This window comes from Lissotriton helveticus, chromosome 11 (assembly GCF_964261635.1).
Source record: "Lissotriton helveticus chromosome 11, aLisHel1.1, whole genome shotgun sequence".
In the NCBI taxonomy this organism is placed as follows: Eukaryota; Metazoa; Chordata; class Amphibia; order Caudata; family Salamandridae; genus Lissotriton; species Lissotriton helveticus.
Genome location: NC_136072.1, coordinates 388,023,787 through 388,312,144, shown reverse-complemented (window position 1 = coordinate 388,312,144; position 288,358 = coordinate 388,023,787).

Here is a 288,358-nt window from a genome sequence, read left to right as displayed (position 1 = left end):
ATCCTGCGGTGTCCTGCGGCGTGCTCCGGCGCTCCCCGCTCTGCCCAGGTCAGTGTGGAAGTTGTCCCCGCTCCCCCGGGGCTCTCGCTGACCTTAGAGCACCTCCGGGGGCGGGACAGGGCGTGCGCGACTTTCTGGTGCGGGGCCTGAGGGCCTGTGGGAAATGTAGTCCAGTCGCCGGGAAACTGGCAGGACCAACAGCGGAGCCAAGGAGAGGCTCGGGAGTCCTTCGGTGTCCTGCGGCGTGCTCCGGCGCTCCCCGCTCTGCCCAGGTCAGTGTGGAAGTTGTCTGAGTCATTGATGACATTATTATGTCCAACCTTACGTCAAACTAGGTACCTTCAAGGTTTAAATATGCCCACACTTGCCCAGGCAAACACACGGTGGTTTGGAGCAGTTCGCCGACCCTCCAGCAGACTCACTGAGAGAGACGCTGTCTTTTCTCTTGCCGAGAAAACCATCTCCAGTGTTTGCCAACTACCCTTGCGGGTTGTTGGGAAATCGAGTCCTGAGAGAGAGATACCAGACCTCCTTCATTCTATAACCAAGGTACGGAGCTGATTAGACCCTTAGAGAATTCTTGGATAGATTCTTGGCAAAGAATACTGAAACTAAGGTACACCTCACTTACTTCTTCCCTTGTACTAGACCTAGGTTAGGTACACCGGGGTAGGCGTATTTTAGAAGCACTAGTTGAGTACTTTTAGTCTTTATTTATTAATGTATGTATTCTATGTATTTAATGGCTTAGAAACCATACCATGCTTTTACAGTATTATTTTATAATACTCTTCGTACTGTACGCATTGTACTTTGCAACCAGTATTACGATTGTAGCAGTTCATTTTTCCTGCTTGAGACAGAAGACTGTTCAATAAATACTTTTTATTGAAAACGCCCATCTCTCTATTTCTCTGCACCTCTGGTGAAACGAAGCATGCACGATTGACTAAGTGAAATAACTATCTATTGTTTCCGCGACTCTAGAGATACATTTCTTATTCTTGGGAAACAAAGTTGTCATGTTTATGCGGTTGTCAGAAACTAATTCCTTCTTGTTTATTCAAGAAAGTTTCTAGTGACCTCTGAGCTAGCTGGCACTCACAATTAAGTCTAATATATTCGATAGAGACCTAGTCGACCTCAGTCCTACGTCACATCTATGGGATATATTATTCCAATGCGCAGAGCCTATTGGGAATATAGGAACTACACTACAGGGGGTTGGGCCCTGAACTGCACCCAGACTGGGCGGCTCTTTTATATTTACCAACAACGAAGTGTCAGGGTGTGCGTTCAAATTAAAGACATTTGTAAAGAAGCTACCTCAACTATTAGAGTGGTTTTGTGTTTTTATGACACTTTCATGAATTTTTCATGTTTTATCATTCACATTATATTTTTAAATCATGTCAGCAACAAGAAAAACAATAAATTTGAACCAGGACACTTAACATAAATAGCTATGACACAATTGACATTTGAATCTAAAAATGCAAAATATATGAAACAATGAAAGACAACATTTTGAAACATACAATTAACATAAGATGACCAGTTCTTTAGTTATACAAAGAAATGTGGGGGTATAGAAATTTTACACTTTCAAAGGCTGTAGCCTGCCAACAACAGCTGGTCATATTTAACAATAGCAACAGGCACTTTGCCTTGTTTGCACACTGTGTAATTCTGTGATTGAAGGAAGGATTTAGGCTAGCTGAGTATGGTCAACGCGTTTCAGAACCCCTTATTTCTTTAGGGTTCTTCCTCAGGACCTGGACTAGGTCAGAGACTGTAATATACATAAAATCACAAAAAAGGAATTAATTTAGTTTGTGTCCCAAGTTGTAAAATGCCCTACTTGTCATTATAAAACTACCAGATGAGTTGTTACCATGGAGAATTGTGGGGTAAATACGGTCCCCAGGTAGCGCAAATTCTATCCTTATTTTTATATATGAATTTCTAAAAAAGGAAAAGAGCAAATGTTGGACTTCTCATTGTTGTGTGGTTCACAACTGTTAGTACAGGGACATTCAATTGTGACAGTGCATGGCTAAAAATGTTATCGAAACCGGACTGCGCCAAAGTGGCTGCTTAAATCAAAAAATGGCAAAGTTGCGTTGCTGCGCTGTTATCCTGGATATGATCACTGCGCCAAAGATAACACTTATGTTGTGAAAGTCACTGCAAATGAATGTTTAAATTTGACTCTGTCGGAGCAAAATGCGAGAACGGTTGTGCCTTGTATATATGTATATAAAAAAATTGGGTGAGAGAGAGCAGATGTTCAAACCTAGACTAATGCCTGACAGCACATGCAGGCCCGAAATTCACTTTTTTGTGACATGTTATGTCCACACTGGAAGTGGAAGTGTGCCTCTGTGTTCAACCTGGGTGATAGAACGCTGCATGGTATATGGCCAGGGATTGCCGGAGGACCCCTCCCCCGTTCCGTTAACAAACATAATTAAAAGGACATGAGAGAGATTTCTTTTCTTTGGAGGCAGAGGTCGTACAACCCCGGCCGTATTTATTAAAACATAAAATAAATCAAAAATTGAAATAAACAATATTTACACAATTACGCAGAAAACGTTCCATAACATTTGATTACAATTGATATATACAGATATCAGATGGCTAACCTTAACATAATTCTAGTACAAGGTATTTCCTATCTGAATCTAATGTATCAATCACATTATACAATATTTATTTTCTGCGTATCCTATTTGGGCCTACGGCAAGGTCACTAACTGTTGTCCGATCCTTAACACTTAAACCACGCCCTCCTGTCAGAGTGCGCATGCGCAGAGGGCCCGTTTACCATGTGGGTACTTCCCCCCCGGTTACTCCCGTACGCCCTATTAACCACACCCTTCTGTCGAAGTGCGCATGCGCAGAGGGCCCGTTTACCGTGAGGGTACTTCTGCCCCCGGTTACCCCCGTACGCTCTATTAACTCCATTAAAGTGGGCCTTTGCATCTCTGCGCCATTTACTGGCGTCATTGTGCACGTGCGGGGTGGCCAACCAGCCTAGAGAAAGTGTGACTCCCCCCTCCCCCGCACCCATGTAGCCAACAGGCTGTTACTGCCCCTGGAGTTCTAGGAGAGATCACTTGTCCCTCCCCTTGGGCGACCCCATTCAAGAATGGCACCGCCCCCTAAGGACCTTAAATTTACTGCTCACCAATCATGACCTTACCTCCACAGGCCAGCGTAGTTGACCGACTACCTGCCCCCCCCTACCCTCCTACACTGAAAGGTCATGCTCTATCCTTAAATTTACTAAAATAGCCATTCTACTTTGTAGTCCAACTATCACGCCCTACCAACTCACTGCAAGGTCATGCCCTGTTCCTATACGCCACTAACTAAGCAAGAAGATTCTCTGTGACGGTTTCATCCCCCGGTGTGGACAAATGGATGCCGTCTTTTAAGAAGCAAGACTCCCCCCAGATGCACCCTTGGGCTATAGTCTGTAAGTATCAAGCCCTAGCTAGCCTCACCATTTTTGTTACTAGGTATTTGTTTCTAGTGGCCCAATGACCGCACAGACTCACTTCCCCCTATTGGAAGCTCTGTAATGTCTGCGCCCGGGTGTACCCCGGGCAAAGACATGTCGACCCACCCTTCTAACCAGGTGTCCAGGTGTACCTGGTCCTTTTACACCCCCTCCCAAGTGCGGGATAGATATGCTAGGGCTGTCTGATTCAGCAAAATTAGACCTGCTGCCATGGGGTCACCAGATGGGCCCAATTGATGGCATCACGCTGTGCCCGATAAGACACGGCACCCCAGATGCTGACACTCATTGTTGGTGCAATTGGAAGGCTACCCAGGGAACCACAGGCCCCAAGATCTCCCACGGGCATATCATGAAGTCCGTGAACCACTTACACCTGACCACTACGCTCTGGGAAATGCTCTGTGTATGCCTACCTCCGTACTATGGAATATCCCCACCACGCAGTGTCTGCTACGATGGCAACTGGGAGCTCGGGCGCCGTAAAGGCAGAGTACTGCTTCCCGACAAGGGGTGCTAAGGTGTTGCATATGCCTATTACTGGGTTTGGCCAAGCTGGCAAGGCACCCCTGTAAAGCAGCGTACTGCTACATTACTACGGCTGGCTCAACCAATTGGTCATGTTCCTATATACCACCATACCGCCATGGGGCCACTGACTGGGCTCAATTGATGGTATCACGCTGTGCCCGATAAGGCACGTCACCCCAGATACTGACACTCATTGTTGGTGTAATTGGAAGGTTACCCAGGGAACCATAGGCCCCAAGATCTCCCATAAGCAAATCATGAAGTCCGTGAACCATCTTTATCGGACCACTATGCTCCACTACGGAATGTCCTAATCATTGCAGTGTCCACTACGGTGGCACCCGCGAGCACAGGCGCCGTAAATGTAGAATACTGTTTCCCGACAAGGGGTGTTAAGGTGCCTGTGAAGCAACATACTGCCACATTACTGCGGCTAGCACAACCTATGGTTAACACACCTATAAACAATCAACCCAGTGTTGGCACCTCTTGAGCCCTTGAGCGATCGCCCATCACACTTGATGCAGTCGCTTGCCACTCACGTTCTGGATCTACCGGTCCCCTTGGCTGTCCACCTCTTGCAGTTGTTGCGGTGTGGAGCACTTCCCAGGTATCCGTCATGGATCCGGCCAAACATAAATGAAAACAAACACAAATGATTAGTGTTTTTGGCTTTCAGACGAAAGATACAGTACACATGCCAGCCCTACTTCATGAGACTGACCCCCTCTTTTCACTCACCCCCCCCAACCTAGGGTGCATAATGACTGTTCCTGACACAACCCCGACTTCTAATATGCCGACAACAGGCTGTATCGACACTGCGTGATACTACCACTGTACCTTGTGCCCAAAAATGTACTTGCCTGCGATGTACTGCATTTGACACCCCACATGTTGATAATGTCCTCACGTGACCTCACCTTGTATTACGTTGCTGTAACATGCTAAGCCTTAGCTAAGATTAGCACCAGATGCATTCCCTTCAGACTTTCGACTGTGAGCGTTTAGCATAGTATCAGCTGTGTCACATGAGGAGCATTTAAATTAGGCTTACAGTGAGGGTGCCTGGCATAGCACCATTTGCATACATGGGACCTCCGCTGACTTCTGCAAGAGATGAAGTTATTTCTTCCAGCTACACCTGTGTCAAATGCCACTATTATGACCCAATAAATAAATGAAGCCTTTGAAGGCGAAGGGCAAGAGCCATCCCCCATCTTGGACCCTTATGAGAAGTATTGCCCACCAAGTGAGGTGTCCATGGCCAACTGACTGTGTCTGACAAGAGGGGAATGCAATCAATTTCTTTTGTCACAGAACTGGCTCAGCATACCGTGTACCCAGCCCCTTCCAGTGTACTCCCCGTGTGCGCACACCCCTTATTAAAAAATAGACCTGGAATATACAGTGAATGTAATAGCACCTTCATGATTACTTAAGGAGCGTTACGGAGGGTAAAGTGCAGTGAAATAGCGCATTCATGGTTACTAAAGGTATGCTGAAGCCATTTCTTGCCAAGCCGATGCTATTGGTATTCCCGAATTCTGTCTAAACGTAAATGCGTCCAGACACACACAGTATTTCCTAACGCTTGCGCCAATGCTCATACAGACAAAACATGGGGGTATGTATGCATCCAGTGCCTAGTGTATGCCCAGACTACAAAAAGGGTACTGTGTGTTCCCCCCTGTACCCAGTGTCTCACCTACAGAATGTGTAAAATTGGCATTGTGCCTGTTGCACCCATGGACTATGTATGCACCTGTCTCCTCAGTCCACCCTAGAGACTTTACAAATTTTAGTATGTGCACCATGTCCTGATTTAACCTGTCCTAATAAAATCACCGTACAATGTAAGTCCTTGCAAGTACTGTTTGCCCACATTCCGCTGTAACCTGCCACTGCATATATTGTGGACTTAGTGCAGACACACGCCAACTGTAACATAGCCGTGATCGCCTTGAGTGTTTAGTATACATGCCAACATATGTTTAATGTACGCACAAAACAGAACAGGCTTATATTTAATAGCATACCATGTACCTGCTCCCCTGAAGGTGTACTCCAAGTGTGCGAGTGCCCCACTAATCGAAGAATGGAAGTATACAGTGGAATATAATATCACGTTCCTGGTTACTTAGGGAAGGTACAGGGTACAGAGTGGAGTGCAATAGCGCGCTCATGGTTATTTAAGGAATGCTGAAGCCATGGCTCGAAATGTACATTGCTTGCCAGACTGGGCTATTGGCATTGCCAAATCCTATTTAAAGTAAATGCATATAAACCAACACGATATTTCCTAATGCTTGGTCCCAATCAAGGCAGAATTCACACATGATGAGTTACCTCATGCGTGCAGCACATGGGGGCCTTCTTGTCCCTGGTGTAACACATACAGAGTATGTAATTTGGTATCGTGCCTGGCGCACATACCGACTATGTATGTTCTTGTATCCTCAGTGCACCTTGCAGACTTTACAAATGGTAGTAGTACCCCATTCTATGTCGTTCCTCACCTTCAGGTTTGCGCACATTCAAACTGTTAACATCCAACTGTATTATCTAATGGACCTGGTGCACAAACACGCCCAATGTAAGCATAGCAGTGATTGCCTTGACTGTTTATCGCAGATGCAATCTACTTAGTGCACCCACATTCGTACCAGAGACATGACGTATCTGGGTCATACACCTTTATCCTTGCTTGCACCATACATGGACACTTGTCAACTTTACCCCTGATTATCCGGTGCTTTGTGCACACAGACACTAAACAGTGTGGTATGCCTAACCTGTACTTAAAACATGCAAGTCACTATCAACCTTACACATGTTTATCATGTGCTTGCTGTCCTGACACACAGACGTACTATGTACGATGGGTTTATGTGTATCCTGTGTCAAACATGTTCACACCCTATTTAATATCATTTTTAACCCTTTCGCTGATAGGCCTTTTCACCTCCTGTGCTAAGCCTTTTTTTGGCGATTTGGGGTAGTGCGCGCTTAGGCCCCTGTAACTTTTTGACCAGATAAGGTATTCACGCCAAATTTGCGTCCTTTTCTTCCAACATCATTTGGATTCTAAAGATGCCCAGGGTTTGTGGATTCCCTTGGAGGGGTCCAGAAATTAACCAAAATACAGTGAAATTTTAGTTTTTTTCAGAAAAATGCGAAAAACGGGCTGCAAATGAAAGCCTCTGGGTTTTTCCCTGCAAATATTATCAAAAAGGGTTTGTGGGGCTGAAATCTCCATTTTCTCAGCTTTTAGGGAATGACAGTCTTTTGACAACATTTTTCATACAGTTTTGGTATTTTTCTGGGACATAGCCTATTTTTGCTATTTTTAGAGCTTTCCACCTCCGTCCAGTTAATGGTAGAAATGAGTTTGAAAGCAATAATGGATCCTGGAAAGCTATACATTTACGAAAAGTAGACAAAATTCTAAATTCAGAAAGGGGTCATTTGTCTAAATCCATGAAGGTTTCTTTATAGAAACTAACAGTTAAATATTGGAATAACTGAAAATTTGTTGAAAAAAAACAGCCTTTGTCTCAACATTTTCACCTATAACTTTTTGTAATTTTGACAGCTCTTGGAAAGCAATATTCCGTTACATCCGTTAGACCGTCCTGGTTGTGGGGATATATAGGACTTGTAGTTTCAACCAAGAACCCGACGAATCCAGATCCAAAAACTGAGCAGCAACTTGCAATGGTATTTTTTTATTTACTGGGTATAGAGCACTTTTTCTTGGAAAATGTATACATGGAAACATCTGTATGAAAGACACCTATGTATTTCTGAATTGGGTACAAATTATAGAGGTTAGAAACAGTATATAATTGCACATTTTCAAAATTGGGAATACTCATACTAGCATGTGAATTATTGGTCATTTTTGAAAAAGATTTTTTTTTTACACAATGTCTTTCATTGGGAAGGGAGAAATGCATGAAAACTCAATTGGCAATAACAGTTGATTTACAAATCTGAATTACACTAAGTCTCCCTATAAATACGGTACCTCACTTGTGTGGGTCGGCCTTGTGCCTGCGACAGGAAACGGCGCAAAATGCAACGTGGTCACACCTCAATTTTGCAGTTACAAATTGACCCTTTTTATGGCAAAGTGCCTAGCTGTAGTTTTTGCACCCTAGCTCTGCCGGCACCTAGGGAAACCTAGCAAACCTATACATTTTTGAAAACTAGACCCCCAGGGGAATTCAGGATGGGGTGACTCGACTGCCTACCACCAGGTTATGTTACCCAGAATCCCTTGCAAATCTAAGAAATTGACAAAAAATTGCATTTTACTCATATTTCTGTGGTGGAAAGTTCTGGAATCTGCGTGGATCAACAAATTTCCACCCACCCAGCGTTCCCCCGGGTCTCCCAAAAATAATGGGACCTCACTTGCCTGGGTCTGCCTAGTGCCTGTGACAGGAAACAGCGCAAAACGCAACGTGGTCGCACCTCAATTTCCCAGTGAAATCGTGCCCTTTTTGGACAAAGAGACTACCTTTCGTTTTTGAACCCTAGCTCTGCCGGCACCTAGGGAAACCTAGCAAACCTATACATTTTTGAAAACTAGACACCCCGGGGAATTTAGGATCGGGGGACTCGACTGCCTACCACCAGGTTCTGTTAGCCAGAATCCCTTGCAAATCTAAGAAATTGACAAAAAAACGCATTTTCCTCACATTTCTGTGGTGGAAAGTTCTGGAATCTGTGTGGATCAACAAATTTCCACCCACCCAGCGTTCCCCCGGGTCTCCCGAAAAAAATGGTACCTCACTTGCCTGGGTCTGCCTAGTGCCTGCGACAGGAAACAGCGCAAAACGCAACGTGGTCGCACCTCAATTATGCAGTGAAATCGTGCCCTTTTTGGGCAAAGAGACTACCTTTTGTTTTTGAATCCTAGCTCTGCCGGCACCTAGAAAAAGCTAGCAAACCTATACATTTTTGGAAACTAGACACGCAGGGGAATTCAGTATGGGGTGACTTGACTGCCTACCACCAGGTTCTGTTACCCAGAATCCCTTGCAAATCTAAGAAATAGACAAAAAAACACATGTTCCTCACATTTCTGTGGTGGAAAGTTCTGGAATCTGCGTGGATCAACAAATTTCCACCCACCCAGCGTTCCCCCGGGTCTCCCAAAAAAAACTGGTACCTCACTTTCCTGGGTCTGCCTAGTGCCAGCGACAGGAAACAGCACAAAACGCAACGTGGTCGCACCTCAATTTCCCAGTTAAATCGTGCCCTTTTTGGGCAAAGAGACTACCTTTTGTTTTTGAACCCTAGCTCTGCCGGCACCCAGGGAAACCTAGCAAAACTATACATTTTTGAAAGCTAGACACCAAGGGGAATTCAGGAAGGGGTGACTCGACTGCCTACCACCAGGTTCTGTTACCCAGAATCCCTTGCAAAGCTAGGAAATTGACAAAAAAACGCATTTTCCTCACATTTCTGTGGTGGAAAGTTCTGGAATCTGCATGGATCAACAAATTTCTACACACCCATCGTTCCCCTGGGTCACCCGAAATAAATGATACCTCACTTGCCTGGGTGTGCCTAGTGCCTGCGACAGGAAACAGTGCAAAACGCAACGTGGTCGCACCTCAATTTCCCAGTTAAATCGTGCCCTTTTTGGGCAAAGAGACTACCTTTTGTTTTTTAACCCTAGCTCTGCCGGCACCCAGGGAAACCTAGCAAAACTATACATTTTTTAAAGCTAGACACCAAGGGGAATTCAGGAAGGGGTGACTCGACTGCCTACCACCAGGTTCTGTTACCCAGAATCCCTTGCAAAGCTAGGAAATTGACAAAAAAACGCATTTTCCTCACATTTCTGTGGTGGAAAGTTCTGGAATCTGCGTGGATCAACAAATTTCTACACACCCAGCGTTCCCCTGGGTCTCCCGAAATAAATGATACCTCACTTTCCTGGGTCTGCCTAGTGCCAGCGACAGGAAACAGCACAAAACGCAACGTGGTCGCACCTCAATTTCCCAGTTAAATCGTGCCCTTTTTGGGCAAAGAGACTACCTTTTGTTTTTGAACCCTAGCTCTGCCGGCACCCAGGGAAACCTAGCAAAACTATACATTTTTGAAAGCTAGACACCAAGGGGAATTCAGGAAGGGGTGACTCGACTGCCTACCACCAGGTTCTGTTACCCAGAATCCCTTGCAAAGCTAGGAAATTGACAAAAAAACGCATTTTCCTCACATTTCTGTGGTGGAAAGTTCTGGAATCTGCATGGATCAACAAATTTCTACACACCCATCGTTCCCCTGGGTCACCCGAAATAAATGATACCTCACTTGCCTGGGTGTGCCTAGTGCCTGCGACAGGAAACAGTGCAAAACGCAACGTGGTCGCACCTCAATTTCCCAGTTAAATCGTGCCCTTTTTGGGCAAAGAGACTACCTTTTGTTTTTTAACCCTAGCTCTGCCGGCACCCAGGGAAACCTAGCAAAACTATACATTTTTTAAAGCTAGACACCAAGGGGAATTCAGGAAGGGGTGACTCGACTGCCTACCACCAGGTTCTGTTACCCAGAATCCCTTGCAAAGCTAGGAAATTGACAAAAAAACGCATTTTCCTCACATTTCTGTGGTGGAAAGTTCTGGAATCTGCGTGGATCAACAAATTTCTACACACCCAGCGTTCCCCTGGGTCTCCCGAAATAAATGATACCTCACTTGCCTGGGTGTGCCTAGTGCCTGCGACAGGAAACAGTGCAAAACGCAACGTGGTCGCACCTCAATTTCGCAGTGAAATCGTGCCCTTTTTTGACAAAGAGACTACCTTTTGTTTTTGAACCCTAGCTCTGCTGGCACCTAGAGAAACCTAGCAAACCTATACATTTTTGAACACTAGACACCCAGGGGATTTCAGGATGGGGTGACTCGACTGCCTACCACCAGGTTCTGTTACCCAGAATCCCTTGCAAAGCTAAGAAATTGACAAGAAAAACACATTTTCCTCACATTTCTGTGGTGGAAAGTTCTGGAATCTGCGTGGATCAACAAATTTCCACCCACCCAGCGTTCCCCCGGGTCTCCCAAAAAAAATGGTAGCTCACTTGCCTGGGTCTGCCTAGTGCCTGCGACAGGAAACAGCGCAAAACGCAACGTGGTCGCACCTCAATTTCCCAGTGAAATCGTGCCCTTTTTGGACAAAGAGACTACCTTTTGTTTTTGAACCCTAGCTCTGCCGGCACCTAGGGAAACATAGCAAACCTATACAATTTTGAAAACTAGACACCCAGTCAAACTCAGGATGGGGTGACTCGACTGCCTACCACCAGGTTCTGTTACCCAGAATCCCTTGCAAAGCTAAGAAATTGACCAAAAAAAACACATTTTCCTCATATTTCTGTGGTGGACAGTTCTGGAATCTGCGTGGATCAACAAATTTCCACCCACCCAGCGTTCCCCCGGGTCTCCCAAAAAAAATGCTACCTCACTTGCCTGGGTCTGCCTAGTGCCTGCGACAGGAAACAGCGCAAAACGCAACGTGGTCGCACCTCAATTTTGCAGTGAAATCGTGCCCTTTTTGGGCAAAGAGACTACCTTTTGTTTTTGAATACTAGCTCTGCCGGCACCTAGGGAAACCTAGCAAACCTATACATTTTTGAAAACTAGACACCCAGGGGAATTCAGGATGGGGTGACTCCACTGCCTACCACCAGGTTCTGTTACCCAGAATCCCTTGCAAAGCTAGGAAATTGACAAAAAAATGCATTTTCCTCACATTTCTGTGGTGGAAAGTTCTGGAATCTTCGTGGATCAACAAATTTCCACCCACCCAGCGTTCCCCCGGGTCTCCCGAAAATAATGGGACCTCACTTGCCTGGGTCTGCCTAGTGCCTGTGACAGGAAACAGCGCAAAACGCAACGTGGTCGCACCTCAATTTCCCAGTGAAATCGTGCCCTTTTTGGACAAAGAGACTACCTTTCGTTTATTAACCCTAGCTCTGCCGGCACCTAGTGAAACCTAGCAAACCTATACATTTTTTAAAACTAGACACCCAGGGGAATTTAGGATCGGGTGACTCGACTGCCTACCACCAGGTTCTGTTAGCCAGAATCCCTTGCAAATCTACGAAATTGACAAAAAAACACATTTTCCTCACATTTCTGTGGTGGAAAGTTCTGGAATCTGCGTGGATCAACAAATTTCCACCCACCCAGCGTTCGACCGGGTCTCCCGAAAAAAATGGTACCTCACTTGCCTGGGTGTGCCTAGTGCCTGCGACAGGAAACAGCGCAAAACGGAACGTGGTCGCACCTCAATTTTGCAGTGAAATCGTGCCCTTTTTGGGCAAAGAGACTACCTTTTGTTTTTAACCCTAGCTCTGCCGGCACCTAGAAAAACCTAGCAAACCTATACATTTTTGGAAACTAGACACGCAGGGGAATTCAGTATGGGGTGACTCGACTGCCTACCACCAGGTTCTGTTACCCAGAATCCCTTGCAAAGCTAATAAATTGACAAAAAAACGCATTTTCCTCACATTTCTGTGGTGGAAAGTTCTGGAATCTGCGTGGATCAACAAATTTCTACACACCCAGCGTTCCCCTGGGTCTCCCGAAAAAAATGATACCTCACTTGCCTGGGTGTGCCTAGTGCCTGCGACAGGAAACAGTGCAAAACGCAACGTGGTCGCACCTCAATTTCGCAGTGAAATCGTGCCCTTTTTGGGCAAATAGACTACCTTTTGTTTTTGAACCCTAGCTCTGCTGCCACCTAGGGAAACCTAGCAAACCTACACATTTTTGAAAACTAGACACCCAGGGGAATTCAGGATGGGGTGACTCGACTGCCTACCACCAGGTTCTGTTACCCAGAGTCTCTTGCACAGCTAAGAAATCGACAAAAAAATGCATTTTCCTCACATTTCTGTGGTGGAAAGTTCTGGAATCTGCGTGGATCAACAAATTTCCACCCACCCAGCGTTCCCCCGGGTCTCCCAAAAAAAATGCTACCTCACTTGCCTGGGTCTGCCTAGTGCCTGCGACAGGAAACAGCGCAAAACGCAACGTGGTCGCATCTCAATTTCCCAGTGAAATCGTGCCCTTTTTGGACAAAGAGACTACCTTTTGTTTTTGAACCCTAGCTCTGCCGGCACCTAGGGAAACATAGCAAACCTATACAATTTTGAAAACTAGACACCCAGTCAAACTCAGGATGGGGTGACTCGACTGCCTACCACCAGGTTCTGTTACCCAGAATCCCTTGCAAAGCTAAGAAATTAACAAAAAAACACATTTTCCTCACATTTCTGTGGTGGAAAGTTCTGGAATCTGCGTGAATCAACAAATTTCCACCCACCCAGCGTTCCCCCGGGTCTCCCAAAAAAAATGCTACCTCACTTGCCTGGGTCTGCCTAGTGCCTGCGACAGAAAACAGCGCAAAACGCAACGTGGTCGCACCTCAATTTTGCAGTGAAATTGTGCCCTTTTTGGGCAAAGAGACTACCTTTTGTTTTTGAACCCTAGCTCTGCCAGCACCTAGGGAAACCTAGCAAACCTATACATTTTTGAAAACTAGACACCCAGTGGAATTCAGGATGGGGTGACTCGACTGCCTACCACCAGGTTCTGTTACCCAGAATCCCTTGCAAAGCTAAGAAATTGACAAACAAAAACGCATTTTCCCCACATTTCTGTAGTGGAAAGTTCTGGAATCTGCGTGGATCAACAAATTGCCACCCACCCAGTATTTCCCAAGGTCTCCCGATAAAAATGGTACCTCACTTGCGTGGGTAGGCATAGTGGCTGCAACAGGAAAAGGTCCAAATCGTACGGTGGAGAATTTAAAATACCCTATAGCAAAACTACCTTGATTTTTGGGGGGTCACCTGAGTTTTTGGCCCGGGGCTCGGCGGCCATCTTTGGAAACTACCAAACCCAAACAGTTCTTAAAACTAGACACCCGGGGGAGTCCAGGGAGGTATGGCATGCGTGGGTCCCCCAATGTTTTCCTACCCAGAATTCCTTGCAAACCTTAAAATTAGGTAAAAAAATCACTTTTCCAAACTTTTTTGCGTGGGATCTCCGTGCTGGCAAAAATGTCCTACCACACAGCGTTCCCCTTGTTCTCCCGAGTAAAATGATACCTCACTTGTGTGGGTGCCCTAAAGCAGAACAGGCTAAAAATGAATTTTTAAAAATTGTAGTATTTAGGTTTGACAAATTAAGCACCCCACCTTAGTCACAGGCCTTTGGCCCACCCACACAAGTGAGGAATCATTTTACTCAGGAGATCAAGGGGAACGCTGGGTGGTAGGACATTTGTGCCGGCAGGGAGATCCCACGCAAAAATGTATGGAAATGTATTTATTTTTAACCTAAATTTAATGTTTGCAGGGATTTCTGGGTAGGAAAACATTGGGAGACCCACGCATGCCATACCTCCCTGGACTCCCCCGGGTGTCTAGTTTTCAGAACTGTTTGGGTTTGGTGGTTTCACAAGTTTGCCGCCGAGCCCCGGGCCAAAAACTCAGGTGCCCCCCAAAAAAGAAGGTAGTTTGGCTATAGGTTATTTTAAATTCTCCACCGTACGTTTGGGTCTTTTCCTGTTGCAGCCACTATGCCTACCCACGCAAGTGAGGTACCATTTTTTCCGGGAGACCTGGGGGAACGCGGGGTTGGTGGAATTTTGTTGATCCACGCAGATTCCAGAACTTTCCACCACAGAAATGTGAGGAAAATGCACTTTTTTGTCAATTTTTAAGGTTTGCAAGGGATTCTGGGTAAGAGAACCTAGTGATAGGCAGTCATGTCACCCCGTCCTGAATTCTCCTGAGTGTCTAGTTTTCAAAAATGTACAGGTTTGCTAGGTTTCCCTATGTGGCAGCTGCGCTAGGGCCCAAAATCCACTGGTAGGCATATTGCTAAAAACAAATCCGTGCCTAGTCGGCTTTCTGCTACCCTGGGGGGAAGATTTCGGGGCTGGGGTTGCCCCGATATGCCCCCAAGGGGGGCAGAAACATTGTGGCTATATTTTTTGGGGGGAGGGAGCATTGGTATGCCCATTCTGGGCAGCCCCCACCCCCACACATAAAAAAGCCAGCGTAATCGTTGGCGTCAAGTGGGCTTTTTGCCCCCCCGGGGGACAGATTCGGGGCTACTGCCCCCATCCTCCCTCCAGGGGGGGTAGAAAGGCTGTCATTGTTGCGGGTGGGGGCATTGGCATGCCCATTTTGGGCAGCCTCCGACCTAAGACAAATGTGCCCAAAAATCCAGTGTGTCTGGTGGGATTTTGCCCCCCCAGGGGGGGGGGGGGGCTGATTGGGGTTACTGCCCCATCCGTCCCCGGGAGGGGCAGGAAGGCTGTAATTTTAGCGGGAGAGGGGCTGGGCATGGGCATGCCTGTTTTGGGCAGCCCCAACCTATTTCAAATTTGCCCCCCAAAAAAATCCCTGGCGTCTAGTAGGCTTTTTGCCCCCCCGGCAGGGCAGATTGGGGGGTAATGCACCCATCTACCCCCAGGGGGGTCAGAGGGGTCCACTAGACACCAGGGAGTTTTTGGGGCAAATTTTGATTAGGGTGGGGTCTGCCCAAGACGGGCATGCCAATGCCCCCACCCTAATAAAAATTTGCCTAAAAAAATCCCTGGTGTCAGTGGACTTTTTGCCCCCCCAGAGGGGCGATTGGAGGCTACTGCCCCATCAGCCCCCGGGGGGGCAGGAAGGCTGTTATTTTTGTGGGGGAGGTGGTGGGGGCATAGGCATGCCCGTTTTGGGCAGCCCATCCAAATTCAAATTTGCCCGCAAAAGAATCCCTGGCGTCTAGTGGGCTTTTTGCCCCCCCCCCCCCCCGGCGGGGCAGATTGGGGGGTAATGCCCCCATATGCCCCCCAGGGGGGTCAGAAAGACCACTAGACGCCAGGGAGTTTTTTGGGTACATTTTATTTAGGGAGGGGTCTGCCCAAGACAGGCATGCCAATGCCCCCACCCTAATAAAAATTTGCCTAAAAAAAACTCTGGTGTCTAGTGGACTTTTTGCCCCCCCTGGGGGGGCAGATTGGGGGCTACTGTCCCATCTGCCCCCCCAGGGGGGGCAGGAAGGCTGTAATTGTTGCGGGGAGGGGGGTGAGGGCTTGGGCATGCCTGTTTTGGGCAGCCACATACTATTTCATATTTGCCCCCTCAAAAAATCCCTGGCATCTAGTGGGCTTTTTGCCCCCCCTGGCGGGGCAGATTGGGGGCTAATGCCCCCAACTGCCCCCCAGGGCGGGCAGAAAGTCCACTAGACGCCAGGGAGTTTTTGGGGCAAATTTTGATTAGGGAGGGGTCTGCCCAAGACGGGCATGCCAATGCCCCCACCCTAATAAAAATTTGCCTAGAAAAATCCCTGGTGTCTAGTGGGCTTTTTGCCCCCCCAGGGGGGGGCAGATTGGAGACTACTGCCCCATCAGCCCCCAGGGGGGGCAGGGAAGCTGTTATTTTTGTGGGGGAGGGGGTGGGGTCATAGGCATGCCCGTTTTGGGCAGCCCATCCAAATTTAAATTTGCCCGCAAAAAAATCCCTGGCATCTAGTAGGCTTTCTGCCCCCCCGGGGGGGCAAATTGGGGGCTACTGCCCCCATCTGTCCCCCAGGGGGGGCAGAAAGTCTGTAATGGGGGTGGGGGCTTTGGCGTGCCCGTTTCAGGCAGCCCCCACCCTAAAAACAAGTGCACAAAATAAAATCCCTGGTGCATAGTGGGCTTTCTGCCCACCCGGGGGGGCAAATTGGGGGCTACTGCTCCCATTTGCCTCCCAGGGGGGGGCAGAAAGGCTGTAATGGTGCCGGGGGGTGGGGGCATTGGCGCGCCCATTTCGGGCAGTCCCCACCCTAAAAAAAGTGCCACCAAAAGTATTCCCTGGTGTATAGTGGGCTTTCTGCCCCCCGGGGGGGCATATTGGGGGGCTATTGCCCCATCTGCCCCCCAGGGGGGGCAGAAAGACTAAATACTATACATTTATTTATGGGGGGAGTGAAGGCCCTTGCCCTAGGGGCCGCTCCCCCCTCCCTGGTGTCTAGTGGGTGGATACCTGCTAGGGGATCGCCTCCTGGGGCGATCCCCAAGCAGGGATCCACTCGGGAGGAAAGGAGATTCTCCCCTTTCCAATGATACCTCCCCCGTCTTTCTACGTGCTCAGGGGGCTGAGATAGCCCACTGAGTATGTAGAAAGTGAAACTGAAATAAGCCTAAAGGCTCATTTTAGTTTCGGTTTGTGTTCAATGACGACAGCGCGACGTGTGCGCTGATCGTCATTGAACAGAAACCAGGGAGGGGGCCTCGGGAGCTGGGGAAGCTCTTCCCAGGCTCCCAAGGTCAGAGGGGTGAAAAGGAAATCCCTCTGCTGTCTGCAGCAGAGGGATTTCGTGCCCCTGGCCTCATGACGGAATGGTTCCGTCATCAGCACAGGAGCACCGATGGTCATGACGGATCCATTCCGTCATGAGCATGGAAGGGGTTAAATAATATTTGCACCCATTCTAGCCCGGCACAGCCAAACAACAAGGCATTTTCCTTTAGTACCTAGGCAACTATAAACCAGGGCAGAACAATTCAGGAGCAACCAATTTATTGTCCCATGAACATCTCCGAAAATAGCCTCTCAGCTTAATTTGTAAGTGAATATTACGCCTATCATTTGTATGCCCAGCCAATCATCTAAAAGGTGGTAGACACAACCATACCATAATACTACGATGTGAGCTCGTACTCTTAGCTGCTTAATCCATTGATCTCCCACCATAGAATGCAATTGTATTACTACGTACCCACCTTGACAACACAAATGGAGACCAGCTCGTTTGGTGTTTATTTTGGTGTAATTTCGTCTAATTCTGAAAGAGCTGCAAATTAAATCTGACCAGCTTTACTGTGCGGTCAGCGGGGTACGTGCATTCCTGGCCGCGCTGCGTCTAGCAGGTGAATGCCTCTATATTGCTGTGGCTGCAAGCAGACATCCTGTGGCAGTGCCAGCTACGTTACTTCTAACCGTTTCCCCGCAAGACCGACTAGCATTCACCTTCGGAGAAAGAAGTGGACACTGTTTTTCCGATCCTGAGAGACCGTGCTCCTCTATCAGCTTCTCTCATCCATTGCACCGCTCTATCTGCCACGCCGATTTTCAGCCTGAAAAAACAAAGGGATACCAGTGAAAAGAGCCTCAATGAGAGGCCCTTCAACTCTGTGACCTCGTCTGCATCGCACAGGTTGGATCCCACAAGAAAACCTGGAAAAGAGAACGACAGTAAATTAAATTACAGCCCCTAGAGAGGTTGGTGTGACTAAATGGCAGCTGAAAAAGAATTACTGCCTTCTAGAGGCTGGAGGGGAAGCACGTGGAGCATGGAGTCAAAGAGGCAGACTCCCGCACTCCCTGGCCTTTTAACCCCTCATCCACCAGGCCGGATCTAACCGGCCTGGCCTTTGTTCCATAGTGACCCAGAAGTGATTCGATCACTTCCGGGTCACTAGGGGACCCGGGGTCCAATCCATGTTGAGGCGTGCCCGCCGCATCATGGTGACGCGATGGGGGCGCGCCTCACCATCGAGAGTGGGTAGCGGGTGGGGGCCGGTGTGCCCAGCCATACCTGCGGCGGGGCCGATGTCGGCCCCACCTTTCTCAGTTATGCCTATGTACTCAGGGCATGAGAACATTTCACAGTTTGTTTCACAATTGAAAGCTGAAACTCACTTGTTGTTGCGATTACTGTGCAGTGGACTGGAAAGGAAGCTGTAAATGATTGTCACAATTTGGTGCCCCTGAGTGGAAATAACAAAAAACACTAATAATCCCTAAAGAAATGGTAACTAGAAAGTGTTTCCAAGAAACGGCTTAGAACGGAAGAGGCTGCATCAGTTGAAAACTCACTTAATATTGTAGAAAACCATGTACTGATTCGTGGCGAGACAGGGACCAGTCATTTGGTCGATTCCTGTGATGTTTAAAAAGGAAATTGAGGGTGCTTGTGCGAATTGTGAATGAGCTCCCTCTGACAACATCACTCACACTCAAGGGACTTGCCTGATTTTCAAAACTGACGCAAATCCATCGATCCTCCGGCGTTCCTGGGAATGCGGAAGCTTCACGAGGTCCACAGTAGACCTTACTTGTAGATTCTGATGATGTGATTGCATGATTGGCGCTGTGCATGATGGTACTTGTAGGCAAACAGAATAGAACATTGCAATTTATCGAAACCGGACTAAAAAAAGTGAGTGCATGCGCTGGCAGTAGTTAGTCTAGGTTTGAACATCGTCTCTCTCTCGCACAATATTTTTATATACAAGGCACAACCGTTCTCGCTTTTTGCTCCAACAGAGACAAATTTAAACATTAATTTGCAGTGACTTTCACAACATAAGCATTGTCTTTGGCGCAGGGATGATGTCCATGATAACAGCGCAGCAACGCATCTTTGCCATCTTTTGATTTAAGCAGCCACTTTGGCACAGTCCTGTTTCGACAATATTTTTAGCCATGCACCGTCTCAATTGAATGTACCTGTACTAACAGTTGTAAACCACACAACAAGAGTAGCCCAACATTTTCTCTTTTCCTTTTTTAGAAATCCATATATAAAAATAAGGAGAGCATTCGTGCTACCTGGGGGCCCACAATGCCGTATTTACCACCCAATTCCCCATGGTAGGGACTCATCAGGTAGATTTATGATGACAAGTAGGACATTTTACAACTTGGGACACAAACTAAATTAATGTTTTTTTTAGATTTTATGTATATTACAGTCTCTGACCTAGTACATATTCTGAGGAAGAACCCTTAAAGAAATATGGGGTTCTGAAACAGGTTGACCTTACTCAGCTAGTCTAAATCCTTCCTTCAAACACAGAATTATACAATGCGCAGACAAGGCAAAGCGCCTGTTGCTATTGTTACATATGTCTAGCTGTTGTTGGCAAGTTACAGTCTTTGGAAGTGTAAAATGTTTATACTGCCACATTTCTTTGTATAACTGAAGGACTGGTCATCTTATGCTAATTGTTTTGTTTCATTGTTTCATTGTTTCATTGTTTCATTGCTTAGCCCATCCCTTTTTAATCTCTATGTCCAGCCGCTGGCTGAAGTGGCAAAAGAGTGGGACCTCACGCTGGTGTCGTACGCTGACGACACACAGCTGGTCATCTCTCTAACTGAAGGCCCCTCAATCTCAGCCGCAAAATTTAAGAACGGCTTAGCAGCAGTCGCGCAGTGGATGACTCACAACTGCCTACAGCTGAACGCCTTAATGTAACTACTTGTGTTATTATTGGCACCATCCCCCATTGGTGCTTGGGGGCCGGGCCGTGAATCTCTTTTAGCGTGTGACAACACTACGAATGACGGCCCTGTTTGTGAGAGACAGCTGGTAAAGCTGAATGCATCCTGAGGGCTGGAGGCTCAAGGTCGTAGGATGTAGGTGGTGTTGTGCAGAATTCTACCGCTGTAAACAGGCACCTAATGTGACTGCAGCATGCTGCTGGTTTTATGTCTTTGCCTCACACTTAAATACTGTGAGGCAGATTTACAAGCCCCTTGCGCCACGTTTACGCCGCCTTGCGTGATGCAACAGCGGCGTAAACGTGGCGCATCCCTGCTAGGCATTTACAACGTGACGCATCTAGGGAGATGCGTCACGTTATAAAGCCCAGCGCCACAATGGGGGCGTTCCTACGCAGAGTGGGCGTTCCGGCGCCTGTGCGCCTCTCAAAAGTGCCTGCGTGAAATCTACAAGATTTCACGCAGGCACTTCCGCGACGCTGCTACGTCAATTCCTTACGCCTGCTTCAAGCAGGCGTAAGGACTGACGCAGCATGTTAAGTATTGGGCGGCCCTGAGCATTTCTGGAGATGCGTCACGCTTGCGACGCGACTCCAGCGATGCGCCGCGCTTACCTCACGAGATGCGTCACGCATCTGCCTACCCTTGCGCCACGGCGCACCGCATTGTAAATGCGGCGCATCTGCCGTGACACAACGGTAGTTTTGCATGACGCATTTGTTCTGGCGTATCTCTGCTGATATGCAGAGATGCGCCAGAACTCGTAAATCTGCCCCTGTGTTCAGAACGGAGGGTTTCTAGAGCTTGAAAATATTTGAATTACAAGGAGATGCTGAGAAATTCCCAGTCCCAGTGACTATTTTCTTCGAGGAATTTTGACCAATCCCCTTTAATATGCAGTTGCTTCTCAGACCGTCCCATAGTCCTCAGGCTCATAAAGTTCCTTTCAACATGGTATCACCTTCCAGGAGGCAGCACTTCGTAGTCCTACAGCACCCAGAGTGCTTGGAGCAAATACCTCAAGCAGGCGCCCTACTCTCAGGAAAAGGGTCCAAATAGTCTGTGGGCCCATGTTCAGGAAGTTGAACCACCCTGTTCTTAAAACATGAGGTGGAGCCAACCATGCAAGGCAAATCCAAAGCAATCTGTTTCACAGGTCCCTGGCAATCTGTCCGGAAATCTACCTGGGGACCGAGAATGTTAACAGGAGGGACATGGCAAGACGCTGGTCCAGTCCACGGCAGTTTGGGGGCAGTTGAGAAATCTTTTCAGCACATTATGTGTCTGCATTTTGGGATGGAATGTATCCTTCCTCCTTGTGAACAGTTATCAGCTGATAAAGCTCTTGGGATACAGTACATGAAATATTTGGCATCAACATACCTGCATTCACTCAGTTCCCCTCCTAGGCATTGTTTCCACCCGAAGGACAGCAGTCTACCACCACTGTCCACTTGCCCCAGGGCACAGCATCCATTCCTCAATTGTTTTCGGTCATTTGCGTAGCTTTGCGTCCACTTTACTGTTGTTTGACTTCACCCTCTGATGGACTTTTTCTGCTTAGGCCCCGTTTCCTGCATTAGATGGCACCAATGGTTAACCTGTGTTCCATGTTTATACTGTTTCAGGTTTTTTTCGTGATAAAAAAACTGCCCTCTGTGTTCAACACCCAATGGCTTGCAAGTGCTGAATGTCTTTCCTTTTTTAAAAGTACACGTTCATTTGGGACTATACAGAATACAACTTAAGTACCAATAAGCCATCTTGGAAATATAAATAAAAGTTTTTCAAATAATATGCCAAAATGCAGCCACTGCGTGACAATGTAGGTGCACACTAGGGCACACATCATCAGCCATGTATACAATTGATTTCTTACAAAAGATCTGGAGTTTAAATTGTTGACTGTGAAACCAGAAGACTTGGGTTTTAATCCCAACTCGCTCACTTGACTACATTGTGTAATCTTTGGCAAATCCCATAATCTTCATTAATGTGAATCCTATCTGAATAGTCTGAAGAAGATGCGTAATAAAGAGAATTACTCCACTGGGTACCTTGTGGCATACTTGGATGTTTAGTGTAACAAACTACGTCACTCAATTCCACACCAAGCAATTCACCTCCACACAATTCAGCACCACCCAACATAATTACACTTCACATAATACCACTCAATATGATTCAACTCCACACAATTGGACTCTACTCAATACCACATAAATACACTACACATTTATTTATTTATTTATTTATTTGAGGTTTTAGGGAGCGCGAACATGACCCGTTAGGGTATAAACATGATATGTACAGCATTAGGCATAGGCAAAAAATACGGGATGGGGGTTAGGGAATTGAACAACAATAGGACAAAATCCAGAGTTAAATACAATAATCAGTGCAGAACCAAAATCAGCGAGTGACATGTAAGTGATAAAAAGGGGAAACCAGTATTGTATACGAGGGGGACAGAAGATAGCAAAAGGCTGAGCGGACCGGCAGAACATTTGAAGGAGTGAGAGTTGGTACACAGAGAGTGCAAAGCAGTTTAGGAGATTATGCACAGAAACAAAAGTCATGATTAAAGGCGGTATGTGTGATCAAGGAGAGTTATTGGAGGAATTTGCTCATTAGGAAGGTTTTAGTTTACTTTTTGAAGATTGACAGAGAAGGTATTCTTCTGATGGAGGATGGTAGCGAGTTCCATATTCTTGGAGCAGCCCCAGAGAATGCTCGGACATAAGTTCTTTCCTCGTGGAAGCGGGTGTCTTGAGCACAAGCTCCCTGGCGGACCGGGAGTTTCTGAGTTTCCCAGATACCACAATTTTCTGGGGGAGGTATGCCGGGGAGTTAGTGTAAAGGGCTTTGTGAGTGATGCAGTCCAGCTTGAGCTGGATTCTGGCCTCGAGAGGAAGCCAGTTCAAGGCCTTCAGATGTGGTGAAATGCGGTCAAATTGTCTTGAGCCAGATAAGAGTCTAGCTGCTGCGTTAAGGCAAGCATTTAGAGGGGCCGTGGAAGTCTTTGGTCGGCCAGATAGGTTAGAGCAGCCGTATTCAATTCTGGAGATAACTAACACCTGAACTGCGCTTTTTAGGTCGGCTGTTTCAAGGAAGAGTTTTAGTTTTCTCAAGTATCTCAGATGGAACCTGCCCGTTTTGGTCATCAAGCTGATGTGTTCGCGCATATTCAGGTTGCTGTCCAAGGTTATACCGATAGATTTGGCAGAATCCACTGTAGTCGGTGTGCAGTTGAGTGCGGTGATCGAGTTAATCCATTTCCAGATGTCATTGGAGTTATTAGAGGGGGAGATGAGGAGGAACTCCGTTTTTTGGGTATGCAGTTTTAGCTGGTTATTGACATATAAAACAACTCTATGCCACATAGCATTAATCCACTTAATTACACTCTACACCATGCCACATGAACCCAGTACAGTTCCATGTCACACAACTCAACTCCACAAATTACATTTCTTACCACATAATTCAACTCAACAACACAATTAGTTGCACACCAAATACATCCAATCCACACCACAGAATTCCATATCCTCAACAAAATTCAACAGCGCACCACATAATTAAACACCGCTCCACAACACAAAATGACAATTCATATAATTCCACTCCATGACACACAATCCCACTCCACATAATTCCATTACACTCAATACCACATAATTACTATCCACATAATTCCACTGCACACCATACCACATAATTCCACCACACAAATCCACTCCACACCACATTATTTCACTCTACACAACCCCACAACTAACAATTCCAATCCAACCCACATAAATCAACTCCACACTACATACATCCACTCCATCACACATGGTTTAAAGACGTTGTCATTTACGCCAGTAGCTCTACTTCTCGCAAAAGCGATACCTATTGGCTGTGCCAATGCTTGTTCAAACTGGTAGTCATGTTTCCTATTTTCGGTGATTTCAATCAGTTTGAGGTGGAAATAGGTGTAAAACTTATGGGTGAATCTGGAAAGTTATACATTTCTTAAAACTAGACAAAATTGCTAATTTAGCAGGAGTCATTTTCAAACATTGCTTTAAGTTCTACTGAATAAATTAATCTTTGAAATAAGAAAATAAGTTGAGAAAAATAGCAGTTTGTTATGTTTTCATCTGTAATTTTTGTTCTGAAGGCCAATTTGCAAAAGTAATATACAGTTGTGTTCACTAGAAGCTTCTGGTCACAGGGATATATAGTGTTTATTAGTTGCCTAAAAATACACAATTATAGAGCCAACCACTGAACTACAGTTTATAATGATTATTCATTGTATAGCAATCATGCAGCAATTCATATGGTAATTTCTAGTAAATGTAAAACGGATATGAACGAAACCTATGTATTTTTTAAATGTGCGCAAGAAATCATGATTTGTGATTCAGTGACATTTTGTAAAAATGTGTTCTTTCTTGCACAATGGCTTACATTTTGAAGCCATTGATGGAGAGATATTCATTTGGTAAAAACAATTGTTTTAATATTATGTGTTCCCATATTTGTCTCAATAAAAATAGTTATCCACTTTGTGTGTCTGACCCAAGCACCCACAACATGAAAGGCTCTGAAATGTGACATCGAGACATAAAATATTTTGACATGAAAAATTACAGTTTTGGTGATAAAGGTAGCTGCGGAATTTGGTCTCAGGCTCCGCCGCCACCCAGGAAAAACTACAAAAGGCAGAAATGTTTAAAAAACTACACACCCAAGAGAGTCCGGGATAATCTTACCCAAAGGGGCAGAAAGACTGATGCACACATTCTGGGGTGGGGGCATGGATGGATGCCTGGGTTTGTTGCCCCACCACTTTTCTTTTGTTTGGCCCATTTGAATCTGCTGTTTAGTAAGCTTTCTATGCCATTGGTGGTTGCAGATTGAAGGTCAACACTCCCTATCCACCCTTGGGCCAGGAATACTATTGTGCTCGTTCTGGTGTGGGGGAACAGCCCAATCTGTGGGTGGGTTGCCCCATCCTTCTTCTTTTGGTTTATTGTTTCCACTGTGCCTTGTGGAGTTTCTGCTGGAAGAGTATTGGAAGGATGCTAGACACTAGACTAGGCTAACCCTTTCTTTACTGGTAAGGCAGTCCTCTATAAAACGATTTACATGTCCAAATTCCTCAACGCTTTGCAAAATACCCCCTTTGAGGTCCACAACTGTTCCATTTGCATCTGGTTGTTGCTCCTAAATAGGGGATACCGAGAATTGCTTTCCCATGCCGATCAAGAAACAGTGGGATGGGGGGATTATCTTGCCAAACCTACAGCTTTATTTTTCATCAATGATTGGGTCTTTGCGTCCTAGCAAGAACCCTCTCTGCTCACTGGCAGACGGGTCATGAACCCAGGGTATACCCGTGCCAATTATATATAGTGGAAAAAGGAGGACCCACTCCCCACTCCAACAGTAGTGGTCATGAGGGCATGGGAAAGACCACTTAGGCAATGGGATGAAAGGATAAACTGACACTGGAGACACCCCTGCGGGTGGCAAGGCGTGTTAGAGGTACACAAGAATGGATATATATTGGGCACTTCAAGGAAGAGGACATTTGTCAGGACAATCAAATGATACCATTTCGAAAACTGCAAGGAAAGTACAAACAACCCGGGAATCAATATTTCTGATTCTTCCAGATAAATACATAATGCGGGGTTACAAGGGTCAGCTGCAATACGTGGCAGAGGAAACACCCCTAGAATACAGGGTCCTGACAGCCCTTCTAACCAGACATGCAGTCTCACAAATCTACTCCATATTGCTCACTAACAGTCTTCCACAGCAGACCGCATTCAGAGAAAATGGGACCTGGACCTGGGTGAGATGGAACCCGGCGAGTGGGAGGCAACCTACAGATACCAAAGAGAGGTAGCCATACTAGCCAGGTTACGCCTGGTCCAACTCAAAATGGTCCAAATAGTCTACATTATGTCAACAAAATAGTTACGAATTGGTAGATCAATCACAGGCATGTCCCTGCGGGGCTGTGTTCAACAGAGTACATTCGTGCATACCCTTTGTGAGTGCCCATGGGCCCAGGTTCACTGGATAAATGCTTGTGCCAAGATATCTTCTGGACCTGATGTCTCTGTGGAACTCAGCTTGCAGTAGGTTGTTCGGGGCATCTGGGGGGACCATACAATCTCTAGGTCAACAAGTATCTTGTGGAATATGGCATTGATGGTCATCTGGTATGATGTAGGTAGGCACTGGCGTGTCCCCTTGATCACCAAGATGTAGGAGAGGATATCTAACATGGATTGGTGTATGAGATCCAAGGAATTGGTGTAAAAGGCCCAAGGATGCCCTAGGAAATGCAAAGCATTGTATTCTTTGTACGAAGTTCGATTTTACCTTTATTGTGTTAGCATACCAAAAACACAATCAAGAGTTTCTAATAAAAAATTAACTGATAAATGTTTTAAATAACCACTTTATAACCTTGGTAAATTTCACCTTTGTTGTTTTAACGAGGAAGAAATCACCAATAAGACAAGTTTGGTAATTGCTGTGCATGTGCGCACTAGCTTTTATGTGGACCTTGTTCTTTAATCTTGGACTGGTTTCTTTTCCGGTGCTAGGAGGTCGATAGGTAATGCTGGGATGCTGAGAGAAGATTGATACTGCCACTAGGAAGTTGAAGAGTTGTGAGGAACAAAGAGAAATCCAAATGCAGATCAGCAGGTCCTCTTTGTGCCAAAGTCAGAAAAACAACAAAGGCTGAGGTGTAGGTAAAGTTTATATAAGGCCAAAACCAATATGTTCACCAACTCCATGGAACCTTCAGACCTTGTGGTGTTTCACAGATCCTTGGTTGACTATATCAATTTGTGAAATTCTTGGATTCTGTGGTACTGTGAAACCATGCGAGGATGCTTGGAGCTAGTAGACAGACCCGGGAGGCCAGCAATAAGAACAGGCATTGTGTGCCTACTGGAGGGTAGCGCAGAGGTGGGACTCGGGTTCGACATAAATCACATGTAATCATAACAATAAGTGCCTTTTCTATGGAGAATTTTTTTTATTATCAGTGTTGTATCTAGCACTTAGTGGTTGGCTGAAGCGGTGCCTTAGCCAGGCAGAACCTACCACTCCCGTCAGGGGTAGGTGATTAAACTCACTGTATAACTCTCACCCTTGATTAGCTTGGCACTGAGCAGTCAAGGTTATCACAGAGGCAATATGTAAAGCATTGGCACAGAAATCTCACACAATAAAAACACTGAGTGTCAGAAAAGAGACTTCACATTTGATGTTTCTAAATAAAGTTTGTATTCAACACACACATTCATTAACACAACATGAAAATCATACATTTCTGTGCATAAATCACATTTGCAAATATTACTAGCAGTACTAGGCCCAACTATGTTAAAATTACATCAGTAGTATGCACACATGGGAAAGATCCTACTTTACTCCACTGCAGCCTTATACAGTGCAAAACATTGTCAGAACAAGGCCCACCCTGGCAATTATTAAAATTCAATACCACACATTTAAAGGGTGCAAACTAGATCACAACAATATCAGAAATGTGTGCACACAGAAAATTACGACACTTTAAAAAGAGCACTGTGGGGCAAGGCTGCACAGGTAAAAACCAATGTCAAACATAGTTTTCTTTTAGCAAGGACTCAATATATAAAGCAACACCACAGTGAAGAGTAATTAATAAAAGGTGGTCCTCATACAGTCACTTCCATACACTCACTCAGCACCGCTACGCAGTGCAACATATATCAGACAGGTCTGTATGGAGCGCACTCACACACACATACACATACACGGCACCGTAATGCGGTGCAACTGATATCCGGCCGGTCAGTTGATAATATAGATGCAGACCCCGTGGCCCAAGCCTTCCTCCAATTTTCAGATAACCCCGACTATCCTACGCCAATGGGTTGGAGATAGAAAACCCTCTCCCTGATACCTAACATTGTGAATACAATGATAGGAAACATTGGGCCATATGTATCATTGAAATTCGCATTCGCAAAGGCCGAAATTCGCAGAATTTCGGATTTTGCGAATGCGAATTCCCAATATGGTATGTATTAAGCAAATGTGGTTCAAAATAAGGAATCGCACAATTTGCGATTCCTTATTTTGCGATTGCATTTAAGGAATCGCAAAATTTGCGATTCCTTAAATGCAATGTATGATGCAAAAAAATATTGCTAATTGTCCATAAGGATTCGCAAATTACCACCAACTTCAAGTTGGTGGTAAGTTGCGAATTCCTTTAAAAAAGCATTTTTATTAAAAACAAATGGTGCCATGTGACGCTCATACATGCCCTTAGGGCATGTATGTGCGCCATATGCGCACACATGTCATTTTCAGGGGTGCAGCAGGGTGTCCTTTGGACACCCCTGCATCCTTGAAAATATTCTCAATTTGCGATTAGCTAATTGCTAATCGCACATTTCCCCTTCATTCCTATGGGCCTCCTGGCCCATAGAAATGAATGGGAAATTATTCCTTAATTGCGATTAGCAATTTGCTAATCGCAATTAAGGAATATTAAGAAATCGCTAAAAAGAAGCTGGTTTCTACATGCATACCATTTTGCGATTTCTAAATAGCGATTCCTTAAAAATCGCTATTTAGGAATCGCAAAACGGAATGTTGAAACATATGGCCCATGATGAGGTTGTTATTTATTTATTTATTTATTTATTTATTTAGAGTTTTGTATAGCGCGAACAAGACCCGTGGGTATCAGAGCGCTTAACATCGAGGAAGGTTATACATTTCCAGTTCGGTATCGATATACAACAGATAAATAAGAGATAACAGAGACTATGGCTATAGAGAGTGTCTAACTATATATAATCCAAACACATGTGCAATTGGTAAAAAGAAGTGATAGAGACCATGATCAATCGATAAGTTGAGGTAGAGGTTATATAGATTATATAGTTTGGCGGATACAGCCGAGGCTAGTGTGTGGCGTCAGTCTCCTGTCAGAGATAGTGTTCATGTGGAGGCCACCCTTCCGTTGATGAAACAGTTCATACCAGCGATCTATCGGCTTCCCTATGCAAAGTATTTACTCATCATTAGGCTTTTCATTTCACGTTTAAATTGTACAATATTTTGAATCTTCCTAATGCTAGGGGGGAGTGAATTCCAGACTCTGGGGGCAGCTCCAGAGAATGCTCGGTCATAAGTCTTTTTCTTTCGGAAGAAGGCTGGTCTCAACAGCAGCTCCTTGGCGCTTCTCCCTGGTCTGTTTCCTCCCGATAGCTTAATTTTCTTGGCTAGGTATCCAGGGGTGTTATGGTGCACCGCTTTGTGAGTAATACATGCTATCTTCATTTGAACTCTAGCCTCATAAGGTAGGCAGTTTAGTGCTTTCAGGTGAGGCGATATATGATCAAATTTCCTAGATCCAGTGATGAGTCTTGCCGCAGCGTTGAGACAGGCTTTTAGTGGGGCTGTGGAAGTTTTAGGAAGGCCAGTTAAGGTAGAGCAACCATATTCGATCCTGGATATTACTAGGGATTGTATAGCTAGTTTTAGATCTGCTTCTGAGATGAAAGGTTTTAGTTTTCTTAGGTAGTTCAGATGGAAGCGGGCACTTTTTGCCATTGAATTAATGTGGGCTTTCATGTCGAGTTTCTCATCTAATGTGATTCCTAGTGATTTGGCAGAGTTGACTAGGGTAGGTGTGCAGTTTAGCGCAGTAACCAATTTGGTCCATTCCTTTATTTCTGGGTGGCTCCTTGGAGGTGAGATTAGCAAGAATTCGGTTTTCTGGGCATTTAATTTCAGATGATTCAAAGTTAACCATTGTACAGTCATCCTTAGTGTTTCATTGATTAGATCTATGTCTTCAAGGGAGGCGATCTTTAGGTATATTTGCGTGTCATCTGCATACATGTGGTAGGATATCTTTGATTTCCGAAGAATGTCTGTGAGGGGTTCGACATACAGGTTGAATAGATCTGGGGATAGTGTTGAGCCTTGCGGGACCCCAATTGCGTTGGGACATGGGGCAGAGATTGTTTGGTTAACCATGAATCGTTGAGATCTGTTACTTAGGAAAGAGTTGAACCATCTCAGGACGTTTCCGGATAATCCCATCCTGTCCTGTAGCCTGATCAGAAGTGCCTCATGATTTACCGTGTCGAACGCAGAAGACAGGTCAAGGAGAATCAATAGGCAAGCTTGATTTTGGTCTAGGGCTTGTAGTGCGTCATCAGCAATGTGCAGGATCGCTGTTTCTGTGCTGTGTCCTGTTCTGAATCCTGATTGGCATTCGTCTAGTAGGGAGAACTTGGTGATGTGTTGCTTCAATTGGTTCTGCACGCATTTCTCAATTAGTTTGGCCAGCAGAGGGATGTTAGTTACTGGTCTATAGTTATTGGGATCTGATGCATTCGCTGTCGGTTTTTTGATTATTGGAACTACTTGTCCTGTTTTTAGGCAATCAGGGAGGATCCCTTGTGTAAGTGAAGCGTTTATTATTTTGGTCCAGATTGGAACCACAATGTGGCTTATTTCTCTTACACATTTTGCAGCAAAGGGTCATGATAGTGGTTATTCGGTCTGATTTCGGACAGCGTTTTGGCGATCTTGTCATGGTCATATAGTTCAAATGTGTCCCAGTTTGCTTTATTTTTTGACTCACTTTTTGCCTTACTCTCTGTTATCATGCCGGTCTCGTTCGTCGGTCGAGGTTGGGTCGGGAGGATACTTGCGGCCATTGCGAGCTCTACCTCTAGCGCTTTGGTCTTCTCTAAGAAAAATGTAGAGAATTCCTCGCAGCTTAATGGAGTTTTTGCGTTCTCTTGAGTTGATTTGGCTTGTTTATCGGATTGCTGCTTTAGGATCTCGAAAAGTTTTCTTGGTCTGTTTTTGGCATTGTCAAGTTCTGCTCTTATAAATTCTTTTTTGGAATTGATTACCTTTTTGTTATAATCCTTTCTGATTTTTCTGAGGGCTTTCAGCTCTGGTGATGAAGGGTGTTGTCTCCATTTTCTTTCGGCAGTTCTCAGCTTGCGACTGTCTTCATTCAGAGACCCACTGAACCACGGATTCTTTGGCTTATCTGTGGTCCTTTTCAATTTTAGTGGCATAGTTTCATTGACGATATTTCCAATTGAGGTTAAGTAGTGATCAGTCAGGTCGCTTACATTCTGCAAGTCACTGGGTGGCTTGAGGCCTCTCTCGCATCTTTCATCCAATAGCTCAATGTTCGCTTCTCTTATATCTCGGATCAATTTTTTGGTCCTGTGGGGTTGCACAGTCCTACCCTTTTTCACTGAGGGAATCACGAAAGTTATGGCGTGATGGTCAGACCAATCACAAGGGTCTATAGCACGGATTGATGACTCTTTGTTTCTTGAAATAATCCAATCTAAGGTCGCTCCTTGCACGTGGGTAGGTTGGGTGCATGCTTGTGTGAGGTTTAGTTCGGAGAGGAACTCTTTAACCAAATTAACCAGTTTGTCCTTGCCGTCGTCCCAGTGTAAATTAAAGTCTCCCAGGAATATGTTGTTGACTTCTGGATTGGAATTGGCCGTTATGATCTCTATTAGTTCCTCTGTGAACTTGGCGTTTTCTCCTGGTGAGTGGTAAAATGCATGCAAGTTGCATTTTTGATTGTTTGAAGATTTTATATTCAGACCCAGATATTCACATGATTCTAAGGGGTCGGCTTGTATCAAGTTGACGTCTATCTCTGATCGGTGAATGCAGGCTATACCTCCTCCTATTTTTCTTAGCCTATCTAATCTCACAATGTTATAGTGAGGTGGTACTAGGAGATCAATAGCAGGAGCGGATGATTCCTTTAGCCATGTTTCCGTAAGTATTGCCAGGTCGATTTCCTTACTGATGATGAGGGCTGCTATATCTGATGCATGTTTAGTTGCTGAACGACAGTTGAGTAGAAGGCATTTCAGTGGTTTATCCGAGTTAAGGAGGTTCCCAGTTTCGGATTCAGTTGCTGTTAACTGGATATGTTGTAGATTGAGGTGGATTGCTTTCCTGTCATTCTTTCTGGAAGTTCTATTAGAATCAATTGGTACAGTTTTAATTCTCTCCTCGCTCTCCCTGGCTGGTTGATCATAGGTTCGGAGTAAGGCCAAGGTTTCTTCATTTGATGAGGGGTTTATCCTGTCTGGTCTGTTGAGCCTATTTTTTTTGCGACAAAGCCATCTCGTCATTCTTTTTTTGTGCGGAGAGTACTAGATCCTGAATATGCGAGACCTTAGAGTGCGTGCTTACCGTCAACTCCCACATCTTTTCGATTGCATGTGAGATTTTCATCGAGCCTTGTGCCAAGTTGCCTACTATTTTCTGAAGCTCCTTAATTTCTTTCTGATTTCGGGATGATTTCTTGGTGTGGATAGATCTGCCAGTTCGGGTAGTGCATTTTGTTCTTCTCCGTGACTGATCTGTTCTCATTCTCACAATTCCATCATTTGTATCTTCGGTAGGGTTGTTGTTCTCGATTCTATTTGAGGTGTCCTGAGAGTTATCTATGTTGTGTGGTCTAAGTAATAACTTTGTGGGTGGGGATAAATTCGGCTCTGATATCAGATTTGAGCGGGGTATCGAGTCCTGTAGTGACTCGCTCGGAGCTGAGGTGTCTTCATCAGGCAGATTTACACCGCCTGGTGGCGGCATCATCTCTTCTCTTTGGACCTGGCCCTGCTCTTCATTTGCTCGCTTGGAAGACCTCTGTGTTCTTTCTGTATTATTCTCATGGGTTGCATTTACACTTTCAGTTATATCTCTAAAGCTGGAAGTTTGAGTCTTGTGGTCCCCGGGTCGGTTGACGTCTCTAGTTGTATTATCACTGTTGTCACATGTGACTTCACGTGGGGTCAAGGGTAGTTGGTATCTTGGTTTCTCCAGCGTTTCTTTTATTGTTAGGAAAATCTTTTCGAATTCCTCAAGGTCCCTGTTGGCAGCTTGTATCAGCACTATTCCCGTTTTGTATAAAGTGATGCATAGTTCAGCATTGCAGCTTCTTGATTGAGTGGTCATTATTTTTGTGCCATGTGGGATGTTTTTCATACTTCTTATGATCAGCATTTCGGTGATGGCATTGCTCCATTTCGCTGTTTTATTTGTGTGGAAAATCAGGTCATTCGTTATGGTGCCTTTGACTATATCGAAGTATGGGTCGGCGAACAGTGTGTCCGGGTTTTTTCTCAATGTGTTGTGTTTAAACTTTTTGGCAGCATTTTTGGATAGGGTAGAAGGATATTTTATGCTCTGCGCTTTAGGGCCAGTCGTCCCTTGGTATCTTTCATCCATTTTCACTTCCTGTTGTCAGTCTTATGCTGATTTGATGTGAGTTGGTCCCTTGTCGGTGTACAGTGGTGGTCACAGTCTTGGCCTCAGTATTGGAGAATATATCCGAAAATATATCAGGTACCAGTTTTCGTGGTGAGTGTTGTTTCCTCTGATAAACTCCAATTATACCTTTATATATCAGTTACCGTGCTATAGGTATTAAGTTAACTCTCCATTAATGAGTTAGGAGAAGTCTGGGGTGGAGCTAGCCATTCCAAGATGTCCGCCGTTTCTGTTTCTGTTGATATTGCTATTCTGTGGGGGGGTGCACTTTCTAACTATCCAATTCTGTAGTTAGTTCCTTTTTGCTTTCTTATGTACATGGTCCTCTTTCAGTGTCTATGCCCTGCGTTAATGCTATTGGTGGTTTTGAGTCCCCAGTCCCCTTTCAGTGTCTATGGCCCAGTTCTTTGCTGGTGATGTGGCGATTAGATCATTTCCTTCGCCTTCACTTTCTCCGCTCTTGTACGAGGACTGCTCATCACATCATCCGTATGCTCTCACCCCCTCCGCTGTTCTCTCTTGCTCGTTGCAATTGTGGGCATTGCCGAGGAGATCGTGATGTTAGGGAGTGTCTTCAGCGGCCGCCATTTTAAAGTCAGGCGTGCCGCTTTCTCCGTTCGCCCTCAGCTCCCCCGAGTAGATACACTCAAAATGCATTCACGGGGGCGCCGCGCCGCGCGATGGGGCAGGGGTGCTCACACCTTGTCCGTCGTTCTCAGAGGTTGTTCCGCTCCTCCCAATTGCCGTGACCGGATCTTGTCCTCCGTCGTCGGAGGCGCAGGCTCAGACCCTCTGCATTTCCCAGCGCGGAAGCCTCCTATCTCGACCACCGAACAGCCCAGAAGATGTCGGGTGGCTCTCAATGCACTCGCCGCGGATCCGCCCTCCTTCCGAGTGTCCAGCCGCAGTGCTAGTCCTCCGATGTCCGCCGTCCTTGGAGTCCGGTAAGCAGGGTCTGCCTTGTTGTTTACTGACCCCGCTTGTTATCTCACGTGATTTTCTTCCCTGAGCCTTTTGATTTAGATCCGCACTGTTCCTGCAGTGATGCCCCTGGTCAATCTGGGTCGCTTTCAGGGTTAATCGGGGATTTATTCCATTTAGGAGATCCCTGACCCCAGAGCTCTTCCCTAGAGCTCTTGACCAGCGGCCATCTTGCCTTACTCCCTTACTTGTTCAATTATAGGCCACAATTGCAGCTTGAAGTAATAGTAACCACTCCCCCATGTTAACCTATTGAAAGAGCAAACCTCATAGGTAGTGAAAACACACATGGGTATTCTTCTCTACCTGGGCAGGAAACACACAGGTACCTGCCCTGCCTTTCAACATCCACTTGCTTCACCCCTGAAGACTCACTATAGGGGTGCTCTAGTGGTAGTAAAAGGCTCCCTCAGGAGTCAGCACACACAGGTACATGTGCGCACACAGGCCTGCAATGGCAGGCATGAGAAATGTTTAAAGACATCATGCGTTCAAGTGAGCACACACAGGCCTTCAATAGCATGCTTGAGACATGTTTGAAAAAATCAGGTAAGAACCACTTCCTAACATGTGTAGGAAGGGCACGCGCATTTTCACTCTGCATTTACAGTGGGAAAGCGACCAGAGCCTTAAGGCCACTTGACAGAGAATCAGAAAAACTTGGTGTTGTCCCATGGGAAGAGCCAATCTCCTAGGTAGGGAAAACCCACAATGGTTCTGCATTACATGCGCATGGAACGCCCATGTGTACCTGTACTGCCTTTCGCCTACCACTTGCTCCACTCCACCGGGCTGACCCTATGGGGGCTCCAGTGGTAGTAGAAGGCCCATTCAGAGTTGGCTATTGAGTTAGAAATGCCAACCCAAACATAAGCGCAACTGCGAGCCCACAGTCCTGCAATGGCAGTCTTGATACATGTTTGAAAGTCTATTCTGGTAGGTGGCACAATCAGTGTTGCGTCTCAGTATTAGTCAATGCAGTACCTGCCATGTACGTTTTTGCAGGGTACTAATAGGTACAACACCTAAACCAATCAAGTAAGCACTACTTCCTAGAGTATGAATGAATGGTGCATGCTTTCAAGCTGCATTATAGCGAGAAAGTGCCCCGAGTCCTAAGTCTTTGAAAAGAGAATCAGTAAAAACCAGGAGGAAAAAAAGCAAAAGGTTTTAGGGAAATCCTTTAAGAAGGGCCATGTCCAACATTACCCCTCCCAGCCTAAAGTCAGGGTAGTTTAATCACCCCCTTGATAAGCTTCCCTGTTCAGGGTGAATGAGCCTAGACAATTCCCCACCACTGCGGTAGTATCTCCCCAGCTCTAGGCACCATGATACCCGTTGAATCCCTTTTGACTCTCTCATGGTCCACCAGAGTGTGGCCCCTTCTGTCCCGGGGGTGGTACTTCTGTCCCTATCCCCAGACCACCTTAGTTCACTGGAACAGCACCTGCCAAAGTGAGCCAACAGCTGCCAGCATCCTTAACCAAGCACCTAGCCATGCAAGAACCTGTGCCCTTTGTGGGGCAGTGGCCCTATATATCTTACACCTTTATCCCACTTACTTTCTGACCAGGTCAGGGATGGCCTCCTGCACCTGGTCCTCCACACCAGGGTCAGTACCCTGGGACTGGACAAGGACCAGGGGTGAGTTCTGTTTTCCACTGCCCCCCCCTTTTTGGGGTCCAGTAACCCCTTTGGGAGGGATACCCTATGAATCCTAAACTGGCGGGTTGCCGGTTCCAGTCTCCCCCATGTTACCCTGCCACTAGGGAACCATCCTCAGTGGATTTTCTCCTGGCACAGGTCAGCTTCCCCACCTGGAGCTCCCTTGGGACTACACCAGGCCCAGGGGCTGGGCATAGGGCATCCTGGGTTTTTGCCCACCCTGTCTCCCCCTCACTTTGAGAAGGAACATGGGACACATTCCTCACCCAGCTCCATGGAGAATTTTCTACACTAACGTGAATCTCTACCACCTGTGGTGGGGAGGTAGCTGGCCCATCCAACTGAGGGCCATCCCCCAATGTCTTTCCAGCCTAGAGTAAGAAATCTCCCCCTGGGACAGACAGATCGGGTCCTCCCACAAACATATTGATTGTAATTAGTACCTCGTTTGCTGTTAAAGCCGCCTCATAAGCTGCCAGCCATTTCTTAATGCCCCCCCAACAGGAATCTTGGTACTATCTTTTTGGGATGCAATATGTGGTAAATGGTTCTATGTATTTTCCCTCTCTACCACTTTAATAGAATGTCCTGTGACATCATGGAATGTTAGGGTGCCTCCCTGTGTTGAGATTGTCAGTTGGTCATCTGAGGCTGAGGAGCTTGTAGCTCTCTTCTGGTGGGGTTTCTCCTTGTAACTTCTTATCCTATAATCTGCCACCTAACTTACCTGCTAATAAAGAGGGATCTTCTACTACAACTGGACTACGCATCCTTGTTTGTGTACCACATTTTGGCGACGTTTTCAAGCTGATGAATCTACGTGTGAACTAAGAACAAGTGTCTACTTAAGGGCTAAGCAATTTAAAAGAAGGAACCTGAACCTAAACTAAAAGGTAACGCCCAGCTAACCCCACCAGTGTCCTTTTCAACTTGGACAGCCTCCACCCTGGGCGTCTGTTTTGTGATGGAGCTTACTGCCGTCCTACTGTCATTTGGAGATTGTCTGCCTCCAGCTTTAAAAGCGAGTATGACCCAGCTGGCCTGATCAACCTGTTGTGTCTCTGTTGCTTTTACACCTTGACAGTTCGCCCTCGCTATATTTGATGTGGGACTGGTGAGACAGCTGTCTTCTCCCACGTTTCTTCGGTGAGTCATTCCTGCCTTTGCCTTCATCGACGCCCTGGGCGCAAGCAGTACTCCCTTCACAACAGCCACCACTATCTGTGGTATCGGACCTAACATGCGTCTTTGGAAAACGTGTTAATCTGAGTCTCGTTGAAATTTCCCATGATACACGTATTTAGTCAGTTTACTGCCATCTTTCAAACATACCAGCACTGGATGAATTTGAGGCCGATATGGAAGACGTTAAGCTACTGACTACATGGTGGTGAGACATTAAATCTTTATTATCCGAAAGTGACTGTGTGGAAGACTTTAATGTTCAACTCATCAGCGTATTTTACCCTGAGCAAAAGGTCACGCAATCCATTATACTGTGTCTACGCTGCCTGCTTTGTTTGATGCGCTCGAGTTTGAAAGTGCATCAAAGTTGACTGTTGTTTACCTGCTTTGGCATGGGAGTCGCGAGACCGCTCATTCATTGCCAACGGCTCTTTTGTTCTCATCCGCTCTGCACTTCCTGCTCTCTTCTGCCTTACTGATGACGTTTTCGAATGTGCAAGGGAGTTGGTGGAAGGCATTGATGACGCCTATTCTAGCCTCCAATCAGGTGTTTCTACGTGTCTCTTTCTCTCCGAGTGAGGTCACACGCTTGGTTACGTGCCTTCTACTTATTCCTTTTCTTCATTGTGCACACGTCACGAAGGAAGCCATTTTTGTTACTATAGTAACCTGTTCGAGTTTTTTGGCCTTCAGCGGGAATCAGTCTGTGCCTACATTTTGTTTCCTAGGGTCTTGTTGTTACCCTTTGGTGAGGTTACGATGCGCACTTTTAATGTGGTGTACCCTTTTATTAGGGGAGGTTGTCCGCATGTAACTATTTTGTTCAAAAGTTTCAAGGATTAGTATCCTTTGTGTACCCTTTTCTGGGGATGGTGGTGTGCGTTGTCAGCGCCGCTATTAGGTGATGTTGCATTGGACAATTTCTTTATTATTCAATTGTGTACCCTTTTGTTAGGGGAGGTGGTCTCTGTTGGTCTAAGCTGCATCACTCTATGTGGGTAGTCGGGGTGCGTTGTCAGCGCTACCTCTTGGTGTAGTTGCCTCACTATTGTCAGTGTGTGGCTACTGTGTACTTTGTTCCAGGGGCGTAGTTTCCTCTGGTGTACCCTTTTTTTTGGGGAGTTGTTTTGTTCCACAGTTTAAAGGTTGCCTTTCTTGGTGTACCCTTGAAGGGGAGGTTGTAGTGCACGTCTTGCATTAGCGATGAAGACTAGTATTTGTCTTTATTTCAAGGCTTTTCCCCTTTTTCTGTGTAGGTTGCTAGTTCTTCTTATTGTGCTTATTTCCATCTGCACTTATTTTGTCGTTCAGTTGTTACACCCTGCTTGATTTGCCAGGATCGCTACCTTGTTTTATTAAGGAGGGTGGATGGGCATGTTATGTAATTTGCATTCTTGTGTTTTGTCTCATCATGACCATTTGTGCATCTTATGTTTATCTTTCTACATGCCTCTTTTTATCGTCCTTTGTTTCTGCTTCCACGCTTGAGTTTCCTGCTTTTCAAATTGTCTCTTTGACTAGCTCTTGTGTCTACAGTCTCCTCTGAATCCTTCTGCTCCGTCTTGACTTCTTACTTGCTGTTGTTTGCTAACGGAAGAGGATGTGTGGTAAATGGTTCTATGTATTTTCCCTCTCTACCACTTTAATAGAATGTCCTGTGACATCATGGAATGTTAGGGTGCCTCCCTGTGTTGAGATTGTCAGTTGGTCATCTGAGGCTGAGGAGCTTGTAGCTCTCTCCTGGTGGGGTTTCTCCTTGTAACTTCTTATCCTATAATCTGCCACCTAACTTACCTGCTAATAAAGAGGGATCTTCTACGGATGTATGACGTTACAACGCAAACTATTACATCGCATACCATTACAACGCGATTTTTACAACGCAGGATCCATTACAACGAATGCCTTTACAACGCATGGCATTACATCGCAGATGCTATTACAACGCATGCATTTACAACGTAAGTATAGGTAAGTATATCATTTTTTTTAATTAAAAGTAATAATTATTAAATTAATTTAATTTATTAAAAGTATTTTTTTTTAAACTGAACCCTTAAAATACCCCTTTACCCCTGTACCCCAAACCTATCCCTAATCACTAAAGCTACCCCTGTACCCCAAAACCCAAACCTAGCCCTGAACCCTAAAAATACCCCTGTACCCCATAACCCCAACCTAGCCCTGAACCCTAAAAATACCCCTGTACCCCATAACCCAAACCTAGCCCTGAAACCTAAAAATACCCCTGTATCCCAAAACTCAAACCTAACCCTGAAACCTAAAAATACCCCTGTGCCCCAAAACCCAAACCTAGCCCTGAAACCTAAAAATACCCCTGTACCCCAAAACCCAAACCTAGCCCTGAAACCTAAAAATACCCCTGTACCCCAAAACCCAAACCTAGCCCTGAAACCTAAAAATACCCCTGTACCCCAAAACCCAAACCTAGCCCTGAAACCTAAAAATACCCCTGTACCCCAAAACCCAAACCTAGCCCTGAAACCTAAAATACCCCTGTACCCCAAAACCCAAACCTAGCCCCGAAACCTTAAAATACCCCTGTACGCCAAAACCCAAATTAAATAAATGTTTTTAAAAAAATAAACTTACCTATACTTACGTTGTAATTGCATGCATTGTAATAGCATCTGCGATGTAATGCCATGCGTTGTAAAGGCTTTCGTTGTAAAAGATCCCGCGTTGTAAAAGTTGCGTTGTAAAAGTAGTCCGTTGTAATAGTTGCGTTGTAACGGTTGTTTCCCATCTTCTACTACAACTGGACTATGCATCCTTGTTTGTGTACCACACAATATCTACTCTCACTGTTAGACGCAGCAGGTGCGCTGCCACCATTACTGCAGTTGGAGCCTATTTTTAGGGCTCTAACGTTCAACACTGAGGCTAAGCTAATGGGTCATATTTTTCTGTTCCATGGCTAGCCTCTTCTCGGCCAAGGCTTGCTCATTTTCCAATCTGGCAAGGGCCCGCTCTTTTTCTAATTTAGCAAGGGTTAGGGGCTGCTTCCTGACCTATCTGGAAAGCTCTAACTTCAGAAAACTGTCTTCCCTCTGTCTTCCAGCTCTTCGGAGGGCATGTCCCTGGAGAACACACTGCTACCTGTGACCAGAAAGACCCCCATCCCAAAAGAAAAGGGGTCACCCCGTCCAAAGGTAGTCCATCAGGAACCCCTGTGTTAGCTCTGACACCTCTCCACACTCAGGATCTCCCCCACCATTTACTGACCTTTCTCGGTGTGCCACTGCCCATGCTTGCAGGGCTTTATGAAGACCTGCTTTTGTGGCACTTCCCCTGTTAAGCGCCTCCTTATCCTGGCAGAACCCTTTCAGGTAACAGAGACCGAATTGCCACATCGCTGGAGCAAGTGGCAAAGGGCTCTCATTGATTTTAAACCACTTTTGCTCAGCACTCCTTGCACTCCTTCACTTTTAATTGGAGAAATTAGCTTTTTTAGTCACACAGCGCTCACCTTGTCAATCACCCCCTTCCCCGGTCCACCACTGATGTAGTCAGATTGCTGTGGAGGGAAGGCAGGCCCGGAAGTGATTACAACTTCCCCTCGCTTGCGGCGCAGGTTAGCAGGCTAGATGTCCTACCCTGTTCTACCATAAAAAAACAATGCCATTCCAGGCGCGCCGAAGGCAAGCCCGTCTGCGCCCGTATGCGCCAGACCGGGCCCAGGCCCAGGAATCGCTGCCCCCTTTTCCCTCAGCCCCCAGAATTTACTCTTGTGAGACACTACCGCAACTCAGACAAACACTTCATGCCTCCACTCATTCTCCCTGGAGGATCGACAAAACAACTGCATTCACTGCTCCTACACTTTACCACTAGCAACAAAGATATTCCCACCTCCCATCGAGCATTCGATCAGTATGGGCCTGCTCAACTGCAGGTCCCTACCCAAACACTCCGTGGAAATTAATATGCTTCTCCAAGACACAGAATAAGATGTTCTATTTCTAACAGAAACTTGGCTATCCCCAAGCTCAGAGCCAGACATCGTTCAAAGCCTTCACCCAGGATACCTCATCCAATGCCTCGACAGAATTTCTGGGAAGGGCGGTGGAATCACAATCATTTACAAAAGTTCCCTTTCCTGCCGCATACTTGATAGCCCGATTCTTGATTACGAAAACTCTCATTTCACCATCCAACTCTCCCCTTTAAAATCACTCTCGGGCATTCTTCTCTACCGCCCACCAGGAGCACATGGACTGTTCTGCAGATCCCTGATGGAAGCCATCATCGCATGAACCTGCTCCTCTCCCAACTTCACAATACTAGGAGATTTTAACCTCCACTTTGATGACCCTTTGGACAAAGTGGCAGGAGACCTAACACTTGACCTAGCTTCCTACCACCTTCTCCTGAAAAGCCACCTTGCCACACACGCCCCATCTTTTAGAACATCACCGAATTAAAAATGAATAAGCCCCTCCCCATCCCCTGGTTAGACCATTGCCTAGTACCATTCAACTGGCAAACCTACACTGAACTCCCTCGCGAGCCACAACCACGCTTCCCAGAACGCCCATGGTCAAAATTAGTCCCTGAGGACTGGAGACGCGAACTTGAATTCACCACCCCATCATTCGAACCAGACCCAGTCTGAGCAGACAAGCAATTCACTACTTGGTTAGAAAACTCACTAGATCAAGTAGTGCCAAGAAAATTCCTACCTAAAAAAAGGGAACCTTCAAATCCCATTGGTTCACCCCAGAACTCCGCGACTTGAAAAAACAATGCCAAAAACTTGAACACATATGGAGGAAGGACTGGGCCAATAATAAAAAAATTTAATACAAAGCAGTCATCAGATCCTGCAAAGCTAACCTAAAAACAACCCAGGCGGCCTTCTTTGAAGAAAAAATCCAAGCCTCCGCCAATTCCTCTAGGGAAACATTTTGCATCGTCAAGAAACTGCTGAAAGTTCCTGATCCACCACCCGCCACCGACCCTTCAGGTCGCAGATGCAACAAACTGGCAGAGTTTTTCTCCACTAAAATTCTAAATATCCTAAAAACCCTCCCCATTCCCAATTACCCGCCAGGCTACCTCCCCCCAGCCCCTGCAATCAACGATCCCCTCTTGGACTCCTTCTCCCCCCTGACAAGGGAGATGCTCCCCCACATCTTAAATTCAATGAAAAGTGACTCCCCACTCGACCCCGCACCTTTCAACATCCTGAAACTTGTGACACGCACCATCACCCCCATCACCAACTTAATAAGCACCTCTCTAGAACTAGGCACCATACCTCCTAACTGGAAAAGGGCCACAGTCAGAGCACTGTTAAAGAAACCCAATCTATACCCCCTAGAGCTGGGCAACTACCGGCCCATATCCTTACTGCCTGGAATCAGCAAGGTGGCGGAGAAATTTATTAACCAACAGCTTTCCACCTTCCTCGAATCCAACAGACTCCTACACCACTCACAGACAGGCTTCTGGCCTGGTCAGGGCACAGACACCGCCCTGATGGCAGTGGTTGAAGAGGCACAAACGATCCTGGACGTGGGTGGATCTGCAGCAGTGATCCTCCTGGACCAAAGCGCTGCTTTCGACACGGTGGACCACTCTATCCTTGTCCATCGTCTAAGCAGAATTGGAGTCACAGGTTTAGCCCTATCCTGGCTCAAATCTTTTTTAAGACATAGAACCTTTCAGGTCGCCGAAGGCAACATTCGATCCAGAGCTGTTCCACTCCAATGCGGGGTGCCCCAGGGCTCATCCTTAAGCCCTACACTTTTCAACATATATATTTTCCCTCTGGAGGAAATTGTAGCCCCTTTTGGCATCAACCTGGTTACGTATGCCAACGACACCCAACTCATGGTCTCCCTAAACCAGACAGACCACTGCCAGGAAAATCTACGCTCCTGTCTCAAAGACATCTCCAGATGGATGAGCGAATCTCTCCTCAAACTAAACGGAAACAAATCAGAGATCCTATTGATAGGCAATCAATTTAAACTCACCACCAAACTTTTGTGGCCATCGTGCATGGGACAAACCCCCGCTCCAAAAAAAGAAATAAAAAGCCTGGGTGTCTGGCTCGACCAGGACCTCAATTTTCAAACACAAGCTAGGAAAACCGTGGGAACCTGCTTTGGCCTCCTACGCACCACATGTAAAATCCTCCCCCTTTTGTCCTCCCACTCCAGGAAACTCCTCATTCAGGGACTCATCCTGTCCAGACTGGACTACGGAAACGCCCTATACCTTGGCACCCCGAAATCAGTCATAAACAAACTTCAACTTGTCCAAAACTCGGCAGCTAGGCTGCTAACAGGCACAAAAAATGATGCTCTGCTAACCCTGCCCTAAGCTCCCTACACTTGCTCCCAGTCCATGAAAGAATCAATTTCAAATCCCTCTGTATTACACATAAAATTCTACTGGACAAGGGACCCCAATCTTAAGATCCCTGATCAAACTATACAAAGTCAACAGGAAGCTAAGATCCGACCGCCTCTTCCTGGCAAGCGTTCCCAGAATCAAGAAAGCGCTGTCAGGAGGACGCCTATTGTCATACAATGCCTCCAATCTCTGGAATTCTCTTCCCCTCAACATTCGCAGGGAAACCAATCTACAAAAATTCCGTAGGCTCCTGAAAACCTGGCTGTTCCCCTAGGTCACTCTGTTCCTGAGCTAATTCCACGAGTCCAGTGCTGGGACGCCCACGGGTAGCTACGCGCTCTACAAATCCACTTCCAATCCCAATTCCAATCACCATATACAAATCTAGATCAGCGAACTCAAACAAGTCCCCCTTCGGTAGGACCCCAAGCATTGTGGCAAACTAGTGGTAACAGAAATAAAGATCCATGAGGAAAAAAACTCATTACGTCGATTTCAGTCCATCCTTCAAGTACACCTTAGGAAACAAAGGAACACTTTGCCTACATAAAGTCATGGCACGCAATTAGTTACTGTGCAATGCTGTGCAAATGCAAGTCCTATCCCACCGCTGCCACCTAATTTTGGAACTGGCCTTTTCTGGTTCACTAAGGTGATGCCCTAGCCAGGCAGAACCTACCACTCCCATTGGGGGTAGGTGATTACACTCACTGTATAACCCAAGTTCATCCTTAGGTAGCTTGGCACTGAGCAATCAGGCTTATCACAGACAAAATGTGTAAAGCATTGACCCAGCACTCTCACACAATAAATACACTGAGCATCACAAAGAGACTTCACACATGGTGTATGTAAATAAAGTTTGCATTCAGCACACATACTAATTAGCACAACATGAACATCATGTATTTTTGGACATAAATCACATTTGAAAATATTACTTGCAGTACTAGGCCCAACCGTGTGAAAAAGATATCAGTAGTATGCACAATAGGGAAATATCCTACTTTATCCATCAGCACTCTTAAGCGGTGCAAAGTATTTTTAGAGCTAGGACTACCCTGACAATCATTACAATTCAATACCACACAGTTATAGGTTGTACCCCAGATCACAACCATGTCATAAATGTGTACACACAGATAAAGACAACTCTTTTAAACAGTGTTAGACCTGACACCTTTTGGCGTGGTTCTTCCCCCATCTTTTTGCCTCTGACTCATGTGTTTTGATGCTGTGCTGGATTTCGTTTTTGCTGATTTAGATGCTTTGGACACTCTGCCACTGCTGATCAGTGTCAGAGTGTAAGTGCTCCCTCTGTAAATTGTGATATTGAGTGGCATATTTGTATCACCACAAAGTCCCTAGTAAAGTGCACTGTGTGTGCCAGGGCTGGTGATGACAGATGCTACTAGTGGGCCTGCAGCGCAGATTGCGCCACCCACATGAGTAGCTTTAAAATGGTGACTCAGGCCTGCCAGTGCAGGGCCTGTGTGCAGTCAGAGACTGCCTGTTCCCCTGGCCAGTGTCCCCACTGGCTAGGCCTAACCCTTCCCTGTCTGTGCACATCAGTCACCCCTATGGAAGGCTCAAGGTACCCCCCTGGGTAGGGTGCAGTGTATGGATAAGGTAGAGCATGTACTAGTGCAGGTCACATGCTCTGGTAGTGGGCTGCAGCCATCTTATGTGCTCACTGCTGTAAGGCTATCTTGCTCCATAGAGTAACATGGAGGAGGCTGGGCCCATGTGATACCAGCCTATCTTCCCATAGGAACAAGATGGAACATAAGTGAAAGATATCCCTGAACTCAGAATTTAATGACACATCTTTTAGTGAAGGGTGTTTTTAAATCCTGTGTTGGAGAATAGCACTTTTAGAAAGTGGCTGTTCTCTTGTCTAAACCTTTCTGTGTGCCTGGGTTTGTGGAATGCCTGCCTGGTCTGGATGTGACAGGGGGGCTGCAGAGCCCCCGGAGGAGAGGGTCGGAGCCAGCCCGGGGATGAAAGGGCACATCTGCTGCCCGGGAGGTGGGAGGAAGAAAGGCCTGATAAGTGCTGGGCTGTGCCTGCCTGCCTCCCCCATGCTAGCTCCCTCCTGCCGGCCAACTGACACCTCTGGCCCTGAAGCTGACAGGAAGAAGAAAACCAGAGACACCTCAGTGCTCCGCAACCCCCAGAACTGGTTTAGACTGGACTCAGGGCTGCTTGCACAAAGACTTCAAAGACTTTGAGGGGTATAAGGAAAGGACCCCTGACTACAGAGGTTTAGATTCTGAAATTCTACAAGCAAGAAGGAACCTCGGCTGGAAGGAGGACGGCTAGAGAACTAAAGGAAGATTGCCTTGCTGTGTGCTCTAAGGGCTGACCTGTTCTGCTGTTTGACTGGAAGCTGAGGAGGAGAAAGGGGCTTTGCTGTGTGCTGTGACCCTGCCTACTTGAAATTGCCAAGACTTTGCTGTGTGCTGTGTCTGCAACTGGAATCTCCAAGGGCCTGAGAAGAGCTGGCCTCCTGCTGGGAACCCAGGGTTAAAGGTTCCTAAAACTTTGCCAAGGACTGCTGAGAGATCGTGCTGTGGTCCGCTCCAACGCGTGATTATTACTTGCCAGCCGTGAGGATTGATCGCTGTGCTCTTCGGCACAGATTCAGGGGGTGAGGAGGGACCCGGAGTGGTTTTCGGCGTCCTACGCTCCCCCTGTTGATCTACAGGTGGAGAATCCGGCTGACCGTGATCAGCGGCCCCGAAAACCCCTTAGCCGCCAAATCACCACTGCGGCCCGGGGCCAGTAAACCCCCCGTAACCTGCTTCGAGGTCTGGGAGCTGCCGCGGCGAAGAACGAAGCCGCCGTGCTCCCATTGGTGGAGGGAGCCGAGCCCCCTCACTAATGCCGCGACGGAATTGGCCCGTGCGGCGCGGCGTCATCAGCGGGATTATGCCGTGATTGGTGGCTGGAGCGCCGCGTCAGAAGCGAGGCCGCGCTGCCATTGGGTGGCGGCCTCGCGTGTAGAGGGGCTCGTCTGAGGGGCCGCGACCTGATTGGCCCGCAGCGTGGAGCAGCCTTCAAGCCGCTGAGGAAGCCGTGACCTGGTTACCCCAGTGAGGAGCCGACAGCCGGAGCAGCCGCCGGACCCGTCCTCGCCGAGGGAGTCTGTGTGTGTTCCTCGCCCCTGGCCTACCGGCCCCCGAGGAGTGCTGCATCCCCCGCCGCTCGTTGGATTGTCGAGAGCGGGCGGGTGGAGCAGAGGGGACCGGCCGGGGCAAGGAGCGCGTGCGCTCTGGCAGGCGCGAGGCGCCTGAAGCCATCGGGCGCACGCTGAGATACCGAGCATCGGTAAAAGAGTCCCGAGGAGACCGGGTGAGGCGCGCTTGCCGCACTTGGGGGGGCTCAACGACAGGAAGGCTGATTGGTGATAACTTAGCCTTGGCACTGCTTAGACTGCTCGTTTTTTTAGAGCTGAATGAATAGAAATAAGGGGCATTATTTTTTTAAGCTCCTGATGTGAGAGACTTGAGACTGTTTTCGTTTTAAGAACTGCCTACTGACAAGTACCATCAAAAAGATTAAGAGCAACCATTAAGATTTAAGCGCAACATATTATTAACCAAGTGATTATCGTGCAAATGCTTGATTTACCTGCGGAAACTAGATAAAGCTATATATTTTTATAAAATATACTTACCTGTGTGGTCTCAGTTTGTGGTGGGTGGGGGATTATTGTTGTGTCAAGTGCAGATGTTATCCACATTGCCTCTGTTTAGCCTAGACTGCTCGCGCCATGCTACCTAGAGGGTGAGCAGGGGTTATCTCAGAGGGTTATTCCTTCACCCTGACTGGAAGTGAGGGTCCCTACTTGGGCTAAGGTACTTACCTCTGCCAACTAGAGACCCCCGGTTCTAACAAACAGCAACATGGGCAAAAGCTGCACCGGTAAAAAACAATATAAAGCGTAGAATTCTTTTGGCAAGGAGTCAACGTGTAAAGCAGCACTCCGTGCGGTGTAGTTAACAATAGGTAATCCTGATGCAGTTACTCCCACAGACTCACTCAGCACTGTTAAGCAGTGCAACGGATATCAAGTAGGTCCTTATGAAGCACGCTCGAACACACATGCACACATCAACATAATGCAGTGCAACGGAATTCTGGCAGGTCGGTTGATAATATAAATGCAGAACCCTTTGGCCCAAGCCCTCTTTCACCTTTCAGCTGACTCCAACTACCCTACACCCACCCATTGGTGATAGAAGAGCCTCCTGTTAATACTAGGCAGATTGCGGCCGGAGTTGCACTCAGGGTCCCAGGGAAGAAGTTGGGGGCAGGTAGCAGGGCTAATTAGGTGGCAGTCGTCAAATGGGAGGTTTGCTCACCACTCGAGAAGTTCACCCACGGTATGCGGAGCAGAAGCGGGCTGAGGGCGATATTCATTCAATTAAAGGGTTCCACAATCGGCCTTCTGGCACCAGTCCAGTTCTATGAAGCATGGATGGGTCATGCAGTCTCTTGACCTGCTTCCGATCGCTCTGGGAAACGTTCCTCAGCCCAGTCAATTAATCTCACCACCCAGGCCCGATCAGGGCAATAGTACCTGGCAACACCAGGTCGTCGCGCGGGTTGAGGAGAAGGCAGTTGATCCGCCATACTGAGGGCACAAAAGGAAAAACTGATGAATGGGGGTTGAAGCAGGGGAGCCTCTCGGAAGAAGAAGTCACCCCATCAGGCACACGTTGATTAAAGTACCAACCAGGTAATCTGGGCACAATAGAAAAAGAATCTGTTCCTCCGCACCTCCCTGGAAATGAGGCACAACGTCTGGTGCGCATTGATACGAGTCACACCGGACAGTTCGGGTCACACACAATGAAGAGCTGTAAATTCCGTACCTCCCTGGAAATGAGGCACTAAGTCTGGTGTGCGTTAATAAAGTTTGCACCTGACAATACTGGTCACACACAACAAAGAGTTGCTAGTTCCATACCTCCCTGGAAATGAGGCACAATGCCTGGTGCGCGTTGATACGGATCACACCGGGACAATTCTGGTAACACACACAGGCACAAGTTTAGCAGTGCTCCACGAGGAAGAATGAGGCACTACTATTTGTACGCCCACCCTCGGAAGGTCATAACCTGTGAATCGGACAATGTACGCAATGAGCATGCAAGTGTCGTATTGCATGAGAGAGTTGCAGCTCAATCGACGAAGTGGGCCATGCTGGGTCCCGCAACCAGTGAATAGGCTCACCACCAAGAAGACACTCATGAGCGTTGAGGCCCCCAAGATGCAGGGGCGACACGTCTTAGATCGGGGTAAAGCTTTTGAGGCTCTGCACACAGCAATCTGGTCTCCAGGCACAATAATTAGTTCCACGCTCAGTCTGTGCTACAAGTTGGTATTCAGCAGACAATGTGGGCACTTAAGAGGGTACCGCTCTCCAAGTGTCACACATAGATGGTGTGGGTCCCTCGCAGGTGGTCTTTGATGCATCTGAGACCTTCACAAGAGAACAGGGGGCAAGCCAACAAGCCCTTGGAGAACTCACTTCAGGGTCCCACACAGCAGCAAGTAGTCAGCCCAGGCCAGCCACTATTCAGGAAGGGTGCACAGTCCCTTCCAATGGCAGCAATCCTCCTTTTGCACAACAGATTCTTCTGGCAGTGTGCACTACACAGTTCCAGGATGTCTGGTTCCACATCCCCACAAGTGTACCGCTGCCCTGCAGAAGTATTGCACCAGTAGTTATACTGTAGTGTGCCTTTTAAGTAAGGGTGGTTCCGAGGGTTCCCTTTGAACCAAACGTCTCCCCTAAATTTCCGTCCTGTTTGCCACGAGGTTGTGGTATGCAGATCTTAATCTTTAGTGGGGCATGATCTGCCTATCCAGAGGCCAAGTATCAAAACCTCTCCCTCCAATCTATCCAGCGAGGCCCTCAAATGAGAGAAGTCTGTCGTTCCAGTTGTATGCCCAATGTTTACAGCTGTCTCTATGGAATGCTCAGATGTGCTCCCTCCAGCCTCCAGTGTGGACTGGAGTCAAACTAAAATACTCTCAAAGAGTGTTAGAGCAGAGAAATGCCCACATTCTAGAAGAGGTATTTTTAAGCCATTAATGACAAATCCACTTTACCACAGGAGAGGGTTTGTCATTGTGAATCCAATAATAGGAAGCATGATGAGGCTGCTCCATTGTAGGCCACTATTGCAGCTTGAAGTAATTTCAATTATTCCCTCTTATTAACCTACGGGAAGAGCAAACCTCATAGACAGTGAAAACACACATGGGTATTCTTCGCTACCCGGGCAGGGAACACACATATGTACCTGCCCTGCCTTTTACCTACCACTTGCACAAGACTTACCCTACAGGGGGTCTAGTGGTAGTGAAAGGTCCTCTCAGGAGAGGCCAGAGGTTTAGAAAGGCCAACCTTAGCATAAGTGCATGTGCACACACACATGTCTGCAATGGCAGGCTTGAGACATGTTTAAAACAAGCATTGGCATAGCCAATAGGTCTCGCCTTTGGAACCTAATAAGTATTTAGTTATGCAGTACTTATAGGGTCCCAAAGGCGAGACCTATTGGCTATGCCAATGCTTGATTAACTATGTTGTATAACATCTCCGATGCAGTGCACCATGCTTACATTAAAAATAAAATCTGCATCATACTGTGGCGTGCGCACCAACCATGCACATGCCTATAAAATGAAATGTCCGTTGAACTCTGATCAGCAATTATAAAGAATTTTTTTTTTTTAACTGTTGGGGGGAAGCAACTTAGACATGAAGTTGTGGAAACAACACGAAAGGGGACACTAAAGCAACACGCGGGCCGGTGGGGACTAAAGCAAAACTTGGTGCTGGAAGCAGCACAGAGAGCGCAGGAGGTCATATTGAAGCAACACTGGGTGCGCATTGGGGATCGATGTGTGAGAGGGAGTCCATGGTGAAGGGAGTATTTGGAGCTGGGAGAGGGTAGAAGCACACAGGCAAAAAAAGCAAAGTGGTAGACTGGAGAACACAAGGGCAAGTGCATTACAAAGGGGAGGCGGGAGAGAAGCACACAGGCGAGAGACAGCAGTGTGGCGAGAGTAAGAAAAGCACAGTATGGAGACATCAGGAGACAACATGCACTCTCACAGAGTGCTTAAACAAAAAGAAAAAATAGCCCCTGCAGTGTAAGTCTCAATGAGTCTTGCGTATCCCACATTACATACAATACCAAAAAAACATAACTGCTAGCGGGAGCGGGAGCAGCGGCGAGCGCCATGCTAATTAAAATTGTACAAAAAAGATGGTTGGTGCACCGCTGCTGTTTTAAAGCACTTGTGATTGTGCTAGCTTGCCCCTAGTGGGAGCGGGAGCAGTGGGGCGTGGCCATGCTAATAGATGGTTGGCGCGTCTCTGCTCGCTCCCACAAGGTGGATGCCACCACAAGCATGAATGTGCTTGAAAAGGAGATGACCGATTTCTAAAGGTCATCTCCCAGGGTAGCGCATGTGCCCTGCCTAGGCAAGACCTAAACATCAGGTAAGCACCACTTCATAACATGTGTAGGAAGGGGCATGCACTTTCACACTGAATTCACAGTGGGAAAGTGGCCGGAGCCCTAAGGCCAGTGAAAGAGAATCAGCAAAACCCTGGTGGAGCCGATCTCCTAGGTAGGGAAACCCCAAATGAGGGTTCTGCACAACCTGGGCATAGGGATCACCCATGGGTACCTGCCTGCCTTTTGTCTGCCACTTGCTCCCCCCCCCCCCTCAGGGCTTACCATGGACAATTCTCTAGTCATAGTGGAAGGCCCACTCAAGGTTGGCTAATGAGTTAGAAATGCCAAACTGAGCATAAGCGCAACTGCACAGTCACAGGCCTGCAATGAAAGGCTTGATACATGTTTGAAATGCTATTCTGGTGAGTGGCACAATCAGGGCTACGTCCCACTCACAGGTACAACACCTAAACCAATTAAGTAAGCACAACTTCAAACCAGGAGGAAAAAAAGCAAAATATTTTAGGGAAATCCTTCAAGGAGGGCCATGCCCAACAATCAGCATGTCCAAATATGGCTTAAATTGACTGTTAGAGATAATGTGGCACATGTCCACGTGCCACACAGTCGCACAGCCTCAAAAAGTTCCTTGGTTTTCACAATAAGCCCAAAATTCATCATGTTATCCAAGTTTCAACCACATTTTTGGGATTTATGCATACAAACAGCTATTTGTACAGTTTAAATATGAGATAATTTTTTGGTTTTTGTTTATATTTTGCACATTGTCTGGGGGAGATGATAATGAGGGAAGCATTGTATTTGTGGGTAGGCTGAATTTAAGTTCATAGGCTGAATTCGCGTTTATTGCACAACGTAGTTAAAGCGGGGTGAGTGTACCTTTAAGTGTTATGGTTCAACCGGTATTGGGTCATGGTGTTACGATTTCACTTCCGTGGGAGCTTGTTAAAAATGTTGATCACTTGAGGCATTGTAGATGGGAAGCTGTAGGGGAAGAAGGACCCAACAATGGTGATTGGAGTGTATGTGGAGCTTTCGATGGTGTTGCCACTTATGTCTTAAAAGGTAGAGATTTATTGTGTTAAGTTGCTGGTCACGGAACGAAGATGTTGGTAGAAAGCTTTAGGAACGAGTGAGGGTCTGTAGAAGATAGGGGGCTGCATGACTATTTCTGCATGATCAGTTATGTAAATGTTTTATGATTGAAACATGCACCGAAAATAGAGTGGGAATCAGGTGGAAGTGATTTTTTGACTTTTGGGGTTTAAACTGCTGTTACGGAGTGTAGATATTATTAGAATTCACTAGTAATTAATGAGGGCTTATAACGGATTAGGGGTTTTACTAATATGATTTTGGCACGATTAATAATCTAAATATTTCATGTTAAAAATAGGTTCAGAAAATAGAAGGGCAATCACCTTTTTAATCGAATAATTTTAAATAGTACAATTTATAATCAGAGGAACAGGACAGTTGAATACTTACATGTTTTAATTATTTATCATTCCAGTTAACACCCGACGAAGGGCCACGAGCCCGGAATGCATTGGGTTTAAAAAGGATGGGCCAACCCAGGACGAATGGTTAATTCACACGTGCTACTGATAAGGCCGGAATGGACATGCCTGCAGCATTTGAAAATAATGTGAATTAACACTACCTTTGAAGTGAATGGATTAACAAGGGATGGAGTTTGGATTTACAATGAAGGAATACAAATTTGGTTGAAACTTGGGTAACATGAGGAATTTTGGGCTTATTGTGAAAAACAAGGATCTTTTCGAGCCTGTGCAACTGTATGGCGCGTGAACATGTGCCATTTTATCTGCCACGTATACCCGTGGATTTTGGGACAGACCACGGTATAGAAACACAACCAGAAGAATTATAATTATACAACAGGTGTGCATTCTATCATTTTGTTCAAAGTGTTGATTTAACTGTTGCCATTTTATGTTGTACCCACGGGCAGTGAAGAATTCCTGACTATCTATGTATTTGCCTAAATCCTACATGATTAGAATATAAATCCCTTGTTGTCTATTAGCAGTAAAAGCAGAAAAAGCAGCATTATGAATTTGGATTTTGAACTGTAGGTGGAGTTGTGCAGGGCTTAAGGCAATGTTGTACTTATCAGTTTAATGTTGTGTTCTATGTGCACGCATGTGTGGATTATGTCTCCATAATGTAAAATGTTCCATTTTCAGCCAGATATTTGTTTTCTTTTTTATTAAGTATGTTCTAATAAACCACAGTAGATAATACAAAGGAAGCAAGTAAGAGTGATGCATAAAAAAGAATTGGACACAAACAAATACTCATTATTAGCAAAAAGCATGAAAACTCAGGGCGTCCACAGAAATAGTCACAGTGAAGGAGTATGCTAATAGGTTCTAAAAAAAGGAAATGCATATTTTAGGAGTTTTTTTATGCAAGGAAAGGGAGGAAAAAAGAGGGGGGAAGGGGAATGCAGGGACAAATGTAGAAAACCAAATGATGAAGAGAGAGAAGATCTATATGAGGATGTTCGACTTCAAGAAAAGAAAGTAAGCGAGATGGGAAAAGAGTGTATCATATTGATGAAGAAGATTGAGAGATCTTGAAAGTGTCAGAATTCATACAAGCATGTTTGGAAAAAAAAGAAGTTAAAACAACCATAACACGTCTCTTATGAAGTGTAACTGAACAGAAGTACAACTTGTCCTGTCAAGCCTATAGTTATAACATAATAACTTCCACCATTTAGTAAACAAAACATCTTTAGCATTTTTCCAGTTAGCTGTAATAACTTGAAACACAATGGCAATATGATCAACAAAACAACCTTTCTGTTGATTGTGTGAGCACGAATCATGTAACCGACCAAGGAAAAACTGTAGAATACTGAACGACAACAGAGTTACACCAAAATCAGAGATTTTATTCCATTCCTGCTTCCAGAATAAAGCTACCTTTGGGCAAAGAAAAAAATATATGTAAGACATCACTATTGTCTCCATTGCATGACCAGCATCTACTATCCTGAGTGAGTGTCATCTTATGGAGTACAACTGGGGTCAGGAAGAGTCTATTATAAAAAAAAAAATGTTTGAGTAGTGCTAGCTTAGTGGAAAGTAGAATAAATCTGGGACCAGATCTTGTGCCATAGGGATATCTGGATAACCATATATAAATCTTATTCCCATGCCATATCTGTGGATTTTTCGTATCTGTGAGGGCTGCAATGCATTAATTGTTTGTAGATATAAGAGGCTCTAACATTGGAGTTGGAATCATAGAGAATGGATGGAGACGTTGAGAGTGACATATCAGATGCAGAAGAGATGGACAATGATAGTTTTATTGCAGTGATTTAAAGGTTAAATTGGTCATGAAAAATGTGTGGAAGATAAAATGTGTGTTGTAATGCTTCAAACGCACAAAGGTGAGGGCCATCCATTCAAGGTTCTATTGGATGCATTCCCTTGAGTATCCAGGTATGCCAACAAATCGTCTTGTGGTTGTGTGTAACATTAGCGCTGTTCCAAACATGTTGCAAAAGATGCTGTTTGTGAATTTGTAGAAATGGTCTAACAAAATAGCTGAGTAACTAATCACAGGAGAGGAAAAGGTTGGAGGTTGGAGGCTTATGTAATGTGTAAGGATTAGTCTTTGAACGTGAAGGGATTGATTAATGTTGTTCACGTTCTTGCCAAGTGTTGAGAGAAGATGTGGGGTCATCGGACATAAAAGTCCAAACTTGTTTCAGTGTAAAAGTTGAAAGACAGTTTCAAAAGTTTGGGAAATTAGCACCACCTAGGTGTTTGTGTCATTGCATTTTAGCCAAAGCTCAATGAGCGTTTTTGCATTCAATACGATTATAGGCAAACAAGTGTTGATAAGCTTATAAACGTTTTGCAAAATTTTAACAGGAAGCATTGATGAGGTATAACTAGCAATGGGTAAAATCATCATCTTTATAGTGTAAATATAGTCCCACCAACAGAGAAATAATGGCGACCATTTCCCAAAATGTGTATCAAATTTGTGCTTAATGTCTGCCAGCTTAATAATATATATAGTTTCTGAGATAGAATTGGAGTATAAAATACCAAAGCATTTACATTTTGTATATTTCGACACAATTCCTGTATGTAACCTTTCTTTGCAAAAATAAGGAATAGGAGTTAAGAATATCTAGAAAGTTGGGGATGGAAGTATCTGAATTTGACATATATATACAACCATCATTTTCATCAATATTCATGCTCTGTAATGTAGCCTTCCACCTATGATACCCATACTCCTAAAAGTTACATTACCGAAATGTTCTCCAATACCAGAGGTAACATGGTTGCATACGCTGTCCACAACACAACGTAATATAGTACGGCCCAGAAACAGTATCATGCATAGATAATGAACACACAGACACAGATAGGTAGTGGAAGTGGATATGGGCATGTACGCTCGACTCCTTTTTATTTCCATGGTGACATATCCAGTGGCGTCTGTTCTGGATGTGTGTGCGGTAAGTGTAAACCAGCCTTCAGGGAATCGTTGCTGCTAGCATCAACTACAACAGTAATCATTGGATCACACACAGATATTTAATATTAAAAGAATCAATAATTTATGCTGGAGTAAGGTAGGGACAGTAGATGTGAAATAATATAGAAATAACTCCATCGTAAAAGAACAACAACTTGTGGTATACTGACACGCAATCAATAGATGTGAAATAATACACAAAAAGATGATATCATAAACGCTCCATCAGTTTAGTGCACTCACTTAACCACATCGAAAGCATTCAGCATGTGCACAGCCACCGATAATGCGTGCTGTAGACAGGCTGTACTAGGAGCAATATCTGTTGCCATGAAACCTGCATCATCTGCAATTCCGACTCAATCTGAATTATGAACACTGCTGTCTGCAGTGTAGGCCATTGAGAGCAGTCACAAAGGACCCACAGATTCGTAAAGTGACTTCACCTACCCAGTTTTTCGTAAAAAAGAGTGTGCAAAACCTGCAATGATACATATGCATGGAGCAGACAGTACACACTGGAGCAATGTATTTTCCTACAGGACTACCTCATCTACAAAAGTGACATAATCTCAATTGTGAACACTGCGGTCTGCCTTGTAGGCCAGAGTGAGCGGTCACAAGGGCAAGAAGCCACATGGCATTCACTTGAGCTTTACAGTTTGCAATACACAAACTAAAAAAGACGTGCGTAGAGCCTGCAATGATGGATATGAGTGGTGCAGACAGAGCGCACTGGAGCATTTGTGGCTCAGGGGTTAGAGGCAGCAGACCCGGAGGCTGAGATCGGTCCTGGACCAGGGTTCAATTCCCCGCCTCGGCGGGTCTTGGGCTAAAAATTCCACGGACTCGATAATTCTCGCCCCGGTGCCTCCTCGACTCACGGGTTCACACTCTGCGACTCTGGGCAATAGCTTGCTTAATCTCCACAACGGCCCCTCGCGGCGGGATGCCTGACTTTCACCTTGTTGATACCCTGCTATCTCACAGGGGAATATCAGGATGGGTTCCCTAAGCAAGCGCCGGGAAACCCACTGCGGGTAGCTGTGCGCTATATAAGCTCAACTACATTTACATTTACACAATGTCTTTTCCTACCGGACTGCATCATCTACAATTCTGACTCAATATCAAATGTGGACTCAGAAGTCTGCAGTATAGGCCAGAGAAAGCATTCAGCAAGGGCCCACAGCCACATGGCATTGACTAGAGCTCTACAGTTTGCAATACACAAAGCAAAAAAAACATGTACAGAGCCTACAATTATGCGTATGAGTGGTGCAGACAGAGCACACTGGAGCAACGTCTTTTCCTACAGAACTACCTAATCTTCAATAGCGACTCCATCTGAATTGTGAACACTACTGTCTGCAGTGTAGGCCAGAGAGAGCAGTCAGCAAGAGCCCATAGCCACCTGGCATTCACTTGAGCTCTACAGTTTACAATACACGAAGAAAAAAAATGTGTGCAGATGATGCATATCAGTGGTGCAGACAGACCGCACTGGAGCACTGTCTTTTCCTACAGGACTTCTTACACTATAATACCGACTCATGACAAATGTGGACACCAAAGTCTACAGTATAGGCCAGAAACAGTGTTCAGCAAGGGCCTACAGCCACGTGGCATTGAATTAAGCTCTACGGTTTACAATACACGAAGTAAAAAAAATGTGTGCTGAGCCCGCAATGATGCGTATGAGTGGTGTAGACAGAGCACACTGGAGCAATGTCTTTTCCTACAGGACTGCATCATCTACAATACCGACTCAATGTCAAATATGAACACTGAAGTCTGCAGTATAGGCCAGGGAGAGCGTTCAGCAAGGCCCCACAGTCACGTAGCATTGACTTGAGCTTTACAGTTTGCAATATACGAAGCGAAGAAAACGTGTGCAGAGCCTGCAATGATGCGTATGAGTGGTGCAGACAGAGCACACTACAGCAATCTCTTCTCTTACAGGACTGCATCATCTACAATAGCAACTCGATCTGAATTGTGAACACTAGTGTCTGCATTGTTAATTAAAAGCAGTACTCACACACACAACCATCAATACTTTTTCTCACTCTCTCTTTACAAAATAAAACAACATAAATTACAGAGAACTCTACAATGAATAAATCTAAACAATTCAAATTGGGATTTCATCTCTCCACAGTCTACACTATTCACTGTTCCTTTGGACTTGCAAGATGAATTTGGTCATTTCACTAAACCTATAACTGATATAAAAAAAAGTTCTTGAAGCAAGTATACTAAAACAATATTGTGTATGTTTCAATAGACGTTTCAATAGACGTTCTAATTACTTAACTACTGGATTCTGTAATTAAACAATCACCTCGTAATCTAAATTGTGAACCCTGCGAACCGCAGTCTACACCAAATCCAGTAGTCATTCACAACTCACAGCCACGTACCGTTGGAGTCGGAAGCACGGAGTTGGTTGCACCTGATCAGAGGGGGTACACAGAAATCATCACAGACTGTAACTTATGACATCCTCAATCATAGAATCAAGACCCCATTTCACTGTTTGCACCTGCTGTACCACAGTATACTCCACTGACTACTGTCAACCAAGCCCAATAATCATGTGCAGCAGTTAGCTATGGAAGCACAGACTGTGATGCACCTCAACACACGAGCTTCTGAGAAAAGCAAGCAGCAGGTAATATCAGACATCATCCATTGTGGGATCAAGACACCATTCCACAGTTGAGACCTAGAGTTGGATGAACCTGATCGAAGAGAGTACCTTCATCTCAACTCTCAAATGCAGTTTTAACATCGTCCATTGTGGAGTCAACACATCGTTCTACTTTTGGAACATAGAGTTGGTTGCAGCTGGTAGAAGGGAATACCTCCATCTCCACTCTCAGATAAAGTTCTAACATCATCCATTGTGGGATCAACACACCATTCCACGGTTGGGACCTAGAGTTGCTTGCACCTCATTGGAGGGGGTACACAGAAATAATCACAAACTGTATCTTGTAACATCCTCAATCATATAATTAAGACTCCATTTCACTGTTTGGACCTGCTGTACCACGGTGTATTCCAGCGATAGCAGTCAACTAAGCCCAATAACAATGGGCAGCACTTAACTACAGAAGCACAGAATCTGATGCACCTCAACAGACGGAGTTCTGTGAAAAACCAGCAACAGGTAATATGGGACATCGTCCATCGTGTGATCAATACACCGTTCCACTGTTGGGACCTGGAGTTTCTTACACCTACTCGAAGAGAGTACCTTCATCTCCACTCTCAGATCCACTTCTAACATCGTTCATTGAGGGATCAGGACACCATTCCACTGTTGGTACCTAGAGTTGGTTGCGCCTCTTCCGAAGCTATAGACAAAAAGCATCACACACTTTATCTTCTGACATCCTCAATCATAAAATTAAGACCTTGTTTCACTGTTCGGACCAGCTGTACCGCAGTGTACTCCACCGACTGGTGTCAACCAAGCACAATAATCATGTGCAGCAGTTAGCTACGCAAGCACTGAGTCTGATGCACCTCCGCGGAGGGAGTTCTCTGAAAATCAAGCAGAATGTAATATCAGACATCTTGCATTGTGTAATCAAGACACCGTTCCACTGTTGGAACCTAGAGTTGGTTCCACCTGGTCAAAGGGAGTACCTTCATCTCCACTCTCAGATGCAGTTCTAACATCATCCATTATGGGATCAAGACACCGTTCTACTGTTGGGACCCAGAGTTGGTTGCAGCTGATCAGAGGGGGTACACCGAAATAATCACAGACTTTAACTTCTGACATCCTCATCATAGAATCAAGACCCCATTTCATTGTTCGGACCTGCTGTACCGGGCTGTAGTCCAGCAACTACAGTCAATAAAGCCCAATAATCCTGTACAGCAGTTAGCTATGGAGTGTGATGCACCTCAACAGAGGGAGTTCTGTGAAAAGCAAGCAGCCGGTATTATCGGACATCATCCATTATGGGATCAAGACACCGTTCCACTGTTGGGACCCAGAGTTGGTTGCAGCTGGTCGAAGGGAGTACCTTTATCTCCACTCTCAGATACAGTTTTACCATCGCCAACTATGGTATCAAAAACACTGTTCCACTGTTGAGACCTAGAGTTGGTTGCAGCTGTTCGAAGGGAGTACCTTTATCTCCACTCTCAGATGCAGTTCTAACATCATCCATTGTGGGATCAAGACACCGTTCCACGGTTGGGACCCAGAGTTGTTTGCACCTGGTCGAAAGGATTACCTTCATCTCCACTCTCAGATACAGTTCTAGCATCGCCCAGTATGGTATCAAAAACACTGTTCCACTGTCGGTACCTGTCGGACTACTGTGTTACTATGTTACAGAGCAATCCACGCTCCTTGGCCTCAGGCTGGGCTCTGTGTGCCTGTGTCGCAGTAGCCATCGTTCATCTCAGGAGCCTTATGAGCTCGCAGACCTCGGCCCAGTACCTTCCGTGGGCACATGGTGGGCCCTCTTTCACAAACAGCGGTGTCGAAAGGTGAACTGTGGGGCATATATGCCTCACAGCGGCCATGGCGGTTTCTGAGTACCAGTAGGCTGAGAGCATCATTCACGCACCCACCTTCGCTCACAGCATCAGCCTCGTGGCGATGTAAGCTGCGCAAACCTGGCAGACACGTTTGATAATCCAGAAGAGAAGCACACCCAAACAAACGTGCCTTTTATTCATAACCCCACGCTAACCTTGCGTATGCCGAGCCAGCCCACTTCCCTAAACATTTGGGGGGGGGGAGGCACGTGCGCACTACCATTCCGTAATCTTCCCTACTGACTGTACTATCTTGGCGTCCACTGTCCACTTCACTCAATACATCATTAGTGTATGTTGACATGTACATGTCTGTGCTCTGCATATTCAAGTCTGTCTGGCACATCCCCTCAAGACTTGCATTGTACACTTTTATAATCGAGAATTACTTGCCACCTTCGCACATACTTTGCTCTCATCTCTCCCCGCATTCTATATTGTGAGGCAGAGGTGTCATGCCATGTTTAGTTTGTATACATGGCTAGCCACGGTTCCCACAGTAAATAGTGTCATTGTGTCTGCTACATTCACATGTTGTTTGTCATTTTGAATGTCATTATAAGGTAATGCATTTATTCACGAGCAGTGGTTTATTCCATTTACATATCGATGTCTTAAAGAGCATACAAAAGTGTTTCTCACAGGTGAATAGTGCGACCACAATGGCAGTCATTCATTACTATCCAAGAATGCCCAACTACTGTTGAAAAAGGCTGGGGCTAATCCATCGGATCCTCTCAACTACAGGCCCATTTCCTTGCTGCCGTACTGTGCCAAAATATTGGAGGCCCATGTTTGTGATAGCATGTCCAAATTTTTGGAAGAATCACCGTACCTTGCGCCCAACCAGGCTGGCTTCCGCCCTCTCCATTCTACTGAAGCTGTCATCGTCTCAGTTCAGAACACCTTGAGGCGGAATGCCGATGAGGGGATCCACCAGGCTCTGGTACTATTAGATCTATCAGCGGCATTCGACACGGTTGACTATACCATCTTGGTCAACCGTGTCGAACAGGCCGGTCTCAGGGGCTCTGCGCTGAGCTGGATTCGCTCATTTATTACTGGCCGTACCCAATCCGTGAGGTTGGGCCCCTTCACGGCCCCCACTATTCCTACTACCTGCGGAGTCCCTCAGGGTTCTTCCTTGTCACCGCTACTTTTTCATTTATATTTACGCCCCCTGCTGTACTCCCTTAGGGACACCAGAGTCACCATCTTCAACTACGCAGATGATCTGCAGCTCATCTTTCCCCTAAACACCGAGGACTCAGTGGTAGTGTTTCAAAACACCATGTCTCACATCCTGAGTTGGATGAGCTGCAGTCACCTGAAGCTCAACCCAGGCAAGACTGAGTTGGTCTTGCCTGGGCAGAGTGTACTCAGCTGGAACCCTGGCTTTTGGCCTGCCAGCATGGGAGCCCCACCATCTAAATCGCCCTCAGTTAAGAGCCTAGGAATCTTCCTTAGCGAAGATCTCTCTCTGAAAAGGCAGGTCAGTGCAGTGGTGTCCTCCAGCCTTTTTCAGCTGAAGAAAATGAAGAAAATTGCTCGTTTCTTCTCTCTGGAAGCGCTCACACAGATCGTCATCTCCCTGGTTCTGTCTAGGCTGGATTTCTCTAATAGTCTTTACCTTGGGCTCCAGGTCGGCGAGTTAAAACGCCTCCAGCTGATTCAGAATCAGGCAGCCAGACTCATTCTGAATCTACCTAGGAGGCAGTCTGTCAGATTGGGCCTAAAACAACTACACTGGCTGCCTGTTGAGCAACGGGTGGCTTTTAAGACTGGATGTATTTTATTTAAGTCCTTACACCAATCTGGCCCCATATTTATCAGAGATCTGTTCAAAAAATATGACCCCTCCAGGAATCTTCGCTCTATGCATAAACATCTTCTGACTGTTCCTACTTACAAAAGGAAGCGTCTTGGAGGTTGTTGCTTTGACCATCTTGCGGCGGCCTTCTGGAACTCCCTTCCTTTTCACCTTAAAACGTGTGGAAACATTCTCAGTTTCAGACACTCCCTCAAAACATGGCTCTTCTCCCAAGCGTTCTGATGAGCTCCTTTATGCTTCCTCTGACTGATGCGTTGTGTCCCTGCCTATAGCGCCATGAAGCCCCCGGGCGAACGAGCGCTCTACAAATACATTTCAATATCAATATCAAGACGCTTCTAAGCTTACAGCCCCCAACCTTGCGTCCTTTCCTAAAAGCACGCCAACTCCCACAATCTGACTAACATTCACACAGCTTTCTAATGACAGTTATCTACTCCTCAGTAACATACACTCCTACGGAATGTGAGCTGGCATACCGCAAGTCCTTACTGTTTCAAACACAGTAACTTCCTGTGGCAATATCTATCACCCACACAAACTAACTCCCAAACTTCAACTTGACCTTCAATTCCTAGTTTGAAAACACATTTCAAGAAACAAAACAGAAGTCTCCCTCACTTCTGCAAAAGAAATTTATCAACTGAAGATACCACGAACTTCAAATAAAATACACTCCCTTTTTAATACGAACCGCCAATTACACTTTGTGAATTGTTACACAATTTTCAACACATCTCACACTCAAGGTCTGGCACACTTTTTTAACACAGTCTCCTACAGCCTTCTAACATGCTTCCAAACTGTTCTTCTTTTAATACGAACCGCCAATTACACTTTGTGAATTGTTACACAATATTCAACACATCTCACACTCAAGGTCTGGCACACTTTTTTAAGACAGTCTCCTACAGCCTTCTAACACGCTTTCAAACTGTTCTTCTTTTAATACCAGACTACATTCAGACATTCTTTCGATCATCTCTGGAATAACAGGAACAGTGCCCATAATTCTCGTCCTCTTTGCGGCCATCCTACTACTAATTCTACTTCTAGAAATGGCTACGCTCTCTATGGTAACAACTATGTCAGGCAAAATATGCCTCTACGCCAAGCTACATCAATACTGTAAAAAAACGGAAAAACTTTTCGGCTACCTGACTCTAACTGTTATCGGAGCTAGCATTTATCCACACTTATGCGAAATGCGTACAGCCATCATTTGATTGCAAAACTTGCCCATTCGACTGGCGAATGGATGTATGCCTTGCCAACATCTTAACAATCGCTGCAGATATCCAGCAGGTAATGGAGTATCTTGAAAACCATGAACGTGATTGTTCTGGCAGTGGAGCAATGCAATGCAAAAAGGAATCGCAGTGGAATGGGATTTCTGCGCAGCTGCGAAAGATCTCCTGCAACGTGCGACCTTTCACAACATCGCAGAGTGCCTGCCCTTCAAATTACCTCTCCAACATTCGAGGAACATTACTGTCCTTCGAGGATATGAATTGGATCGCTTTGCTTTTCTCACACGATGGCAACAATAGCCTCTTGGAACATTACGCATCTCAAGCCGCTGAACAACTTCTGGACCGGAATCTCCAAGACTTGTAAGAAACTCACATTATTCTTGAATGGATTTTGTTTCCATCGTTTATGACTTTTTCCTTTAAACTTTTTATAATACACTTCAATCCTACTACTTTGATATAGTTACGTCTCCAGTCTAACCAGGAATCAGTGATGTATGGCCTATGCAAATACGCTATTTACTTCATAAATAAGCCTAAACCTGACACCCATTTAGAAACCATGTCTATTCGTTGTGCACACACCTCTCTGCCTGCCTGTTATTCACAAGGCCCTTTCACATAATTTTACTCAAAGTCAGCCTCTGCTCAGAACATCACAATAAAAATTTAAAAAGACGACTTTGTTTAGGAACCGGTTGACACAGTGTGGTAATCGTAAACTACCTTTATTTTCATTATACAATGTATTTATTCATGTCTAATAGCTATTCTGTAGGTCACATAGAACTCTAACATATCATTTTGCAATTCACTGATGCAGGAGCTTCGATTTGACTACAGCAGAAGCGATTGAAGTTTGTCTAAGCTCGATACCTTAGCTCTCTACACAAGAATGTTTTTTTGAAACAGCTGAAGACAATAATGTAGTTTGACTACAAAGGTACCGAATGTGCTTCTCAGAAGTGAAATGTTTGTATTCATCCTCAAAGTTCCAATGTGGGTAGAACTAGTACTAATTCTGACACGCACCACACTGAATCTACTGTATAACAGATTGCTAACTATTCTACTGTTGATCATTTTCTGTTACAAAAATGCACTGCCAAGGCACATAAAAAGTTTGATGACTTCATTTTGCAATTTCTTTTTTCTTTCTTTCTTTTCTGTAGCAATACATGTGGTAATCGTAACCTACCTTTATTTTCTTTATAAAATGTAGAGTCATTCAAGTGTAATAGCTATTGTTTATTTCACATGCAACTGTAACATGTAATATACAATTCACTGATGCCGGAGCTTACGTTTGAATACAGCAGAAGTGGTTCAACTTTGCATCAGCTGGATACCCTAGCTCTTGCACTAGTGGGTCTAATTATGGCACTTAAATAAAGACACTTTCTATATAATTTTCAAACTCCATCTCTTTAATACACACAACCACTTTCTTAGACACAACTCATTTTACCATTTTCCTTCTCTGGCATTGCAACATTCTGCATTATATTCTTCATGATTATTCCTTTATTCCTGCTTCCTAAAACACTGCATTCGACTCTTTAGACCAATAGGGATGAGTAGTTCGTTTCACACTCCCTGTATAGAATAAACACACACCAACACTACATAAGCAGGTATGCTACAGTGGCCAGTATCCTACAGCGCCCATAGAACATCACTTCACAGCAATAAACTCACGACTTACACTCACAGTTTCATCCCCGAGTCTTCATACTGGTACCACTAAGTGCTTTGCTTCCCACTCCCGCTGTACTCTAAATGTATACTAACACCACCTGCACACATGTGCTACAACAGCCAGTATGCTACACCACCTAGAGCACATTAGTTTACAGCACTCAGCTCACAGTTTAGGTGCACAGTTTCATCCCAGAGTTTAGTGGTACCCCACCTCTGCACCTCTCACTCTAGACAAAACAGCACTTTCACACCGGAAAGGTTAAATACTTCGCTTCTGCCAGTATACTACAGAGCACTCAACTCAAAGCTTAGGCACACACTTTCATCCCCGAGTGTACCGGCACCTCACCTCTGCACCATCTCACACAGGGCAAAACAGCACTTTCACACCGGTAGGGTGAGGGAAACACCTAGACCTGCGGTGGGCTGCTTAAAAACGCCGCTTTGCTCTACTTAGAAATTGCTGCTCAAAACGCTGCTAATTTTTAAACTGCTGATGTTTTAATAAGTTTTACGAATTTTACCTGTGTCATTTGTGATTTGTACTTTGCACCTGTAATCTCCTGCATCTCGCTCCCAGCGCCCCCTCACTTCCGCTTTTTGCACTTCCTCATGTACTCTATGAAGGAACTCCTGTACTTAAACCAAGGCTTGCTGCCGCTACATAACATAATAACAGCTAAGCTCAGGCGGGAAGGGTTGCTGAAGTCACAATTAAGCACGAGGAGGTTAAACCACACCACACCACTCCCAAGGCCATAAGGCCGGCGAGCCCTCAAGGGTGTAGTTTTGCCACTCTCAACACCCGCTCATCGCAGAAGCACTGCCTCGAGGTCTTTTCTCTCCTTCAAGAGGATAACCTGGACTTCTAGGCGTCATGGAAACGTGGCTGGAAGAGTCCTCAACCCCGGATTTGGTAGCTTTGCTTCCACCAAATTTTGCGGCTATCCATCACAACAGACTTAGCAGCGCAAAAGGGGGGAGTTGCCATCCTCTACAACCGCTCACTAAAGACAGAAACTCCATGCTCAGAAAGCATCGAGGGTGCTGACGTTCTGGGGGTTAAGTTCTGTTCCCCCACGGACTATTTTGTAATACTAATAGTATACCGCCCACCACGTACGACGCCCAGGTTCGTGGAATTCTTCCTGGAACTAGTCCACAATCTCCGCTCTCGCTATCTAGGATTGGTGGTGATGGGGGATTTCAATTTCCACTGGGAGAAAACACCTAAGGACAGCCAGACAAAACAGGTAGAAGAGGCACTGATCTCTTTAGAACTTTGCCAAATGGTGGTTGGGCCTATGCATGAGAAGGGCCACACACTGGATTTGGTTTGGTCGTCTCACCCGTTGACCAGCCCCATTGTTATCTCCCCTTGCTCTTGGTCGGACCATTTTTAATCCAGGGCCAACTCTCCCTTCCCAACCAAACGGCAAATTCTCCACTGGGGTGGAAAGTACTGCAGAGTTGGAACAAGATTAGTGCAGATGAATTGATGACCACCCTACTAAAGTCTGACCCATGACATTAAAGGGAGACCTAGAGGCTGATAGTTCCACCCTATCGTTAAGGCTTAAGGACGCTATTGATTTTGTGGCACCAGCACGCAGAGTGAGAATTAGGGATAAGGCCAAAGGGGCTCCCTGGTTCAACGATGTACTTAAGAAAATTAAACTATCACTTCACCAGTGCGAGAGAGCCTGGCGAAAAGAGTACGAACCCAGCGCCCGGGCACTTTATGTATCAATGTTTGCCTCCTACAAGAATGCTATTATATTATGGAAGGCTGAATTTTATGAGGCAAAGATTGCTGCTGTCGTCAATCCCCAGAAGGAGACTTTTAGGGTCCTGAATGAGTTAAGAAAGGACAAGGGGCAAAAACCCTCCTTTAGCCAGGAACATTGTCATAAATTTCAGCCCTTTTTTTCTAGAAAAATAAAGGACCTCCTGACGGAAATTCCCAGCACCACGACTCTTCCCTGCTTCACAGGACTTACCTTCTCACCCCCTATGTTCGCCAATCCACCAACCACCTTGCCATTACTCACCACCAAGGAGTCCCTGACAATTGTAACTGGGCGGGTGAAATCAGGCTCACCAGCAGACCCCTGTCCACCAAAGATTTTCAACATGGCCCTCCCGGGAATTGATCATGAGGTGCTCTCGCTCCTTAATTGTTCTTTGGAAGCAGGGCTTGTCCCTGCTAACTTTAAGGAGGCCCGTGTTATCCTGCTTCTAAAAAAAAGGGGCACAGACACCAAGAAATTAAAACATTTTAGGCCAATCTCACAGCTGCCTTTCTTGGCCAAAGTACTTGAACAGCATGTTTCACAATCCCTTTCTCGCCATCTTGAAGACAATCACCTCTTAGAATGTAATCAGTCCTGATTCAGGGCCCACCACAGCACGGAATTGGTCATGCTTTCCGTGCTGGATGAATTAAGACTAAGGGCAGACAAGTAAATGCCATGTGACCTGGTGTTGCTGGACCTATCCGGGGCATTTGACACGGTCAATCATGACCAACTACTGTCGCGGATTGTGGATCTGGGAATTCTAGGCACGGCTTTGGCCGGGCTCACTTCCTTTCTTAAAGACCGCTCTCAGAGAGTCCAGTTAGTTGATTTGGTGTCCGATCCAGCCACTCTTCCATGCGGGGTTCCTCAGGACTCGTCACTATTGCCCCTCCTTTTTATTGCCTATCTGCAGCCCCTGAATCAGCTGGACTGCCTGATTTATAACTACGCCAACGACACCCAAATCATCATCCAGATTGACAGCTCATCAACGGCTCATTTAAGGATGCAAAACATTTTAAAATTTACTGTCAACTGGATGTCGGCGAATTCCCTAAAGATCAATCCCGATAAAACTGAGGTACTGACTGTCACCATAGTTTCCAACCCATGGAACGATCTCTTCTGGCCAAAAGAACTGGGGCCTTTTCCGGAACCGGCCGGGGCCGTGAAAAGCTTTTGCATCAAAATTGATGCCAAGCTATCCATGACGCAACAGGTGTCGGCAGTTGTGGGAACCTGTGTAGGCCTGCTGAGACTGCTGCGGAAACTGTCCCACTTCTCACCTTTTCCACACTCAGACGGGCGGTATCAGCAATGATACTGTTGCGTCTGGACTATGGCAACTCCTTGTACTCTGGCCTCCCGCAACAACTGTTGGCCAGATTACAGGTTGTCATGAATGACGCGGCCAGACTAATTTTTAAAGAGACAAGCACACGCCACTCCTCTGCTCAGCGAGCTACATTGGCTCCCGGTCAGGCAGAGAATTACGTTTAAAGGTCTCTGCATTACACATAAAACTATGTACGGCCAAACCCAAGATACACCAAGGACCGCCTAGCCAACTATGTCCCAGCAGGGCGTATCGGTCAGCAGAGGCTAGTCTACTGGTCTGCCCCCATTTTAATCTGTCTTCCATGGGAGGGAGAGCCTTCTCAACATCAATCTCTCAGGCATGTAACAGCCTCCCGGTAAACCTACGCAAGGAAGCAAACCTCCTTTCCTTTAGGAAGAAGCTGAAGTCTGTGCTTTTCTCAGAGGCTTGGGGCACTATTTAAGCAACCGCCATCCCAAACCACCTGGTAGAGACCTCTGGGTGATAACGCGCTTTATAAATATAAATTACAATTACAATTACAATACTTCACTTCGGCCAGTATGCTGCACCTCCCAGAGCACATCAGTTTACAGCACTCAGGTCACAGTTTAGGCGCACTGTTTCATCCCTGAGTTTAGCGGTACTTCACCTCTGCACCATCTCACTCTACACAAAACAGCACTTTCCCACCAGTAAGGGTAAATACTTCGGCTCTGCCAATATGCTACAGACCACTCAGCTCACAGTTTAAGCACACGGTTTCATCCCAGAGTGTACCTGCACCTCACCTCAGCAGCATCTCATAGTGGGCAAAATAGCACTTTCACACCAGTAGGGATAAATAATTTGCTTCACACTCCCTCTATAGCACACCCTACCCACCCTACAAACCTCACATCGCTCCTACTCTCCTCTTTCCCACTTTTTTCTCCCTTTTTTCCCCTTACTTGCTTCAACAGAATCACAAAATGGTGGGCAACACTTCCTAGTTGCAACCGCTCGCAGCCAATCAGCAGCAAGCTCGTGCTCGTAACGCCTCAGCCAATCAGATGGCAGAATTTCCAAATATCGATATCTGTAAATTTCAATATTTCTCAAAACTACTGAACGGATATACACCAAATAAACAAAAGCATGCTTTCTAGACCAAGACCCTTCTCCCTGCCAAATTTGGGGTAATTCCGTTCACCCGTTCGACCTGTAGACTTGTCTAAATATTCCTATAGAAATTAACATTATAAAAACACCCCCCTTTTTTCTTGGACCCCTTAGCGAATCACCCCCAAACTTTCAACATAGGAGCTGATCTCAACAAATAAATAGTTTTAAAAATTTCGCGAATGTTCGTCAATCGGCGCCAAAGTTATTGGGAATATAATTTTGCCATTTTCCTATGGTAACTAGGTCCTAACTATACCTACTGGCGACCGCCAGTAGGTAATATAGCAAAATATCATCTGCATATGCTGTACATTTGATCCCAAAACCTTTATATTTATAACCAGTATACATCGGAGAGGTATGCTACGCATTTTTTCCAAACACTGCTCAGGTGCTAAAATAAAATGAAAGGTGATAAAGAACAATCCTGTCTGGTACCTCGCATCAGTAGAAAATATGAGGATTGCATGCTATTAACACAGACCAAGGTTTTAGGGAAACTATGTAATATTTGAATAAATTGAATAATTTTTAGACCAAACCAATGGCATTGCAGAATCCTAAAGTAGGAAGTCCCAGTTAATACTACTGAATGCTTTCTATGTGTCCAATGTAATTGCGACAATAGGATAGAGAGATTTGGAGGCACTACAAGTATATATTTATCTGTGAGAAATCATCCCTTAACAGAGCCAGACTGCTTGCTATTAATTAAGGAAGGAATAATATCATTGAGTCGTTGTGCTAAAATGTTGGCATATATTTTACAATTGGAGTTAAGGAAACGATATATGCATTTGTAAAGCACACACATCACCCAAGGATATCGCAACACTGAATAACAGATATTTATTGATACCCAACACATGGTGCTCATTTTTTCAACCTCAGAAGGATGAAAGGCTGAGCAGGACTTGTGACCATGAGGTCAAGCACAGGCCCCTATAGTGGATGCATTAGTCCACTAAGCCAGAAACCCCGCCTTTTGAAATGGGTCTATAATTTTTGTATTTTGAGATATCTCTATCTTTTTTAGGGGTCAAGCATAACATTAATTCTAAAAAGAAACCTTGAGCAGTACCTTCAGAACAGAAAGGGTGGAAAAGCATATGTAATTTAAGTAAAAGTAGGCTGAGATGCAGGAATAAAATTCTACGGAAAAGCCATCTGGCCCAGGAGCTTTATCAGCGGGGAGGTCAAAAATAGCTTGTCTAGTCTCAGTAATAGCAATCTCTACTTATAAATGGGCAAAAATGAGCAAGGACTGTGCCGTTTTGGTAGTGCTATGAAAAAAATAGCCAGAACTTTCGTGTGATGGGGTGTATTCTGAGGTGTATAGGAGCTTATAACAATCTGCAAAGCGATTTAGGATCTCTGAAGCCTTTTAAAGATAAATACCGTTTGTCAGTAATAGCAATATTTTTTTTCTTTTTAATGTGATGAGCAAGCGATTTCCAGCTTTAATACGACCACCATAATATTTTCCATTCATTTTTAATAATGTGCCAAAAGCTTTATTGGTGGATTTATTTATTAAGTTCTGGTTTTACCTGGGTAAGCCAAGCGAAAGTGTTTTTATGACTGGAAGACTAATATTCTTGTTCCAGATTTTTGGTAAGTTTTAGTAATTGAAGTGAATCCTGAATGACCAGTTTCTTTTTAGTTCAAGCTGTAGCTTTGAAGAGTCCCAAATGAAGTTACATTTGAAATCTTTGACATTCAGGTAAAAAAACTCTTTTTTAAATTGATCAGATTTGGAGATAAAGTTGAAGTGTTACGAGAAGTAATTGTTAAATCTCCATCGATTTGAATGTGAAGGAGAGGTGGTCAATACTAACTCCAATATTACTTGAGCATGATCGGAGATTAGAATTGCTTCAATCTTGGCTCTTATAATAGATTTGTTGGCATTATTAGATGTAATCTATCCTCAATCTGGTCTGATGTACAGAGGAGTATAAAGTGTATTCTAAGAATTCTTGATCATATAATCTCCGCACACTGATTAAACCATGTTAAGAGATAGTTTTACTAAAAAGCCTTTTGCATTTTGTTTGGAATATATTTATTTTTAGAAGCACCATCAGTAAGATGATCCATAATTTGGTTACAATCACCTCCAACAAAAAGGGTTCAGCGTGAAAGTGATACTTATTTGGAAATGATAATTTCCCGAAACTGAGTATCAGTGCCAATAGGGCCATAAACAATGAAACTTGAGAATGGGACGTTCGTAATTTTGACATCTAGAAGTAACCACATGCCAGTATCATCATGCTGCTGGTGAATAAGTTCAACTCTAAAGCCTACTGAAATAAAATGAGAACTCAATTTTTAGGTCGAGCATCAGCATGCATGCGCTGGCTGCAAGACCTTCTGTAATCGCTCGTGCTGAGTCTAAGTCCGCCAGCTGCTTGCCATTAGTTCATTCCAGCATCGCTCTTCTTCCCTGCCTCCTAACTCATTTGAGCAGCTGATAGCTCACTTCTGTTTAAGTCTCCTCTCGCTTTAATTCTTTATCTTTGTTTGGGAGAACTTTTTTTTTTTACCGCCGTTCGATTCTTGTTTTGTTTTTCTATGCTTGCATATCTGCACGGCACCCACTTCAGGACGCAGCCCTTTGTTTGGACAGTGTAAAGGGCTGTGGTGGGCCCTAGGCCCTCATGCTGGCAGGCACACACATGCTGACGCAGGACACACTGGAGGTCTGGTGCAACTGGCCCAGAGCACTTGGGCTCGGCCTCTTTTATTACTTCTGTGTCACCTGACCAGTGACATCAGTGGTGGGTGGGTGCTCAGTGTAGTTACAGGCTTCAGCACTAGAATGCTGACTTCTGCTGGGCATTACATCCCTTCCCAAATTGGTTAAAAAAATAAACCAAACCGAAAAAGTCCAAGAACCTGTGGGGGGACAGAAAACACAGAAAATAACATTGGACTTGCGTTTTCAAAATGAGTCTCTTTGGCTGCTTGCAAACCGCAGGTAGTATAGTTCTTGTATTCTGGACTTGCAGTTCTCGGCGGCACGGTCCGCAGTTGTTCGGCGGGTTCTGTCTTTGTCTGTGCTGTCTGTCTGCTGTTGTCAGCCCTGCCTTTGCTTCGTTCCGTTGGTGATGAGAGATCCCTAGATGACACAGGTGTCGACAGTCTTCTGGTTTTGTTCTCTCTTCTGGCTTCGTGATATTTTTCCGGGCAGGCTTTAGTGTTGACTCTTGGCAGGTGGATAGAGTAGGTGCACACATCCCTCTCACTAGGATGTCCCTCTCTCCGGTATTCCTCTCTCGCCAGATATCCGGGAGGACCTCTTTGCCAGGCTTCCACTGGACTGGTGTTGTTGGTCGTTTTGCTCCACCATAGCCTTCGGGCCGTGAGCGGGGCGCTCCACGAGCCTCACCGTCGTATCCTAGTTCCACCTGAAGGTTGAGTTGTCGACTCTCTTCATTGCTCGCGAGGCTTTCATCCGCTTGGGTCCTGCAGACGTGCTTCTGTAGACCTGTCTCCCGTGCGGGACTTGCTGCCACCAGAGTCCCTCGAGGCCTCTGATTCTGGTTTGCCACGGGCTGGTGCGAGGTGGTTAGGTCCTCTGCTTCCGGAGTCCTGAGTAGTCTCGCCGTCCAATCTTCCGCTCAAACCCCAGAGGTAGATGTCGCCAACCGTCTAGCTTGCTCTCTCCTGCGATCGCCATGTGGATGGATGGCTCGTAGGTGGTTGTCTTTGGTCTGCGCTGCCGGTGCTCTTGCCAGGCTTGTCTTCCATTGCACTCAGGTGTTCCAGTGCTTGTCACCTTGCTTCTTTCCGCAGGGGCGGCTTCTTCTTGCAGTGGCAGCGTGCCATTCCGATTTCTCCTTTCTTCCTTTCCTGGGTGGCGGTGTGCCACTCCGATCTTTCTTCTTCTCTTCTCCTCTTCTCACGACGTACCCTGGCTCCCTTTTATTCATCTTCTCTGACCAGGCTTCCCCATGCAGTGCGCGCACTCTGCACATGTCAACCTGGTCTTGTCCTAGTCCTAGGACACTGTCTTCTTGTCACTCACTCCCAGGGTTAGTGTCGCGACCTTTTCTACTGTTCCTTCTTCCTTTTCATTTTGGCGTCACGCCCTTCTTCTCCTTGTTCCTTCTTGCGACGTGATCTGGTCACTGTACTGCCTTGGCCTTCCCAGCCAGTCTTCTCCAGGTAGCGGGCACTCCACCTGTTTCTCTCTGTTCTGGGCATGGCTCTCAGACATTGGTCTTTACTTCTAGTGACTGGACCGGTTGTCGCTATCCTCTCAGTTGCTTCTTTTCTTTCCTTGGCGACCATACTGGGTGGTCGGCTTTCACTTTCGGCATGAGTCGTCATGCTATGCTATCTTTTCCTGGTCGCTATTCACCGTCCCGGTGTCTTTGGCTTTGGCGCGTCGCGTCACTTTGTCGCTCCTGATTCCTGGCACGTTCCGGCGCAGTGCTGCGCGGTCCTGTCATGCGGGTGTGGAATTCTTGCACTCCTGTCGCATTCCTGCGCTGTCTCCTAGCGTTTTCCTTGCGCTTTCTGGAGAGTTCCTGTCGCGTTCCTGCGCTGTCTCCTGGTGTCTTCCTTGCGCTTTCTGGAGAGTTCCTGCCGCTTATGGCGTCGTCCTTGCTGACCTTCGTTCCTCGCTCTCCTCTTTGAACACTTCGGGCACTCTTGGTGCTTTCTTGCGCTTGACCACTTTCACTGTCTTTTCACTTGCGCAGCTCCTGGCCGTGTCGCACTCTAGATCCTCCTCTTACTCCGTTGGGGCTGTGTGGCGTTGCTGTGCATTTGCCTTCATGCACGCCTGACGCTTCCCTGCGCCTTTTCACGCACTGTCACCTGTGCAGGCCTTTCTGCTACTCCACAGTTACCTTGTGCTGTTGCGCAGCTACTTGGTGTGGGGTTCTTAAGTGTCCCTCGCTTGTCCAGTGGTGCTCTTTCCTGCGCACTCCTCCAGTATCCTGGGTGCAATCCTTGCAGCCTCCTCTTCATTCACTCAATTCACTCCATTGTGGTTCTGCCCTGATATCATTGTAAACTTTTCTGTTTTGGCCACTAGATGGCAGTGAGGCTGTAGGCTTCCATCCGGCAGCAGTCTGCTTTGCCTCGAGTCTCTCCCCTTGTTATTTTCATCCTCTACTGTCCCTGCTACTCTCGGTCTGCACAGGGGGCTGGAGTCACTGCTGACCCCGGGCAGCGGGAGTAAGACTTCACCTCTTCCCTCGGTGAGCGTTTGTTTCTTTTCCCTTTTTTTTTTTTTTTTGGGAGGCAGGAGGGCATGTGCATGAGTGAGGCACTGCTGCGTGTTTGCGCACAGGGCGGGGGAAAATGCTCCGTGTCCTGCCGGGTTCACCGGCAATTTATTTCTCTGGGGACCCCCTCTGAGCCCGTGCTATCACGTACACTATACAGTTTATTTTCGCGGCGCTGGCCGCTTGTTCCAAGCCTTCCCTGCCCGCGGCTTTCTCTCGCGGTCCTCACGCGGGCAGAGAGTGGGGGGGGGGGCACAGTCCTCTTGTTTAGCTGCCGCGGGTCGCACTGTCTAATGCCTTTTCGGCGCTAGCCGTACACGGTGTCTTGCCTCTTCCCTTTTCGGTTCTCGGACTCGCGCTCGACTCTGGCAGGGGCCGGCCGCAGACAGATTGCCGCTTTGCTGCTCTTGCCCACCACCGCCGCAGCTCCACAGCACACACGCTGCGCGGCGGGGGCTCAACGCAGGGCCCAGCCCGGGTGCAGCGAAGTGGGCTCTCGCTGGCCTTCAGTTGATCGCGGATGGGCTCCGCTTTAACCACTCGGTGCCTGGCAGCTTCCCTCACGCTGCGGGCGCTCCTTCACACACACGGCGGAGGACGCTTCCGGCACGCCGTGGGTGGGCTCCGCTGATCCTGCTATTACATACAGTTCATTCCTTCGCCGGCTCCGCGAGCCTTGCTTTATTGCCGGGGCAGTTGCGGCCGACGCCGCGTCTCAGTAAGCAGGCCGCGGGTGGGCTCCGCGAGCCTAGCTTAATTACTGGGACAATTGCTGCTTATCGTTCATAGCGGGTGGGCTCTGGTTCATTGTTCATTCATGGGGGGGTCGCTTCAGGCTCACGCGGCCCCCAGACAGTCTATCGCCAGGGCTCACCTTCGGCCGACGGGCCTGTTCAGCCACGCGGGTGGGCTCCGCGTTGGTCTCTTTTCACTCCAGGCAGGGGGCACACGCTGGGCACGGGAGGTGCGGGGTGAGCTCCCGATCACCTCTTCCTTATTCACTAGGCCCGAGGTTCTTCACACGCCTCGTGGGCCTCGCGGCGGCCGGATGCTTCCTTTGGGGGTGTGCCTTCGCAGCAGGCAGCTCTCTCTTCCCCTTTTCCTCAACTTTTCTTTTAGCTGTGGCACGCTGGGCACAGCTCCGCTCTCGTCGCCATTGTAAAGGACTGTGGTGGGCCCTAGGCCCTCATGCTGGCAGGCACACACATGCTGACGCAGGACACACTGGAGGTCTGGTGCAACTGGCCCAGAGCACGTGGGCTCGGCCTCTTTTATTACTTCTGTGTCACCTGACCAGTGACATCAGTGGTGGGTGGGTGTTCAGTGTAGTTACAGGCTTCAGCACTAGAATGCTGACTTCTGCTGGGCATTACATCCAGCATTTGCATTTTCCCACTAATATGTAAACAGACATTGCCTTTTGGTTTATCAGCACGGCGTCCATGGATGCCGCGCTTCATGTTTCATTTGGATGGCACCTTTACGGGTTTACTTATGGGCAGTGCAGGAGCCCGCGTCTACAGAAGTGCTGCAACTTTACTTTTAACTACAGGAATGTTTATGAGTTTGTCGTTTTACCTAGGTTGGGCTGTGACTGCATCTGTAGTACACTCCCATAAAGGCACCCCTACCTAAAATATTTTACATTAACACCAGCCAGTAACAACTGCATCTGGTACCCTCTGACAACAATTTCGGCCTTCAAGGGCATGCTGTTTGACAGGTAACACAGATGAAGCCTGTTGCTGTTCGGTTAGTCAAGGTCCCCTCAGAAGCGAGAACACCAAGCGGTGTAACCCATAATTTAGTCACCTGCCCTGGCGTTCGGCCCCTGTAGCCATGGTGATGTTACAACCCTGCCAGAGGCCTCTGGCGGGCAAATAAGCTCATACTGAGCAGGAGCTCCCGCACAGTGCGTGATCCTGGACTGGTGCATTGCAAAGTCATACAGTACAATTAATGTATTCATATGAACAGCATGGTGACTTTGAATCACTTATTTAACACCATGGTAATATTGAAGTCAGAAAAAGAACATTTTGTGACAGGGCACCGAGGCCTCGTAGTTACCATTTGCATACACAGCTATACAAGGCATTTAGTATGGACCGAGCCGGTTGATGTAACTCATGTACTGCATGAAATATCTCTAATACCTTTGTGCCCAATAACACTCATTCACGCTTCCGTCCAAATATTTTTTGCCCACCTACCAGGCAGTTCACAACTAGGAAGAAAAGAACACGCCTTTGCTAACGCGGGATTACTGGTTACTAATTATCTTACCAAATCCCATTTCCTGTCGACCGAATCGTTGGTACCTGTCTTGAGTAAAAGGTAATCTCACAATAAACAATCTGTTTAAGAACTTACACCACTCTAAATGACCACTGACCAAAATTAAGTTTTAAAGATTTAATATAAAGTCAAAGATAACTGAAGATACAAACTTCTCAAAATGAGATTCAAAAGGTATATCGGTATCACTATGAACATGAATTTCTTGAATAGTCTGAGTCTGAAGAACAAAATAATAAGTACAAGTTCAAATACCATCAGGGTTGCTAAAATGAATACAAGTTGCAACCTCAAAGTCATTACAGAAAAGAAAATTAAGGTTAGTCTGTCCCTACACTACACTAAATGACATCCCTACTTAGCAAGATCTTAACCCTCTAGGTGTCAGCCGTGGTGATTTCCTAAGAAGATCACGCACTTCTCTTTGTCTCTTCTCTGATAATGGGTCTCTCCTGATCAGCCTATCTGCCTACCCATCTGCTTCCTTAGGCTCCCAAAATCATCTGCTCTGCTCTTCTCCCGGGTCACTTTCCCTAATACCAAATCACATTTCCAATAGAAACGCCCCTTGGGACGCCCCTCACGTGGTACATCTTTCCGCGGCAAACTCCATGATGGTACTCTTGAAGACCCTCGTTAAAGTTGACCTTGGTTCCCAGGCTTCTTCTTCCGTGCGCTGATACCCCCTGAAATTCCTGGAAACTCCTACAGGCCTGCGCAAGGCGCCACTGAACAAAGTCCCTTTCATTCGAGCTGATTAGGACCCTCGCACCTGCATACAGCTCGTCCTGCAGTGGGCCTCAAATTCCAGACTTCACCATATCTTAGGCCATAAAACACTCTCAGAGCTCCATACTGGACACCTCACGACCTCTCCTCTAACGAGCACATGACGATTTAAACTACATGACATTATCTGCTCTGGCCTACTTGATTTACATGCAGCAGGTTCCTGCACTCTTAAAACGTTAACTTGATTTAAACAGCAAACATTCTTAACTAGCATACGTTTCTAAAATAACACATCTATAAAGCATATACTTTTAACCCTAAGTTCAATAGTACATTTTGAAAGAACCATGTCAACCTTGTCTCACATTATTTTAGCAGCACGTTTAGATTTGCTTGTGAATTGCCATGAGGCCTACACAAAATACTGGGTTTTAGAGTTACATTCAACTCTTACATTATTCCTTTAACATGAGAACGTGAGGTTTTCATATTCCTCCCAAACATTTCTACATTAGTCTCACACAGTTATGATTATTGTTACTCTACTTAAACATTCTATGCATTTCACTACTGAATATAAGACACTCTGTGTATTTCACTTCTAAATATAAACACTCTGGTGCAAAGTACATGTTAACTAACTACGTGCTTGTAAATATGGCGTACTTATACATTTTTTTCCAAACTTGTGCTCTCTCAGTCCCCCCTTTGATGACCTTCAGGGGTCATCATTACCATGACACAAAAATGTAGAACCTTTAAAGTGAAGTCAGGACAGTACCACTTCTTTTCATACTCTCTAATGCTTTCAGACTCTTATATTGAGTGTCCTGCATCGCTGTCAACTCTTCTTCCTGTTTCTTCATAGCTCTCTGTAACCTATTTGCTCTATACCATTGATACAAACGCACCAATCCCCACAAAGTGATTACACAAATCACTACTATGATGATGGGTTTCAATATGTACCAAACGATACCCTTTCCTAAGTTGGCAAACCAACTTCCAACTTTACCCATTCCATGGCCTACTTTTTCCCACACATTTACCTTTGCCAGGTCCACAATTTCGTAGTGTATGGCAGTGATGTTTTGTATATACTTCTCTAGAGGCTTTGAATTGTCTGGAATGTAAGTACAGCATTCCTGGACCTTCAAGGCCCTACAGACTCCTCCCTCTTTTGCTAACAGAACATCTAAAGCAAGTCGGTTCTGAAGAACCATTGCCCTAATCGATTGCATCTCCCCCTCTATCAGCATCAAGGATCTTGCAGTACTGGCAGACAGTCTATCTACGACTGTAGCTAACCTCCTGATCTTAATGTCATTCATTATCAATCCTAAGAAAGGGAATGCAGCACCTATTACATCTCCGATTACTTCTGCTGCACCCAGCCCTCGCTTCCATCTAGTTGATATTTCTTTCTTAGGCGTGTCTAAATTCTCAACATGATATATTTTAGGGAAGACAACAGCCAGATAGCATGATCCGTACCAATTATCTGGTAACTTCACATAGGCATATCTTCCACATACAAAATATACATTTGGTATTGCTTGCATCCCTTTCATGAAGTTCTTAGAGTAGTACTCCAATTGAAAAGCATGTTCGCAATTGACTTGTCCTACATAAACGTTTTCATAGTAGGAGTAACTCCTGTGAATGCACAGTTTCCCCCGTTTCTCCTTATCCAAAGCAATTGGACCAATACTACCTTTTCGTTGTTGTGCCCTTTCCTCCTTGGTCCAATCTGTTTCTCCTTGTCCTGATGCCTTCAATGCCTTCTGCTTTCTGTATCTAGTATCTACCTGAGCTATAAACTTTTTCTCAACTTCTGATATTTGACAAGTCAGATTGTTGTTTCGAGCATGTGAAGTATCTAACGTTTTCCATGGAATAAACCATTTGTGTAACCTGTCTTCGCTTTTGTAGTAGTCCCATTTGTTCAAATGCTTGAAATTCGGAACCTCTGGCAATGTCGAGTCGAAATTCGAGAAGTAATACTCAAATCCGTCTCGTCCATAAAACATACTTAACAATAAACTGCACGTTATTCCATATGTCAACGGGAGATGATGGTATTTGATACCCTCCTCCACCGAAATTGGTAATTGCATACATACATAGCAGTCCTTTACCTCCATGGCATCAACATATTCATAAAGCAACTTAGCATAAGCATTTGACTTGTAATTCCCCTGTGACTCATCCATGTGTAACCTTTTTACTTCTGCATCTAACAACGCTTTGTCTTTCTCATTGATGTTTCCCTTTTCCTTAACTGTGGTAGTTCTCGGTGTTGACACTCCCTTATCCTCCTTAACTGTGGTTCCATCCCCTTCGTGTCCCGCTAGGAATGAAACAGTTACCACTAAAATTATAAGAGAAACCACTACTCCTAAAAATGTAACAGCTATACATTTTGCCCTGCGGTTCGGGTTGCCAGCCTCCATGTTCTCAAACAATGTAGTTTTCGACTATCTTCCAGCATTCACTTCCTCTTCTTTTCAAACAAAGTCTTTCTTTCTTGCAATGTCTTTCTTGGAACACTTGGAAGCTTGACAATTTGTTTCCGCAAAACAGTTCAAAGTCCAGTAAAATAGACAACCCTAGCCCTTCTCCATCCGCTAAAAGGAAACCCCTACCAATTTTCTTCTTCCACTCGGCGCTAGGTTATCTTGCAACAATTTACAATTTCTTTTCAAAAGTCTTATTTTCGTCTGAAGTTATGTATGACTCAAGGAGTGACACTACTTCTTCATAAACGTCCATCCGAAGTATCATTCCCTCAGGTTCTGGACAGTTCGTACCACACCATGGAAAGTCAACCTTTTCTAGGATTATTCTCCTTATTTCGCTCAAGACAAGTGGACGGACGAAATTGAGAGTTAGCGTTTTTTCAATTTCTAATCCTGGTACTATCAGTTCTATATCCACAATTACAAAGGGGTCCGTTCTAATCAAGATCACTTTCTTCACTTTTCCAGATCTGCACCCCTTTGAAGACATTCGCAGTATGGTTTTAATCCACAACAATAAGCACTCCTAGCAATTCTACTACTCGTTCAAGCATTTCCAAACGAAGAAGAGTTCCCTCCAATATTGGATATCGTGAACAGCAAACTGGAAACTCAACTGTCTCTAAAAGCAATTTTCTTATTCCACTCAGGAGAGCAGGATGAACGATGTTGAGTGTCAGCAACCTTTCGGTCTCCGCTCCTGGCAGTAGAAACTTTATTTGCACTGTGATGATCGGGTCAGTTCTGATCAGTTCCACTTCCCTGATCCTCCCTGTTCTGTGTCTCCCAGACATCTGCAACGAGGTAGGTCCAATCGGGAGTAGAGTATCTTCTGCTAGGCACTCGCACCCTACTTGATCTTCTAAGACCCTCCTCGGCTTGATCCTGGATATCTTCTTCTGGATCTGAGTCTTCGGATATAGGAGTAAGCGTTTCTTCCTGGGCCGACCTCAAACTTAGCCTTCTTCTTCTTGTTGGCCAAGTGGCAGCTCCAAGCCTTATTCTCCTATTCCTTGTCCTCCCATTTGGTTCTTGGTCGCTCCGATACGGATCTGAGTCTGAGTCGTATTCACTTCTGCTCTCTCCTTCAGTTGCGTCTTCTGTCTCACTGCCGTCCTGCCTTCGCTCTTCTTCTGAATCCGATGCGTTCCCAACTTCTTCCGACACCCCCTCAGCTGCCTCAATCCCTTCTTGCGACTCTTCTTCCACTTCCGGGCTTTCGTCTGGGATGGGAGCTGTTCCTTCTAGAGGTGCTGGAACTCTTCTAGTATGGGATGCATGGATCCAATTTGGCAGCCCCCCGCACTTCACCGCGGTGTTCGTGATCAGGATTACCTGAAAGGGCCCACGCCAGCGAACATCTAGGCAGTTCTTCCGGACGTGTTTTTTAACCAGGACCCAGTCCCCTGGGTTCAGGTCATGACACAGGTTCCTCGCTGCTGGAACTTCAGCCGCATGCACCTGAAGGGACACAGAATGGATGGCGTCAGACAGTCCTTTACAATAATCCAAGATCAGATCATCTGTAATATTCAATAGAGCAGTAGTTGGGACTGTAGGAAGTCTCATGGCCCTCCCCATCAGGATCTCGTGGGGAGAGAGACCTGTCCTCCTATCAGGTGTGCTGCGCATGCTCATGAGCACCAATGGAAGAGCATCTGGCCAACTCAAAGATGTGGATGCCACTACTTTAGCCAATCTATTCTTCAAAGTGCCATTCACTTGTTCCACAATTCCTGAAGCTTCTGGTCGATAACTACAATGCAGCTTTTGATCGATATTCAGTGTGGAGCACAACATCTTCACTATTTCGCTGTTAAAATGTTTTCCTCTGTCCGATTCCAAAGAGGCAGGCACCCCGAAGCGCGGTATCAACTCCCTGAGCAACAATTTAGCCACTGTGAGAGTATCGCACCTACGTGTAGGGTACGCTTCAACCCATCTGGAAAATACGCATACAATCACCAACACATACCGAAGGCGATTGACTCTTGGCATTTCGATGAAGTCTAGTTGCATTCTATTGAAAGGCCCCCCTGACCTCCCAATGTGACTCAGTGTGACTGGTGTTCGTTTGCCTACGTTCAGTTGTTGGCAGGTAACACATCGCTTACATACTGATTCTGCTGCTATTCTGAATTTCGGGCAATACCAAGTCTGCCTAAAAACTCTCATCATAGCATCCCTTCCTAGATGTACTGGACCATGTATTTCTCTCGCCATGGGATTAGCTAATTCTTCAGGTAACACAGCTCTCCCATCTGCTGAAACCCAAAAATCCATTTCACTTCGCACACAACCTGCTATTTCCCATGCCTTTTTCTCTGTTTCAGGTGCGTTCTCCTGCATTATCCTTAAATCCTCCCAAGTGTCTACAGTTTCTAACATCATACTTAATTCAGTCTTTTCTTCTGCACCTTCTATTTCCACCTTCGAGAAAGAATAACTTTGTTCCGCACAATAGCGTGCGACTTCATCAGCATATCTATTACCTTGTGACACAAAATCTGTATTCTTAGTATGAGCTACACACTTCACCACTGCAATATCAACAGGACCTTGTAATGCTTCTATCAGCAATCGCACAAATTCTCCATTTCGAATGGGCGAACCAGAGGAGGTCATGTAACCCCTCTGAGACCACAACTGCCCGAAATCATGAACCACACCGAAACCATATTGGCTGTCCGTGTAGATGGTGACTCTCTTTCCATTTCCTGCTATGCAGGCACGAGTTAGGGCAATAATCTCTGCTACCTGTGCGGAATGTACTCCTTCCAGACAAGCAGCTTCCACGACTCCAGTAATGGTACAAACAGCATAAGCTGCTCTTAACCGACCAGTATCGTCTCTTAAACATGAGCCATCAACAAAGTAAATTTCATCGGGGTCAGACAATGGCTCATCCACAATATCTGGTCTGGGTTTCGTGCATAGTTCAGTCACATCAAGGCAATCGTGGTCTTCACATCCTTCGCCTTCTATTACAGTAGGTAATGGCATCAAAGTAGCAGGATTCAAGACAGAGCATCTCCTGAGAGTCACGTTTTCTGCGGCAAGTATAACTTGCTCATAACGCGTGAGCCTACTATTGGTCAGATGCTGCGTCTTCGTCCTGGTCATTAACAATTCAACTGAATGTGGTACATATACCACTACTGGATGTCCCATCACAATACTTTCGCTCCTTTCAATGCTGACACCCGTTGCAGCAACGGATTTGAGACATCCGGGCAACGCTGCGGCTACTGGATCTAATGTAGCCGAAAAATATGCAACTGGTCTACGGGCATTACCGTGGGTCTGTGCCAAGACTGACAAAGCACATCCCTCTCTCTCACAGCAATAGAGTGAAAACGACTTTTCATAATCTGGCATTCCCAGAGCCGGAGCACGACATAAATCGTCTCTCAGCTGTAAAAACGCCACTAGACATTCTTCATCCCATGGTACCGGATCACTCACCTCCTTGTGCGTCAGTTTCTGTAAGGGCTTTGCTTTCAGTGAAAAGTTAACTATCCACTGTCGGCAGTAACCCACCATTCCTAGGAACATTCTAACTTCTCTCTGTGTTGTAGGCGCATTCATTTTCATTATCGCCTCAATCCTCTCTGGTGACACCTTACGTTTCCCTTTTTCTAACCTGTGCCCTAGATACTGCACTTCTGTCAGACAATACTGTAACTTGCTCGGAGATACCTTATGTCCATTTTCAGCTAAATGATTCAGTAAGGCAATTGAATCTACTTTACAAGCTTCCTCTGTCTCTGACGCAACAAGTAGGTCATCTATGTACTGTACCAGAACCGAGTTCTGTGGCAGTACTAGATTCTCAAGATTCTTTTTCAACAACTGATTAAAGATGGATGGACTGTCTGTGAATCCTTGTGGAATTCGACACCATGTTAAAACGCGATCTTCCATTTTAAACGCAAAAAGGTACCTGCTCTCTTCATCCAATGGGATTGAAAAGAAAGCCTGACAAAGATCTATCACTGTGAACCATTCTGCTTGACATGGTATTTGAAACAATATTACTGATGGATTCGGTACCACGGGACAACATGAAACGACTATGTTGTTAATCTTTCGTAAATCCTGAACTATCCTAAACTTCCCACTAGGTTTCTGCAAACCCATAATCGGGGAGTTACAAGGACTGCCCACGATTTCCTTCAGTATTCCCTGCTGTATCATTGACTCGATCACAGGCTTTATTCCCGCAATCGTTTCCTGGGACAATTTGTATTGAGGCGTTCTTGGAAACTCAACATTTGGTTTTACCAGAATTTTTACCGGTTCTACCCCTTTAATCAATCCTATATCTTCTCCTGTGAAATCCCACACCTCTGACGCCACTGCATCTCTTAAGTCTTGTGGAAGATCTTCTACAGTCAGAGTAGGATATAGTTCTACACAGAATTTTGAATTGGCCACCTTAAAGGTAGCATCATCGTCGGTAGTTTGTACCTCCACTCCTTGTGGGGTGCAGTATATGGTGCAATTCAATTTGCATAACAAATCCCTACCTAACAGACATACCGGACTCGAGTCACAAACCACAAACTGATGTTCGTTCATGTGGTTTCCAATTTTCACAGACACTGGTTCTGTCAAGGGACTAGTCATTCTCTTATTTGCAACTCCTACCACCTGAATTGTTTCCCCTGACATTGGCAAGTCTGGAACCACCGCTGATCTCAGAGTCGAACGAGTAGCCCCAGTATCCACTAAGAACGTAGTGGGACACCCTGCCACTTCTGCCTCAACAAATGGCCCTCTCTGATCCACTTCTAGAACTGCCCCGAGGGTACAGTCCTCTTCACTGCTCACCCGTTGTCCTGTCAATGGATCAATGTAATAACATTTTTCTTCCTCGATAAACAGAGGCATTTGTTTAAAGACCTTTCCTCCAGCTGTTATCTTCGGTGGCTGTGGGAATTGGGCCCGTGGAGCCGAAGTCCCCCCTTTGGCCACCTTACTGCTTGGGACTGTCACTTTTTGCACTGGGTCTTCTTGGACCTGCTCTTCTACTTCTTGCTCTCCGTTTTCAGGGTTAAAGGGACACTCGCGTCGCCAATGCCCCACCTGATGACACAGATGACACTTTGTCGTTTTCTTTAAAGTGGCAAAGTCTATCCTAGGTCTCTGCCCTTCTTCATTATCTTTGTTCTGACCATTTGGTTTTCGTCCCATCCCCTGCTTCTGCTGGCCACCCTTCCCAGCGGACTGCATTTGCACCACCATCAATTTCTCCTTTAGATTCTTGGCTTTAGAATCTATCTCGTCACTGCAGTACCTCGCATATCGTAAAATCTCATCTAGTGGTTTGTTCTGCCAACAGATTAAATGTTGCTGTATCATCAAACAAATATCAGGCCTCAACCCCAAGACAAACTTTGACACGAACTGCCCTATGTCTTTGGGATCCATTACATCTAGTCCACTGTATTGCTTGAATGTTTTCAACAATCTTTCATAAAACTCGTGAACTGTCTCCTTGGGTTCCTGCCTTGTTCGGTCTATTTTTACCCAATCTATATCCTGTGGTGGTACCTTATCTTTCAGCCATGCTATTACCCTTTCATACTTTCGCATGACAATCTCAGATGGTCCATTTGTTCGAACATCCCTCAATGGTTCAGCATTTGGCCATTCGACACTAGTCTTGCACGGGGTCCACAAATCAGATGGGACCACGATGTCAAACAACGTGTTCAAATCTATCCACAATACTTTCGAGATTTTAACAAACCTCTCTACCTGCTTATACCACTCGACTGGGTTGTCCCGCAACTTCGGAAATGAGTTGGTAAATGCGGCTAAGTCTCCTCTACTCCAGGGCACATGTACATAATTTCCATTTGATATTTCTCGCAAAGGGAATGCCTCCATCTGCATTACCCTTCCCTCAGGGGTCATCACATTAGTACTTCGCCTAACTGTGCCCTTTTTCGACCACCTTTCTTCCCATTTATCCAGTTCTCTCCACACTCTTATCCCTGTTACCAACTCTCTTATGTGTGTTTTTAATCCAGCAGTTCTCTTCTCATCTAGATCTTGGTCTGCGTACTGTAATCTGTGGTTGCTCTGCAATGCCCTTGTCCTAGACAAATCCACGGCATACTTGTCTGCCAAATCAGTCAGTTTTTCATGAAACGCTCTAGCTTTCCTAGTAATATCCTTTGCCATGAACAATAACTCATCCTGTTCATACAATTCTATCCTTTCCAAAGGCAATGTTCCATCTATTATCTCATCAACATCTGATTTTAAACTGGTAACATCAAGCCTTTTTGCCTTTATTTCAGCTTTCAAGACACTCAATTTAGCTCCTCCATCTGCATCTCTCCCATCCCAGCTCCGAGATCTACGTTTAGGTATTGGTGAATTATAGGGAGTCCTCCCCTGTTCCCATCTCTCTAAGTCCCATGCCTTTCCATCTTCTCGGGGTGGGTGGTGAAACACTCCTTCATGCCTCCCAGCCTCTCTCTCTCCATCCTGGCTAGTTTCACGGGATTGAGGATAAGAGGTTCTATTACTCCCTCTTTCTTCCCTACTTCCCTGTGCTTCCTGAGTATTCGAGGCGTGGCGGGACCTATCGCTGTTCTCCTTTCTCCAATGTTGAACGTCTTCCCCAAGGGTATGATGAAGGCACCTAAACCTATTCTGGAAAGGCCATACCGCCTCATCTCCTCCGTTCCCCCAGAGACGGGACATTTCCTCACATTCTACAATCCTAGTGTTTTGTTCCGGCTGTTCTCTCTGATTTGTAGGACATGCATCCCCTCTATTCTCTTGACTTTGGCCTTCCCGGCTCTGACTACTCTCGCTGGCCCCACAATGAGATACAGTCCCGTTACCCCTGCTTTCCCACTCTGGTTCCGTTCTTGTCCTGTTACTCGGAGATACTATGGACCCGTCCCATTCCCTCAAATCAGCTCTTAACTCTGAAAAAGATCTTGGCCGCGGTCCCCTTAGATCCATTGGTCCTCTCGGACCTCCCTGTTCTGAATTGGGACCGACAGTTGTGTCTAATGGGGTGTTCCACGTTACCGAACCTGGTAATTGTTTCCATGCATTCGTCACATTATTCCTCCTTTCCATCTCAATCCTTTCCCTATCCAATTGCCTTTGTTGTTCCCCTCTATCTCTCTCAGAATTATAGATCGAAACTATGGGTCCTATGGTAACAGGCACTTGAAGAGCGTCTGGCAATCCCACAGACTCAACCCTTTCTGTGGTTGGCGTTTTCTGCACCACAAACCTTCCCACTACACTCTGTACTGTGTTGTTTGGAGGTGTTTCTCCGCCTTTGTTAGGTGTCCATTCCGATATAGGGAGTGGTGTATATCCCTCTATCTCATTCCCATCTTCCCTTGCGAGCCCTCTATCTTCTATCAATCCCACTCTCGGAGGTGGTCTATCCATTAACAATCTGTTTATCAGATTGTCCTCCGACTCGCTTTCCTCGTCTTCTTCCATGAGGTTTCCTCCTCCTGACACCTCCCTCATCGGATACATTTTCTCCACCTCAATAGTCTGTACCCTCCAACGCTTTTCCTCCTCATCCCATTTGGAATCTCGCACTGCCCTTACCGATCGCGTCAGCCTTTGTTGACGCCTGTTCAAATTTCGGTCGTGTGCAGCCTTAATCCATGCATTAAGAGCCTCAAACTGTGTTGGTCTAGGTGAAGGTTTCAATGAGGACATGGTTGCTTTTAGCCGATGTAACACCTCTAACTTAAACGTTCCATACTTCGGGAACTGCATTTCCTCATTTCCTTCCGTAAGCTTATTCCAAGCCCCAATCCACAATATCGTATGCAGCCCCACATTCGTTGCCATATAATGAGCTGGCGTACCCTCTGGGGGAGCCTCTTCCCCGTAATAATGTTCACTTCGTTTACGTTTAAAAATCCCTTTCAAACACTTAAAACACTTCATAATTTCTCTTTTCTCCGCGTTTGTTTACTTCCTGATGATATTCCACCAATCTCGGCGCCGTTCTCACTAACTGGCCTATCCGTACGCGACTTTCCTCCGACGTCACTCTAGCCGCCCAACCAGAGCGCGGCTCTAGCTAACGTCACACCAACCGCTCAATCACAGCGCGGCTCTAGCCGACGTCACCCGTCCCCCTTCGCAGCAGTTCCCCTCCTTTCTCAGCTCGTCTCCTCGGTCATGCACGCATCCCATTCATACTCTGAAAAATGATTACTTCCGTCCAAGCGATCACCTTTCTTTGACTGTACGCCCACAGTCTTTCTGTAGTTGTCACCTTAACTTGGCGAAATGTCTTTCCGATTACTTCCAGACAATCGCCTTCTCCGATAGGTTACTCACACGCAGTAACTTTCGACCAGCGTCCGTTACTCATACACTCACTCTTACACTCCCCCTATCTTGGATCCACGGCGGTCAATGGTACCTCGTGACCTCCGTACTATGGTCGACAACTACCCTGGATGTTCGATACACCCAAAACCACTTAAGCTCTGGCCTGAACTTAAGATTTCACCAGTTCACCCGTTTACCAGGTTACCAGTTTACCAGGTTGCGCGCGCTCACAACCTTCTCTCTTTCACACTACAGGCATTCAACTCCGCAAGACATTACAATACAAATACAACACAAAACACCGCAATCTGTTCACGCATGACCCTTTTTATACTCACTCTCCGATACTGCTGCTTTTCTCGCACCGTCTGCACCTTTCGGCACACGATTCTTCCGCTGCTCGTCTCTCGACGTCTCGGGCCTTGGGGTAAACTAACCTCTCTAGATTACCTTCCTCAAGAAGATAACCATCCTCACTCTGCTACCAACTGCTAACGCGGGATTACTGGTTACTAATTATCTTACCAAATCCCATTTCCTGTCGACCGAATCGTTGGTACCTGTCTTGAGTAAAAGGTAATCTCACAATAAACAATCTGTTTAAGAACTTACACCACTCTAAATGACCACTGACCAAAATTAAGTTTTAAAGATTTAATATAAAGTCAAAGATAACTGAAGATACAAACTTCTCAAAATGAGATTCAAAAGGTATATCGGTATCACTATGAACATGAATTTCTTGAATAGTCTGAGTCTGAAGAACAAAATAATAAGTACAAGTTCAAATACCATCAGGGTTGCTAAAATGAATACAAGTTGCAACCTCAAAGTCATTACAGAAAAGAAAATTAAGGTTAGTCTGTCCCTACACTACACTAAATGACATCCCTACTTAGCAAGATCTTAACCCTCTAGGTGTCAGCCGTGGTGATTTCCTAAGAAGATCACGCACTTCTCTTTGTCTCTTCTCTGATAATGGGTCTCTCCTGATCAGCCTATCTGCCTACCCATCCGCTTCCTTAGGCTCCCAAAATCATCTGCTCTGCTCTTCTCCCGGGTCACTTTCCCTAATACCAAATCACATTTCCAATAGAAACGCCCCTTGGGACGCCCCTCACGTGGTACATCTTTCCGCGGCAAACTCCATGATGGTACTCTTGAAGACCCTCGTTAAAGTTGACCTTGGTTCCCAGGCTTCTTCTTCCGTGCGCTGATACCCCCTGAAATTCCTGGAAACTCCTACAGGCCTGCGCAAGGCGCCACTGAACAAAGTCCCTTTCATTCGAGCTGATTAGGACCCTCGCACCTGCATACAGCTCGTCCTGCAGTGGGCCTCAAATTCCAGACTTCACCATATCTTAGGCCATAAAACACTCTCAGAGCTCCATACTGGACACCTCACGACCTCTCCTCTAACGAGCACATGACGATTTAAACTACATGACATTATCTGCTCTGGCCTACTTGATTTACATGCAGCAGGTTCCTGCACTCTTAAAACGTTAACTTGATTTAAACAGCAAACATTCTTAACTAGCATACGTTTCTAAAATAACACATCTATAAAGCATATACTTTTAACCCTAAGTTCAATAGTACATTTTGAAAGAACCATGTCAACCTTGTCTCACATTATTTTAGCAGCACGTTTAGATTTGCTTGTGAATTGCCATGAGGCCTACACAAAATACTGGGTTTTAGAGTTACATTCAACTCTTACATTATTCCTTTAACATGAGAACGTGAGGTTTTCATATTCCTCCCAAACATTTCTACATTAGTCTCACACAGTTATGATTATTGTTACTCTACTTAAACATTCTATGCATTTCACTACTGAATATAAGACACTCTGTGTATTTCACTTCTAAATATAAACACTCTGGTGCAAAGTACATGTTAACTAACTACGTGCTTGTAAATATGGCGTACTTATACATTTTTTTCCAAACTTGTGCTCTCTCACCTTCTTCCAGACCTCTTTTTATGGTACGCTATCTCTAATTAGTAGATATAACAAGTAAATTGGTCCATTCAGTGCGATAATAGGACACACCTGGTGTGCTATAAACACAATTAACCCCTGAGGCACAGGGTGGAACAGGATTCTGAAAGCCTTTTGGCTCATGGCCCCAACAATGAAATGGTGTGCAAGTGGTGTTTTAACACGTGTGTCCTTCTACATTTTGTGCACGGTTCTAAAACGCATTTTACTGAGCATCAAAGAAACTCCTATAAATTCTTTCTTAATTAAAGAGGGCTGCGATTGTTGACACATAACCCATACACTAATGGAATATAGTTACTCTTTTTAATGTTAGGAAGTAACCTCCTCTCCCTGTCAAGGAGAGGGTATGGCTTAATACTAGGACGGGCGATTTTGAAAGTGGGGAGCCATGTTCGAGTCTGGCAGGAAGCTCAAACATCCCGTGATTCTGGGCAAATTACTTAATCTCCCTGTGCCTAAAAAATTTAATGTGTCCACCTTTAATGCAATCAGTGCTCATGCAAAGTGCTATCATAACTTCGGGTTGGGTTTGCGCTATATAAAACAAAACAAAAAAAACACTCTGCCTGAGCCTGGCGTTTAGGTAGAAGCCAAATGCATTCCGGTACTTGTGCGTAAACACAGGGAATATTAGTAGCATTCTTTGGATTATTGTCCTGCCAGAGATGGACTTGTTTGTCACAAGCCTACATTTGGAAGTTTGATTGATACTGCTTAAGACGCTGTGATGGTGGCATACATTATAGTGAAGATAAAACAGAATGGTCCGAAAGGAATGCCAGAGGTATCTGGGGGCATATTACCAACCAATAGAGATAATTTTTGTCTCTAACTTGTTTAGAGACAAAAATTATCGCCGCACATCGGCGATTTTTATCGCAGATAAACCTTGCTATTAGCAAGGTTTATTGCAAATGCGATAAAAAACGGCCGCAATGCATGAATATCGCTGAAAAGTCCGCGATATTCATGCATTATCGAGCAAATGCTCTTAGCCATGTTATCCACCTCCCATTGGTTAACATGGCTAAGAACTGCTCAGGGCAGGTGTTAGCTTTTGGAGATATTCGCGCTTAGCGCGAATATCTCCAAAAGTTGGTAATAGGAGATAGCGATGTTAGCGACTGTTTCCAGTCGCTAACATCTTGGCACGCCCACTTTGCATGTCATTAGTGATAAATATCACTGACATGCAAAGCGGGGCCCAAGATGGTCGCTATCTCCTATTAGCCGTCGCTAACTGGTGTTAGCGACAGCTTGGTAATAGGGAGATAATTTTATCTCTGCTTTCTTGGCTTTTAAAGCCAAAAAAGCGGAGATAAACCTCCTTGATAATATGCCCCCTGGTGCGGGGATGGTTTTGCTCCTAAGAGCCAACTGTTTTGACTGCAGTTAGAGAGAAAACTCTCAGTGCCAATGCCAAAGGATACAGAGCCAAACGTGGATGGACGCCCATGCTATGAAGGTCAGGCGACTCCATGTCACCACGTGCCCAGACAACCAACCCTGGACGATTTCGTTTCTAAAACTACCCTTTTATCTTGCAATTTAATCTAACTTTTCACACACAGAATCAACACTACTTTTAATAGAATGCAGGTGCTAATAAAATGAAAACCCTAGGGGTGGAGGGCTGTGTTCTTGGTGAGATGATGGGCAAGAGGATATAGGAAGTGGGGAAAAAGGTTAGAGTTTCGGCATCTGCTCAACATCTTGTGATTCTGGGCAAGTCAATCAATCTCCTTATGCATTCCAAAACAAGTATTTGCCCTGCAATAGGTATCGTATTTGCGATAGTTTGAGCTATTGCATTGTAAATGACAAAGCCTTTTATATATATGTTTAGAAAACTTGCAAGCAGTGCATAAACACCACTTTGTACTTATAGTCCTTGCTTACGAGAAGCAAGGCTGGCAGTAATTGAGCTTCTTTTACTGCCAGCCTTGCTTCTTGTAAGCAAGGACTGTAAGTACAAAGTGCGTGTTTAGCACCGCTTCCAGGATTTCAAAATGCATAAATAAGAGGAATTATCAGTTACAATGTCAATAGCTCAAACTCTTGCAAATGTGAGACCTATTGCATTGCAAATGCTTGTTGTTATTAACTGCCAAAGAACAAAAAACTGATTGGGCCCAATTACGTCCTAATAGATGGGCTTCTGAATTTATAATATGGGTTTCCTGAAGCAAAGCTACTTGGCCTTTTATTTTGGACAGGTGAGTTACAATTCCCTGTCTTTTAATAGGGTTATGACTACCCTTCACATTCCATAAAAAACACGTAAAGCATACATTTTTCAATACAATTCACTTTTAGAGAAAATGATGGCATATACGAAAAACAGAAAAAGCAATAAAAGAAAAGACATCACAATAAGATCCTTCATAGGAGTGAGGGAAGGGATGAAGGTGAGAAAAGGTACAAAAGAGGAAAGGTTAAAAGGGGGTACACAAATAATAGTAGTGAAGGAGATGTAGGGAAAGGTGGGGTATTTTTTAAATTCTGTCTGCGGATTTGGAGGAATCTGGGGCCATATTATCAAGAACAGGCGATAAAATTATCGCCGCTTTATCGGCAGGAAACTGCCGCTAAAGCGGCGATAATGGGCTTGATAATAGGCCCTTGTGAATTCCCATAGCAGCCCAGGTTCTGGTGTTAACCTGGGCTTATCAAGAACAGGCGATAATTTTATCGCCTGTTCTTGATAATATGCCCCTTAGTAATTTTGCATTACTCTTGTAACACGGAATTACTAATGGAAAAGCTGCCTCAACCCCAGCGCTTGTGGGACACTCTGCACTGAGACCGTTACTTGCTAGAGGAGCACGGCGGACCTGCTGACCTGCTGCCCAGCGGACCCTTCTTCCTGCAATTTTCCTGTACTCGGCGCTACGACTCGCCGGACCCGCTCCGCGGGTCCCGCAGCGCGTCATCTGCATGGGGTCTGCATCGAGGAGCTGAGGAGGAGCGCGGGGTCAGGCAAGTGAGCTAGCGGGGCTGCGAGCTAGGCAGGGGACTCCAGCGACCAGGAGCCCCTGCGCGCCCAACCAGTAACACCTGGGCTGCTCTCCCCGCTGGCCACGCCCCCCCGCCTATCACCAAATCAACACATAGTAGCAGTATCTTAAGGAGGGTAGGACCTCCGCTTCGCGGGAGCGAGCGGGAGCGACCGGGAGAAGCCCGGGACAAGGGCGGGACCGTCTGTGGCCGTCAGGGGCCGGAGGAGGCCGGGCTGGGCCTGCTCTCTTTCGTTGCAGTCCGGAGGACATTGTTTATCATATAATGGATAAGGCAACAGAGGAAGAAACCCCGGGGAAAAAATCTAGGTTACGCAATGGATCCCTGGAGAACTATTTTCCCAAGAGGAGCGAGGGAGAAAAGGATTCCATCCTAGCGGAGCGTAGGGCAGAGCGGCGCCGTTCTGTTGAAAATATGAAAAACAGACCCCTCACTGATAGCCTACTTGAATTAAATTGTGAAGGTGATATGACTGGCCCAAGTGAAGATAATGTAAGTCAAGATGGAGTCCCACTATTGTTTCGTGACTTTGTAGCTACTCCTTGTCTGCCTGCAGATAATAATAATGTTATAATTGTTTCACCCACCCCTAGTGGTAGTCGTATGGCCGATAAAGCCAAAGCTAGGAAGCAGAAAGTTAATATTTATCCTCCAGCCCAGATTCACCGCCCGCCCCCTAGTAAAAAAAGAAGGAAACAAAGGGTGGTAGCAGGTAAAGCAAAAACACCTCACACTGATTTTGGTAAAGGGATAATAACCCCGGTTACAACTGAGACTCCTATAGTAATAGGCCAGGAACATACCCCACAGGTAGTTGATTCACCGGGTCATAGTCCATCTTCAGTAACCATACAAGTTGAGGCTCTAGATAAAAACACTAGAGTCGCCTCACCTATCACTTCACCTGCACTTCCTTCTTCAGTATCAGGGAATCTGGAATTCTTGTTAAGATCTCTCCTCCTACCCATTAATGAGTCAATTAAAAAGGTGGAAATTAGACTAACTATATTGGAAGCCGCTATAACTAGTATGTCTATTCATACCAAAAATAAAGGGAGTGTGGCGGTACATCCCAAACCCCCTTCTACCGGACCTCAAAGTAAATTTAGATTGCCTCCCGTTCCTGCTCCGGCTAAGCAAAATTGCCAGCTGCCGGGGGGAGCTGTGCCCCCAACCCATAATACACCACAGACTAAACAACCTAAAGCCCCAGCTACAGGGTTGGGAGCGGACCCCTCCAATCCACCTCTAAAGGCCCCGACGAGTAGCAATCTGAGTGCACAGGGAGATGATGGGAAAAGTAGAATGCCTCAGAAAAGGGTTCCACCAATAGAGATCCCCCCTGAAGCTGTGCCCTATGTGGTGATCCTAACAGGGGTCCCGCAGCTAACTGAAAATAAGAAGGAGGGATTTGTCGACCTTAAAAATAAAATTATTCATTGGTTGCGGTTGCACAGGCCGATAGCACCTAACATAGATGGGGATATAGCTCATGTTAGAAGGACCAATTGGCTGGGGAGTAGAACCAAAGATATTGAGGGGGACCTAGTGGTGGTCAACTTTAGAGACCCTCGGGCAGTTGATTACATCCTAAACTGGCCACCTGGGAGAGGGGAAACCTGTGTTATCCCACGGGCTTTAACATACTTTTATCCCAGGGCAAAAATTACCAACTCTAAATACTTAAACAGACCACAACTTTATAGGCCTCCCTTTATCCCGCCCTATATTAATAATCAACCTCAGTATGGTCATCAGCTGACTAGGGTGCCCGATCTACACTCCGCCTGGTCCATAGTCCCTCATGGACATAGGCAGAACCAAGGTCCCAGCATGAACCATTTGATGCCCTTTACCCCATTGGACACCTATAATCGGTTTTCTCAGCTGTCAGGGCTGGAAGATTGCGATTGAAGGTGGGGCCATGGGGGGGGGAAACTGACAACAAATCTCTAGGGGGGGAGGGTCTTCGTCCAATCTGGGGTAGTACTGTTACTGAAGAAGCTATTCTACCTACAGACCACATGGTGACCACTATTGACATTAATGAGGATTTTAGACCAGCTGGGCCCGTGATGAGTACGGTTGATTGTTCTGCAGCCGTGACTTCATTGGCCCAGGAGGGGGGGTGCCCTTTGACCTGGGATGTTAATGAGAGGTTGCCAATGGAGGATTATACTTCCATGCCCAGAGGAAGGAGGGTAATAAACCTCCTCTCTTGGAATATTGCTGGGCTAAAGAGGAAGTTAGATATTCCAGAGTGGCATATACAAATTGAGCAGTTTGATGTCTGCCTGTTCCAGGAGACATGGAGTTTAGTTCCATTACATAAATCGGGGTATACCACCCACTGTGTGCCCGCAGTAAGTATGGGCAAGGGCAGACCATCGGGCGGGCTCATTATCTGGATAAAAATAGATCTGAATTGGGTGGTTACAAGACATATCGTGGAGTGTAATGATATACTCCACCTCTCGGCAAAAGGAGGGGAGGTTGTTGAAAGGCTTGACCTTTTTAATGTTTATGCAAGAGGGCCCCAGGTGACTCCCCCTCTTTGACCCTAACATCCTTGGACTTGGCCTTAGCCAATTGCCCCAGCTTAGCAAAAATTCTGGTGGGGGGTGATTTTAATTGTACCTTTGAACCCCTTCTCGGAGACGACCCCTTAGGTATCGAAGAGGAGGACTCAAAATGGTCTATTCCAGCTCTTTCCCTGTCCCCTGTTAGGAAGTGGTCGTCTAGGGCCATACAAATTAATGCACTGACAAGGGACCATAGACTAAGAGCCCTCAATGGTAGGACCTTGTCAGACCAGTCAGGGGCATGGACCTTTAATAGACTTTCCGGTCCGTCCCGAATCGATTACATCCTAATGGATGTTGGATTCTGGCCGGACCTAATTGATATGGAGGTCGTCCCAAGCCAGGATAGTGACCACAACCCCCTGTGTTGTAAATTCCATTGGGGCATTCGGAATGACAGGTGTGCAATGGTCACCCAAAAAACAACTAAAGAAGTTATCCCATTTAATAACAATCGTAGATTAAAATGGGATAAGGCTAAGCTTAATGAGGGCGACATAGGAAGTATCAAAGAAATGGTTGAGGGTTTGTCTTCCACCTTAGAAATATGGGCTGGTGAAAATAGGACCGTCAGCCCCCAATACCCCTCCCTTGACTCTGCCTATAAATCCACAATAGACCAAGTTGGGAAATTTTTTATCTCGAAGGGGAAAAGTAATAGGGCTCATGCTATACCCTCTACTCTTAGCAAAGTTTGGTATAATGAACTTTGTAAAAGCAAAAGGAAAAAATTGACAGTAGCTCTACTTTCAGGGGACCCTCCACTGGTTAGAGCGGCCAGGAAGGATTACCTGAAAGAACTGTCATTGGCCAAACGGGAGTGGGAGGAACAGCATTGGCAGGATCTTTCCAATGCAGTGAGTGGTAGGAATCCAAACCTCTTTTGGGAACTAGTTAATAGATCAAGGCAGAGAAAATCGCAACCATTGTCTGATCATATAACTTGCCAGCAATGGTTTACACACTTCTCATCCCTATATGGAGACTCGGAAGAAACAACTAGTCCTGGGGTGAATAGCCTGGGTGAAGGGGCCCCCATGGATGATACCGAGCTTCTGTTTTCAACGGGAGAGGTAGTATTGGCGATTAGACACCTAACCCCCAAAAAAGCCGCTGGGCAGGACGGGATCCCAGGGGATCTATTGTTGGTGGAGCCTGAGTCCTGGGCTAAACTAATCGCGATTATAATGAACCTGATTATGAGGGGACACCAGGTTCCAGACTCCTGGAAAGGGGCCGAGGTAGTTACCGTGTACAAGAAGGGGGCTAGAGATGACCCTGCAAACTACAGACCTATCAGTCTGATAGACATAATCCAGAAAGTGGTCGGCAGGGTCATCATTTCAAGAGTAGGCGATTGGATAGAGGAGGCTAGTATCCTCTCCCATTTACAAGCGGGGTTCAGAAGGAAGGTAGGTACGATGGACCAGGTCTTTCGATTCTTTGCCATCTATTGGAAGGCGGTTACTATCATGAAGGGCAGTTTGTATATGGCCTTCATTGATCTTAAAACCGCCTTCGACCTGGTCCCTCGTACTAAACTTTGGGGAATTCTAGGAGAGATGGGTATTCCCAGTGGTCTTCTGAGCCTAATCGTCAAGCTACACGAAGGGAACTATGCGAGGGTGAGATGGGGATCCCAGGGTCAACTTACAGATAGGATCCCTGTGCGAAGAGGAGTGCGTCAGGGCTGTGTCATGGCTCCGACCCTCTTCTCCCTATTCGTAAATGGAGTGGTTGACCATCTGATGGGGGAGGAGTCGGATGCCCCATCCCTGGCGGGGGAGAAAATCCCCACACTTCTCTTCGCTGACGACACCCTATTAATTTCTAAATCCCCGGTGGGCTTGCAGAAACTCTTAAATCGGTTTAGCTCCTTTTGTACCAATCGAGGTCTAACTATCAATACATCAAAAACCAAACTGATGGCTTTTGCACCCTCAAGAAGATTTAGAAATAATTTTGTGCTTAATAGCGCCCCCCTTGAGCTGGTCGAGTCTTTTGACTATCTTGGTGTCCGAATTAACAGTCATATGTCTTGGAAGGATCATCTGTCTAAGATGCTATTAAACCATCATAGAGTATCCGGGTGATGTTGAAGGAGATTCAGGAGTCAACCAGCAAACCGGTCTCCCCAGCTATGACCATCTACGAGGGCCAGATCCTTCCTGCAGCACTCTATGGCTCTGAACTGTGGGGATTTGAAGGGGTTTCGGCCTTGATGAGAGCGGAAAACAATTTTTTTAGGAATGTGGTAGCTCTCCCCACTTCCACCCCTATGATCCCTCTTAGATTAGATCTGGGCAGGAAAACAGTAAAGGACTTAGTGAGGCTTCGTCCATTGTTATTCTGGTCCCGACTAAGAAGAACCGAGGAGCTCGCAAAGTACGCAGAAGGGCTGGATGAACTGTTACTATTGGATACCTGTAAAAAAATAAGATGGTTAAACAAATTAAAAAAATTGGTTTTTAGCTTGGGTCTTAGAGAGGCATGGGAGTCGCAGTCACCACCACCAAAAGATGTTTTAAAAAAACTATACTGGGATTGGGTACAGAATAATACCATGAGGTCTATGAATTTGGGTTCACTCACTGACCAGTTTTTGTCTATTAAGTCTGTGCGTAAACTGGAACCCTTTTTAGATTTAATAACCAAACCATTGGACCGAGCGCTGTACCTTAAACTGCGGTATGGGACACTCCCGGTGAATGAATTTACAGTGAGATGGCTGAACACAGATGTCTGCTCCCGTGGTTGCCCGGGCTGTGCGGCCCCCAAGGAATCGGTGGCTCACTTGTTCTTTGCCTGCCCTGCTTACAAAGGGGCACGGAAATTTTGGTTGAAACCTGTCTGCAGGGAAATGGGGCTGAGGTGCCACAGCCAGGCACTACGTGTCCTTTCTACAGATTCCTCATCTGCCAGTATGATCTGTGGGGTGGCTAAGTTTTTAGGAAGTGCGTGGTTGACACGTTCCCGGTTACTTAAACTACAAACTGAAGATACTACTAGCTGAGGACGATTTGTCCATTCTTTTATTGTATTTTATAATCTTTTATTGGGATGAAATGTTTATGTATGTGCATTCTTTTATGGTGAAAAATTGCCGAATAAAGATATTCAATACTAATGGAATTAATCATCACTTTCTAAGCAATGTGACTGCTCTGCCCCCGGGGCACAGGAGCCCGCTCACAGCAGCAAGAAAATCTCCTACGGGGTGACTGTTTAAAAGGCAAATACGTAAAAGTAATTATACTCCGTTATCTTCTGACAACTTTAAACCTCCTTGAACAGTTGTGCTCCTGCTTACAATTTTTTCTACCACAGATTTCACAGTTTCTTAGTTCCATTATTTAATGTATTGTATAATTCTTTCCTTTCTCTTATGTATTTATTGTACAATTGACTTTTTTGCCAACAATGTTTATGTTTATGCTTATATTTATAGGATTATTATCATCATATCCCTTTCTACCCTCCCTCCCCTCCCCCCTCTTCCCTTCCAAAAATTAGAAAATGCTTTGATTCTTTATTAGTGCCTTCAGTAGTATATATTTGCTTCACTTATTGCATAATGTATCTGTTTCTTTATTGTTCTACTGCTGCCACCTTATTGGTTTTATAACTAATATTTCAATAAAGCTTTCAAACTGAAAAAAGGCAAATACGTTTCTGCTGGAATAATATTTATTTCACCATCTGTGCATTGGTTTGAAAGATATGTGGCACCAAACCTCTTAAGTGTCAATTTGGGTGAATTATTGATTTCCTCATCTTTATATGTGAATGTGACCCACTGCTATCATTTGTTTTCTTAAGGATGCTAAGATGCAGCTTTCATTATGCCTCAATGAATTTCTGTTTTGTCAAATGCATTGATGCATTACATAATCTTCAGCGCAGGACACCAGCAGGAAGTGTTCCACATGTGTTGGGCCCTCATAGGCGGAAGCTGCCAGTAATGCAGGCCCCTTCAATTGCCGGTTTTGCGTACAGTATTGTATCTGTTGAGGTCATGTGTGCTCTTAACTGGTGGATAGGAAAATGTGTGAAAGCAAAGGTATGGTCGTAATTATTTTGAATATTGTGGATCAGGAAGAGAGTTCAAACCTTGCTTGGCCTTGCAGACACAAAGACTGGTCTTTGAACACTTCGACACAATGTGCAGTGAGTATTTCTTATTGCAATTTACCCAGGCGCACTTCATACTGGTGAAAAGTTTTAGTATTATTTTATTTAGTATTTTGACTTTGGTCCAAAGTGGGATTCATATCTGGATCATTTGGACATGCCTTTTTAGGTCGACCATTAGCGCGCATGTGCTGTCTGCAAGACCTGATGTATCCACTCGTACTGAGTGTAATCCCGAATGCTGCTTGCCATTGGTTTATTCCTGCATCGCTTTTACTTCATGGGTCCCTCTTGGCCTGTGCTCCTGATACATCACTACTGTTTTTGAGACAGGAGCACCAGCCAAATACTATTTCCTTACACTGTAGGTCTTTATGTATTTTTGGGGGGGCTACTTATTTAAACCATGGCGCCTGCTTTACTCACAGCCACCCAGATACGTTTTATATACACTGCCGACAACACCTTTTTTTATTACCATTGTGCATGCTTCACTCACACGCACAAAGGTTTTAAGTGCATGGGCGCCGACTATTCATTTATTCCCATGCTGCCCGCTTCAGTCGAAGTCACACACATTCCTGTGCCGACTACTAACTTATTACCATGGCGCCCTCTTCAGTCGGAGTCACTCACATTCATTTTATGTACATGGGCACCGCATTTTCTTTCAGCACGGCACCCACTTTGAGGTTAAAACAACACCAGTAAGCCCATCTTACAGGATGCTGGTTTTGTGTGTTTTGTAATTAAACTCTCACTTAGTATACGGCGTCCAAAGATTCATGAGGGGCCTTTGGGCAGTCAGAGCGAAGAAACTTCAGTCCTACAGCAGGAAGTGCTTACAATGCATTTGGCAGCTGCTGCTTGACACCGGATCTTTCGGGTCCTCCCTAAATAAAGTAGCAAAGGCACTGCAAATCCACTTCCTAGCAATGCACGTCTTTCGCTGCTGCAGTGCTGATCCACTTCCTGGCACTGCACTTCTTGCTTGCCGTACTCGTACTGTACCTTTCAACATGGCAGCCTGCAGCGGCAGTGCTGGCCTCCTGCGACTTTATTTTACATTACATTTATTATTTTTACATTTTAATCTTTTTTACATTATTTTAAGTATGTTTTATTTAATTGTTTTTAATATTTAATTACTTTCATATTATTTTTAATACATTTAAAAAATTCGATATTTTAGTTAACTATATTTTAACAATCTATATTTTGGATTTGATATTTTAGTACTTACCTGTTTGTAGATAGGGATTCTATATTCTGTACTTGGATATTTTGGAGTCAATATTTTGGTCATTATATATTATGTCCCTCGATATATAGTCACTAAACCGTGTAATGCTGCCTTTTAAATGCTGCTTTAAAAAAAATACTATTACATCAAGGTGAAGACAACTGAATTGTGCTCACTTAGCGGGGCCTTAATCAAGTGGACCTGCCATATAAATAGAGTAGTTAGTGTGGTGTAAAAAGTTGCACAAATGGTTTACATTTGACTCAAAAAAGGGCTTATATGCTGGAAGTGTATGTGGGCCGAAGGGCTTGTCATTTGGGTGTATGTTTCAGCAGCCACAAACATAGCGGTGGTTTGGACTGCACATGAGGATAATAGACAAGTATTCACAGCCGAACTGGGAACCAAAACCGGCCCGGGCAAGCAGCTTGGCCGGCGCCAGGGTGGGGTGCTACTTGCATCCATCACTCCTATCTCACCACTGCTTTTGTTACAGGGGGCGATATTGCAGCTTTGCTGCAAAACCGGCCCATGGTAACTGAAACATCCCGCCAGGAGTCCAAAACCCACCCTCACCCTGGCGGCCAATCGGGGAAATGCCCGGTGCCCACTACATCCATTCCGGCCCTGCAAGTATTTAAGCAAGTCCCTGTAAATGAGTGCAGTCCACCTGCATGCGAAGGGACTGCAAGCAATGAGGGAGTAGAGAGGAATTACAAAGCAAGGAGGTGAGGAGAGTCTGTGTGGTGGAGAAAGAGGCATTGGATGCAAGCTACCTGCTGGATGAGGTACTTTGGCACAGCAGAAAGACCATGTGATACATAGATTCACAAGACAGAATGGCCACTTCAACAGGGTGAGTCTCTGTGAAGACCGCTGTAGGTACAAAGTCAGGGTTGCAGAGTTTGGCATCAGATGCACCAATGCGTAGAGGGTAAGAGGGACACTGGTAGCGTAATAAATGTGTAAAAAAACTTTTAAACACACAGGATACAACAGCATGCACAGAGTAAACAGGGAGCCCTTGCAAGCATGCATATGAGTCTGTGCGGAACTCCACTGAATGTCATGGAGTTTTTCAGTAATTCTTCAGAATTCTGCATAGCAAAACTCCAAGAGTTCCATCCACCCCTAATCGTAGGGCCTATAAAGACCACAAGTATCAAAGAGAAAAGTAAAGATGGAGAGTGGTGGACCACAAATGGATGATGGCCAATCATAGACACAGAGTGAAACTTACAACTGGAAGAAAAACTATCTAAAATAAATTGGATATCGGTAGTGGCACGGTCTGGGATGCTTTGAAGTAAGGGGGAAGTCACTTAGTTTTAGCCTGCATCGCAAAAAGAAGCAAACCCAGCACCTAAAGGTATTAAATAACACGCTGGCAGATATCGAGGAGGAACAGGTTGGTGCTATAGCCTCTGGGGCATGTATAGAGAATATATTGCTCAAACTTACTCTGGCAAAAGCCAAAATAGGAGATATTTCAGCAGCAAGAGCGGCCGAAAATTACCTTGCATGGTGGCAAAACTGTCACGAGTATAACGAAAATGTTGGACATATGCTGGCAGTACGGACCAGACAGAAAGTAGTCAGGTGTGAGATCTTTGAGATCAAAAATGAAAGGGGTAACTTAGTAATTAACTCCACAGGTATACAGGAGGAATTCCACTAGTATTATGAGAATTCATACAGTGAGGATCAGCATTCTGAGGAAGCCTAATCAGAGATATTTTAGTTTTATTCAACCGGAGCAGTTTTCTCCAGAAGACGCTGAATTCTTAGATGCTCCGTTCTTAAAAAAAGAAATCTATAGAGCACTTAGCGATCTCCTTTCCAGAAAGGCTGTGGGACCCGATCAGATTCCTCTGGAATTTTATTAAACCTTTCTCACTACCCTAGGGCCTGATCTGGTTAATACGCTTAGCCAAGCACAAAAAGGTCCCTCCCCCGAGTCATGGGCTTGGGCCACCAATATTATTTTTTTAAAGAAGGGGAAGCCTCCAATGGAAGCTGGGTCCTACAGAACCATAACGCTCACGAACAGCAACGCAAACATATTTTCAAAGGTATTGACCTGCCTGCTAAGTCTTATTATTGGTAAGGTGATTTTCCCCGCCAGCACGTTTTTATACTGGGCAGAGGTACCACAGATCATATACCCAGTATGGTTACTTTGTTTGAATCTGCCACAATTCAATAGGGTCTCCTGAGATTACCTTTGGGCCATCCTAGAATGGTTCAGAATAGGTAAGGGTTTAAGCGACGCAATACGGGTAATGTATCAGGCGCCTGCTGTATGGCTTCCTCTGAACAGGGGACATACAGAACCACTTTTGATTACAAGGGGGACTAGAAAGGGTTGCCCTTGTTCCCCTCTTTTGGTTGTATGTTACATAGATCCCTTTATTCGGAAAATCAAGGACAATAGGAGCATCAAACCTTTGTGTTTTCAAGGGCGTGACATCAACATTCTGGACTATGCTGATGATCTGGCAGTTGTAACATCTGATCCCCAGTTAGCGCTTGTGGAAACTGAGGAAGAGACCAGGCTGTTTGGGATGATTTCAAGGTATTCATTCAACTGGCAACAAATGAAATAGTCTCAAACAGCATGGTGTATCTGGAGGACTCCTGGGGGACGCAGTCAGCGATTTATCTCGGATTAAATATAACTTCAGAGTTGGAGCAAATTGTGTAGTTAAACTTAGTCCTGGTCATACAGAAAGGGAAGAAGGGATTTGATAGGATCAATAACCTTAATCTGTTTACTGTTGGCCGGTGTAATATAATTAAGATGATTTTTTTACCCAAATTCCTCTAATTCTTATGGCAATTCCATTGGAAATTGAAAAACGTTGGTGAAGGGGATGCAAGACCTGATCAATAGGTTTATATGGGCATCCGGGAAGACAAGGAGCGCTCTGACGTTTATGACACTTCCCAAGGAGAGAGTCAGATAGCCTGTCCCGGATTCAAGAATGAACCATTGGGCCGCAGAGCTACAGTATATGCGGGGTCTAGTGGGGGGAACTCTGCGGATCGATGGAGTAGGTGGGGTCACCTGATACTTTTGAGTTTTTATTATGAGATGAGGCTCAAAATTGGTTCTTGAAATATAATGAACCTAGTTGTTATAAGAGAATTAGATTTAAAACTCTATCAGCTACATTTCTGGTATGAGTGGCACTAGAGAGGAAGATAGGGATCCGCAGGATGAATTTCTATACTCTGCTTTTCAGGAACCTAGCGCTTCCTGAAATTTTCCATGATGTGGTTATGTCATGCAGGGAGAAATTGGGAATCTGGAGGATTGGGGACCTTATGGAGGCAGATGGAATTCAATTATTTGAGGAAGTTCAAATTAATTATGGGGTTGATAAGAAAGATTTTTTAGTATTTGCAAATACGGAGCTCTTTAGCTAAGAAGAAAGGGGGTCCAAAGGAATTTTGCAAAGACTCAATCATGGAGGTGGTGAGGGATTACGAGGATGCTCTATCAGTCACATATATGGGAGGCTGATCCAATTGATGCGGAATGACCTTGAGAAGCAAGTGGAGGAATGGAAACAAAAGCTAGGTACAATCTATTGCAGCTTTCTAGACTCTTTGAAACTTGGTCAGTCGATTCTGTGCTCGTTGGGCTACAATAACAACACAAGACAATCTTCTTGCTGTATTACACTTCAACCAAGATGCCAACTGGGAGGGGGGGGAGGTCAAGCGGGGGTCTGCTGTCCTCGCTGTAGCAGCATATAAGCAGATCAAATACATATGTTCTCATCTTGTCCTCTTCTAGAAACCCTGAAGAGGGATTTACATTTTTTTTGGGATCAACCTTTGAAAATAAAAGTAACCTTAACACCAGAACGAATGGTGCTAGGGGTCAGTAGTGATAGAACGACAGGGACAAATCAATATTTTTTGTTTCTGGCCTTGGCAGTGGTCAGAATCTGTATTTCCTTGGCTTGGTTGGATCCACTAGCCCCAATGTTTCAACAATGGCTTGAATGGCTTTTATCTATCTTTTATTATAAAAAGGGGGTGTATGAAAGGAAGGACCGGAGAGCAAGAAAACTAGGAAGGTGCATATGGGCCCCGATTTATAGTTGGAAAAAAAGACCAGAGGATAGGCTATAACTGATGAATTAATTATGAATTGTTTGCAATATAAGGATGTCATATGATATCAATTGCTGCTTTTAAAGTGATGGCATTTGGATCCCCACAGTCCCTTAATATAATATTGTATTGTATTGTATTTATTACATACTTTGGTTGAAATTTCTCATGAATCTATATTTGTGTGTATTTATATGATGGTGTTGGAATAAAAAAATAAAAGAAATCCGATATCACAGGCAAGGAGAAGCCAGTAGTGCAAAATGAAGATATCTTTCAACAACATTGGTCGAAGACACCAGGTTTACATATGACACACTTACCCGAACAACAGAGAAGGGAAGAGCAGAATTCCATGAAACAATCACTACACAGATAGGAGAGAGAATATGAGGGAACAAACAGCTCCAATATGACATCGAAATCAAGTACCTTGTAAGAGAAGAACAAGACATTAAAGAAGGAAAGAATCTAAAGCTAAAATTAAATGCATTATGACGCATTCTTTTGAGGAGCAAGAGCATAAAGCAACTCATGAACAAAACAATGAAACTGAAAGGAACTCCATGGCCTCTCCTTTGCATGAGTTGAAAAAGTCATATAACTTGTCTGTACATACAAAGGTGAAATGTTTCTCATTATAGGTGACTTTAAAGAGGCAAGAATGAAATAAACCGCAGTGAGCATTCATAAGTTTCAGTTATGGTCAAAAATATAGAAATTCCTTCTTCCTTGCAGCAGTAGCTCTTGAGACATCTTGTGAAAAATATATCTTGTTGCCAGACCAAATGATTTCTCATTGTTGTTTTGCAGCACAAAGAAGGTTCATGAGATCAGTACATTGTAGACAGACAATAATTGCTCAAGGTTGAAGTGGTTCTGAAACTTTTGAGCTGAGACGATGAGCTCTTTGAATATTAAGAGGAGGTCAGTAATGTAGACTAGAAAGTATAGGAGGATTATATTTAAGAAATCATATAATATCTGCTATCTATTTCCTTCATTCTGTAAAACCACACTTCTGCAGCTTCTGTGAGGAGGAGCCAGGAGCAGGAGGGCCTAGTGTTAGTGCTATGTAGAGCACTTCATCTTCCTGCTGCACTGGATGCCAGCTATTCCTGATGTGAGGAGGGGCAAGGAGTAGGACGTCCTAAAGCAATTTAGCATACTTCTTCTTCCCACTGTGCAGGACATATGCAGGACATGCCTGGGCTGGGCTCAAGCAAAGCCTGGGCCAAATGCAGGCGCATCGGTACCCCGGTCGAGATTGGACTAGCCCCATCTCTAACATCTTCCTCCTGACACCTGAGTATTGCAGATCTCTCGAGGGCAAGATGGAAAATGTAAGGCCATGAACTATGGGGACTCAGCTCGACAAAAGGGCTCAATCCTGTTCAAATCCCAGCAGGATAAGTCGAGCATACTATCATTTCTTCCCTCTGCTATGGGTGCGTTGAACAACAAAATTTCTAAGGTGGAGAAAGTACTTGCTTTCCAAGGGCAGACTGATGTACCTTTCTCTCTAGCTGTTTGTGGCACTCCCAATAAAGTGTTTCTTTACCAGTTGACGCTGCCACTTCAGGATCTGCTTTTGTCATTAATTCTCTGCCTTTGAGTGGAGCAGTGGAAGGAGGCCCTAATGCAGTTCAAGTTCAGGCGTTAGTGCACCAATCAATCGCGAGGGAGCTTTATCTTTTAGGGACCCTCAGGCAGAATTACCTGCTGATTCCCTCCAGCCCTCTCACAAAAGGAAAAAAAGGGAGTGGTCTCGAGTAAAAGGTACTCACTCTGCAAATATACCTATCACAGAGGGTCCCCACTACTTTATTGGAATCTCTTACCAACAGTTTGATTCCAGACTCCTTGGACAAACTTTATGTTCAACTGGACTTGCACACTAAAGAGATATTTCAACTACTTTAGCAATGTTTAGGGCACATTGGGCCGGCCATGAAAGTTCTTAAAGGGGGCCATTATTATGTTACTCAATCTCACCATGGGGGGTGGTTTCACCCTCTATTTGTTTGAAGGGTAACCCGTCCGATAATATCCAGGGAAAGGGAGCTTTGGGAAGAGTAGTCCAGGAGGGGGTTTTGGTCAGGAGCAAGGACAAGTCTTCGAGGGAGAATGCTCATTTACCTTCACCCCCCTCTGTCCCTTGTTCTGGCCCTCCTTGTGCCTCCCAGGATCATCCATTACATCAAAGAACAGGATTGTTATTGATTTGCTGCTTGCTGCAACTTCATAAGTAATGGTTCTTGGGAATCTACCGCCGTTGATCTGCAGCACAAGTGACTCTTACATTTAACTAAAAAATAAGACGATACATTGGAGCGGCTCACACTCTAAACTAGGCCCCCATATACATGAGCGGATAAATATGGTGAGAAGGATGGGCTAGCTGGCGAAAGATGTGAAAGCTTAAGAAGGGGACTGTATGGTGGTCACCTTCAATCACCCTACGGAAGCAACATGAGTATTGGCTGCTATTAGCTCCTTTGGACCTGACAAACCCTTTTCAAATCAAGCCCTGCTGCTAGGTTTCTTTTACAGGCTGGATGTTATTTTACCTGCACACTGGACACAAGTGGGATGCCTGGGTCATTTCCTGCCTATAAAGCCTCCCATGACCATGACTTTGGAGGTTCACTGAAATAATATCGTCACAACTAACATCAACCAACAAAATTATCGTCACAATAATAGCGTAAGCAAAAATATCAAAATGCTCTACTTATGAAAGTAAACACACTAATATCGGGAAAAAATATTGTCAACAAAAATACCTATTTTCTCAATCATCGAAAACAAAAATATCATAAGCAAACATATTGTCTCTTTTAAATAAAAATAACTTACAGCAAAAATATCAAAAATAATATCGACACCATAAGTATTGTAAAATAAAACACAACTAACCTATAAAAAAATAGGAAACAGAATATTTATAAATAAATAAAAATGACAAAATATATCCCACATATTAATATTTGCAGTTGCACACAATATAATAATTGAAATGGTAAAAATAAAGTACATTGCACCATTCTAAACATTATTTCAAGCAATAATTTTAAGATATATTACCTACTGGCGGTCGCCAGTAGGTATATATAGTTAGGATTTTTTTCCTATGTGATTTTTGAAAATTCTATGTCGAATAACTTTGGCGTTTGAGGACGGAATTGGCTGAAAATTTCGGGAAAATGGAACATTTTGTTTCTGAGCAGCCCCTGAAAATTTGGGGGGGTTTCGTCAAGCGGGGCCCGAGAAAAAAGGGGGGTCCCAAAACGTGTTTTTAACATTGAGTTTTCCATAGGGCGGTTGGACTCACTTTTAGCTCGAACGGCTGAATGGATTTCCACGAAACTTGGCAAAATTGTAGGGACTGGTAGCCCGATGTGCCTTTGCTATGTCTCAAGATATATGCTCCAGTGGTTTTTACGAAAATTAACTTTAAAAAATATATATTGGGCTACATTGGGCTATATATATGTTAGAGCCCAAATGTAGCCCAATGTAGCCCAATGAAGCCCAATGAAGCCCAATGTAGCCCAAAGATGGCCACCAGAGACAAAAAAAAACAAATGTAGCCCAAATATCAGCCAGATGTAGCCCAACTATAGCCCAGTGACAGAATGGCCCAGAGTGTTCTAAAGAACAACTAGAGCGCTAACAGTCTTACTTATGACAAAAGTATGGCACACCTGAAGTCATCTTGATTGGAATAAAGTGTCAACACTTAAAACATTGAATTTGCAAAGGAACAAAATGAGGGGGTTCATATTGCCAGAGAAATTATGATTAGTGCTGAAGAAAGAAAAATTAGGGCACATTTTGAGTGACTTCTCAAATCCTCTTATATTTCATTAAAAAAATTCTGATATGCAGTCTCCCAAGATGGCCACCAGAGACAAAAGAGCCCAAATGTAGCCCAAATATCAGCCAGATGTAGCCCAACTATAGCCCAATGCCAGAATGTCCCAGAGTGTTCTAAAGAACAACTAGAACGCTAACAGTCTTACTTATGACAAAAGTATGGCACACCTGAAGTCATCTTGATTGGAATAAAGTGGTAACACTTAATACATTTAATTTGAAAAGGAACAAAATAAGGGGTTTCATTTTGCCATAGAAATGTGTTGTAACCTGTGCATGTTTATCTTCTTCAACAAGTGGTACGTTCCAACCCCCCTCCCTGCCCCAGCCACTTGGTATCTTTCCCCCAGTCATCCTTGGAATGTTGACCCATTCCTGTCAGTGAGGAGAGCAGGGTGACAGCAATAAAGAAGAGTTTACTTACAGCTGGTTCATTTGTCTTCATTTCAACACTGGCGACGAGGGGAAGAACCTGGCGCAGGGGGCCCAGCTGTCACCTCCCCTTTCAGTGCTCTCTCCAACCTGTGCAAGAGTGATGCAGTGAAGTACATGCGTGGTGAAATTGAAGTGGAAAGTTCAGTTGGTGATTACTGTTCGACGGACTGGTGGAGGTTCACACATCTTCGGCCCCGTTGACACATCGTGGGAGTTGGTTGGTGAGTCCTGTGTCCAGCTTCTTCCTGCACAGGCACAGCCAGTGCCGCTACATATTGTTGGGAGGAAGTGGCAGTGAAAGGGAACGGAGATTCGCTACCCTTTTATGAGGTGCCGTCCTACTTTCTGGACTCTGCCAACGTAAATTTGTGCTGAAGTACGACTGGTCCACCGAGGTCACTTCGGTTTGTGCCGCCTAAGGCCTGCAAAGCTCCGAGACCTGTTACTTGAAAGTGCCCTCAAATCTGCCCAGTAGCGAGGGAACCATCCTGGAGGGGAAGGGGCAGCCTGGCGTTTATTTTATCCGATGAGAGGCATTCTTCAACCGCCTCAGAGGGTCCTCGTCAGTTTCCTTGTCTGCACTGCAGCGCTTCAGAGTTCTGAAGGAGAATTCCTGTCAACGGTGAGCGGGCGCTCTCCTGAGACACTATCTTCTGGTCTCCGGCGGTGCTAGAGCTGCGCAGCCGCGGTGAGGAAAATTCCTGTCAGGAAGCCCTTCATTTGACGGAAGGGAATAGAATTATTACGCGCCAGCCACCTCAGGGCCGCCGTTCTATTTGCCGCTCTACAACCCTCCTCAGTAATCTTCATATTCAAGCAGTGATTCCTTGGTTGAGGCATCGACCAGCTTCAGTCGGGATTAGGGAGAGCGGTTAATGGTGACCTGCGACATCTTCCCTGTGAGGAAAGAGGCATTGAAGACTGCTGGTTCAAAGTAAGACTGCGGCGTGACGCGTCCTGCCTGGTGTGTCTGCGTTTAGACTGTTCTGGGTAATATGGTATCGGCCTATTCTAATCAAGACTGCCTGGTAGATAATTAATTAATTTTTGACCTGCGACATTTTCCTGGGGCCTATGTAGTATTTGTCAGCGCGTATACAGTGTTTAGTGATATTAAGGACTGTTTATTCCAGCGAGACTGCCTCTAGACTGACAAGTCTTCCATACATAATTGATCCTCGTAACCTGTGAGACTGTGAAGAATCACACCCTGGGCAGTTCGGCCACACCGTGTGCGTCCATCCCAAGAGGACAGACTTCAAAAGCCTCCACACCTTCAGGCAAGATCTTTTTGCAAGGTGGCATTTTCAACAGTGACAACTATTGTTACGGCCGATCAATAATAACAAGTAGACCATACTGTCAACTGTACTTTCCAGTACCTTGCCAAGGGCAGACCTTCAGAAAAACTGTGAACTTACCTCATCTTCATATCTACGCCTGCCCATTTAAAGTGCGAAATGGTCCCAACTTGGCAATTGTGCTATTTGAAATGTGTGTAACTATCTTAGGTGATTTCTAATTTGTGTTCTTCATCCATTTCGTCATCCATTTCTTGGGGGTTTTATTTTTCCTCCCTGGTCTGGTGCAAGCTGGTGAAAATCATAAGTTTCTCAAGTTCGTGGCGTCTGTTCACAACTAGATGGTATCAGTGAGCACTCTAAAGTACATTTTAGGCAGTATTTCTAAGAGTGGTTTTTCCTACCTACATTTTACTACCTTGGAGGGGTGTTTTTCTTGTCATTCTGGGGAATGTGTGAATCAGCCTTACGTTATACTGTGCAATTGTGACAAGTGCACCTTTTTTATGAGTCGTGATAGTCAGGTAGTCCAGGTACATTTCTTCGTGTACCGTGCTGAGCGTGACATTGTGTGCGTTTCAAGTGACATTTGTGACTTTCAACAAAGCAGCGCAGGCGTTGGGGAAACCTCCCCATCAGCGTCAGGTGTAAGAGGTACTCTGCTCTACGTCCTAGGTTATATAGCTGTGCTCCTCTACCATTAGTAGTGTTGTTTCACCTTGTCAGAGGAAGTTGATCTACCCTTTCTGGGTGATGACCTCCCCCTCTACATAACTTAGTCCACTGTTTTGTGAGCTAGATTTCTAATACCTGAACATCTTTAAGGACCTCCTAGGTTCCCTTTCCACCTCCTTCTGGTGCGGTGGTGCTTATAGCTGCTAACTTTCCACATGGCGGCTTCTTCTATGAACCCCCCCCCCTCCTTCCTAAATGACATCGACGATCCAGTTATACACTGGAAGGATTGGATCAACTTGTTTGACTCATATCTAATAGCCATAGGGGGGGAAAAATTCTCAGCAGTGCGGAAGCAGCATGTTTTGCTTCACAATTTAGGAGTGCAAGGGAGGAAAATATATGACACTCTCCCAAACCCAGCATTAGAAGACGACGAGCTAGATTCAGATGTCTTCAAAATTACAATGATTAAACTAGAGACTCATTTTGGGGACAAGGTCAACGTTGTGCTTGAGCGTCACAAGTTCTTTTCACGAGTGCAGGCGAAGGGGGAATCCATAGCTAATTACATTGCCGCTCTCCGAGGTCTCACACAGCTGTGTGAGTTTGGGGAGTTGAATGATTCCCTCATTAGGGATCAAATGGTGAGGTGCACCCACAACCCAAAGATAAAAGAAAAGCTTTTGGCTAAGAATCCCTCGTTGAGGGAAGCGGTGGCCATCGCACACTCCATTGAGCACACCGCAAAATGCATCCAGGAGATGGACCAACCAAAAGAATCCATGGGTTGTGTGAATAAAATAAAAGGGTTGATGTTGGAAGACAAAAGAGAAGGAGAAGATAACAAGTTCAAATCTAAAGAGGTAAAGAGTGATAAACCCTTTAATGTCACAGAAGGGTTGAAATGCTTCAGGTGCGGAAGCAATAATCATCTTGCTAATAGCATGTGTTGTACGGCTCGAAATTCCATGTGTATGAAGTGTAACAGAAGGGGCCACTTCGCAAGGGTGTGTAAGGAAGGGGAGAGGGGTCAAGTAAGAATGGTACAAAGCGAAGAGGGGCCGGATCCAAGTTTTGTGTTCTAATAACTTTTTCTACCTGTTCTAGGATGAGGTATCTTGCGTACAGTTTGGAATTGAGGGGGGGGAGATCTTTGATTCAGTTGACCAGGGTCATGCCCTCCTTAGCCTTTCCTCTGCCCCGTGAGGTGTGGGTTTGCAGGGTCCTCATCCCTGCGCGTTAATGTTATTGTGTGCCAGTTATTCCCTCCCTTTCCCCCCCCCACCTTGTCTTCTCTTTCCCCTTCCCTCTTCCACATCCCTCCTTCTCTTCGGTCCAAGGGAGATGTGTTGCATCTTAAGCTGATATGGTAATGCTTTGTTGGTTCAAAGGGAGATGTGTTGTAACCTGTGCATGTTTATCTTCTTCAACAAGTGGTACGTTCCAACCCCCCTCCCTGCCCCAGCCACTTGGTATCTTTCCCCCAGTCATCCTTGGAATGTTGACCCATTCCTGTCAGTGAGGAGAGCAGGGTGACAGCAATAAAGAAGAGTTTACTTACAGCTGGTTCATTTGTCTTCATTTCAACAAAATGTTATATATATATATATATATATATCTATATACATATAGATATATATATATATATATATATATATATATTACCTACTGGCGGTCGCCAGTAGGTATATATAGTTAGGATTTTTTCTCTATGGGTTTTTTGAAAATTCTATGTCTAATAACTTTGGCGTTTGTGGACGGAATTGGCTGAAATTTTCAGGAAAATGGCACATTTTGTTTCTGAGCAGCCCTTGAAAATTTGGGGGGGGTTCGTCCAGTGGGGGCCGAGAAAAAAGGGGGGTCCCAAAACGTGTTTTTAACATTGAGTTTTCCATAGGGCGGTTGGCCTCACTTTTAGCCCGAACGGCTGAATGGATTTGCACGAAACTTGGCAAAATTGTAGGGACTGGTAGCCCGATGTGCCTTTTGTAGGTCTCAATATATGTGCTCCAGTGGATTTTGAGAAATTAACGTTTAAAAAAAGATATATATCTGTAACAGCGGACCGGTTAGCGCTCTGGTTCGCGGACTTTTCGCGCAACGGAGCTTTGTGAAGCGAAGCTGATTGGTTCTCCGGCGTCTGTCAACATTCCAAACAGTCCGTAGCGGCCGCCATCTTGTCTCTCGGTAGGATCGAGAGACAAGAGGAGGTCAAAACAAAGGGGGAAATAACTATAAGGGGGCATAGTAGATCCTCGCTGACCCCCTAGGTTTGATGTGGAGGTTTTAAAAGGGCCCCGCGGGGCAAAAAAAAATAATAAAAATAATAATTGAACGGCTGAATGGATTTGCACGAAACTTGGCAAAATATTAGGGACTGGTAGCCCGATGTGCCTTTGCTAGGTCTCAATATATGTGCTCCAGTGGATTTTGAGAAATTAACGTTCAAAAAAAGATATATATCTGTAACAGCGCTCCGCTTCGCGTAACGGAGGTTTGCGAAGCTGATTGGTCATTCTGTCACTGGGCTATAGTTGGGCTACATCTGGCTGATATTTGGGCTACATTTGTTTTTTTGTGTGTCTGGCGGCCATCTTTGGGCTACATTGGGCTACATTGGGCTTCATTGGGCTACATTCGGCTAATTAGCAAATAGCTCATCGCAAACTAGGAATGGTAAAGAATCGCTATTTATTCCTTAAAGTTCGCTATTTAGGAAATGCAAATAACTTTGATGATACATATGGCGGTTCATCTCTAACAAGATAAGAAGCATAGGGATAGATTTATGATGACTGGCGCATCACCAGGGATGTGTTAGTCATTCTGTGCCGCTGTTCCGTCACCTATGGTGTGCTGCATTTACAATGCGGCGCATCACGGGGCAAAAACAGCACAGATGCGTGATGTATCTGTGCCGTAAAGGTGGCGCATTGCTGGAGTTGTATCGCAAGTGTGATGAAGCTCCAGCAAGGGTCGGGGGTGCCCCTGTCGCAGGGTTTCTGTTCTCACACAGAACTGTGGACAGAGGATTGGAACCTCGGCGAATTAGGGTGTCCCAAAACTCACGTTAGTAATCAAAAACTATTTAGCAAGCTAGGTACAGTGTCACATTGGATATAACAAACTCTCAATGTTTAGACAATCCATAATATGAACTTATAGTACCTCAGGATACGTGGAACTCATGAACAGTCGGTCGTTATATATTTCTTAGAAACCAGAACATGGAGTTAAGAAGAACACATGTGTATTTGAAATGTTTATTTACTAATGCCGTCTTCTCAGGCGTAGTACCTTAGATAATAAAAGTACACATATTATCAGTAGCAAAATTACCAGCATAGTTACTAGTACATAAAAAGTGAATGGTGATAGTATGTTAACATGCTGTAAATGAATAAGAGTTAGCAACACTTATAAGCAGCCGCGGGCCGTGGAGGGAGTTACGGTGAGGCAGGGAGGCGGGGAGGGGGAGAAGCAGGGTGGAGAATACAAGTACACATATTATCAGTAGCAAAATTACCAGCATAGTTACTAGTACATAAAAAGCGAATGGTGACAGTATGTTAACATGCTGTAAATGAATAAGAGTTAGCAACACTTATAAGCAGCCGCGGGCCGTGGAGGGAGTTACGGTGGGGCAGGGAGGCGGGGAGGGGGAGGGGCAAGGTAGAGAGGGCTCCACCCTGCTTCTCCCCCTCCCCGCCTCCCTGCCTCACCGTAACTCCCTCCACGGCCCGCGGCTGCTTATATCTCACCCTCCCTAATACACATATTATATTATTTGCTAAGAAGGTCTCTTTGTGTTGGTTTAGGGCGTGCCCATACTTTAGTGTCTTAGATTTGAAGGAATCACATCAGCATACACCAGCTCTCTCTTCATGTGAACCGCATCAACTGTTGTGTATGTGTGTTCGGCAAAGCAATATAAAACCCGCCTCATGCCCAGAATTGGCAGAAGTTGCACTTATGTTATGAGTATGAAGTCGTGGAGATCAGACCTCATAACAATTCTGTATCGTGTTGTTCTTGAAACTTTAGCACTCGCTGTACAGATATAGTTTAACAAGTAAAGCAGATAGTAGACCAATAACATATTATTCTCATGTAAACCACGATGAACTACTAGGTGGAAAGCTAAAGCAACAACTAAATGTCGTGTGCAGAAGTTGCAAAAAAGGAAAAATGGCGTTTAAACCGGTAATGAGCCCATGCTAACTTAACACGGTGTAAAGATATCCAGGACCTAGATGACACCTCCTCATGATCCGGAAACGAACTGAATAAGATAATAGAAGTGCCATCTCATGAGAGCAGATTGCAAGTTTATATGTGGACGGTCCGCAAGGTAAAGCATTAAAAACTAGGAAAATTCAATGCTAAAGAAAAATAAAACAGCCAAGTACTTTATTGAGTCTTAAGCCAATAGGCAAGGTAAATAATAAAAACTTGACAATTAAGTCAATGAATTGTCAATGAAATGCTAGTACTCAGCATATGAAACATGAAAAAGGTCTATGACATAACTGTGTATGCAAAATAAGCTGCAACAGCCTCCAACAGGAAGTCACCGTCTTCATCCGAAAACAGTTCAGCCATCCAATTTAAAAGCGGAAAAGAACATACGTGCTCTCCCAGCACCGGATCCTCTATCACCATCAGAGGACAGCTCGGTGGGTTTTCAAGAAAGCTGTGTTCCAAGAAAGACTGTGCTGCCGCCAGTAAATTCCAGGGACCAAGTAGTCCATGCATCAATGCCACAGCCATAATCCTTTCGCCAGGACAAATCAACTCGTGAGTAATGATAGGAGTCATCAGCTGATTAAAGTCGACGTCAGGAGAAACCGGTCCGCAGAGACACAAATCAATGGCCCAATCGAAATCACAGGTCAGGCAGTGAAATACAGGCTGGACACAGGTGAAGTAGGAGAACCGAAAAGATAATCCATATGCCGTGCTTAATATCGCCAACGGCATTGTGCCATAATATTCTAGCATGCGATTGCGGAACAGTGTCAGCAGCTGCAGGGTCGGAGGTTGCATAGGAGGGACATCCATATTTAAAAATGTAAAAAAGCACAAGAGCGTCCGCTGGTAATGCAAGTAAAAATGCAATCCACGAACCAGAGTGGAGAAAATGGAATGAAAGGGAGCAGGGATGACTCCAAAGATTTTCTCAAATGAAGTCACGAGACCACTGGTAACAACTTTAAAAAAGTGTGCCAGGGATTTTGTGGAGGATGCGTTAAAGATAGTCGGAAACATGTTGCTGAAATTGAAAGGCAAACCTGTGTACGGGTGTTCGCTATGTGAAGTACGAAAGTTTCACGGGCCGAACTCAAGGCCACCTCTCTCTGAGACAAAAGAGCTCTTATTCTTGTCATGCCGTTGAAACGTGTCCCAAGGTTGGTATTTGTGGCCAGATTGAAAACTCCCTATGTTCATGTGTGGGAGGAAATAGAACATTTCTGCAGCAAATAACCCGTTCACTTACTGTTACGATAAAAGGAATACTTTTAATTAACTCAGAACAATCTTCATTATTGAGCATCAAATAACTACCATTTTCCAACAACTTGAACGTGGGGATGATAGCAGGAACTGGCGTGCCTTGCAACACGCAAGCCATATTTGGTCGGTGTTTGTTGCATGAATCGTGTAACTGTATGTGCCTACACATTAGTGAATGATCTGGCGTCTCAGTGCATTCCTCTCCATTCAGATAAACTTCTTGATCATCTTTGAAACATCTGTATGTGTATGGAAGCGACCAGACCTCATGAACAAAAGCACTACCTAAAGGTTCATAAAGACCTATTGGTATATATTTCATACAATTTGAAAACTTATATAAAGCAAAAGGCAGCGTTATTAAACCGTGGATAAGGCATGTTGCCAAAAAACCCGCAATCCTCTGCTGATGATGTCACTGAGCATGTCATGAATGATGTAATATGTGACATCATCAGTAGTGGATTATGGGTAATAGTATCTCTAGTTTACTCCCCTATAGCTGTCTTTCTTTTAACATAAGTGTGTGTTTCCTTCCCTTATACTTACTGTTTTTGGTTCGCTTCCAGTTCGCGTACCAGCGAGCGAACTAGGAAGCGAACTAAGAGAAATAGAGGTTGGCACAGTTCCAAATATTGTACCAATTTTTTAATAACGGGGAGGTAGTTCTGAAAAGAACTTTTTTTTTTATTTTTCTGAACATTTTTTTAATGTTTTTGAATTTTTCGGAACAGTTTTATATTTTTTTGGGTTTTTCTTGGAGGGGGCAATGAAAACGATTCATTGTAAAGGGCTCAACAGGAGCAACAAAACAAAAAAAAGAAGTATTTATTATTTTGGGCGTTTCGGACAAACTTGCATATGATAGTCAATAGCTCTGTTGATCAGAGTGATGCTTCTTTCTCCGTAGGAAATGAATCCATCGCAAAATACGCAGGTGTGTTTTACTTCACCAAATCTCATTTGTATATTTGGCACCATCTCCCTGCCCTCTGGTCCCGTTACTTCCGGTACAACAGATCTTCTGGCCATAATAGGGAGATTATCTAGGTCGTTCCGAAACTGTGCAGCACTGTAGTTGTTAGGATGCCACCTAGTCATATGGCGATGCATTGTGTAGTTTCCGAAACTGTATTTTTTGTCGGTCCCTCTGGACAGTCTATCTTGACATATAAGGCAAGTTACGTATCTTGCATTTACTTTTTTCTGACCTTTGGGAATTTTAAAAAATTGCCAAATGAAGTTTTCTTTCCGGTGAGACGTCTTGGGCTGCTCAGGCAAAAACTGCCTCTCTTCGTGCTCGTCCTCCTGTTCCTCTTCTTCTTCTTCTTGTTGAATTACAACTTGAGCAGGTGGTCCACTCTTCCTTGGATGTGGTGGAGGTGGTGGGGAAGCACCAGCTGAAGCTACTAAAGAAGCCATTGCTCAGTGATCACAAAGGGTCTTTCTCTCACAATGATGAAAGTCAGAGTGAGGAAAGAAGGAGGGATTTTCATCATTTGGGAAAAACAAGAGTTCTCAACCAATCAAAAGTGTTCATTTTAGATTATATGACCTAGTCTTACATCATTAGGAAACCAAAAGTGAAATGAACCAATGAAAAGTGTTATTACCAAGTCACATGACTTGCTGTGTTTACGTTAAGCGCTTTGCAGGGCCTCCCGGTTTGCTTCCAGAAACCTGCGCTTTGGCACTCGCTTCGCGTACCAGTTCGCTAACGTAGCACGTCATATGACGTATCACGCGACAACGTGGAACGTCATGCGGACGGGAGGCGTCACGATGTTGTTTTCTAACGCGGCACTTGCGGTAAAGAAACGTTTACCGGCTCGCGGTCTATTTCGCGGCATCAAGGTCAGCTAACGGGAAGCTTCCCGATTCGCGAAGCGGGAACGAAGAAAAAAAAATATTTTAAAAAAAAATTATTCATAAACATATAAAATATATTTTTGGATTTAAAGAAGAATACATTTTACAGCTACAGATATTAGCTGTTAAAAAAACAATGAAATTCACAGAAAAAACCATAGGTTATAGACCATATATAGTTAGGAATTAGCATTTACAAAACCTTGAAAATTCACTGAAAAAACCATAGGTTATAGACCATATATAGTTAGGAATTAGCATTTAGAAAACCTTATTTCACTCACACAAAACCATTGAAATTCCATATATAGTTAGTTGCACTAACTATATATCGCGCACCCGCAATCCACTGCTGATGATGTCACATATTACATCATTCATGACATGGTCAGTGACATCACTGATGACATCACTGATGACAACATCCAGTGATTATGTGTTTCTGTAAAGTTTAAATATGTTTTACATATTGAAGAATGAGTGGATGTATAAGTGTCTGAATGAAGGTTTTAGTAGGTGCGTGATTGACTGTATGAGTGAGTGATTAAATGCGTCTTACTAAATGCACGGGTTAGTGACTAAACTGTCTGAAAGTGTGCATCAGTATGTCTGTTGTTGTGCAAGCTGCTGCATGTGTTGATCAGTAGCTATATAAGTAGCTATATGGGTTATTGATTGGTTGCACAAGTATTTGTATGGGAGACTGAGTGTGTGTATGGCTGGCTGGGAGGTGTGTGACTCTGTGCAGATCAATGTGTACTTGTATCAGTGATTCTATAAGAGAGTAAGTATGTGTTAGTATATGTTTGAAAATGTAAGGTACTCTATGTTTAACTGTGTAGATTAGAAAATGGAAGTGTGATTGATTCTTTACAGGACTGACTAGGTGTGTGAGTAACTCCATGGATGAGTGGCAGAGTGTGAGTGTCTGTATAGGTGTATGAGTGCATATGATAGTGTTGTAAAGATGAGTGATTGTATGTATGAATGATTGTATGGGTGAATGAGTGAATGTGTGTGTAGACGTAGGAATCAGTGAATGCGTATGTAGTAACTAGTATTGGTGTGTCAATGGTTTCAAAAATTATACTCTGTATTTAACACTGGGTGTAACAGAGGTTATATTAAAGTTGAGGAGATGCATTGTATTGTCACATTAATGATATCATCATTGATGTGACCATTGATGTCAAAAGAGATATCATCAGTGATGTCATTTGAGATGTCATCAGTGATGTCATCAGTGATGTCACTGACCATGTCATGAATGATGTAATATGTGACATCATCAGCAGTGGATTGCGGGTGCGCGATATATAGTTAGTGCAACTAACTATATATGGAATTTCAATGGTTTTGTGTGAGTGAAATAAGGTTTTCTAAATGCTAATTCCTAACTATATATGGTCTATAACCTATGGTTTTTTCAGTGAATTTTCAAGGTTTTGTAAATGCTAATTCCTAACTATATATGGTCTATAACCTATGGTTTTTTCTGTGAATATATATATATATATGTATATAGATATATATATATAACCTACTGGCGGTCGCCAGTAGGTATATATAGTTAGGATTTTTTTGAATAGGGATTTCTGAAAATTCTATGTTGAATAACTTTGGCGTTGATGGACGGAATTGTCTGAAAGTTTCAGGAAAACGGCACATTTTGTTTCTTAGCGTCCCTTGAAAGTTTGGGGGGGTTTCGTCAAGCGGGGGCCGAGAAAAAAGGGGGGTCCCAAAACGTGTTTTTAACATTGAGTTTTCCATAGGGCGGTTGGACTCACTTTTAGCTTGAACGGCTGAATGGATTTCTATGAAACTTGGCAAAATTGTAGAGACTGTTTGCCCGATGTGCCTTTGCTAGGTCTCAAGATATGTGCTCCAGTGGATTTTGAGAAATTAACGTTAAAAAAAAATATATATCTGTGACAGCGTCCCAGTTAGCGCCCCGGTTCGCGTACCAGACGCGTAACGGAACTTCGCGAGGAGAAGCGGATTGCCTCTCCGGTGACTGTCAACATTCTAAACAGTCCGGAGCGGCCGCCATCTTGTCTCTCGGTAGGATCGAGAGACAAGAGGGGGAAATAAACGAAGGGGGAAAAGAATGAAAGGGGGCAAGGTAGACCCCTCCTGACCCCCTAGGATTGATGTGGGGGCTATTAAAGGGCCCGGCGGGGCAAAAAAGTAAAATAATTTTTTTTCCGATTTTTCGTGGTGGAAGCGCTACCCGGTACACGAACCGGGTAGCTCACCGGTAGCGTAACGGGAGTCCGCCATCTTGTGTTTCGGACGAATTTAGTCACAAGATGGAGGATAAACAATGTTGGGAATGGGTATAAGGGGGCACGGGAGACATATCCTGACCCCCTAGGTTTTCTGAGGGTGGCTGAGGAGGCCCATATATGTAAAAAAAAAAAATTAAAAAAATCATATTTTCGCACGGTTAGCGCCCGGTCCGCGCACTGGGTAGCGTTCCGGAAAGCGTAACAAGGGGAAAACCAAGGGAAATATTAAAACAATATTTTAGAGTGCTTTGAGGTAGGGTAGCTCTGAATAGAGCTGTTGTGTTGTGTGGGTGATGTAAGTACCAACATGTAGGTACCAATGAAGAGTCTAAAATTCAATGTACACCGTCTCCTCTGTAGATATTTTGTATGTTCTAATATGGGTTATTTAAATGTAAAGGTGTGGAAAAGCACTTCATGCTTTAAAGCAATTGTATTTTTGAACTGATTGTTCTTTCCTCTTAGTCCTCCTCTTTGTTTTTTTTTTCCCACACTCTTCTTCAGCATGATAGTTGATAAATTCGTTCCCTCAAAAAATTTATATACATAAAAAAATTATATTAAATACATATAAAATATATTTTTCCTTTAATAGAAGAATACATTTTACAGCTTTTGATATTTGCTATTAAAAAAACATTGAAATTCACTGAAAAAACCATAGGTTATAGACCATATATAGTTAGGAATTAGCATTTACAAAACCTTGAAAATTCACTGAAAAAACCATAGGTTATAGACCATATATAGTTAGGAATAAGCATTTACAAAACCTTATTTTACTCACATAAAACCATTGAAATTCGCATATATAGTTAGTTGCACTAACTATATATCGCGCACCCGCAATCCACTGCTGATCATGTCACATATTACATCATTCATGACATGGTCAGTGACATCACTGATGATATCACTGATGACATCTCAAATGACATCACTGATGACATCACTGATGAAAACATCCAGTGACTGTATGTTTCTGTAAAGTTAAAATATGTCTTACATATTGAAGAATGAGTGGATGTATAAGTGTCTGGATGAAGGATTTAGTAGGTGCATGACTGACTGTATGAGTGAGTGATTAAATGTGTCTCACTGAGTGCATGGTTTAGTGACTAAACTGTCTTAATTTGTGCATCATTATGTCTGTTGTTCTGTAAACTGCTGCATGTGTTGATCAGTAGCTATATGAGTAAGTATATGGGTTATTGATTGGTTGCCCAAGTATTTGTATGGGAGACTGAGTGTGTGTGTGGGTGGCTGGGAGGTGTATGACTCTGTGCATAGATGTGTGAGCAGTTGATTCACTAGATGTATTGGTTCAAAAGTGCATGTGGAAACAGCTGTATGGGCGGTTGACTGTGTGCATGAGTGTATTGGTGAGTGAATGGATATCTCAGTGCTACATGTCAAAGTAAGTACATATGTAAAACATAGTACATCTGAGAGTTGACATATATAAATAACTGTGCATAAGAGCCAGTGAATGTGTGAGTGGCTGTATGGATCATTGTGAACTTGTATCAGGGATTGTATAAGAGAGTAAATATGTGTTAGTATATGTTTGAATAAGTAAGGTGTGTATAACTGTATAGTTGAGGAAATGGAGGTGTGATTGATTCTTTGCATGACTGACTAGGTGTGTGAGTAACTCCATGGATGAGTGACAGTCTGTGAGTGTCTGTTTACACTGAGTGTATCTAAGGTTATATTAGAGTCTGAAGAGGTTCATCGTATTATCACATGAATGATGTCATCAGTGATGTGATCAGTAATGTCAAATGAGATGTCATCAGTGATGTCATCAGTGATGTCATCTGAGATGTCATCAGTGATGTCATCAGTAATGTAAATGTAAATGTATTGCGACTTGTATAGCGCACGTATCACCCGAAGGTATCAAGGCGCTTGCTTAGGGAACCCGTCCTGGTATTCCCCTGTGAGATACCCCGGCAGGGTATCCACAAGGTGAAAGCCAGGCATCCCGCCGTGAGGGGCCGTAGTGGAGATTAAGCAAGCTATTGCCCAGAGTCGCAGAGTGTGACCCCGTGAGTCGAGTAGGCACCGGAGCGAGAATTGTCGAGTCCGTGGAATTTTGAGCCCGAGACCCGCCGAGGCGGGGAATCGAACCCTGGTCCACGGCTGATCTCAGCTTCCGGGTCTGCCGCCTCTAACCACTGAGCCACGCTTCTAATGTCATCAGTGATGTAATTTGAGATGTCATCAGTGATGTCATCAGTGATGTCATTTGAGATGTCATCAGTGATGTCATCAGTGATGTCATTTGAGATGTCATCAGTGATGTCATCAGTGATGTCACTGACCATGTCATGAATGATGTAATATGTGACATGATCAGCAGTGGATTGCGGGTGCGCGATATATAGTTAGTGCAACTAACTATATATGCGAATTTCAATGGTTTTGTGTGAGTAAAATAAGGTTTTGTAAATGCTTATTCCTAACTATATATGGTCTATAACCTATGGTTTTTTCAGTGAATATATATATATATATATATATTCATATATTCATATTTCACATAGGCTTGCATCCGGGATTTTCCCGAGACGAATTGTGCATTGATATGTTGTCTATGTCTATGAGAGATTACTCATTCTACACGTGACCATGTTTCACCAATGGGTGTACATCTAAAGTAGCACTTGCACTTTAAAAACTGCCTCCTCCCGAGCATGCGTCATGTGATCAAGGCCTCTGTGAAGGCCGAAACGTCATGCTGAGGTGTGCCGTCTTCCCGACGAAATAAATTACACTGCTCACCTGCACTTGGGTCTCCTCTCTTCTTCTGCGCTGCGGTATCCAGGATTGGGCTCCAGGCGAGAGTGGCAGGGACTGTTTCATTTCTACAAACCGGCAGTTTGCTTCGCTGGTATTCGGATGACCCCTTCTCCTACAAGCGGCGGAGTAACAGGAAGCTGAGACCTCTGGTGACCCGGAAGTCGTTTGTCTCTCCCGTTAGGAAGTAATTGCTCCAGCCCCCGGCTACTGTGAACGCCGCTTTGGTACACGGACCTGACGAGGAGCTCGGAGGGCGCCCTGCTCTCCACGAGTCTGCCGGAGTTGGGTTGCGGTGTTTCGAATTGTGCACAGCTTACGCCGGTAAGAGAAGATTGTGCCTGACTGCTCGGCGGCTTGCATTTGCTGAATTCGCCAAGTAGTAGTGAGAACGCATTGCGAGCTACACAAATAGGGAAGCGGCATGTCGGCAGACGCATTGAAAGCAAGGGAACGGGTGGCGCTTAATGCGTTTGATGACTCCCCGGCTGGGGGGTCCTCTGAACCATCTGCACAAAATGTACCAACAAATGAACTTGGCAGCGTTCGTGACAAATTTAAGAAATTGGAGAAACTAATGAAGCGAGAGCTCTCTAAGTGGTGGGAGCACCGCTCCCTGAGCAGGTACTTGGAGGTCAATAGGATACCGCGGGGTCTGCGTGTAATGCTGGCCCCTAGCTACGAAGACCCGGACCCAGAAATGCTCAGAGAATGGGCGGATTGTAATTTGGAGTCATCACGCAGATTAGTCCAGATACTAGTGCGCTATGCGGAGAGTGACCGTCTCAAAACGCAGACCAAAATAGATGAGCTAAATCAGGACATTGAATCAACTAGTGGGGATTGTATGAATGAATGTATCAAACTAAGAAGTGATATGATGGCAAGGCTCCAAAAAGAAGAGGAAATAATCAGCAAAAGAAAGGCTTACAAATTCCAAAGAGATAAGGCTGATTATGCGGAAGGGCGTATTTTTACTTTCGCAAAAAAGTATGATGCCATCAAAGCCTCAAGACGACTCAAAGCTGTGGCAACAGTAAATCGCCCTGTGCAAGGACATGCATCAGGGGCAGCGCAGCAGGATGAGTCGTCAGAATCCAATTTAAGCTCCTGCGTTAACAGTGATTCGGACTCCAATTTGTCACAAAGTGAGGGGCAATTGGGGTTTACCAAACTTACTCCAGCAGAGGAACTCGACTGCATAAGGAAGGACTGGCGCGAGACTCTTCGCCCGAGAACCCAATTGCGCTCCGGAACAAAGTGCGCAATGCCAAGCGCTACCAACGCCGAAAGGCCAAACCAAGAGGAAGAAAAAAATCAGCAGAAGAAAAAGAAGAAAAATATGAAAAGATGGAACAGGAAGTGAGCCCTCAATTAGGAGTAACAGATATTGCCCCCTCCATTATCAATCTGACTGACATGGTCTTATCAGAGACTGAACATCACATTTTGTCAAAAGGCCTCACATTTTGTCCTCCATGTGACTTCAATTATGTGGACACTAGAATTGATCTATACAAATGTGTCCGCAAAATCAAGTTGCAGAAACATTTTATGGGTGCAAAGACACGCAGCACCTCAATGAGGACTGATTCAAATAATGAGGGGCTGCAAGTTCGTGATGCTCCTGGTCTGGAGGCTTTGGAATCACTGAGAATGGAACAATCAACATCCCAAGAAGCATCAGGATGTGAGCCAAACAAGGTAGGGGGGTTAACATCTTTTAAGCCACGCTCCACCTACACTCCTGTGATGCTGTACGATAACCTTGACATCTTTCATGATGCTGCTGTTAAAGACATCAAGTTGTTGCATTCAAAAATACTCAGTTCAAAACGGAAGAAATACACACAGAATGATCAGTACCTGCGACTCATCCATAAGATCCAATCAAATGAAAATGTCATTGTCAGGCAATCGGATAAGGGAGGGAATATAGTTTTGTGGCCGCGGAAACTATATTTGGAGGAAGCCCTCTCTCAATTAAATGATTCAGACTGCTATAGACACAGTGACATTACCCTGATTAAGAAAGCCCAAGAAGATTTTTATTCCTTATTGATGGGGTGGAGATCTTTTGGGTTGCTAAGTATGGATGAGCTTAAGTATCTAAAAAATAACAATCCTGTCATGCCTGTGTTATACCTAATCCCGAAGGTCCACAAGAACCCGAATAAACCCCCAGACAGACCAATAATTGCAGCGTGTGGGGGCTTACTTGAAAAGACAACGGTCTATGTGGACTCATTCTTACAGGAGTTCGTACAGAGTTTACCATCCTTTGTTCAGGACTCTAATGACTTTGTGAGGAAAATTGAAGACATCAAATGGGATTCAGATTTGTGGCTCATTACATTAGACGTCACGTCCTTATACACAAGTATTAACCATCAGGACGGACTGAGAGCCATAGAATTCTATTTAGGTTTGAGACCAATAATCATGGCTGATCACAATCGTATGTTACTGTCTATGATTTCATTCTGTTTACACCATAATTTCTTTATGTTCAATAACAGATAGTACCAGCAAGTCAGGGGTGTAGCCATGGGGGCCTGTTTCTCTCCCAGTTATGCCTGTCTCCATATGGGCTATTGGGAGAGACAGGTCCTCTTTGGCGAACATTCCGACATTGCAAGGCGGTCTATCACACGATGGTATCGTTATATAGACGACGTGTTCCTAGTTTGGAAGGGCACTCGTCTAGAAGCTGAGCAATTTGTAGATATGTTGAATTGTAATGACTACAACTTGAAGTTTACCTCAACAATCAGCAGAGACCAGGTACATTTTCTAGACATGACAGTGACACCAGGAAGAGAGAAACTTGAAACCAAGTTGTACCGAAAGCCCACAGCTGGAAACACAATACTCCATGCCAGTAGCCATCACCCTGCCCACCTCATACGCAGCATCCCGTATGGCGAGATGCTGCGCATAAGACGGTTAAGCAGCACTGAAGCACAATGCCATTTAGCTCAGCAAGCTAGTAGGTCTAGATTTTTGGCAAGAGGGTACAAGGCTGCGGTGGTTGACAAGGCTATAACCAAGGCTAATGCCCTGTCGCGCAGTCAGGCCTTGCAACGCAAGGTCGTGGTTGCGCCGGCTGCTTCCCAGGATCAAACAGTGAGACTGATCTGGGCGTACAATAGGCAGCATGGTGCGCTTGGTAAAATCATCTCTAAACACTGGGGCCTAATCAAATGTGACCCTGTGATAGGTGAAAAAATTCCAATTAGGCCATCAATCACCTACAGGAGAGCATACTCTATGCAAAATGCTCTAGTGAAATCTAGCCCAGAAGTCTCGATACGGAAGAATTGGCTGGATAAGAGCAAAGGTTTCAGGAAGTGCTCTTCTTGTAAGGCATGCCAGCATGGGTTAAACAAAACTGAATATGTAGTACCATTTACCCCCTGTGCGCGCAAGATCAAAAAACAGCTGACTTGCAAAAGTGAATATGTGGTCTATGTGCTGGAGTGTCCGTGTGCCCTGCGGTATGTGGGTAGTACCAAGCTACAGGTGCACAAGCGGATACTCCAGCACATAAGGGCCATAAACACCAATGACCCGGCATACCCGGTGGCCCGCCATTTTAGGGAGCACCACAACAACGATAGCACCCTCCTACGTTACTATGCTGTAGATTGTGTGGGTCCGCTAAGAAGAGGTGGCGACAGGGATGGTGCCCTTAGAAAACTGGAGACAAGGTACATACTTGAAATGGATAGTCGAGCCCCAGGGGGATTAAATTCTACAGAAGATTTTTATACCTGTCTTTAAATGATCCATATAAGTACAACTTGAGGCTCTATCTTGTCCAGTAGTATATCATCTACCCAAGTTTTCAGTCTAGGTCCCATATGGCAGTGGTTTTCTGAAATTTCCTTCCATTGACCAGTACATGTCTAGTAGTGCAGATGTTTTCAGAGTGCAGTGCAGCCTAGACTTAGGCTGCATGATGTATCAAATGCTTAGTACAACATCGACAATGATAAAGCATCTCTTAATAAAAATTAAAATGATCTGTAGAAAAGAAAAATCTTATAAAAACCCAAAAATATGAGAACATATACTTCTTTTTGCACTGCTCACTGTTATGCTTATCACTGGTATGGTGTTGTTTAATTCATGGTCATGTGTTATGGTAAGGAGGTATGGAAGGTGAGGCTGCGATGTTCTCCAAACCTAGCGGTTGGTTAGCATCTCCTCTCCTCCCAGACCCTCTGGCAGTACATGGACATACGATTGGCTGGTGCGTACATAGGCAGGATGCTGCGACCTCGGTGTATAGGCTTAAAATGCATTCATGCAGCTATGATTCTATATCACCCGAGTTCTCATCCTGCTCAAATAGTGTAAATTTGGTGTATATATATTGATTGTGTATATGCTTGTACATTTGTGTTTTTATATATATATTTATATATGAATACCTCATAGTTTATATTTATTTATTTTTCTACATCTGATTTTAATATGATATTGCAAATCAAGTATAATACTGATATCTATTACTATGACGTTGGTTTACAAAACACTATTTACACTGTATTTACATGTTGCACTTTGCCAATTTTTGCACTGTATTTTGAACCCTTTAAAATCTTGGATTATCCAGTGGTTTTTTCAGTGTATTTTGAATACAATAGATATGGCATTAGCACTTTATTTATTGTTGTTTGCACATTTTCACATAGGCTTGCATCCGGGATTTTCCCGAGACGAATTGTGCATTGATATGTTGTCTATGTCTATGAGAGATTACTCATTCTACACGTGACCATGTTTCACCAATGGGTGTACATCTAAAGTAGCACTTGCACTTTAAAAACTGCCTCCTCCCGAGCATGCGTCATGTGATCAAGGCCTCTGTGAAGGCCGAAACGTCATGCTGAGGTGTGCCGTCTTCCCGACGAAATAAATTACACTGCTCACCTGCACTTGGGTCTCCTCTCTTCTTCTGCGCTGCGGTATCCAGGATTGGGCTCCAGGCGAGAGTGGCAGGGACTGTTTCATATATATATATATATATATATATATATATATATATATATATATGTATATATATATATATATATATATATATATATATATCCACCGAAACAGGAACCACAGTTGAGGGAGGCCACAGGAAGTTTTCATAAAAAGCTCGTTTATTTCAAATCAGGCAGCTTGCTAGCAGAGCTCTCAACAGGACAGTCAATCACAAATAAAAACGCAGAACGCGTTTCAGGTTAACAATCCCTTCATCAGCGGCGTTGATTATGGCAGGCATGAAAGCACACAGCAATGCACTTATATCCTCATCAATCCTCCCTGTTAGGCGTGGCTCCCGAAGAGGCCTTCTGGGATGTGTAGTGCATGTTAGTAATGCCCCAGTGGGCGTGCTGACAGTCCGTGCAAATTAAATCAATAAATCCAAGTGGGCTGATGTACTGTTCAGATAGGCATCTGCCGTGCTTTGTAGATGTCCGAAAGAGCTTCAAGCAGGCAGCTCCCTGCCAGGCACCTGCTTGACTTCCTCCCCAATTTCGAAAATCACAGTGACATCGAAGCGGGTCTGCAGCCGCAGCGAGCCTTCCCTCACGAATTTGGCAAGCCGTAATATATCCACCGAAACAGGAACCACAGTTGAGGGAGGCCACAGGAAGTTTTCATAAAAAGCTCGTTTATTTCAAATCAGGCAGCTTGCTAGCAGAGCTCTCAACAGGACAGTCAATCACAAATAAAAACGCCAAACGCGTTTCAGGTTAACAATCCCTTCATCAGCGGCGTTGATTATGGCAGGCATGAAAGCACACAGCAATGCACTTATATCTCCATCATCCCTCCCTGTTAGGCGTGGCTCCCGAAGAGGCCTTCTGGGATGTGTAGTGCATGTTAGTAATGCCCCAGTGGGCGTGCTGACAGTCCGTGCAAATTAAATCAATAAATCCAAGTGGGCTGATGTACTGTCCAGATAGGCATCTGCCGTGCTTTGTAGATGTCCGAAAGAGCTTCAAGCAGGCAGCTCCCTGCCAGGCACCTGCTTGACTTCCTCCCCAATTTCGAAAATCACCGTGACATCGAAGCGGGTCTGCAGCCGCAGCGAGCCTACCCTCACGACTTTGGCAAGCCGTAATATATCCACCGAAACAGGAAGCAAGAAGTAATTTTGCAAGAAGAGGAAGAACAGGAAGAGGAGGAAGAGGAGGAAGAGCCAAGGTTTTTGCCAGAGGAGCCCAGGAGGTACAATCGAAAGGAGAATTACATCTGGCAATTCTACAGAATTCCTGAGGGGCAAAAAAAAGTGAATGCACGCTACGTGTTTTGCCGTATATGCGGTGATAGATTGTCAAGGGGCACTGATAAAAAATACAGTTATGGCAATCATACTATGCATCGGCATATGAGTAGGTGGCACCCAAATAATTATAGTGCTGCCCAGCTACGTGACGAACAACAAAATCCCCTCCCAATGGCAAGAAGATCGGTGGTTCCAGAGGTGTCGGGACCAGAGGCGAGGGAGATGATTGCAAACATCCAAATGTTGTTTGGGCACGTAAAGCAAGTGTGCGTGGAATGTGGCGATTTCATCTGCTACAGAGAAAGTAGCATCACTTTGATTTTGCGAGCAATTCAAAATCATGTTAATGTTTGTACGAAACGCCCCAAAAAATAAATTCTTTTTTTTTTTTTTGCTCCTGTTGAGCCCTTTATAATGGATCGTTTTTGTTTCCCCCCCCCCAAAAAAACCAAATTTTTTTTAAAAACGTTCAGAAAATACAAAAAAAGTAAAAAAAAATTCAAAAAATACAAAAAAAAATATAAAACAACAAAAACATAAAAAAAAAAGTTCTTTTCAGAACTACCTCCCCATTATAAAAAAATTGGTAGAATATTTGGAACTCTGCCAACCTCTATTTCTTTTAGTTCGCTCCCCGGGGCGCTACCCGGTACGCGTACCGGCAGCTAACCAAAAAAAATATTTAAAAAAAAAAAGAACAGTAAGTATAAGGTAAGCAAACAGACAGTTATGTGAAAAGAAAGACAGCGTTAGGGAGTAAACAAGAGATACTGTTACCTACAATCCACTGCTTATGATGTCACATATTACATCATTCATGACATGGTCAGTAACATCAACAGCAGTGGATTGTAGGTAACAGTATCCTTAGTTTACTCCCTATAGCTGTCTTTCTTTTGACATAACTGTCTGTTTCCTTCCCTTATAGTTACTGTTCTTTTTTAAAAAAAAAAATTTTGATCAGTCATAAACAGTGACATTAATAGAAACAGAGAGAGTGAACAAGAGTGAAGAACTATGGTCCTCCTCAGCCACCCTCAGAAAACCAAGGGGGTCAAGATACATCTACCGTGCCCCCTTCTACCCATTCTGAACATTATTTGCCCTCCATCTTGTATCTTGATTCGACCGAAACACAAAATGGTGGACTCCCATAACGCTGCTGGTTTGCGAACCGGGCAACTTCCCGGGAAGCGGTCCAAAAAAAAAAGTTGGGAAAGTAATTCACAGACACTAAGAGTAATAGAGATGGAGTGAGTGAACAAGACTGAGGAACTATGAGAACAGAGGGACTGAGAAAAAGAGTGGAAGGAGTTGAGTAAGTAGGTAATAGAGAAAGGAATGAGGAAAGTAGCAAAGGCAGGAAACTGAGGATTAAAGAAGTGAAGCAGTGGATCTAATAGTAGGTGAATGTGATAGAAATGTAACGAAAAGAGTACAACTATTTACCTTGTAATTGCCGTTAAATTAATCACATTTTATTTTTATACTTTCAATCTGTGAAAGAGAGACCCAACATTTGAAAAATATTAAAACATGTATTTAAAAATTACAAAAGACAAGGGAAAATATTGAAGGACAAATAGTTTTTCAACAACTTTGACACTGACAGAAGCTTCTGCTTCTCCAGGTCCTCTACACAATCCTAAAGATATACATTTTAAACTAACAGTATCTTGATGCAGATGAAGTGAGGCCTATCTTAAAACATGGTGCATCTTTTGCATTGCTCTTGTTTCAGAAAAGTGTCGCTTCAGGATGCCAATAACATGTCTCCTATCCAGAGATTTGTTTGAGGTGAGGCCTACTCAGAGTTCAAGATGAGATTTACACTTGTTGAAGTGTACAGAGGAGATAATATCTGTGAAAGTCTACCAATGAAGTGAGTCATGTCCACTGCACTCTTCAACAAAGTAGAAACCTCCTATGTTTCCCTGGACAGACCTAAACTTGATCTGCACAATGTGATTCGTAATGATAGGAAACACAGGTGATGTAATTGAAATATGTGCAATTTATTTTGCTCATTTCACAATCACATCACTTGTGTTTCCTTTGCTTAGGTATCTCATTGTGCAGATGTAGTCCAGCATATGAAAGAATACGTAGAAGTGCAGCACTGCATGCAATAAATTTAACACTTACAGAAAACTCACCTTCTCCATGCCTCCTACACAGTTCTACATATACATCATAAATGCAAACAGTACAGAATTAATTATACATGTTAAATGGTTTATTTTTGCTGTTCTCAGAATGTATCAAAATTCACTAAAAACAGTGACTTGAAGGTATTCATCATGTAACAGCGGGGGAAAAAAAACACAATCAAAATGATTGTGTTTAAAAAACCCATACAACATCAGAAATTAAAATTCAGAACTCCTTAAAGTTAACTTACTTTCCATGACGTCCAAGGACGTCCTATGAACAGCTTACACTCTTTTGTGCTGTTATTACTTTCAGCCCGCCACTTTCTGAAAGAAAACCTCCATCGTTTTTAAAAACACGTTACATGCAATAAATGACTTCTTGCTCTGTACCACTATTTTCCACAAGGCCAAATCTAGTCAGAGATATTTATAACTCTTGGATTTCTTGTAAGCCAATCCCATCATTTGGCATTTCCGCAACTTTCACAATTAAAATGTTGAAGATCATTTTCACAATCCTGGAATAGTAATATCTTCCCCTTCTTGCTCAGTCATGTTCTACATTTCCTATGACACTGATACTGCTTAATATGAAGCAGACTTACACTACCTCTATGAGTAGTACAATTATTTAATTCTCTACATCACTTTTAATCACAAAGCAATGTAAAACAGTAGACAGCATTGCAGACTTACATTCCCTCTACTCCATGTTTTGATTGGCTGCTTCAATTAGCTTATGAAAAGAAACAGTTTTTCTGAACTCATTCAAAGTGCACATATATCTCCATGATGTCCAATCCTATGATTAGAAGTTATGTCTCTGAACTACACTTATCCTCAAGGCCAAATTGTGTAGGAGCCATTAGAACTTCTTGAAATTCCACAGAGCACATCCTGAGATTATTTCCCTAAAATTTTGGTTTTAAAAACACCAGGTAAGAGTTTTTAAGGTCATACGGCAATTTTTTTTTGAAAATTAAAACAGAATCATTGCAGAATGACCAGCCATTTCTAGACTTTAAATAAGCTGTGTAATGTCCTGATGATATTGAAGGGCCGTCATGATATATAATTGCTGTAGTTACAAAAGTCCTTCCTGATATTGACAACTGCGAAGCTACAACATTTTTTATTAAAGTTGTCAATTTTGTTCCATCAGGCCTACATCGTTGGAACATTAAAATGACGTACTGGCCATATGTTCGTATAAATAAAGTGGACATCATTTCAGATTTACATTGGCTACACTCCATGTTGTGATTAGCAGCTTTTACTAGCTTATTAAAGGACACTGATTTACTGTCTGGCAAAGTTAAATATATAAATCTTTCTGAGTCTACACTAGTAGTACATGATACCCTACAGTTCTCGCAGTCATGCTGCCATTGATAAGAAAGCCCAAACAGCTGATCTACATCTACACCTTCAGCATGTAATACATCAAGCATATACATTAAAAACTCCTGACAATCTTGCTGAATATTTTGAGAGAATTGTGTTTGGCCTGAACATCTATCTAACAGATTTCTAATTTCAGACACACTTTCTATGTTTCTTCTATCAGTGGTACATTTCTCTAACACAGAATTTAACAAACTGCAAAATCTTTGATCAGAATTGACCACAATCTCTTCTTTTACATTTTTTAGAGAAAACAAAACATTAATTACTACATTAGCATAGCAGTTGACACCAGAACTGTTTTCAAACTGAAAACCAACAACATCTTCAACAGAATCCTCTTTGTTTCTGCTTGTAATTTTAGGTTCATCGACTTTTCGTCTTTTTGCTACAACCTCCCCAGTATTGGTCATATGTCTTCTTTTCCGGCCTACCACACGTTTCTCAAACAAAGGATACTGAGGCAAATGTGGCGCATACTCTCTTCTTAACCTATTGTATTCCTTAACACAATCTAGATCCGCACAAATGTTTGTGACATCACACTCAATCAAGTACAATCCCGATAAAGTTCTAACTCGTGACAATGCCACGTATGCCATACCCTCCTTGAACACAGAACTGCCAATATTCACCAATGCACAGTCTACACTTAAACCTTGCGATTTATGGATTGTCACCGCATATGCCAAGCAAACAGGAAACTGCTTACGGCGAACATATAAGTCTTTCACAAGCAAAAATCTAGCAGAGCAACGAGCAATTAGCTGTACTTCCTCAATGCCATCAAATTTAATTTTTAAAAATTCAATTCCATCTCTATTTCTGTATTTTACAAAATCAACAACATTACCCATTGACCCATTTACCAGACCTCTTTCAACATGTAAATTCCTTCTTAAAATTATACGGCAGTTCAAGCACACATTCAGAGTCTTTTCAAAACCTGCAGTTTTAGATATAGTCTTCTCTAATGAATCCAATTTTGTTTTCAGATTCTCAGACAAAATAATTGTTGATCCCATATGCTCTACTCTGTCAATAGCTTCCAGTTTCACAATCTCTTGCTTTTCTAAATTCAACATTTTGTTGTTGAATTTGGCACATTCTGCAAGAGTTGGCATCAAACATATTCCAGATTTCTTATCAGTAATTTTCTGAAAAATATTCTCAGGCACAACATCTTGTTCTGGATACAAATTTGACAGTAATCGTGCATGTAAAGCTTCTTTCCCATGCTCGGTCACTTTTCCAATTCTAACATCTTGTAGAATAGTCTTGTAAACTTCATCCTTCGCCTGACGCATATTTTCATGCAGTTCAGCATAATTGAAGTTTAACCATATATTGACGTTGCCAATGCTGCCTAGGCACTTCCTGGTATCTTCATGCGTGAGCATTTTGAACACAGGTTGCCCTTTCACTGGTGTCAGCTGCAGAAGATCTCCGAAAACAATGATGTGTTTGCCACCAAATAACACATCATACTCTGTTTTGAGAACTTCTTGCATCTTCAAATGCACAAAGGCAAGCATGACATTGGAAACCATGCTTACTTCGTCAATGATAAGAAGTTTCATTTTCCTCAAGATTCTTGAAACTTCAAAACAAGCATCTCCAGATAGCTTGTGATATTCTAATTTGTTGTCATGCTCTACTGGCAGCATCAATAAACGATGTAAAGTAATCCCTTTAATATTATGTGCTGCCAGTCCAGTTGGAGCAGTGACAACACAAGACAGCGATGACTCTGTCCTTTCCTGCAAATAGCATGAAATTGCTTTAATGAGGAAACTTTTTCCAGTTCCCGCTTCTCCACTCACGTACAGTCGGACAGGCTTCAACGACGTACATGAGCACTCTTTCTTATCATGACTTAATCCATGATCAATTTGCATGGTAACTTCGTCATATATTTTCCTCTGCTCAACGTTGAGTTGCCTTTCCAACTCTTCTAAGTTAACCGCATCCTCTTGAGCATGTGCCATGGCTCTTTCCACTTCATTCATAGCAGTGGCAGCTTCATTTTCAATAAGAGGTCCTCCTAGTGGATCCTGACTCAATGAAGCAGAACTCTGACTGTCCTGAGAACTGTCTCTGGCAATCTCGGCTGGAATCGTTGCTTCCTGCTCAATTTCCGCATTCAACATTTCTACATATTTGGGAAAAGCAGGACATTCTATGGTCTCCTTGGCGGCATTGAAAGAGTCTTCGTAACAGAGGAAATCTCCAAGCAGTTCCTCTTCTGCACGCCAAGGCTTGAAAAGTTGCAAAAGTGCTAAATAGAAAAACTCCTTTTTTTCAGGAGATTCGCCACTCAATTTTCGATGGTTTATCAAGTGGCATTTTCTTTGCTTGACCAGACATCCCTCACTTCCTATTACAGCATACACTCCTTTCTCAGTATCTTCTTTGATGTTCCTCTTGAACATGTAATTTTGCAGAACCTCATACAGACAAACATTCTCTAGGTGACTGCTTCGATTTGGATAATATGTATCCAACATGTTTGTCTTCAAAATGTCGGTACTGTTTGGCTCCTTTTCCGCCAAATACTCAATTTCCCGCACAGGTTTGAGAACTCGATTACGCGTTGCAGCAAGACCAAGACTCGCCCAAACGATACTCCTGGACTTGGCATAGAGACTTGCTGAAGACAACCGGTCAGAACATTCGTACGCTCCGATTTCTCGATGCGACAACATCTTCAGACTGAAACTGTACAACTTCTTGCTGAGGCTCTTTTCATGGGAAATGTCCTCCCACATATCCTTCAATTCTGTCTTCTCTTTTTTGGTGATGTAAGACGTCACATACCGAGCCACAGCCATACAGTTATCAGCCACAAACTGTATATCCATGTTAGCATTCCACATGGACAAAATCACCGGGTTGTAGTCGTTGATGTACTTGGACTCTTCGTTCCTCTTCAAATTGTAAGTGTTTTTAGGTGATTTCTTCATCACATTATGTCGCAGCGAAGACATCAAACTGTTTACTCTTCCTTTAGAAATCACCGGTCGTGGAAAGCCGAAACGACATTTGGTGTAGAACTTGTCTTTGTTTCGGAATTTACGACGGCAGTACTTTCCACATCGATGGCTTTGGAAACGCAGAACTTTTTCTCTTAGGCTTTTCTTCTCCTTTGCGTTTGGAACAGCACACGTAGAATACTGTTGGATGAAACTCATCACTGAGTCTTCTGGATCCGTTCCAAATTTAGGTGCATCCTTGATCCACAGCAACATATGTATATGAGGAGCACCTCTTGCTTGGTACTCCTTTCTCCAGAAGAAATCCAACACCTCTCCAAGAGGTGGATTCTTCTTATTCATGATGAAAGACATCATAGCTTCAAATCTATGATTGAAGTACCTACATACATTGACTGGATCCAAAGAGCACAGTTCTCCGGGTGTCTTGAATTCAATGTTTTCTACGTTAGCATTTGCCTCTCGTAGAAATTGAAGTAAGTCTTCCCAGCCATACTCGGCACAACTCAGAGTGAGGAACCATGTGGGAGTACCTAAGTTCCTCAGCATACATTTTAAATCACCATGACGACGGTACCAGTACTCATTAGTACCACGCTGACACGCCATGAGATTAATCAGGTGAGAATCCAAAATACTATCTTGGACATTCACTTTATCCATAAAATCACTTGCCGAGATGTTTTGCATGTGTATACCACTTTTCAAGATGTGGTTCACTGCATATGACAGTCCAGACAGATCGCTTTCAAACAGGAGATGAAACAAATAAGGAATGCATTGTCGAAACCTAGCATCTCCTGCATACAATCGCAAAGTCCGGTATTCAGAAGCAGGAATTTGATGAGGTCGCTCATCATATCTTCCTCCCTGACCTGTTGGAAAAAGCTGTGGGAAACACCGAGCTTCCAAACTTTCCTCCCAAACACTAATGGGACTCCCTTTGGCTTGTTTCATTTGAAACAACTCAATAGCATTCCCCATGACTTCCTTCGAATGCAAAGGATGAACACTATAATGTTCATATATTTCCTCACTAGTAGAGGGTTCTACTTTCTCAATTTGACCAGCACACAAATCGCTATCCTCTTCCTCACTTACTTCCTCTTCTGCAACATATACATTCTTATAGTATTTATTATTTTTTTTCAAATACAATGTTGCCTTTTTAACTTTCCTAACATCTACTAAATCTTGCCATATTTTCTTATTCTTTGTCGGAACCCCATTAACTAAGATAACCAGAGGTTCCTCTTCCACTTTTTCTACTCCAATTGTGTTAATGTTTTTCTTGAAATCTAGAGGCAAATAAACAACTCTTCCCTTTAATCCTCTCTGTAAATCTGATGGAGGCAATTTCCCTGTCTTTGGCTCCATTCTTACAATAGCCTGAAAGGGATGGATACTTTGAATCAAAATAGATTCATAAGTATTTAAGTCCTTCAATTCAGAAGGAATCTCAACCAATTCCAGATTATTATGAACTGCTCTAGCAGGCATCTGGTTTTGTTTTAATTTGTTACAACAATAAGTACACACACGTTGATCCAATCCCAAATCAAAACAATTTTCTACCATCAAGTATGTTGAAAAATCCTTCCATTCACTATTATTTTCCCTTTCACTTTTTGCATATAAATCCACTAACTTAGTCTGATTCTTATAATAAGTGCGTCTACAACACACACAAGTGAAATTAGGCCTCTCACTTGATTTCATGTCAAACGTCGCAATTTCCCTCTGGAAATTATCTGTACTGGAAACATGTACACTATCTTCCAAATGACCCTCTACTTCTTGCTCAATTTCAACATTCTCCTCTTTACTTCCAAAGTAACAAAACTCAATTTCTTCACATATATTCTTCACATCTATTTCAGAACCATGCAAAAGAGCAGCGCATAATTGTTTCAGCATAATTGCTGGACTCTTAGCATAATACAACAGTCTAACTAACTTCCTCACTTTGTTATGATGCACTGCTAGCATCCTGAAATGATGAAAAACACTCTGGCATACTCTCCTGGATAGACAAGCCAGTGAATGACCATGCAAACCTGTCACTTCTCTTACTCTGCAAGGATCTAATTCTTGCAACAACCTCATTTTCTGCTTCAAACTTTTTTTGTTAAATGACCGTACAAAATCACAAAGCAAATTGATGGAATCCTGTCGCACACTGCAAATACTACTACACTTCCAGGTGTACACAGGACCCTTAGCACGTCTTCCTAAAACCTCATTACCTAACAACTCTTCTGCCTCTGTTGTCACAAGTTTTTCTTTTTCAACTGGACAACCATCTTTCACTTCATAAGCACGACCACTGATGTCAACTGCATGCACCAAATCATTATCCTGGAAATAACTCTCTTCATTAAAAAATGCCTCACAGCTTGAACTATGTATCCATTCTCCAGAAAAAACTTCACAAAAATTACTACGATTAACTATTCTCTTCCATCTACTATTTCTTTTGAAATCAAAAATTGCCTTGTTTAGCTTCCTAATTCTATTGATTATCAAAATAAATAACTTACGTTTAATTTCAAATGCCTGATCAATAACTTTCTCAACTTTTTTTTTTCTCTTATAAAAAACTAGTTTCTGTTGACCTTTCTTAATATTTTTTAACAAATTGCCAATTATCCTGTTACGGAACATTCGTTTACGAATCTCCCTAAACTGTTGTTTCCTTCTACTATCATGCACAGATTTATCTCTTGCTCTAGCAGTAACATTTTCATTTGTCCTTTTCTTTCCATTTGATTTACTTCTCGTGTTATGGATTGAAACATTTTCTGTAGTAATATTTTTTTTATTACAAATATTTCTTATGAAATATTTAGAGCTCTTACCCGGTGCTTTCTTCGTGGCTTGAGAAATCTTTTTGTTAGAGGACTGCTGCGTTTTTTTTTTCTCCTGCTGTCTTTGACGTTTTGCAGCCTTTATCTGTCTTAGTATTGTAGGCATATTGAAATCTTGAAATGATCTGCAGTTGAATCTGAGGAAAAATATAATAAAAAATGTTAATAAACATTATTATCAAACAGTAAATCAGTAATAGTGATCAAAAACATAACACACTACTTACAATCAGATAGGAGAAAGCTGCTTCAAAACCCTGCGCCTGCTTGAAGCTGGCATAGGTCTTGACGCAGCATTGTAGAGATGGGGCACCCCTGAGCCTTGCTGGAGCTGCATCGCACTTACGATACAACTCCAGCAATGCGCCACCTTTACGGCACAGATGCGTCACGCATCTGTGCCGTTTTTGCCCCATGCTGCGCCGCATTGTAAATGCAGCACAACATGGGTGGCGGAACAGTGGCGCAGGATGACTGTCACATCCCTGGTGATGCGCCACTCATCATAAATCTATCCCTAAGCTTCTTATCTTGTTACAGATGAACTGCCATATGTATCATCAAAATATTTTACATTTTCTAAATAGCGAATTTTAAGGAATAAATAGCGATTCTTTACCATTCCTAATTTGCGATGAGCAAATTGCTAATTGCAAGTTACCCATTCATTTCCATGGCCTAGGAGGCTAATATGAATGAAGGTTTAATTTGCGATTAGCAATTTGCTCATCACAAAGTAGGAATTTTTCCAAGGGTGCAGGGGTGTCTCAAGAACACCTGCTGCACCCCTGAAAAACAAATTTAGGGGCATATGGCACACATACATGCCTTAAGGGCATGTGTTGGCGTCATATGGCACCTTTTCTTTTTTTGAAAAAAAGCTTTTTGAAAAGAATTCACAAATTACCACTAATATACCACAATAGTTACCAAATCCTTAATGTCATTTTTTACATAGTTTTTGTTTGATACATTGCATTTAAGTAGTCACAAAATTTACAAATGCTTCAGTGCAATCGCAAAATAAGGAATAGCAAATTTTGCTACTCCTTATTTTGCATCAAAGTTGTTTGATACATACCATTTGTCTAATTAACATTCGCAAAGGCCGAAATTCATAGAATTTTGATCTTTGCAAATGCTAATTAGCTTGATACATATGGCCCCAAGTGAGGCCTGTCTTGCGACATGGTGCATCTTTTGCATTACTGCTGATTGGGTTTTATGTGGTACGTTTTTTTTTTACACTATGACATATCTGCCTAAATGCATCAATTTTTAATGTTGTCACCTCATAGCAAATATTATGCACCACCGCTGCATCATAAAAGTGACGCACAGTGGCAGAAAAAAGGCATACACCTATCATAAATCTATCCCTAGCATTTTAAATGATTAATCCAGGATGACAATAAAGTGTGTCCTATCCAGAGGTTTGTTTAAGGTGAGGCCTACTCAGGATTGCAGATTAAAGTTACGCTTGATGAAGAATACAGAGGAGATAATACATATAAAGGACTACCAATGAAGTAAGTAATGTGCACTTTATTGCGCCAGTCATCATAAATGTATCCCTAAGCTTCTTATCTTGTTACAGATGAACCACCATATGTACCATCAAACTATTTTGCATTTCCTAAATAGCAAATTTTAAGGAATAAATAGCAATTCTTTACTATTCCTAATTTGCAATGAGCAAATTGCTAATTGCAAATTACCCATTCATTTCCATGGGCTAGGAGGCTCATAGGAATTAATGTTGCAATTTGTGATTAGCAATTAGCTCATCACAAAATAGGATTTTTTTCAAGCGTGCAGGGGTATCTCAAGAACACCCTGCTGCACCCCTGAAAAAGAAATTTGGGAGCACATGGCACACCTACATGCCCTAATGGCATGTATGGGCGTCATATGGGACCTTTTTTTTTTTTTGAAAAAAATGCTTTTTGAAAAGAATTCGCAAATTACCACAAACTAGAAGTTGGTGGTAGTTTCCAAATCCTTAATATCATTTTTTACATATTTTTTTTTTGATACATTGCATTTAAGGAATCACAAATTTTGAATTATTGACATTTTAAGTAATTTCCACATGTGCAGTGTTTTCAAAATATAATTTGAAAATCGTTTTTGGGGAAAAGTAATGGTTTGCAAATTTATGACAAGGACATAATGGTGTATGCTTCTCTATAAGGCATTTCAGTATCTCTAATGTCATTTTTCCCATATTACATTATAAGACCTTTCCCCATGAAGCACATTCCTTGTAAATATGCTCCCACCTGTGCATTGCAAATTTAGATTTTGACTGTTTCAGACACATAGCCATGTTGAAAGTGACCCAAAAAAATTGCAAACGTTTTAAAATAACACATTCATGTGTCTTAAGGACATTTTAAGTCATTTCCCCATGGACAATGTTTTCTAAGTGGCACAAAAGAGGTATACACCTATCATAAATCTGTCCCTAGCATTTTAAATGATTAATTCAGGATGACAATAAGATGTGGCCTATCCAGAGGTTTGTTTAAGGTGAGGCCTACTCAGGATTGCAGATTAAAGTTACGCTTGATGAAGAATACAGAGGAGATAATTTATTGTAAAGGCCTACCAATGAAGTAAGTGATTTCTACTTCATTGCACCAGTCATCATAAATGTATCCGTAAGCTTCTTATCTTGTTAGACATCAACCGCCATATGTATCATATAACTATTTTGCATTTCCAAAAAAGCGAATTTTAAGGAATAAATAGCGATTCTTTACCATTCCAAATTTGCTTTGAGAAAATTGCTAATTGCAAATTACCCATTCATTTCCATGGGCTAGGAGGCTCATATAAATGAAGGTGCAATTTGCGATTAACAATTTGCTCATCACAAATTAGGAATTTATTCCAAAGGTGCAGGGGTGTCTCAAGAACACCCTGCTGCAACCCTGAAAAAGAAATTTGGGGGCATATGGCGCACATAAATTTTAACAACATTCCTTTACCTCAACAACGATTTTCAAATCATAACTTCAAAACACTACACATGGGAAAATTACTTAAATTGTCCTTAAGACACATAAAAGCGTTTTTTGATTGGCTTTCCTGCATGGTAGGGTCACTTTTAACATGGCTATGTAACACAATCATTCAAAATCTAAATTTTCCATGCACATGTGAGAGCATATTTACAAGCAATTTGCGCCACAGAGAAAGGTCTTACACTAAAATGAGAAAAATAACATCAGGAACAGTCAATTGCCTTATAAAGAACCATACACCATTATGTCCTTGTCATGATTTTATAAACAATTCCTTTTCCCCAAAAACGATTTTAAAATCATAATTTCTAAACACTGCACATGGGAAAATGACTTAAAATGTCATTAAAACACATGAAAGCGTTTTTTGATTGCCTTCCCAGCATGGTTTAGTCACTTTTAACATGGCTATTTAACACAAACATTCAAAATCAAAATTTTCCATGCACATGTGAGAGCATATTTACAAGCAATTTGCGCCACAGAGAAAGGTCTTACACTAAAATGAGAAAAATAACATCAGGGACAGTCAATTGCCTTATAAAGAACCATACACCATGATATCCTTGTCATGAATTTAAAAACAATTCCTTTTCCACAAAAACGATTTTCAAATCATAATTTCTAAACACTGCACATCAGAAAATGACTTAAAATGTCATTAAAACACATGAAATCATTTTTTGATTGGCTTTCCAGCATGGTTGCGTCACTTTTAACATGGCTATGTAACACAAACATTCAAAATCAAAATTTTCCATGCACATGTGAGAGCATATTTACAAGCAATTTGCGCCACATAAATCATAATTTTCTCCTTAAAGCACACTATTCTCTATCTAAAGTAAAGAAATATTTTCTCACCTTAGCAAATACTTTCAGTTTGAAAACAGTCTAAGAAACACACCAATTTGTCTTCAGCAGAGCAAAAGGTATGCACTCCAGAGTCTGCAGCTATCAAAAGCACAGAAATGCTGTAATTCTTCACACATATTTCTCATGTCACCCAATCAAAACTCTTCCCTCACTTTTTTTCAAATGAAAACCCTTCCCCCTCTGCCCTTTCTGCCTATTTTCCATAGCAACCACCTCTTGGAGAAACTCTGGTGTTTGCAAGTTCACACAACAATGTTGCAATTGAACTCTGAACTCTCAGTGCACCTGCATATCCAGTGCTTTCTTTCATTTAATGATTTTTTATTGACCACTCAAAATACATCTTTCAAACAACACATCTGTACACCCTAACTTTCTGTTTTCATCAATCAAAATCCACCAATCACTGTTACTGCTTCATGAACACAGAAACTCCACAGTTTTTTTCATTTCAAACTCTCATTTTTTCAACTGCCATTTCATTGCCACACTTCATCTGACTGCAGGAGAACCTTCTCTCACCATGTTTTCTGTCTGGATTGTTGGTCATAGTTATATTCACTGGGCTCAAAGGTACGTTGAAAGCAGGAATTTACCTAACCTCAATTTACAAGATGTGGAAATTAAGTGGTTTGGCCACAGAGGATTAAAATGTCACCAATTGATACCATTGGTGAAAACCTTTATGCATTTGCCCAAACCTGACCTGTTAATTGTGCACTGTGGAGGTAATGACTTGGGCACTTTGACTGGTGTAGGTCTGGAAATGCTTTTAAAGGACACCTTTGAGCAATTAATGGCACTTTTTCCTCAGACTGCCTTGGTATATTCAAATATATGCCAAAGACAGAAATGGAGGTGGTCAAACCAATTTTGTCCACAAATTGAGAAGTCGAGGAAGCATGTAAACAAATCTGTTTCAGCTTACATGAGAGACCATGGAATGGGCTCCCTGTACAACAATAACTTGCGTTACTACATGCAAGATATCTACAGAGGAGATGGAGTTCACTTCTCAGATGAGGGCAACAGAGTTTTCACTCTGAATTTAAGAATGTGCATTGGTACCTACTTATAAGTACCTAAATGTACCATAAACCCAAAAGCTCTTCTCAGAGCTACCCTACATCTGATCACTCACAATTATTATTTTACTCTAACATTTTTCACTAATTTCCAACAAAGTACGCTCCCTGGGGCGCTACCCGGTACGCGTACCGGGAGCTAACCTCGCGAAATTTTTTAAAAAAATGTTTTTTTTTCGCACATATAAACCTCCTCAGCCACCCTCAGAAAACCTAGGGGGTCAAGATAAGTCTACCGTGCCCCCTTCTACCCATTCTGAACATTATTTGCCCTCCATCTTGTATCTTAATTCGACCGAAACACAAAATGGTGGACTCCCGGAACGCTTAAGGTACGCGAACCGGGGCGCTCAACGGTTCGCGTACCGGGTCGCTCCCTGGGAAGCGCACCATCAAAAAAGGTGGGAAAGTAGTTCACAGAAAAGCCACTTGAGACAATTTCACCAAATATAGATTAGCTCATACTACATACCAATCCCTACCATTTTCACAAATTTGATTGGAATTCCATTTAGCCATTTAGCCTGTAGACCTCTCTAAATACCGTGAGGTAAATTACTTCACAAAACACATCTGAAATGTTGGAATTGACAACCAATTAAAATGTTACTTTCATTTTCTACTTTTTTTACCTGACATTTGATTGGTTATGTACCCGAATATATATAAAGGAAGAGAAGGAAACACAGCCATTTTGACTACTACTTCCTGGTGTACATTTCAATAGGATTTTCATTAATAACTTCAACTTCTTTTTAAAGGTAAGTTGTTATTTTTAAAACTGAAGTATATTGTGCACTTTAAGTTAATATGGCAAACTTTTTCTGTTAGTTATATACTATCCCTCTGTAGTACTTATAAATTTAGATACACTTTTTTATATTCCTACTTCCACTCTGATACTATACACTGCCCAAAGATAAATTCTCTGTTAAAAACTGCCTATCTAAAATTAATCCCAACAGTGCCCTACCTCTACTAATATATATTTTTTTTATGCAAATTTCAGGGAAAATGGAAAGTGAACAAAACATTTCATTTGAAATTGTCCTTCCAGAGTCCAACACAGAAATCATTGATCCAAATGAGATTGAATTTATGGATGAAACTTGGGACCAAGAACTACTGCAATGTGTACAAGCAGTAGATAACCTCCTTGCAAATGAGGACATTTTACAACCTCAGAGACTACAATCTATATTCCATGATTATTATGAAATTTCTGACAATGAAATGTTAGAAAGTTTAATAAATTATGAAACACAATAAAAAAAGCTTAAAAAATAAAAAAAAATAAAAAATAATCAACAAAACCAACAATCAATTAACATACAGCATTTGAAAAGTCTATCATTCATTTTTCATTGTGGTACGCTCCCCAGAACGCTTCCTGGTTCGCGTACCGGGCGCTAACCACGAAAAAAAACAAAAAAAAATTTTTTTTTTTTTTGCTTCGCGGGGCCCCTTTAAAACCTCCACATTAAACCTAGGGGGTCAGCGAGGATCTACTATGCCCCCTTATAGTTATTTCCCCCTTTGTTTTGGCCTCCTCTTGTCTCTCGATCCTACCGAGAGACAAGATGGCGGCCGCTCCGGACTGTTTAGAATGTTGACAGACACCGGAGAGCCAATCAGCTTCACTACGCGAAGTTCCGTTACGCGTCAAGTACGCGAACCGGGGCGCTGCCTGGTCCGCGCTTACAGATATATATCTTTTTTTGAACGTTAATTTCTCAAAATCCACTGCAGCACATATATTGAGACCTACAAAAGGCACATCGGGCTACCAGTCCCTACAATTTTGCCAAGTTTCGTGCAAATCCATTCAGCCGTTCGGGCTAAAAGTGAGGCTAACCGCCCTATGGAAAACTCAATGTTAAAAACACGTTTTGGGACCCCCCTTTTTTCTCGGCCCCCCCTGGACCAACTCCCCCCAAATTTCCAGGGGCTGCTCAGAAACAAAATGTTCCATTTTGCTGAAAATTTCAGCCAATTCCGTCCACAAACGCCAAAGTTATTAGACATAGAATTTTCAAAAATCCCATAGGGAAAAAATCCTAACTATATATACCTACTGGCGACCGCCAGTAGGTAATATATTACATATATATATATATATATATATATATATATATATATGTATATATATATATATATATATATATATATATATCTTAAAATTATTGCTTGAAATAATGTTTAGAATGGTGCAATGTACTTTATGTTTACCATTTCAATTATTATATTGTGTGCAACTGCAAATATTAATATGTGGGATATATTTTGTCATTTTTATTTATTTATAAATATTCTGTTTCCTATTTTTTTATAGGTTAGTTGTGTTTTATTTTACAATACTTATAAATATGATGGTTTGAATCCTGCTGTGCCTCCCGAATCTGATTCATTCGATGAAGATTACTGTGGAAAACTATAGCGTGTAAACAGCTTGCACCGCGGAGCGCTGGGCAGGCACTCCCTTAAGTGGTCTAAAAGGGGTCGCTAGCAACGAAGGAGACTCCTGGACCACCCTGCAGTACAGAGGCAGCAGAGTTAAGCTGTAAATTCAGTCCATACTTGAATGGAGGGACATCGTTACTTCACCGGTATCCCCGATGACTCTGCAGCCAAGGAAACCGCGTGGCTGGGAAATGTGGGACAAACATCCCTTCGCCCAGAATCAATACCCCAATCCTCACCTGAAAACGTGTCACACTGGCCTTCCAATGGGGAAATGCAAAAAAGAATGCCGAGAACGGAACCGTCAACAGCAAGTAAGGTACACTGCATGCTGGGAGATGTAGTACAATTGTGGAAACAGGACGACTCCGTGCCACGTTTTAAAGGTACCCCACACTACTTCAGTGATGGTGAGACTATAAGATTGTGAAAGAAGGGGATTGTGGGTAACAGCGGCAACTGGGACACTGTGGGCGTCTGATGAGGGAAACCCTCCGAAACGCGTCATGCCCTGGTGTCCAAAATAAATATGATGGTTTGAATCCTGCTGTGCCTCCCGAATCTGATTCATTCGATGAAGATTACTGTGGAAAACTATAGCGTGTAAACGGCTTGCACCGCGGAGCGCTGGGCATGCACTCCCTAAAGTGGTCTAAAAGGGGTCGCTAGCAACGAAGGAGACTTCTGGACCACCCTGCAGTACCGAGGCAGCAGAGTTAAGCTGTAAATTCAGTCCATACTTGAATGGAGGGACATCGTTACTTCACCGGTATCCCCGATGACTTTGCAGCCAAGGAAACCGCGTGGCTGGGAAACGTGGGACAAACATCCCTTCGCCCAGAATCAATACCCCAATCCTCACCTGAAAACGTGTCACACCGGCCTTCCAATGGGGAAATGCAAAAAAGAATGCCGAGAACGGAACCGTCAACAGCAAGTAAGGTACACTGCATGCTGGGAGATGTAGTACAATTGTGGAAACAGGACGACTCCGTGCCACGTTTTAAAGGTACCCCACACTACTTCAGTGATGGTGAGACTATAAGATTGTGAAAGAAGGGGATTGTGGGTAACAGCGGCAACTGGGACACTGTGGGCGTCTGATGAAGGAAACCCTCCGAAACGCGTCATGCCCTGATGTCCAAAATAAATATGATGGTTTGAATCCTGCTGTGCCTCCCGAATCTGATTCATTCGATGAAGATTACTGTGGAAAACTATAGTGTGTAAACGGCTTGCACCGCGGAGCGCTGGGCAGGCACTCCCTTAAGTGGTCTAAAAGGGGTCGCTAGCGAAGAAGGAGACTCCTGGACCACCCTGCAGTACCGAGGCAGCAGAGTTAAGCTGTAAATTCAGTCCATACTTGAATGGAGGGACATCGTTACTTCACCGGTATCCCCGATGACTCTGCAGCCAAGGAAACCGCGTGGCTGGGAAACGTGGGACAAACATCCCTTCGCCCAGAATCAATAACCCAATCCTCACCTGAAAACATGTCACACCGGCCTTCCAATGGGGAAATGCAAAAAAGAATGCCGAGAACGGAACCGTCAACAGCAAGTAAGGTACACTGCATGCTGGGAGATGTAGTACAATTGTGGAAACAGGACGACTCCGTGCCACGTTTTAAAGGTACCCCACACTACTTCAGTGATGGTGAGACTATAAGATTGTGAAAGAAGGGGATTGTGGGTAACAGCGGCAACTGGGACACTGTGGGCGTCTGATGAAGGAAACCCTCCGAAACGCGTCATGCCCTGATGTCCAAAATAAATATGATGGTTTGAATCCTGCTGTACCTCCCGAATCTGATTCATTCGATGAAGATTACTGTGGAAAACTATAGCGTGTAAACGGCTTGCACCGCGGAGCGCTGGGCAGGCACTCCCTTAAGTGGTCTAAAAGGGGTCGCTAGCAACGAAGGAGACTCCTGGACCACCCTGCAGTACCGAGGCAGCAGAGTTAAGCTGTAAATTCAGTCCATACTTGAATGGAGGGACATCGTTACTTCACCAGTATCCCCGATGACTCTGCAGTCAAGGAAACCGCGTGGCTGGGAAACGTGGGACAAATATCCCTTCGCCCAGAATCAATACCCCAATCCTCACCTGAAAACGTGTCACACCGGCCTTCCAATTGGGAAATGCAAAAAAGAATGCCGAGAACGGAACCGTCAACAGCAAGCAAGGTACACTGCATGCTGGGAGATGTAGTACAATTGTGGAAACAGGACGACTCCGTGCCATGTTTTAAAGGTACCCCACACTACTTCAGTGATGGTGAGACTATAAGATTGTGAAAGAAGGGGATTGTGGGTAACAGCGGCAACTGGGACACTGTGGTCGTCTGATGAAGGAAACCCTCCGAAACGCGTCATGCCCTGATGTCCAAAATAAATGTGATGGTTTGAATCCTGCTGTGCCTCCCGAATCTGATTCATTCGATGAAGATTACTGTGGAAAAAAAAAAATATATATATATATATATATCAACCAAAGCACACGCGCTACCTTCAGCAGCGTGAAACCGACCACACCAGCGTACTTTTAAAATCATTTTATTCCAGGCAAACAGCATGACGCATTTCGAGGTAGAACACCTCTTAATCATATGCAGAGTTGCAAGGGTGGGTTTGTTGGCTATTTCACACGTAACTTAGACATTGAAGGACAAATGTCCATTTACTTAAAGAGGCAGTCCATTTTTTCATTGTTATCTGGGAATAGTTCTATTCAGTTAAGGTAATTAGTACTTGCTAAATTCTTTCGTTGTGTGTAGTACAAAAGTCTCATTTGGTATATATAAGGTTCACCTTAACTTATGCACTCTTTTTACTTCTGTTTTTCATTTTCGGACTCCAAGGCCCACAATGCATCTTGATGCTATTCCATCTTTGTAGATACTTCAATGTCGATCTTGGTAAACTTCCCAATAGTCACTTTCTACCAAAAAGCCTTTACTTGGTCAAGTACCATTTTACGGCTGCATCTGGTAGCCACGGAGATAATGGGGATTTCACAACCACCCCGGTTTCAACTCGTTTTCACTTGCCTTAGCAGAACAGAGTTCATCTGTACGACGTGCTTCAGGGGAAATCCTTTCAGCCAACTCTGGCCAATTCAAAAGTTCACATCCTGGGTGAGGCAGGCCTCTGAACATGGCCCTTCCATTCAATCCTTTTCCGTGACAAGTGTTCCAGCCGGCGGGTGCTCCTTTTTGTTATTCACAAAGACACAAGAGATCTGACAAGTGGAGCGCCACATCCTTTCGAGTCGGGGTCGGTCTCAGGTGTGTCAGACCCCTCGTTACATCAACCAAAGCACACGCGCTACCTTCAGCAGCGTGAAACCGACCACACCAGCGTACTTTTAAAATCTTTTTATTCCAGGCAAACAGCATGACGCGTTTTGAGGTAGAACACCTCTTAATCATATGCAGAGGTGCAAGGGTGGGTTCGTTGGCTATTTCACACGTAACTTAGACATTGAAGGAGGACAAATGTCCATTTACTTAAAGAGGCAGTCCATTTTTTCATTGTTATCTGGGAATAGTTCTATTCAGTTAAGGTAATTAGTACTTGCTAAATTCTTTCGTTGTGTGTAGTACAAAAGTCTCATTTGGTATATATAAGGTTCACATTAACTTATGCACTCTTTTTACTTCTGTTTTTCATTTTCAGACTCCAAGGCCCACAATGCCTCTTGATGCTATTCCATCTTTGTAGATACTTCAATGTCGATCTTGGTAAACTTCCCAATAGTCACTTTCTACCAAAAAGCCTTTACTTGGTCAAGTACCATTTTACAGCTGCATCTGGTAGCCACGGAGATAATGGGGATTTCACAACCACCCCGGTTTCAACTCGTTTTCTCTTGCCTTAGCGGAACAGAGTTCATCTGTACGACGTGCTTCAGGGGAATTCCTTTCAGCACACTCTGGCCAATTCAAAAGTTCACATCCTGGGTGAGGCGGGCCTCTGAACATGGCCCTTCCATTCAATCCTTTTCCGTGACAAGTGTTACAGCCGGCGGGTGCTCCTTTTTGTTATTCACAAAGACACAAGAGATCTGACAAGTGGAGCGCCACAGCCTTTCGAGTCGTGGTCGGTCTCAGGTGTGTCAGTCACCTCGTTACATCAACCAAAGCACACGCGCTACCTTCAGCAGCGTGAAACCGACCACACCAGCGTACTTTTAAAATCTTTTTATTCCAGGCAAACAGCATGACGCGTTTCGAGGTAGAACACCTCTTAATCATATGCAGAGTTGCAAGGGTGGGTTCGTTGGCTATTTCACACGTAACTTAGACATTGAAGGAGGACAAATGTCCATTTACTTAAAAAGGCAGTCCATTTTTTCATTGTTATCTGGGAATAGTTCTATTCAGTTAAGGTAATTAGTACTTGCTAAATTCTTTCGTTGTGTGTAGTACAAAAGTCTCATTTGGTATATATAAGGTTCACCTTAACTTATGCACTCTTTTTACTTCTGTTTTTCATTTTCGGACACCAAGGCCCACAATGCCTCTTGATGCTATTCCATCTTTGTAGATACTTCAATGTCGATCTTGGTAAACTTCCCAATAGTCACTTTCTACCAAAAAGTCTTTACTTGGTCAAGTACCATTTTACGGCTGCATCTGGTAGCCACGGAGATAATGGGGATTTCACAACCACCCCGGTTTCAACTCGTTTTCACTTGCCTTAGCGGAACAGAGTTCATCTGTACGACGTGCTTCAGGGGAAATCCTTTCAGCAAACTCTGGCCAATTCAAAAGTTCACATCCTGGGTGAGGCGGGCCTCTGAACATGGCCCTTCCATTCAATCCTTTTCCGTGACAAGTGTTCCAGCCGGCGGGTGCTCCTTTTTGTTATTCACAAAGACACAAGAGATCTGACAAGTGGAGCGCCACAGCCTTTCGAGTCGGGGTCGGTCTCAGGTGTGTCAGACACCTCGTTACATCAACCAAAGCACACGCGCTACCTTCAGCAGCGTGAAACCGACCACACCAGCCTACTTTTAAAATCTTTTATTCCAGGCAAACAGCATGACGCGTTTCGAGGTAGAACACCTCTTAATCATATGCAGAGTTGCAAGGGTGGGTTTGTTGGCTATTTCACACGTAACTTAGACATTGAAGGACAAATGTCCATTTACTTAAAGAGACAGTCCAATTTTTCATTGTTATCTGGGAATAGTTCTATTCAGTTAAGGTAATTAGTACTTGCTAAATTCTTTCGTTGTGTGTAGTACAAAAGTCTCATTTGGTATATATAAGGTTCACCTTAACTTATGCACTCTTTTTACTTCTGTTTTTCATTTTCGGACTCCAAGGCCCACAATGCATCTTGATGCTATTCCATCTTTGTAGATACTTCAATGTCGATCTTGGTAAACTTCCCAATAGTCACTTTCTACCAAAAAGCCTTTACTTGGTCAAGTACCATTTTACGGCTGCATCTGGTAGCCACGGAGATAATGGGGATTTCACAACCACCCCGGTTTCAACTCGTTTTCACTTGCCTTAGCAGAACAGAGTTCATCTGTACGACGTGCTTCAGGGGAAATCCTTTCAGCCAACTCTGGCCAATTCAAAAGTTCACATCCTGGGTGAGGCAGGCCTCTGAACATGGCCCTTCCATTCAATCCTTTTCCGTGACAAGTGTTCCAGCCGGCGGGTGCTCCTTTTTGTTATTCACAAAGACACAAGAGATCTGACAAGTGGAGCGCCACATCCTTTCGAGTCGGGGTCGGTCTCAGGTGTGTCAGACCCCTCGTTACATCAACCAAAGCACACGCGCTACCTTCAGCAGCGTGAAACCGACCACACCAGCGTACTTTTAAAATCTTTTTATTCCAGGCAAACAGCATGACGCGTTTTGAGGTAGAACACCTCTTAATCATATGCAGAGGTGCAAGGGTGGGTTCGTTGGCTATTTCACACGTAACTTAGACATTGAAGGAGGACAAATGTCCATTTACTTAAAGAGGCAGTCCATTTTTTCATTGTTATCTGGGAATAGTTCTATTCAGTTAAGGTAATTAGTACTTGCTAAATTCTTTCGTTGTGTGTAGTACAAAAGTCTCATTTGGTATATATAAGGTTCACATTAACTTATGCACTCTTTTTACTTCTGTTTTTCATTTTCAGACTCCAAGGCCCACAATGCCTCTTGATGCTATTCCATCTTTGTAGATACTTCAATGTCGATCTTGGTAAACTTCCCAATAGTCACTTTCTACCAAAAAGCCTTTACTTGGTCAAGTACCATTTTACAGCTGCATCTGGTAGCCACGGAGATAATGGGGATTTCACAACCACCCCGGTTTCAACTCGTTTTCTCTTGCCTTAGCGGAACAGAGTTCATCTGTACGACGTGCTTCAGGGGAATTCCTTTCAGCACACTCTGGCCAATTCAAAAGTTCACATCCTGGGTGAGGCGGGCCTCTGAACATGGCCCTTCCATTCAATCCTTTTCCGTGACAAGTGTTACAGCCGGCGGGTGCTCCTTTTTGTTATTCACAAAGACACAAGAGATCTGACAAGTGGAGCGCCACAGCCTTTCGAGTCGTGGTCGGTCTCAGGTGTGTCAGTCACCTCGTTACATCAACCAAAGCACACGCGCTACCTTCAGCAGCGTGAAACCGACCACACCAGCGTACTTTTAAAATCTTTTTATTCCAGGCAAACAGCATGACGCGTTTCGAGGTAGAACACCTCTTAATCATATGCAGAGTTGCAAGGGTGGGTTCGTTGGCTATTTCACACGTAACTTAGACATTGAAGGAGGACAAATGTCCATTTACTTAAAAAGGCAGTCCATTTTTTCATTGTTATCTGGGAATAGTTCTATTCAGTTAAGGTAATTAGTACTTGCTAAATTCTTTCGTTGTGTGTAGTACAAAAGTCTCATTTGGTATATATAAGGTTCACCTTAACTTATGCACTCTTTTTACTTCTGTTTTTCATTTTCGGACACCAAGGCCCACAATGCCTCTTGATGCTATTCCATCTTTGTAGATACTTCAATGTCGATCTTGGTAAACTTCCCAATAGTCACTTTCTACCAAAAAGTCTTTACTTGGTCAAGTACCATTTTACGGCTGCATCTGGTAGCCACGGAGATAATGGGGATTTCACAACCACCCCGGTTTCAACTCGTTTTCACTTGCCTTAGCGGAACAGAGTTCATCTGTACGACGTGCTTCAGGGGAAATCCTTTCAGCAAACTCTGGCCAATTCAAAAGTTCACATCCTGGGTGAGGCGGGCCTCTGAACATGGCCCTTCCATTCAATCCTTTTCCGTGACAAGTGTTCCAGCCGGCGGGTGCTCCTTTTTGTTATTCACAAAGACACAAGAGATCTGACAAGTGGAGCGCCACAGCCTTTCGAGTCGGGGTCGGTCTCAGGTGTGTCAGACACCTCGTTACATCAACCAAAGCACACGCGCTACCTTCAGCAGCGTGAAACCGACCACACCAGCCTACTTTTAAAATCTTTTATTCCAGGCAAACAGCATGACGCGTTTCGAGGTAGAACACCTCTTAATCATATGCAGAGTTGCAAGGGTGGGTTTGTTGGCTATTTCACACGTAACTTAGACATTGAAGGACAAATGTCCATTTACTTAAAGAGACAGTCCAATTTTTCATTGTTATCTGGGAATAGTTCTATTCAGTTAAGGTAATTAGTACTTGCTAAATTCTTTCGTTGTGTGTAGTACAAAAGTCTCATTTGGTATATATAAGGTTCACCTTAACTTATGCACTCTTTTTACTTCTGTTTTTCATTTTCGGACTCCAAGGCCCACAATGCATCTTGATGCTATTCCATCTTTGTAGATACTTCAATGTCGATCTTGGTAAACTTCCCAATAGTCACTTTCTACCAAAAAGCCTTTACTTGGTCAAGTACCATTTTACGGCTGCATCTGGTAGCCACGGAGATAATGGGGATTTCACAACCACCCCGGTTTCAACTCGTTTTCACTTGCCTTAGCAGAACAGAGTTCATCTGTACGACGTGCTTCAGGGGAAATCCTTTCAGCCAACTCTGGCCAATTCAAAAGTTCACATCCTGGGTGAGGCAGGCCTCTGAACATGGCCCTTCCATTCAATCCTTTTCCGTGACAAGTGTTCCAGCCGGCGGGTGCTCCTTTTTGTTATTCACAAAGACACAAGAGATCTGACAAGTGGAGCGCCACATCCTTTCGAGTCGGGGTCGGTCTCAGGTGTGTCAGACCCCTCGTTACATCAACCAAAGCACACGCGCTACCTTCAGCAGCGTGAAACCGACCACACCAGCGTACTTTTAAAATCTTTTTATTCCAGGCAAACAGCATGACGCGTTTTGAGGTAGAACACCTCTTAATCATATGCAGAGGTGCAAGGGTGGGTTCGTTGGCTATTTCACACGTAACTTAGACATTGAAGGAGGACAAATGTCCATTTACTTAAAGAGGCAGTCCATTTTTTCATTGTTATCTGGGAATAGTTCTATTCAGTTAAGGTAATTAGTACTTGCTAAATTCTTTCGTTGTGTGTAGTACAAAAGTCTCATTTGGTATATATAAGGTTCACATTAACTTATGCACTCTTTTTACTTCTGTTTTTCATTTTCAGACTCCAAGGCCCACAATGCCTCTTGATGCTATTCCATCTTTGTAGATACTTCAATGTCGATCTTGGTAAACTTCCCAATAGTCACTTTCTACCAAAAAGCCTTTACTTGGTCAAGTACCATTTTACAGCTGCATCTGGTAGCCACGGAGATAATGGGGATTTCACAACCACCCCGGTTTCAACTCGTTTTCTCTTGCCTTAGCGGAACAGAGTTCATCTGTACGACGTGCTTCAGGGGAATTCCTTTCAGCACACTCTGGCCAATTCAAAAGTTCACATCCTGGGTGAGGCGGGCCTCTGAACATGGCCCTTCCATTCAATCCTTTTCCGTGACAAGTGTTACAGCCGGCGGGTGCTCCTTTTTGTTATTCACAAAGACACAAGAGATCTGACAAGTGGAGCGCCACAGCCTTTCGAGTCGTGGTCGGTCTCAGGTGTGTCAGTCACCTCGTTACATCAACCAAAGCACACGCGCTACCTTCAGCAGCGTGAAACCGACCACACCAGCGTACTTTTAAAATCTTTTTATTCCAGGCAAACAGCATGACGCGTTTCGAGGTAGAACACCTCTTAATCATATGCAGAGTTGCAAGGGTGGGTTCGTTGGCTATTTCACACGTAACTTAGACATTGAAGAAGGACAAATGTCCATTTACTTCTTCAATGTCTAAGTTATGTGTGAAATAGCCAACGAACACACCCTTGCTACTCTGCATATGATTAAGAGGTGTTCTACCTCGAAACGCGTCATACTGTTTGCCTGGAATAAAAAGATTTTAAAAGTACGCTGGTGTGGTCGGTTTCACGCTGCTGAAGGTAGCACGTGTGCTTTGGTTGATGTAACGAGGTGTCTGACACACCTGAGACCGACCCCGACTCGAAAGGCTGTGGCGCTCCACTTGTCAGATCTCTTGTGTCTTTGTGAATAACAAAAAGGAGCACCCGCCGGCTGGAACACTTGTCACGGAAAAGGATTGAATGGAAGGGCCATGTTCAGAGGCCCGCCTCACCCAGGATGTGAACTTTTGAATTGGCCAGAGTTTGCTGAAAGGATTTCCCCTGAAGCACGTCGTACAGATGAACTCTGTTCCGCTAAGGCAAGTGAAAACGAGTTGAAACCGGGGTGGTTGTGAAATCCCCATTATCTCCGTTGCTACCAGATGCAGCCGTAAAATGGCAGAATGCAGTAGGCATAAAAAGAGGAAAAAACAAGGAGAAATAAAAGTATTTTTCCTCCTTGTGCCATTCCTACACCCACAGCAACACCCATGGAACGCCCCTTTCACGCAGAGTAATGTGTGAAAGGGGCTCATATTTACATAGCTATGAAAAGTCACTCTGGGTGATTTTACGTGGCCTTTATTTATTTAGTGTATTTTATATAGCGCACAGCTACCCCAACGGGGTGTGCCGGCGCTCCTGTATGTTTGTAAGCTAAATTAGGTTTTAGAGGGAAAACTTAACAGAAAAGAAAAGTTTTTAAGGCTTTCCGAAAAGGGGGTTCTTCCTGAATCATCCAGATGGAAATGAGTAACTTGTTCCAGAGGGCAGAAGCACATACTTGGAAGTTTCTTCCGCCAGAGCGAGTTTTTTTAAATCTGGGGGTAACAAGAAGGTTTTTTGAGGAGGAACGAAGGAGCCTGACTTTGCTGTAGGGGGAAAGGCAGGTGGAAAGGTAAGCCGAGCCCTTTCCCCTCACTGCGCGGTGGGCCAATACAAGTGCTTTGAATTCTGCCCTTTTTTTGTATGGTCAGCCAGTGTAGTCTACGGCGATGTGGCGATATATGCTCGCGTAGGGGAATACCACCCACCAACCGTACTGCAGCATTCTGGGCTGTCTGGAGACGGTGGCAGAGACCAATTGTCAATCGATTGTACAGGCCATTGGCGTAGTCCAAATGGGAGGTAATCAGTGCTTGGACTATAGTCTTCCTGGTGTTATTAGGTTAGAAGTTGATACATTTTTTTACCATCCTAATTTTGGAAAAACATGCTGCAGATATCGTGTGGACTTGTTGGTGGAATGAGAGGTTAGAATCCCATCTGAACCCTAGAGTTTTTTACAGAGTCTTTAGGCTGGGGGGGGGCACTAAGTTCAAGGGGCCACCAGATGTTAGGGTCCAGTGGGGATGGCTGGTGAAGGAATAATACCTCCGTTTTCCCGGCATTAAGCCGGAGAAAATTGTTATCCATCCATTGGGCAATGGTCCGGAGGCAATTTTTTAGAGGGTCGAAGGTGAATTGAGTGGGACTGTCATAAGTGAACAGAAGTTGAATATCATCTGCATAAGATGTTGCCTTTATTCCAGTTTGGGCGATGATTTCAGCTAGTGGGGAGAAATAGACATTGAACAGGAGTGGGCTCAGTGAGGAGCCCTGTGGGACTCCCCACCGAAGCGGTCGACTGTCCGAAGTATAGGGAGGAGTGAACACTGCTTGCGTCCGATTGGACAGAAAGGATGCAATCCATTTTAGAGCCATACCCTGGATGCCTTTTGATCGAAGGCGGTCAAGGAGGAGGGGGTGGGAGACGGTGTCGAATGCTGCCGACAAGTCAAGCAGCACCAACACCGCTCTTGATCCCTCGTCCAACTTCCAACGGACGGCATCGGCCATCTCGATCAGTGCTGACTCAGTACTGTAGCCTAGTCTAAAACCGTGTTGTGAGTCATGGAAAGCACCATGTGCTTCCAAAAAACCTGCTAGTTGTTGCTGTACAAGTTTTTCGAGCACTTTAGCAGGAGCTGGTAAGAGGGAGATAGGCCTGTAGTTGGCAGGTTCACTAGGGTCGGCATTAGCTTTCTTCAGTATGGGGACTAAGCGAGCATGCTTCCAGGAGTCAGGAAAGACACCTGTGCACAGGGAATCATTATATATCCCATTTAAAATGGGATTAAGAAGAGGTGCAAGAGATTTATAATGTTTAGCTGGCCAGGGGTCCATAGGAGAGCCAGATCTGCATTTTGAAAGTTCAGCTAGAGATTGATCTAAGGAAATCTCTTTGAAGTTAGAAAATATACAGTCAGCTCCCGTGGAGACTGTACTGGTTACAAGATTGTCTAGGTTGGTATTACAAGGGAAAGCGTCATGTATTGAAGCAATTTTGTCTTCAAAAAAATCCGAAAGGCGATTGCAGAGTGTCTGAGACACCAAAGGGGGTCGTTTGAGAGCTAATGGGTCAGTAAAGGTTCTGACTGTATTGAATATTTCCCTGGACGATCCCTGAGCGCGATTAATTTTCTCTTCCAGATAGTTTCTTTTGTGCTCAGTTAATCTTTTCCTATACTCTTTGAGAGCAGATTTATACTTAATCTTACTGTCAGGGGAGTATGATAGTCTCCAGCGTCTCTCAAGAAGCTTGCAAGCCGATTTACATTTACGGAGCACATCGGAGTACCAAGGGGCAGAAGGGGCAGCACGGTAAGTTTTAATGGGTCTGATTGGAGCAAGGTGGTCAATGGTGGAAGAAATCCAACCATTGAAGTTGGTCAATCTGGCATCCAAATCAGGAGCTATATCTAAGGGATTGAAAGGGGTGAGGTGGGCAGCTAAACTATCAAGAGAGATCTTACTTCAATTTCTACCTAATGTTTTTGCCGGGAGTCTGGGTCGGTCTTGATGGTACAGGGAGAAGAAGAACGGAATGAAAAAGTGATCGGACCAAATTACCGGAAGGGGTTGGTTTGTGGAGATTCCATCCAAATTAGTACATATCAGATCTAGGGTATGTCCAGCCTTATGTGTTGGACTAGTAATAAGTTGGTTTAGCCCTCCGTCTGATAATGTGGATAGGAAGTTAAGAGTGATGGAATCAGAGGGGTTATCAGCATGGAGGTTGAAATCCCCAAGGAGAGTAAAGTTTGCATAACGCGATGTTGCCAGCAAAACATAGTCTAAAAAGGCTGGTAAATAAGATGTTTTAGAATTGGGGGACGGTAGACCAGAAGGCCAGAGAAGGTGAGATTAGCAGCCATTTTAACACAGAAAGGAAGTGCCTCGATGCGTTCTATTTGTGTATAAGAGAAGGAAGACATGGTCCACTGAGATCTATATATTATGGCGACTCCCCCTCCTGGGCGTGAGCTCTGTCTGTTAGCACACAATAAGCTATATCCAGAAGGTATGGCTAGGCATATGGCAGGATTGGTTTCATCCCCTAACCAGGTCTCGGTTAGGAAGAGGAGATCCCATTTATCATCTTCCAGTGTTTGGGCGATGTCTAGAGAGTGTTTCGCTAGTGAGCGGCAGTTAATCAGACCTGCCTTTATGGATAATGTTTTACTAGCAGGTGGGGTAGGGACCGGGGTTCGTGGTATGGGACATTCATTTCCTATATTGTCTTCAGTCTGTCCCAGACAGCAAGATGTGAAAGGCGGATGAGAGGTAAGGTCACGGGGTAGATAAGCATCGATGTACAGTGATTGGGCTTAAGGTTCATAAGCATATCCCTATCATACGAAACGAGGCATGATGATTTGCTACCTCCCGGCTTCCGCCTCAGGAGGGGATAGAGCATACAGCGAATTAGAGAGCCTGTCCCTGGGGAGCCCTTTTATGCTGGCCAATCAAGAGCGTGCAAACGCTGCCCCCAACTAAGATGGCCGCTAAAGTTGTTCTACCCGCCCGGGACTCAGCTGTCTCAGCGCCCAAGTCGGCTGGTGTTGGTCCGAGTGGCGGGGAAGAGTGAGTGACAACGAAGGTACCGCTTATTTAAATCAAGCGAGGGGCAGGAGGGATTAACCACCACTTTCAAATTGAGCGGGGGAAATCACACTAAGTATTCGTACAATTTATAAAAGCTTCGTAGTCAAGCTAAGAGTGCAGACAATATTAAAATCAAGTTTTAAAAGGTGCAGGAAACAAAAGACTCTAACAACGTAAAACAGCTACCTCTCGGCTTCCGCCTCAGGAGGTGATAGAGCATACAGCGAAGAAGAGAGCCTGTCCCTGGGGAGCTCTTTTATGCTGGCCAAACAAGAGCGTGCAAACGCTGCCCCCAACTAAGATGGCCGCTAAAGTTGTTCTACCCGCCCGGGACTCAGCTGTCTCAGCGCCCAAGACGACTGGTGTTGGTCCGAGTGGCGGGGAAGAGTGAGTGACAACAAAGGTACCGCTTATTTAAATCAAGCGAGGGGCAGGGGGGGATTAACCACCACTTTCAAATTGAGCGGGGGAAATCACACTAAGTATTCGTACAATTTATAAAAGCTTCGTAGTCAAGCTAAGAGTGCAGACAATATTAAAATCAAGTTTTAAAAGGTGCAGGAAACAAAAGACTCTAACAACGTAAAACAGCTACCTCCCGGCTTCCGCCTCAGGAGGGGATAGAGCATACAGCGAATTAGAGAGCCTGTCCCTGGGGAGCCCTTTTATGCTGGCCAATCATGAGCGTGCAAACCCTGCCCCCAACTAAGATGGCCGCTAAGGTTGTTCTACCCGCCCGGGACTCAGCTGTCTCAGCGCCCAAGTCGGCTGGTGTTGGTCCGAGTGGCGGGGAAGAGTGAGTGACAACGAAGGTACCGCTTATTTAAATTAAGTGAGGGGCAGGGGGGGATTAACCACCACTTTCAAATTGAGCGGGGGAAATCACACTAAGTATTCGTACAACTTATAAAAGCTTTGTAGTCAAGCTAAGAATGCAGACAATATTAAAATCAAGTTTTAAAAGGTGCAGGAAACAAAAGACTCTAACAACGTAAAACAGCTACCTCCCGGCTTCCGCCTCAGGAGGGGATAGAGCATACAGCGAAGCCTTGTAAATACAGGCAAGCCCATTGTGCCAATAGTGCGTCAATAAAAGAGATGCACCAGTGGTGAAATGGGCTTGTAAATAAGCCCCCCTATATTAACTAAACTAAGTAAGTATATTTTCTACTTAAAATAAAGCATAATCTAAGTAAAGTTTTAAACAATGTATCCTAACAAACAATTATTAATTCACTTTTTAAAAATTTACCCTTCTTTACAGATTCTTTCATCTTCAAACTCCATCATCAAGCACCCATAAAAGCAGACTAACACATAAGTATATCTATAAAATAACTTTAAACCCAATTCAACAGCTACAAGAACAACACCATCACCCTAACCCTCCTTAAACATCAAACTTGTAAAAGGCATTATAAGAAGTACAATTCATTATATTCCAACACAAAAATGCAGCAGCCTGAAAATAAAAGATTGCAACAGAAGATTTTTCCAGCAGCTGAAAACTTCAAAGCACAACATATATGTAAGTTTGCACAGAAATGTTAACATTTTTTCAACTGGAAAATATGTACATAATTTTAACTATTTCTCTATATTTATTTAATTACAGTCATACATAAAAATGACAGAAGGTGCTAAATGTATTTGCTCACAAAAGGGAACATTTTTACTATGTTATATTGGGTACAGATTTAGTCACAAGAAAAGTTCTTCTCAGCATATAAATTGAAAATGTACCAAATATTCCTCAAAGGCTTGTTATGGGAGGGCAACAACTAGAGAAACAACAGTTATTAGTGTTAAAGAACATATCCACCCACCCAATGTTACAGTAGTAGAAGTTAAAGAAGTGATAGAAAAAATTAAAAGTAGGAAGCACCAGCTCCCAAGAACCAACCGCACACATTCTTAAGGATATATTACCCTATGTACCAGAGTATGTAAGAGGTCAATTACCTGCTATACCAACCTTATAATGTTCAATTACCTGAACAAAAAAGGCCACCAGTAAAACACCACATAGCAAATTCCATCTGAGCTAGCATTAACACACAAACAGGAGCATTCTTATTATATGACAAGAAAAGTCATGAAAAATGAGTTTTAATATTTACTACATCAAAACAAATATTAAAATGAGGGCAATATTAAACATGGATGATGGATGGGACATTTAAAGCATGTCCCCAGCAATTCTATCAACATTACACCATATTTGGTGGATTTCATAAGAGTGGTTTACCTTTTGTTCATTCAATGTTACCAAATAAACAAATCAGTACCTACATACAACTCCTAACCCAAATTAAAAAGCAAACAAACAACTACTACACCCAAAAGATTATTGTAGATTTAGAACAAGCTATTATACTAAGTATACTAAAAAATGTATCCCCACACAGCCATACAGGGCTGTTTCTACCATTTTAATCAGAGTATATAGCGTCACCTCCAAAAGTCTACCCTAAGTGCTTGATTACAAGTCAATGGGTCCACGGACCGCCTGATTTGTAGGGGCGCAGGGGTGGTGGTCTCCCAACCGCCCTATAATAAGTAGGCCGGTTGGACTGCCATTGCCCTACTGCAACCACCAGGGGGCTGCCATTACCTGGCAGTTGTGCAGTGGTGTAGCGGCAATAATATGCTTGGAAGGACTGCACGGGCCCATCAAGCATAATAGACGATTCCACTCCACCACGTTTTCATGGGGGTTGCTCCTCAATGAAAACCGTGGCAGATAGGAAACAAAAGGGGCCCTATAGGGCCCACTGGTGCCTCACACCATGTGGATGCACACAGGGGGGCATAACAGATCCTGCATTGCATGGATTTTCCAGTCCTTGCCATGCAGGAGCTGTTTTTGGCGTTCCCATTGTGGTACCCGGCACCGCACTGCCAAAGTTGTAATCAGGCCTTAAGTGTGGAGTATGCCACCAACAGCCAATTTGCTTATGAAACAAAAAAATGAATAGCCCTCGCCTTCCTTCCTATCACTATACTAGCAAACCATTATAAATATTATTAAAAAGTCCCTCTCACCAAACAATGAAGACAAACTTCCGTCCGTCCGCTATTGTGCCGGGGCTTGGGACCATCCACCAGTAATGCGGGGTCCCGCCATTGAGATTATGATGTGACCGCCACAGTGGCAGTCACATTGTGTATCTCTGACCTTGCGGTCAGTGCTGCTGGCTGCAGCAACCGCCGCAATGTCCTAAATGCACTGTTTGTATTTCACCGCACTACGCGGCACGCACCTCATGGTGCCTGTCACCTGGTGCAGGGAAATGATGGTACCCCCCAGTGCACAGCCACCTCCCCCAACACAAGGGGGGCCCGCTACAGGTCCCCAAATGCAATCTCGCCAGCCTGTGAATGGCGGTTACATTGCCATACACCGGCTGGTGGGGAGGCATCATCGTAATATGGTGGACAGTGCCTGCTAGGCACCGCCACCATATTGTTGATGCAGGGTGGGTCTGCCATGCAATCATAACAAACTTTGCGTCCGCCAACACACCTCCCGCCATTGTAAATTGGCGGGCGAAGAAGTGCTTTACAATGGCGGTTTCACCGCCATTGTAATGACCCCCATGGTTAGGAAGACTACATATATCAGGACACAGACGCCAACCAAAATTCCACATTTCATGGTGGATAGACATTTTTTTGTTTTTGTAAGTGGATTGTGTATGATAACACCCTAGCACAAGAGGTAAAAACTAACAACGCAGTGGAACGATGGCATAATGCATTCCAATCCACACTAAAAAGAACTCCTCCTACCTCACAAACTACTAGAAGCCATGCAAAAAGAGCAAAGATAACAAGAACTAAGACTAGAACAATCCATCACACAATTCTGCCCTATACTAACTAACTAAACAAACCAGAAGAATGTATAAACATTTACTGTTCAAAGTTAGACTATTTGTAAACAATAAAGGACTAGAGTACTTAGAGAAATAGCCAAATCTATCCTCTAAACAAGATATTTCATTTACCAACCATTTACCTAATTACAATATAATACAACAAAATAATTTGAAACTATTTTAAAAAAAAAAGTAAAATACTATTATTATATCAGCAAACAATATTTCTAAATTTAGCAATACTTACTGGCATAATAAAAATATTTTTAATATTAGTAATAAAAATATTTAAAATTATTTAGCGCACAGAAAAATAAAACTACTTAGACATAATCATACTAATACCTCACATATTTTACAAACAACAATGTAGTTAACAAAATATTATCACAAAATTATAAACATGACATTTCCCACTCACAATAAAATAATTAATATAACTTACAGTTTTGTTGCTGCTGATCTCTGTTCAAAACCTCCAAATAAGGAAAGTGCCAAAAAGTAATCCACCAAAAAAAGTAGTATAAAAATAAAAAAGCACAAAAAAGACAAAAATACTCCTTGTAAAAAATAAATCCCTTGAAGTAATCCTCAATCTCTTGATTCCATTAAAAATCAAAAAAATCATTTAAAAATGGCCAGCTCCAGGAAACTCGAAAAAAGGAAATCCTTACTAAAAAAATTAGTTTATAATAAACCAATAAAGATTACCTTAAAAAAAAAATAACATCCATCTTCCATAAAAAAAAGTCCATAGGAAAAATAAACACAACACCCTCCTGTACAAATAATAACATTCCCATACACCACACTTCATAATGCAACTGCACTCAAAAGTACACATTAGTAAATATAATTAGGGCTCCCGGTTTGATGGTATTTATTTTTTTGCCATTTCCGTCTGTATTTATCCATATTTATTTTTGGGGCATTTTTTCTGTATTTATCCGCATTTATTTTTGCCACAAGCAAAAGTCGACTCTACAGCTAGTATTTTTCCACATTTATTTAAATTGACAAGGCACACCTGCGCCTGGTTGTAATTGGTCAACACAATACATTCATCCTCATGTAACGTTATTGTTCCTATTGTGAAGCGCTCTGACACCTTCGGGTAAAGTTTGTGCTATCTAAAAACGCATAAATACATAAATGCCTTGACAGGGGGCCAGAGCATGCGTAGGGGGGAGTTGCAGCAGGGACAGCTTCCAAACGGACACGAGCCAAGGGAACAAGAAGTTAAAATGCCATTGCAACTCGGGCCTCGGGGGACAAGTGGGAGAGGTAGCGTGGGCCCCAGTGCAAGCAACCTGCTACAAGGAATGCGTATTTACTAGTCAGTGGCTTTTGTTAAGGTCTCTGGGCAGGGAGCTCACGGATGGTGTGGGGGCTCGGCAAAGGTTGCTGCACTGCTGCTGCAGAGGGTCCCTCATTCAAATTCTCTTCTCTTCCTGTCCACGCCCTGGAAAGAGCATGCTGTCCAGGGTCTAGGCTGTAAACCTTGAAGGGCTCAGTCTTGTAGGGTCCTAGGAGGGTCACCAACTGGTAACAAGGCACATTCTGGGCAGTGACTGTAAAAACCCAGGACAAAGGGTCAAGATTCAGGACCAAAGTTACATTTTATGGACACATCGGAGGAGATTGCACAGTTCTAAAATAGTTGGATGTCAGAAGGACTGGTCAAAACAGGCTTCTGGTCTTTGACACCTATCACATATAGGAGTATTAATTAAACCTGCACATTTAGTCAGACTTAGCTAAAGATGAAAAAAACGAACAACCAGATGCACCCAGGCATCAGGGACCGGAGCCAGAATTCAACACTCCTACCAGGAATATGGCGACAGAGACAGCGCTCTGTTGGTGATCATGGACTTGGAGTTCATAGGCAGTAGTAGCACTATTTTTCATTCTTCTTTCTGACTGTGTACTTTTTTATCAGTGTTTCCAGACTTAACAAGTTCTTCTTTCTCAAGAGAAGTTGCTTGCCTGAGAGTTCAGGTGTTGTTAGAGAGGTCGGTGCTAGAGAGGGAGGACATTGTGGAAGTGTTAGGTGTGAGATAGCGCAGTTGTTGAGGGCAAAAAAGTGTGGGTGTTGGAGAGCGATGGTGTGGCGAAAGTGTTGAGTGCCAGAGTGCTCTAATGTTGTGAAAGTGTTGGGTGCCCGAAAATGCTTTTGCTATTAGAGTGCTCGTGAATAGAGATCGCTGGGTGTAACAGCATCAGGCGCGTGAGTTTCTCTGCACACAGCCAACATGTGCAGCTCTCAGACCCAGATCGGCTCTTTCTAATACTGCATGTGAATGTGTATTGGGTGAGAGAGCTGTACTCGTGTGTGTGCTGGGAGACTTAGACCCTTGCCTTGCCCCCCGACCCCACACACACAAACACTTACTCGCATACTTTTGCCCAACCTATCTCGGGTAGTGCTTTTTTTCCCAGCAGACATATAGGTACGTCCAAAATCTGATGTGCGCAGAGGGGACAGTAATAGGTGAGGGCTCATAGGCTACAGGGTGCTAAGGCAGGGGTTATGGTGCGGCAGCCAAGCAGATCACAGGAAAAACGAAAATAAACATGGGGGATGCGAACACCTGGTGCTGCCTCTTCATACGTGGGGTGGGGGAGGAAGGGCAGCAGCCCGAGGCTGCAGAGGGACAGAGAGAGGCAGGAAGAGCGGCTTTCAAGGCGGATCGATCTTCCCCCTGAGGCCACATATATAGGACACATACACGTACCTTGGAAGTACAAATGGCGGCAGACTGGCGCAGGCTAACTTGGGCGGTGGGCTGGCGCAGGCTAACACGGGCGGCGGAGTCCTGGATCCCTGGAAATGCCAAACAGGAAGGTAGTCCGTAGTGCAGGCAAATGGGAAAAAAACAGGCAGGTGAGCCCCTAAAATATAGGGCAAATGTTTCCAGGGCAGGGCTGGAGGTATTAGCACGCCCACACTGTGATGCTTCGAAACAACCAGGATTGGATCAGGGTCACTTCAAGACCCTGAACCACAGTACGTCCACAGTACGTCACTGGAAGGAATTCCCAGCATCGGTACAGGGGCATGGCACGGCAACTCTGAACTAAGGCAACGCGGCAAAATGTACTCCTATTTTGCAGTTTTTACATATAAATACAGACAAAGGAAAAATACTTTTCCGTCTGTATTTATATGTAAAAATCCGTAAAAAAAGAAAACCGGGAGCCCTAATTATAATACACACAACTTAGAATGCGCAACACTATGGGCCTTATTACGATGCCGGTTGGACGAGCACCCAGCTGCCATCGCAGAGGGAATGGGTCCACCTGACAATTAGTCGGTGGTCCAACACAATGTATTATGATACGACCACCGTATAGGGGGTCAGAAACATGCCTTTTTCTATTGCGGCTTGTGCTGTGGTCGGGAAAAGTGCTGCACTACAACCCACAGGAGAAAAAGGGATTTTTTACAAACATTCATTCACTGTGTGCATGGATGTTTGGGGGCACCACATGTGCTCCCCTGAACACATAGCAGTGGCCCATGGAGGACAGGGCCTCTGCTAGTGGGAAATGTACATCATAACCCCTACGGCGGTTCTTGCACAGGCACTGTCTTCATTATAGTGATTACTGTCTGACCACCGAACTGACGGGCTCCTTGAGCCTCTCGGAGGCAGCAGTCTTTTCCCCCCACCCTCTGTGCTCTAACCACCAGTATTTTAATCCAGTAGTTGGACCACTGCCCTAGATGTTGGTTGGGCCACTACCGACGGCCTGTTGGTGGCGGTCCGTCGGACAATGTAATGAGGGCCTACACATGCAAAACTAAACCGAATATCAACGCAACACCAAGCACTATAAAAAAAACCTATTAAAACAAGAAAAAAAAGACTATTCCCCAATAGAAACCAATGAGAGAAATAAAGAAATGTTGTAAAAATGGACAGTATAATATAAAAAAAGGTAATACACATACAATACTAAGTATAAAGTTGTTCAAAAATTGTATAATATACATTAAATACCATTATAACATATATATAAAAAAGAGCCAATATATATTTTCCAAAAAGTACTCATAAACTATTTTGTAAATAATATTGTAAAATATATAATATTTAATATTTCATCAATAATGTATTACATAAAAAATGATGTATTATGAATTATCTATAAATTCATATTAAATATTATTATAATATATATAAAATGATTTAGGGCCTTATGAGTTTGGTGGTCTGACCGAAACAGCACCGCATCTGCCCCTGCCAACAGCCCACGGTGTTGGCAGTCCAAAGTCTGCTGTATTATGAGTGTTGACCATGGCTGTGTGGAGGTGTGGACCTTGCAGTGGTGGTCCGTATTTTTTTCAAATACATCGATGCCTTTGTGTGCATTTCAGCTGCAGATGTGTCAGATGTACATATATGTATGATATATGTAGAAAAATACCATATACCCACTACTGGGGTTCAGCCCATATGTGGCCATCTTGGCAAGGGGTATATAGTACGAAAAAGCCCCACCGGTATATCACAACACACAGGGTCCTGCTGAGAAGGGAGACATAGAGAAAGGGATCCATGTTGGAATCTTTCTGGAAGATGAAGAAAGGGTCAACTATGCACCCCAAATCCTTATTTACAGCCAACGTCAAGCAGGCGATAGGACTGCCGCAGTCCGCTTGTGGATTAGGCAACTCATAATATGGACTGTGTTGCAGCTCCCCTGTACTGCCCTATCAGGGCTGCCTTTTTCTCTGCAGGAAAACTGGCATCTGGTGGTCTTCGGAAAGCCGAACTGTCCAAATCATATTACGACAGTCGGACTGCCGAGCTCACCATGCCCGGACTGCCACCGCTGATAAGGGAGTCCACTGGTCCACCAATCTCGTAATAAGGCCCTAAATATGTATTCAAAATATTTTTGGTAAATACAATTTGAAAAATGTATGTTTATATGCTTTTTTAAAAACATTTAAAAATGTATATTAGTTTACAAAATGTATAAATAAATATAACTAAAATCAGTACTAAATAATTGTTTTTTCTCTATACGTTTCTTAAAATTAAACTAAGAATTACTAAATAAATTATACTTCAATATATTATATACTTCAATATATTATATACTTCTATATATGTACTACATACTTCAATAAATTATACTTATATATATTCAATAATATTGTATAAAATATACAATATTATTGAATATATATTATAAACACGTTTATGACATACCAATATTTTATTGTATATGAAATGTATTTCCTGAAAATATTGTAACAATTACATTATTATTCCAAAAGATGTTAAATGTTTTTAAAAAGTGCTATTAAACATTTTCTGTATATTCTTTTAATAAATGTAAACACGTATGTGATATCTTTTTTTGTTAATAAATGAAATATTCTTCTGCTAATAAATATAATTTAAACTTATACAAATTTGCAATAACTATTTTTTTGTGTCAAATAACATTGATTAAAAATTATGTGTGTTTCTTTTTAAATTATAATAATTAATATATAAATACTTTAAAATAGTAAACACAATACTTTTCTACCATAGCAACTACATACACTTCTACTATAACAAATTATTACGCACTGCAAACAATTATAAACTACTCCCAGTGTAATCTAAAGACAACACACATCATTAACTTTTCTCACCACAAAACAACTTACCTAAGGTAAACTTTCTACCCGTAAAGTGGAAACAGTTGCTATTCCCACCACATTTTCACTAAATATTTTTAAAAAACTGTATACACTAAATGGTCAATAATTAGTATCCCACTCCAATGTAACTTAATTAGGAAGACAGGCTACACAGTAAAGAGGCAACATCACCCATTCCCAATAAATTAAAATATATTTTATAGAAGGTTTGGCACATGAAAAGGGTCCAATTTACTATTCCTAGTCATAATAATAAAAATATAATTCAGGTAAGGTCTTGGACACTAAAGGGGCAATATTTACAATTCCCACTTTAAACTAACTTAACTCAGGGAAGGTACTAGACTCTAAAGAAGCAACATTATTTATTAACAATTATGGTGTTGATTACGATGTCGGTCGGAAAGGCCCCGAACGGCAGTCGGATTCCCCTAAACCGTGTCGGCACCTATGTTTCCAACTCGGTCAGAAAAATTTTCGACCGACCGATTACGATGTTCTCGTTCAGAAAGCAAACCGTTTGGTCAGTCTGAATTGGTTCCGACTGGCATTTGGAAACCTTAAGTTGGTCAAAGCCGAATAGCACAGCTCTACGGACCTCGTTTCCTACTGACGTAGTGCAATGTCGGATTCAGACAGCCTTTCTAACTCGGGTCATCCGACATGAAAAGGCTGTCGGAAGCTGACTTGCCTCCTTTATCCTGAGGCCTCCGGTTGGGGGACGTGGGCATACCCTGGAACCGCCTGTAGAACCATGCACAGTGTTACAGGCACCATGGGGCACCCGCGACAGGGTGCAAGATTTTCCACCCCCACCCCCTTTTTCAATGGGAGCCTGTGTTGTCAGTCAGATTACAGACTCCCATTGAAGTCAATGGGAGACTTTCGAAATGGTGTTCGGAATCATCGTAATCAGTTGGTCGGACTCACCAAACACGAGTTGGTCAGAACCGATTCCGACAAGAAGTCAGTTGGCTTGCTTTCCGACTGACATTGTACTGAGCCCCACAGTAATACTTATCTAAGGGGAGGGTTTAGTGGCTGAAAGAGTAAAATATACTATTCCTACTTCATCATAAAATAAGGGGAAGGTGGTGAACACTAAAAGGGCAACATTTACTATTCATACTCCAATCTAACTTAACTCAGGGAAAGTGCTGGACAGGAATGAGCCAACATTACCCATTCCCGTTGCAACAAAACGTCTGAGGGAAGGTTTTGGACTATAAAATTGTGAAATGTACTATTAGCAATCCAAAATATAATAATTAAGGGAAGTTGTTGGACACTAAAGGTACAAACGTTACTATTCCTTCTCTATTATAACTTAACTCAGGGAAGGTGCTGAACACTAAAGAGGCAACAATAATCTTTTTCATTACAATTAAACTTATCTCAGGGAAGGTGTTGGACACTAATAGGGTGAAGTATACAATTCCCTCTCCAAGATAAAATATTTCTGGGAAGGTTTTAGAGATGAAAGGGGCAATAGTTACAATTTCCATTCAAATCTAGCTTGACTCAGAAAAGGTGCTGGATACCAAGGAGGCAAAATTATCTAGTTTCATTACAACAACTAATATTACTAAAAAAAGATAAAAACATCTAAAAAATAAAATTATAATTTTCCATGACATATGAACTATACTCACTTAAAAACATATACAGTACAAATAAAGATTAACAACTAATAATACAATATTACTAAACACAGCATTAATAAATAAATTAAAATATACAACATTTAGGGTGGTCTGACCAGCCGAGAAATGTGTCCATGACGTTCATGTCACCACTGCGCTGGTGAGCTGCCGCCTGACATATTATGAGTTGTGCTGACTAAAACGCCGACGGCGGACATGACGGTTAACATGGTGGGATTGTGGCTGTCTGATTTGGAGAGATGGCGAGATGGAAGCCTTACCAGCTAGGAATATAGCTTTCTGAAAACATTAAATCCCAGAATTCCCATTTTGTATCTTCTGCCAAAAGTGCGCAAAAATCTTTTTGCCCCCCCAAGGAGGCCTATTATCTCAGCAATAAGCAGCCTGTTTGAAAGTTTCTCTAGATATGTAGACATTTTTTTCAGCCAACACTCAAAGATTTACCCTCGAATATCAGGGATACCACTGATTTTCTTAAAAGAATATTTGATGTGCACTGGGAGAAGGATTATTTAATGGTTCGTCTAAATGTGAATTCATTATACACAAGTATTCAGCATGAGGATGGCTTAAGGGCAATATATTCTCTGAACTCTGGGTCCATCTAGTATCTGAAGCTCAAAGAAAAGCTGTTGAGCATGATCACTTGGAGCTTGGAAAGTTATATCTATCTTTTTATTCAACAGCATTTTGTATAGACACATACAAGGAATGACAATAGGCACTTGCTTCGCCCCAGCTATGCAAATTTGCATATGGGCTGGTGGGAGGAGCAGGTGGCTACATGGGCCTGAAATGGAAGACTAGTCTTCACACATTGTATTGTGGTCAAGGTACATAGATGACCTGTTTTTACTATGGAAAGGAGATAATGCATCAGTAGAAAGATTTGTAACCACAATTAATAAGAATGATCTGAATTTGTCTTTTACTAGTAGAATCAGCAATACTAGCATTGATTTTCTAGATACTGGACTGGAAGTAATTGACTCATGCATAACAACAGCATTGTACAGAAAGCCCACTGCAGGAAACACAATTGCGCATGTGTGCACTGCACATCCTATACCTCTCAAGAATAGTATACCCTTTGGGGAAATCCTCGGAGCAAAGAGAATTTGTAGCTCTGATCAAACCTACGCTAAAGTTGAGGGAGAGCACTGCACCAAATTGAGAGAGAAGGGTTACAATGGTAGAACACTAGAAGGGGCGACGACGAAAGTATCCAATTTAAACAGAACAGAATAACTGTTCAGAACTGATCTACCTGTTGTCCAGCATGATAATGAGTGTAGATGTAGACTGGCTGCATCCCCATTGATGTGGGGTATGTCCCAAAGGCACTAGTATAATGTCCTCTAAAATGAGGTTTAATCCGTTCAATCAAAGTGTAAATCAGATAAAAACAACTGTTTCACTGATTTTTTAATTTCTTTCTTTTTTATTTCTTCTCGATATCAGTTCATTTATGTGGGTAGTTTAAACACTACATGTCCCAACATGCATTTCACTGGTCCCGATGCATTTTGGGCAACATGGCCTTTGTCTGGGGACAATCTGAAAATGATTATCAGAGCCACTGCTCAATATACTGGGAGAAAACCACTGGTATCAAAGAAAATATATTCTTACTACGTTATCTTAACGTGATGTTGCAGACACAATCTCACATGTGTGTGATATAACATGTTCCACCACCCACAAACTGTGGTAGGAAAAACATATCTGTGTCTTAAAGTGACTAAAAGGCAACTGTTCAATTGTGATATAGCATGCTCTACCGACTACAAAACCAGGGTGAAAAAGCGTATCTGTGTCGTAAAGTGATTAAAAGAGCACTATTCAAACCAATGATCATGGTTGCAAAAGAACACATATGTAGTTGTTTAGAAAGCGTGTGCTTGCGGTTCACCTCGTATTCATGAAAGCGCGCGCTTGCCGTTAACATCGCATTTAAACAAGCTCGTATAAACAAGTTCTTTGTGCACCATAAGGAACTCACTACACCACTTACTCGTGATTAGGTGATTACACCAGGATAAACATTAGGTTGAGCAAGTACTAGCCCCATTTGTAATGAGTGTCGATGTATCACCTATAGCACACAACTTGAGAAGATAATACAAGCTATGAATAAACAATGGAATTTGATTAAACATGACCCTTCCATAGGTGCTGATGTGAATGTGAGACCTAATATAACGTATCACAAGTCACAGCCCATAAGCAATTTGCTTGTCAAAGCGGAGATCATTACCAGTCAAACTTGGCTAAAACCAACTAACAGTTTTAGAAGGTGCTCGAAATATAAGGCTTGTCAGAATGGTAAAAATCTTACGGAATGCAGGACAGACATAGGAAAAATAATAGTAGTCAATAAGGCACTAAATCTGATTTGGTGGTTCATATGTTGGAGTGCCCCTGCCCTAAGAAATACATAAGGAGCACTAAATTACAAGCACACAAACGTATCCTGCAGCATCCACGAGCGGTCAAGCATTTAGATGTTACATAGCCTGTAGCAAGACATTTTCTCGAGTGCCATGAAAGTAATGCCAGTGATTTTACATTCAGTATCCTAGACCAGGTGAGGAAGTCGACACGAGGGGGAGATAGAGAAAAGGCATTGAGACAGCTTGAATGTTGATACATTTTAAGGATGGACACTAAGGAGCCCATCGGTCTGAATTTTATTTTAGATGCGGAGATATACACTTTTTTATGAATAATGACATGTTTTCTTTAGCTCCTTTGCTTTTCCATCTTTATGTAGTTACATTGTAGATTTTTGAATTTTATGCATTGTTTTTAATACGCTGCAACCTTATTTTTTGAGTGCAAAAACAACAGTTGATGGACAGAATGCAGAACAATGTCATACATTCACCCCAGTACAGAGATCTGGGCCTAAATCCATTGTTTTTTTGCTCACCATGCCATTCCAGTTTGAACCCAGCCATATGCAAATCAGTCTTGACCTTGTGCCCCATGGGAACAGTCCAGCCCGAACTGCCAAGCCAGGTCCTCGATGGACTGGAAACAAGCATCCTAGGACCGGTTTCAGGTTTTCAGCCCTCATCAGCCAGGATAGCTTGATTCCAGTGGCATGGAGAGCAAAGGACTCACGTCTGAGCATACCCATCCCACTCGGGGGGACAAATGCAAAAACAACAGTTGATGGACAGAATGCCATACATTTACCCCAGTACAGAGATCTGGGCCTAAATCCATCGTTTTTTTGCTCACCATGCCATTCCAATTTGAACCCAATCAATCCGGTCCAGGGAAGACATGGCTTGGCAGTTCGGGCTGGACTGGTCCCATGAGGCACAGGGTCAAGACTGATTTGCATTATTATTATTATTATTATTATTATATTTAATTTTATAGAGCGCACAGCTACCCGGAGGTTTCCCGGCGCTAGGGACCTAATGAGGGAGTGTACCAGCCAAGAGACTCAGGAAGAGAGTAGATTATTGGTTAAATAACCAAGTTTTAACCTCCCTGCGAAACTTAAGATAGCAGGGTTCAGTTCGCAGGGCAAGAGGAAGGGAGTTCCATAAGGAAGGGGCCAAACAGGAGAAGGAGGGGCCACCCATTCTGACCTTTTTGATCCTGGGGACCAGGAATCTTTGCTGGTTGGATGAACGAAGGGTGCGGGGTGGGCGATACTGATGAACTAATGATCTCAGATAGAGTGGAGCCCTGCCAGCATTGATTCTGTGCATAAAACAGAGGGCCTTAAATTTGGAGCGGCTTTCTATACGGAGCCAATGCAGGCTTCATAGAGAAGTGGAAGTGGGAAATTTATTAGGAAGTTTACAGAGCAGGCGAACCGCCATATTTTGGACTGTCTGTAATTTACGGGTCACTTCCTTGCATGCCCCCAGGAAGAGAACATTGCCGTAGTCCAGTCTGGAAGTAATTAAGGCCTGGACCACGGTTTTCTGAGTCTCCTGAGGGAGCATCCAGATAATCTTTCTAAGCCACTTGATGATGGTGATGCATGTAGAGGAAGTTTTGATCACGTGTTGCTTCATGGACAGCTGATCGTTAAAAATGATGCCAAGATTTTGTGCTGTTCGAGAAGGGACGGGGAGTGGGCCCATTTGCGCCGGCCAGTGTTGGGGACCACATAAGGTAGTATTGTGGCCAAACAGAAGAAGCTCTGTTTTCCCCCCGTTCAATTTTTATTCGTTTTCATGCATCCATGTGGCGATGTTGCTGAGTCCTACACAGAGGGATGATGGAGAGGATTGATGACCCGTAGAAAGAGAGTAGATGATCTGAGTGTCATCGGCATATGAGTAAATGGAGAGCCCTGCTTGCTCCGCAATGGTGGCCAGCGGTCTGACATATAAGTTAAAAAGTAGGGGACTCAATATGGAGCCTTGAGGGACGCCATAAGCAGATTTATAAGTTTGAGAAGCCGATGAGGAAGAAAAAACTTGAAAAGTGCGGTCTGAAAGAAAACTCGCAAGCCAGTTGAGGGCTGATCCATTGATGCCAGATGACTTCAGAGCTTTCAACAGGATGGGATGGGAAACCATGTCAAACGCGGCACTTAAGTCTAGTAGTATAAGTGCCACGGTTTCCCCTTTGTCCACTCGGCACCGAATGGTCTCAGAGACCCCCAACAAAGTTGATTCAGTCGAGAAGCCAGACCTAAAACCGGACTGGGAGTGATGAAGAAAGTTACTAAATTCCACATGATGAGTAAGCTGTGTGGCCATATGGCCATGTCTGTACTGGGGTGGCGTGGTGAGCAAAATAACGATGGATTAAACCCAGATCTGTGACTGGGGGTGAATGTTTTGCCAATGTGCAACAATCTGTCCATCACCTTTTGTGTCTTGCCACCTTATATTTTGAGTGCATGGAATGACTAATTGTATTATATATTGTTTGAGTATTCTGCAAGATATCTGTACAGAAATGCATAACAGCTCAAATATATTGAATTTTATTTATTCTTTCACAATATGTTTCAGCCCAATGGGGCTAAATGACTGGCTAATATTTTTGTTTAGTATTTTAGGTGGTTCTGCATGTGTGGAGCGCTGCAGAATTAATTCCCCTTCAATCCTGAGGGTCCCTGGTGCTCAACTAGCCCACCAGGTACCTCCAGTAAGCACCACAGGCTGCGTTGCAGAGAGGTGGCCCGAGGCCATGCCCCTTTTTACACCTCTCTGCAACACAGCCCTGTGGCACTTACTGGAGGTACCTGGAGGTGGGCTAGTGTCCCCCAAGGACTCTCAGTTTTGAAGGGGAATTAATTCCCCAACTTAAAGCGCGCCACAGGGCGCGCTTGCATAGTGTTGCTGGGAGGGGGCTGGGCCTCCGGCGCAATGCTGGCTTTTTTTAAATTTATTTTTTTAAAACGGGGCTCCCTTCTTTTCCTTTCTTTTGGGCCCTGGCGACCCCATCCTGACCCATATTTTGTTATTTATATTTTAAACAGAAGGGGTCCGTGCGGCCCCTCTCCTGAGGCCATTTTCAGCCTCAGAGACCCCATCCCCCGGGATATGGCCACTATTTTTATTTTTAATGTTTATATTTGGAGGGGGACCAAGTGGCCCCCCTCCTCAGTCCATATATGACCCAGGGACCCCATCCCCGGGGCCACTTATCGCCCTGGGTACCCCATCCCCATCCCCTTATTTTTATCATTTCTGCAGGATTCGCGACCCCAACATGAATTCCGCCAAAATTATTTTTAAAAAATGCTTTTTTTTGGCCCTGGGTGTCCTTGTGGGACCCCCTGAGCAGGCCTAGGGGGTCAGCAGGTTTCTACTCTGTCCCCTTTTCTTCTTTTTCACCTTTTTCACCTTTGTTTCCCTGTTTTATTTTTTTATTTTTTTATTGTTCAGTTCATAACATACAGGAACAGACCAAAGCAAAGGGCAAAGGAGATTTCAAAATTAGACAAAAACATGGACCTGCAAAAAGGCAAAAAGCAATAAACATAAATATATATTACATACTCGCAAGGTCAAAACTAAGAAGAAATATATCATTACTTCATAACAATGTAATTATTACAACGAGACGTCAAGATGTTGCAACAGAGGCTGCCATACTTTCAATCCTAATTGCTTCTTTCTCAATGACTTAAGATGATACAAATTATACTCAAAATAAAATACATTATAAAATTTGGCTCACCACATTTCATACACAGGTGCCTCTGGTTTCAACCACATTGTAGCTATACACAATCTAGCCACCGCCATGGCCATAAAGAACAAATAACGATTGGAGTAATTATTCTGTATAAATTCTGCCCTGCTGCAAACCCCAAAAAGCATAATTTCGCGAAATATTACACAAGGCACTTTAGTTGTTTCTAACAAAAATCGTTCAATACATTAAAAAAACTGTGTAAGTACATTGCAATCAAAAAATATATGAACTATATCGGCTTCCTCCATTTGACATCAAAAATATTTACCATCATACCTGTCGCCCCACTTCATCATTTTAACTGGTGTATGGTATAAATTAAAAGGGTTTTATAATGTTGTGTACGCAAATTTGCAGACAGAATTACTTCATTTGCCATATCAATCGAAGTTTGTAGTATAAAACCAGAGTTTTCTAATCGGGCCTGCCATTTGGAATCTTGAAGAGCTAGATCGTCTCGTTGCTTAGAAATTAGTATTGCATATATCGCCCCTATCTTTGCCCCTTTATGGATAGCTTCAATAAATTCATTACGCAGAATATCTTGTAGCTTAGCACGTTTTTGTAAAAAGTCACGTAACTGTAGATATTTGAAAAAATCGTTCTTGGTTACATTATATGACCGAAAAGGTCATCAATACACCATCCTTATGCAAATCCCCCAAGCGGCATATCCCATTATCACTCCAAACTTTCATCTTTGCATCCCAAAATATCCCCGGGAATATTTCTGTAAATGCTAGTGGTGTATAGAAATTAATCCGACCGATGTCCAAAATTTTACGTATCATTTTCCATCCCTTATATGCTGCAATCATATTTTTAAATCTAGTGCGTTTAAAATAGCTTGGCTCAAAGAATTTCAACATAGCTGCACGGGCTGTATTCCCTACTATCATTTGATAGATATTAGGTGACTCAAACTGTCATGTAACCCCCCCTGTTAACATATATTTTGAATTTTGTATGAGACACACCAAACAAAAATAAGAAGATATTTGGAACCCCCCACCCTCCACGTGAAAGTGGGAGCATCATATATTTTGATGCCCGGCGAGCTTTCTTCCACCCCTAAATAAACCTATCGGTAACAGACTGGAGCTGCATTAATTGTGTCCGCGAGAGCTCGAGAGGAACTGTCCGGAAGTAATAAAGTACCTTGGGGAGAATACACATTTTTAATACATTCCGGCGCCGACCATCGACAAATGTAGGCATTCTACCCTTTCAAGTTGTTTTTTAACAGATCCTACAATATCAGCCCAATTTACTTCTATAATTTCCTGGACAGACATCCTAATTTTAATCCCAAAGTATTTGGCCTCTGGTGTTACCCGAGGTTCACCGGGGCACAACGCAGCCGTACAGACAACTTGAGTTTTTGAGACGTTAAGCTTGTACCCGGCGACCTGACCAAACCCTAACGTAATTTTTTCTACCTCTCTTAAAGCAGATGCAGGGTCTGATGTCAAAGCTGCGATATCATCCGCATATGCAAGGACACGTATGTTATGCTCACCAACTGACATCGATTGGATAAAGTTAGTAGACTCCAAAAGCTGTAATAATGGTTCTATATAAATAGCAAAAAGCAAAGGGGAACACGGACATCCCTGCCGTGTTCCCCTAGTTTTATGTACGGTTGAAGATTCATGTCCCATAGTGCAAATTTTAGCACTTGGACGCTTATACATACTGCGTATTGCCTGCATAAAATTCGGTCCAAACCCCATCTTATGCATTACAGCCCATAAAAAATCCCATGTAACACGATCAAATGCTTTTTCAGCATCAAGAAAGATAATTCCAATATTCTTTGTACCGTATTTGCAAAATCTATAGCTTATATGACCCTATGAATATGATTGATCGTGCTTCTACCAGGAAGAAACACATGTTGCTGCAAGAATATAAGGGAGGGGACAACTTGCACTAGCCGAGTTGCCAATATTTTGGAATATATTTTGGCATCGGCATTTATTAGAGATACAGGCCTCTATGACCCAGGAGAACTAGAGGGCGTATCCTTTTGTTTAAAAACTACAATGTTAACCTCATCCCAAGAAGCCGGGGGATTTCCACCTTGAGCAGTTATAAAGGTAATAAGCATGTCCTCTTTAATCATTTCAAATAGTAATCGATAAACCTCCAAAGGGAGTTTATCTGGGCCAGATGCTTTCCCCAATGCTAGCTCATCTATTGCAGACTGCAATTCCATCATGGAAATTGGAGCCTCCAGTTTCTCCCTCTCAAGAGGCCCAAGTTTACCAAAATCAAAATCCTGAAGATAAGACTCGATTAATTCCTCAGCAACAGGGTCTTGAGTATAGAGTTCTTGATAATACCTACAAAAAACTTCCATGATTTCCTCCATAGTTTCCACCATATCCCCACTAGCATTTTCAATCACATCTATACGCTGCACTGCCTGCCTACCCCGCATTCTTTGAGCCAAGCATCTACCTGCTGCCTCACCATATTCATATCTTTCAGTTTTAAAAACCTGATATTGGGCAGCAATATCCTGGCTCCATATCCCATTGATCCTGGCTTTACAACTGGCGACCTTAGTTTGAGCCGTACGGGAATCAGTGTGAGAGTGGATCGTAACAGTAAGCTCACATTCTGCCTTACTAAGTTCTTTAATCAACCCATTTATCAAAGCCTTTTGTTTTTTTGTTTCGCCCATCCATTGCTGCATATCTCCCCCCGCAATCCCGCTTTAAGCGAGTCCCAAATCATAGGTTGAGAAGCAGTGCCCCGATTAAAATCTAGAAACTGCACAACCCATGCCTTAATATGATTTTGAAATTGCTCATCACAGACTAGTTTTTTACTAAAAGTAAAGGCACGTACTTCACGTTTCATCTTACAATATGTCAGGTCTAATACCACAGGGTTTTGGTCGGAAGTAATGCGCGGCATTACTTGAATATTTGCCCCTGCAGTAAGAAATCGGGGAAGATATATATAATCTAATCTTACCAATTTAGAATGGGGAGAGGAAACAAAAGTATACCCCGGAATCCCGGGTTGTAACGTTGCCCACCCATCCACCAATCCATGTTGTGATATCAAGTGACCTAATGCTCTAAAGACCTTCGGCTTACGGCCTTGATCATTCTTAAAAGCGGGGTTCCAAGTTTGGGCATCTCCATGCACATTAAAATCACTAAGTATTATCAGAGGAGTTGCCCACTGTGCCAATTCTACATTTAAAAACTCAAGCATTTCGGTCTCGTCGAAATTAGAACCATATACTGTACATACTGTAAACTTAGTCGCCTCAATTATACACTCAGTGATTGCCCACCGCCCATAATTGTCCACGCGCGTCCTACCCGATCCTACAACACCCCGACTACACAGTATCGCAATACCTCTGTTCATAGTAGTTTGTTTTGAGGCAGCCAGCAACGTAAACCCCATTGAGGATAGAATTTTATGATTGGACCAAGAAATATGGGTTTCCTTTATACAAAGAACATTAGGATTGATAAGACGCAACTCATTAATCACCCGTTTTCTTTTCGCCACATTATTAAGACTGCAGACATTAAAGGAACAGATCCGTAAACACCTAGCCACCATCAAGACTTGTAAAATGCATATCATTAATTCTTACTAGTAACCAAGAAGCTGTAATTAATCCACAATTCTCAAAAAAAATGTTATGAACTGACATTTTATTTTTACCCCACACCCCCACCGCACCCCCCTGACCCCTAGTGCCCCTAACCCCACCCACACACCAACACACCAAACCTACGCACCCCCTGAAGAACCCCCCCCTTTAACTAAGGAAATGGGGTAAAGCACCCTTGTGATGTTCGGTGAGTGGCTCCCCAAAAGACTCGGCTTAAAATCTAATCCAATTTTAACAGATAAGCAAAACATATCAAAAAGAGAAAATCATGATTTAGTTGAGAATTAGACCAAACAGTCAAGCCAGAATAAGTAAATAGTCTTTCGCTTCTATTTCAGATGAGAAGAACCGGGTCTGGCCTTTATGGACAATTTTAAAGTCGCTGGTTGCAAGAGAAATACTTGTGACACCTTGGCTTGGAATGGAGCGATTAATTGTCGAAGCTTTCATCGTTTCTCAACAGTAGAATGGCAAAAGTCTGGCCGCACAAAAAACTGTATGCCTTTGCCAGTTCTCAGGTCCCACTTGTGTGCTTCTTGCTGGTCTCAGCCGAAAAGGAAACCTATGGGCCCTTTGGATCTCGCGTGACCAGTCCCATACTGTCACCTCGGGGAATGCTTCCTCAAAAAGCGATACCACAAATTTCCGTACATTCTGCCCCTCTAGATTTTCCAGGACCCCTAATATTCGTAGAATATTTCGACAAAGGCGGTTTTCCAGCTCGTCCATCTTATCCTGGACAGCATTCCTATGTGCCTTTATATCCACAAAATCTACCTTCTGAGTCACCCTCTGGTCTTCCAGAGATGATATCCTGGCCTCTGCTTCTACCATACGGTCCGTGAAGTCATTACATGTTTTTACGAGGCGGCAAACCATATTTTGCAACTTCTTACACGCTGTATAAGTCTTGAGATGTTCAGCTCGGGCCTCCAACCTGTGATCGTTAATGGACCTATAAATCTCCTCCAGTGACACAGGGGACGGTGCTAGGCTAGATATCATAGTTACCATTCCACCATCAACTTGATCAGAGAGATCTAACCTCTCCAGGAACTGTGTTCCCATAGATAGATCCCAGTCAGCCACCTCTGTATTAGTAATCGATCCAGCACAGCCCCCTCTAGCCTTCTTTCGTATAGTAGAGGCCTGATCAGATGTACTAGCAGAAGAAATATTCTGGTATTGACTACCATCAATATTGGGGGAATTTGCAATGTTGTCGCCACAACTGTCCTCTGAAAATGATAATTCATCTTCCATGTCTGATCCTTCAGACTGTTCTGAGAGTGAATAAAATTCACCATCCTTGCTACTTTGTGGCTCCGGCGCTTCTCCCTCACTTACAGTACCTTCTCCATCCTCCTTAGCATTCAATTCATGACCGTCTTCATCAGTCTCAGTTGAGGTTAATGGTGCCCCAGAAGATATCATTACCTGGGATTGAGAAGCTTGTTCCATATTTACACCATTGCTTAAAGTCGCTTCAGCCTCATTGAGATTAGACCTAGAATTGCTGCTAGGATTAGGGGTAGTAGCAGCAGTGCCAGTTTTTTTCCCTCCGCCAGCGCTCTGGAACATTTGCGGTATCTTTGGATTACCCACATTAATATCTTTGCTTAGCCCAACATGTCCTGAATCGTGGACGTCCTGCATTGCCTTGGACTTCGCAGATAGTGCGGCACGTGTACCAATTGTCGCTTCCCCGACTTGTCTAGTTTTCCTGCCCCTAGCCACTTTGGGTGGCATAGTAGAAAAACGGAGCAAGCCGCGTACCGCAATGAAAAAAATAATAAATTCCTGGCTCCAAATAGACTAAAACGTTTATGTACAGCTCCAGCCCCAGTGTGAATATAATAGTCTTTATCTCACTTTTATTTTTTTTTTATTTTTTTTTTTAGTTCCCTCGCACCGACTTTGTTTAAAAAAAAAAGATAAAACCGTTGTAGCAAACACGCGTGGTGCTGGTAACGATTCCAATTCAAATGTTTAATAGCACTCTTCAAATTATGTTCCAATTGTGCGCTGGTTATACCTTCAATCAGAGCCAAAAGAAAAGTATCTCACTTGGTTTCCTTCGGTTTTACCGACGGTTCGCCTGCTCCCCCAGTGCCTGTATCCTGGAGCCTACCGCCGTCACGGTAAAGGAGCCAGCAACCAGCAGCCGCGGACTCAATATTCCTCCTCCGGGTGCGGCACGGCACGAACTAACGCACCACAGGTGCTCACGGGGCTGAATCTGCCACACACGCCCTTGACGCCGCTCCCGGGCTCCCGAGCAGAGAGCCTCTGCGGTCAGCAGTTCCTAGAATGTCGGAGCCCCCACTGCGGCAAAGCGGTAGAGGAACAACAGAGAAACCCTAGATTTTCCTCCTTTCTCGCCACAGCGTTTCTTCCTCTCCACCGCACCGGGCCAAAAACGCGGTTATCTGTCAGCCAGCAAAACAGCAACATCCAGTTGAGCCAATTCTGGGGACAGAGAGCTCCTCACACACGCGTCCGTGCGGACGCCATCTTGCCTGGGGTGAACATTCCTGATGAGGCACAGGGTCAAGACTGATTTGCATATGTCCATGTCTGAACTGGGGTGGCGTGGTGAGCAAAATAACGATGGATTAAACCCAGATCTGTGAATGGGGGTGAATGTTTTGCCAATGTGCAACAATCCGTCCATCACCTTTTGTGTTTTGCCACCTTATATTTTGAGTGCATGGAATGACTAATTGTATTATATATTGTTTGAGTATTCTGGAAGACATCTGTACATAAAATGCAGAAAAGCTAAAATATATTGAATTTTATTTATTCTTTCACAATATGTTTCAGCCAAATGGGGCTAAATGACTTGCTAATATTTTTGTTTAGTATTTTGGGTGGGTCTGCATGTGCGGAGCCCTGCGGAATTAATTCCCCTTCAATCCTGAGGGTCCCTGGGGCTCAACTAGCGCACCAGGTACCTCCAGTAAGCACCACAGGCTGTGTTGCAGAGAGGTGGTCCGAGGCCATGCCCCTTTTTACACCTCTCTGCAACACAGCCCTGTGGCGCTTACTGGAGATACCTGGAGGTGGGCTAGTGGCCCCCAAGGACCTTCAGTTTTGAAGGGAAATTAATTCCCCAACTTAAACTCAATTTGAAGAAGCCCTATGGCGAAACGCGTCGTTGCTGTACTGTTCCCGCAATAAAATCTTGAGTGGAACTACCCCTGAGAGTGTTACTTTCTTTACGGGTTAAAACCCTTGGATGTTTGGAGCTTGGATATATATATATATATAAATATATATATATATATATATATATATATATATATATATATATATATTCACTGAAAAAACCATAGGTTATAGACCATATATAGTTAGGAATTAGCATTTACAAAACCTTGAAAATTCACTGAAAAAACCATAGGTTATAGACCATATATAGTTAGGAATTAGCATTTAAAAAACCTTATTTTACTCACACAAAACCATTGAAATTCCATATATAGTTAGTTGCACTAACTATATATCGCGCACCTGCAATCCACTGCTGATGATGTCACATATTACATCATTCATGACATGGTCAGTGACATCACTGATGACATCACTGATGACATCTCAAATGACATCACTGATGACATCACTGATGACATCTCATTTGACATCAATGACCACATCACTGATGATATCATTCATGTGACAATACAATGCATCTCCTCACATTTTAATATAACCTCTGTTTCACCCAGTGTTAAATACAGAATATAATTTTTGAAACCATTGACACACCAATACTAGTTACTACATACGCACTCACTGATTCCTACGTCTACACACACCTTCACTCATTCACCCATACTGTCATTCATACATACAATCACTCATCTTTACAACACTATCATATGCACTCATACACCTATACAGACACTCACAGTCTGCCACTCATCCATGGAGTTACTCACACACCTAGTCAGTCCTGTAAAGAATCAATGACACTTCCATTTTCTTGTCTATACAGTTAAACATAGAGCACCTTACATTTTCAAACATATACTAACACATACTTACCTTGTTATACAATCATTGATACAAGTACACATTGATCTGCACAGAGTCACACACCTCCCAGCCAGCCACACACACACTCAGTCTCCCATACAAATACTTGGACAATCAATCAGTAACCCATATAGTTAATCATATAGCTACTGATCAAAACATGCAGCAGTTTACAGAACAACAGACATAATGATGCACAAATTAAGACACTTTAGTCACTAACCCATGCACTCAGTGAGACACATTTAATCACTCACTCATGCATTCAGTCATGCACCTACTAAATCCTTTGTCCAGACACTTATACTTCCACTCATTCTTCAATATGTAAGACACATTTTAACTTTACAGAAACATACAGTCACTGGATGTTGTCATCAGTGATGTCATCAGTGATGTCATTTGAGATGTCATCAGTGATGTCATCAGTGATGTCACTGACCATGTCATGAATGATGTAATATGTGACATCATCAGCAGTGGATTGCAGGTGCGCGATATATAGTTAGTGCAACTAACTATATATGGAATTTCAATGGTTTTGTGTGAGTAAAATAAGGTTTTTTAAATGCTAATTCCTAACTATATATGGTCTATAACCTATGGTTTTTTCAGTGAATTTTCAAGGTTTTGTAAATGCTAATTCCTAACTATATATGGTCTATAACCTATGGTTTTTTCAGTGAATTTCAATGGTTTTTTAATAGCAAATATCATAAGCTGTCGAATGTCAAGTACGTGGTAAGTGAAAACATTTTCGTGTTTATGCACACTGATCTGCTTTGAATGGTGCCCCCCCCCCTCATTTCTATTAGGAGTACTCTCTCTTTGCAGATAGTGAAAGGTAGTTAACGCAGGTCTTTGCCCCCATTGTAATCCGTCGTGCCTGCTTCTCTCTCCATTTGATTCATTGTTATCCAAGTATTTACTGTTTTAGAATTAGTTCTCTTTGGTTCATTCTCTATTTACAAACAAACACAGAGTCGCAATACTCTGTTTAGTCTTTGCAGATAACGAAAAATCGTGTAAAAAAAAAGAAAAGGAATCGAGCAAAATCAGTAGGCCACTAATGGGATCTCTTTTTGACCTCGCTAAAATAGAAACATTAGGAACAACCCCTCATGACAAATACAAAACTAGTGAGATGAACTGAACTCCACACAATGATGGCTGCAAAACAGCTCTGCTCCGCCACCCACCCCGCCCAAAATAACGATAAAGAACGGCTGCCATGATTGGTTGCGGAATGACCACGACGGAGCTACGAAATGGTGCTGCTCTCATGCTAACCCCAGCTTCAGTCTGAAACATCCAGAAACACTGTAGACTACCAATTCGATCAGTTCCGGTAGCGCCCCAATGTAACCCGGTAGAGAAGAACTAGCCCTCCCCTCTTTGACTGATGGTTCTTGTTGCCTGTCCCTTCTGTTGTCATTTAACAGAACTATTTAGCCTGCTGAAAGGGGTTGTGTTCCGACCGCTGGTTGGTGGAGACATTTTGACTATATTCTGTACCTGCGTTGTCGCGTAATGCGTCATATGACGCGCCGCGTTAGCGCATCCGGAAGTCATCCGGGGCGCGCAGCGCGTAACGTAAGCATAACAAGTCATGTGACTTGTTAATAAAACTTTTCATTGGTTCATTTTACTTTTCTTATTGTAATGATGAAAGGCTTGGTCATATGACCTAAAAATTACGCTTTTCATTACTTCCGAACATTATTTTTTCTTAAATATATGTTATAATGTTCCAGGCTAATGTACTTTCCCGGAAATTTTACAACTGTCCTGCAAGTAAAATATATTCTTTTTTCGAGAAAAAGAGCGTTTCTTCGTCCCATGACGGAGCCGTTGAGCAAAAGAGGGTCGACCTGCTGTCTTAGTCGCCGATACGCCTGAATATGAGATTCTTATCGATCACTTTATGTTGCAGGAATAGAAAACACAACAGCCCTTGACCATTTATCTTTACTGCGTTCCTTCGTATTATACCTTTTACCCTTCATGTAATTGGTCTGCTTTATTTCACTTGCCTTTTAATGATTCTAAAACAGTGACTATTATTAAAAACTTTACCAATGTATATACTACTACCATGTTTTCTTTTAAAAACCTTTATTGTGAAAATTTCATTATACAAATACGAGCCTATAACCACGTGGGCCGGCCACGGAGCAAACTGTAATCGTATATGATGAATAGACATTTACACTGTAGAGGAACGTAACGGGCGGGCCATTAGGTTGCAAGAACTAAGGTGTCTAACAGTTACGGAATCGGTGGACGTACATTTTATAATTAAAATACGACAGGGCCAGTTACAATAAAATTATCTAGATATACATTTGCGGGCAAGTACCATGGGTGACGTTAATTCGAACTTTCAACAGTACAGTAATCAATAACACATCAGAACTTAATATCAATAGGGATGTCGAAATATTCAATCAATTCTCGTCCCCGCCCGCCATGTGCTTCAAAACTGCATACGTATCTCGTGATTTCAAGGTTCTGCAACCAGTACACAACAAGGAGTTACGAGTCCCATTTATTCTGGCGCCATTTTGGGCGAGGACGGGCAGGTCCAGGATATAGTCAAAATGTCTCTACCAACCATCGACTATGATGATGTTCATATGCTGTATTTATTAGAGTAACACTCAGATGTCCACATGAAATAAATTTGCCACAATCTAAACATGTCATTTTAATCTTTCCAAAGTTCTTCTAAATATTTGGGACCGTTTCCCTTGCCTCTGAAGCTCTCAGTGCCACTTCTTTGATGAATGTACTAGCAGGTCAGGGGTTCTCCTCCAAATCTCTCTTTTATGCAGCACTATAATTAATTGGTGCCACCTCTCCATATGACGATGCATGGTATAGTTACCACAACTATATTTTTTTTCGGTTCCTCTAGAGAGTTCATCGTGGCAGATGAAGCGTGTAACGTACCGGGCATTTACCTTTTTTTGCATGTACAGGAAAGGAAAAAAAAATCGAGCGTCCGAGTTCTAAGGTGTCCCAGGGCCATTTTAGTGGACCAGGCCCAAATCCAAAGAACAGGCCGCCATTTTGAGAGTCCTGTTGCAGCCGCCTGTCGCTGTAGCATCAAGAGCAGCCGAAACTCAGCTGAATGGCAACTGAAACGGTAAAGGGGCGCCCCACTACAGCAGACGAGCCAGGCCCAAATCCAAAGAACTGCTATCTCACAGGCTAATGGGGCGACCCACGCCGAGTTTCAGCATTGTAGGATGACCACACAAGTACAGCAACTTGCTAGACATCACCTCGGTGCCATCCGGATCTCGGCGCCCCACTGCAGATGAAGTGCCTCTCAACTATGAAACCACCACGGTGACATCCGGATCTTGGCGCGTTGTGCTGCCTTCGGCCTATTCGCACATCGGTCCGCTACTGACGCCATCTCACAGGCTAATGGGGCGACCCACGCCGAGTTTCAGCATTGTAGGATGACCACACCAGTACAGCAACTTGCTAGACATCACCTCGGTGCCATCCGGATCTCGGCGCCCCACTGCAGATGAAGTGCCTCTCAACTATGAAACCACCACGGTGACATCCGGATCTTGGCGCGTTGTGCTGCCTTCGGCCTATTCGCACATCGGTCCGCTACTGACGCCATCTCACAGGCTAATGGGGCGACCCACGCCGAGTTTCAGCATTGTAGGATGACCACACCAGTACAGCAACTTGCTAGACATCACCTCGGTGCCATCCGGATCTCGGCGCCCCACTGCAGATGAAGTGCCTCTCAACTATGAAACCACCACGGTGACATCCGGATCTTGGCGCGTTGTGCTGCCTTCGGCCTATTCGCACATCGGTCCGCTACTGACGCCATCTCACAGGCTAATGGGGTGACCCACGCCGAGTTTCAGCATTGTAGGATGACCACACCAACTTGCTAGACATCACCTCAGTGCCATCCGAATCTTGGCATCTCAACGCCTAGTGGTATCTTCCATACAAAAAATATTGTTACGCTGCCTTTGGCCCCATTCGCACATCAGTCCGCAACTTAGACATCACCTCGGTGCCATCCGGATCTTGGCATCTCAGCGCCTTGTGGTGTCAGTCAGAAAATATTGTTGTGCTGCCTTCGGCCTATTCGCACATCGGTCCGCTACTGACGCCATCTCACAGGCCAACGGGGCGCCCCACGCCGACTTTCAGCATTGTAGGATGGCCACACCAGTGCGGCAACTTGCTACACACCACCTCGGTGCCATCCGGATCTTGGCATCTCAGCGCCTTGTGGTCTCTTCTACACCGGAAATATAGTAGAAAATATTGTTGCGCTGCCTTTGGCCCCATTCACACATCAGTCCGCTACTGACACCATCTCACAGGCCAACGGGGCGCCCCACGCCGACTTTCAACATTGTAGAATGGCCACAGAAGTGCGACAACTTACTAGACACCACCTCGGTGCCATCCGGATCTTGGCGCGTTGTGCTGCCTTCGGCCTATTCGCACATCGGTCCGCTACTGACGCAAACTCACAGGCCAACGGGGCGCCCCACGCCGACTTTCAGCATTGTAGGATGGCCACACCAGTGCGGCAACTTCCTACACACCACCTCGGTGCCATCCGGATCTTGGCGCGTAGTGAAGCTGCAGCAGCTGCAAATAAGCTTCAGACAGTGTTACAACCACTGCTCAGAACTCTCAACTATGACACCACCTCGATGCCATCCGGATCTTGGCGCGTTGTATTGCCTTCGGCCTATTCGCACATCGGTCCGCTACTGACGCCGCCTCACGTGCCAACGTATTTTCTCCGCATTTTATACCCTATGCCGCATAACAGGTCATGTGACTTGTTTATAAAACTTTTCATTGGTTCATTTTACTTTTGGTTTCCTAATGATGGAAGGCTTGATCATATGACCTAAAAACAACACTTTTCATTGGATGAAAACTTTTTTTTCCCCCCAAACGATGAAAGCCCCACCTTGTTTCTGGATGTTTCAGACTGAAGCTGGCGTCACCATGAGAGCACCACCATCTCGTAGCTCCGTCGTGGTCATTCCGCGAGCAATCATGGCAGCCGCTCCCCACCAGAAGCCTGCAGGAGTCGGGGCCCCCAAAACTTTTGATGAATTCTCAAGGCGGAGGGGACGCTTTCGAGAATGGGGTCCAAGACCTAGCAGACAAGCGTCCGATTTCCAAGGTGTCCCAGGGCCATTTCAGTGGACCAGGCCCAAAAAGGAAACAGCCTGCCGCCATTTTGAGAGTCCTGTGACAGCCGCCTATCGCTGCACCGCAAGAGTGGGCGCAACTCAGCTGAATGGCGGATTTTGACACAGTGGACCAAAAGCGGACGGAATGGCAACTGAAACGGTAAAGGGGCGCCCCACTACAACAGACGAGACTCCACCTGGAGAGGCCCGTTCACGCCGCCTCCCCCGGGGCGCTCCACGCCGTTATTCGGAGCAGCATTGTAGGATACCAAAACCAGTGCGGCAACTTACTGGACATCACCTTGGTGCCATCGTTCTGCTGCCTTGGAACTATTCGCACAACAGTTTGCTACTGATGACCCACCCCCCGCGACGCCCCACGCCGTTATTTGCTGGGTGGCAACTTACTAGACATCACTTTTGTGTCATCTAGATTTCGGCGCGTTCTGCTGCCTTGGAACTATTCGCACAACAGTTTGCTACTGATCACCCACCCCCCGCGACGCCCCACGCCGGAAATCTGGACGTTGTGCTGCGTTGGGACTATTCGCACAGCCGACCGCTACTTCGTTGTTTTTCTCTAAAAATGTTTATATGTTATTACTATTTTTGTTTTCTTGTATATATTTATAAATTATTAAAGTTTTATAATCTTACTACTTTGTCGGAGTGCTATATATTTTTAATGTGACACATAATTGTAAAAACTTTGATGTACAAAGAGTCATCCCTGGAATCTTCCGCTTCACGCTCGGTCCCCTCCCCAATCACAATACAGAATGGTTTTCAGATAATAGCAACGCTTCTGCTGTGACGGATCTCATCGAGTGTGGGCCTTGATCTACTATAACTCCTTTGAAGACGGGTGATTCTTTACAGCTGTGGCCATAAACTACATCTGCAGGGCTAGCTGATAGCCTAGGACCGGCCTGGACAATCGGACACAGAGGAAAAGGAGTGTCAGAGGGTGCGGTAGTGAATAGGGCGAAAGGGAGGTGTCGGGCGGGCACAGGGTGTGATTCTCAGGGAAGAACAGCGCAGATGGGGGGAGGTTTATTACCCATGCATAAAACAGAGAGCGGGGGTGACCACTGCCTGGGGGAGATGCTTGCGAGGGTGGGGAGCCATGCTAAGGATCGACAGCGTTCACAGAGTGGATCTGGTCAAGGCATCTAAAATGGCTGCCGTGCACGACAAAAGTGTGGCATTTGAAAAAAGACAAGATGGCGCACACAATGTTTTTCAACAATTCCTGATTTCCTTCGAATCGAACGTTAACAGACGTTGGGGCATATTACCAAAGTTACGCGATATTTATCCCTAACGATGCATTGCAAAGATTTTTTTACCGTCAGAAATTATCGCAGATAAACCTTGCTATTATCAAGGTTTATCGCAAATACGATAAAAAACGAGCGCAATGCATTAATGTCGCTGAAAACTCCGCGATATTCATGCATTACCGAGCTAATGCTCTTAGCCATGTTATCCACCTCCCATTGGATAACATGGCTAAGAACTGCTCAGGGCAGCTGTTACTTTTTGGAGATATTCGCGCTTATCTCGAATATTTCCAAAAGTTGATAATAGGAGATAGCGATGTTAGCGACTGTTTCCAGTCGCTAACATCTTGGCATGCCCACTTTGCATGTCATTAGTGATAAATATCACTCACATGCAAAGTGGGACCCAAGATGGTCGCTATCTCCTACTAGCCGTCGCTAACTGGTGTTAGCAACAGCTAGGTAATACACATATAATTTTATCTCCGCGAAGCGGAGCGCTGTTACAGATATATATCTTGTTTTTGAACGTTAATTTCTCAAAATGCACTGAAGCACATATATTGAGACATAGCAAAGGCACATCGGGCTACCAGTCCCTAATATTTTACCAAGTTTCGTGCAAATCCATTCAGCCGTTCGATTATTATTATTATTATTTTTTTTTGCCCCGCGGGGCCCTTTTAAAACCTCCACATCAAACCTAGGGGGTCAGCGAGGATCTACTATGCCCCCTTATGGTCATCAGCCGTTCGATTATTATTATTATTTTTTTTTTTGCCCCGCGGGGCCCTTTTAAAACCTCCACATCAAACCTAGGGGGTCAGCGAGGATCTACTATGCCCCCTTATGGTCATTTGCCCCTTCGCTTTGGCCTCCTCTTGTCTCTTGATCCTACCGAGAGACAAGATGGCGGCCGCTACGTACTGTTTGGAATGTTTACAGACACCGGAGAGCCAATCAGCTTCGCTTCGCAAAGCTCCGTAACGCGAAAAGTACGCGAAGCGGTGCGCTGTTACAGATATATATCTTTTTTTGAACGTTAATTTCTCAAAATCCACTGAAGCACATATATTGAGACCTAGCAAAGGCACATCGGGCTACCAGTCCCTACAATTTTGCCAAGTTTCGTGCAAATCCATTCAGCCGTTCGATTATTATTATTATTATTTTTTTTTGCCCCGCGGGGCCCTTTTAAAACCTCCACATCAAACCTAGGGGGTCAGCGAGGATCTACTATGCCCCCTTATAGTTATTTCCCCCTTTGTTTTGACCTCCTCTTGTCTCTCGATCCTACCGAGAGACAAGATGGCGGCCGCTACGGACTGTTTGGAATGTTGACAGACGCCGGAGAACCAATCAGCTTCGCTTCACAAAGCTCCGTTGCGCGAAAAGTCCGCGAACCAGAGCGCTAACCGGTCCGCTGTTACAGATATATATCTTTTTTTAAACGTTAATTTCTCAAAATCCACTGGAGCACATATATTGAGACCTACAAAAGGCACATCGGGCTACCAGTCCCTACAATTTTGCCAAGTTTCGTGCAAATCCATTCAGCCGTTCGGGCTAAAAGTGAGGCCAACCGCCCTATGGAAAACTCAATGTTAAAAACACGTTTTGGGACCCCCCTTTTTTCTCGGCCCCCACTGGACGAACCCCCCCCAAATTTTCAAGGGCTGCTCAGAAACAAAATGTGCCATTTTCCTGAAAATTTCAGCCGATTCCGTCCACAAACGCCAAAGTTATTAGACATAGAATTTTCAAAAAACCCATAGAGAAAAAATCCTAACTATATATACCTACTGGCGACCGCCAGTAGGTAATATATATATATATATATATATATATATATATATATATATATATATATATATATATATATATATATATATGTACATGCTGGGTGTTTGCCTGGTTTAGACACAACTAGACCTTGGAATGGACAAATACACATGTTAAGACCACATTATGCTTGCAGCAGAGTTTTAGATATCATATGTCAAGTTGATCCCTAAAGCCGAAATGCCACATTTCTGTGTATCTAATGGGCAGATGAAATGCACTATATCTAATGAATGTCTACAAATGTCTAGTAGCCCCTATCAACTCCACAGGAATAGATTACAATACTAATCTCTATTTTGTTCCATTCTAGGTCCCCATTTACCGTGATACAAACAAATTGGATATAAATACTTCACTTCCAACACTAACAATGGTCTCTATCCATCTACAGATTGATCCACCACTATACCTGCACAGAGGTTGGAAACAGAACAGAGTCCCCTACACAGGACGAAGCCCTCAGTCATGAGAATGCTCCAGAAGAGGTGAACGTGGATGAAGCTCCTGGCCCATCTGGTCAGTCTGGGCAGACGCCACCAGTGGGGCTCACTGTGCCCACTACAACACCTCCCAACACCACTGCAACATCTAAGCCAACCACCCCCCTCAACCTGTGCACCTAGCACAGTTGGTACCATCCTGTGCACCCCAGTCCTGAATTCTTCATTGGCTAACACCATCCCAGTCACAGAAGAAGCAGGATCTAGTGGGAGGGTGCAGTTTGCAACAAGGACACAGGGCTGTGGGAGGAGGCATATTGGAAGGATAAGTGTGGGCCCACGGAGTGAGCCACAGAGGCCATAGTCAACCAGGCTGCCTTCACCCAAGTCCTGGGAGTCTACCAATACTCCCAAAATGTCATGGGCCAGGTACTGACCAAAATCCAGGAAACGAAAGAACTGCATAGGGGCACATACCTGAAGGTTGTTGACATCCGAAATGAGGTGGCTGGCATCCATAATGAGATGGCCGGTGTCCACTCAGAGGTTGCCAGCATCAACACCAAGGTGGTCGGCATCTGCACTGAGGTGGCCTCCCTGGTTGGGGTGCTGTGGAACATTAACACCACCCTCTGCAGGGCCTTTCCACCTGCATCTATCTCTGCCTGTGGTTTAAGTGCACCCCCACCATCAACATCTGTTGTAGCCTGTGAGAGGATGACATGCCTACAAGTGCCCCTGCCTGAGCAGCTCCAGATCCCCCCTCTGGCAGAAAGAGAGGACGTCCACCCAAGATCTAAGAAGCTCAGAATGACAAGACACCTACCACCACCAGGAAGAAACCTCGCCCTTCAGATTCTCCTGTGTGCTACACATTCACTTTATTGAACAATTTCTGCCCGCTTTTCCATATCTGAAGAGAGGAGTATGTTGAACTTTGGACTCATTACCATTTGGACACAACTACAGTGGTTTCATCAGCCATGAGTGAAGACTTAACTTATTGTTTACATTGTTTAATTTAATGTTGATTATTTGGCCTTGTTCACTTCATTAAAAAAGCAGATACATAGCAAATAGCACATGACTCAGTTAGTCTGGGTCAGTGATCACATCGTCACTTGCAGACTTACACAACATGGAAGGAGGTCAATATCCCACACAATAGGCAACAATAAATTAGGTCTATGTCATCAGCTGGAGTCAAATTGCCTACCTCACAAAAATGAATCCTACATCAAATAAAGAAATTCACAGACAGGAGTCGGTATAACAGTTTCTGACCACAGGGTCATTTCAATCCAGTGTTGCTTGCATCTGGTAGAATGTCAAAAACAAATGTCAGTGAGGTGCTAAAAGCACTTTATCCTACAATGAGGTGACACATCAACAGCTACAACCAGTTCATAGACAATGAGGAATTAGCCACGGTGAAGGCAGTATAGCATGAAATGGACTTAACGCAACATTATGTTGAATCATATGATGGCACACATATTGTATTAGGACCAATACACCACAAGGAACAAGTCCAAAGGAAGCGAGGTAACTTCCATCCTATCACTGTGCAAGCTGAGAAAGGAGTACTGCGGGCCTGTGTCGCGGAGGCCGTGATGGTCTGAGGAGGCTGCCATGGTCGCGGGCCGCGGGTTTGGAGCTTGCACCGGCACATGGTGGACCCTCTTTGACACACGCTGGTGTCGGCAGGTGAGCAGTGAGGCCTGGGTGTGCAGGGGAGGGCCAAACGGGTTCGGGGACCAGCGGCCCGGGGATGCAGCAGGTGTACAGGATTGCAGGCAACACCACTCACAGTGACAGCGTTGGCTGGGTGAGAGGCGCCACCCTGGCAGAGACGTTGGCCATTCCGGAAGAGAAGCACACCCAGAGTTAAGTGCTTTTTATTCACACCCCTACCTTGGCCTGGCATACGCCGGGCCAGCCCACTCGGCTCACGCTTACGGGGGGACGTAAGTAGCTACATTTCCGTGATCTTCCCCACTGGCTGGGGTAACATGGTTGCGTCCACTGTCCACTACACTACATACACCAGCGGTGTATGTCAACATGGATATGTGTGTGGTTTGCATACTGCAGTCTTTCCATCACATCCACGCCACACATGGCATTGTGTACATTCTCATTCATGAGTCACTTGCCTCCTTTGCACATGCCTGGTCCCCACCTCTCCCCACAATCTGCTATTGTGTGGATGAGGTGCCATGCCGTTGATGGCTTTTGTTCATGGCTGGCCAGGTTCCCACAGTGAGTTGTGCTGTCATGTCTGGTGGGTGGGCATGTTGTTTAGCATGTTGTATGTGAGTTTGTAACGTGTGCATTCCCAGTGTAGTGAGTTAAATGTTTCTGGAGTTGAGGTGTGTGGTGTATTAATTTGGTACTTGCCAACGAGCAGTGCATTTCCATGGGTGCCATCCTGGTAGCGCTGGTTGATGTTGGACTGTCGGTAGATGTAGGTATCATGCACACTGCCTGGGTCGTTGGCGACGATGTTGGTGGAGATTCCCTGGTGGTCCACTATTGCCTGCACATTGATGGAATGTGTGTTCTTTCTGTTGCAGTCATTGTGTGCAGTGTTGCCAGGGGGAATATGTAGGACATGTGTGCAGTCAATTGCCCCCTACCACGTGCAGGAAGCCAGCTATGGCATAGACGCCTTCTTTGGTCTCCAGCTGTTCATGCCTAGTGTGGGGGAAGTATAGGAGGTGGGGTACCAAGCTGATGATGTCATCCAGGACCGTTGTGAAGAACTTGGATTGGGCTGGCTGTGAAACTCCTCCGACTCTGGTGGTTGTTGGTAGGAAGGTACCAGAGGCCAACAAGTGCAGCACAGCCAGCAGCTTTGTCTGAGGTGGTATGTTGGTTGTCAGCTGCGTTGCTACCGTCAGCCTGTGGGCATGATGTTCAGGATGCAGAGGATGGTTGTCCTTTTGAGCCTGTAGTGGGCAATGACATTCTCTGGTGTTGGGTTTGTGAGGCTGGTGTGTTTTCTGAAGGTCGCTGTCTTTGTCTGCGCTGCCTCTGTGGTGGTCTGGGGGGGACGTGGGGGGTCTGGGGGTGGGGGGAGTCCTTTGTTGTGGCCCTGTTGGGGCTCCGAGCTGCATGATCAGTGGCTGCATGCCATCTGTTGATCTTCAGGTGTTACTCTGGGCTGGGCTCCCTTTTCTGGTGCAGGCTGTCATCCGACTTGACACCAGGTCAGAGCAGGTGTTAATTTCATGCTGCTAACATGCCTTATCAACTGTTTTGGGTTCTTATAGCCGATCTGGCTGGTCGTAGAGAATGTTGCGGAGTGGTGTTGTCGCAGATTTTTGCACGGGAACGCCTACTCTGCATCTCATTAGCGATAGTTGCCGGATTAATCTGTGGCGATGTTTTTTGCAGCTGCTATCGCAGGTAAACTGGTGATATGGGCTGTTCGCACCAGCTTGTGAATGAGGCGATACATTTATCGTCACTTTGGCTGTGATAAAGTGCTGATAACTTGCCGATAAATCCTTGAGAATATGCCCCTGATTCACTTAAATATATTTCATGAATCTATACTTATTTATTTAAATATTTATTTTAACAAATGCCACCTAGAGTAAAATTTATATTTTCATTTCATATGCATTAAAATTAATTAGATTTATGTCCATAAACGTTTTATGTGTCCTATATCAACATTTTCTTGCATGGCTCTGTGTACAGCAGCACCCTTTGTCATTTTTGGTATCCCTTTCAGTTACTTGTATTTTGCCACTTTTCTTTTTTGAAATGCAGATCTGAAAAACTGATTTGTGTCAAAATGCTTCTATGAATACCTCATTTGTTGGGCAGTGCGGGTTTTCTTCACATTCGTTTAGCATTTATTTATCATCAGGCAATTTGGGAGCTAGATATGCTGGCCTGGTCTTGAAAAAGTTCAAGTGTGCAGATCCTCTTAAGGCTGAGTCAGGTTTCTGCATTTGTTGACCCTGACCTGATGTTTCATTTACATTCAGAGTGAACTGCATAAGTGAATTAAATTCTTGCAATATCTGCATTGCTGGTCACCTTAATGTAATATGACTACCAGAATGACAGCGGTCTCTTAACCTCCAGTGCATTGTCAATCCTGTATTTGTGATGTCATTAGTTCACTACTGGAACAGTATACTTGTAGCTATTGTTTTTAATTGTGACTCTGGTAATAAATAATGAAATATAGCTATTATCATTCAAAACTGTTGTGTAATGGATTTTAATTAACTTATACTAACATTTAACAATAGGTTTATGAAGACATGATAGTCCATATTCACAAATAATAATGTATATAATATCAATAAAACACTTAAAGATGTAATTAGAATATTGGAATGTTGGGAGCTCCACTCAAGGCAACGGAGTGGCGTGGGCCCCATAATAGCGGTATAGGCCTTCTAATCCTGCTTTCTAATGTTTATTTTTTGTTTCTCTCTGTTTATTTCAGAACATTCTACCCTCAGTGGTTGTGATGTTTTAATAGCCTTATGGCTGCTAAGCCTCTGGATGTTAAAGGCTTCTCTGTCGTTAAAGGCTCACAAAAGGGGTCTTATATTCGGGCAATGGCCTTACAGAACCAGTGTAGCTCCAAGCAGTAGCTATAAGTATGACTTGTTCCTTCAACAGCGAACACTTAGGAAACAACTCCTTTTCAAATTCAGCACTCCATGTGAGTGCATGTGTTTTCCAACTCCGTCCCTCTTGTGCTGCTTTGACCCCCTCAAATGACCACCCCGCATTGCGTAGTTCCGCACCCTTTCCAGGTTGTCTGAAAAAGCACAGCAACTGTAATATTATTGATGGGATGTGGCTGAAGAGCAGATTTTAAGGGTCTATTTTGTTTTATCTCATGCATTCTACTTATTGTACAAAGCGAAAGCTTTGGCATGCAAAGGCTTCAATGGTGCTGAGGGAAGGGGATTGTTGCACTCACTCAGCTGGCAGATGGAGTACTTAGCATTACTCTTGACCCAGAAGCACACAAAACTACTGTCTGGGCAACTGCAGAGAACCAAATAGTGGAAACCTGTGTAAAGTAAACTAGGCCTTCACAAGTTTTTTCCATTATGGTCTGACACTTTCAACATCCACTCATGAACTGGACTTTCACAATATTCCTGAAAGCTTGCTTTAAAATTTTACAGCAAATGGCCAGTAATACCATGATTTGGCATGATATTGTAGTTTTTGGGACTTTTGCTTAAGAAGCTCAACATGAAAGTCCTGCAAGTATGCAAATCATGCTGACATAATTTACATGTTTCCCAAGCCTGCTTAAAATCTAGTGTTTTTTTCAAAAATTAATGATGCTCCTCTGCCCCACACAATCTGTGCCACTTTTTGCAAGGATACCCACAGTAGGAGAGCTCACTGACATACCTCCAAAAAGGTTTATTAAATGGGGTCCTTCCAACCATAGCTAAAAGGGCATTTATTCAAACATTTTTCATATTGGCTGTCCATGCTGTTAAAGTTTGACCAAGTCATTTGCGTGACTTGACTGGTGCAATCTATATCATTGTTTGATGTTGGAACAACTCCTTTCAGAAAGGAAGATTTGAGATAGTATTTTAACTGCAATGTAAGTACAATGTATATAGATAGCTGGTGGTGTAATCCAATTGGAGAACAAAAGACAATCCATAAATTTTCAGGGAATAAACGTGCATTGGTATTACCATTAATGTTTGATCAAAATCCAAGTACGTACACAAGCACTGGCGTCAGATTAAACTGATATAAGGCAAACGTTGAGAAGCAAGGACACAACCCTGCTTCAGGAGTGTTTAAATGCTAATCTTACTTGAGAGCTGGCCCTTGTCACCCAGCTAGACCCTAGTCCATGCACTTAAATAAAATAACTTTATAGGTGTCTGGAGAGATGGAGGGATGCTGAACTGTTCCAATTTATGTCAGAACTTACAATGTTCCTCTAAATCATACACTTCACTGATGTTCAGGAACTAGTCATATACTTTCCTCTCTAGTGTGGAGTGTCATATGCTATGGTCATGTGACCCCATAGGGTCAATGAATCCTGCTCAGGGTCTGTGACTGTTTGAAAAACAAATAACATTAACAGAATAATAAAGTTCACATAAATAAAGTAGCATCATTTAAAATTTTTAATTTTAAAACATTACATTAACGTGCAGGAATTTCAAATTATAGGCAAGAAATTAAGTTGTTGTGCTCAGATTTATTCTCTGGAGCAGTGCAAATGCATCAAAATGTATATCGTATGGACAATGGGTAGCCACAGCTGATTTTTAGAAAAGCTCCAACCTTTCCATTAAAATGAAAATGTAATTTTTTTTAAATATTTGTTTGTGAATTAAGTACATTATTTCATAATGTGTGTATTTGTTTGACAAATGCCTATTTCTGTATGTTTGTTTACTGTTTTGTTGCTCAACTCATCAAAATTATTTAGGCTGCATGCCAGTGCATAAAATATTGACTCCGTGGGGGTTCCCAGATATCATTAATGATCCAGTGGTGATCACCAAATTCCAGTAATGATTAAGCGCTGGTTCAACATAGTCAAAAGGTAAAGAACCACTGCACTAGTGTCTTCTTGCAATATAGAATGGCAAGCTGAATTTGGCGGACTGAGTTCAAACTTGGCCAAAATCTGGCTTGCCTTTGTGGAATCTGTTTTAGGATCTGGGCGTACTCTTCAAAATATTTCAGAATGACTGCAGTAAATTTCTTAGCTGATGAGCAGTAAACAATATTAAATGGTATGCGCAGGCTATGTATGTTTCAATTTTAAACATTATTTGATTACTGAACCCACCTGTGACAATAGGACTTTCCCAACTCTAACTATAAAGTAGCCCACAAAAGGGGACATTTTCTGTGACTAAGGGCCCGATTTAGAGTTCGGCAAATAAGATACTCCTTCGCAAAAATGATGGATATCCAGTCTGCCATATTACAAGTGCACTTGTAATACCGTGGACAGGACAGAGTATGCCATCCACCAAACTAAATCAGGCCATATATACCGAAGTCCATCAGTGCCTGGTGCTCTGCTGGGTTTAATGGAAGCAAATAATGCCCATCAAATTTTCAATGGCCATTTTAATATCCAAAGTTTAATCTGGGGCACAATGTGTTGAATGGACTTTTCAGGGGTCTTCGGATATTACTTTTATATTGATCGTTCCGCTTGCCAAAAATCCCCGCAAGCCTCTGGCCTTGATAATTGCTTTCCCCAGAGACAATGATCAGATCTTAGTCAATCAATTCTTATTTCTTATTATGAATGTATGCTTTGCAGACTTGATTTTTATAATCGAACAACTTACTTCTATCATTTGAAAATATGAAAGCAACTTACCAAAGAAGGCATGTCCTGCTCGGCCCTGTCAGTTAAACCAAACATAATGCTTCACTCTGGGTCAATCTGATACACATGCAATATGGATCTTCTCTAAGCCAGTAGCCACTTCATATTCATAGTTAGAGGGGTGTATGAGCGTAACATGGTGAACAGCAGATCCCATTCAGCTACTGAGGATTTACCATGTTTTTTTTTCCAAAGAACATGCTCAAGCTTCACGCTATGCTTTGGAAGCACAGCTTGCCAAATGGCTTGTTAAATGAACAGAGGAATCAAGGACTGGTTGCTACCCTCCCATGAGAGCATCATGTAATCCCACGGAGAGAAAATGGCTAGTAGCCAATTTCTGGATAGTCACTATGGCTGCTTGTGTGTCCCTAGAGTAAGAACACATTGCTGGAATGTAGCCAAGTAGGCAAACATTAAATATTCAAAAGCATAGTGCACAGAACAAAATATTTAGAATTGTGGACCTACAGTACCAGGCTTTTATAGAACACAAGGGGGCATATATAGGTAATTTCCATTTTTGCGATTCCCAAATAGCGATTTTTAAGGAATCGCTATTTGAGAATAGCAAAATGGAATGTAAGTAAAAATTCGCATTTTTTTGCGAATCTTTAACATTCCTTATTTGCGATTAGCAAATTGCGAATCGCAATTAAGGGATGAGTGTCCGATTCATTCCTATGGGCCAAAAGGCCCATAGGAATGAATGGGGATACATTCTCAAATTGCGATTTTCTGTGTGAAAATCGCAATTTGAGAATCGCAATTCCAAGGGTGCTAGGGTGTCCAAAGGACACCTGTTGGGCCCCTGGAATGTGCCTGTAAGTACATGTGGTGCACACACATGCCCAAAGGGCATGTCTGTGCGCCACATGGCACTTTGAATTTTTTTAATAAAAGCATTTTTGAAGGAAATCGCAAAATACCATCCACTTGAAGTAGGTGGTATTTTGCGATTCCTTATGCAAAAATTGCAATTTTTAAAGCACCCCTAAATAGCATTTAAGGAATATCAAAATTGCGATTCCTTAAATGCTATAAGCAAAATAAGGAATCGCAATTTTTGCGATTCCTTATTTTACTCAGTGGCACCTACATATCAAAACGCAGTTTGCAATCCGCAAACGGCGAAATTCGCCGAATTTCGGCGTTTGCGAATTGCAAACGGCTACCTACATATGCCCCAAGGCATCTAGAGTAGCAATGGAATTACCAATGCTCCCATGTCCATCAACTTTTAAGGAAGGACAAGTGTTTTTCCATTAAAGTTCCTAACCGTAACTGGGAGGCAGGAACATGATTTCATCTAATTACCATCATATCAACGTTCGAATCTTCCAAGAAAACTCGCACTCATGCTTGGCTACTTTGTTAAGCATAGAAACCAGTCTGACTTATGGCAGAGGCCCTAAAATATTAATTTACGGCCGTTAGCAGGCTGGATTCTAGCTGACATGTAAGGGCTATAGCATGAAAGTAAAGTAAACAAATGTAGACAATGTTCCGCCAACTCCTCCTTTCATTAGCTCCCAGGTGAAATGCCTAAAACTATATAGATGAGAGGAGGCTATTGGCCAAGTCTTCATTGCAAGAATCCAAAGGCTGCGACCTCAGGTGAGTAATTGCATGTACATTCTAAGAGAAAGAAGGGGAGCCACAGAACTTTCTTCAATGGGAGCATGGAGATAGGTAACTCTTTCCAGTCTGCCTATGGAAGCAAACAATCCGACAGGCTCGAGTGAGTATCTCTCTTTATTTATCAGTAATTTGGACATGTAAAAAGACACAGAAAGCAGCAGACCAGCCGTCGCAGATCACAAGCAGAGAGTGCAAGATTCATCACATCTACAAGTAGTAAATATTCAGGGCGCTTGAAACAAAAGATCAATCTTGCCCCAGGCAATGGGAGTCGTGCGCGACAGGTGGAAGAAATGATGGGACTGACAATTTCACGAAGTCATTTTTAGATGATTGTTTTTCTCCTTTTTAATAATGCAATTGTAAATTCATTGCTCATGAGAGACGCTGCGTTGGCAGCTCCGGGGATTCAAGCCCTCCATGCTGCCATGGTGCACCTGTGAAAAAGCTCTCCACCCCCCCCCCCCCCACCCCTCCACCCCCCATCTGTGCTGCGAATGCCAGTCCTGTGTGAAATCGACTGACTGCCTGGGTCGCCACCATACAGCGACAGCAGTGTTCAAACATATGATGCCCATGGAATTCACACTAAACAGATAGGTCAGTCTAGTGATTGTAGTCTAAGAATGTATGAGAAGGGCTCTTAAGCTCGGTGCTTGTCCAGTCTGTCCGTGGAAAGATCACCTGGGCAGTGGGACAGATATTCACTGCCATGACCCTTTGGTTTGAGAAGAGGCTGGTGTTACCACTGAACTCTATAAAACTTTCAGTTTCAGAAGCTGCCCTTTTGATTTCGAACCTCTCTCTCCCATTATCGGCTCTTGTGTGGCTAAAATAAATGAACCATGTCACAGCTGAAAACTGACTAGAGGTGCATACTAAGTTAACCCTTTGTGGATATGTTCAGGACAAAAACCCAGTGTCAAGCTATATCAATGTTCCTTAGGTTAGTGACGTAGGCACGGAGGGCACACTCAGCAGCCAACCAGTAACAGAATGAGATCAGTTTTTGAGGCAGTTGCTACAAAACAACCACACGCACAGCTACATAATGAGTTTCACCCCCATGTTGCAAGACAGACAGCCCTTTAACAGTAGTGTAAACCAACTGAGTCATTCCATAGTATAATCAAACTAACGAGCCCAAGCTCCTGGGTCAGTCTTGAAAAACGGTTGAATCAATGTTGTTTACTTCTGGACTGTGCACAGTGCTAACAAGACAGCAGCATCACCCACCAATGTGCAAAGCCCTTCTCTGAATCCCATTTGCCACAGGACATTGTGACAGATTTGTGGAGTAGCAGCTGTGATCCTAATTTTCCCTTTAGATTCAACTATACAGATAAGGGTTAAGTAGTTAAAAGCACAATGAGGAGGGGGTCCATACAACACAACAAATAAAGGCTCAGATTTACAAAGATGATGCATCAGGTTCGCCTTTTTTAAAGCAGACTCTACATAAAGTGTTGGGTTGGGGATTTCAATCCAATGCAAATCACCATTTGCATTGGTGATTTGCATTGCTTTGTAATCCAAAGTAATGCAACCCACCACAATGCGCTGTCTTGAGTTACTTTGCATTAAGAGGGCGCTCCATGGTTGGTGCATGTGCGTTCCTGTGCATCCACCCATGGATTTTGATGCAAATTCTTATCTAGAAAGAATTGTAGACATGGATTTATGCCAAAATACTGTGCCGCCCTGAGGCGGGTGTAACAAGTATGTTAAGCATGGCAACCTTGGTGTGGTTCCCTTGACTTTTTGACTTCTGACCTCATGTTTTGTTGACTTCTTTTTTCTGGCTGTAGGTTTCTGGGCAATTTACCACTGCTAACCAGTGTTAGAATGCACATGCTCTGCACTCAAAACATGATAACCTTGGCTTATCCACAATTGTCACTTAATTCACTTATAATTCCCCAGTAAAGTGCACTATATGTGCGCAGGGCCTGTGAATCAAATTCTGCTAGTGGGCGTGAGGTACTACTTGTCCCATACACTTCAACAGTCCTTTAACTTTAAACATGGCTCAGGCTTGCTACTTCAGAGCCTGTGTGTGCAGTTTAAACTGCCATTTCGACCTGGCAAGTTAACCTACTAGCCAGGCCCAAACCTTCCCTTTTATTACATACTAGTCACCCCTAGGGTGAGCCTTAGACAGCCCTATGGGCAGGGTGCTGCGTATTTAAAAAGGTAGGAAATGTACTTTTGAGTTTTACATATGCTGGTAGTGAAAAGCTGCTAAGTTCGTGTTTCACTACTGCAAAGCTTATCTCTCCCATAGGTTAACAGTGGGATTGTCTTAAAATCTCATTTAAGTGTAATTTCCATTTGGGAAAATATAGAGATTTGGAGTATAGTGTCTCTGGACTCACAAGTTAAAATCACAATACATGGTGAAGCCAGAATTGTAAGTCTGAAAATGCCCCTTTTTGAAAGTTTGCTAAACAGAATTCAAGAATGGTGAATGCACTCCTTCCCGTATATATTGTAACTTTTTTACTGAAACTGACAAGAAAATGCGTGCAAGCAGCGCTGTGAATCGTCCCCTCACAGCATGTCAAAAGACAGTGTCTTGGCGGCCAGGGTCAGACTGATTTGCATATAGCCATGTCTGAACTGGGGTGGCAGAGTGGGCTAAAGAACGGTGATGGATTAAACCCAGATCTTTTGACTGGTTGTGAGTGTTTGATTGGTTCAGATGCTCCGTTCATTACCACCCTCTTTTGTACCGCTTTTGGCAGCCATAAGTGTGTCAGGGTAAGCTCAGACGTGAGTCCCTTGCTCACTTTGCCACTGGATTCAAGCAAGCCGGGCTGAAGACGGCTGTAATGCCAGAAACCGGTTCTCGGAAGCTTGTTTCCGGTCCAGGGAAGGCATGGCTTGGCAGTTCGGGCTGGACTGTTCCCATGAGGCACAGGATCAGACTGATTTGCACATAGCCATGTCTGAACTGGGGTGGCAGAGTGGGCTAAAGAACGGTGATGGATTAAACCCAGATCTTGTGACTGGGTGTGAGTGTTTGATTGGTTCAGATGCCCCGTCCATTACCACCCCCTTTGTACCGCTTTTGGCCGCCATAAGTGTGGCAGGGTATGCTCAGACGTGAGTCCCTTGCTCACTTTGCCACTGGATTCAAGCAAGCCTGGCTGAAGAGGGCTGTAATGCCAGAAACCGGTCCTCGGAAGCTTGTTTCCGGTCCAGGGAAGGCATGGCTTGGCAGTTCGGGCTGGACTGTTCCCATGAGGCACAGGGTCAGACTGATTTGCATATAGCCATGTCTGAACTGGGGTGGCAGAGTGGGCTAAAGAACGGTGATGGATTAAACCCAGATCTTTTGACTGGGTGTGAGTGTTTGATTGGTTCAGATGCTCCGTCCATTACCACCCCCTTTTGTACCGCTTTTGGCCGCCATAAGTGTGGCAGGGTATGCTCAGACGTGAGTCCCTTGCTCACTTTGCCACTGGATTCAAGCAAGCCGGGCTGAAGACGGCTGTAATGCCAGAAACCGGTCCTCGGTAGCTTGTTTCCGGTCCAGGGAAGGCATGGCTTAGCAGTTCGGGCTGGACTGTTCCCATGAGGCACAGGGTCAGACTGATTTGCATATAGCCATGTCTGAACTGGGGTGGCAGAGTGGGCGAAAGAACGGTGATGGATTAAACCCAGATCTTTTGACTGGGTGTGAGTGTTTGATTGGTTCAGATGCTCCGTCCATTACCACCCTCTTTTGTACCGCTTTTGGCCGCCATAAGTGTGGCAGGGTAAGCTCAGACGTGAGTCCCTTGCTCACTTTGCCACTGGATTCAAGCAAGCCGGGCTGAAGACGGCCGTAATGCCAGAAACCGGTCCTCGGAAGCTTGTTTCCGGTCCTGGGAAGGCATGGCTTGGCAGTTCGGGCTGGACTGTTCCCATGAGGCACAGGGTCAGACTGATTTGCACATAGCCATGTCTGAACTGGGGTGGCAGAGTGGGCTAAAGAACGGTGATGGATTAAAACCAGATCTTGTGACTGGGTGTGAGTGTTTGATTGGTTCAGATGCTCCGTCCATTACCACCCCCTTTGTACCGCTTTTGGCCGCCATAAGTGTGGCAGGAAAGGCTCAGACGTGAGTCCCTTGCTTACTTTGCCACTGGATTCAAGCAAGCCGGGCTGAAGAGGGCTGTAATGCCAGAAACCGGTCCTCGGAAGCTTGTTTCCGGTCCAGGGAAGGCATGGCTTGGCAGTTCGGGCTGGACTGTTCCCATGAGGCACAGGGTCAGACTGATTTGCATATAGCCATGTCTGAACTGGGGTGGCAGAGTGGGCTAAAGAACGGTGATGGATTAAACCCAGATCTTGTAACTGGGTGTGAGTGTTTGATTGGTTCAGATGCTCCGTCCATTACCACCCCCTTTGTACCGCTTTTGGCCGCCATAAGTGTGGCAGGGTATGCTCAGACGTGAGTCCCTTGCTTACTTTGCCACTGGATTCAAGCAAGCCGGGCTGAAGAGGGCTGTAATGCCAGAAACCGGTCCTCGGAAGCTTGTTTCCGGTCCAGGGAAGGCATGGCTTGGCAGTTCGGGCTGGACTGTTCCCATGAGGCACAGGGTCAGACTGATTTGCATATAGCCATGTCTGAACTGGGGTGGCAGAGTGGGCTAAAGAACGGTGATGGATTAAACCCAGATCTTTTGACTGGGTGTGAGTGTTTGATTGGTTCAGATGCTCCGTCCATTACCACCCCCTTTTGTACCGCTTTTGGCCGCCATAAGTGTGGCAGGGTATGCTCAGACGTGAGTCCCTTGCTCACTTTGCCACTGGATTCAAGCAAGCCGGGCTGAAGACGGCTGTAATGCCAGAAACCGGTCCTCGGTAGCTTGTTTCCGGTCCAGGGAAGGCATGGCTTGGCAGTTCGGGCTGGACTGTTCCCATGAGGCACAGGGTCAGACTGATTTGCATATAGCCATGTCTGAACTGGGGTGGCAGAGTGGGCTAAAGAACGGTGATGGATTAAACCCAGATCTTTTGACTGGGTGTGAGTGTTTCATTGGTTCAGATGCTCCGTCCATTACCACCCCCTTTTGTACCTCAAAGTATGATATAGCATATAAAATAATATTTTGTCATTCATGGGTACTTGGATCCGAACAGCCATTTTTGTGCCATTTAGTGTACTGAGTATACATTCACTTTCATCTTGCTGCTCTGCGTCCTACATTATTTGCAAACGTAAGTGAGTAAGGGCTGAAAGGGCCCCTGATTTGATCCTGGAGGAAGTTGATATTGTGTGTGAGTGGGGGAGGGAGTAGGAGTTCAAAAAATACCTCAACTGTATGGGTGTCTCTATATTAGTCAGAGGGCATGGCATTGCCAGGAAATTGACTCAGATGGTCGTCTCCAACATAAAGGGTCAGGAAAGAAGAACCTGCTGGTATGACCTTTAGCACTGCTACAGGCTCAAAGAACAGAATATTTTTGACATGTCACCTCACTTCAAAAGGAAGATCAGATATTGCCTAACCCACAACAATGAAGCGCCATGACAATGAAATGACCAGACCTTAATGTTCAGCTTGAGAAGCAGCAGCAAGGCAGTACCTTTGCTTTCCCATTTGGCTCATACAATAGATCATGCCTTCCCTGGGTTCTGCATATATTCCATCATAGCATGTCTCATCTTCCTAATACTAAATCAATGCCCAGGCTGCTGCTGTATGAAGTCATGCAAGAGGTTGTTGTAGTGTGGTGTTAGCACTGCATGCCCTCAGATAAAACCCACACATACATCTATGTGCACGATTGTGATATGATACTATTTATCCAAGCCACTTATGTTTGCAACAACTTTCCAACAGCCTGGGTCTATGTGGCATAACATTGTCAGTGTATTGACCTAACAGAAGAGCAACTGAGTGGGTTGTTTGCTCCTGACAATAGTGTGCCCATGTGTGTTTCCCATCCCTCCTAATACTTCCCTGTCCGAGAAATAGTCTCAAATTTGTGGAGGCAGAGCTACACCAGACAGTCCAAGGGCCTATGTGCAACTATCATAACCTGTGGAGGAATGGTCTACTGTTCTACAAGAGTCCAAGTTTGCCAAGCATAGGGACCTCACCTGCTTCTTTTCATGCAGAACTGCCTCAAATATTTGTCTCCACACCCTCACACTTCTCCAACCCCTGTGCTTGTTAGCTTCTCCATTACACCACCCTCCCCATATGTCTCATCCCTATCTGAATATGTCAGGGTATGTTTCCCCTTTCAGAATGCCTGTGTCTTTCTGGTCCTCTCATTCTTTTCTGTTTCTACTGGATATTTTTTATTATGACCCCGGGAAGCTGCTAAATATTTCCCAGCATATGTGCTCTGTACTCTAAACCTGAAACATTATAGGCCAGGCCCTAGTGCCTTGTCTAATTTTAAGTAAAGCAACAGGACAACTAAGTGGTAATTGTGCCTGTGACATACAAGTTAAATGCCATATATATATGTGATGCAGTGCAGATTCACATCACCCACATAGATGACTTTAAAAGCATAGCTTTAGGCCTGCCTTTGCAACTCTGAATTGAGTTAAACTCAAGTTATCTCAAGAAAACTGTGCTTTGGCTTAACAAGATGCCACAGGCCTGATTATGAGTTTGGCGGTCTGACCGCCAGAAAATCATGTCCATGTAGTCTAAGCCACTTCTGCGTTGGTGCCAAACCTACCACCATATTATGAGTTGTGCACCCTGACACCCATACCTCTGGCACGGCAGTCCACCGTGCAGTACCGCGGCGATGCAAAATGTTGGAGGTGCATCCACAGATTCCACCAGGCCCGTGGTCCAAGGGTCGAGTTTATTACAACTACACAGTCTTACTGGTGGTCTCACAACAGTGCACAACAAACGGAAGTTCTCTGATGGCGCTCAGACCCAGTGGCCAAGATGGTGAGAGGACTGACACGGAGGACCCAGACTCCACATTGTCATCCCAACAGTTGGAATCCAGTGGCCACTCCTTGGTGGAGGTAGACCCAACCCATCCTGGTGCTATGCCGTCATTGTCCGCCACCCACTGTTCCATCCCTGTCCTCCCTGCTACTCCCCACCCAGTTGGCAGGCCAGCTCCCCTAAGAGGGGCACGGTCTCATCTGCCCCAGGCACCTCAGCCCCTGCCCCTGTGTCCTCAGCTGCCCTTAGTGTGGAGGCTACTGACCTACTGAGTCAAATTTCAATTGTGCAGACTGCACTGTTGAATGACATCCAGGATCTGGCTACCCAATGGACTCAGATGGTTGCCTACCTGAGTGCCATTCATAGTGTTATGTGTTCCCTACAGGGATAGGTTTAGGCTCTGATCAGCCTTCCTTCAACATCCATCCTCTACCCTAACCCAAGACCCTATTCCACTGCCTGCCCCAAGCACACACACACACCTCTGTATGTGCCCGCCCAAACAGACACATGCAGCACACACAGACATACACAGCTTAAAAATATCCAACACACATTCATGCAGCACACACTCTCATCCTACACCCCCACTGACCCTACCGGCATGAGCCATGAGAGCATGCCAATACCAGCTGTACTACCCGCAACAGCTTAATATTCACCGCACACCTACACTCAAACACACATCAACACCCCACCATCAGCCTAGACAGCTCCACTTCACCCACATCAGAGCCACCTACAGCAGACATTTTCAAACGCTCTACCTCCCAACCTGATCCCACCTATGAGTATCCCACATCATCAACCCGTGACCAGTACTTCCCTCACCTTGGACTTTGCCCTGTTGGACACCTCTCATTACTCCCTCCACCCAGGCCCAATTTTCCATCCCATCCCCATCCCTTCCAACTCATGTACTACCCTTTCTTGATCCACAATAAGAAGGAGGTGAAAAGCCAAGCCCCATCCCAAACCTAAGAAAACATCTCCCAGAGCAAAGTCCACACCTCCTAAGGTGCCCCCCCCCCCCAATTTAGATCCTTGAGGTACGTGGCATGCCCACTAGATGCCCATTCCTGGGAGGTTTCCTTGGTAATGTTGAGTAAGCAAGTTTGGTGGCAAACCTATTTGTCTCCTCCCCCACAATCAAATTTGAGAACTGACCAATGGCCTAATAACATTTACTTTTTATTTGTGTTCAATTATTTATTTATTGTAGTATTTATATAGCGCACTACTACCTGGTGGTGTCTAGGCGCTTGAAGAGTCAGCACACAGTTTACATTTAATGTCATATTTCCAGTCCTTACAAAGTATTACAGAGTAAAGAGCCATGTCTTTAGTCCCTTCCTAAAAGATAGCAACTCAGAAGCATTCCTCAAATAAAATGGTAGCTTATTCCACCATCATGTAGTAATACTGAAGAAACTTTTAGCACCCCATCTCTGAAGACCGAACGTAGGCTCTGTCACTAACTTCAGTGAAGTCGCCCGAGTGTACGTCCAGGGATATGCTAAATAAAGCGCTTTATCAGGTAGCTAGGACCTGAGTTTTGTAATGCTTTAAAGGCAATGCATAAGGCTTTAGTTTAAACCTGATGCGCTTCTCCATCGGTATCCAATGCAGAGTGTTGAGGGCATGTTCAGCGGATAAATATTTGGCTAATCCAAAGAGCAGTCTTGCGGCGGAGTTCTGAAGTGCCTGTAGCTTAGCTATAACCGATTTGTTTGCTCCAACCAAGAGCCCATTGCAATAGTCAAGTCTTGATAACACCAAGACTGACACCACAGTTTTCTGTAGGTTTGTTGGAATAAATGGGAGCACTTTCCTCAGGATTTTCAAAGTGTAATGAATAGATGCCGTAAGCATTTGTATATGCTGGGAGAAGGAGACAGTGGAGTCCATAATGACACCAAGATTTTTAGCCTTGGTGACTAGAACGGGGAGAGTTCCCAATTCCGATGGCCACCAATTTGAGGACCAAAATGTTGTATCCTTTGTGAAAAGAAAAACCTCTGTTTTATTTGAGTTTAACTGAAGGCAATTTTCGGCCATCCATTCGCTAACACTTCTCATGCAGTATCCTGTTTTTTGCTTGAAATTGATATAATAATCTGTGTGTCATCTGTGTATGATACCAGTTCAAAACCATGGGTGTTGATCATACGGACCAGGGGAGCAACATAAATGTTGAAAAGGGTAGGGCTCAGAGATGAGCCCTGGGGCACCCCTCATGGGAGCCGGAAGTATTTTGATATAAAAACTACTTCAACAATTTGTTACCTACCATGAAGAAATGACTTAACGAGTGTAAGGGCCGCAACATAAACTCCAGCCTCACTAAGCCGATCAATTTAAATGCCGTTGTCTACCGTGTCAAAGGCAGCTGACAGATCTAGCAGTAACAGAGCTGCTGATCCTCCTTTGTCAACTGCCAATCTAATTTCCTCGGTAGCGGTAAGCAAGGCCAGTTCAGTACTATGTTGGCTTCTAAAACCATACTGGGTAGGATCTAGGGCCTGATTTATTTTTCAAGAAATGCACCTAGTTCCTGATTCATATGTTTTTCAAGAATCTTAGCCAGTAAAGGTAGGCGGGAGATGGGACAATAGTTTCCTACATCAGTTTTATCTACATTGGGCTTTTTTAATAAAGGTAAAATAGGTGTCTTTTTCCACAGCAAGGGGAAGGTCGCAGTTCCGATGGCGGTATTTAGAGCCTCCATGAGAGGGCAGGCTAGTGTCTCAACTAACACATGGCTGGTTCTTGGCTGACAAGTGTCAAAAGGTGATCCTGCCTTAGTTGCTACCAGAATCTTTGCGGTTTGTTCAAAAGAGTGGAGTGCGCTCTAGGGCCAACGTGGACACGCCGAAAAGTGACTTTTCAGTATCAGTTGGTAGAGCCTGAGTGGTTAGTGTGTTGACCGAATGAGCTGTGAAAGTGTTGTAAATAGCAGAGACTTCATCACAAAAATATGATGCCAAATTGTCACAGAACTCTTGATCTGTTGTACTTTGACTGGTCTCCTGCATATGGCTGTGTTTCAGAACTGTTGTAAACAGCTCCTTAGAGTTGTGATATGCCCCTTCGATTTTTTCTGAATAGTATCTGATTTTAGTGTTTTTAAACAGTTCTTTATATTGTGCCAGTCTTGACTTATATCTTTCTTTTTCCCTGGGTTCATAGTGTTTGCACCAGCATCTTTCTTGACTACGGCAGAGTCTTCTTAATGATCTTAGTTCTTCCGAAAACCAAGGTTCAGTAGGTGCATTCCTGCTAGATTTTCAAGCTCTCTGGGGGATGGTAATACGAGATGCTGCTGAAATCCAATTATGGTATTGTAAAAAGGCTACTTCTGAATCTGCAGAAAGGCAGGGTTTGCTCTGATTCAATTGATCATTGAAAGCGTTTTTATCAAACCGATGCCACAAGGAGCTTTTAAAGTTAATTGCTTGACTGCACTTGGAGCCTGTTAAAGGCGGTAATTCAAGGGTTAGCATTACTACTGAGTGGTCTGACCATGGTAGTTGCAGGTTGCTATTGAATTTAAGCAGCGGACAGTCTGAAAAGACAGCATCCAAGAGATGGCCCGCGGTGTGAGTAGATCCTACTACCAAATGCTCTAGACCTGCGCCTGTCACTAAGTCCATCAAGGCCTGTGCATCTTTGTCAGACGTAATATCTAAGTGAAAATTGAGATCTCCTAAAATAGTGAAGTTTTGAGAATTTACTTTGTATTCCAAAAGCTCGCCCATGGTTTGCAAAAAATTATTTCTGGAGCCCGGCGGCATATACACTAGCAGCCCATTGAACGAGAAGACGTGACTGGCTGCTATCTTACAAGAGAGCACCTCGACATGTGTGTCTGTAGGGATAACTTTAAAAGATGCTTTTAGACGATCCATGTAAATTATCACCAGTCCTCCTCCCTTTCTGCCGACCCGGTCCTTCCTAGCTATTGTAAATCCCGGTGGAATAGCTATCACCTGATCTGGGCCTAGGGATTCATCTGCCCAGGTTTCTGTGACGAAAATGAGGTCTAGGTTATTAAAGTTAACAAAAAGGCCAAATTCATACCAATGTTTAATGAGTGATTGAGCATTTAGCAGTGCCCAGGATAATCCTTTAGGGGTTTTTATAGTGTTAGGGTTGCTCTGATTACTCCTTATTCCCTCCTGGGGCTGTTTCTGGCTATCCCTAGAATCCTCATCTAAGAGACGCTGGGTTTTTATGTCAGTTAGCTTCACTTTGCAGTTTGGATATGTCTGACCCCCCATGATGCAAGTAGTATTTTTAAAAAAGGACAAACAGTTGTCATGGCAAGGAAATCTTAGAAAGGGAGAGAAGGGGTAAAACAGACTTTATGACTCTTGATCTACCACCATGTCGAAGATGATCTTTACCTGTATACTTTCGACAATTACGCACTCAATTATATTTAGTCACGTACCCCTGTGTAGAACAAGACTACAATGTTTATAATATGAAGAAATTGTCAAATAATAGAATACATAAGGTGAAAAGAGGATTCTTATTGTATTCTGAATTTGTCTTCTGGATTCATTATAAATATAATAAACATTTATTTGATACACGTGAGTACTGACAGTTTTTCTGATCTGAATGTGAAGTAGTTATGTTCTTTGTGATGTGTCACTACATTTTTGGCTCATACATGTAGTTAGGTGTGCAATTAGCAGAGATTATATTGATAAAGTATATGGCACCAGTGATGGTATACCACAGGAGAAAGCTAACAGTTCCGTGGATGTACATGCTGGATGACATGGAAATAGGTGGGAGGCCATAAGGTGGGTATTTTTACTTCTGTTGGACAATGTGATCCTCATTTATCTTAAATGTCTTGTAATGGTGTACATTGCTTAAATGTTTGATGTGTTGAATTGACAAACTTGGATAACCATACACAGAGGTAAATCTGCAGGTCTAATGTTGTATGATTTTTAATAGCCATATGTCCACATATACATGTTGGCCGTTCATCGATCTCACTTTCCTGTGTCACACATTCAATTCCTGCTGTGTTTGTTGAGCCTAACAGCACTTCACGATTCCATAATTTGCATTACTGTTGGTTTAGATAATGTTGCTCACCGGTGGAAAGGTCAACCCACAGCTACTGTGCACATGGGGATTTGGAGTTGTGTACAACAATGACTGTGGCCCAGGGCCTCAGGCTGTCAGGTATCCACATGGTTTGGTGAGTGCTATTGAGTATGGGGACTGCCTTTTCATAGTGAACTATGTAACAACATCTTTCTTTCATGGTTTGAAGATCTGGAATTGGCAGGGACAGTGTAACCTAGTGCCTAGGTACTGTCTAATACATTCTATATGTGTTGTGTACACATATTTTGACTAGGATCAAAATGTCAGCAGTAACATTCGTGAGGAGACAACCAAAGTTAATCATATACACAAGCATTACTTGATATGAAAGCATTACACATCCACCCACATATTCACTTACTGACATTATTGTTTTCCATTAAATGACCTATCTGGCCCCAACATATATGCATTTCAGCAAGGTACACATTGTACATACTCCAATTGTGTCATCTACACCAGCCTCTCCAATATATTTGTATATTTGCACAGTGTTCTTACCATCATCGCAGTGGTCAACATCATGGTGGAAATGGTGGGGACATCAGAAGGAATACAGTACAATGCAATTATGAACTGGTTATTCCAGAGCATTGGTCCTCACACTCTGTAGACATGTTGTAACACTCTTGTAGTGATTGTGACACTGTCGATAAAATGAGGTATACTCAATTTGCAAACACCAAAATGGCGGTTGCCTGACATCGCTTATTGGATATTCAAAACTCAACTAAAGCGGGCAGAAGTTGACTGCGCGGTAGGCAGTGTCAACTACGTGGATTTAGCCATTAGCTAACATTGGTGTATATGACGGTCGCAGTCCAATGACTGTGTCCGTGCATGGAGATGCCCACCTATGTGGCATCCATGTACGTCGCAGTAGGCTGAACTCTTTACTTGACTACTGACTTTCCTGTGATCTACACCTCCTCGACTTTAGCTGCTGTTTGCCATCTCTGGGAGCTATCATGGCACGGGCAAAAGGGATAAGGGCCCCAGCCTTCTCCCCAGAGGAGCTGGAGAAGCTAGTGGATAATGTCCTTCCCCTGTATGCCAGCTCTATGGCTCACCAGCAGAGCAGACATGTTCCTCACATTGTTGGACTTCATTGCTTCCTGTCTCACAGGCTATTATGTTACTTAGGTGTCCAGTGTGTAATATGATAGTCATATGATGGTAAAGAGGTGGAATTCTGAAGTCCCTACATTACACATTAATGTAATGGATAGGGAAGCACGTTACTCTGTGTATTTCACATCATCCTTGTGATGTTTGTTTGAACACAGATCATTCCTGGGTAGCCTTCACATGTCAATGCATATGTTCAGTTGTTGGTGCCATGTAACATTTGTGTTACAAAATCATGGTGAAGGGTGATGGATATTTCTAGGCTCAGAGTCTGTGCATCTGTCCTGTAATGAGTATGTAAGGATGAAGTTAGGCCTATATACAGTCAATATACCGACCCAGGCTAGATCTGCACCGCTGAGAGCGTCACAAAAAGGCCATGTCACATATAGCATGGCCCAAAGATGTACATTCTGCTTTGAAGTGCTGCGAATGTGTTTGCACATGTGGGATGAATCTACACTGGCTGTAGAGGCCAAAGGATGATGCAGAACAGTACCCAACATTTCCCAATGCAGAGGCTGAGACACAGTTACTTTGGCATGCCCTTGTGAGTCACAGGTGTGGCTACCCGTAGTCCTGAAGCTCCATGTATGTTCCCAAAACGAAACCCTTCCCCCACTATTTCCCCAGATTGACTGTGCACGTTGTCCAATCTGTATGCTGTCTGAGGTTGTGTCCCTGACCTGAGACTTCTTTCAGTTGGCCCACACTGTGGATGTGTGTGATTTAATTACGTGAGGTCATATTTTTACACTGGTGTGTTGTTACTCTTCCTATAGCTCGCTTCTTACAGGCCTAATTATCAGGGACCATTTTGCCTATCTTGGAAGCTGCTCATGTGTGAGACAGTTGGCTTTAGTAGTTCAGCCGCTTGCTAGAAAGCATCATATGCAACTGTGTATTCTAAAGTTTGTAGATGCAATCCCTGTGTCAGTGCCACGTGTGGCAGGGGGTGTGCCTGTGATGCTAATAGCAACCACTCACAATCTGTGGCATATTGTATGTTATTTCTTTCTTTAGTCCACATGGCCAGACTATACCAGAGTGATATCTGTCAGTGTGACACACGAAAGCCCTTTCCTGGTGTCCTTTGTGTTTGGTATCACTATGTACTCTGGTGTCAAACTGTATGTACCGTATGCATGTAGTTAAAGGTCCAGGTAGTTACTGGGTGTGCACAAACATGCACAAGTAAATTGCCCTTCGGAAGGTCAGAATGGTTTGGTGGGTGCCACAGTAGCTCACAGCAGACTACATGTAGGATGGCCCTGGCCTGCATGATGCTGTTGGGCTGTCGTCAGTGTAGTACACAACAAGGATTGCGGATAGTCTACAGATGACTACTAAAGTGTCTATATCCCAGTGCTTTATTTGAGCCGGTGGTTTCCGGTGCTCGGCACAGTAACTTTACTATCAACACCAGCATTTGTGACAATCTACCAGAAGGTGGCGCTGTCTGACTAATTTAGAGATGGCCACAACAACAGATGATTATTAATTCACTATACTTTAAAAATTACAATTACATGCGGCCCAGTCCATTCTTAGAGCTTTGAGTGCCTGGAATAGCCCAAATTGCCACACTTGTAGGAGTGTGATGGTTAGTAGTTGTGTTGTTACTATCATTGGACATCTATAGTCGTTATCAGTTTAGCATGATTATGGATCAATATGCCATCGTTAAGTGCACTCGAATTTAATAAATTAAGGCGACTGACCCCCGACCGTTACTCCTTCTCATAGTAACGGCTGTCCCATTTTCTATGTGGAGGTCAGAGATATATATACAACGAGCGTTGGAACAGCACCATCCTGCTGCCCTCGCAGTATTTCTAAATTTGAGGTAAGAACCTTGGATACCTATAGTTGTTATTAGTTTAGCTCGATCATGGACCAATATGACACCGTTATTGATCTCCAATCATGTCACTTGTTACAGATACTGGTAATTAACCTTATATCCGGAAATCAGACTTATTAAATACGCGAACTGGAACAGCACCTCCCTGCTGTCCTTTCGCTTTTTAATCACCTAAGGTAAGATTGTAAATATCTTATGCACCTTAAATACTCGTCCAACTAATGTAACGCCATGTAGACTGAGGTTTAAACTGATAATTTATAGTATAGAATTATCCACATGTCTTGTGCAGTTACCTTGACCCATTCAGGTACATTCTGAAGAACCTTTCTTCAGTTTCTGTAATAATCTATATTTTGTTTATTTCTCTTGCCATTAGAACATTTTTTCTTCCGGAAAGTAATTGAAACTATAGGGGTCACCACCTCCCATCACTGTTACTGTATGGATAGAGCATCCAATGTTTGTAAGTAACCCTCTATGTACTACAACATGTTTCTATGTCAGTAATCTGTACATAATAAGAAAAGATGGTTCGACCCACTGCATATTCGCAATCCCTATCAATGGGACGTTGAAGATACAATATAACATTTGAAATCCAACCATTGTATAGCAGTACTTTACAATAATAGGCTATCAGCTGTATGTGTTTTATGATAAAGGTTGAAACCAATACTGATAGATCAACCTAGGAATTACTATAGTCAGTCAGGTACTATACAATCGACAGAGATATCTTTATGAATCATTGCCACTGCGTAGACAAATCGAGAAGGATGGCCAATAGGATAGTAGGCAATGTCATGTTTAGATATGATAGTAGGAAATGCCATGTTTAGATATGATTATAGGAAATGCACTGTGTAGATATATCGCCATATGGAATATATTTTAATAGATATTTTTTCTTTCATATATGTATTTTCAGGATTGATCCTTTGTCTCCTGAAGAAGGCGGTTCGCTGCCGAAACGCGCGTCGAGTTCTTATGTTCTCCTTTTTAATATTTGATGTATTACATGCTTTTTCATATATGAATTTTATATATTGTTCTTGTAATTTTATGTTGTTTTGATTAATTGAACTGTTTGCATTTGAATTATTTTCTACTCCAAACATATGGGCTGACCTTGTTGTCATACACTATATGTTGTTGTTTTTAAATCAAAATTTATTAAAGATATATATTTTATATAGATAGATTTACATGTTTGATTTTTCCTGCTTGATTGTTGATCCATCCCGATTGTTTACAGTGTACATTAGACGTCCTGGGATTTTCCTCACACTAGTTACTATCATTGGCAGCATGGAAGGGGCAATGTGTGGTGCAAGCTGCAGTGGCCTTGTGCCCTGGCATTATTTTGTTTTACAAATTGAGCACTGGTACCCGATAAGTGATGCTAAGCATGTAAGGAGAAAAAATGTAGTGAATTAAGATTCGTTACTTGCTTGTGCTAGAAGTTTCCAAAATGTGTGTGAGGCCGACATTGATCCATTTACCTGCAGTTACATTATCTTGCTTCATCTTTTGTATCTATACAGGTAAACGTCCATCAGAAGCAGGGACATTGGAAACCCATCGACAAGAGAGTGCTGTGTCTCTGGGCTTCTATTGCTGGTGCAGCGTCCACCGCAGGAAGAGTTCAGAGGACCTGAGATGCTGGACCAGGAAGATCACAGAGGTCCTGCTGGGGAAGTCCTCCCAAAGTAGTATAGGCGTGAATCGGACCCTGACTCCTCTAATAGCCTGCATCCTGGAAATAGCCTATTCGGACCTTGATGGGCAGTTGAAGGCCTAACAGCAGCTAGGAGGGGTGAGTATTGTTCTGAGTCAGACAGTGTGCTTTAACATGTTCCTCCTGTTACAATCAGAAGTTTCCCCATCAAAATTGCTGGTGGCTCATGTCCTAAGGATTATTGGTGCTGTTGCATGTGTAGGTCTTGACGTAGATGAATGATGTTTGGGCAAGACTTATGTGTTGTGCTCCAGATCCAAAGGTGAGTCAAGTCACATGCCAATCTTCAGAGTTGTGCAGACACGTGGCTGAATAATGTAACATTTCACCTATACATGTTGTGTGTGTCAGCTGTCCCACGTAGACCACGTGTCTTCTTTGGGTCTGGAGTGACGCACCCCAAATACTGTATATCTTGTCCTGGGAATCTCCTACATGTAACTTGGCATACGGTGAACATAGGATTGTGACAGTGAGCCATACTTGGCCTTGGTAAGTGGGGTATTTACAGCATTGTAAGATGGCAAAAGAAAATGGTGCCATCTGTATTTATGCCTACATGATGGCAGTAGTAGCCTTTTCTGTTGTTGTGCTATTATCTGCACAAGGGTATGCTCCATGATGTAAGTGCCTATATAGGTTAAGGATGAGAGTCCTCCACATTTGTATGTGTCATTCAATGTGTAAAGGGCAATGTTCATTCATGTTGGGAATACTGGTGATGTATACACACAGACACAAATGTGTAGACATGAGAGGGTTTCTTAGTCATATATAGAGACATTGATCTCTCTTATTAGTCTTGTCAAAATGCTGAGGCTATGCATTTCATGGTATGTCCACTTACAATTGTGTCTCACAAAGTGTTCCTCGATAGCATTGATGTAGGAGTGTTAAGTAATGTGGACTACACATGTCCACTGTGGAAGGTGCATTCACTGACTGATGACATGTATCAGGGAGTGAACTGCAGATTAGGTGTGGTCATATGTGGGCGTTCACACACTGTGAAACACTGGTATTTGTGTGTGAATAATATTTTGGGTAGTGTCATGTACCTTCCCTTTTGGGCAAAGGTGACACCTCAATTTCATTGACTGGAGCTTACCTGAACCTGTAAAACCTTCCACTGTCCAATTGAGTTGTAGACATGCAATCTGAGCATGGTGTTTCCACCATAACAAATGTGGAGTGGAGATGTCCCTAGCTGTAGGTGTGGTCTGACATCATAAACATCTGTGCAGCTGCTGACAGTAAACTTATGGTCACCTTGTCTCCATGCAAGCTATAGGAGACCTTGCCAGTAAAGTGATCTGTGGTCATTTGATGAGGTTATTGTTGTGATCTGTTCGTACATTGAGTTAACACCGATGTCTTACACCTATTTCAACTATCTTTTGCTGCATCATCTGAGGCAAGCAGAGGAGATCATGCCAACGACATTGAGAATGCAGCTGACCAGAGTGCCTAATGAAGGGAGACTGACACCGATGGAGGCAGTGGCCCAGAGTGTGAGGAGTGTTCCCTGGAGGAGGCTTAAATCAACGTCATCATCTTCAGAGTCAACGTACTGTAGCAGCTTCCTGGCAGTTGCAGACCCCACAGGACCTGTGTCCCCACCATCCATGTCCGCCACCCCCATTCCATCTTCACCCTCCCTTCTGCTCCCCACAAAGTCACCTGGCTCCACATCAGTAAGGAACATGGCATCTCCTTTGCCCCAGGCCCCTCATCCCTTGCCTCTGTGGCCCCAGCTGCCCTGAGTGGGGATGCTATTGACCTCATGACACAGATCTCTATTGTGCAAACTGTCCTGCTGAAAGCCATTCAAGTACAGTCCAGCCAGCTGGGGTAGACGCTGGACTACTTGGAAGGCATTCACAGTAGTATGTCTGTCCCACAGAGATTGTTTCAGGCTCTGGCCTCCTCACTGATAGTAGCCTCCCCCGACCCGAGCCTTCCACCCCACCTCCTGCCTCTTCCTCAGCCCAAATTCCTTTACCCACAACTATCCCCGGCAAATACAAACATAAACATGCACCCACACCAACATCCACGTGCAGCACCCCCCAACAAAGACAGCAAGAAGTCAAGGCAGGCACCCACTGAACATACCCTCAACTCCCTCACCAGCCCCACCATACACAGAGCTTGCACCAACAGAGACATCCCAGACACAACAGGCATCAGACCCTCAAACACCCGCACCAACAACAGGCAGCCCATTACACACAGACACTCCCTCTACCTCCCAAAGCTCACCCCTTCTCATCCCACCTCTCCAGGTTCACTTGGCCACTATGCCATAGTCCTGGATAATATATCTCTCCAGTTGCACCTTCTCACTACTGAACTACATCACTTGAAAACCCTCTCAAAAGATTTCTTCCTCGCAATTAGCTCCCTCCTCATTTCAGCGAACCTGTACAGAGCTTTCCCTAGCACGAGAGAACACATGGGCCAGTTTTTAGCCCCTGCTGTCTCGCAAACCATTATTTTAGCTAACACGCCCTCCTGCCCCAGATGATTTGAGACCAACCTGGCATCCAATGAAAGCAATGATCTTCACAACTCTTGCTCTACTAGGTCCTACTCCAACTTGATCCCACCGAGACAAATTTAAACCATCCACTCCAACCCTTACAGAGATTCTCCTCACAATCTTAGAGTCATTAATAAAGACAACCTCACGAGAGTGAACGCCATCCAGACTCCCTCCCACAGTAATTCACCACAACTTAAATGCGTACTACTCAATTGCAGGTCAGCCAATAAACACCCCTCCGACATCTTCGACCTCATCCAACACATGGGTTTAGACATTATTATCCTCAAGGAAATGTTACTAAATCCCGCCTCCTCTCCTATCTTAGAACTCCTCGTAACTCCCACTCACGACATAATTAGGCTGGACAGAGTCCTAAAACTGGGAGGTGGCCTAGCTTGTATTCATAGGAACACACTTTCGATTTCTCACTTAAAGTTCCCTTCGCCCTCCTCCTGTGAATACCTTTGTCTTTGTCTCAGTATCTCAAGTAATAACCAGCCGATTTGCAAACTTCACACTTTCTATCACCCCTGGGAGACAAACTCCCCTTCAGCAATGGAAGTTATCTCTGGCAATGTCAACTCAGCTGTGTCCCAAATATTCCTTGGTGACTTCAACCTTCATTGGTCTAACTCCAATGGCCAGGCGGTATCCTGCCTTAAAGCATATTTGAATGATCATGAGCTGATCCAGCATTGTGACCAGAAAACTCACAATAAAGGAGAAATGCTAGTCCTCATTAACTCGAAAGGGCAGACCATCACATTAGATACCATTACCCCTTGCGATTGGTCCGACAAACATTGCATCTTCTTCTATATTAGCAGGGATGTGTTGATGAGGAAGGCTCAGCCAACAAAATCAAAGATCTGGAAAAGGGACTGAAGATCAATAAACACAACTGAACTAGCAGCCCACTGCAAATCTGCCCTCTCCGCTCAAGCTGACTTGATTGATGTTCAATTACTCACTGACAACCTTAGGGCAGCTGAACGCTCCTGGAAATCCAAACCCTCCTTGGAACAACTAAAACTTCTTAGAGATGTTAGGAGCTTTTATAACAAACAAATAAAGAGCACCAAGGCAGGCTATTTCAGACACCAACTCAATCAAGCTGCAAACCGCCCCAAGAAATGTTTCGAATTGGTGAAACAGCAATCAGTGGCAGGCCCATACTTCTCGGATTTCAGAGTTACCCCACCTTCATGCAATGATCTTGCTCCTTTCTTCAATGAGAAATCAAGACACATCACCATTGAACTTGCCTCTAAGAAGGTTCTACTGCCATCCCTTGACCTCTTAGATAAGCGCAAACCTATCAGTCTGATCACCAAAAACAATGCGTCAAGAGGCTCCTTTGCCTCATTCAGTGAAAAAGACATCAACAAGATTCTTCAAAACATCAATCCATCTAACTATTTCATTGACCCATTGCACACAGTCATCTTCAAAGAAATTAAGAATGTACTCATCCTCACCTGGACAAGGATTGTAAATGCCTCTCTAGCACAAGGCTTGATCCCAGACTGTCACCTATACTAAACAAACCTAACGCAGATAAAACTGACCTCAATCATTTCTGCCCTATCTCCAACATCCCTACACTAGCCAAACTACTGGAGAAATGCTTACAATCCCAACTTGGTGCTCACACAGAGAATTTCTAACTACTAGACAAACATCAATTCGGATTCCGGAGGGGGCACAGTACTTAATCGGCTCTCACGCACATTATGGATGACATTTTAAAAATGCTTGACCAAATGATTACTGCCTTCTAATCCTCCTTGACTTCTCCTCCACATTCAACACGGTTAAACACGACAACCTCCTATCCATTCTGAAGAACAGATTGGGTTTCTTGGGTCTGGTGTTACAATGGTTCGCCTCCTTCCTCCACCACAGATCACAAAGAGTCAAGGCAAACCACTCCCTTTCCCAACTCTCTCCAGTAACTATGGGTGTCCCCCAAGGGTCCGCCCCATTCCTATCCTCTTCAACCTTTTCTTGGAACCTCTAGCTAAATCACTAAATTCCATGAACATTCTATACCATTTGTACACGGAAGACACACAACTTTATTTGAAAATCTCATCCCCGGATAACATCATCTCACTCAACACTTCCCTTCAAGCACACAAAATTGGTTAACTGTGAACCGTCTTCTACTCAACACTTCCAAAACTGAATTACTTCTCATCTCTCCCCCAAACCACATCCCCAAGCTAGACCTTTGGCTGAATCACCTCACTGCCTTCAATTGCACCCCTCTCATCACTGACTCAGCCAAATCTTTTGGAATCACCTTGGACAAGCACCTGAATATGAAAAATCATATCAGCAATGTGTGTAAGGGAGCTAATCATCTGATGAGGACCCTGGGAAGCATCAACCATTCCTGCCACAAAAGGATTTCAAGCAGGTGGTCCAAGCACTGGTCTTGCCGAGACTAGACTACAGCAACGCTACGCTTTGTGGCCTTCCCAAATATACCTTGGCTCCACTAAGGGCATCACTAAACACTGCGGCCAGACTGGTCACAGGTACCAAACAAAATGAGCACCTATCCCCAGTCCTAAAATCTCTCAAATGGTTACCCTACGAAGCTCGAATTCAGTTAAAGATTGCCGTTCTGACGCACAAAGCACTGCATTTCAAAATTCCCAGGTACCTAGCGCAAAAGCTTGAATTATCCTGTGGTGGGAGAGCCTCAAGAAGCGCTAACACTTTCCTCCTGAAACCACTCATCCTTAGCAAAAAGAGAACTTGTCGTAGAGCCTTCTCTGGCGCGGCTCCATAGATATGGAACTCTCTTCCACCGGAAGTACGCAGAATCTCCTCAACGACTGCTTTCAAACTGGAAGCCAAAAGCTTCCTAATGGACAAGTTCCTACCCTAATCTAGGTTAGGTCCATGGGCTCAAAATCATTGAACCTATAACCACTTTTCTATCATGTGATGCTGATCTTCTTTACCACATTGTGCGCCCCCTTTATAGCCGGCAATAAAACTGATTTTTGTGTCACTCTCCTTTTTATCATTCACTATATAAAACTTTATAAATAAAATTAAAATAGTCAAACCAACAATTCTCAATGACAACCCTAGCACTCCCTAGTTACATCTTTAGAATGCCTGGTCTGCCCACCAGATGCCCTTTAATGGGTAAGTTTTCCTGGTAGGGTCATGTTGGGCAAGTAGAATGGCACATAATTGTGTTGGGCCACATTGTACTTAAGCATGGGCCAAAAATCCATTCCGCTCGCGAAATTTGCGGATTTTCGCGATCTGCGAATCTCGCGAAATTGCTGAAAATTCGCAAATTCGCTCGCTGGCAGTAACACACACATGGTCACTGGAGACAACTCTTCTGGCACTTTATGCAGCTGTAGTGTAGGAAAATCACTATACATTTACCCAACGAGGTAGCACTTACTGATTAGCCATTAGAAAGTACTCCAGTTGAGTAGAGGTATCGCACAAAATGATGGCGTCTTCTTGGATAAATATGAAGGGCAGGGTTCATTCTGACACCATGCTCCTGTCACAAAAATGATCAGCCCAAAAACAATCATGAGCTTTGTCGAGGCTGGGCAGGTGTGCTTTCTCCCCATACTGTGTGTGGGCGGGGCCAAACGGGGGGGGGGGGTTCTATGTGAGTTCACATGCCTCTTGTGTGTATAAAAGGTCAGAGACCAATCATAGCAGCAGACGAGGAGAAAGAAGCTCCTGGTCACAGGAACTGCACAGGGATTGCGCTCGTGAAAGTGAAGGATGCAAAGTGCATCCTTCACTTTCATGAACGCAAACCATGTGCAGTTTTATACACTCAAGAGGCATGTGATCTCGCATAGAAGCCCCACCCGTTTGGCACCGCCCACACACTAGCGGTGTGCACCATCTTCCCGCCATTTACCCACTATGATGGCCAGCTCACTCAAGGGACCCCTGCGCCCTTTGGCGCGATGGCAGTAACACACACATGGTCACTGGAGACAACTGTTCTGGCACTTTACACAGCTGTAGTGTAGAAAAGCACTATTCATTTACCCAACGAGGTAGCAGTTACTGGATTAGCCAGTAGAAAGTACTCCAGTGCAAATCGCAAACAAATCCGCGAGTTTGCGGGAAAATCCGCAAACTCGTGGATTTTTTTGCGATTTCACGTGAATTAACGGACCGCAGATTTGCAAAATTCGCCCATACTTAATTGTACTGCTGGACTGGCCATTAGCCGCCATTCTCAACTGTTTTACTAAAATAAATTTACATTTTGCTGACACATTTGTCCTGCCATTACATTTCATGCTATTGTCTGTTATGGATTCTTTAAGTACATGCGACAACAATTGTGTACGTTTCACTCAAATTGCTGATCCTTCCGAAATGGTGAGTGTGATCTGACCGTTGCACCTGTTCTGAAGTTACAGAGGATGAGGGGACATGTTCATTGAATAGATATGTGTAATGACAACCAAATGGAGGTGACACTGTATTGTATGGTTTTATATTTGGTAAGTATTTCAGCTTGGTCACTGTCAACGTAATTTAGCTTGCCCTTCTCCCTATGTTGTAGGTTGGGTATGTGTTAGGTGTGTTGAAGTTAGATGTTTGTGTATCCACACATGAGGGGTATCAACTTGTCATACATTTGTGTAGTTCTGCTTGGACGTGTCCATTTTGCAGTGAATACCTTTCAGCAACTTCCTCCAGCTGTGTGCCAGATGCTGTTTGTGCTGTTTGCTTTCATATGTTGCACTTACCCATTGCCTACACATGCTTGGATCTTGGTTATACTTTTGGATGTATCTGAAATTCTTCAGTTCCCAAGTCCAGTGTTCATGGAGTTTGTGAAGCCTTTGCTAAATTGAACTTTGGCCAGCTGCTTCAGGCTTTCAGGGTTTCCCCAATAGAGGCATAGGTATCTTGCAGAGAATGTTTCCATTGTGCCCTTAGAATATTCCTCTTACTGCTTCTATGTAATCCCATTGACTGACATTGCTTTTTGATGTGGGATATGTATAAGAGTTGACTACAGAGTTCTAGCTGAGAAGGTGTCTTTGACTTTGAGGATACATGCATACGGACGTTTCTCTGACCTCACTATAGGAGCAGGGATGTGTGCATTGTGCTCATGTAATATTCACTAAGGCATCTTGTCAGAGTTAGAAACCCAAGGCCTCTTGAATGTTGTTGTCAGTACAATGTGACTTTAACAAGACTTGAGAAATGTGCGACTAGTAAAGATCAGTAGTGACAGAAATAGCTAGAGTTATGTGCGATACGTGTGATATTGTTGAGAAGGTGGTGTTGTGGAACAAAAGGTTTAATATAGACATCACTATAATTCTACATTAAAAGATGACAAATGCCATTTGTGGATGGTGTGCCTGTGCAGTACCAATGCTTGGGCCTGGGAGGGCATCCTACATCTTACTTTTGGATGTTCGTTATGAAAATATGCCATCCAGGGTCCCTCTATACGTGTCAAATACTTGAGGACCCAACCTCCCTTGCTTGGTCCATGACAGGGCATCATTTTGCAGAGGAGTCAATGGCAACACATAGTTGTGTGACTTACTGACAATTTCGTCCATGACGGTGTGGGTTTTCAATGAGTTTGAGCTAGTACAGAAGCACAAGGATTTATGTTGTGGCACTGTTCTTCATGTGGATCTTGTGTGGCAGCTGACACCTGATGAGAGATAGAAAGGAATACACTAGCCAGTCCTGTGCAGTAATCCAAAATAATATTGTCAGTAATATTTATGAGAGCATTTGCAGGAACAGCAGGTAATCTCATTGCCCTGCCCATTAAGATCTCATGGGATGATAACACGGTCTTGCTGTCAGGTGTCCTCTTAATACTCATTAGCACCAAAGCAAAAGCATCTGCCCATTTTAGAGAGGTGGATGCCCAGTCTAGACTTAATGGCATCATTCATTTGTTCAATGATACCAGAGGCTCCTTGTCTGTAACTGCATTGTAATCTATGTTCAATCTCTAGGGTTGTGCAGATCATGTCACAACTTGGTTGTTGAAGTCTGTTCCTCTATCTGACTCAGGAGAAATTGGCATGCTGAACCTGGGTATCAATTTATGCAACAATAATTTCACTACAGTGAGGCTGTCGCATCGTCTAGTTGGGTAGGCTTCCACCCGTATTGAGAAGACGCACACGATCATCAAGCTATTGCTCAGCCTGTTATGGATGGGAATCTTGATACAATCCATCTGCATCCTGTTGAATGGTCCACTTGACCTCCCTAGGTGTATCAGAGTGGCATGTGTCTGCTTCCCTACATTTAACTGCTGACAAATTATACACCAATGGCAAATCACTTTTGCCAGCATCCTGAATCTGGGGTTATACCAATTCTGCCTGAAATGTCTCACCATTGCATCTCTCCCTAAGTGTGTGTATCCATGGTGGTATTGTGTAATTGGAAACAACAAGCTATCCTGTAATACCAGTCTCCCATCTGCTGACATCCAAATATCATTGGCATTCTTCACACAACTTTATCTACTTCTGACACATTTTACTGCACCTGTTTTCAGTTCATCCCATGTATCTGTGACTTTTATCAACATTGCAAAAGAGCTCTCCTCTTTGGACTCACAAGTGAAACCTACATTAAATGAACAGACTAGCAGAGTGCAGTATCTGGCTACTGTGTCAGCATTTTGGTTTCCCATGGCAACCGATCAGCTTTCGCATTGATGTGCTAAGCACTTTAACACAGCGATCTCTTTTGGCAACTGCAGAGCAACCAGTAGTTCTTTAATGTGCGTCTTTTTCTTTATAGGGGTTCCTGAGGATGTAAGAAAGCCTCTCTGGTACCACAACTGTCCAAAATCATGGACTACACCAAACCGATACTGGCTGTCGGTAAATATGGTAACTCTCATTTGAGCAGTTCAGCTGCAGGCTCTAGCAAGAGCAATCAGTTCAGCAATTGGGGCAGAACATACTTTTTGAAGACATGAAGCTTTGACCACATCATTTATGGTGCACACAGCTTATGCTGATCTGTGTGTGCCAACATTACCTCACAATTATGAGCCAAATATCAGGCTCAGTCAGAGGTTCATCCTTAATGGCAGGGTGGGGTTTGGTGCAGAATTCCGTGGCATCTACACAGTTGCACTCACTTTCATAACAATTGTCATGATCATTTACAAGCAATAACGTTGAAGGGTTCAATTCTGTGCAACATTTCTAAATAACATTGTCTGATGAGAGGATCAGGGCTTGATCCATCACCGTTTTTTAGCTCACTGCACCATCCCAGCTCAGAACTTGGCTATATGCAAATTAGTCTGTTCCTGTCCCAGTGCATGATGGAAACAGGGCAAACCAAACTACCAAGCCAATTCTTATACTGGGAAGGAAACAAGCTACCGGGGACCGGTTTCTGCCATTTCAGGCGTCGTCGGCCCGGCTTGCTTGAATCCTGATGGTGCAATGAGCAAGGGACTCACATCTGAGTATACCCTTCCACGCTTATGGTGGACAAAATGATTCAGAAAAGGGGGTGGTGATGAACAGAGTGCCTGAATTAAGCAGACCACTCTTACCCAGTCCAAAGATCAGGGCTTGATCCATCACCGTTTTTTAGCTCACTGCACCATCCCAGCTCAGAACTTGGCTATATGCAAATTATAGACACTCTGTTCATCACCACCACCTTTTCTGAATCGTTTTTGGCCACTATAGGTGTGGCAGGGTATACTCAGACATGAGTCCCTTGCTCACTGCTCCATCAGGATTCAAGCAAGCCGGGCCGACGACGGCTGTAATGCCAGAAACCGGTCCCCGGAAGCTTGTCTCCTTTCTGGTGAAGAATTGGCTTGGTAGTTTGGTCTGCCCTGTTCCCATGATGCACTGGGCCAGGGACAGACTAATTTGCATATAGCCAGGTTCTGAGCTGGGATGGGGCAGTGAGCTAAATAACAGTGATGGATCAATCCCTGATCTTTGGACTGGGTAAGAGTGGTCTGCTTAATTCAAACACTCTGTTCATCACCACCCCCTTTTCTGAATCGTTTTTGGCCACTATAGGTGTGGCAGGGTATACTCAGACATGAGTCCCTTGCTCACTGCTCCATCAGGATTCAAGCAAGCCGGGCCGACGACGGCTGTAATGCCAGAAACCGGTCCCCGGAAGCTTGTCTCCTTTCTGGTGAAGAATTGGCTTGGTAGTTTGGTCGGCCCTGTTCCCATGATGCACTGGGCCAGGGACAGACTAATTTGCATATAGCCAGATTCTGAGCTGGGATGGGGCAGTGAGCTAAATAACGGTAATGGATCAAGCCCTGATCTTTGGACTGGGTAAGAGTGGTCTGCTTAATTCAGACACTCTGTTCATCACCACCCCCATTTCTGAACCGTATGGACCACTACACGCGTGCTATTAATCGCCTCGCCTCCTCCACCAATATGCTGGCAAGGCGTGCCATAGAGACCCAGCAAGAGTTCTCGCATGGTATCCAGGACTTAGCCACTGTGGTAGTGCAGTCAACTGCCACCCTGGATGAGCTGCGTGCGCTGCGTACTGCTGGACCCGGGGTGCTTACCCCCAGTGAGGAGGACTCACAGTCGGTGCGGAGCTCAAATACACCACCACCCACTGTTGAGAGGCGCCGTAGTGGCCGGAGCAGCAGGCCTGCCACACAACAATAGGGACTGAAGCAAAATGACTATTCCGCACAGGGGGATATGGGGCCAGCAACAGTGTAGCACTTGCTGTACCAATGACTGATTTAGTTGCACTGTGATTTAAACATGTGCTTTGGTTTAGGAGAGTTCATCCAGGTTTTTTTGGATGTGTCACATTGTTGGTTTTGGAAATTAAACACGTTTGCAGAGCAAGAAGTTGTCATTGTATCATTTTCACTCACCTAGAAGTAGTTCCGCATGATCTCATCACGCCTCTGTCGCCCAGCTGCTGCAGCAGCTTCGCCAGCTTCCATGTGTATGGGTCCGGGTCCCTCGACGTCAGAGGTATCTGAGTCGCTCAACTCCATAGGTGTCCCTTTCCTGGTTGCAATGTTGTGGAGCATGGCACAAGCTACAACAATTTTGCAGCACGTCTCAGGGCTGTATTGAAGGGCTCCTCCACTTTTGTGGATGCATCTGAATCTGCTCTTCAGAATCCCAAATGTTCGCTCGATGGTGCCTCTTGTGGAAATGTGTGCCCGGTTGTAGCGCCGCTCCCCAGCAGTGGCAGGATTCAAGTAGGGTGTCAGGATGAAGTCCCTGACTGCATAGGCACTGTCCTCTGTGGGTGGAAATGTTTAAAGGTCAGTCACTGTGATGCACATGCAGGTCATGAGTAATATGGGCTGACAGTGTGTGCTGTTACCTAGTAGGTATCCCTCTCCAAATTCCCCTCTTGAGAGTCTACGGTATAGCCCACTGTGACGGAATATGAATGCGTCATGTGTGCTTCCTGGGTACTTTGCCACTATATCGGTGATTATGTTTTGGCATCACACACCATCTGTATGTTCAGTGAGTGGTAGCATTTTCTGTTCCGGAATACATACTCTATGTTTGAGGGGGGTGAAATGGCAATATGTGTTCCGTCGATACATCCTATGACGTGGGGGAATTGGGCTATGTTATAAAAATCCTGCTTGGTCTGTGCTAGTTCCTGTGGGGTGCTGGGGAAGTGTATGTGATGTTGCATCCTATGTGTCATGGCGTCGAGGAACGCATGGAAAAAGCGCGACAGGGCACTTTGTGACACCCCTCCTGCCCTGGCTATGACCCCCTGGAAACTACCTGAGGACAGCAGGTGTAGTGAACACAGGACCTGGATGTGTGTGGGTATGGCTTGTGTCCTGCGGGTGGGGTGTTCTAGGCGGGGCCTGAGTTCCTCAATCAATTCAAGTATGCTCTCTTCCTCCAGTCTGTAATGGGTGTGGATATCCTCATCAGTGCGTTGGAAGATGGTGGTGCGCAACCGGAATATGCTCTCCTGCCGTCTCCTCCTCTGCGCCAGGCCTCTCACTCTTCGCCTCCTCACTATCATGTACAACCCGGACATTGTGGTAGGGAGTGTGTTGCATTCTGGATTTCAATTTATACTTTGCACCTAGTTACCACCTGCTCCCACTTGATGGTAATTGCGATTCCTTATTTAGCGATTTTGCTTAATTCGCTATTTGCGATTGGTTGATACATTCCATTGCGATTTCAGAATAGCGATTTCCACTTTAGCGATTCTCGCTAACGGATTTCTGCGCAAATTTGGAAATCGCTTTTGTATTCGCTATTTAGCACTTTCGCTACGTTTGGGATTCACTATTTACCGATTCCTTATTTGGCAAGCGTATTTTGCTTCATACATTGCGATTAGCGATTTTTTAGTCGCTAACGCTATTTTTACCGATTCGCAGCGTTTGCGACTGATTTTTGGCTTCATACATATGGCCCTTAATCTATTCAGCTTTCGAGAGTAAAGTCTCTACTAGAGTCATAAATTTTACTCCACGGCATATAAGAATGTTCGAAAAGGCACCCATCCAACTTGTGACCGCCTGCTTGCAGGTGCGAATTTTTAAAGAGTTTAGAACTGGTTTCAACAATGCTCTTCTTTCCTCTTTTACTGTCTCGCACGTGCACATTAGATGGTTCAAACTTTCTGTGTGGTACCCACATAGGCGGCATGTCTTTTCTTGCTGTTTACTTTTCCACGTCGGAATCAGGTCTTTTGCACAATGATCGCCCAGTCTGTATGCCATGAATTTCATTTTTAGCGATAGCCGGAAGTGAGCTTCAAGATAAAATTGTGGTTTTAATCTTTTATATGAATTGATTACAGTCCATGCATGCCGGCGTTTGGCCAAACTCCTTTTGTCTTCTACCAAGGAAAGTGACTTTACGTTTAATTTACAAATTATGATAAATGCTGTTTGTTCTAAGTGGCTGTTCCAAATTTCCTCTATATTTAGTGTTTCCAATGCAGTTTGCAAGTAGTCGCCCCAAGTGTTTGGTTCTTTTTGGTCATATTGTTTCTTAATTTCCAGCCAACAAAGGTTATTCAATGATCCTGTTTCTGATTCTCTAAGTTTCCAGCACCATTTTGCGAAGACAGCTTTCCTTTGGTAGACTTGGTTTTGAAGACCAAATTCCAGGCGTATTTGCACTGGGGATGATCCTTTAAAAAGATTGAACACGGATTTATATACTTTTGTCTGTAATTTGTTTAGGGTATCAATTTTTTTCCCGTGCCATATTTCCAACCCGTAAGACAAGGTTGGCAGCAGTTGGGCTGCCATTACTTTTAAAAGGTGACCATATGAGGGGCATTGTAGTTTCTTTAGGAGGAGTTTATAGGCAAAGGTGAGCGATTGGGCTTTAGCTGTGATTTCCCGTTTTTGGTCCACCAGGGACATGTTTCTGCTCAGATTAATACCCAAATATTTATATGTAGTTATCTCCTCAATTTGTGTATTCTTTGCATACCATTTAAATATTCCTCGGCTTGGGCCCGCAAGTCTTACTACCTTTGTTTTTTTATTATTCAGTTCCAGGCCTACTAGGTCAAAATAATCGGTTAATTTATTTATGACACTTTGCAGGCCTATCGGGGTTTGACTTAATACCACAATGTCATCGGCATATTGTAGAAACTGAATTGATTCGTTTGCCAGTTTTGGTGGATGTCCGTTTACTTGTTGCAGGTGACTATTTAAATCTGCTAAGTATACGTTAAATAGGCTTGGAGAGAGCACGCACCCCTGTTTTAGGCCATTTCGTATGTTTGTTTGTGATGGTATCCTTCTCCCATCTCCAAGCTTTACTTTGGCCCATGTTTCACTATATAAAGCTATTATGATATCTATTAGTTTCTGCGGGAGGCCCCATGATTCTAGTCTTTTCCACAGACGGTCTCTTGGAACTCTATCGAAGGCGGATTTTAAATCTATATAGCATGCCAGTAATCCTGCCTTCTTTTTTTCTGCTCTTTCTATTAATAATGCCAGTACTGAAAGATTTGTGGTAAAACCCATGCCTTCCCTAAAACCCGTTTGGAACTTCGGAACTATTTTGTTTTTATTTATCCATTCCTGTAGATGACGTAATATGCAAGATGCAAAAAGCTTTGCCTCTACATCGATGAGGGCTATCAGCCTGTAGTTCCCTGGTTCCATTCTGCTCCTATTTTTATAAATAGGGTGAAAGATGTTACCATACCAGGACCTTGGTATCTTATTGTCAATAAACAGTTGGTTAAAAAGTGGAGTGAGATAGTTTGCCCAGAAGTCAGGGTCTTGTTTAAATAGGGCATTTGGTAGCCCGTTGGGACCTGCGGCGCCTTCGGCTTTCAATTTTTTTATCAAAAAGGTTGTTTGTTTCACTGTTGTTAATGTGAATTGGTCTTCAGGTTCCCCGCTGGTTCTTTCTTCTTCCCGTTCTTCTTTTTCATGTGCCATTACTACACTTCCCAATTCTGTTCCTTTTGCTGTGTCTTTGCATAATTCTTTGCACAGGGGTTGGTCCATGTGGGTATTGTACAGGCTGTCAACATATTGTAGCCATGTTGTTTCACTTATTCCTATATTTTGCTGCACTCCTGTTCCTTTCGATAATTTATTGATTATGCCCCAAAATTCACTGCTGTTTGGTAGTTTACTTGTCCATAGCAGATTTTCCCATAGTTTCCCAGTATGGAGCCTTTTTGCCTTTCTACATTCTTCTTTATATTCTTTTCTCATTTTCTTTATCTCACTATTTTCTATATCCTTTCCCAGTATGTTTGTTGCAGACTTTGATCTTAATTTTTTAGCAATTTCCCTTTTTTTATCTCTTAGCTTTGTGGTATACCATGGCTCTTTGTTGGAGTCATAAACACGTGTCACTGCTAACTTTGGCGGAATTTTTTCTTACACAAGTGTGTGTAAGTTCTTCCAATTTTTTGCGAGTGAATGGAATTCCAGGGCCGCCGTGTTGTTTACGTGCGTATACACTGTTTCCATTATCTCATTAATTATGGGACCTCTCCATTTGAGTTTCCTTTGATTATATATTTCTGGGATTATAGCTAGTGACGCGGTACTTGCTTTTTGTTGGATGTTTAAGCTTAGTATAGTTTCTTGTGAGAAATGGTCGCTTTCCGGTCGTGTTACAATGCCAAAGTGATTGACCAGCTGTATAAGGTCTTTGCTAATTAATGTAAAGTCTATTGTGGAGTTTTAGTTTCCACACGAAAAGGTGATTCTTGCAGGTTGATCGCCCTTCGTGTTTCCATTTAGAGTCACTAAACGCAAAGATTCCAGATCGTTCCATATTATTTGGATTTTGCTTTTATTACCTTTGACTCTTGTCAGATTACTATTGAAATCACCTGTGATTAGCATCCCGTGAAATTGGTGTGTTGTTTGTAATGTTTTTATTAGGTTTGTTAGCTCTAACAGTTTTTTGATTTTTGTAGACTTCTCAGGGTGGATGTATACATTTAAAACCAGTAACTTCCACCCTACTCTATTTATAGGTTGCTTATTTTCAAGCTTTGTGACTTGTATCCAATTTACCCCTGGATCCATTATCTCTGTCTTCCAATTGATTTCATTTGTTATGTATGTAGATAGTCCCTCCCTTGGATGTCCATACTTTGCGATTTTTTCATTTGAACAAATTCTAATACTATGAGGTCTTTTGATGTTTTTCCCCTTAATTTCGGAATCTCTCTAATTAGCCTCAATATGTTCCCCCGATTCAGCGTGTCCATTTTTCCTTTTGTCGGGTATTCTGGCCTAAATAGTAATTTGCAGCCTGTCTCTATAGGAACCCTTTGAAATTTCTGATTCTGACTGAATTCACTTTTTTTCTCTGTTTGATCTCGAGGGTTCTTTTGTCTTAGGCATTCGACAATGGATACTTCTGATGGACTAGACCCTAATAATGTTGCCGCTTCTTTGTGATACCATATTTCTGGCTCAACTGATCAGTGACTCGTAGTTGGCCTCTCGAAATCCCTTTGTGTGATTCCCAGGGGTGCGTTACATATCCTTCCTTTATTTCCTACCGTGATTGTTAAATGGGTGTTCATACTCATGGATTGATCTTCTGGGGCCTTGCAACTCATTTCTTTTTTAATTTGATTTGCTTGTTTTTCATCGTTTCCCCCTGTGATCGATTTTGTATGATCTTGCGCCTTTAATTCGCATTGGATTTTTTGTGTTTGGACATTTTTCTGAGGTTTTTGCTCTTTGTGGGCTGTTCCTCTTTGATTATTCACTGGATCGTCCCCTATACTTGTTATTTTATTTGTTGTTTTTATTTCTGCGTTCTCTTCATTTTTTAATTTCCATTGTGTATTTGACGTTGTCGTCTTATGCCTTGAATTTTTCGATGGCTCTATATTTCGTTCTATGTTTGCCTCTTGGTTGTTTGATTCTATTATGTCAGATTCTTCTCTCTGATCAATTATGCTCTTGTTCCTCTTTTGTGCAAGTATAGCGTAATTTTGACTTTCTTGTTTGGTTTTAGTGGCATTCTTCGTTGCTTTCCGTGCCCGTTTACGTTGTCTTTTGGTTTGAGTTTCTATTGTGCCAGGTGACTAGAGTGCTTTATTTTCGCCTTGTCCTCTTTCGTTTGTTTCACTTACTTCAGCTAAGTTTATGACTTTTTACTTCTCAATGATTGCACTTGTTCTATTTTGCTTTTCGATCTTTGAGGCCTCGCCCTTATTTTCTTGGTGAGGTGTTTCTCGGGATGTCCTTGTTGTACGTGTCACACGTAGAATTTCTGACAATATTTCTGGTAATGAGGCCAGTTTATCTATTATCTTCCCACAGACACAGTTTTGTTCCATTCATTTAGTTTTTGATTGGTTTTCTTTTTTTGTTTCTTTTGAGATGTGGACTGAAATTGTATCCAATTTTGTATTTATTCCCACTATATGTGTTGCGATTAGATTCATTAACTCCACCTGAACATCTAGCTTGTCAGATTGGAAGTTTAGGACGTTGATTGCTTGCTGTAGACTTCTTAATAAAGATTCACTCCAAGGGACTGGCTGTATGTTTATTGGTTGCATCGGGGCCCCTGTAGTAGAATCAAAACCGCTGGCCAGCCCAGCAGCCGAGCAACCGAGCCCAGCAGTCCAGCGGCTCCGGCCTCGTGAGGGTATGTAACTCTCTTGCTCTCTTGCTCACTGTCGGCTCTTTCTTCCAGTCTGGTGCAGCAACCCTGTCTCAGCAAAGCCTTGTCGGAAGGGGCAACAAATATCATAAAGCCTGCTGCTCTAACTATGAGCAAAGTTGTGCTTATGCCTGTATTTGGCAAACCTAGGACTTGGAATATACTAGTACACATGTCACTTCTACACTGTGTTGGATTCACGTTAATGGGTAATGCCATGTCCATCCCTAATGTCAAAATGAAGCATATCCGTACATCAAAGGATCAGGCCCATACCACTTTGTGGAATAGATGTCTATCAATGTCTTGCACACAAGTCAAACACAACAGCTACAGTTCATAATGTTAACCTCCACCCCTTTTGTTTTTTCAAGGCCTGAACTCACTTTGTACCAAACGATGTGACTGCACATACTACTCTTACAACAATAACAATCGACATGTCTAAACAGGTCGATTAGAGACAACAATTGGCCAGAGTCAGGACACTGCCCAGACTCCTCCTCTGGATCAATCCTCCAGTGATGCAGAATCTCCTGGACACAGGGACTTGGGGGACCCACCTGGCCCATCTTGACAGCCAGGGCAGATGGCAATAGTGAATCTCACTGTGCCCACAACCACACCTCCAACCCCAGCAGCCACATCTCTGCTGACCTCCCCCTCAAAATCCGGTGGACCTAGCATGAGCAGCAACATCTCCTGTACCCCAGTCGCACTTCCGGAGGTGAGGATTGACAACACTCTCACTGAGGATGAAGGAGGCATTGGGAGGGGGCAGTTTGCACAGGCTCGTGGGGGCAGGGTTGGTGAGTGCAGAACTGTGGGCCCGCAAAGTGAGGCCACTGGTGCCACTGACACCCAGGGCAACATTGCCTGAGTCCTGGGAGCCTATGAGGACTCCTAGGGAGTGATGGGAGAGTTTCTTGAAGAACTTCGGGAGATGAAGCAGCTGCAGAGGTCCGTAGACCAGAGGCTGGACACCCACAATGACAACATGGGCCAGATCATAGGGGTACTGAGGGAATTTAACATCACATTCTGCAGGGCTTTTCCCCCACCACCTAGCCCTTCCTGTGGTCCTTCTAAATATAGCCCTTCTACATTTGCAGCAGCCACAGGAATGGAAGTCCTGTCAGAGGATGACTCCTCAAAAACCCCTGACCCTGCTGCAGCGGATCCCTCCACACCATCGTGGGCCGGGACCTCCAAGAAAAAATCTAGGAGGTTCAGGTGGCAAGGCACCCACCACTGCCAGGAAGAAACATTGCACCTGATTTCCTCCTTTGTGTGCAACACATTAACTTTGTTGACTATTCCTTGACACTTTCCCAGTACTGATGGGAGGAGTATGTTGGACTTTGGACTTCAGATAATGTGTCTCCTACAACAATAGCTTCATCCACTTACACTGACTACCACACTCCTGTGTTTTCATTATTTGTCTGTATATTGTTTATTTTTTTCTTCACATTTTGCACTGAAATAAATGTACTTCTCACAAATCCTTAGGTCATGTAGTATCATTCACATCTAGGAAGTTATGAAGTTATCCCCGTGTGAATTACCAAATGTAAGTAAAAGCTACTTGTGTATGCATGGACATGTGGAATGTCAACAATTTTAACTGAATATCACAACCATGACACCCTAACGCAGACATACACGTGAACAGTCTCATAACATCTTTATTCCATAGTTCCAACCTTAGGCTGGCATAATGTCCAAAACAAAGCTAAATATCATCACTGAAATGATCTGTGTAAGTGCCCACAAATGTCATCTGCAGACCTCAACAACATAGGGCCAGAATCGAAATCTTCCCGCCTAAGTTGGTTTGGGAATGGTTTCCGACAGACTCGGATTGGGAGAGGCCAATTAGAATGCATCTGGATGATTCCAGATACGATTTGGTTGAACTCCCATTGACTTCAAAGGGAGCCTATGTTCCGACCAAATGCATAGGCTCCCATTGAAGAAAGAGGTGTCTGGGGAAAATCGGGCACCCTGTGGCGGCCACCCCCTGGTGCCTGCCATATTGTGCATGGCTGGTAAGGGGGAACCCAAATGTACCCCCATGCGCCCCATTACGAAGGCTCCGGGTGCAGAGGGCCCGCTACGGTACCCCAAAGTCTGATTCTGACTGCGGATTGTAGTCGGACGGCACGATTCGGAAAGACGGTCTGAATCCAGCATTGTAATCGGTCATTCGGAAACGCGGCCCGTAGAGAAGTACAATTCTGCTCAGTATGACTCTGTCATTTCGAATGCCATTGAGTTCAGATTGGGATATTCCTAATGCCTAACTCGCATTGTACTCGGTCTGTCCGAAACCTTTCTGATTTGGTCGGAAATACACGCTCCCGATCCGATTCGGATGGAGCTAATGTCATTAGGAGGGCTTCCAAACTGCATGGGAATCGGCCCCATAGTCGGAGGGGAAACATCTGACAATGCCAAATAGATTAGGCAAATGAGAAATGGTTCATGTCATCATCTGGAGCCATATCGACAACCTCACAAAAGGAACCCTACTTCATTGAAAATAAAAAAACAAAATATGGCAGTTCAAAAGTTTCTGTGGACAGGTTCATTTCAATTCAATGTTGCTGCATTTGGTGGAATGTCACAAACATATTTCAGTGGTGTGTCACAAGCACTGTGGCATACAATGATAAGACACATCAACAGCTACATCCAGTTCCTACACATTGACGACTTAGATATATGTAAAGGGAGACTATTATGATTTGGTGCAACAACAACATTAGGTTGGAGAATATAATAGCACACATATTGCAAAAAGACCACCATATGACAGGGAACTAGTCCAATGGAGTCATAGGTGGTCCATGGACCGACAGACTGGTTGGGGCGCAGCTGAGGCGGTCTTTCGACCACCGTATAATGACCAGGGCAGTCAGGCTGCCATGGGACCACTGGAACTGCCAGTGATCAGAATTAGCATATTACTAGTTTCCTCACAACCACACTTTTCATGGTGGTGCGACCGCCATAAAAAGTGTGGCAGTGAGGAAACAAAGGGGACAGACAGGAGAAAACTCCTAATATGACAGGCGGATCAAACATGTGTTTGGCAGTGTGGAGGTGGGCAGTTCTGCTCCCTGTTAGAAATGGGGGTCTCTATTTGGCAGAGGTAGGTACCTTTGTCCAAGTAGGGACCCTTCTTCCTAGTCAGGTTATGGGGGATACACGTTTAAAATAACCCCTGCTCACCCCCTTGGTAGCTTGACACGAGAAGACAGGCTTATCTGAGAGGCAATGTGTAAAGCATTTGTGAACACATACAGTAATATAGTGCAAAAACTACAATTGGGCTCTACACCAGTATTGAAAAATAAGTAATCTTTATCTAAACTAAAACAAGACCCAAACGACAAAAATCTACAATACAGTACTACAAATATGATTCTTAAAATGTAGAAAAAGTTCTGTTCCAAGAAAAAGTGGGATGTGACACTTTTACACAAAGTACCTAGAATGTGTTGAAAAAGGCAAGCAAAAAGTGTTGAGGGGGAAGGTGATGCATCGGTCCTTACACTCAGGGAAGGTGATATGTTGGTTCCTTGCTACGGGGGAGGTGATGCGTCGGTTTCTTACAGCTGCACAGGGGAGGTGATGCATTGGTTCCTTACCAAAGAGGAGGTGATGCATTGTTTTTTTACTCCGTGGGGAGGTGATGCGTTGGTTTCTTACTGCATCCCCCAATGATGCGACTTTACGCCTTAATGCGATGCGTGAAAATCCGGTACGATGCATTGGTTCTTCTCCAACAGGGCCTGAGTCAGAGTCGGTGCGGTGATCTTAGAAGTCGGAGATAGGTGCACAGGATTCATTGCACAGAAGACACTCCAGCCACAAGCAGGTGATGCCTCGATCCTTTGGTGGCGGCGATACATCTGAAAATTCTTCTTGCACCGCTGCGATGCGTCGGAAATAGGTCCAGAACACTGGCAGGCACCTCTCATCAGGTCAGAGCTCAGAGCAAAGGAGTTCACGGGGGACTTCAAGGTGAAGTCTTTGTGTACCTGAGGCTACAGAACAGGAGGCAAGCTCTATTTGAAGCCCTTGGAGATCTTCCTGAAGCAGGGGACACAGCACACAGCAATGTCCTTCTCATTTCCTTGGCATAAAGTAACCTCTGCAGGCCAACCCCAGACAGCAAACATCCTCTTGATACCCAAAGGGATCTAAAAGTCTGGGATCTGGGTCCCTCTTTTTGTAATACAAAACCCTTTGTTCTCTGTGTCAGAGAAGCTCTTTGTCCAGCCAAAACCAGTTCTGTCCTCTCTGGTGCAGCTTCCTGGCAGGAGGTGGAAACAGCATTGTCAAAGGCAGATCAGACCCATTCAGGTGTGAAAGTAGTCTCCACCCCCTACTCTGAATGCAGTCCAGGTCTATTTAGACGAGCCCTGACTCATCCTGGAAAGGCAGGACACACCTCAACTCCCCAAGTGGCTGTCTGAAAAGAATGCACATCCCCAACCCCTGTCACTCCAAAGCCAGACAGTCAATACACAACCGAGCAGAGGCACACTGGATTGTTAGGTAACAAAATACATACTTTCTAAACGTGGAATTTTCAAACCCAGAATGTAAAAATCACCCTCACTCAAAGATGCATCTTAACATTCTGAGTTCAGGCATATCAAACTTTATTTCCTAAACTTGTTCCCATAGGCAGTAATACTTGTTCCCATAGGGCCTTAGCAACTTCCATCCTATCGCTGTTCAAGCTGGCTTGGTACCGGAGTAGTACACACAAAAGTCTGTGCCAGACATTCCCAGGAACAATCCATGTCCACTTCATACTTCAAAACAGCATCATATACCTGCTGATGTCACACCTCTGAAATGTACAAATATAGACGACATGGTGAAGGTCTTAACAACAGACCAATACTAAGAGATTAGCTAGGAAGCCATACATATGACACCAATCACAGTCCATTTCTGGAGTACACACTACATGGGTAAATGTCACCTACACAAAGCAACATCCACAATGTGTGGATGTGTCCAGACCTTTCTCCACAAACAGCCATGCACAAAGTTTGCCACAGCTGTACATACCTGGCATATATCAATGAATATCCCCCTCAAAGCATCACAACAACAGTCACTATAACAGTCAAAGTGTTGACATCTCACAGCATACTTATACTCATGAGAAGAAGTTATTGATGAGCTCTTGATGCATGTCAACTCCTTTCTCTTTGCCACTTTCATCATCTATTGGCATTTCTGGATCCTTGCCCAGTGCATCCTGCTAGTCTCCATCCTCTGCGATGAGAGGGATGTTCCGTCTCAGTGCGAGGTTATGGAGCATACAGCAGTTTGTAGTTGGTTTTATTTATTATTAGGCATGATAAATCAAAACCGTTGCATACAGTACATTTAACAATAAAATTAATTTCATTGCATTAAAAGGGTAAAAAATTTAAAGGTTTAAAATAAAGCAATTTTATGTTTACGTAAGAACTTTTAAGATAGTATCAAAAGTGTAAGTGTCCCTAAAACAGACAGCGGTGGATCTATTAGACGGCAGCTCAATAAGGAGTTCCTTTTTCATTTTGAACTGGCGAGATGTTCCCTTGCGACAAGTAAGGTGACCTGTAGCGACTGTTATTTTTTTTTTTTTTTTCTTTTGCTTCCAGATTCCATTGTGAGAGTTGGAGTTACAAGTTGACTCAAACAGTTCCCAATGATGTAACTATTGCAGATTGGTTTTTCAGCTTTGTTGCAGTCAATGCAAAAATGTTTACGAGGAGGCAGTTTAGCTGAACTAAGGATGGATTAAAACACAGCATAACTGCCTGCCTTCAAGACCTGACACCGTGCTGATTGGAGGATGGCTTCAGTAACATTTTCCGTAGGTCTTTTAACTTCTCACAGATGCATATGATGTGGATAAGGTTCTCCATACCGCGGTGCACAAACGACAGGGCTGGTCTCCAGCCCTTCTTTCCCAAGGTGGTAGAAGTAAATGTATTGCTCTGACTCCCATGTGGAGCTACAAGAATCTTTCCATGGTCACGGTTTTTATACCAGCTTTGAGATAGGGTTGGGGTTTGAGGACGTCATAATTGTTTAGCACAGCCCAACCGTGAGCTCGTTTACATAGCGCTTTCTTGTCCTCTATTGATGAAATTAGTCTTGTTGTCTTGGTTACTATATTTCTTAAAAGCTGACTTGCCCATTGGTGTGTTCCAGGCATCTGTCAAACCAAACGTGTTGATGGACTCTTGAAGGTACACATTAGCGGTCAGCTTTTCAGAGCTTGAGAGCTCTGTCCAACGATGATTATTCAGGGATCCCACTTCAGCAGCTCTTTTTTTGTGCCAGCTTTTTACAAAAGCCCCCTTTCTTTCTGTCACCTGGTTTTGGAGGCCGAATTCCAACCTGATTTGGGCCGGTGAAACATATTTGGGGAGCTGGAAGATCGCTCGATAGGCAGTTGCTATTATGCTATCGAGAGTTATTGCATCTCTGCCCATCAGTGATTCTCTGCCATAATTGAGTGTGGGCTGCCATTTTGCTCGCAAGATTTTTAAAAAAGCATCAAGCATGAGGTCCGGCAGCAGCTTCTTTAAAGGTTTTAATGCTAAGTAAGTTGTGGCTCCCTTTCTTCGCAGAGCTTCTAGCTGAGGCTTAAAAGAATTCTTGTGCTTTAGCAGGACGCCCAGATATTTATAACTTGATACTTGGTCAAGGCGTTTGCTGGCCAAGTACCACTTTGGATTTGCCTTTCTGTGGTAATTTACTGCTAAGATTTTACATTTTTTTAAATTATTTTCCAGTACGTTCAATTGCGAAAATATGTATGTTGCGTTAAGAAGGTGCTGGAGACCGATAGGAGTCCTACTGATCAGAACTAGATCATCAGCATGTAGCAGGTTTGTCATTGTCAAGCCCCCGAGCTTCGGGGCGTGTGAAAGACAACTATCCAGTTCCCCGTGTAAGTCTGCCAGAAAAAGGCTAAATAGCATGGGGGCTAGAACACAACCTTTCTTTAGACCCCTTGTAGTTGTAATTCTGGTTGAAAGGTGCTTCCCGGTGTCTAATTTAAATCTAATCCAGTTGTTAGTATGCAGTTGGATGAGTTGATTTAATAGAGGTGGTGGTATCCCCCATTTGTCTAGCTGTTGCCAGAGCTTAATGCGATCAACGTGACCAAAGGCTGCTGAGTAGTCTATGAAGCAGAGGTATAGGGGGTATATTTCCTTCTTCGCAGCATCCATGAGCATGGTTAAAGCCATGATGTTAGTTGTTGTGCCATGCCCTTGACGGAAGCCTGTTTGGGTGATGGCTATTTTATTATTCATGGAGGACCAACTGGTCAATCCGTTTACAATGATCCCCGCAAAGTATTTGGCCTCTGTATCTATGAGGGCTATTAGTCTATAGTTGTTTGGGTCCGACCTGGCTCCTTGCTTGTATATTGGGCTGATAATTGAGCCTCTCCATGACTCAGGGAATTTTGTAGTTTTTAATACATAATCTATCACTGGTTCCAAAGCATTGCTCCAGAACTCGGGGTCTTGCTTGTACAGCATTGGCGGAATACCATTTGGGCTTGGTTCTCCCGCCCGTCTTCCTCTTGCAATTTGCTTCCTTATAGCTGTAGCCAGGGGGCTGTTTTGCTTATCTGCTGCATTTAGCTGACATTGTGGGCCCATTCGCTGTTCCGTCTCTCGGAGAGTTAACTTTAATGAACCTCTGTCATCGTCAATTTGTTCATGTTGGTTTGAGTCTGCCTGTGTTAAATTGTTGGAGCAGGAACTTCCCGGTAGAAGAAGTGGGGTGGTAGATTCTACAGCTGAGTAATTAAAGTGATTAAAAAGATAGTCAACCCAAGAGGCTTCAGTGATGTTTGAGGCTATGCCTGGTTGGTTGGGCCGCAGCAGTTTATTAACTGATTGCCAACATTTTGCGCTGTTTTTCTGGCTTGCGTCATGATAGAGTTTGGCCCATAAGTCATTATCCTTTGCTCTTTTGTTAGCCCAGGTCCTCCGTTTCAAAGTTTTCTTTAGCCCACTGAGAGTATCTTGTAGGCTCCGATCATTTGGAAATTTGCGTTGTTGCTTTAAATTTTGATTTATTGTTCGCTTACGTGTTTTTGAGACTGGACTCTTTGACATCTTATTTGGGTTGACTTCAACTCCCCTCCGGTTTGGGCCTTGACTAGTAGTTAGTGTTCCTCCTAAAGATGTAACAAAGTTTTCCCAACTTTTAACTGGCTGCTCTAAATTAACACCTCCTTGATTGTACAGGTCTTCATCTTTAGACGATATTTAGAGTTTCACCTTATTCTTTTTAGGTTACTAATTTCATCCTGCAAAATGGGCTTGGTAGTTTGCGGTATATGACATGGACGAGTTAGGTGGGTCAGCTCTTCTGGCAGATGATCACTAAGTTCGTAGTTGCCTATCTTTAAGGTGACAATTTCATTAAACATTGCCAAAGTTGTGAAGGTGCAATCTAGATGAGATTTTGTTGTTGTAGAGTGGTACGTGGTTGTTGGAGGGTTGTCCTCTTTAAACCGGCCATTTAGAGCTCTTGTATTTAGATGTTCCAAGTTCTGAGGCTGATTCGTCTCTATCCTGGAGGGCTTGATGGTCTCTATTTTGCCCTGCGTTGGGATTGCCCATGCACCCGAGAGGCCCTGCATTGAATCGTCATCCTGAGTATGACCTAGGAGGTGCATGTTGAAATCTCTGGCTAAGATGAAGAGGTCTGTTGCCTCATCGTCCATCACTCTCTGTAGCTTAGTTGAAAACTCCTTTGCTGCTTTTGTTTTTTGTTTAGGAGGTATATATACACACTTATTATTACTATGTCCTGTTTGAGCTGGTTTGACTTGAGCGTTAATTTTGCTGTCAGAATGCAGTTTGGAGGTGTTATAGGTAAAAGCTCACCTATTCTGGTTATTGAGGCCAGAAACAACAGAGCTCTCGAGCGACGACCAAAAGCAGATTCCTTGGTTGCAGGAAGTGAGTAGGAGGTATAACCTTGCTAGTCAAAGGGCTTATCTTCCAAGGTCTCCTGTAGCAATATTATATCAAAAGTTTCCATGTAGCTTAAGATCTCCTGGTCATTCATTTTAGATGCCAAGCCATTAATGTTCCAAACGCATATGGAAATTTCATACAGCAGGCAACAGTGATCTGACACACCTTCCCTCCCAGTCCTGACCAGACATTTGAATCTGGCCTTCAGGAGCTCAAAAGACTGTTCCACTAGCTGCCATGTTCTTCCATGAGCCTCAGTGAAGTGAACTTCCCCTGGAGTTGTCTGATCCTTCAGGAGTGTCAACAACCATGGGTGGTTGGGATACGCTAAGTCTCCTAGGTGGAAGACAAACAGAAGTGTAATAATTAGTCACACACGTTCAGAAGATATCACCTGACATCACACAAATAAAGGTTGAACACATTATATTCACCAACAAGCCAGGCCTTCTCCGGTAGTAGTTTTAACATCAGCTGAGGTATGGTGCTTTTCTGCAGTATGAAGGAGTCATGGGCAGATCCTGGGAATCTGGCTCGGACATGTGAGATGTATAAGTCTGTAAAACAAACCACTTGCATGTTGATTGAATGGAAGTGCTTCCTCTGCACATAAACCTGTTCTCTGGCTTTTGGGGGTACTAAGGCAATATATGTGCCACCAATAGCTCCAACCACCTGTGGGATGTGACCAAATCCATAGAAGTCACCCTTCAAATTGGCCAAATCTTCATGTCTGGGGAACTGGCTGTAGCTGTCCATGTGCCCCCTCATTGCTGAAAGCACATCACATAGGTTGTGACATTCCACCAGATATAGCCACAGTGTACTGAAAAACTGAAAAAAACCTGTGGCCAGGAAATGTAGTGCTACCATGAGTTTCACCATTGGTGTCAGAGATGTGGGATAGCTCCTTTGAGAACATAAATGAGTCTCCAACTGATCACATAATTCTTGTATTGCCTATCAAGACAAAACCTCCTGATTACGTTTCTTTCTTACATAGTTTGAAGGTCTGGAATTGGCCGGTATACTGGAGGCTGTTGTCTACTGCTTCTGCCAGGGTACCTACGTGTGAAGTGATCAGACATATGGATATTGGTCACAGTTTCCACACTAACATTTACCACAACACACCCAAAAGTCATGTGACCACACATACCAATTTTTGTTAGCCATACACAGCAATTCCCATCATGATTGCATGGGATACAATTGCATACATATCAACATTTGGGATGAGGAAATTCAATGCGATGCAGGACAATGATCTGGAGGAGAGTTTTTCCCCATTGACCACTGTTGAGGGGGGCAAAACAAAGCGGAAAACAACCTAAAGTAAGACATTGACTGTACTGAGAAATAAGGAGTCATCCATTGTCATTACTGACATTTTCATCTAACATCCCCAATCTGGACTCCTCATGTGTCAGTAATAGCACTGTGACATCATACAAATGTACATTGTATGATGGACAGCATTATGTTGTGGAATCAGTATTTTACACATTACTGCTACATCGCCGGTTTACAGTACACCGCAGCAATCGTGTGTTCAAGCACAGTTATGCACTACTCTGACATTTGAGGATTTTTAAAGGCAGGGGAATGGTGTTATACATCAGGTGACTTATTCCAACATACTTGTAGTGGGGGAGATGCACTTAGTAGAGCATTTGTTAATGTGGGTTTCAGCACAAACATGGTGGATGCCTGACCTCACTAATGGGATATGCACAGTCACCCATCGCTGGTGGAAGTCAACCGCGTCGTAGCCAGCTTCATCCATCCATGGCGGTCACAGCCATAGACTGACATTGGATAGTGTAACAGCTGTGGTCCAAGGTCTGTCTGTCTACATAGAAGACCAAATGTGGATGCTTGACCTCGCTAATAGGACATGGTAATTCGACGACCGATGGCTAATTTAAACCATGCGGTAGATGGATTCATCCACGGCAGTCACAGCCAAAGGCTAACGTTGGATAATGTGACTGCCGTGGTCCAATGGCTGTGGCCATCTACACAGAGGACCGCCTATGTGGCCTACGTCTACGTTGCGGTTTGAAAATCAAACCACTTTCCTCCTGATACTGCTGCTTACACTGCCTCATCAATGTCAGCTGCAGTTTGCCATCTCTGGGAGCTGCTATGGCATTGTGTACAGGCACCAGGGACCCTACCTTACTCCAGAAGAGCTGGAGACCCTTGTGAATGAGGTCCTTCCCCCCTAGCGCCAGCTCTGTGGCTCATCAGAGGAGCAGGTGAGAATTGTTAATACCATCTGTACTCTGCAACAAACACTAGCAATCGTCCTATCCAAACCCATTGGCCACAATGTCGCTCAGAGTCTCAGAGCTTTGCATGTCGGATAGTGTGGTCCCTACATAGGACAATCATGTCATGGTTCATGTGGCACTGAACTTTGTGGACCTCACTTCATCATACTGATGTGAAATAAGTCCTATATCCTACACCAGTTGCATACACATATCTATAAATGTATATGTTTTATTTTGCTTATGATTAATTTGTTATTCAGTTCATGGCGGATGAACTAACAAATGTATAGGCCTTGTACCTTAACTTGTGTATGATTCCTGTACGTAGGAGGTGAGGATGATGTGAGATATGTGTACAGTCCAACATATCACTCAACACACATGAGGTCTCACCAAACTATTTTCTGGGAGATACCAACTCCCCCTAGACTCCTTAACAGTCACCCACAATAGCCATGTCATGGATAGGATGGCCACGACATTTACTGTTAGGTATTGAAAATGTGGGCATGTGATGGTCATGTGGGTACAGTATGTACAGCCTGCAGAGAGCAAACCCTGACAATGACAATGGTCCATGGTCCAGGCTGTAGCTGAGACAATGTGGCAATGGAACTGATGCACAGAAAACTCTCCCTGTAGATCTGCTGATCATGAGATGTGGCCTAAATTATTGTCACAGGACCCTGAGTTGGCCTAAAGGCACCTTATATTAGTACAGTTGGTATGGCGCATGATGAGATCCCCAGATCTGAGTCTACTGTCCATGGACCCATATTTCAATGTGTGTCATTCCCTTAGGACAGGCACCTTACTCACACGTGTCTGGGATTTTACTGTCCATTGAGTGATGCTAGGATTGTACAGGAACAATGCTCATGTGAAACATGTACACTGCAGATAGTTGGTTACATGTGCAGTGCAATTCAGAAGTGCATCACAAGCTGTATAAGAATGAGCAATCATGCAGTATGTACAATGGTATGTTGATGTTGTTCCACATACACTGCCACATATGTCATACTGAGTGTCCTGTGGTGCCAGGACTTCCCAAGCAAACGCATGCAGATGTACTATGATGTTCAGTGGAGAGGTGTGGCTCACTGGTTAGAGGCGGCAGACCTGGAAGCAGAGAACGGCCCGGGACCAGGGTTCAATTCCCGACGCGGCAGGGTCGGGGACCAGGGTCAGCGGACTCGACAATTCTCGCCTCGGTGCCTACTCTAACCAGGGATCACACTCGGCAACTCTGGGCATTAAGCTTGCCTCATCTCTACAACGGCTCCCCACAGACCCCGGGGATGCCTGGTTTCACCTTGGAGATACCCAGAAGGGACCAACTCACAGGGAAAGCCAGGACGGGTTCCCCAGCGGTCTTCAGCGCCGGGACGCTCACGGGCAGCTATGCGCTTTACAAGTCCAACACATTTACATTTACATTTACAAATGAGTACCACTTATCATCTGAGTGGGAACTCTCAGTTACACACATGCCTGCCCTTTCATTGTGATCCACATTTTGGAATGAAGTCAATTTCATGGTAGCAGTGGTGTCTTGGACAGTTAGAATAAAGGCATTTGTCCAGACTGTTCAGGTGTCTGTCCATAGATGCACTAGTACTGTACTATTCAGGCAGACACTATGGTGTGCTGTGTTACATGATAACTCATTTCAGAGCACATGTTGTGTGGGCCAGGGCAACGTGGTGTCAGTGGGCTGGCTTAGTCAGTATAGACATAATCAGGATTGAGAGTAGTCCTCAGATGATCTAAACAGTGTGTAGTAATGCTTTTTATGGTGCTCAACATGTGAAACTTGTACAAGTAGTGTGTGCAATATTGATCAATTGTTATGCTAGCTGTCTACAAACTCTGTGTCAGCCTAACATATATCTTGCATATGTACTCCATCTCTTCATCTATTGCATCCATGCAGATCAAGACCCATCAGAAGGTGTCCATGTGGAAAGCCATCGCCCTGAAGGTGCAGACCCTTGGGGCTGCTCATCAGCGCAGTGTTCACTGCAGGACAAGGTGGGGGGACATAAGATGCTGGACGTCAAGCTGGGGCTGTTCTCCCAAAGCAGAAGGGGCACACGCCAAACTCTGATACCCCTAAGGACCCGCATTCTGGCAGTGGAATACCGAGACCTTGATGGGCAGTTGAGAGCCTAACAGCAGCTAGAAGGGGTTGAGTATTGTCCTGAGTGAAACATTATGCATAACCATCTATCTTTTGTTACAGGAAGCTATTTTCCCATCAAGCTTGAAGGTGACTCCTGTCCCACGCAATGGGAGAGTTGTTGCACGTGCAGGTCTGGTAGTAGGGGCATGGTGTTAATCGTAGACTACTGTCCATGTAACCAGGAACTAAGCAGGGCCCAGTCAAATGTGAGTTTCCCGAGTGGAACAGCCACATGGCTGCCTAATGTCTCAGATGATCTATATTATCTTTTGATGCCATGTGTGACAGTGGTCCCGAACAGGCCACTAGTCATCCTTGTGTCTGGAGTACTGTGTCACATTTGATGGTGGACCACTTAATGGCAGACATTGTTGTCTGGATGCAGACATGCAGACACTGAGCACTACTTCCCTTTGGTAAGTGGGTAAGTGGGGAATGTACAGTATCATGAGGTGGGTAACACCACTGCCGCTATCTGTTTTGATGCAAGCATACTGCATGGATACCTTTACGTGTTGTACTGTCACATGTATGACTGCTCCATACATGATATGAGGGTCTACAAGTGTTGACCAATGTGTACATGATAATGCTATTCAGTGATGGGTATACAGAGTAGGTGTAACCACCTACAAGGGTGTGTAGACATGGGTGGGTAGTCACACACACCCATTGACATTGATGGATGTCATTAGCTAGGTCAAACTGTTAAGGCAATGACAGACATGGTAGGAAGTCTTCCAATACTTTCTGGCATAGTGAGTTGGCATACAATTGAGACAAGTGTATTTAGTTAGGTGTGATGCACATGTGCATTTGTGGAGGGTCATTCACTGACTTGTGATATGCATCAGGGAGTGACATGCTGACATGTTGAGGTTATATGTGTGCATCAGTTCTCAGTACTACATTTGAATTTATGTTTGTGAGACAAGGAATGTACAGTGAATTCCCTTCCCTTATGGACACGATTAAGACCTCTTTATGGCCTGGATATCTCCCAAGCACCATGTACTTTCAGTGTTGTAATGGCTTTGAGATTTGCAATGTGAAATATTGTGTGCTCACATGAACCAGTCTTGGCTGGGATGTTCCAAGGCAGACTCATGTACAATGGTTCTTTGTGCTAAAATCACACACCAGGTGGAACCCATTGGCCCCTCCATTCTGCTCTTCTGTACTACATATGATACCTAGCTAAGCTACAAATGTGCAACTTTCAACTGCATCATCTGACAGTGGACATATGCAAAAGTGTCTCTTGGGAATTACGAACAGTTTGGAATGGACACTTGCTTGTCAACTTTTTCTTGGTAGTCACATATTGCTGCTACTTAGCTGTAACAGGTGTCCAGTAGTTCTTCATGTTGTGGGTTAGGGACACCTGAAGCTCAACTCGGACAAGACGGAGGTTCTCATCCTCGGACAATCCCCATCCGCCTGGGACGACTCCTGGTGGCCCACGACGCTGGGCACCGCACCGAAACCCACGGACCACGCACGCAACCTAGGATTCATCCTGGACTCCTCCCTCACGATGACCAAGCAAGTCAACGCAGTCTCGTCCTCATGTTTCAACACCCTGCGCATGCTCCGAAAGATCTTCCGGTGGATCCCCACCGAAACCAGAAAGACGGTCACCCAGTCCCTCGTCACCAGCCGACTGGACTACGGGAACGCCCTATACGCAGGAACCACAGCCAAACTTCAGAAACGTCTTCAGCGCATACAGAACGCCTCCGCACGACTCATCCTCGACATCCCTCGCCTCAGCCACATATCTTCCCACCTGAGAAACCTGCACTGGCTCCCCATCAGCAAGAGGATCACGTTCAGGCTGGTCACCAACGCACACTAAGCGCTCCACAACATGGGCCCCGAATACCTCAACTACCGCCTCTCGTTCTGCACCGCCACCCGCCAGCTCCGCTCCACCAGCCTCGCCCTCGCCACCGTCCCACAGATTCGCAGAACCACCACCGGAGAAAGATCGTTCTCCTACCTGGCAGCCAAGACAATGAACTCCCTCCCTGCACACCTACAACTGACCCAGGACCATCTCACCTTCAGGAAACACCTAAAGACCTGGTTATTCGAGCAATAGCGGCACCCCCCCTTCCCTACAGCACCTTGAGACCCTCGGGTGAGTAGCACGCTCTACAAATGTATTGATTGATTGACTGACCTGCCCTTTTGCTGATTGCAGGGCCTTGTGTGGATAGGTAGTGATGCATTCCATGTGGACTTACCATTTTATGACATCTGGTAACTATGGTATGCTATAAGGGCATAGGTTAACAGGGTGAAGATATCTCCTTCTAGACACATGAGGGTGGATGTGGGTCATGGTCACACAAGCAGTTGGAGCAGACTGTGGTTATGACATCATTATGTGTAACTGTGCACAGGTCATGCAGCCATCATGAATGTGCTCAATCCAATGTTGGAGCCAATGTAGCCATCTTTTTACATGTTGTGATCTGTGCAATTGTATAAAGCATTGTGTTAGGATATGTTTGTCCAGTGTGCTCATGCAATTGCAATTAACCTATTTCCACTATTATTTCAGCATCAACCCAGGGCAGTGGAGGAGACAGGGCAGAGACCATTGGGGAAGCAACTGGCTAGAGTAGTTCCTGTTGCGGCAGTAACATAGTGGGAACCAGTGGCCCAGAGGTGAGGAGAGTGCCATGGAGGAGCCAGCCAACACATCTTCATCATCTGATCTCAGTTGAGCTCCAGTGGTGGCACCCTAGTGATGGTGAACCCCCTGGAACAGCGTCCATAACATTTATGTCAGCCAACCCCGATACATCTCATCCCTACATGTTGTTCTCTAGCCAGCTGTCCAGGTTCACCCCCCTAAGAAAAAAGGGGTCTCCTTTGCACCACAAACCTAGCCCTCACCCTCTGTCACTGTCTCTCTTGCTGCCCTGTGTGTGGAAGCAATGGACACCCTGAGACAGATCTCAGTGGGTCAGACTGCAGTGCTAAATGCCATCCAGGTGCAAAGACCCCAGCTTACATAGATGGTTTCATACCTGAAAGGCATTCATGCTGACATATCTGCCCTAAGAGATCTTTTCAGGCTCTGGCTTCCACACTCACTGCAGCCTTTCACCAATTTCAATTTTCCACAAAACATCCTGCCTCTTCCCCATCCAAATCCCTATTCCCATATCGGCACAAAACACATGCACACAATAGCACGCATCCACCTCAACATCCACACATAGCACATGCAAAGAGAAACATATGAAGTAAAACACCCACAACCTCTCGCCACCCTCACCACCACATCCAGTGATATATAACCAGACACAGCCACCACACACATAAGTCGAGACAACACTGTAGCAGACACAGCCACTTCAGAAATACAGCCCGACACCACACCACCATACAGAGCCACTACCCACATCACACACCCAGACACCACACCAACTGTCACATACACATAACACATTGCAAAAGACCAGATACATTTAACAACCAAACATACATCAGACAGACATATGCACGCAATTCCACACCTCAGACTATGCATCCCTCTGCCTCCAATAACCCACCCCTTGTTTCACCTCCTCCCCAGTCTCCCAAAGAACTTTCCCTGTTTGCCCTTGACCTCTTCCCTACCACAGCTGCCCACCCCCTCCCAAGCCCAGGTCTGGTTTTCCTCCCTTATTCATCCATTCCACTACACAATCCACCCCAAAACACCTGCCACCTTTCCTAAACACATCATTACCCCTTCCAAAACAAAAAAGCGTAAGCAAAAAAGAGGGAAATTTCCCGAATACAGACCCACCCCCTACCAAAACCCAAAGGACCTCTTCCCCACCCCAACCAAGATGCTCTAAATAAAATAAAAGTAAAACACCTTTCCCCCCTCCCTAAACCCATTGCTACCCTTTTGGCACCCAAGATTCCCTGTATGGCCAAACCCAGCCCTGCCTATCCCGAAACTAGGCGTCCCCATCCAGAGGAGAACCCTCCCACAGACCAAGCCAACCCTCCCAATCCCGAGCCCAGCCCTCCCAATCCCAACACCAGCCCTCCCAATCCCAACCCGAGCCCAGAAAAGTAACATCATAGAGGTGCCTGGACTGGCCAATAGATGGCCCTCCCTGGGAAGGTTTCCCTGGCTGTGTTCTAGAAGGCAAATTTGGTGGTATATCAGTGTGCTGGCCCACAAAATAATCCTTGGACTGGCAATTGACCTTTTGTTTTCAGATACCGATTTGTTGTCTCAAATAAAAAATGTATTGGTTTTGTAGACCTTTGTCCTGCTATTGCTAGTGATGCTAATTGTTGTTATTGGATAATTTGGGATGTGTGACTACAGGTGTGTTTGTTTCACCATGATAGCGGATCCTTTTGCCATGGTAAGTATAGTCCGACCTTGTGACAAGTTGTGGAGTTAGAGGCCGAGGGTCAATGTTTAATGGACATATATGTGGGATGAGTTCCAATTGTGCCAGACGTGGCATTGGGTGGTATCTGCTATGGTAATTATTGCAGCTTGTCTTGGTCAATGTCCACGTTGTTCAGATTGCAGTACTACCTGAGATGTAGGTTGGAAATGTGTTTAAGGTGTGTAGAGTAGGCATTTGTTTCTCCACAAATGGAGAGTGTTATGTTGTCATACCTAATTTGTACTTTTAAAGCTCAAGTTACCATTTTTATGTGTGCTCTCTCTACATACTTGTACTGTTACTGTAGTGGTTTTTAAGGACTTGTACTTACATATTAGCCACATGTGCATACTAGTTTGTGAGAGCATTGTTTATCCCTGATATACCTCATGCCAAGGGTCCTGTGCACATGCTTACTTTTGGGCAGGTGCAACATGGACTGGGGCCTTGGCCCGTAGCCTTCCAGGAGTCCCCATGGTTTGGGGAACCCAAATCTGCAGCAAGTTTTTACATTGTGGACTTCAAATGTTTTACACAGTGGTTTATGGGAATCCCATTTACCTTACTTACAATGTTCACATGTGTGCTTTGTGAAGGCCCAATACAGTGCTTTAGTTGGAAAGGTGTGTTTTATTTTTATGAGGCATCCATACTGATGTATATTCAATGTCACAACAGGTCATAGCTTATTAGAAATTTGAGGTTGTCACCTTTATGAGGAGGTGCTGTTTTGTGGCACTGGTTATTGCACACATCTGTAAACCAGCTTCTGAGATGTGGACACATGTAGAGTTTGTGAGAGTGTGCCTGTACATTGTCAATGACCTAGACATAGAGGTCATCATGCAGATGTGATGGAAACATACATTCTGTATTGTTGTGCACAGGGGCCTACAAAATTATTTGGATCAGAGATTCAACACCCTTAGCCTTATCCATGGTCTCATGGCTCCAGGGGGATGTATGTAGTGTCACAACCCCATGATTGATGTATTGTGTGGGGCATAGCTGGCATGGAGGCCATAGTGGCTTCCAGACAACTATCTCTGAGTTCTGGGAAGTTGGGACAAATCCTGAGGAAGGTACACTTCCAGCAAGTAATTGTGAGCCCTGTCTTGTTTTAATAAGTGGAGGAGCACTTGCTACCACCTGAGTTACAAATGGAGTATTGAGAACAGGTACTGGTGCTGCACTGGTAACTGCAGCTATAGAAGTCACCATTGGAATAGCATATTGTGGTCAAGCTCTCACTCCTGTGGCATTCTGCTATATTTGCAGGGGTTTGTTCCATTTGGTATGCACCTTGCTGTACTGGAGCAGATAGGCACTATTGAACTAGTACTATCGCCTAATCCACTCTGTTCTGCTTGGGTCACATGTCATGGGGGTCTCAAAGTCAACATTTGTTCCAATATTTCATCTCCTGAATTAGTATGTGACTCATTCCAGTCTGTTGTGATTAAATATTTGCCCTTTACCCTCTTAGCAGTCTCTGAAGTAAAGACTGGATATAATCTAATCCCTTTGATAATGGCCTTTCTTCATCTACACTGTTCTTCATCCCAATGGGCATTTACATATTTATACACTGCCATATTAGTTCTCCTCCGGTATTTTTCTATCTCCTTTTCCCTGGTAACTCTCTCCCTTGCATGAAATGCTTCATACTCAAGGGGTCAAGATAGTGGCTTCATTTCATACAATTTTCCATTCAAATGATCAAGAATCCTGGTGTTAAATGTCCCATATCTAGGGAAATCAAAGCACCCTCATTCTCAGTAATCCTGCTCCATCGGAGAGCCAAACACATGTATTTAACCAATGTTCGGTAGTCATAATGTATGCATAGAAACCACCGCAATGGAGCGCACACCGCTAGCCCCTCCTCCGGATCGCCCCTCGGGATTCTGGTACTTGTAGTTCAATAGTGGATCACCCAGGTGGGTGCAAGTCGGTACTTGTTGGACTGATGAATCTCTAGACCCGATACATGTCCCGGGTTTTTGGGTATCGCCCGAGACATGGTTCGGGTTTCGGGATAACTTCCCTCATCAGTAGAGAAATGGTTAGGGGTGGAGAAGAAGGCCGCCAAACAACCGTCAATGGCCTCGATGCCCGAACCGGCCCGCAGGGCAGCATCCAGGAGCCCGTCGGCTCAAAGCTCAAGGGAGCCAATTAAAAGAAACCACCGCAATGGAGCGCACACCGCTAGCCCCTCCTCCGAATCGCCCCTCGGGATTCTGGTACTCGTAGTTCAATAGTGGATCACCCAGGTGGGTGCAAGTCGGTACTTGTTGGACTGATGAATCTCTAGACCCGATACATGTCCCGGGTTTTTGGGTATCGCCCGAGACATGGTTCGGGTTTCGGGATAACTTCTCCATCAGTAGAGAAATGGTTAGGGGTGGAGAAGAAGGCCGCCAAACAATCGTCAATGGCCTCGATGCCCGAACCGGCACGCAGGGCAGCATCCAGGAGCCCGTCGGCTCAAAGCTCAAGGGAGCCAATTAATAGAAACCACCGCAATGGAGCGCACACCGCTAGCCCCTCCTCCGGATCGCCCCTCGGGATTCTGGTACTTGTAGTTCAATAGTGGATCACCCAGGTGGGTGCAAGTCGGTACTTGTTGGACTGATGAATCTCTAGACCCGATACATGTCCCGGGTTTTTGGGTATCGCCCGAGACATGGTTCGGGTTTCGGGATAACTTCCCTCATCAGTAGAGAAATGGTTAGGGGTGGAGAAGAAGGTCGCCAAACAACCGTCAATGGCCTCGATGACCGAACCGGCACGCAGGGCAGCATCCAGGAGCCCGTCGGCTCAAAGCTCAAGGGAGCCAATTATTAGAAACCACCGCAATGGAGCGCACACCGCTAGCCCCTCCTCCGGATCGCCCCTCGGGATTCTGGTACTTGTAGTTCAATAGTGGATCACCCAGGTGGGTGCAAGTCGGTACTTGTTGGACTGATGAATCTCTAGACCCGATACATGTATGCATGTGCACCTTCAGAAGGCGCCTCTTCAGCTTTGCGCATTGGAATAGTATCATCCACTGTCACCAAATCTTCTAAATCTTTAAAACATTTCATGATGATAGTTTAAATATACAATAACATGATCAACTTAATGTTATGATTTTGTTCCGTATACGCCAATTTTCTGCTGAAGCAATTAAATTCCTATTGTTATTTTACAGTTTCTTAATACCAAATTCAAGATTCACCTTTAGGGATCCAATCCCTAGACAACACCGCTACTTCTCCAACCAATCACAATGCGAAAGTACACCAACTGACAAATTCATGCCCAAAACACTGTGACATACGACCTCTCTTCTCGCAGCAGTCACCCTCCCTTACAAATTTCTTTGTACTTACACAATTCTAGCACACAATCCCAAAAACTCCTTATTGTTTGCTTTACTAAAAGAAATAAAGCTTCCCACACATTCAAGAATATTTTTTAACAATCGAAAGTGAAATCTCGACCAGCGTGAAATCACAAATAAATGCAGTTTCCACCATTTGCGCAATTAGGTTCAACTAAAACCAACCAATATCAATCACAACAGCTTATTAACACTATATTACTGGTGTAGTTGATGGTACTTCACACACCACACCTCAAAATCTCTGCAAACAAGTTTTCAAGTATTATTTTAAACTTGGATCTTTCGACTACAACAAGTCTGAAATCTTCAAATACCTTTTCAACCACTTGTTAACAATTTTTTTTCACCCACTCCTTCTTATCAACATTCATTCAAACTAGAAAAATAACACAATCCTCACCACAACGCATTTACCCCATTAATACTCACACTAAAACCCCAACTGTCTTTGAGTGCCACTTTTCCAGATCTTCAAGTTCTGGACATTGGATTCAGGAATCGGGGACTCTAGTAATTATCTCTGGGTATTATTTTGTTTCTAGATATTGCTTATTGCTGTATAGTTCCATTCAGGTTGTTAAACCATGTAGTGCCTGACACATGGTGCAGGGATTTTTTGGGGGGCACCACATGTGCCCCCTTGCCACTGGCCTATGTGGGAAGGGGGCCCTGCATGGGGCTCGCAAAGTGCCTTTCCGTCTGCCTTTACATGGTGCTGAGACCGCCAAGTGAAGGCCGAGGGTAAGGGACATCGTAATCCCTATGGTGGTGCCTAAACAGGCATCGCCTACATTGTGCGGATTAGAGTCGAACTGCTGCCTGACCGGCTCCTTCAGCCTCTCAGAGGTCTTTCCCCGCGACCACTGTGATCTGAAGGCCGGTATTGTAATCCAGCGATTGGACTGCTGCCCTGAATGTGGGGCGGACCGCCTCCGATGGCCTGTCTGTGGCTGCCCGCCCAACATTGTAACGAGGGCCTAAATCTCTATTCTAAATGATATGACCTATCCTATAGAGAACCCATATAGATGTCCCTCTGGAAAAGAGCAGCGGCGGCTCCTCCGCTAAGGCGGAGGAGTGTTTCCTCACTGCTCTTTGAGAAGTTTAAAATGGAAAACTAGAATGATAATAACAATTGTTATTATCATTTTAGGTTCCACTCCTGCTTAGGTGCGGGAGGGCAGGGGCTGGACTGGCCAGAGCAGGTGCCAGGGGAGGATGCTGAGTTATAAAGGAACAAAGGGTCTCTTTCCAGAGTAATCATCACAACATTATCTATAGAAAACAAATAAGTTCTATAGCAGCCTAGGTTAGTGTCATATACAAAGTCATTTTAATTCATGTTTTGAAAAGAGCACAAAGCCAAAGGATGGCTTAAGAAAAGAACAGAAAGACCTGAACAAATTATATACATATAAAACTCATACATTTGCAGGAAGGTGCCATAAATATTGAATTAGCACCACATAGTGCTATATAGTGCCCATGCTATTTTTATCTCAATAAAACATTTGCAATAATAATGGTGCTTTACGGTCGACAACGTTTAGATCCCTCATTGAAATATGGGGATCATCATCAGGACATAGAATATATGCCTGAGGAGAGAAATGAGGAGAGTAAGTACTTGCACTTACTACCAACGAGGATGTAGAGGATGGAATGCGTTGGTGAGAACTCAAGGCAAGTGCTGTCAAACTCTCAGCATCTGAACTGCTGCTGCATCATGGAGCAATTCCGTGATGGTCGTAGGGGGAGCAGCGATGTGCTGCTCTTAGCAGTGAAATGATGGCTTGGGGTTGCAGAGCGGCAACATTGTCTGCTCTCAGTAGAAAGAGGTCTCCTGCAAGTGTAGGCCAACAGTTAAACCATCAGGAGGAGTGGTGAGCACACTCTAAAGTGCCCATGATGGTTTGGCTGGCTATCTTGGGCCGGCCAATCAGTCATGCGCACTTTGCATGTTCTCAACCGACTGTGATGCACAGCCTGGGTAGAGAACATGCACAGCCTCCCAGTCCCTCTCTGAGCGCTGAACCACGATGCTCAGACCAATCACAATGCTGCTGTAAGACAGCATCGGGATTGGCCAGGGGAGCGTGAAAGCCTGCTGGATTCCTAGTTCCTGCTGTCAACAGAGGAGCCAAGGAGGACCGAGAGGCAGCAACTGACCAGCCTGCAGGTAAGCGGTTATAAAAAAAATCATTTACCTCTGCAACCTCCCCCCCCTGCCCTGCTACCCCCGTTAAGTTGCAGCCGCCACTGGGAAAGAGCAAGCAAATTCTGGAGCAAAGTCACATAAGTAAGAAAGAGTAGAACTCCCCATTAAGGGTAGTTTCAGAAAGTCAGACAAGTTCTTCAAACAACTGCAGTAGCAACCGTTATGACAGGCAGAAGGAAAGTATCACAGCAATACCTATGATTGTCATAGGGATAGAAAGTTCCCTCACTTAGCGCAAGTATATTCAAAAAAAGTTACTGGTAGCAATTGTTATGGTAATTTGAGCTAGCACCATCAAGTGCTAAGGGGCATGGCAAGGTAGGAGTGCACTGACTCGTTAGCTAGGAACCCGTACTGTATGGAAAAACCACTAAACATGTAGCAAAAACAGGCAAATGTGTGATCAACATCTAGTGGAGGAGGATCGTCTGATGGTCTGTTGTCTTCATCCTCGATTCCCACAGTAAGCGTCCATGTAATTTCGAAGTCACTCAGGGGTGGCCACAGCTTATTACAAAAAAAGATACGTCTATGAAGCCTACTCTATTAGCTGCTTAGCGTCCCATTGTGTAACAATGAGCTGTTCTAGGAAATGAAACATTTAAATTTGGTATGTCCTGGTAAGGTCATGAAATTTAAGCTACAGCAAGCATCTTCTTTCATTAAACACTTTGCCATTATGAATGTGTAGCAGAGGAAACAATCTAAATACAGTGAAATAATATGGTATGAAGAAAAATAAATATATAATTGTCAGGAAACAGCACATTTCATAAAGAAGCCATGTTCCATAGTTCAGTTATTACGTTAGATCATTTTTTGCAAAAAGCATTTATATTCTTAAAGGGGTAGAGGAGAATAAAAGAAAAGTAAGGTCTAGCAGTGCAAGAACAATAGAAATGAGAACTTTCTCCAGAAATAGGCAGCAGTTTTACTTTAGCACGTTAAATAAAGCGACATTTTACTAGCATCTATTTTATTACGCCTTTTATTTTAACGTTAAGGCACATTTTAATTATAATGGGTGGCATCTTTTTCGTAACATTTTCAACTTCCTGAGTCCCATGTCCAATATCCATTTATTATCATTTCAGTTTGATCTGCTCAAATGTGTTCACATACTACTTTACAGAATTATTTTGCTTTGAAACAGAAAGGGCTTAGAGTGATTTATATTTTAAAGATGTTGACAATTTAATAACCCTTAACAAATAGGAACAACATACACACAATTGTGAATCTATATTGGATGTGGAGCTTTCCCTAGAAGAAGTGGGGATAGAATATGGAACAGGAACATATCCTTAGAGGAAATTCCACTGTTTGACAGCATGTAGACGACTATTTAATTATAGCATTTGAACAGTCAATCTAGTGTGACTGCCTTGCTATATTTGTATTCACAGACTCCTGTTTAGGTAAGTTGAAGTATCATTTTAATCTATATTCAGGTGAAATTAAAACACAAGGAAGTTAGAGAATGGATTTCATTAATTCCTTGGGGAAGGGTGGTGAAGTAGACATTGCAACAACTGGATGATAAGGCATATGGTTATATGAAATGATTAAGAACCCTAACTCTCATTCGAAAGAACATGAATTGTATTAATAGATTTCTGGATATCGTAAGAAGCGATAGATTATAAAGAATGCAAATGTTTACTTTGCAAGCATTCTGTTAGCCTGTTCTAGAAATATGTGTATTACCATAGACACACAAATTACTCACTTCACCCGTCAGACAACCTTATTACTTAAGTCAGAGCTCTTGCTTCCTTTTTTAAAGGAACAGACAATGTGATTCAACCAGTGGAAGGATTACCTATTGACAAGAATTGGCTATTGTGACATTTGAAGCCTAATTTACACTTTTGGGTAAGTTTACATTTTTTTGCGAATTCACAAAACTGCATTCCATATTAAGTTTACAAATGCAGAGGACTCAGCACATAAAAAGATATAGCATGCCAATATTTTTATGTATGGATGTTTCCACCCTGCCTACAGATTCTCTGCACTCGTAACTTACTATTAAAATACAGTTTTGTGAATTCTAAAACAAACGTAAACTTACACAAAGAGCCATAAAAAGAAGCAGCTGATGAGATGACAAATGGATCCAAAGATCAAGTGCGTTGTGTGGAAGTTAATGGAAGCCTCGAATAAACTGGCTCTTAAAAATAGATAGCTCGTTCGCTGCAACGAGGGAGAGCGGACTTTCAGCCCTAAGGGACGAAATACCATCTCTACGAGAGTGGGAGTGGAAGGCTTTCCCTCCAGACCGCCTGTGGCATTCTCGGTGTAATTTTGAGCACTCAACACCCAACGGAAACACCTTTACCGGAACCCGTCAACACACGAGCAGAAATGAACGGAGGTTCGGCGCGCTAAGGGACACCCACTGCATGGCGTATGTCGGAGTCCGCCAGAGAGTCAGCAGAAGCACACACGGCAAGGAGGTGAGCCCAGATGTATGCTCACAGCGACGGCTGGCTATCGGCGGCATTTATAGCCCTTCAGAGTGAATGCTTCTGATTTTCCACCCCGGAGACCGGCAGCTCGCCTGACCTAAAGATGGCCGCCCGCTAACTAACTCGCGCCTAGCGCGCTGGCAAAGATAACGCTCCACTGCCATTAAGAAGCGTTTTGCCATACAAAAACAACGTGGCTGCCCTACACCCTCAAAATAAAGTCCCACAGGAAAGGGGATATCTTCCCACATCAGCGACTGGCCTGTAAAATATGCGTGCTCATTACCACTAGCGCCTGACCTAAAAATGGTGTCTGAATATGTACAATTTGTCATTTTTCGGCGCGAAAATTGAGGAATATAGGAAGTATATGAAAGGTTGATGGAAAAGCTTGTCTTCTGAAACCCAAAGCTATGAAAAATTGAATTCAGCCACATACACACGCATGGTCCTACCTTTACTCAACACTGCTATGTCTACAATGGTACTGGTGAAAGTAGTCATAACCTGCGCAAACCTGGTGTAAAAACTCTGTTAAAGACTCTGAGCCAACCTGAGATGTACTAGCCTACCTTACAACGCATCAGGTAGCCATAGCCCTAACGCAAAAGATCGAGCCCTCATCAGGAAGTCACCGACGACATAAGCCAACACCCCATTACCCCTCAGACCTTCTGGTAGTACGGAAACGAAACTCCTCAACATGGCGGACAGAGACGAGAAGAAGAACGCAAAAAAGGTAAAACCGGCACCCTCTCTGTCAGATTCTCCCATCAAAGCAAAGGCAGACGTCAATAGTACCCTAGAAGTGATCCTGATAAAACTGGCAGAAGTACACGATCTAGCAAAATCAACCAAATCCAATACTGACGCTATGCAATTGGAGCTCACTGCAATTAGAGCCGACATGAGCTCGGTCCACAAAAGCATAGATGAAGCGGAGCAAAGGATTAGCGACTTGGAAGATAAGACAAAAAATGCCTCCGCATCCATGCGGCTAATCCAGGGATCAACGGACCAGCTCAGACGCCAAGTATCGGAGTTGGAAGACAGAAACAGGAGGGGAAATGTGCGCATTTTTGGAATCCCGGGAAATGCAGAGAAAGACGCGAACTCCTGTGTGGACTTTTTAGAAGCTTGGATCCCGAAAATAACAGGGATTTCCTTCCACCGCGAATTTGAACTCGACAGAGCCCATAGGGTGCCGAGCTATATCCCTCATGGCTACAGAGGTCCGCGCCCACTGATATGCAAACCATTAAGGCATCAACATACAGAAGCTATACTGCAGTTCGCGCGGCGAAACCATAAAATCACTTGGGAGGGCCACACTATAACTTTCACCCAGGACTACTCGAAAGACACGCTTGAAATCCGGAAGGGCTTCCTGGCCCAAAGAGAAAGACTAAGATCGAAAGGAATTCAATACTCTTTCGCTGGCCCGGCAAAATTCAAAATCACCATTCAAGGCAAACCAAAATTCTTCACGAGCCCAAATGCATTGGCGCAATTCATTGGAGACTCCACTTCACAAAGCATGGACATGTCAAACAACCCCTCGAATAAACGTAAGACGAACTCGCTAGAAAATGTGAACTCAGACTCTGGTCATGGCTGATCCCATCGTTCTACTCTCATACCTCAAATCTGATGTCTTATTACTACAGCGTCCAGGTTTTACTCCTGGAATTGGATAGACATGCTAATACTTACCTTTTGGCAAAATCATTTCCTTGTAGCCACTTCCATCTTAGGTTTAATTAACATTGTGTTCTGATGTGTTTGTCGCCATCAGTTATGACCACTCAGGGTACGGATCCTGGATCACTCATGGTAAACTGACGTATTCATTGAAACTCCTATCACGATACATAGCTCCTAGACCACAGCTCAATACACGTGTTAAGATTTGTTTTGTAAACCATTAATGGAACAAAATGTTCTACGATATGATCCCTATCATTACTTCAAATAGATCTTTGGAGATCTCTCTCGAGATAGATCTTTTCCTGCAGAAAATCCTCTCCTGATTACCTTGTTTCGGAGCACGTATGTTTTTCACAAACTAATCCTTTACAGTATATACAAATGAACAGTCATGGAGTTACATCCTTTTAACTCCTACTTCTAGCTAATAAGTTTATAAGATATACTGCCTCAGACAATTTTATGTTCTCCCTAAGGTTCACTGTATCACAACTTTCTGTGTACATGCTTATTATGTTCAGCTGAACCTGACTGTTACTTAACAAAGCGCCTTAAGCGCAGTAAGAACTTGATGTTACTGATGTTATTCCCTGTTATATCTATCATTCTAAAACCTTCCTACGTTGCAGATGGACGGCAGCCGTCGCAGCTCCTAAGTTCTTTTGTGAGGGGAGGGGGGAGGGGTGGGGAGGGCAGGGTGGAGGGAGGAAGGGGGGGAGGGTAGGGGGGAAATGGGGGAAAAAAACTCTGGATTGTTTCAGCATGTGTTCAATGTTTATGGTTGATAATTCCGCTCACCTTTTTAGCTTTAGAAGTAACGCTGTCTGAGACCTCATTAGGTTCCTCAATAGTCACTCAGTGCGCTCTATCTTTCCACTCTATGAATCTATCCCTTATAACTGACCACGGTAGCACATCAAACACGAATTCAAGACACAATAATCCTGCAAAAGCCACTACAGCAGCAACTCACGCGAAACAGAACCACACCAAGGGAACAAATCGTTCACCCATACTTGACATCCACTTGATATCCTATGGCTTAATGGTCACGGCCCTACCACCTGATCAAGAGCGACGATCTAGCTATCAATGACCCACAATTCCTCTATCACGGAGGGCCTTAACATTGTCTCCTTTAACGTTAAAGGACTCAATCACCCAGTCAAGAGGAGAAAAGTTTTCGAATATCTGTCAAAATCCAAGGGCGACATCCTCCTCTTGCAGGAGACTAAGTTATCGAAGGATGACGCTGAATTGATAAGTAAGCATTGGATCTCACACACTCTTTGTTCGCCAGCAATGGGCAAAAAGCGTGGAGTCCTCACCCTAATAGCAAAAAAATCCAACATCTCTGTAATATCGCACACTCACGATGAGGATGGCCGCTTCATCATGGCTCACCTACAGAGAAACGATGACCATATCCACGTCATGAACATTTACGGTCCCAACACTGACGACCCAGAATTCTGGGACTCATTGGCCCCGTCCCTAGAACGCGTACCGCAGGGAGAATTACTGATAATGGGAGGCGACTTTTATCTACCCCTTGACCCTATAACGGACCGCCACTCTAACTGTTCTTACCAACCGACCCGCTCACATACTAGTCTATACCGCTTGTGCTCCAGATTCAACTTACACGACTCATGGAGACTCCAACACCCTGACGTCCGCGATTACACATTTTATTCACCTCCTCACAATTCCTACTCAAGGATAGATTATATCCTCGTAAATAGCCCCTTCACACACCTCATAGAGGAAACCAGCATTGCCCCTAAGTTGATTTCTGACCACTCAAGCGTTCAGACCAAACTAGTGGGTTCCAGGTCCATTCTCCCCCCTAAAAGATGGAGGTTCAATGACGAAATATTTTCTGAACCAGAAAACAAGCAAAAGATCGAGAATGCCATCCGAGACTACCTCACCTTAAATGACACCCATGACTCGGACATAGCAACGGTATGGGAGGCGCTTAAGGCCACCCTGAGGGGTGTAATCATTGGAATTAGAGCTCATGCTAACAAAAAACTAAACAAGGAATTAACCACTCTAGAAGTCAACATTAAAAATCTAGAAACCACTCATATCGCAGATCTCCAAAACTCTATGATTTTAAACGAACTTACTAAGCTGAAATATGAATACAACTCGATACTCAGCAAAAGAGCGGGGGTCTGGGTTAACAAGTTCAAGGCTCTTAGGACATGCGAAGGTAACAGAGCTGGTAAAGTCTTGGCGTCATACTTAAAACACAAACAAAAACAATTCAATATCGCCTCAGTCAAAGATAGTAACAATATCGTCCAAACAAAACAGGACCTAATCTTACATACCTTTAAATCATTCTATCAAGACCTGTATAAAAATAATTTGACCTTTGACTCGGAAGAGTGTAATAGGTACCTAAACTCATTAGGCCTCCCTAAACTCAATGAAACGGATAAAGCAACTCTGAATTCTCCACTCACCCTACAAGAGGTAACAACATCTATTAAAACCCTTAAATGTAACAAGGCACCGGGCCCTGACGGTTTCTCCGTTAGTTTCTACAAAGAACTAACGAATTCGCTGAGCCCGACTCTCTTAAAACTGTTTAAGTCCTTTAATGTAATGAAAGGAATAACAAAATCGATGAGCGAAGCCACCATTATAGTCATTCCTAAAGAAGGCAAAGACCCACTGCTAACCAAAAACTACAGGCCGATTTCCCTAATCAACTTAGACTGCAAGATATATGCAAAGATCCTCGCCACACGACTAAACTCGCAACTACCAAAACTAATTAGTACGTCACAAGTAGGCTTCATGAAACAGCGCATGTCTAACGATAATACAAGATTACTCTGTCACGTCATTGAAAAAGCCAGACTGCTCGAAGACCCCGCAGTTGCTATTACTCTCGACGCAGAAAAGGCGTTCGACAGAGTGTCCTGGCTTTTCCTTAAGAGCTGTATGTCCGTCTTTAATCTTGGGGACACATTCACTAACTTGGTGATGGCCCTGTATCTCTCACCTACCGCACGCATTGCTATAAATGGCTCATTATCAGACCCTTTCTCCCTTGAGCAGGGGACGAGGCATGGCTGCCCCCTTTCCCCTTCGCTCTTCCTATTAGCAATGGAACCCCTAATAGCTAATATAAAAAACAACAAATCCATTAAAGGTGTGAAATTTGGGAATAAATGCGTCAAACTTGCCGCCTATGCGGACGATATCCTGATTGTGACAGAATCACCAGATACCTCTATCCCTGCACTAATGTCCACCATTGACAGATACTCTACATACTCGGGATACAAACTCAACCGGGATAAATCAGAGGTCAAACCACTCAATATTTTAACGGCCAAAGAGGTACTAGGGAACTCAGGGCTTTGCTGGCAAACAGAATTTGTGAAATACCTTGGTATTGAATTTGGCGACTCCCTTATGGAGACCCTCCAACGGAATGAAAAGTTAACCTTAAACAAAATCAAAACCCATTTAGAGGGTTGGTCCCCTCGCTTCATTACGTGGTGGGGAAGAGTGGAGACCATCAAAATGATGATATCGCCACTGGTTAATTACCTCATATCTATGCTCCCTCTTACTCTTACGCCTGACTTCTACCACAAACTAGACATGACTATATCAAACTTCCTTTGGAAAGGGAAAAGAGCCAGAATCAGCATAAAAAAACTCCGCTTAGACAAAACCACTGGTGGGGTCAACCTACCAGATTTCAAAAGATACGAAACCGCTTTTCTCGCCAAGCAGGGATCCCACTGGCTCTCGCCTTCACCTGACTATACTCCTGTTTGGCTAGAAATTGAGAACGAGATTCTAGAGGGCATTTCACCTAGCGCGGCCCTCTCGTCTAATTTGAATAGGCTAACCCACTCCAAATCAATATTCCATAACACAAAATCTGCTCTCCTGAAGTTTGACAGACTCCTGGAAAACAGCATTCGGGGATCACGCTGGGAATCCTTATGGGACAACCGTAACATTTTATATAAAGGTAAACCCCTACACATTACATCATGGATCAAAAAAGGCATACTTTTTCCGTATCAGCTGTTTACGGGATCATACCCTGTCCCATTCAGTGACCTACAAACCAAATACGACCTCGAACCAATTGAATTTTATAACTTCCTTAACGTAAAAACAGCACTGTCCAAAGCCAAACTCTCCCGAACTACACCCTCCCTTCCATCGTACCTAGCCAGGGTGAACAGGTTGGGACACCAGGTTTCCGCCCTCTATAGACTTAGTCGCCCTCAACATCCTAGCCTCATTTCCCCAATCACACAATTCTGGGACAACCTTGCGTCCAAGCCTATTACAGAGATGGATTGGACCAATACATGGATATCCTGTATGAGACACAAAATCAGCCCCACACTTTCTCAAACAAAATACTGGCTCTTGCACAAGGCCTTCTGGACACCGGCGCGATTATTCGCACATAATATCACCACAGACGCCTTCTGCTGGAACTGCAAACACGCGGAGGGTGATCTATCTCATATTATCCTAGAGTGCGACTGCGTAACACAGTTTTGGGAGAAGATATTTGAATTTATATCAAAATTATTCCACATTACACCGATTAAAGAGCTCCCCTATCTTGTTTTCGGATTCACCCAAGACCCTTCCCTTGAAATAGACGATAGGGCCTTACTCGACCTCCTCCTCACGGCGGCGATCAAGACAGTCCTTAGTAACTGGAAAGATACCAATAAGGCCAACTTCGCAGGGTGGTTGAATTGGATAATCAGTCTACGCGGTGCAGATAACATCGCACTTCAACAGACGCCGTGGCGTCCCCCCACGAGAAAACTGTGGTCAACCCTTGATAATTACTTTACGACGCATAAGCCACCTTAATATAGTCGACCACTGTTTACGTCACAGGCACAAGTACTTGCAATCTCCTATCACCGTATTGCCTCTCATGGTATCCTTTTCCTTGTTGCTAGTGATGCACAATATCTGTCTCTAAATGCTTGATGAGTGTGCGATACATGTTCTGCTACCTCCAACGAGAGATGTTGATTATTGTACTCTTGAATTTACCATCGACTACTGTTGTAACGTACTATATGGCGCTTTTAAACTGTACACTTCTGAACATAACTGTACTACTGGATCTAATTACTGTTTGTTACTGCTGAAACAACCAATAAAAACTTTTTGAACATAAAAAAAAAAAAAAAAAAATAGATACCACAACATGTCCAAATGGCACTCAAGTAGGAGCTATTCATTCCCTTTTGTCCGTAATTTTGGACATTAATTACAGCATTCCCTGCGAGAAGCCCCAATAGATTAAAAGTTCTCAGGGGCCAGCTCGCACTTCTTTGTTGAACTCCAGAGGCTGCAGCAGCCCCTCCCTGAGCTCTCACAGACTGTGGGCAGGCCCATTGTCATTCCGATTGAGGTTGATTATCCCCTTTCGAATGACAATGCTCCAGCCCTCTGCCTTTAACATATCATGTGCCAGCCAGTGAGATCTTAGAGAGTGATTACTGTGGGGAACTTGCCACCTTGTGTAATTTGTCAATGTTGTACACAGAGTGGACAGGGCAGGAGCAGTGCCGGGATAGAAGAGGTGACCGGAAAGGAGAGGGGATGGGGCAGGAGAAGTAACGGGCATAGGAAGTGACGGGGCAGGAGAAGTGAGGAGGCAGGAGACATGACGGGGCAGGAGAGGTGACGGGTCAGGAGCAGCAGTGAACGGGGCAGGAGAAGTGACGGCGCAGGAGAAGTGACGGGGCAGGAGAAGTGACGGGACAAGAGAAGTGATGGGGAAGCAGAGGCGACAGGGCAGGAGAAGTGACAGGGCAGGGGAAGTGACAGGGCAGGAGAAGTGACAGGGCAGGAGAGGTGACGGGTCAGGAGCAGTGATGGGACAGGGAAGGCAACAGGAAAGGAGAGGTGACGGGGCAGGAGAAGTGACGGGGCAGGAGCAGTGATTAGGCATGTGCTGGAGCGGTAACCAGGCAGGAGCAGTGAACGGATGGGAGCAGTGAACGGGGCAGGAGAAGTGACGTGGCAGGAGAAGTGACAGGGAAGGAGAAGTGACGGGCAGTAGAAGTGACAGGGCAGGAGAGGTGACGGGGCAGGAGAAGTGACGGGGCAGGAGTGGTGATTAGGCATGAGCAGGAGCGGTAACCGGGCGGGAGCAGTGAAAGGACGGACAGAAGCGGTGAACAGGGCAGGAGCAGTGAACAGGGCAGGAGCAGTGAACAAGGCAGGAGCAGTGATCAGGGCAGGAGAAGTGACAGGGCAGGAGAAGTGACTGGGCAGGAGCGGTGATCGAGCATGAGCAGGAGTACTGACGACAGGAGCAGTGAACCGGAAGGAGCGGTGACGGGCCAGGAGAAGTGACGGGGCAGGAGAAGTGACGGGGAGGAGAAGTGACGGGACAGGAGAAGTGATTAGGCATGAGCAGGAGCGGTGAACGGGTAGGAGCAGTGAACAAGCAGGAGCAGATAATGGCCAGAAGCAGTGAATGGGCAGGAGCAGTGAATGGGCAGGAGCAGTAAACGGGCAGAAGCAGTGACAAGGCAGGAGAAGTGACGGGCAAGGAGCAGTGACGGGACAGGAGCAGTGACGGGACAGGAGCAGTGATGGGACAGGAGCAGTGACGGGACAGGAGCAGTGAACGGGCAGGAGCAGTGAAAGGGCAGTGGAAATGACAGGGAAGGAGCGGTGATGGTTTAGAAGTGACCGGGTAGGAGGAAGTGACAGGGCAGGAGAAGTAACTTGTACTTAAGTTCCTTGCCTATTTATTCATATACTATTGCATGGCATTCACTGATGTGTCTGCAAAGCATACCTTTTGCTCCGAATTTTTGTCCTGAATTTTGACCTCCTGTCATGAATGTTTGTCTGGAATTTTGACCCCTTGTCCTGAATTTTTACACTCACCATCCTGAATTTGCCCCCATGCCAGTTGGCCACCCTAGCTCCACCACAGGTGATCAGCAAAGGGCGGTTCAAGGTTCTCCCCCCAGCTGCCCACTGCATGAATTGAGCAGGAGGTGCCTCCAGCTCTGATATGAAGCAAAAATGGTTGCTTTCCACTGGAATAGCTGACGAATTGAGGGCTTTGTGGCTGCCGGGTCGCACATTGTGTTAAAATGTCAGCCGCTGCTAGAGCCGGGTGGCGGATCTCATGAGGAACGACTGGATTGCGATGAGTGAAGGGGGCAGCTGAAGACACACACTCGCAATTTTGCCCTGATACATGCTGGCCTACTGCCCGGAGTCTTGGTACAGCATACCCATTGACACAAGGGAGCTTCATAGCTTGAATCTCCTGGGCACGATATACATGTGAGGCATGGCAATCCCCTCTTGAGGAGCGGGCCTTTCTGGAGCGAGGCAGACACCACCCTTAAAGACATGCTTTCAAAGTATGCTACCAAGAAGGCCGACCTGACTCGAGATACATTGCCTCCTCCAATGTCTTCCCCCACCAATGATTCAGAGCTTCAGTCCAGGGACGAAGCCCCAGTTTCACACTCGTTCATGGAAACCCTCTTCCATAAGCTGAGAGGCGACATAGCGGTCTTGAAACAAGAAGTGGCAGCAGACATTAAAGATGTCAGCCAAGAAATGGGAGACATGGGACAACAAATCGCCGCTCTGGAACAGAACACCGGTGGGTGCTACTTGAACTAGCGATAGGAATGCAGAACTACAATTTCATCTGGAGGACCTGGATAATCCAACATCAGAATTATAGGGGTCCCTCTCCAGGCAGACTAGCAGAGAAAGAAATCATTCTTGACTGCACGCATAGAGCAGGCAGCCCTTCTGCTGCTCCAGGGGCCTCACAAGACAAACTGACCCGTGTGAATTACTACAGCCAAAAAGAAGCCACAATGTCAGCAACCAGAGAACGTGGGTCGATCTCCTTGAAAGGGACGAAGGTCTTGTTCTATCAGGACCTGTCTGTCATCACCCTGCAACGTCGAACTGAAACTGACCAAAATGTTCCTACGAGAGAAGGGGTCAGATGCAAATGGGGCCACCTTTTTTGGCTTATCTTCATCTGAAATATTAGGACATACATGGTTCGCCACCTGGAGGAGGCTTTGATCTATCTGGGGGTTGAAGACCATGCAAGAGGGATCCCCGCGACCTGTATCGTGCGAGAGTACATCTCCCTTCTCTCCTAAGTTCACATTCCCCTTCCACTCATATTTGCCCTCACGACCATTGGGTGTAGGTGAGGTTATATTTATGTATATGTTCTTACTCTGAAAATCAATAAAATAGATTTCAACCTAAAAGTAGATGCCATTTAATTGGATCTAGTGGTGAACAAATTAGATGTGCATGTAAAAAATCTGATATGGGAATTAGATTACTTACTCAGTATTCCCACTTTAGTGGGATAATGAGAAAACTGATCTAATCCCCTCGCAACCTACTACTATGTTTTTAAGAGCTTAAAATCTCAAAGACAAACTAGTAGGTTATCTGTATTGAACGTTCTGACAAAAGCTAACTGGCTGACCTGTATAGGATTTTCTAAATGTGGTGATTACAGTATATTCTATTAACATGGAATAGATACAAACACGTTATTGGCAATATTGAGAAGAAATAATCAAAGTAGCATCCACTAACTGTATAAAAACACTTTTTTTAACTTACATGATTAGTTACACCATTGGCATACAATATATCAGTAGTTTTTTAAGACGTTTAGGCAAACTCTTATGTAACTTATTTTTGTTGCCAGAAAGAGTGAAGAAAAGTATCCAGTAGCTATGAACTCTAATGAGGAACATAACTCAGAATATAGTTTGAATACGTTTGTGGGCATATATCTATAGGAGAACCATCATAGAGAAGGAAACAGAGAGTTCAAGGAAAACGGAACCACAAATAATTGTTTCCATCTCTATTTTGAAATCCAAACACCCAAAAAGTATTGTGAAGGTTTATGTTATTTTCTGGATTCCTGTTAAATATCATATGTGACGCCTCCTTTCAGAGGGGAACTGTGCAGGCAGAAAGAAGTTCCTGGGCCTAACCGTGGGGGTGAAGCCTTTTACTTCTGTTGTCCCGGTGCCGAACCTACCATCGATCTTGAGCAACTTGGCCAAGTACTAGCCTTTCAGTGCTCGACTCAGCTGTAGTGCGGGTCTAGTAGTCCAAGGTTTCTCGGGGGTAGGTAAGTGTAAGTTAAGAAAAGGCACAAGATTCAGAATACAAACAGTGTCCATTATAATCTGACTCTCCAGTCCAACACATACTTTTGGTAGGAAAAGAAGTGTTTATTACACAGACAAAGTATTATAAAGCACACCAGATAATACATACTAATGTTTCTCATGGTGAACGCTCTTGTGCTTTCTTAAGCAGTGGCTCCCGAGTCCTCCCTTTTCTTCTTCCTCACTAAGAAACAAGGGGCATATTACCAAGCAATAGCGATAATTATCGCTATTGCTTGGTTAGAGACAAAATTTTACCGCTGAGCTGCGGCGATTTTTATCGCAGATAAACCTTGGTATTACCAAGGTTTATCGCAAATGCGATAAAAAACGGCCGTAATGCATGAATATCGCTGAAAAGTCCGCGATATTCATGCATTACTGAGCTAATGCTCTTAGCCATGTTATCCACCTCCCATTGGATAACATGGCTAAGAACTGCTCAGGGAAGGTGTTAGCTTTTGGAGATATTCGCGCTTAGCGCAAATATCTCCAAAAGTTGGTAATAGGAGATAGCGATGTTAGTGACTGTTTCCAGTCGCTAACATCTTGGCACGCCCACTTTGCATGTCATTAGTGATAAATATCACTGACATGCAAAGTGGGGCCCAAGATGGTCGCTATCTCCTACTAGCTGTCGCTAACTGGTGTTAGCGACAGCTTGGTAATAGGGAGATAATTTTAGCTCCGCTTTCTTGGCTTTTAAAGCCAAAAAAGCGGAGATAAACCCCCTTGATAATATGCTCCCATGTTCCTGGCAGTTTACTTAAGGTGACCCCGCAAGTACTATCTGCACTAACAATGAGCAACGAAGTATTACTTTGGCCCTGACAGTTCATCATATATATAGTGCTAATATGAAGAGTTTATGCAAGACTCTAAAGGACTGCTGATCTGCTGCAGTCTAACCCAGCCACGGCCTGATAAAGTCTTCAATGAGCGAGATGCACTGCATATTCCTGGGGTCAGGTCCGTGGAAGCAGGTTGCTGAGGTGGTCACACTTGGCTTCCAGGTACAGCATGGGGCTTTTCCTTTGGGGTTTATGCAGGTAAAGTAATAGGGCAAGAGTGGTGATGTAGGGTGGCTTTATTCTTGATCTAGAGTCTCTATTCTGGTCTGGTGGATTTCTCCATTATGGGTGATCTTGCCCTAATGATTCTAGTGGCCCCAACGTAGCAGACTGGGGTTTATGAGCAAGGGAGATGGCCCCAACAGTTTGAATTCACAGGTGATGGCCCAATACATAAAGGCTGCCCTGATGGGGGTCACTGACTTCCACAAGAGCATGGATGGCTCTTTCTCAGAACTGGACTGGGAGCTGTTGGTCTTGGCCCTTTTTGCAGGATCATCCCAGAACTTTTTGCCTTCCTCCTGTATTTTTTCTGACCTGTTGTTGGTGGTTTTATGACTCTGAGCACTTTACCACTGTTGATCAGTGCATATGCTCTCTCTTGTGAATTTGGTAAGATTGGTCTACACCTGTTTGGCATATTTATTTCACCTGTAAGTCCCTTCTACAGAGGTATTCCATATTCCCAGTGCCTGTAAATTAAATGCTACTGGTAGGCTTGCAGCGCTGCTTGCGCCACAAACCTTTCAAACCTGTCTTAGGTCTCTGCCACTGCAGGGCCTGCGCACTCAGTTTACTGCAGCCATTACGTGGCACTTAAAGTGGTTATCACTTCTGCAACTCTCCTTTTACTACATATAAGTCACCTCTAAGGTAGGCCCTAACGAGCCCTATGGGCAGGGTGTGGTGTAGGTAAAAGGTAGGACATGTGCCTTAACTGTGTGGCATGTCCTGGTAGTGACAAGCAGCCAATTCGGTTTCTCATTGCTGTGAGGCTGCCCTCTCATAGGTTTGCATTGGGGATTCCCTGATATATGCTTCAGTGGTCATTTCTGATCTGAGAGGTGTAGCGTGACCATGCTTGGTATGTTTGGAATAGTAGTGATAAATCCAGCTAAGTGGTGAAAGCAGGTGTATTACTATTTTAGAAATGCCACTTTTAGGTGGCCATTTCTATGTGCTTATGTGTCTTTGTGCCCTGCCTGGATGTCTATTGACCGTATGGTTCTGACTGACAGGAAAGAGGGGAAGTGCATTCACTCTAGATGGTCACAAGGCGGGTTGAGGTGTGTCCTGCCTTTCCTGGGTGACTCAGCTCAAGGCTGAATAGACCTTGGCTTTATTGAGAGTACCGGGAGCCCGGGTTGGAAATGTGAATGGGGGTGTTGTGCACTTCAATATAGTGTTTGTATCCCCCCCCAGAACAAGGGCATTGCCACTATAAATACAAGGGCTGTGACCCCATGACGGAAGAGAAGACACTACGTGGACTTGGAACCAGATACTGCTGGTTCTGTGCGCTGCCCCAGAGGATTGCTGTGCTGGCAGGGAACCGCTACCTGGACTTTGCCTTTGTGTGCTGGCCTCGGCCCCGGAGTGACCTCCCAGCGCTTCGTGGCTACCCTGTGTGATTTTGAAACAGCGCTTGGTGAGCGCTGTGCTTTTCCACACTTTTGTTCTGAAGCATGTGTGGAGTGTGGTACAGGGTTTGGAGACTGCTCTTCCTTCAACTTCTTTTGCGCCAGGTGAAAGTGCATGAGAAGCATTCCTCACATTGTCCAGCGCCACTCATGAGGACAAGGACACTGATCCAGCGTGCGATGTCCAACTCCAGGAAGAGCCAATGATCTGCGCTCATGTCCTACAATGGGCGGAGCCCGGTGAGAGAAGCCATGCCCACCCTTCCCAGCCATCTTGCCGCTACAACCCGTGAAGCGAGGGTCACGTGGCAGACCACGCAACCCTGTCTGGCTCCCCTTGAAGCAGTGCAGCACCGAGGGCTGTAGGCAGAAGCTGCAGAGGGGGCCAAAGGAAGGAGGAAGAGCCCAGACCGAGAGCAGAAGAGTTCAGCTGACGTCGGGCATCAGGTGGGACCAGTAAGAAAGGTTGCGCCAACCCCTTCCTGCTGCGGCTATCGGAGTGGCTTTCCCCGGAAGCAGGGACCAGTCCGCGACCACCTGGAAAGCACATGGTGAGTCAGGCATGCGGGCAACGGCCTCTCGGAAAAGTGGCACCAGCGTACCCCCCTCCCCACTGGATTGCGGTCCGTGTTGTGGGTGTCACCCCCCCCTGTGTTCCTATTTGGGTGGGCACGTGTTTTCTGGTGGCCTTGCAGGGCGAGCCTGGTACGAGGCCCCTGAGTTGGAACTGTCTACCTTTGGGGAGAACTTTGTTGGGAGCACCGTAATCCCGGTCACAGGGGCGCAGATGCTGCTGTGCCCAGTATCCCTGCGTGGAAGATGGCAGAACTGTTAAGACCAGTGCAGGAGCACTGCCATAAGTTCTACGGCATTTCAGGCCCTGATGGGGGTACATGTATTGGTTTAGTCCCTAAATGGCCTCCTTTAAATTCTCTGGTGTAGAGATGTCTGATGTGGGGAGGCCTTATACAAACAAGATAACAAATGCATTTTTAGGACCTGTATAAACGTTGTCAGGGATGGTGATTTTTGAATATGCGCATTTTATGAGCAGTTACCAGAGTGTGCTAACTGTGTTATGACAATTGCCCGATTGGCAAAAAGGGGGTATGACTTTAGGTGATGTCATGACCTAGTGGCACAGTCATTTCTGTGATTGTGGTCTAATGTGTTTTATGGATAATACAAAGGCTATTTTGTATATAATCTTGAGTAGAGTCTCTTTTGTGTTGTGCCTCGTGTGTCACTATTGTGTGAGTGTGTTGTGCAAACGCTTTACACATTGCCTCTGGGATAAGCCTGACTGCTCCGCAACGCTGCCAAGGGGGTGAGCAGGGGTTACCTTCAGTGTGTAACTCCCTTTCCAGGACTAGAGTGGTGGGTTCTGCCTGACTTAGGTGCATACAATAGCCAATCAGAAACCCCATTTCTAACAGGAGCCTCACACTTTGTTTACCCATATCCACTCACCAAGGTCCTTACTGAGTCTCTCTCCCCTCCTCACAGGGTACACTGATCCTTGTAAGCAGGTAGAAGGTTGGTGTTTCGGGTACAGAGCAACTAACCATAACATTACTTTAACCTTTGGTTTTGTCTAGTGCATACTCTGCACTACAGCTGTGTAGAGGACTACGATGTAATGTCTCCAGTGACCTTGTTTGCTTGTAATTTGGGCAATGGGATTGTTCCTTGAGTGTGTTCATACAGAAATCACGGACATAATGAATCTTAGCATAGGGAAGAAGACAAGACTACAGACAAAGAGTTGAATCTCCACCAAACAAGGGTACTTTATCTTCATCATATGAAGTAAGTGCTTCTTTGGTGGAAATATCCTTATATTCCTCTGGATTAAGAAAGCACCATCAAAATCAGCAGGAACTGCACTCAGGTCACTTGGGTATGTTGAGCTGCCCTTCAGCATGGAAATGGTGGAACGCCATTTTTATTTTAAAGAGAGAGGGGCCACGTGGTGGGAACACGATTGCATTCTACTAACTTAGAAGGAGTGTGTCCAAATGGGCGGAGCTAGTGGGGGATTTTGTACAATTGCAGTAATTAAAAGGGAGAACCATGGACTCTGATCTCAGACCAAGAGATGATAAGAAAGAACTCACTCGTCTTGGACAGTCACTACAGAAGAGATGGCGTTCCAATCAATCAATGATGCATTCATCTCCTTTGAGGATTTCAGATCGTTTTTCAGCACATAATTGTACAGAGAACACACTTACATTGCCTTGGCCAAGCATAAGACGTTTGGACGATTTGTTATTTACAGAAGTGGAGCTTTAACAAGGGCACCTGCTATGTTCATGTAAGTGCTTCCTTTTGAGATAAAATGTATGTGAAATGACCACCTCACTTGTGTATTTATCCAAGAAGAGTCCACAGTTTTGCACAAAATGCCTACCCAACTGCAGTATTTTCTACTGGATATTAGTGACTGCTCCCTCAGTGGGTGAATGCCGTGTACACCTGGGTAAAGGACCACAAGGTAATGCCTCCAGTGACCTTGTGTCGATGTAATGTTGGCAATGTACTTGTACCTCGAGCACCCCCATACAGAAATCAGTGGCACAATGAATTCTCAAATACAGAAGATGACTAGACTACAGAGAATTGAATCTCCACCAAACAAGGGTACTTCCTCTTAATTATATTAAGTAAGTGCTTCTTTGTTTAGTGGAGATGTCCTCATATTCCTCTGCATCAAGAACGCACCATCAAAATCAGCTAGACATGTGCTTGGGTCCATTTGGTAAGTTGAGCTCTCCATCAGCATAGAAAATGGTGTTAAGGCCATTTTTATTATTTTATTTTTATTTCGTTTGCTCCCATTTGTTGGGAGATTTGACAAAACCCTGTCAGATGGTAACAAACACATATTTCCTTGCCCATGCCAGTTCTGGCAGGGAATCCACTGTGGCCCAGGGATGGATTCCCTGGGACACAGCAAATGAGCCAGCATTGCGGGATTGAGTCAAGGATCCTTAAACAGCCTCAGAGAGAGGGGCCACACGGCCCCCTCCCTATTGTTATAAGTGTTGTATGTCTTTTTTAGGCTCAGAAAGAGGATCATGTGCCTCTTTCCCCTTTTTAAACATATTGGGCCCTAGGGGATGGGGTCCCCAGGGCCAAATATGGCTCAGGGAGGAGAGAAGTTCACCCCCCTTCCCATAAAGAACAGATTGGCTCCTAGGTGATATACTAGAAAAATAATGATGCACGCCTTTTTTTCAGTTTTTGCTGTAATCCGGCAGAAATGCCGCAGGATTTGCAGCACAAAATGCAGGCCCCAGTGTAGCTCCTCTGGGTCCACCCATGGGACTGGGGAGGCAGGGTATTCTATCCTGCTCCCTTATGTTTCTTTTTTACAACTTCTGAACAGGGTACTAAGTCCCCGAGTCCTGTAACCGATGGCAGCAACTTTTTTCTCATGTTGCTGGCAGCCAATCAGAGTGCTCTCTCCCGCAGGAGCCTGACCGAGATGGCCCAAGGGAAAAACGCTCCATTGGCCAATTAGAGCGCTCTATTTTTAAATGGCTGCTCCCACAAGACTCTCTATGGATTCTCGCGGATCCAACTTTCCAGATACACAAATATTTTAAAACCCTAATTTCTCAAAATTACTGATCTGAGTGGGGGAATTCATTGATAGGCATAACAGCATCTTATTTCAAGAAACATGGGCAATACATCCGGAGTACAGACCTGCCTATATAACCTTTTAAAGCAATGCTATCCTTACTAACTCTGGCTGAGCCTTAGGTGGGCTTTAATTCTGGGTCAAGTCCTCAAGAAACATTAATCATTGGTTATGAAGGATAACTTGGCTGTGAAATTAATGTTTAGGGACACTCTAAGATCGAACTGCAAACACATTATGGTGATCAATATCTATGCTTGCTCTGTTTCCAATAACAATGAATCACAAATACTTCGTACTCTTCATTTTTTGCTTGACACTTTAATTCAGGATTGGCCTGTGAACATAGCTGGAAATTGCACTACCCATTTTGAACGGCTCACATCTCTGCTTTTACCAGAAGATGAGAAATGAGGAGTTCTTTAACTCATGGCAAATCCTATTAAAAAGAGTCAAATGTCGCTAATCAGCTATTTCATTTGATTTTAGAATATGGTTTAAGAGCGAACACTGGCTGCTCTAATCCGGACCATCCGTCTATTCGGATCTTTAAGAGGGGCAGATCTGTTAGTCATATTGACTACATTTTTATGCATCTTAGATTGTGGCCCTTCTTAAGCAATATGGAGTTTATATTCACCCAGATATCAATCACAATGATCTAGTTGACCTCCTTGATAAAATATTGCCTGCCCCTCAGACCTCAAAATTGAGTCACACTCAGCAACTTAATTGCAGACTCACAACCTCAAAAATGTAAAATGGGGAGATATAATTAACAATGATCTTTTACTCAGTGGTCGAAGTGGGTGCAATCGTCAGGGCACGGCGTGCTCCTACTTCTTTAGTTCCATAGATTACGTTCCCCTACTTTTTTTTATTTTAAACATGCGTCCCAGGATGGCAGTAATAGCCAAGGCCTATAGATAAGACTCTGCGTTCGTGGTCTTTCGAGGACAGGCGGGTGGGCATAGAAGGAAAAAGATTGTGTCTTTTCCTTTTTGCCCAAACAAGGCAAGGATAGTGTCCACTTCTCCTGCTCTGCTGCTGGCAGCTGCCCCCCTCCCTCTGTCTTACTCTTCCTCTCTCTCTTTCTGTCTATCTCCTCCTCATTTACTGAAAACCGTGGCTTCAAGAAACGGGTCTCAACCGCCCTTTCCTTCCTTTTGTTTATTTGTTCCTCCGTGAAATGGATCCACAATAGAAAAACACTTATGTTGGAAATGCTGTCTTTTTCTGACATTTTTCTGTTCCAAGCTGTAGCTTTGGGACGGAGAGAAATAAAAGAAGGAAAATGTGAAAAATAACCAAAAAAAAAGCAAGATAGAGTGGTCACAAATTGGCTAGATTGATTTTATTCACACCAAACACAATTAGAGCCACTTTACAGAGTTTGCCAGTTTCAAATTAAATGCATCTGAGTGAGAGTGTGGTTATGGAGACTTGAGGGGTACTATTAAAAGGTGATAGTGAAGGAAGGAGTCGTTGGGAGGCACCAACAAACATTGTCGCACAGGGCTCCACCAGCGCTAAAGCCGGTCCTGCCCTTGAAGCCAGTCCACCTCACCCATTGGTTCCTCAGTTGGCCTTGTTTCAGCAGAAGTACCTACAACTCACCAGGGGTTGGCAATCCAGGATTTGCAAGCACAACAAACTAAGTTCACAAACTTCACGGTCTCTCTGCTTCATGCACAAGCACATTTAACATGTGAATTATGCAGCAATGGAGGACAAAATTATACCGCAGTGTTAACTAAATTATGCAGCAAAAAATGAGGCTGCAGTATTATGCGGTTTATTTTCTGATACTTTATATTTTTACATTTTTATGCATGCTAACAGTGTCTGCAAAGATTTTGCCTTATTAGTAACAGTGCCATTATACAAATACAGCAGTGAGAAAGGTAATCAGTCAACCTTTGCAAAGGGATTTCCACTTCGCAGAAACACAAGTCACAATTCTTAGTAACTTTTGATCTGTTTGAGCTACAAATACTTTATTAGTTAAAATCGTCAAATTATGCAGCAGGTGATGCATTATGTGGCAGACTTTGCAGAGCCATAATTATATAGAAAACATTTGCAAACTACAATAATATGCCATTCATGTTTGATCTGCTCATGTAGAAAAAGGGAAAAGTGCTGATGACAGAAACGGCATGGCTCAGAGACAAATGGCTTGTGAGTCCACTTTTAAGCGTATTTGGGAAATTCTATGATTGGAAATGAATCCTACTTTGTGAATGTATTTTAATGTCGATTCTTCATATTAAACCTTAAATAAACGTGTATCCATTGGTTGAAATAAATAACGTAACAAGCTTTAACTGGGTAGTTAAATGCCAAACAAATACTAAAAATTAGAATGGTTAACTCTATCTGGCCACACCTCTGACTCCGCCCACTGACCCAATCCTCTGGTTATTCCAGCCTACTTATTCTCTACCAACAGTTCCCCTACTTTTTTTCCTACTCTGACCACTGCTTTTACTGAGTTGGATTTATCAAGCTTTAGTTGATTTCTTCAAGGGTTACAATAATATTGACCTTGATTGGCCAGATTTTGCCTTATACCACCTGATTTCTTTTACCATCCCCAGATCATTCTTTACAACATTGCTCCAAGCAGAAAACCGGCCCAAATATATCTTACCCGTGGTCCTCAAATGCATGCAGAGTTGCCAAGAAAAGGTTGATTCCCCTATATCGAGCAACAAAACTGAATAAAAAATCGCTAGAAAAATATACAAGTCAACCCTAAGGACTAAGAGCGAGACTGGTAGGAGGCCCAGTGCATAGATCTTACTGAAGCTTTGGCCAGGAAGGAGACCCAAGCTTTCTGGAGAAGTTTTGCATTTGGTAGACGCTCGAGTGTTACTCTGCCTAACATTTTTGTCCCCGCTGACCTGTGGGTTGCTCTGTTCACCTCCCTTTAAAAAGAACAGCAAATGTGTGCCAGACCACCCTTGGACACCACTGATCATATACATTGTTCATGTGTGCTGCCTTCACCCAGCTACTCATTTTTATTCAAAATTGCAACCTACAGTGTGCTCAAGTCTGAACTATATGCAAATCATGAAACTGTCACTGGCATAATCTCCGGGTGGACCACAGTCTGAGGGGGCTATTTCTACTGAACCCAGCCTCACACAAGGCAGAGTTAGAGCAATAAGGGAGCCACTGTGCCACAGTTACATGAAGCCTGTCACCCCTAACACGTGGTTGCCCTCACCACCCAAGGGCTTCAACAAGTGTGGGCTATGTGATGTCTATTGATATGCAAAGGACAGAATTTCCACTGTCTGGTATAATACTAACAGACAGCACAAGATGACTAAATTACTGAATTGTAATACTAGATACGTGGTCTACTGCATCATTTGTGAGTGCGGATGCATTTACATTGGGAGCACCATCAGACTTCTGAAAGAACGAATCCAGGAAAACTTCAGGGTGATCAGAAATAATAACAGCAGCTATCCATTTGTAGTACATTATAACACCATACACAAACATAGTGACATTTTCAAGATTGGATTCTAAGGCATAGACACAATAGAATCCATGCCCCAGGCAAAGATAGAAAACTTGCACTTAGGCAATTGGAATGCCGTTGGATCATCCAGCTCAGAGCAGTGGACATGGGTTTAAAAATGGATAGGGAACTTCATTTTTTTTAATGGACTGAATGTGTTTTCACAAGATCCAATATGTAGAATGCAATGTGATTACAATGAGGATGTACCCAAAAGCAACATGGTGGACCATATGTAACAGTTACTCTACTATGTTGTGAGGATATGTTTATGTTCTTCTGTTTTCTTACCTATGATGACAATATGGAGAACTTATTAACAAGGAATTCAATCTTTACATGTGTTTGTAACTCTCTCTGTGCACACTTCTGTGACTTCTAACAACCCTATGTAACGTACACACAGTTATACCCCATGCCTCCTGCATGTCTTTCCTATTTTTTGGTTTGGACCTCACATGCCATCACTTTTTGGTCCACTGAGACAAGGTGCTACCTTGTGTAAATTCACGTGGAGCACTTCACATCTCTCTCGTTCCACTTTATTTTTTCAACAGTCTAGTCCAAGTAACTACAAGATGATTTTGACCTTTCATGACTGTGTCTTTGACATTATGGCACCAGCTCAGATCTGGAGCTGGTTCCTGCTTCAATATGGCAACTGTAGAAAGAGATGAGAGCTACATGATAGTCCTCAATCTATACCTATTTCGACTCAAAAGATCGAAAACTACTTAAACAGACGGACTACACTCCACATGCTTGTGACATGGCAGTATACAAGCGCACAGCCTACTGACATACATTTCTATTACACAGATAATGTATTACCTCATTTCCTTTTAAGGCTTATCAAGACTTGTTGGTTCACCTGTTGCAAGGCTCTTTGCATAACCTCACCAACTACTAATCGTCTGTGCTTTTTTTTTTCTCACTGAAAGAAACTGAGACTGCTTTAAGATCAATAATGCGTGCAGAGCTGCAGGCCCGACAGCATACCTGGTGACTTGTTTCTCTCTTAGCCAGCAATATGGATACTGTATCTGAATGCCCTCTCTAATTCTGTAGTTGTAGGAAAAACCATCCCTGAGTCGTGGAAAGGAACAATTGTCATCCCAATACGCAAGAAGGAAGAGAGAAATAACCTGAGGAATTACAAGCCGATTAGCTTAATTGACATTTTGCAAATGATTTACACCAGGCATGTCCTCGCCCACCTCCAGTCCTGGATGAAAGACAACCAGTTATTGTTGGACTTCCAGGCTGGGTTTCATGAAAAAATAAGTACAATGCTTCAGGTGTTCTGTTTTTCAACTATAAGTTGGAAATACATTCTACTCTAAAAAGATCACCTTTATGTGGCCTTTATGGATCTGAAGGCCAAATTTGATCTAGTCCAAGGGAAGTACTTAGACAATATGACATCCCAGAAGATCTCTCACATATATTGATAACATTCCACATTGACACTTGCGCTCAAGTCAGATGGAATAACCAAGGGTACCGGACTGAAAAGATTATGTTTATAAATGGTCTGATGGGGTTGTTGAGTGGCTGTTAGCACGATGCTACCAAATTAGTGGACATCAGCACTCCAGTGCTGAAGTTTGCTGATGACACTTTACTCCTATCCTGTAACACAATAGGGTCTCCAAGCGATGAATTCCAGAAGTTTTGTGTAAACAGAGGCCTCAGAATAAATGCAAGCAAAACTAAGTTCTTGGCCTTGAACTCACACTGTTCTTTTAATAAAATGGAGGTTGACCGAAAATTGATTGACTGAGTCTTGAGTATTGACTATCTGGGAGTCAGGCTTTCAGACAAAGTATGCTTGAAACCCCAGCTTGAGAGAAGTAAAACCTTGTTGCAGCATAGAGCCGCAGTAATTTTGAAAAAATACAGACTGCCTTCTAGCAGGGCACTCTCCCCGTCCCATGAGGTCTAAAGAGCAATCGCACTGGATGGGGGTACTTTATGGGGTGGAACTCTGGGGCTGAAATGACAATAGCCATTTACTTAGAACAGAAAATGGGTACCATAGGTCACTACTAAAATTGCCCAGTTGTACTCCTATGCTGACACTTAGATGGGACTTGAACATCCAGAGTGTGGATAATACCTGCCAGCAAAGACCTTTAAAGTCCTGGATTAGACTATGGACAATCCCTGAGTTAACCCCTTATAGAATGGCTCCAAGGAGTTAATTAGGCTCAACAAGAACTGCTCTACGCCTTGGCTTAAGGCGGTCAAAAAACTATGCCTTAGCCTACATCTGCCTGAGGCATGGGAACACCCGGAAAATCTGACTAGGAACCTAGACACCCAGATTAAATCTCTTTACTGGGACCACAGGCTTGAATAAGTTTGGAGTGAGTTGCACCCGGAGGGCATGATTGACAGGCTTTTATCACACAAGTGTAGGGGTGGGCGGATTATGCAGAGTTACACTGTGCTGAATTCCACAGAGTTGCATAAAAGCTCAGAGGAATTGTGCTCCACCCTAATCCTCTATTCGACCCCTTTGGGGGCAATTATTCCCTTAACCAAGGCCTGTGCTGTGGGGGCGGGGCATAGGGGTCTCTCTTCCAGGCCACCCAATTCACACTAAAGTCTATGAATATGTGTGAGAGTCTGGACTTTCAGGGACTCCTTGTCAATTCTGCAGGAGGGCGCACATCATATTGTTTTTACGTCACTACTTCTGAAGAGCACATGACTGTTTATGATGTGTGGCCTCTGACTTCAGAGACCCACCTTTGTTGGAAACTCTGATCTGATATGCCAAGTAGAGAATGTTTGGGGCCGGGTGCCAGATCTGATGGATGCGTGACAACATTTTGAGGGCAGCGGATACGTGGGTGTATGCTCACCCAGCGGGGTACCATGTCCTCCACGCATCACATAGACCCAGTCAGTCAGTTCACAGCAAGAGGTGGGAGGAACCCATGCGGCGCCAAGGTCAGGGAGGTTCGGAAATGTCTAATAAGGTGTTGAGGACGGCATTGAATTTGCCCTACAGCTGTGTCATCCTTGTGGGGAGGGTAAGCAGGAGATCGCAAAGTACCTGTATTGTCGGCTGGGGGCATTGTTGGGGGACATAGATCGAGATAAAATTATATTGTTTGGCGTCAAATTGGCCTTCTATCCCTACATAACGTATCTGGGGGTCTTCATGGGATGCCAATACCACCAGTGGGAATACGTTATGTAGCAGAATCGCTACTCCCATTCTTTCTTCTTAGTTACCACCTTTCCTCCTCTTCCTTCCCCTTCCTCTTTTTTATTTATTTTTA